This window comes from Spermophilus citellus, assembly GCF_964194105.1.
Source record: "Spermophilus citellus genome assembly, chromosome: 10".
NCBI lineage: Eukaryota > Metazoa > Chordata > Mammalia > Rodentia > Sciuridae > Spermophilus > Spermophilus citellus.
The window spans coordinates 35,037,589-35,325,946 of NC_138197.1; the positions used below are offsets into that span (position 1 = coordinate 35,037,589).

The 288,358-nt window shown below is 39.8% G+C and overlaps 2 protein-coding genes and 6 pseudogenes across 8 annotated transcripts; 6 read left to right on the forward strand and 2 right to left on the reverse strand.

Moving 5' to 3' along the window:
• Nucleotides 1-23,942: 23,942 nt before the first annotated feature.
• Nucleotides 23,943-26,453, reverse strand: LOC308658169 (poly(rC)-binding protein 2-like; annotated as a pseudogene). The gene is made up of 2 exons: nt 26,446-26,453; nt 23,943-24,917 (listed from the first exon to the last, which is right to left on the reverse strand). The product of its transcript is annotated as a poly(rC)-binding protein 2-like (transcript).
• Nucleotides 26,454-38,799: 12,346 nt separating this feature from the next.
• LOC308657570 (killer cell lectin-like receptor subfamily B member 1) lies at nt 38,800-219,480 on the forward strand (the record flags this gene model as incomplete). Its single annotated transcript, XM_081309369.1, is given in 7 exon segments — nt 38,800-38,918; nt 44,945-45,043; nt 215,309-215,383; nt 216,012-216,055; nt 216,059-216,166; nt 216,533-216,648; nt 219,342-219,480. Coding segments are annotated over 7 exon segments (666 nt in total). The 5' UTR covers nt 38,800-38,833.
• LOC308659025 (killer cell lectin-like receptor subfamily B member 1) lies at nt 45,366-49,900 on the forward strand (the record flags this gene model as incomplete). The annotated part of the gene is made up of 5 exons (XM_081312032.1): nt 45,366-45,456; nt 45,723-45,797; nt 46,497-46,603; nt 46,967-47,057; nt 49,788-49,900. 5 exons carry the CDS (start codon nt 45,366-45,368, stop codon nt 49,898-49,900), a joined length of 477 nt encoding a protein of 158 aa, XP_081168158.1.
• On the forward strand, nt 50,375-52,878 carry LOC308659026 (ribonucleoside-diphosphate reductase subunit M2-like; annotated as a pseudogene). The gene is made up of 2 exons: nt 50,375-50,426; nt 52,239-52,878. The product of its transcript is annotated as a ribonucleoside-diphosphate reductase subunit M2-like (transcript).
• Nucleotides 89,212-93,805, forward strand: LOC308659027 (homeobox protein OTX2-like; annotated as a pseudogene). Its single transcript has 2 exons — nt 89,212-89,233; nt 93,032-93,805. The product of its transcript is annotated as a homeobox protein OTX2-like (transcript).
• On the reverse strand, nt 197,311-203,588 carry LOC308659028 (poly(rC)-binding protein 2-like; annotated as a pseudogene). Its single transcript has 2 exons — nt 203,526-203,588; nt 197,311-198,331 (listed from the first exon to the last, which is right to left on the reverse strand). The product of its transcript is annotated as a poly(rC)-binding protein 2-like (transcript).
• A 655-nt stretch (nt 219,481-220,135) lies between the features above and the next one.
• On the forward strand, nt 220,136-222,459 carry LOC308658171 (ribonucleoside-diphosphate reductase subunit M2-like; annotated as a pseudogene). Its single transcript has 2 exons — nt 220,136-220,199; nt 221,820-222,459. The product of its transcript is annotated as a ribonucleoside-diphosphate reductase subunit M2-like (transcript).
• Nucleotides 222,460-242,964: 20,505 nt separating this feature from the next.
• Nucleotides 242,965-263,419, forward strand: LOC308658172 (homeobox protein OTX2-like; annotated as a pseudogene). The gene is made up of 2 exons: nt 242,965-243,196; nt 262,647-263,419. The product of its transcript is annotated as a homeobox protein OTX2-like (transcript).
• The last annotated feature ends 24,939 nt before the right edge of the window (nt 263,420-288,358 follow it).

The window sequence follows — 288,358 nt, forward strand, 5'->3', positions numbered from 1 at the left end:
GATAAAAGGACACAAGACTAGTGAGGTTTGGTGGAATAACTAATGATAACGAAAAATATGAGATGTGTGACATTGTGAAAAAAGATAAACCTGGCAAAGGACAACAACAGTTCAGGAGCCTCAAGATTTTCAAGTATGAACCAGGAGGTGGAGAGAACCCCAAAAGGTGGTGGAGAGGGCTGTAGAAACACAACATTCTTTGCAGTTTCACCCAAGGCACACCATGCTGACTTTCTTCTCATTGTCTTATTTACCTTTTTCCACCAGAGGTCTCTAGAGCTCAATTTTGTCCAACAGAGATAAAGCCTTATGAGAAGTCCAATAATGATTTTCAAAGAGATGAAATAAAACCCAAGAGCAGAACAATCTGTAAAGAAAAACTTGCCGATGTAATGACTACCTAGCATCCAAATGATATAGGAGGCACTCTGATTCTTATTTTGACTAAATGGAGAACATTGGTGACTTTGACAGGAATAATTTTGAGGAAGTGGTAGAAAGAAAAAAAAAACACAATTGGTAAAGACTTGAATACATGAAAAAAATGCCCATAATCTTCATTTACTAATTAGAAGAGGAATTTTCTTTGCAATTATATTCTAATGTTATTCCTTTCTGTGACATTAAAAAAAAACACATTTTTAAAAGGCATATGGAGGCAGCTTGATATGACTCTAGCCATAGTGGTTATAATCAGCATTTGGCCCTCCAATTGACCCTGGCACATATCCCAAGCCATACAAAGCAAACAAAGTCATTAAAAGAGTCCAGGAAGCATGGTGGTCTAGTCACTAATGTCTGAAATGTTTCTTAACTGACTTTTGAATCCATTAATAACTTTTGAAAAAGGCCAGATACATCCTAGTTGGCCAACTCACCTATGTTTTGCCCAGCTTACAAACTCCTCCCACTTGGCTTGAGGTGCAGAAATCTGCTTGTCTTATCCCATGCCCAGACATGCCTCTGTCTGTAAATTCCCAATAAATTGGACTTTCAGCAGTTCCAGATCTGTCTGCCTCTTTCTTAAGTCATAAAGCACTCTCTGGCTGTGTCAACTGGTTCTTACTCCCCAGGACCATGTTTTTCCTAAAACAGAATGGTGTTTTGAGTCATTCTGTAAACAATTTATATGCTTGCCACTCTTTTGATTTTTGGGAAACCAAACAGACAGGTTCCTCCAGCCAACTGAATAATGGCCACAGAATAACTTGAGAGGCAGATCAGGGTGTAGAGGAAGTGGATGAGGGTTTTCTGAGTATAGAAAAGTGAATTTCTCTTTTATCACTCATACTCTGGCTTGAGTAGTTTTTTTTAAAACATTTTTTTTAGTTGTAGATGGACACAATACCTTTATTTTATTTTTATGTGGTACTGAGTATTGAGCCCAGTACCTCCCGAATGCTAGGTGAGTGCTCTTTCCTCTGAGCCACAAGCCCCCCGCCTTTTTTTAATAATGAAAAATTTAAAAAGCTTTGAGATGAGTCTGGAAGTAATTTTTCTGTCAGAAGGAAGTCAAATAGTTTCCAAATAAATTCAGCTATGATTTGAGTCTTAAATGTTTCTAAAAGACCCAAGTGCTAAAAGCTTAGTCCTCTTCCTGTGGCTTAATGGGGAAGTGAAGTGGTAGAAACATTAAAATGTCATCCCAGTGGAAGAAAGTTATATCATTGGAGACACACTCCTGAAGGAGGTTGTGTGATTAGAATCTCATGTTGTCTCTCTTTTACTTCTTGGCTACCATGAGGTGAGCAGCTTTGCTCCACTACAAGCACCCAGCCCCAACGTTTTGCCTCAACAAAAGCCCTAAAGCAAAGAAGCCAACCAACCATAATCTAAAAGCTCTGAAACCATGGGTCAAAATAAACTTTTCCTCTCTTAAGGTGATTGTCTTAGGAATTTTGTTATAGTAATAGAAAGCTAATCCAACTTCCTTTTCCAAATAACCTTATCCTATATTCCTCTGCCAAAAATTCCCTATCTCCCTGTCTTATTGCTTTATCTAGAACTATCTTCTTCATTTCATTTTTTTGACATGAAATTCTCAGGCTTTTTACTCCATAGATGTATTAAACAGAGGTATAGTAAAGGTTAATTTCCTGGGTCTTCTAGGGTTCTATTAGCAGGAAGTTAAATGACTTTTACTTTAAAAAAAAACTGCCAAAAATTTGCTTTCAAAAAACTGTCAGAAAATCTGCTATTCAAAAGGAAAACAAAGTATCACTTTACTAGGAGATTTTTCTTGTTTGTTTTCTTTCTCAAGCAGGGAGTAACCTGCTTTTCACACAGGGCATATAGTTGTATCTTCTTGGTCCTATGACAAAATACTGACTAAAATTGGTTCTTAGCCATTTCTATAAGTAGTTCTTACCTTCACCCTGTGACATCTTTGAAGCAGGACTCAACACCATTCTGATTTCCCATAACAAATAGATTCATTCCAGAGCATTAGTAGCACATGTACTCACACACATGCTACACAACGGTATCTGGAGAAGTTTGAAGGGGAAGCTCACAGTGCACAGAATGCATCATTTCTCTAAAAATATCTTCCATGAGGCATTCTGTGTTTCTTCACTACAAAGCAACAACTGTTTCCTTAATTTCCCCTCCACCCTCTAGAACTCAGCCTTAGAGATTCCTCTTTCCCCATTTCTGTATCTTCCCCCAGTTTTTCAATCTCTCCCCATTTTCACCAAGAAAAAACTTAGCTCTTTTGAAGCTTTTATTTTTATTCATAAAGAATCCTCCCACATCTCAAGCATGAAAGTCTTCAGATAACATTACAAAGATACTGTGTTACCTTGCTTGAGGGCAATGGATATTATGAATAGGAACCATTGTTCTGGATAAAGCAAGCTATTTATTTTCTCTTTTGATTTTCACAATTTTTAGTTCACAAGTTTAAGATGCTTATTTAAATGGCAAGTCATATATTTACTGAAGTGATTTCTCTGGCATTTTTCAGAAATTTTTTGTTTTCTCTATGACTATTTCTCTTGGCCTATTTTCAGAGATTCAAATGTACCGCAGTTCAAGGTAAACACTGTTTAGATTGAACTTTCTCCTTCATCAGTGAAGACTTGGAACTGAATAAACAGAGCTCACATTCTTTATAGTTGTGAGCATTTCTCAAAAAAATTGACCTTTAATAAAGTATTTCTACCCATACAATCCAAAGCTGGAAATACCCTAGAACTGGCAGGAGGAGAATACTCACAAGGGACTGCCTCAAACCATACTGATATGGGATTCCTGGGGATTCCAAAGGAGAAAGCACTGAACCCCAGGGTGAAAAGCCAGGGTACTTATTAGGGGAACTTAAAGGGCACTGCAGCATGTACTTGCAATGGGTGGCAAGAAAAAACTGATCTTCTGCCTGGCTATACTACACCAAGGGAGTGGAGTATGGTGTTTATATGAAGAAATAAAGAATTTGAGCTCTGGCCAGGAGCAGTGCCTTTCAGTATTTTGGGTAACAACTTAAAGATCTTATCAGTGTCTGGGATGTCCATGACCTCTGGAGAACAGAAAGCCAATCGATGCACTTGCCATAAAGAGGGGGATAGTTATTGAAGAAGGGAGACATTCCTAATGCTTCCAAGGGAAGCCACATGGTCAGCAAGATCTGGACCCATCCTAGAGCAAATGGCACTGGCAGAACTAATAAATTGCTCTCAAGTTCCCCCAAGAGTGACTCCCATGGAAACTCAACTGACTCTTAATAGTATATAGAAACGGAAAGAGAGAGAGAAGGAAAATTGCATGGTAAAGGAAGGAGACCCTCATTGTTATACAAAAATTACATATTAGAGGAAGTGAGGGGAAAGGGGATAAAAACAAGAGAGATAAATGAATTACAGTAGATGGGGTAGAGAGAGAAGATGGGAGTGGATGGGAGGGGAAGGGAGGGGGGATAGTAGAAATAGTAAAGGCAGCAGAATACAACATACACTAGTATGGCAGTATGTAAAAAAGTGGATGTGTAACAATGTGAATCTGCATATGTATACGGGGTAAAAATGGAAGTTCATAATCCATTTGAATCAAATGTATGAAATATGATATGTCAAGAGCTTTGTAATGTTTTGAACAACTAATAAAAAAGTCTTATTTAAAAAAAAGAAACCAAACTCAGTTTAACTTGCTTCATCCTAAAACCTAGCAAAAACAGTTAAAACAAAAAACCTAGCCACTCCTGGGCATTTAAAGATAAATAATAATAGTAAGATATAACTTAATATATACACTTATGTTATCCCCCAAAATAAGTATGACTGGAGGCTACAAAGAGGGGTTCTCAGGCAGGAATCCCTGATAATTATCAAAAGAAACTATCAAGAGGAACTGCCAGAGTCAGAAGTTTTTAGGTAATTTAAGGCCTACAGATATTCCTAATTTACACAGGTAGGCTTGATGTTTGCTAGTATGATTATCCAGCCCTAATTAACAAAAATAAAGGGATCTCTACTAGACATGGAGATCATACCAGCAAAATCTTACAAGATCAGATGACATTTTTTGAATAGCTTAAATATATCTCATGGAAATGAACATCTGCAACATTAAAAGTTAAAAGTTGTGTTTACAAATAATAACTCTAAAGATGTTGAAGATTTTCATTCCTGTATAAAGGATTTGTCCACTCTGGCCTTATTATGGGGACAGCCGGACAGCTTCTCAATCTTTACACCTCCTGTTAAAAAAATAATAATAAATAAATGAACTTCTGCCATCTTCATGATATTCATTGACATGTCCCAGAGGTGGCAATATTTATTTAGTACTCATATATTTTGTTTCTCTTTCATAGAAGCACCCATCTGCACAGGACTTTATAACCTGTTCTTCCCCAACCAGACTTCAATCTGACCTGAACTCCCACATTGCCCCCTCTCAGCTCAGAAGAAGCCTAAATGAGTGCTGCCCCTTTTCTTACAACAATAGAGCCAGAAATAGATAGACAGTCAATATAAATGAGTAAATTGAGTCAGGTCGGATCAGGGAGACCAGTTTTGGGTGAGTTTGAGAAGTTGGGTACTGTTACCTGAGGGATTAAAATTCCCTCAGTGCTCTTCCCCTATCCTATCAAAGATTTGAAAGGGACACATAAGACAAGGGGGAAATAATAAACCCAGCCTAATTTCCTCTTATGATTGGGAACCATCTCACCACAAAGGCATGAAAAGCTAATTTTGGCTTTAGTATAAATTACTGTGATTTCTAAATTTTCTTGTATTGCCTGCCCGTGAGTTGGACTCACCCATGCTTGGCTTTCCCTGACCAGATAACAACCTTCTTCAAAACTTTAGTGGCACCTCATAAATTCTGGCTTTCCCAGGCCAGATAATGACCCTCTCTGAAGTTCTAATGTCACCTCATGAATTCTGATGTTGGAATCTAATTTACTCCCTAAGTGCTGACAGTAGACCATTAACTAGCCTTGTGTTATACTTGTCAAAATTCTGTTATCTGTAAGTTCTCAAGACACCCCCCCCCCATTTTGTAACTTGCTGTGCTATAAAGCTATGCTCCTAGAGAGCTGCTAGGCTGTCTTCTGTTTCCGAGGTTTTCAGGAGAGACAGCCCTGGCCAGTCAGAATTACAAGCTTGAATTTTGATTTCAATTGGAGTTGGTGGTCTTTTCTTTGCATCGTGGTGTAACAATGGAAGGGTTGATTTTAAAATGCCTCCCTCTGGCATCTTGAAGAGAACACAGCACATTTTTAAACATCAGAATGGTAATGGGAAATTTTAAAACAGACTAGTAAAAGTTACCTATGCACATGAGGGGAACGTGGGCACCTTTTTACTAATTATTCCATGTCTTTCCCTCAGTCCTACAACCTGAATTGCTAATGTTTCTGACCAGTGAAGGAAGGAGAGCATCCAGGAGGGAATGGATGCAGCATTGGGAATATTGTGTAGCCCACAAGGAGGCAAATGCAATTGGGGCTTTCCCTCAGTGCCACTCATCTATCAATGACCCTAGATACCCCTTAGGGCTGTTTGGAGAGGGTTCAAGGGAAAAGAACCTTAGGAATTCATCTGAGTGTAGCCCAGACCTGAATTCAGCAGTTGTCCCAAACACCTTCTGCCACATACACACACAAAGGCAAATCAGGACTCAGGGACACTGTGTGCTCATGCCAATTGTTCGCTGGGCCCAAACAGAAAACTGGGAAGTCACTTTGGCAGAACCCAACATGCCTGCTCTGTATCAAACAGGTGATTGAGAGCTGCCTAGGCCAAGAAACCTCTCACCCAAGTCTTGAAGAGTGGTGGCTGCACTTGTTACATTTAAATAGCTGTCATGGGCTCACATTATCCTCCAGAAAGAAAGAAATGCACCTCAGACAGATGTGGGGTGCATGGAGGGGAGCTTACCTCAGTGTAGATCTCAGTGGGAACCTCCAATCTGTTACCACTATTTACCAGTGACAAATCCTTGCTTCCCTGAATGCTGAAGTATAACACCAGAGAAGCACACCAAGGCAAGTGTAGAGAGGAAAGTGGAAGGCTTTATTAAAGGACAGCAGAAAAGACTCCCCCCCCCCCAGAGGAAGAAGAGGACCCAGAAGAAGAGGACCCAAAAGGTGGAATCTGTGGAAGGGTGAGGTATTCCCTGTTTTATAGCTAAGATCTTTTAGTCTTCCCACATTCCTGTCCTTTGTTTCCTTTTATTCTGCAGTGATAGAATGCAGGTGTGAATGCCAAAAGGTGGGACATAGGGGGACTGGAGGAGTAGTCTGAGGAGGAAAGTCTAGGGTGGTTTGATTAGCACCTCTCTGTTTGCTGGGAGCTGCTTCATTACCAGGTCCTTAGGATGGGTTCCAGGCCTTGGGGACATTAACACTTCAATTTCCCCAAGTGTTGTTCTGATTTCCTGGACTCAGTTCTCCATAATGGTCTCAATTTTCTTTATCTTACTCATATTATCCCTGATTTACCTAACTACACTAACTACCTACCTTTAAATCTGGCTTCAGTATCCTGGTATCCCAAGAAGCAAGAAGATGTTCTGCCCTTTTTATATGTCCTGGAATTCCTTTATTCTCCTGCTTTTCCACCCATATCTTTCTCATTTCTGCATACATGACTAGGCCCAAGAATGCTTGGTGGGATGCCCAAAAGGTGGGAAATAGGTGGGTTAAAGGGAGAAGGGCAGGGCAGAGTAGCCAAGGACACATTAACAACCTTATAGCTCTCTGTAGGGAGGGGAAATTCCTGGGACAGGTTACCTTGGCAAGAGATTGGAGCAGGGGCATGTTCTTATAAGGTCCCTTTGGGGACAGTCTCCAACTTCACAGAATCACTCAAAATCAGCCTCCTTGACCCAACCTGACTCTGTCTACCTATCTACAATGACTGTCTGTTGAATTCTGGCTTCTCTTTCTCCAACTTTCAGCACCACTTGTGGACTGTAGTGGTGGGATTTGTTCTAGACTGGGTTCTCCCTACCCATGGACAGTCTTGGCCAGACTTTTATAAAAATGCAAATGTCTCTGTGAAGGCCTTGGATAAGTCTTATCTCACTATGATTCTGCAAACATACCTTCACCTGAGAATTCTTTTGCAGGGGTTTTTGCTAACAGTCTAAGAACATTTATGGTGAGGGTTTCTGTAGAAGCTTAATTAAGATTTTTTGTGGAGGAGAGGGTGCAACTACACTATCTGTGTAGTTCCTGGCACTGCTGATTCCATTATCATTCAGGTAGACACATTCTCCAAATCCTTTGATGGAAAACCTAAAATCAGACACAAAAATATTAAATATGCATATGCTGGACATGCACATTTGTTTCTCCACTACACTGTCCAGCATCAACCCTCCATGCTTTTTAATGTGAACAAGAGATAATTGTCAGTCATTGATAATATATACTATTCCTGCATTCAGTTTTCTTTACATTCTCAAGGTCTTTGCTTGGATAACACAAGTTTATCATTCATCTATCCCAAACCCACTTATTTTATTGATTAGGTATTGAACTAGTGCTTGTTGCTGTCTCCACACTGTTGTCATTAGTGGCCTTTTCTTAAGATTATTTTTAGTTTGATCTCCACTTGTTTCATAAATGTCTGAAAATACTTAAAAATCACTTACTACCAAATTCCTAAGAATTTAACATTTTTGATGGAAGTGATTGTGCCCCTGTATTTTACCTGTTCTGATAGATGATTACTTTACCACCATTGAAACTTTTATAATAATTTAAAGGAGGTAAGACTTCTTTTGGCTCATTGTTTTAGTCCATGGTTGGCTAAGTCCAGTGCTTTGAGCCTGATGTGTGTTAAGAGCCATCCATGGGCTGTGTAGACTAAATTGCACTCCACAGACTAGTGAATAGGATAATCTGGAGTCTGGAAACTTCCAGCAGACATTTCCTCTGTGTAAGACTTCCCAGACACATTTTGAGCCCTATTGAAGCTCTGTCAAAGATCCCACAGAGCACTGGAGATGGGGTAACCTGCTGTAGCCACACAGTCCTTCTGAGATGGGTGTGACCTGCCAAGATGCCAATCAACATGCTGACTACAAGACATCATGAAGCATGGCTCTACTCCTGAAACCTTGTTCCTGCCTTTGGTGTACACATGTGAATAAACCTCAGGAATCATTTTCTAATTGTCTAGCTCCAGCTCCTGTGTAGACTGGACCTATCAGAGGCTCCAACTTTATGAAAATAGCTTTCTGACTTTGTCTTTTGTTCTTCATTACTTCTTATAGACTTTCATTTCTTAGGAGGCTTATCCCTCCAAACCAGCAAGAATTCATTGGTGAGGTCTGGGCCACCACAATAGATGTGAGGATGAGCATCATGGTAGAAGAGCATGGCAGAGGTGACCTTTTCAACTCATGGCACTCAGAAAGCAGGGACAGGCATAGTAGAAGTGACTAGGAACTAGGACGAGTTTCTAAGGGCATACCCCCAGTGTGTGTCATATATCTATGTAAGGGTTCTGTGTTTGGGAATGAGGTCTCTAATAGCTTTATTGATTGTGGCATGCTGGGTGGCTAGGAAGTTTTTGTGCAAAGACACAGAAGGCCTGGCTGCTGGGAAAACTTCTGTGCAAAGACACAGGATGCCTAGCTACTGTAACAATGTCCTTCAGGAGGAGGCTCTGAGTTAGTGTCTTAGCAGCCTTGACAGTGATCTCAGGCACACAGCTCCTGGGAATAAAGGAACTCTCTTGTTAGACAACTATAATGTTTCACTGTGCCTAAACCTGTCCACATACTAGTAACTTTATACAATGGACTTTCTTGGGAGCTACACAAAGCTCCCAACATTTCACATTGCAGATTAGTATGTAACTGAGGAATAACAGCATAATGTTGCTGAATCTGTAACCTGCCTAGTCATACAATAATAATATGTACCAATGATCTAAAATATCCTATGGATATAAATAAAGCTGGCAGCCTGGGTGAGCAGCTTTTGCTTTTGCCTATTCACTTTGCTTCTGTCTCCTTTTATTTTTCTTACATATCTATATTTAAAAATTTGGGAAAGTATCAGCTTATGTTTGTCATTCCAGCACAATGTTTTTAATGCCTACATTCGATATGCTACATGTGCCATTGTGGATGACAAATTACCTGATTACTATATATCAAAATAGAAGGAGAAGAGTGTATCTGATGTTTCAGGTTATTCTGTCAATGTACCTACTTCCTCTAGCCATGCTCCAACTGACTATAGTTACCAAGAATCCATTAAAATTATTACCCCATCAAATGAAATTATTCACTGATTTCCTTTTGATAATGAAATGTTGGAAGAGATTTCCAATGTTTCTCTGGAAACTTTGCTTTTATGAATGGATGTAGCAGTGTAAAGAGTGGACATATGAGTCTTACAGACATCAGTGCTTCACTGGCTAGATATTACAGTCCTCTCTGTTTATCAGCAAAGCTCTAAATCAGTGTATGCATGAGATGACAAGAACTAATCTGGATGTCATCATCCTGCTAAAGATGTCATGCAAAATCACCATAATATAAGTCCTTTCTAAAGACACAGGTAGTAAATGGAAGAACATAAAAGTATTCAGATTTTTGGAGCTTTGTGGAATTTAATGGGGATGGAATCTATGGCTTTGAGCATACTAAGCACACTGATGACTACAGAGTCCAGGATTCATATTTTTTTGGATCTGCTAGTGGAATGCACTTTACATGTGGATAACTTTCTCATCTCAAACACACAAATCACACACATGAATACAATGGAAGAAAAAGAACTCTGAAAACTTACCAGGCTTTACATTCAGTGTTCTCTGTCCACTTCCAAATGTGATATGATGCTTCTCTGTTAAGGCCAATCCAATAATCAGAAAGACCATTATGTCTTTTCAGGAAATTCTGCTATACAACACAGAAAGTGAAAACATGTGTTCATGTTTTTAAAAAGATCTTGAGTTTATCTTCCTACAGCCTTCTCTTTTGGAGGTGATATCATGGTATAATTGAGAAGCATAGATTTTGGAGTTAGACCAGTCTTCAATTCTCATTTAAGTCATTTAATATCTGTGATACTAAATTACTTCATAAGGGACCATATATTCATGGCTGTCATTCCAACACAATGTTTTTAGTGCACACCTTCAATATTCAACATGTGTCAGTGCAGATGACAAATTATCTAATTAGCATATTTCTGAGTAGAAGGAGAACAATATGTCTAATTTTGCAGGTTACTATGTCAACATATCTGAAATGACTCACAGAATTTCAGGCTAAGTATATACCTCAACAAATGGCACCAACTAAAATATGTCTCATGCCCCCAATTCTGTTTGAGATGTGATTCTTTCTCATATTTGAGCTTTAAGTTTATGCAGCCCAAACCACTCAGGGGGCAAAGAATTCTAAAGAGAAAAGTGATCCAAAACCTTTTCTTACCAGTTCCTCCTGGATTTCAAACTGAGTGAAACTGGCTTCTAAGGTAGCGCAAAAGTTTTGGCTGAATGTCCAATTCCCCATGTCTTCAGCAAAATATAAACATTTGCTTCCAAATGCTATCCAATCTTTTGGGCAGGTAGCAAACACAGAGTTCTCTAAGGCTTGGTCCTTATTTTTTTCTAAAATTGAGACAACCAGAAGGAATGCTAATTAGCAAACTTTTTAATCTCTTTTATTTAATTTTTTTCTGTTTAGAATTCTGAGTTCCATTTTGAAGTATGCATATGGATTGTTGCTTTCCTGACTCATTACCAAGTCTTACCAAATGATGATTATCAAATGTAATCATCATCTGCCCAGTGACCTTCAAGTTAGGTATCTGCTCCCCTTTCTGTGGACAACCTCCATGCTTTTAACAACAGAAAGGGAATCTCTTTACCTGTCCTTGACTTTACTATCATGCATTTCTTGAGGGATGCAAGCTGCCAGTATGCAGATACAGTGTCTGACACAATTCAAAATACTGTTTATGATACCAAAAGTATGATCAAGGACTTCCTAAATTTTCTGGTGTGTGTGTGTGTGTGTGTGTGTGTGTGTGTGTGTGTGTGTGTATGCTGTTAAAGGTGTTCAAAAATATTTTGACCTTTGGTCACTGTTAGATGTCCCGAAACAAACAAGTTTTCAGAGTATGGCTTATTGGAAGAACACATACTTTTATTCCTTAGCTCTACCATTTCCCTCCCTTAACATCTAAAAATTTTGTATTGCTTTTTGGAATGTTTATTGAAAGCAAAATGAAAAGAGATCAGGCAAAACTATCAATACCAAGAATGACTTCTTTTCCTTTAGACTAAATATAGGAAATTCTTTACAGCTCTTCCTAACTCTTATCACTAGACTAAGTCATTAGGTAAGAAGATAGAAACAAAGAGCTGTAAAGATTATTATCACTGATTCATTTTAAATTAACAGAATTATTTTCAGAGAATGTTAAATATTTTAGGCAACATTAAATAAAACTCTTTGGTAAAATATTTATCTGACTTTTTAGATTTGTGCAATATTAATTGAACTAGTTAAAAGCTAATTTAATGAAATAATGTTTTTCATATTATGTAGTTTTATGAAACAGTTACTCCAACTATAGTCAATTCTCATCTTATTTCCTCATGTAAAATGCTTAATATATTCTTTTGTTATTACCAAAAATTAAAGTGTATGATAAATGCTAGATGAATTAAATGTTGAGGGAGAGAATTAGCAAATTATACAACTCTCATATTTACAAAAAAAAAAAATTCATCAGAGGATAAGTTTCTTAATGGAAAAGTCTCTGAGTTTTAGAAGTCATTTATTTTAATTACTGTGGCAGGCTAAGACCAGAATCAAATACTATGTGCAGGTATTTACTGAAGAATTAGTATTCTTTTTATCATACTTTTCAACTAATACATACTCATAATTTGAGCTACACATAATATTACATTATGGCAAGTTGTTGAGAGCAGGATATGCATTAAATCACAATTTAAATTTTGATAATAAATAAATTGCTTTTCTTTTGATAATTTTCAAAACTAATATTGAATAGTTTTTAAAATATTTTAATTACATTAAATATTGAACATACATGCAGTATCTTTATTGTGGTGCTGAGGATCACACCCAGTGCTTCACACATGGGAGGCAATCACTACTGCTGAGCCACACCTCAACAACCTCTAATTGTTTTTAAATATAAAATATTACTAAAATTATAATTATAAATAATCTGAAACAAATATTTTAAAAGAGGAGTCTTACATGATTTTTTAAATGAAACTTCAACATATTGAAAATATTAAACATGAAGAAATAAACAACTTTAAACAATACACAAGCATCTCATATTATACTATGATAAAATTCTAGAATAAAAATACATTTGAAGAAACAAATCAACCAGAATTTTCAAACATTAGAAACATTTTGGTTCATGTGTTTTTTTATTATTAATTTTTATTAATTAATTAATTCATTAATTTACTCATCCAATCATTCATTAATTTATTCATTTTGTGGTGGGGGAATCAATCCCAAATCTTTATGCAGGCTAGACAAGCACTCTACCACTGAGTCACACTACCAGACTCATGGTTCATGCATATAAAAAAACAGTTAATTTGTTTTGGGGGGGGCATTTGGGTTTCAAATCATGACAAAATTTATATTCCAATAGATATATTTAAGATGACAATACAAAGATAAATTTTAATATAACAACATTTAAAGTCTTCCTGCTTTTATCCTGGTCTCCTAAAAGTTTATTCTTGGTATGTAAATCAATTATTCAGCCATTAAAGTTCAATGCTTCCACCTCTTTCTTTCTATTGCATTCAGAATGAAAGGCAGCTTTTAAATAGCTTTCTGTTATGTGTTAGTGACACATAAGAGTAGAATATATTTTGACATGTCATACATACATGGAGTAGAAATCCCCCTTCTTGTGGTTGTATATGATGTGGAGTTAAAGTGATCAAGAACATAGGAAATGTTCTATGAACATCACAGCTCCTGCTATCCATGGAAAATATCCCCAGTGGATGCCTGAAACTGTGGATAATACCAAACCCTATGTATACTATGTTTTTTTTCCCTATACATACATGCAACCCACTGATAAAGTTTGACCTTTTTACTTAAAAGGCAGACTTTATGGCTTCTCTTTGTTATATCTGAATTGCCAACATATTACTTTTGTGCTTTGGGGTACTGTAAAGTAAAACAAAAATTATTAGAACACAGATACCATGACAGTCAATCTGATAATGGAGGTAGCTTCAGTATCAGATGAATGGACAGGTTGTGGATGCATTAGAAAGAGGGATGATTCAAATTTGGGGCAGGATGACAAAAAATGGCACAAGACTTTGTTACACTATTCAGAGAAGTGTGTAATTTAAAATTTATAAATTGATAATTTGTAATTTTTATTTAATATTTTTGAAAAACAGTTGACCATGTGTAACTGAAACCACAGGTAATGGGGGGATGCTTGTACCTTCCCCTATTATATTACTCTTCTCCATTCTTACTCTGCTTTATCTACAGCACACTCCCAAAGTCTGAGGCCTTTGCTTTACTTTTTCTGTCTGGAACAGTTCCCCAGAAAACCATGACTTTTCCATCACCTAAAAAATGTTGCTAAATACCTTCCCAAAGAAGATCACATTGCTACCCTATGTATATTTCAACCTGTTCCACTCTTACCCTTATTTAGTCTTACCTGTATCCACCTGCTAGAAATTAACTTTAAAGACAGTAGGAATTGTTTTGTGTCTGTTTTATTTACTGATATATCTCAAGCACTTTACACAGTACCAGATGCATAATAGAGCTCAAAATTAATTAAATATTTATTGGCAACATAAATGTGTACAAAATATTGTATAGTTTGGAGAAAAAGTAATTTACCTGACAAAATAATGGAAAGTACAATGACACTTAAAATTAGGACTAAGATAGTGAAGAAACACAAATAAATTTTGATAGGAGTTACAGGATATATAACTGCTAAAAATGTTCCTTGAAGACTTTTACCTGCAAAACATAAATACCAAAATACAATCTCATGAAACTCTTAGGGAGGAAAAAATTTAATTAGTCACAGAATCAACTCTATGTTTAGTTTCTATTATCCTACTGCAAGTCTTCTACACAAAGTCCTGTCCATCAGTAAATAATATCCATGAAAGAGGGCTACCACAAGGGAACTGAAACATTTCTTCTACAGGATTTTCCAGTTATTGGAAAAAAGAGCAATAAAAGTACTGGACAAAAAAGAGTACAAATCAGGATGAAAAAGAGACATAAACAATCCAGATTTTCCTCCATAATAAATGCCCTGGGTAGAAGTACTAAGGGATACATTGGAACATAAACAAATGTAATTTACTTTATTTTCATTTAAAAAGTTGGATTTATTTAAAGAAGCAGAAGAAGAAATTTTCTTTCCACATGCCTTTAATTTTAAGTAAAATAACTCATGGCCTAATTTTTTAAATCATCCTAATTTGTTCTTTTTAGTTACACATAACAGCAGAATATATTTGACATATCATACATACGTGAAGTAGAACTTCCCATTCTAGTAGCTGAATATGATGTGCAGTTACAGTGATCATGAAAACAGAAAATTTGTGTCTAATTCATTTTACTGTCTTTCCCATTCTCATCTCCCCTCCTTTCTTGCCTTTCCTCTCTGTCCAATTTGGTGAAATTCCACTTCCCACCACCACCTATTGTGGGTCATCTGCATATTAGAGAGGACATTTGGCCTTTGTTTTTGAGGGGTTTGGCTTACTTTGCTTAGCATGATATTCTCCAGCTCCAATAATTTACCTGCAAATGCCATAATTTTATTCTCTTTTAATGCTGAGTAATATTCCATTGTGTACATATACCACAGTTTCCTTATCCATTCATCTACTGAAGGGCATCTAGGTTGGTTCCACAGTCTAGCTATTGTGAAGGTGGTATAAATATTGATGCGGCTGTGATACTTTAGTATGCTGATTTTAAGTCTTTTGGGTATATGCCAAGGAATAGGATAACTGGGTCAAATGGTAGTTCCATTCCAAGTTTTCTGAGAAATCTCCATTCTGCTTTTCAGGGTGGTTGCACCAGTTTGCAGTCCACCAGCAATGTATGACTGTACCCTTTTCCCAACATCTTTGCCAACTTTTATTGTTACTTGTACTCTTCATAACTGCCATTCTGACTGGATGTAATGCACCATTTTAACAGAATGAGAAATGAGAGGACATAGGAAAATCCCAAGAAATGCAGCAAAAAAAAAAAAAAGTTTAATGAGTAAATACATCTTAGCAAATATGAAATTGCCACAGAGAGGAAGAGAGGGTGAGGGCCATGGGACTAGTCCCATGTCAGAGAGAGTCAGGAAAGGTTAAAGAGAACCAACTATTTAAGAAATAAGAAGAAACAGGGTGGGTACCAGGGAGGACTAAAGGACCGGTGCTGTGGTCCTGCAAAGGGGTGAGGGCAGGGCACTAAGGGCCAGTCAACAAAATTCAAAATAGTTTGGCCATAAAATATAAACACAGTGTGTTCCTACCTACCATGGGAAGGGGAGGAGAAAAGGGGTCTAAGGGAGAAAAGGCTATTTTGAGAAGGTCTGTGGGAGTCCTACCTGTCCTGCTGTGCACCCCTCCCAATCCCAATTCATTCCCTCTGTCTGTGTGGGCCTGTGTGCACTTCCTAAGTCCCTTCCTTGCCTAACTTCCCAACACCCCCCCCCCCCCATACTTAATTGCTATCATTCCATTTTCTGCTGGCTGTCAGGCATTCATTCAACTGTCACTCATCTTCTGAGGGGGACAAGGGGATACAAGTGGAGAGAGAAGCCTCCAGCCTGCCATGCCCTAACCATTCCCAGGCCACCTCTGCCAGATGTCTCAGCAGTGGTTAAGAGTTGAGGGTCACAATATTTTGTGACAACCACTGTATTGACAAATTTGCAAGGTTCCTGCATGGACTTCTGTCAGTCAGACACAGAGGTGAACTCCACAAGGCTGCTGTCAGGCACCTGGACACCATCCGCAGGTCTGGGATCTCAATGGACTTAAGGAGCTGTACTTGCTGCACTCATCCCATGGGTCTCTTGTACTCTCCACAATCTCCTGTACTCCTCATCAGTCAGGTGATCCTCTGGCAGCACCACGTTCATGACACACAGGACCTCAGTAGGGTGGGCACCTATCTGCACCAGCAAGCTCATCAGGCCAGGCACCAGCAGCATCACTGGTGTCTGGTTGCTGGTGCTCCTCTTGATGTTCTTGGATCCCATGCTGGCCCTCTGGAGGAACAGCTTTTTATCCCCACAGCTATATCCCATTCAACCCAGCAATGACCTGATCCATGATGATGATATCAAGAAATCTACCATAAGGCTATTAGATATAATAAATTAATCTGTACAAAGCTATAGGATACAATCCTGATCTTTAAAAATAACTACTGTTTTCATATGCTAGAATTACAAAATGCAAATTAAAATAAAAGAACAGGTCCATTTATAGTAACACCAGTTAAGATAAAAAACTTAACTATAAACCTATAAAAATATATTCAAAAAACTATATGCAGAAATAATAAACATCTCAAAGATGATCTAACTCAATAGAGAAATAAAAAATATTCATGGATTGGAATATTCAATTCAAGGATTACACATTCAAACTATTTCCAAACAGGTTTATAAATCCAGTGCTATTCCAGTAACATTGCAGTCCGATTTTATTTTATTTTTGGTAGAAATCAAGAAGGTCACTTTTTAATTATGTGAAAAGATAAAAGAAGTAAAGTAGCCAAAAATAACTTTGGAAAAAAAAGATCAGTTTTAGAGAAATCAGTTTTAGATTTCATGACTTACAAAGTAACAATAAAACAATACCATAATGGTAAATAAACACATAAAATATGCTTGATGTTGACAGACTCTTGAGAAATACAAATTAAAACCATAATTGGTAATCACCATATGATTATTAGAGTAGCAAACAAAACTAAACAAAGTCACACCAGCACATGTTGGTGAAGAACAGACACAAATGAAATGTCCTTGTATTGTGTTTAGCAAGGAAAAATGGTAAACATACATATGCCATATGCCCTGTTCAGGTGCCCCTAGGTATTCTACATAAAGGGAATAAAAACTTGAGTTTATATTAAAACATGTACATGAACATTTATAGTAGTTTTATTTTTTATTGTTAATTATTAAAAATAAAAAATTGCAAAAATTCAAATATTCTTCAGTTGAAGAATTGGTTAAAAAAACAAAACCAAAAACACTACTCAAGACTTATGAAAAAACAAAAAAAAAAGAGGAAAAGTTAAAAAAATGGGGAGGAGGTAAGAAAGAGCAATGAAAATGAAAAAAAAATCAACTTTCTTATAAGTTTGTACAGATTTTGACCAAATCTGTGTCTAATTTCAAGTTTTTCTCCTAGGATCCCCTAAACAGAGACTTGCTCAAAAGAATAAATAATTGCCAGAATCCCAACTCTCAAAAGCTCCTCTATAGCTGATTTTGATCATCTTGCCCACAAAGAATCTGCAAACTTGAAGTCCCAGCTTCTGCAGGGTAAATTTTCTTAGTAGGTATATCACAGAGTCCTTGGCATTGGAGTCTGCCATTACCCCAGAATATAAACAGTATATTACTGAAAGTCACAGTGTGACCTACAAGTGTGCAAATTGCCAGAGACAAAGGCAAAAGAGAGTAATAGAGCTCTGAACACAAGGAACAGTTTTCTTTCTCCTCCTCTTGCAACCAAATTCACTATTCCTTTGTCTTGCTCCATAAATATTTAAGTAACATATATCATAATACAATAACTAATGAAGCAATTCTATATCTATCCTCATACCTAGTCTATTCCCCTCTCCCCCAAACTTCTTCAGAGAGCGTAAGGTACTAACATGTCTAAATTCAGCTCCCTTTGCAATTCAGGGGCTGGGGAGTAAAAATTCTCCCCTTATAATTTTTTTAATTTCATCAATTACTTTACCAGGTTCAGCTTTTTCCAGGCCATCTGTGAATCTAAGGTTTGTCTTTAACATTTCCACTGAAGCCTCTGCAGCTGTCATCTTGGTGCTCAGACAGGAGAAGAGTTCACCAGTGATCTCTTGGTGAAGCTAGATTGTGGGTGAAGCATAGCTGCTCACACCTCCTGGCTGAACAGGAAGCTGAAAAGCACTGTGAGACCTAAAGCCCACGATTGAGGAACTTTGAAACGACATATTAAACAAATTTTCAGAACAATTTACGATTGACAGAATTTCTGGCCGTAAGAAAAGAAACCTTTCAAAACAGAGAACCACATTAAGGAAAGCATAAACAAAATAAGTTAAACTGATAAATGACTAACTAGAAAATTTGTATTAGAACCTGCATCTTATTACTTTAAGTTAGTTTTACTTTCAAATTGATACTGATACACAAATCAGAGCTCAAAATTAAATAAATTTTATTGGCAATATAAATGTGTACAAAATATTGCATAGTTTGGAGAAAAACTTACCTGACAAAATAATGGAAAGTGCAATGACACTTGCAATTAGGACTAAGGTAATAAAAAAGCACAAATAAATTTTGATAGGAGTTACAGGGTATATAACTGCTAGAAATTTTTCTTGAAGACTTTTACCTGCAAAACATAAATACCAAAATACTTTCTCTTAGGGAGGAAAAAATTTAATTAGCCACAGAATCAACTCCAAGTTTAGTTTGTACTCTCCTAGTGCAAGTCTCTTCTACAAAAGCTACTGTCCATCAATAATATCCAAGAAAGAGTGCTACAGATAAGGGAAATGGAACATTTCCTCTATGGGATTTTCTAGTTATTAGAAAAAGAGGCAATGAAAGTATAAGACAAAAAAAGAGAACAAATCAGGATGAAAAAGAGACATATAAACAATCCAGATTTGTCTCCATAATAAATGACCTGGTTAGAAGTACTGAGGGATACATTAGAAGATAAATAATAGTAATTCACCTTTTTGTTTTGTATTTAAAAAGCTAGATTTATGTTTTTAAAAGAATTTTTTCACATGCCTTTCACTTTAAGTAAAAATGGCTTAATTTTAATTTTTTTATCTGTTCTTTTTAGTTATACATGACAGTAGAATGTACTTTGACATATCAGATATTCATGGAGTAGAACTTCCCATTCTTGTAGCTCTACTTGACATGGAGTTATAGCGATCATGAACATAGGAAAGTTATAGCAAATTCATTCTACTGTCTTTCCTATTCCCATCTCCCCTTCCTTCTCTCCATTCCTCTCTGTCCAATTTGGTGAACTTCCACTCCCCACCACCACCTATTGTGAGTCATCTGTATATCAGAGAGAAAACATTTGGTCTTTGGTTTTTGGAGATTAACATGGGAGTCCTCAGTTCCATCCATTTTCCAGAAAATGCCATATTTTCATTCTTCTTTATGGCTAATATTCCATTGTGTTATATGTACCATATTTTCTTTATCCATCCATCTGTTGAAGGGCACCTAGGTCTGTTCCATAGCTTAGCTATTGTGAATTGAATTAGCTGCTCAGAACATTGATGTGGCCTCATCACTATAATATGGTGATTTTAAGTCCTTTGGATATATGCCAAGGAGTATGTCAAATAGTGGTTCCATTTCAAGTTTTCTGAGGAATCTCCATATTCCTTTCCAGAGTGGATGCACCAGTTTGCAGTTCCACCAGGAATTTCTGTTTTCCTCACATCCTTGCCAATTTTTATTGTTACTTGTATTCTTGATAATTGCCATTCTGAGTGGATGTAATGCACCATTTAACAAAATAAGGAAAGACAGGACATAGGAGCATCCCAAGAAATGCGGCAAAAGCATGTATATTTTTTTATTTTAAAAATTTTTATTTTTAATTTTTTTAATACAAAAAAATGTTTAAAGAGCAATTTTGTCTTAGCAAATATGAAACTCTCCCAGAGAGGAAGAGAGGGACAGGGGCCACGGGATTGTAGGGGTGGGAGACTGTTGGGGAAGGCCAAAGAGAACCAACTAAGAAACAAGGAAAACCAGAGCTGGGACCAGGGAGGAACAGAGGAGGGGGCTGTGATCCTGCAAAGGGGAGAGGGCAGGGCACTAAGGGCCAGTCAACAAAATCCAAAATAGTTTGGCCATGAAATATAAACACAGTGTGATCCTACCATGGGGAGGAGAAAGGAGTCTAAGGGGAAAAAGGCTATTTTGGGAGAGGCCCTGGGGGTCCTACCTGCCCTGCTGTGCGCCCTTATCCATCCCAACCCCCTCCCTCTGTGTCTGTGTGGGTGCTTGTCTGTGTGGGCCTGTGTGCACTTCCGCAGTCCCTTCACTTCCTTCCTTAACCTCCCCCCAGCCCCCACACTTAATTGCTGCCATTCCAGTTGCTGCTGGCTGTCAGGCTGTCATTTCTCTGTCACTCCTCTGCTCATTGTCTTAAGACCTGAGGAAGGAAGTGGGGGACAGGTGGAGAGAGAAGCCTCCAGCCAGCCCTGCCCCCACCCTACCATAAGTCTCGCCCATGGTAAGAGTCAAGGTCACAATATTTTGTGACAACCTGGCTGTTGGCGAATTTGTGAAGGTCCTGCATGGATTTCTGGCAGTCAGACACAGAGGTGAACTCCACAAGGATCTTGCTGCAGTCAGGCACCTGGATACCATTTGTAAGCAGGGGACCTCCATGGACTTGAGGTGCTGTACTTGTTGCACTCATCCCGCAGGTCCCCCACGACCTCCTGTACTCCTCTAGTCCTCCAGGCCTCTGGCAGCACCATATTCATGAGACATAGGACCTCAGTAGGGTGGCCACCCATCTGCACCTGGGAGTTCATCAGGCTCTGCACCTGCAGCATCACTGGTGTCTGGTTGATGGTGCTCAGCATGGCCCTCTGCAAGAGCAGCGTTTTATCCCTGCAGCTGTATCCCATTCAGCCTGATCTGTGACGATGACGTCAAGGAATCAAGCGAAATGCTATTAGATGTAATAAATGAGTTTTTGCAAAACTGTAAGATACAATACTAATCATTAAAAATCATTTCTATTTTCATATACTAGCAATTATCAAATGCAAATTAAAATACAAATGCAGTACCATTTGTAGTAATATCAGGATAAAATACTTAACTGTAAAGCTATCAAAATATGTTCATAATCAGTATAATGGAAACTACATGCAAGAACAATAAACAGCTCAAAGAAGGTCTAAACAATAGAGAAATAAAAGATGTTCAGAGATTGGAATATTCAACTCATGGATGGATATTCACACTATTTTCAAACAGGTTTATAAATCCAGCACAATTTCAGTAAACTCTTCAGCATGATTTATTTATTTTATTTTATTTTTTTAGAAATCAAGGTCACTTTTTAATTATGTGTTAAGGTAAAAGAACTACTATAGCCAAATAATTTTGGAAAAAAAAAATCAAATTTGGAGAAACCAGAGTTCAAGATTTCATGACTTACAAAGTAACGACAATAAAGAAAATACCATAGTGGTAAATAAACACATAAAATATGCTTGATGTTAACAGACTTTTGAAAAATACAAATTAAAACACAATGGATAGTCACCATATGATTCTCAGAGTGGCAAACAAAACTAAACAAAGTCACAACAGTAAGTGTTGGTGAAGAAAAGATGCAAATGGAATGTCCCTCTATTGTGTTTAGAAAGTCAAAATGGTAAATATACATTTGCCATATGCTCTGTCCAGCTTGCCCCTAGGTATTCTACACAAAGGAAAAAACTCGACTTTACATAAAAACCTATACATAATTTTTTTCAGTTTTATTGATAATTATGAAAAACTCAAAAATTTGCAACAATTCAAATATTTTTCAGCTGGGGAGAGATTAAAAAACCCACCAGGATTTATGGGGGGGGAAAATGAGGAAAAGTTAAAAATAAAGGAGGGTGGTACAAAAAGCAAAGCAAAGGAAAAAAAAAAAAAACACTTTACTAAAACCTTGTGCAGACTTGACCAAATCTGTCCCAAGTTTCAAGTGTCTTTCCCAGGGGCTCCTAAAGTCAGACTTGCTCAAAAGATTAAAAAGGCCCCAATGTGCAAAAGTCCTTTACAGCTCACTTGGATGATCTTAACCACAAAGCTGCTCTCTTTCATCTCATGCTCTCTCACACACATATTTTTTGCTAACACTTTTTGACCTCTTTTATAAAACAAAGGCCTCTTCCTGTTTGATTTTTGAGACACTGCATATTTTGAAATAAGAGTATTATTCCTATATCATTGGTCCTTTTGAATAAAGTGTCTCCTTTTCTAAATCCAAATTTGTTTGTAGATGACAAACTAACCATCCATACCACAGTGTGGATCAATCTCAATGCATTACTACAGACTCTACTGCAGGATTCTATTTATGTAACATTCTGGAAAAGCAAACAGAAAACAGACCAGCAGTTGGCAAGGGCTGGGAGCAGAGGAGGGGGATGTCTCTAAAGGGGCCTGAGGGGATTGGGAGTGGGTTATGGATCTTTATTTTGATTGTGACAGTGACTTCATGATTATATGTGTTTGTCAAAACTCAAAATCCATACACCAAAAAAGTTAGTTTTATTGAATATAAGTTATGCTTTTAGAAAAGTTTCTCATGAGTTCCATTTCTCTATTACATTATACTCATTCTGTATACATCTCCAAAAAAACCAGGGAGCCTCAGCTTAAAGCATACACAAGGATGAAGATATTTAGGATTAGCTGATTTTAAGCACAGTGTTTTGTCATTTGGATTTTAGCTTGACATAAAAGTCTCAACATTCATTATTTTTAGTTGTTCAGCAAAAGTATCTTAACAACTCAATGCACCCTAATTTTTATATTTTTTCATTGTCATTGGGCTATTATATAAATTTCTCCTTGAATTTCAGTAAAGCTCCAACTTGCCCCTGACTAGTCTTCAAAAGGGCCCTCCTTTCTCTTCTCCTTTTCCTTGCAATGTATCTCTTCTTGCTTTTTTTAACTTATCTTTTTGACATTGAAAAAATCTCAAGCATATGCAAAAAGAAAACAATATAATAAGTTCCTGCATAACTATTACCTTTTCAACAATTTTCCAAATTTTCAACATATAAGCAATTTATTTCATATGCATTTCTTATTTGCCCCATCATCCCCCCCACACACATAGTCCTCAAATTAATTTAAAGCAACTTATTCAAATTTTATAGGAATGGAGTTGATTATGACTTCTGGGTTTTGCATTGTATTTACATATTCTCTTCAACTCCAAGAAAATAATATTTGCTCTTAATTTTTTTCTAGTGGTCCCTGTATGATCCATTTTCTTTGGTTGCAGTCTAAAGAGTTTAAAGTCTATTATTTTTTAAATACAAACCTTCCATGATATTACACATATGTTCAAAGTCTTGCAGCGTTTGTCTTCCTGGGCCTGACATTTCACATGACTGAAGTTTAGCTCCCTTTGTGATTTGGGAGCTAAACTTCAGTCATTCCCCATGCCACTCATCTCCAAGGAAAGCCTGACATGGTTTAGATACTGAGCCAAGCTAATGCTGGCAGCAGATCCAAGGATGGTAAGCTGCCTATCAGTAGATCCTTCCATGGGGTTTGCAATTTTGATCTGCGCCTCAGACATCTGATGGATCTCACCTTGATGCTCCATTATGCAGCTGACCAAGTGGTTTGGAATGGTGAGTTCCTCAGAAGTAGTCTGAGCAGATGCATACAAACCTGCCCATAGCCTTTCACCTCTATTGAGAGCTGGATTCAATGCCACTGAATCCGGTTGTCATGCGTCATAGGAAAATGAGACTGTTGCACTGCCAACTGGTACAGATTGAACAAATCTGGCTGTGGAATGGCATACCATCCTTGAATAATAAAGGCCTGATCACCAGCAAAGATGATGGGAGAACTTGAGGGCTTGGGCCAGTAGGAGATGGTCACACTCTTTGGGGTGGGGACAGAGACAGAGTCTCCAATGTAACCTTGCAGATCTATTTTGACATAGTCAATAATGGATTGAGGAATGCCAGTAATGGTGGTGGCCAGCAGAGATGAATTGGGGAGCATATCCTCTGCCACCTGGCTTGAGCCCCTGTACTCTCTCATAATTTCCTTAATCTTACAATCACCTTTTCCCATGAGAGAGCCACACTGACTTGCAGGGCCTCAGAGTGACAGGGGTTCAACTTGAAGTTGTGCTATTGGTCATAGAGCTGCTGAGGTCCTCTTCTGGTTTGTCCACCATCATAGCAAAGGCTGTGAAGATGGTATTAGTGGGTCCAGCCAAAGTGATAATTCTCCCAGGACAATTCCCTTCTGAGATGTTGATATGTGCACCACTTTCCTCGTGCATCTTCCTGATTCTGCTTTCTTTCCCATGAGACTGCCAGCTTCCTTTCCAGGCATAAGTAGCCCAATGGTGAGAGTGACATTGAATCCACCTTCAGTCACACTGGTGAGCAGCGTTATGGGGAGCTGGACTTTGAGTGGTCCAGTCTTTGGTCACTGGTGGGGATGAAAGCCAAACACTGCAGATGAGAGACCACTGCAGGGGGGTGGGGGGGAAGAGGGGAGCTGGCCACAAAGGAAGGCTGGAGGCCAGGAGAGGAACAATTAGAGTGAGCAGGAAGGCACAGGGGACCCACCAACAGGGGAGGGCAGAAAAGAAAGGGTGGGGTGGAGGAGAAAGGGGGGAAAGAGGCCCCGGGGTGGGGGAAGGCTGGAGGGCGATTGGGCAGGAGGGAGAGGGCACAGGCTGAGGCTGTTCAGGCTGCTGCCTCTGCTGGTCTCTCATTTTCCTAAGACAGAAAAAATTAACTATAAAATTTAAAAGATAATTTGTTATAAGTGGTAACTGATAAGTTATTAAAGACAAAATTTGAAAATATAGTATTGTTTGAATTACTTTGAATAAGATTTAAAGATAAATAATCTTAGCTTGTTGAAATTATCTGAAAGCATCTTGTTTTAGTCTCATGGATATATATATATATATATATATATATATATATATATATATATATATATTTGAAATTGGTTCCTCTATTATGAGTGGCTTTGAAATGAAATGGATACCATTGAAGAGTAGAGTGACTATAGATAATAACAATCATTAACTTTCAGAAAACTAGCTAAAAGTATTTTGAAAATTATCACCACAAAAGTTGATGAGATAAACATGTTTAAACTGATTTAAACATTTCATATTGTATCCATGTATCAAAACATCACATAGTACTGATTAACATGTACAGTTTTAATGTTTTAGTTCTTAGTTTAAAATAAATTATTTACAAGTTTTTAAGAATTTAAAAAGAATTTAGTACTTCTGTGGGCAAACAAATTTGTCATATTAAAACTTCACATACTAATATAAATAAAATAAAATTCATTAAAACTGCAGAGGTATGCATTTATTATAAGACATAAAACTTCACTCCAACTTAGGAACAGTTACTATAGGGCATGTCACAACATGTAGGGGTGAAAGGGTAAAGTTTCTAAGCTGGAAAGCTTGGATTAAAATGTAAAAGATTAGGTATTATTAAATTCCTGTGTTACACCCAGATTCCTGAGATAGTTAAGACAACGCCCTACTGGCCATTCAGCCTAGGTCCCTGTGCAGTTTGTCACAGGGCCCGAACCAATCAGTTTGAATGTGTACCCAGTTTAGAAGTGACCAATCACCCCTGCCCAGCCTGTTCCCGCCAATGAATGGACAAATCATGTATCAGAGTTGTTGTTCAATTTTCCCGCGCCTCATGATGATTTGTTCTGATGTATGCAAAGCCCCCCACCCTCTCCAGAAAGTGTACTTAAGCTCTGCTTGACCTCTGCTCTGGGCTCTGGGCTGCTCTCCCTTCTTGAGTGAGCACGGAGCCCCAGCGCGCTGGAACGGATCCCTAATAAATCCCCCTTGCCATTGCATGGAGCTAGTCTCGTGTGGTCTCTCCTTCTCCGACGCTTCGCCGGACCCTTACAGGGGCATGCTGCATCAGAAAAGAGGAAGTCTTACTTCCTGCTGCTATCTGCTTCTCAGTCCTGGAGCTACATGTAGCTATGATGGCGCCTGGCAATCAGCCAGGAGGCGGTGCTGTGGGTGGTGACAAAGAATCAGACCACCTCTAGGATAGGCTCAGAACTCTCCCTGCCCTGCTGACCTTTATCCTGATTGGCTCCTGTACATTATGTTAGCTCTGTATGTTTTCTCATTAAATGAGATCCTGCTTTGACTGGTCTCCCTGAGCATCTGATTGTCCTCCTTCGAGGGAGGGGCTGGGTGCAGGCAGCCAGTCAACCTTTGCCTTTCTTGGCTCCTCCTGGTTGGGGTGTGCTTTCGCCATCTCTCCTGCAGGTCAGGAGGAAATGGGGGGGGTGCTAAAAACCCCAACAGTTACAGTTTTAGAATGTTAAAGTCTGGAATATAATAGTAATTCTTCATAACAGTTATCAATAAGCACATAGTTTTATATTCCTTTCTCCCTGTATTTTTGTTCTGATCATATTTTATGACTATGGAATCTAAATTTAAAATGGATTATTTACTTGGTTGTTTTTTTTTTTTTTTGAAAACTTTATTTCTGTTACAGTTCCTTTTTATTATGTTTTATAAAAGTGTCAGCCTGTGACGGATTGGGGAGAAGACAGGTATTTTATTATAGACAGAAGTTTCATTGCTGTTTATTAAATGTTTATAATAATATTATTATCTCAGTTAATTCTTGCAACAATGACACAAAGTCTCATTTTATGAAAGAAATTGAAGCTTATGCTTAATAGTTTTCTTATGTTACATAGATACTAACGGCATAACTATGTATGATTCAACATTCTGTCTATCTGACTCTAAAGCATGTAAAGATTTACTACTATGCCATAGAATTCACAGTCTACACCACAATTGGACTCTTCCATTTTCCTTTAGTTTCATGCTAGTCTATTAGTTTTGAAATTAATTCTGGAAGAGTAGAGCTTTCTTTGAAGCTGCAGAAATTTTGCAGAGCAAAATGTTGTCTTTATAAAAAAATGGATCATTCATAAAATCAATTATAGTTAGTAAAAGTTTAATAGCTACAAAATTTGTGTTACTAAACTGAAATATATCAAACACTCACAAAACAAAATGCACTATTTATTACTGTGTATCATGTGCTGTCACATCGCTTGGAAATGCAATTCAGTTATTTCATCCATATATATTATTATGTGCCTGCTGGGCACTAGGCTTTAAAGAGCTGTGAATAAGAGAGAAAATGTGCTGCTCTCTTAGAACTCTCATTCCAGCAGCTATAAAATGGGAAATACTAAAAATGCAACAAACTGAAGGTCATTTTAGAGAGCATTAGGCATGACAAACATGGCTGGGATAGAACATCTTGGAAGCAACATTAAACTGAAGGGTCCAGGAAAGATTCCTTGAGAATGTAAAGCATGGAGGTCTGAGCATTCCATCCCTAGAGATCAGCTGGAGCAAAGGGCCAAAGGCAGGAAGGAACTGTCTTATGCAAGAAACAGACATTTTTGTGGATATTATACAATCACTACAGCAGCAGATGCAGAGGTGGGGAAGGATGAACAATAAGAACTGATGCTGAGGTTATAATAAAGATTGACAGCTCCTTTTGGACTTTGGGAAACAGAATTTTATTTTTCTATGAAAACTTATGGTCAGAGAATTCTTATGATACCACTAACAGGTGCAACCCAAGCCAGTTGCATAGGGCTCTTTCTAAAACTCCTTGAACTAGAATGTCTTAGTCCATTCAAGTCAGAAGTACGTATGAAGTTGGCCTTAAAAAAAAGAAAAAGAAAAAGAAAGTATGATTTCATGGGCTAGAATGCAAAAGTTAGTAAATAGTATTTTTGCCTAATAAATTATGAAACTATAGAAATACAAATATAATATTAGGAAGTAATAAAAATAGATAAGAATTGACACAGTTACAGAGGGGGTAACTTTAGCAACATAACTTTTCTAATTTTGAAAAGAAGTGTATGGAAACAACACACAATGCACACATATAAAACAGAGATAATATACCAAAGAGTAACTAAAATACACACATTCAAACACATACTTTCACCCAGACACACTTACACATACAAAAAAAAATATGGTGATGAAATTATGGAGAAGTCGAAATATTGAAAATAGTAAATGGAATAAAATCATATATTAATTTATATTGATGCTTGTATAAAAGAGAAATTATTGATTATAAAATTCATTCAGCAAAATCACCAAAAATATTGAAAATAAAATTATGGCCAAGTACATACTTGAGACTTAAAGGAAAATAAACTACAGATAAATAAGCAATTTAAAATAATATAACTCCCCTATATGACATGTATTAACACATTTGTCAATATTTCTAATGTGTCAGGGTGAAAAATGAACAAATAAAATTTATAGATCTGAATAAAGATATTTCCCCTTTACTTTTTCTCAGAAATAATATCTAATGAGATTTTTACATATTATTTGTGTGCTTGTTTTGTATACATTTGCCATAAACATTTATTGATAAACAATATAGAGGATTGTTTTATGTAATTTTCTATCTTGTATGATGTTGAAACCCAGAGCCTCTTGTTGGCTTGTTCTGGGACTTCTAGGGAGGACTTTGTGGTAAGTATTTCCTGTTGTACATAAAGGCAAGTGACCTCTTTATGTTCACAGTTGGAGACTTATGAATTTTGAACAGCAAAAATATTTAGGCAATGTTTTTTTTCCTGCCAACCCAATTTTGAAATGTTCTGAATATTTGCATAATTTATTACAGAACAAGCTATAGAAGAATCATTTATTTGAAAGGATTTCTAAGAGTTTGAAGGCTATTCAGTGGTGTTTGGAAACCATTTTTTTTTTTTTTGATGGGAGGGTACTGGGAGTTGAACTCAGGGGCACTCAACCACCGAGTCACATCCCCAGCCCTATTTTGTATTTTATTTAGAGACAAGGTCTCACTGAGTTGCTTAGTATCTCACTTTTGCTGAGGCTAGCTTTGAACTCATGATCCTCCTGCCTCAGCCTCTAGAGCTGCTGGGATTACAGGCATGAGCCACTGCAGCTGGCCAGAAACCATGAACTTTTGCTGTAGGATCTGCTTATATTAATAGCTGTAAATTCAGTTATAATACCCAATCACATATGTACACAGAAATCAGCTTTTTCAGACAAATACAATTATTAGACTGGCTTAAATGTGTAAAATTCATTTGAATATTTTATTAACCAAATTGTGTCACATTCCCTCCAAGCTTCATATGTTGGTACTTCAGAATGTGACTGTAAATTGAAATGAAAACTTCAAAGAACCTGTCCCTTAACAGAGTCATTAACTTAAAATGAGGCTAAGATAAAATGAAGCTGATAGGGGGAGCTATGACATAATATGACTGGCATCCTGACACACCAAAAAAGAGGAATCAGGACACAGAGACTTAAAGGGAAGACCATGTGGAGACACACAGAGAAAACGACCAATTAAAACCCAGGAAAAACGTGTCTGAAGAAACCAACTTTGCCAACACTCCAATTTGAGACTTCTAGCCTCCAAAACTCTTGAGAATTTCTGTTGTTTGAGCCAGTCCATCTGTGTTTCTTTTATGTAAGCTCTAGCAAACAGATACTAAGAAGGGGTTTTATATCCATTCCCCACATATAAGAATATGTGCTTACCTTATGCTTCTTATTTTCACTTCTTCCTTTCTCCTTCACATATTCCCTCACATATTTCTTCGTCTTTCAACTTGATTTGTGCAATTATTTTTGGGCACTATAAAGACAGACATGAGTCAAGGGAAATTTTGATGTAACAGCAAAAATGAATATAAATTAAAGTTATATTGCAAACATATGATGTTGTATGTGCAGAATATGTAGGAATACAGAGAGAGAAGGAATTATTTGCTTATAATCCCATATTTGAATGAGCTAGTTATGGTGTATACAGACTCATGGGTCAATGTCAAATGAGGTCGACCATGAGCAAGGTGAAATTTCCACATACACCTTAAAGTCTCACTCTTCCATCTCCATTGTTCTATTGCACTCCTTCAATGAGTCATTTTTCAATTATGTGAATAGAAAAAGAGCTGCTGGGATTACACTGTTCTTACATCTTCAGTGTTTTCAGAGAATGTGCCTGTCTTCCCTCATTTGTCATTGCAACACACTAGATTTCCCTCAGTTACAAAAAAAAAAAATCATTTGTAAATCTTTTATTGTGGCAAAAATCCACAAAATAAAATTTACCATTTTAACCAGTATATTGACACTGCTATGAAACAGATCTCCAGAACTCTTTCATATTGCAAAACTGAAACTATGTACCTTTTAAAACACACCTCTTCACTCCACTGCAGCGAAACTCCCAGAAACCAGTATGCTACTTTTTGTCTTTGAATTAAATTTCTCTAGGTATTTCATAGAAGTAGGTTCATACAGTGTTTGACTTTTTTTTTAAGTTAGCATAATGTCCTCAAGGTTCATCCATATTGGAGTAAATGTCAAAATTTCCTTTCTTTTTAAGGCCAAATAATATTCCATTGTATGTTGATGTTAAATTTTTTCCATTCATCTACCAATGAATGGAAGCTTGTAAGTCCAAGATCAGGGCACCAGTATTTGGTGTCTTGTGAGAGCCTTCTTGCTGCATCCTCACATTATGGAAGAGGTGAAAGGCATGAGGGATAAATGATGTGACCTCACATGGCAGAAAACAGAAGGGCAAAAAGAGCCTAAACTACTTTCAGCCTTTATGTAAGGTATTGCCACTCATGAAGGCAAGGTCCTTATGATTTAGTTTTCATGACTCAATACTACCATAACGGGATTACATTTCAATATGAATTTGGGATAGGATATATTCAAACCATAACAGAGAGAACCTGCTTTCAATTATTATTAGTATCTACCTAGGGGTGGTAATCCTGGCTCCTGTGGTAATTCTATTTTTAGTTGTTTTCTTTAACATTCATTGGCTGATTTTTATAGATGAATTATAATTTTACATAATAGTGTATAGAAACACACTTTATTACTTCATGTTGATTTTGTGTTCTGTTATTATGGTTTGGATGTAAGGTGTATCCCAAAAGCTCATGTGTGAGATGAAGCAAGATGGTTTAGAGGTGAAATGACTGGGTTATGAGACCCTTTACCCAATCAGTGAATTAATCCCCTGGTGGGATTAACTGAATGGTATATGAAAGCAGATTGGGTGTGGCTGGAAGAGGTAGGTCTTTGGGGAGAGAATGCCTTTAGGATATATATTTTCTATCTGGCAAGTGGAGTCAGTCTCTCTCTCTCTCTCTCTCTCTCTCTCTCTCTCTCTCTCTCTCTCTCTCTCTCTCTCTTTCTCTCTTTCCTCTCTCTGCTTTCTGATGTGATGTCTTAAGCCACTTCTCTTCACCATACTCTACTGCCATGATGTTCTGCCTCACCTTGAGCCCCTAGAAATGAAATTGGCTGTCTATGGATGGAGATCTCTGAAACAATGAACTCCTAAGTAAACTTTTTCTACTGCAAAATTGTTCTTGTCACAGTGATATTGTTGAATTTCTTCCTTAGTTCTTTTTTTTTTTACATAGAAGTTTTTGTGTATGTGTATGTGAGTGAAATCTTTAGAGTTTTCTAGGTGTAAGATCATCTCTGGTGACAGAGACCATTTTTTTTTTTTTTTGCAATCTTATGCCTTTTTATCACCTTGCCTAATTTCTCTGGATGGAACTTTTAGCACCAGGTTGAATAGATGGAGTGATAGTAGGCATTCTTGCTTTGTTTCTACTTTTAAAGGGAAAACTGTCACTTTTACCATTAATGTTAATTGTTAGCCTTTCATAAATGGTCTTTATTATTTTTATATGTGGTTATTTTCCTAGTTTGTTAAGTGTTTTCATGAAAATAAGTTTAAAATAAGTTCTCATGAAAATAAGTTTAAATTCATTACATCTTGTCCAATGGTGTTTCTTCATCAAATAAATATGTCATTTTTATTCTTCATTCCGTTAATGTCATGTATTACATTGAATTTCATGTGACAAAACATCTTTGCTTTCCAGGAATAAATCCCATTTTGCTCATGTTGCATAAGCCTTTATTAAGCTGCTGAATTTGGTTTGCTAAACTTTTGTTGAGTACTTATCCATCAGCATGGTTATGGTTTGGCTATGGTTTCAGTACTCCTCAAATGTTGATATGTTGAAATTTAATACTCATTGCAAGAGGATTGGAGCTTAATCCAACTATGATTTAGAAGTGGGCCATTCAGGGGATGAGTAAAATTAGACAAGTTCATCAGGGTGGATGTTCCATGATTGTTAGTAGTGGCTTTATAAGAAGATGGAGGAGAACAGAAGAGACATACACAGGCACAGTGTCTGCCTTTTGTCACATAATGCCCTGTTCCACTTGGATACTTTGTACCCAATGCAACCCTCCAATCTCCAGAAGTATAAGTCTCTTTGCTTTAATGCTTATACAGTCTCAGGTATTTTGTTGTAGTAATAACAATGTAGTAACATATCCATTTATCATGGAAATTGATCTGTAACTTTCTTTCCTTGTGGTGTCTTTGCTTGAATTTGTATCATATAATGCTGACCTCTTAGTACTACTTGAGAACATTCCTTCCTCTTCATTTTTTTTTTTTTGGAAAATTTCAGGATGATTGGTGTTAATTTTTTCTTAAAAGTTTGGTAGAATTCTTCAGTGAAGCCATTTGGTCTAGTACTTTTCCCTTTGTGGGAGTTTTTCTTTATTGATTCAGTCTTCGCACTAGTAATTCGTCTATTCATATAGTCTGTTTCTCCATGTTCCATTCTTGGTAGTTTGTTTGTTTCTAAGAATTTTTTCTTCTCATCTAACTTATCCAGTTTTTGTCACACAATTGTTCATATAATCCTTTATATTTCTGTGACATTTGTTCTAATATCCTTTTTTGTTTGTTTGTTTCTGATTGCAGTTGTTTGAATCTTCTCTTTTTTTCTCTTAGTTAATCAGACTGTAGCTAAATGTTTAAAGCTTTTGTAGATTTTTTCAAAAACAGTCTCAATGTTGTTGATTTTTTTTCTACTATTTTTTTTCTATTTTGTTTATCTCCTTATTAATCTTTGTTATTTCCCCTGCTCCCTTCTCCTAAAATTGGGTTTAGTTTGTTCTTATTTTCTAGTTTCTTGAGGTGTAAACCAGTAAGTAGGTGTTCAAGATATTTCTTCTTTCTTTTAATCTGTCCCTTTATAGCTATGAACTTCCATTTTAATACGTTTTTACTGCAAATGAATTTTGGTATATTGGGTTTTGATTACATTTGTCTCAAGTTATTTCCGAATTGACACTGTGACTTATTCTTTGATCCTTTGAATTCTTAAGGATGAATTATATTTTAAAATACTTTTATTAGTTATTAATGGACCTTTTTAATTTACTTATTCATATGTGGTGCTGAGAATTAAACCCTGTGCCTCACCACTGAACTACAACCCCAGTTCCAAGAGTGAATTATTTCAATTCTAAAAATTTGTGGAATTTCCACTTTTTCTTAAGCTATGGATTATCAATTTACTTCACTATGACTGGAAAAGGCACTTTTGTATCATTTCAATTTTTTAATATTTATTTTTTAGTTGTAATACTTATTTTTTTTAGTTGTAGTTGGACATAATACCTTTATTTTATGTTTTATTTATTCTTTTTTTTTGATTGTTCAAAGATTACAAAGCTCTTGACATATCAAATGGGAGTTCATAACCCACTTGAATCTAAAATATGAAATATGGTATGTTTTATTTATTCTTATGTGGTGCTGAGGATTGAACCCAGGGCCTCGCACATGCTAGGCAAGTGCTCTACTGCTGAGCAACAACCCCAGCCCTCATTTCAATGTTTTTAAATTTGTTAATGTTCTTTCATGGCTTTATATATGCTGTATCCTGCAGAATGTTCCAAGTGCACTAAGAAAGAATGTATATTCTGGTGGTGGTGGTTGTCTGATAGGTCCAGTTGGATCCTAGCATTCTTCTAGTCCTTTATTTCCTTATTGATCTTCTGTCTGGTTCTTTTGTCAAGTATTGATTATGGGGTATTGGGATTTCCTTCTAGTATTGTATCTATTTTGCTTTTTAATTCTTTTAAAATCAGCTTCATATATTCAGGAATCATAGTTTTGGTACCTAAGTATTCATAATTGACATTATTCTTAAGAAACTAGCCTTATTTTCCTTATCAAATGTCCTTCTTTGTCTTTTGTAATGGTTTTTATTTAGGTCATTTGCCTGATATTAGTACACCAATCTTGCTCTCATTTTGTTACAATTTACATAGAATATTTTTTAATATTCAATGTGTTCTTAGATCTAAAGTAAATCTTTTAGCATATTATTGGATCTTGCTTTTTTATCCATTCAGCAAGCTTATGTCCTATGATTGGGAAGTTTTATTAATTTATATTTAAAGTAATTACTCATGGAAAAGGACATGTTCTGCCATTTTGTTCTTTTTGTGTAGGGTTGTGGCTTTTTTCCTCACTCATTTACTCTTTTACTGATATGCTTTATTGATTTTTTGTAGTTATAGTCTTGAATTCTCTTCTTATTTCCTGTTGTTTATTCTACAGATAATTTGTGGTTATGGTTGCGATTATTTAAATCATCCTAAAGATATAATATTTCTGTTTTAAATTGATAGTAATTTAATCACATACAAACACAGTACAACTTTGCAGATCCACCACTCCAACATTTTATGTTATTGAAATTGCAAATTCTTTTATGTTGTACAGCATAAAATTATACTTCTTGTATAGTTTTCTCATTTGAAACTTCTATACCAAAATGATAATTGCATGGGTTATGATATTTGCTCGTATTTGTAGTTTAATGGTTTTGTTTTGCTGCTTATTATTGTTTTGATTCCAAAGAATACTTTATCATTACTTTTGAAGCAGGTCTAGTAATAATGAACTCTCTCTCTGATTCTGTGTATTTGAAAAAGTCTTAATTTCTCCTTTATTTTGAGGGTAATTTGCTGAACACAGTATTCTTGTTTGACATTAATTTGTTTTTCAGCACTTTGGATATATCGTCTGTATTGATTCATTTTTGGTTCCTATGGTGAAAAAACTGAGGTTGGGGAAAATATAAAGAAAAGAGGTTTTCTCATCCCACAGTTTGGGTGGCTGAAAGTCCAAGTTCAGGTACTCCCATCAGTTTAGTCTCTGGTGAAGACCTTATGATGTACAGCATCACACTGTCTAGAGCATGAAGGTTTGTGTGTGTGTGTGTGTGAGGGGGGACACAAGCCAGCACTATGGATTTGAGGCCTATTTTTGTTTTCAATGAGAAGGAGGAGCCCCCATATGAGGTTGTTCCCCCTAGTTTCTCTGCAGTGTGGTGCATAGGAGAGGTACATGACTGAGATGCCAATTGTCACAAGTTTCTCTGCTATTTTCTTTGTAATCTCTTCTTGATTTTTATGATAGGCTGGTGTTGTAACTTCCCAACCAGTCTTTAGACTTCTCACAGAGGTCTTCTTGTCTATATAGTGCCAATGCAGTGTCTCTGGGGGAAGAAGGTCTCCTAACTTCTTAGTGTGCCATCTTCTGATGTCCTTCCTTTCTTGTGTATTTACAGGTTGAAGTTCATTCTCTTGACTCATAATTATCATTTGCTGGCTTTTGTATTTTTACATTCTTGTTCAAAATTATTTCTTTGCTCCTCTTATTTTTGTGGCCATCTACTGGTCTCTTTTATACTTTTTCACATCAAGAATGATATTGTTTATATTTAAGCTCCACATTTCTATATATGCCAACTCCTGCAGTTAACTTGGCCAAGATCAGTATCAAAATAAGTTACTTGGTAAGAAACTTGTCTTTATTATTCCTTGAGATACTTGACTTTACTTTATTTCATTGCATTAGAAAGCCAAGGATTACTTGTGATAGTTACCATTTGAATTCTTTAGCTTTGATCACATTATGTGTGTATAATCCCTCCTTATATTTTATAGTGACAAGATCAAAATATTCTTAAATTATGATATATTTTGCAATAAAATATTCATTTATGCAATTAGGAGCTCAAATGAATTTAACACAGGCTAGATAAATTCTCAAGGTGTGAATTCTCAGGAGGGGTTTATTTTTAGGTGTGATCTATAATATGTTTCATGCTAAATATGGATGAGTGAATTGGTTAATATTCCTAATTAGCTTACATTTTTGGAGCTTAGAGGCATTTAAAAACATCTGTCTGAATCTTCTGTTGAAGAACATTTTACCTTACATCAGTTATTCTTAATATGTCCTTTGTAAATGCCTACAAGACACAGTCATGCTTCAGAACCTTAATTTGAACTTCAGTGCCCCAAATGCATTATTTTAGTCTCCTGACTGGATCCTCAGATTTCCAGTCTTGCTTCTTTAAGTGTGGCCCATAAACAAGCTGAAATACTTGGAGTGATTTAGCATTCTCCACCTCAGTATAACAGTATATTGGGCTTATTTGGGTTTGTTTTACAACAAATATGCATTATTTGCAAGTTGATAGGTGATTCCTTTTTTAAACTATGTTTTTGTTGTAGATGGACATAATATCTTTATTTTATTTGTTTTTGTTTTTAATGTGGTGCCAGGTATGGAACCCAGTGCCTTATGCACTGGGTAGACCCTCTACCACTAAAACATAGCCCTGGCCCCTGGCAGGTGATTCTTATATATCCTGAAGCTTGACAATTGCTCTCTAAATACATAGAATTATTCTCTGTATTTGATCCATGTTTTAGTCAGCTTTGTGTCACTGTGGCCAACAGACCTAACTGGAAAAATTTAGAGAAAGAAAACTTCATTTTGGTTCATGACCTCAGTGGTTCAGTCCATGATTGGCTCCCTTCATAGTTCTGTGTCCAAAGAGAAGCAGAAGAATGTGGCAGAGAAAAGCTACTCAGTTTATGACAGCCAAAAAGCAGAGAGAGAGAGAGAGAGAGAGAGAGAGAGAGAGAGAGAGAGAGAGAGATATCTACTCATCAGGCACAAAAGGAGCACTCCTTGTGACCTTCATCCTCCAGTCACACTCTGACTGCCCACTGCCACCTATTTAGTCCATTCAAGTGGATTTATATACTGATTAGGTTATAGATTTTATAAACTTGAACAGTTATCCACTGAAAATTCTTGCATTGTCTCACAGTGAGCACTTAGCGGACACCTCATACTCAAACTTTACCCAGTACACTGTGCCATAACTCCTAAAAATCTTAAAAATTCGGATGAGGTATATAGCAGAACCATTGTGCTATCATAAGTAAAATGACTGCCTATTATCAAGTAATAAGATAGTTGAAAACCATTTCAATTGAATCATTAAAAAGTGGCTTGTGAGACACTCACACATCTCATTTAATAATGATCCATAATGATATTTAGGGAACAAGTGTGTGCCCCACAACTGACAAAATAAACATTTTCAGCTGTGAATGGATCCTTCCTGTATTCTGGGGTTCAAGGCCTGAAGACTGCTTTCACCATCAGGTAATTTTGTGAACCTAATATAATTCTGTTCTGATCACAGAAAATGACTTTGGGGAAATACTCGAGTTTCCTCTTCCTTTTCATTGTAATGTAAGAAAGTCCGATTTGCTGGCATTTAAGTTCCTGCTCTAAGGCTCTAGGCCTGAAAATCCTTGTTGTAGTTGAAAAATGCCACAGACTCAATTCTCTAATTCTGAGAGATTTCAAATCCTTATCCTCATGTGGAGATTTATTAATCCATGTGTGCCTTTAAAACTAAGTTAAGAGTATTCTGTTGATCTTCTTCTCATTACTTTTTCTGTTGTATTATTAATAATTCTTTCCCAAATTGGTAGCTTCACTTTTTTGTAGGTCATAATTTTCTTTGGGGCACAAATATTTTAGAAATACTATAGAACTTCAGTTTAATTCAAATAGTATTATAGACTTTTTGGGTATGAATTTATGTACTTAGTATTAGGCATTATTTATCTTAATTGCTTAGTACTTGGGGAATATCTTTACATTTGAACCTTACATAAGCACCTCATTTGCTTCACTCTGGGCTTGGCCCCCAAAATAGTGGAACAAGAATAAAGAAGCCTTTCCAGAATTTTGTTATATAACAGATCAATTAATTAAAAAGACAGATAACACATGTGTAAGTAAAGTGGACACCAGTAAATGGATTAGCTCAATAGTTTATGGAGAAAACCCTCAAAGAGAAGTATGGGGGGTGGGGACATAATAGAGATAGCAAAGCATTCAGATAGGGCATTTCCTTTTCCTGAACTTGCCTCATAGAACTTCAATCTTGCCCTTCTACACAAATTTGTTCCATATTCCCCAGTCTGCAATGGACAGACAGGTGGTATATGCTGATTTAAGCTTATCCAGGGGCCAAGGCCCTGAAAGTTCTATACCTCTATCTCTTCCCCAAGGTAAGTGGCTTTATGTCTCCTTTTGGCTTTAATATAATCAGAGTTAGGTTTTTCTTTTATGTTTATGGTTTTAAGTTATTTCTGGAAAGAAAATCAGTTGTTCTATGTTAGTGTTAGGTGTAGTATAGTTTGCTTGTAGATAATGATTTTGGACAAAAAAGTGTGTAAATTTATTTTATCAAGGTATTCAGCATGAAATATGATCATGTGGCTTATTGAATCTGAGATGAATGACCCTAAAACATAATATTTTACATATATGAACAAAGGAAAGTTTTAAGAGAGACATTGTAAGCTTGCTGAAATAACAACTTAGATTATTCTAAATCCCACTACAAAATAATAATCCTACAATTAAATTGCAGTGCAGTTGCATCTACAGCATTTCTGTCAGTATGCAAAGTTCAGACTTAGTAATTAACACCCTCTTCCTTCCAAAGAGAAGAGAGATAGTCATATTCAAGATCAAAGACTTGAATTATAATTCCAACCCAATAGTTTCTAGCTTGAAAAGTATAACAACTTAAATGGTCACAAGATACTGGAGCATATTAGTAATAACAAGCCCATTTAAATTTTGTGAAAATTGGCACACTTCTTTATGTCAGGGGATTTAGTAATCTTAGTGAAAAAAATAGAAAGGCTAATGAGACATAATATATATGGCCTGACCTGGGGACACATGAGGAGGCTAGAAACTGAGGCAGAAAATGTATATAAAATTGCTGTGATGTAGTATTACGTTCTGCAGTCTAGTTGAATTTATTGACATCAATAACATTACAATTGATTTCCAAGTTGATATTCATTTCATATTATGGCAGTCATATAAATCATAATTTTTAGTAATTCTTGTTATAAGTTTGAAGTTATTAAATTATCGAAGTTTTAAGTCATGAAGAAAAAATCTTACAGTCATCAAACAAGTTGCACTATAATCAACACTTGGAATAAGAGGAAATCAGAAGATTTTGATAACTACAGGGAGAAAATGAGTGAGCCAATCATTTTTCTGATGGGACAAAACAAGTCTCTGTTTTCCTCTGTTCAGGCATGGGGAAAATGGATTGGTGGGCTTGTTTAAAGGGGGATCAGAAAATGAACTGAACATAGAGAAATGTTTTGAGACTTTGTCCAAACATTACCTTTTGTAATCTTGGAAAATTTGTCTACTCTGATTACAATTGGTCTCATACAAAATATCACCCTGAATATAAATCTCAAAAAAAAAATAGTAGAATAAAACAGAGCAAATGGAGTGACTATAGAATACTGAAGTGATAGTGTGAGGATTGTTGTATTATGGACTCTTTGGCTAAACTGTTCGTGTTGTGGCAAATGTGTAACACAGTGATGAGGTGGATCAAGACAGTCAAGGAAACCAGAAAGGGAGAGGTGAGCAATGACCTGTTTCACTTGTGGTCAAGTGGCCAAAAAGGCTTTATGTATCAGAAAAAAGGGTAAAAGTTATGGAAATTGCCTCTAGAGGTTATTTATTCATTCACAAAGAAGCATCTGCACATGCCAAGAATGCTCTAAACACTAAGGACAGGGAAGAAAACAAGATAGATAATTTTTTTTTTTTTTTGCTGCACACCGTTTCTATTACCCTGGAGGTATGCAAACAATAAACAAAAGCCAAAGTCTGTGTAGAAGACTTGATGGTGTTAAGTGCTAGTGAGAAAAAAAGTTTCAAGTGCAAATTAGTATTTAGGTTTTTGAGATGGTGTCACAGAAAACACAAAAATTATTAACAACCTGCACTAGAAGATGATATGGAAGTCAAGATCTGAGGAAAGTGAGGGACAAAGCCATGCTCTGGGACAAAAGCCTTCCAAGAAGTTGGATGAGCAAATGCAGAAAACTTGGGATGAAAATAGGAAAGTAGGAGAAATATGCAGGCAGCATGTGTGAGCAGATGGAGAGAAAATCAGGTAATGCTGACCCAGATTGAAGAGGGATTTTCAAACCATTTTGTATACTCAGGTCTGCTAGATGGAAAGCTATTTAAAAGTTTTGAACAATGGATATGATATAATATACTGCTTATACCAAATACAAATTAGCCCTAAGCAGGTACCTTCAGGTAACTAAAGTTCACCTGGCCTCTTCCAGTGCTCAGCTGTAACTTCATTAAATTTAATCTCAGCAGAAACTCTTACTACCAGAGAGCAGGAATAAGATACTCCACTTGATTTCATAAATTTTAGCATGAATGAATAACACAATTTAAAAGTCACTTAAGTTGCCCTAATTTTTTAGACAAAACAAAAAACTACTATTGATTGAATAGTTACCATTTCCCAGATTCTAGACTTAGAATTTTAGAATTATTTTATATAATTTTCTACAAAACCTATGATGTAGGTATTATCCAATTTTACAAGTGAGAAAATTTATGGTTTATGAAGATTGAACATATTGTCTCAAATCTCAGGTCTGCTAGATTTGGGAAAAAAACTTTGTTCTTAATCAATTCTAGACTAAGGTGATAAACATTAGTGTAATGACTGTATGAAATTTTCTTCATTTTGCAAACAAACTTGGAATTCCAAGGAGAGATGTGTAAGGAAGAAAAAAAGACAGAAATGTAAAATACTATACTTATATAAAACAAGAAGGAAATCCATCCTAGTGCTATTTTAGGCTTATTCACTGGGTTGAGTCACTCTGGGTCACAATAGCTTTTATTAGAAATTCTAGACCAGTACTGGCTCTGGGGCCTTGGAGTCTCCTCCAGTTGTCTACTCCAGTCCCCACCTCCACTTATTCAACAGGTGCCAAATAGTGCCAGATGATAACTTACATTCCAATTCTTTGAGTCTAATGTAATGTTTCCTTCCATAGCATTCCTTTGTCATATTTTACTCTACAACCCTTCCTCAGCATCCACAGAGGACTGATATGAGAATCCCTGTATATACCAAAATCTATGGATGCTCAAATCACATTTAAAATGTTATAGTATTTGTATACATCTTATGTGCATATTCTTGTATGCTTAAGTTATATCAGATTACTTACAGTAACTAAGATAATTTAAACACTATTTAAATAGTTGCTAAGGTGCATTGTTTAGGGAATAATGACAAGGAAAAAACAGATATATATTTCCAGAATGGGTGCAATGTGTTTTGCCTGTGAATTTCTTTTTTTTTTAAAGAGAGAGTGAGAGAGAGAAGGAGAGAGAGAGAATTTTAATATTTATTTTTTAGTATTTGTCAGACGCAACATCTTTGTATCGATGTAAGCAGCAAAGAGGTGTTTCTTGCGAGCTAGCTCACAGCAACAGGTGACGCTAAGAGGCCCCGAGCTCAGGGTTTGCCGCAGTTTTACATGTTCTTTGGAGAAGGCAGGGACCCCCACATACCTCATAGCATCTCCTAGCAAATCATTACACACCTCGGGAAAATCAAATAACAACTCTAAAACATGATTAGCACATTCACTGGCGGGAACAAGTTGGGTAGGGGTGATTGGTCACTACAAGAGGGGGATTCATTTGAACTGATTGGTTTAAATCGTGAGGATGTCACAAGGGGAGTACATGCCAAACTGCAGGGCTGCTAGTTTAGATACTGGTCACCACACTTAGGTGTGGGCCATCTGGAATTTCAGATATGTGGTTATCTTGGCCTATCTTAGGTGATCACCATCTGTGGCTTTTCTGTAGTGTTTTCCTGACTTTAGGATTACAGTAGGTCAGAGGTTAAGTTTCAGAGCAAAATGAGATCCCAAGCACAATGAGATTGCTTAGGTCTTTCAGTATGTGGTGCTGAGGATGGAACCCGGGCCCATGCATGCCAGGCGAGCGCGCTACCGCTTGAGCCATATCCCCAGCCCATTGCCTGTGAATATTTTTGATCTGTAGTTATTTGAATGTGCAAATATGAAACCCAAGGATAAGGGGGACGATTGTACTAAATTCTGTTTCTTTGAGAACATTTTAAAAAAAGCTAACTCAGGTGTGTGAATATCATAACTTTAATAGGAGAGATCATTAGTGTTTGTGTGCAATCTGAGTTATACAACTCAATTTCCCCCAGTGGCAGTATTTTTTTAAAAAAGTAGAACTTTCCATATAGGGCTTTTTGGAATATGTAATGTAATGAGAACAAAAGACAGTATTATACATATTGGATGTTGAAATTTTTTAACATTTAACTCAAAGCAGGTAATCATCTACACTAAGAAATATTAGAAAAATAGAAAATGTATATGTTGACAGCTAAAGATAAATTAGAAACCTTTACTTCTAGTGATCTTGGTCCCAATAATAATTTTAAAAAGCAATATATAAAGGAACTTATGAAATACATTATAAATCAAAATGAGGAGATCTTAAAATTAACTCACATAAAGGAGGTATTTAAGTCTAAGTTTGAACAGAATAGCTTAGACAGAAACTATCAGAATTATTTCCTGCTAACTTGATTTAACTTGGGAAGCTGTATCCCAGTGTTTCTCTATATTTGTATTTTTTAAATAAGCCCCTCTTTATTGTTTTTCCCTATGAAATCCCTGTTTTCAACATTGTCTTGAAGCAAAATAAATTGACATTAGATTAATTTATAATCACATTTCATAAATTAATTAACATAATCTCAATGTCTGATAAACATGAGATATTATATAGTTATTGATATGATTACTAAGAAAAACAAAGATGTCAGGTATTTTGTTTAGACCATGCAATGTTTTAGGCATAAGTACAATTTACATTTAACAACTACAGTCTCTCCTTATCTGTAGATTTGCTTTCTGCAGTTTCAGTTTTCTATGGTCAACATTGGTCTAAAAATGTTAAATAGAAAATTCCAGACATAAACAATTCATGTTTTAAACTGCATGTTGTTCTCAGTAGCAGGATGAAATCTTATACCATCCTTCCCCTGGAAATGAATCACACCTTTGTGACCCACCTGTTAGTCACAGTTCTGGTGTTCAAATTACCCTTATCTGAATTGTGGCCCCCAGATGCAAAAGTAGTGGTGTGAACAATTCAGTTGTACTAAAGACAAGCCATAAAGAGCTTCTTATAAATGGTATTGTGAAAGCCCTCTAATTAAGGCAAGAACAAATATCTTATTCTGAGGTTGCTGATCTGTGTAATAACAAATCTTCTACCCATGAAATTGTGAAGAAGGAAAGAGAAATTCAGCTGGTTTTGCTTTCTCATTTTAAACAGCAAAAGTTACAGCCATAATGTGTGGTGAGTGCTTGGTTAACATGGAAAAGTGAGTGTGTGTAAAAGACAGTGAATAGAGATCTTGTTACTGTTCATAGTTTCAGACATCCTTGAAGGGGCTTAAAATATTCCCTCAGACAAGGGGGACTACTGGAGTTGAAATACTGAAAATAATGTCCTCACTAACAAAATATTCTTCCTTGAATGCCGTACGTTTGGAAAGATTTGGAGATGACTATTCTAGAACAGTAAAGCAGAATGGAATTATTGTATATCATCAGTACCTAACATAGTACTTGGCACTAAATGGAGCCTCAGAAACTATATTTTGAGGGCTACAGTTGTGACTTAGCAGTAGAGTGCTCACCTAGCATGTGCAAGGCCCTGGGTTCAATCCTCAGCACCATATTAAAAAAAAAAATAAATAAACTACAGGTATTGTGTTCAACTACAACTAAAAAGTAAATGTTCTCCTTAGAATGCTTTGACTTACTGGCTACAATAGCATATGCAATTTATTTTTGTATAGCGCTTGGAAATTTTCAAAATGTCTTCACATCTATCATATTTGATTCTTATACTAATCCTTTATATAGAAAATATGTGCAAGTCTTCCTGTTTTATCAATGAGCAAACTCTCATTCGGATCTAAGAATCTATCCTGTGTAATGCTACTTTGAAGATGGTTGATAATGGTTCTTTCCTGCCCCAAATACTCAACCTGTATCTCATGGTTTATATGTTGGATTATACAAAGCACCACTTTTAATTTTTGTGCCAGATGTCCTCAACCTAATTTGCCAAGTTTTTTTGTTTGCTTGTTTGTTTTAACTTCCAGATGTCTCTCAGGGTGCACCTTGGCACCAACTAGCTTGGAAATTTTGCTGTGCTGGGATAATTCTTCTTCTCTTGAGTCTGATTGGGTTGAGTGTTCTAGGTAAGTGAAGCAAGGTATTTGCTTCAGAATATCTACTCTATCTCCATCATAAATATAGGTGTATCTTACCATTATTTGGCTATTGTAAATTCATTGAAAGATGAACAAAATGAAAATTTATAAGACAACACTTTGCCCATTTAGCCCATGTTCACATTGGAAACTTCACATTTCACATCTCTCTTTCTAATTATTCTGAGCATCATTATGTATATTACCCCATAATTGTGCTCCAATAACGGTTGTGACCAAAGATTGTGATAACAAAGAAAATTAAAAATTCTGATTATGTACCTTTTATTAAGTACCTACTTAATTCCAGATGGCAGCAGACAAGCCCTCCCTTGGAAATAGCACAATTACACTCATTCTGAAGATGAGAGAGTTCAGGCGACAGTATAAGCAATTTAACAGTTTTAAGTAATTCCCTTAAGCAGACTTATCTAGTAGATAATATGGAAGCTAATATCTGCAGGAGTTCACTTGTTCTGTGTTTTTATCTTGTTTATTTATGTATGCTGTCTCCAAACTAGAACGCTTGGTTACCACAATACAATTGGTTTCATCTGTTCACATTAGTTTGTTGAAATAACCTAGCTTCCTTAAAGTGATGACATATCCATTCCACCACACATTTGGGTATCTAATCCTCTTAATGTATTTTCCCTTTATTTACTAGTGATATCCTTAATACAAAAATCACCAAAGGAAAAGAGCAGTGTGGATATTCAAGAGAAGAGGAATTATACAACAGGTAATATTGTGCCTTGAATTTCCTAAGAATAACAGCTAATAATCAAGAGTAAAACTAAAACAGATGCATGGACAAAGGGAGCACCAATTGATAACAGTGAGGAGTGTGTGTGGATGGGGAAGAGATAAGGAAAGGAGGACATTCCAGAAACCATAAAAAGAACAGGCAAAGGGCTGGGGATGTGGCTCAAGTGGTGGCGTGCTCACCTGGCATGTGCAGGGCTCTGGATTCGATCCTCAGCACCACATAAAATAAAATAAAGAAGTTGTGTCGACCGAAAAAATTAAAAATAAATATTAAAAAATTCTCTCTCTCTCTCTCTCTCTCTCTCTCTCTCTCTCTTAAAAAAAAGAACAGGCAAAAACTCCCCCACCAGATTCTTCCCCACTCTGGGACCCCTTCTCTTTGGAGAAGTCTATCTCTGTATCTCTGTGGCTTTTGTAATAAACCTACTTCTTGTTTGCTACCTCTGTGTCCTGTTCTTCAATTCTTTGCTGAACAGAAACAACAAACCCAGCACCCTTAGATGGTAATAGTCATAATCAAAGACTTCTGAGTATTTATAACAACTCGTATATGTGCTGTTTGGGGTGCAGCAGGGACAGATTAGAAATACAATACTTATTTATTTCTTCTTTGTTTTTACTATAGAGACACCACATCAGTTACAGTGCCCTAAACATTGGCTTCAGCTCTAAGATAAATGCTTCACTATTTCTAGTTCCTCCAAAACTTGGAATGACAGTCTAGCTGACTGCTCCCAAGGAGAATCCAGTTTGCTGCTCATCCAAGATCAGGAAGAATTGGTAAATTGTTAATTAAAATTCTTTATATAACTTAACACATTTTAAAGACTGCATCAAGACAGCTGGACTTCAGCCAAAGTTTCTGTGTAATGCAAGTAGAAACTTTGACTTCAAGAAGCTCATAATTTGGGAGACTGAACAGTCATATAACAATTTAATATAATAAATTCAAAATAAATAGAAATATATGTAGAGAGAAATATCACAAAGAAGGAAGAAATAACTCATTGGGGAGTTGGGGAATTAGGAAAGACTTCAGAGAGGAGGTGATCCTTGAACTAGATTTTAGGGGATGAGAAGAATATAAATCATGGTTAGATAAGCAGGTTCAATATTAAGTTACATGTTTTGTTTCAATTATAGGGATTCATACAGAACCTGATAAAGAATGGAAATCTGTATTGGATTGGACTAAATTTTGCATTATCAGAGAAGAAGTGGAAGTGGATAAATGGCTCTTTATTAAATCATGACATGTGAGTATTAGGTGAGCTCATTTGAATATGTAGTTCACATCAGGTTCACATTGGAAAGTAGTAACATTAATGAATATTGAAGACTGAATTTTATAGTTTTAATTTGGCTTAGACATTCTCCATAGGTTCAAAATAGGCTGGGAAGATGAATAACTCCAAAGTTGATTAGAAAATACTAATTATGAAAAGACCCAGCCCTTTATAAGAACATGTTTGCATCTTCAATGGAGTGTTAAAGGACAAGGACTAACTCTTTGGGAGGGATACTATTGGCACATAGAATTTACAAAGCAGTATTTTTTAAATTGTGATGGAAAAGCATCATAGTGGATCATGATCCAATTCAGTAGGTCCCAACCAACATAGAAAAAATAAAAGACATAAAGGAAAAAATAATAAATATCAGAGTATGGAACTTAGATGCAGGACAGGGACTACCTGCATTGAGGGAAACATTATATTATATTATATTATATTATATAGTATATAGTATATTTAGACAGTTATTTTGGGGAATGTGATAATATATGCATAAACCACAAAGAAGCCAATTGTTATTTTCTCATTTTTTATTGAATAACATTGTCAAGAGAGCCTTCAGTGTTAAATACATGTTTTTAACAGAATTCATGGATAGTTGTAGGGCAAAGAGCAGAGTATTCTTTTCTTTCACAAGCAAAAGCACGTAGGGATCCAAACAAGTTTCTGTAAGGAACATCCAATGAGTTTTTCTCAAGAGATGATATTGAGTGTTAGTTTAGTGGATCTTGAACAATTTTATTAAATTTGCATACTTTCAGACTTAAAATGTATTTTTTAATCATTCAGGTTTATGTAAAATACAGTGCTAATGTATTAATTATGGACAATAGTAAACATTAAAAAGATTGGTTGGCTTAATTGGCAAATTTTGACATTATAGAGCCCATCTTGTAAAACATTTTTTGAATATTAGATTTTAAAATGAAGATTATTCAAAAATAATTTAACCCACTTTGAAAAAGAAAATATATAATCAAATCTATGCTGATTTTTCATAATGTTTTCTGAGGATTTTTTTCTATACTTTATTTATATTGAAATTAAGTTTGAGTTGGGTATGCTGGCACACACCTGTTATCCATGTTACTTGGGAAGCTGAGAAAGTTCAAGGCCAGACTCAGCAACATACAAGACCCTGTCTCAAAATAAATTAAAAGTTATGGGAATGTAGTTTAGAAGTTAAAGTCCCTTTAAAAATATATTAAATTTGACTTCATTATTTATCTTTTTATACATAGTAAGGATTGATTTAGATTCATTAAATATAGTTAGTGTGTGTGAGTGTGTGTGTGTGTGTGTGTGTGTGTGTGTGTGTGTGTTTTAACTGGGCTATGATGTAAAAGGCTTATTTCATTGTAGCCTTAGTAAAAATAAGAATTGAAAACATGTAAGTGTTTGTGAAGAAATATATGCAGTGGATGGATTAAATTCATTTGAGCCTCCTACTTTAGCCTGAGGATAAAATTGGAGGCTTTGAGATGTAGTCATCAGGTCCACCTTAGAAGCCGTCATGGTACACTAAAAGGGGATTCAGTTAAATTCTGAATTGATTTCAACTTTCCAGAACCTTGTTTTCAAATAAAGGGAAAGAAAGGAGAGGATAATATATTTCCATAGAATTATTTGGGAATTAAAGAAGGTAATGTCTGAGAATTCATCAGACATCTGGTTAGGGAAGGACCGCAAGCCATTGAGGACCTTTTGAAAGAGAGTCATTGACTTGGCCAGATTGGCCTTAAAGAAATCACCCCCCAAATTGAAGAAATACTTTGAAGGATGTGGGACATAAAATCTAGGGCATGTTTCCAACAGTCCAGTTAAGGAAAGTTCACGGTTTGACCAGAAAGCTGGCACTGGAATAAATCAGATTAGCTGCTCAGGCCCAATGGGAACATGAAGAAGAGAAACAAAGGAGAAAAACAAAAGCCATGATGGAGCCCTGACCACTGCCTCTACCACCGTCTGTTTGAGACAAACATAAGTGAGCCTTAAATTCACCTCTCCCTTGCAGCCAACCCCATATTAGCCCTTCCCATTGTTCAAATGTTATTCTCATCCCCACCTGCAATAAACCACAATATCCATTGTTGTTGGAACTAAAGTAGGTTGAAGCACATATCCACCAACCTCTGCTTGGAATGAGGATGAAAGGAACCCTGACTACATGCACATGAACTGTATCTCCATTCCCCTGCATCCACTTCTATAGACCTTACATAGTCTTTCTTCATCAGGTCACAGTTACAAAACAGACTTTTGTTTTAGCATTGTCATACATTTATGTTTCATCCCAGTGCCTCACCCAAACATGTTGTTAGAACCCATTTATTTAAGAAAACTGAGTCTCAGTGAAGTCAAGAGACTTCATAGAATGTACTATAGAATTGGGAGGTTTAATTCCCAGTTTCCAAAGATTCTCTCTCTCTCTCTCTCTCTCTCTCTCTCTCTCTCTCTCTCTATATATATATATATATATATATATATATATATATATATCTGTGTTTTTTCTCAAGTTTCTTCTTAGAAGGTTTTTTTCCAAGTGAAGATGAAGTTCCAGAGATTTATATTAACTTAAAATTTTAAATCATTATGTTTGAGAAAATCCCAAACAGTAAGAGAGGTCTTTCTTTTTATCCTCAGATTAAAAATTTTTGGTGAAAATAAAGAAAACAGCTGTGCTGCTATCTCAAAGATGAAGGTATTTTCTGAGATCTGTAATTCAGAAAACAAATGGATCTGTGAAAAGAAACTAAAACCTGTCAGAAATAAAGTATCTTGACTATGAAGCCCATCTCAATTTCTCTACTTTCCATTACAGATATCTGTGATTTTAATTCTGTGTATTGTAAAAACTGTAGATTTAGAGGCATAAAGTGAACAACTGCAGAGAATTCTTAAACTATAGGGAATCTTACAGAATGTCCAATCCATGAATTCTGTAAGTGAAGAAAAAAGACACAGACATATCATTTTAAGAGACAGTGATATTCTATAGAAAGCAGACCAGGACAGCTGAAAGGAAGTGAATTTTAATCCTGAAGAGAAAGTGTGGCCTTTGCTAATCCCTCTAAGCCTCAGCTCAGATGAGGTGTAGTAAATGATTCCTAAAGTCCTGTGCAACTCTCATAGTCTGTCTTATTCTGTACTATATCACACAACTGAGTTGTGGAAGAACATGATGAAATCCTTTCTCTTAACTCTGACACCAGATCCGTAAATAAAGGGGTCTGGGAAGGGGTCCACTATAGTCTGGATGTCCCCTTCAAAACTCTTGCTGAAATTTGTCATTGCAACAGTATTCAAAGGTAAGCCCCTTAAGAGATTAACCCATGCAGGCTCCACCATCACCAATTAGCTTAATTCTGTTACCATGGGAGTGGTTGTTAGGAAAGTGAGCTCTCTCCATGTGGTGCCCTCCACCATGTCATGATGCAGCAAGAAGCCCTCACCAAGTGCTGGCACCTTGGTATTGGAATTCTCAGCCTTCAGAACTGTGAGAAATAACTTCTTTTCCTCTTCATGTTCTGTTGTAGCACAGAAAGTGGACTAATACAGTTTTTGGCTCTTCTCACCCTCCCACAGGCCTTCCCATTTTAATTTTCTAAACACTTCCTTTCTTCCACATCTCCTTCTTTCTATGGCTCACAAACTATACCCCAAATGTAATCATATCTTTCATTATTCTAATACAAAAATAAATGACATGTTTTCTTCAGCTCTTCAGTTGGGTGAATTAAAGTAAAACCACAAAGAATTGTTTATTTTTTTAGATCCCTTGAATGTTCACTTTTCTAAAAATATGCACATTTTCCTATGGAGACAAGTAATGATATTGAATTTACTATAAATTAATAAAACTTCTGTAAAAGTAGACATATTCTTACCCTGAACATTCAATGCCAAATTGAATTATATAAATTCAAGTAGTATAATGACCAAAATATCTTGATTTTATTTCCCCAGATTGAAAATTTATAATACTTATTAATATGTTTTGACATGTCATAAGTATGTTAAAATCTAAGTATAATTTATCTTATGAAAATTACATGGGAAAAAATTATTTAGGAAAATATCTTAAGTGAAAACATCATTATAAAACAAAACAGCACATAATAATAGTGATATTTTAAAGTTTATGACACCTCTGGAATAAGACCTGTAATGACACTAACAGAATAGAAATCTGAAGAAATGTTTCCATAACTGACAATGTGCAATCACACCTCTTGGAAAGGTGATCATAATAACATTCTAAAATGATTCAAGATAAGACTCTGTAAGTCCATTCATTTAGCTCAGAATTTATTCCACACATTGACCTTTTTAATCCCCTTCTTAGGACTAAAGGCAAAAGGATCTAAGGCGTATATCTATAAGAAAGTTTTCCAGGGGCTGGGGATGTGGCTCAAGCGGTAGCGCGCTCGCCTGGCATGCGTGCGGCCCGGGTTCCATCCTCAGCACCACATACCAACAAAGATGTTGTGTCCGCCGAGAACTAAAAAATTAATATTAAAAATTCTCCCTCTCTCTCTCCCTCCTCTCTCACTCTCTCTTAAAAAAAAAAAAAGTTTTCCAGTGAAGCTAACCTAAGAAGTTAAGTAACCTATCACTGTCATTTCTATTTCAGTGTTAAATAATTAACTAAATTAATATTGGATACTATACTGCTGTGATCCCCTCAAACAATAAAGTAAGTAAAACTCAAACTATAAATGAAGTAAAATCTACAGTACTTTCATGTCCAACCATCTCTAAGTAGGTTTAAAAACCATTAGGAGAAAATATTTGGCTGCAGTATTTGAGTAAGTGTTCATTGAAATGAATTGGAACTCTAAGTCTCAATGATAAGAGACACTTAGTATGGCACTCAAGGGAACAATTTACAGTGTTGGTGGGAATGAAAACTGATATAGCCTTCATAAGAAATGGTATGAAGTTTCCTAAAAAAATATTAAAACTTGAACAACCAAATGATCCAGCAGTTCCACTCGTGGATATAAAAGAAAAATCTGAGATGCACTAAACATAATCATAAAGGCTGGTAGATTGAAGGTGGAGGAGATAAGGGAAGGCTCGGGGTCCTGCTTAGCCACTTCGGTCACTGCTGTCTCCAGGTCTGCTACCGCCTTACCATGCTCTCCTTATTGACACTTACATTAAAGACTCCAAAGAAAGGGAATTTCTCTTCAATGCCATTGAAACAATGCCTTGTGTGAAGAAGAAAGCCGATTGGGCCTTGCATTGGATTGGGGACAAAGAGGCTACCTATGGAGAACGTGTTGTAGCCTTTGCTGCTGTGGAGGGAATCTTCTTTTCTGGCTCAAGAAACGAGGACTAATGCCTGGCCTCACATTTTCCAATGAACTTATTAGCAGAGATGAGGGTTTACACTGTGACTTTGCCTGCCTGATGCTCAAACACCTGCTGCACAAACCATCAGAGCAGAGAGTAAAAGAAACAATTATCAATGCCTTCAGGATAGAACAGGAGTTGCTCACAGAAGCCTTGCCTGAGAAGCTAATTGGGATGAATTGCACTTTGATGAAGCAGTACATTGAATTTGTGGCAGATAGGCTTATGCTGGAGCTGGGCTTTAACAAGGTTTTCAAAGTAGAAAATCCATTTGACTTTATGGAGAATATTTCACTAGAAGGGAAGACTAACTTCTTTGAGAAGGGAGTAGGCGAGTATCAGAGAATGGGAGTGATGTGGAATCCAACAGATAATTCTTTTACCTTGAATACTGACTTTTAAATGAACAGAGGATGTGCTTTTATTTGGCTGATTTTCCCCCCTCCCTTATCACCTACCCCCATCCCCCCAAATCAGCTAAAATGAATCCACCAGCTACACCATTGTCCACACATTGATTAATGGCATCCAAAAAACTGTGCAGCTACCTCAGAATCCTTGTTGGCTTTTGCAAGCAGCTGTCCAGCTTCAAAGCACTAATGATGACGATCCCGGCTTCCAAGTGAGGGACCCTCAAGCAAGCCTGCCCCAGCAGGATTGAACATCAGTGACAGCCACCAGACAGTTAAGGTGTCAGTCTCACTGCTACAAAGAAGACTTTAAAGCTTACTTAACTAGTTTGTAAATAAAACTGGCACTTTACACACAAATGATCATTGTATTGTCAAGGGAAAAGCCTGTTTAGTTTGGTTTCTACGACAAATGCAAAGTGTTGTATTTACCACTAATGGCCAATTCAAAATTCACTAAACAACTAAAGCTAAACTTCTGTTGACTCATATGTAATTTAGATTTTGTTTTCTTTAATGAACTGAAGTATTTAATAGATTTTTAAGTCAGTCCTGTGCATATGCAGACTTTAGCCAGCTGGTGCCAGTAGAAGACAATTTGTGTATTTTATTCTGGACCCCAGATAGGGTGTCAGCATGTCTTGCTCAAGAATGATGTCTTTCAGGGCAAGGGGCTTCTAACTTAAGTCACTGGGAATTGAGATGTGATTTGGGTGACTACTAGTGACCCAGTGACATGTGAGGAACAGTATCATTGTTTCTCAGATTGTACTTTCCTCAATTTCTACTTGGCATGAAAAGACTTAAAGGGTCTTTGGATTTAAGATGCTATTATGACTTTTCAGGTCAACCTTAGACAAAGTGACCTGTCTCAGCTTTTCTATTAATAGTGGTGAAACCAGAAATAAAATGGGCTCTCCTAGATGTTGTATTTATTTCTAACTTTGTAAATAGGTACCGTTGAGACTTGATCATTTTACCTGACTCTTTAATTAGCAAATATGTTTTACTCTATGTCTATTTAGGTTTTATTTGTTTTGGGGGAAAAATCACCCAGTATTATCTTGAAGACATTGTTCTAACTATTCTAACATTTGCCTAAATATGAGCATCACCTGGTGAATTCTTTAACCAGTAGGAAATCAGTGTTGGTAGGTTCTATTAAAACATGTTCCATTCAAATGTTAATTTCAGGTAGAGGTATAGTTAACAGCCAGTTTAGATAAATCTACCTCTGGAATAAAAAAACCCAAGGTGTTACACAGAAGATGGTGCATGACTTGTATTGATCTTTGGCCCTGTTTGTTAATTGGGTTGTGTATTAGCTGACCATTTGTCAGTTTCCTTTTATTGTATAGTCTTTGAATTCCTATAATATGAGATTCTTGTATCTTAAAATATTGTTGCTTAAAGTTAATAAATTCGGGTTATATTGTTGAGAGAGAGAGAGAGAGAGAGAGAGAGAGAGAGAGAGAGAGAGAGAGAAGTTAATCAATGAACATCTATGGGCCAAAGCCAAAGAATAGACTTTCACTTTCTAAATATATGTTAAAACCTTGACTAATGACCCCTAGTGGCCAAACCCTGAAGCTACCTCCTCTCCTCTGTACACACTTTCCACACTAAATCTAATTAATCCAGAAGCAACAATTACTTCTATTTGTGGACTTCCATCTGATCTCAAAATTTCATCTACTTTTTGCTATCCCTTTATTTTAGTCAGCTTTTCCACCGCTATGACCAAAAGACCTGACAAGAACAATTTCAGAGGAGGAAAGTTTTATTTGGCACTCATGGTCTCAGAGGTCTCGGTTCCTAGATGGCCACCTCCATTGCTCTGGGTCTGAGGAGAGGCAGAACTGTGGAGGAGGAAAGCTGCTCAAGACAGGGCAACCAGGAAGGAGAGAGAGAGCACTCTACTCACCAGGGACAAAATATAAGCCCTGAAGGCAGTCCCCAGTGACCTACCTCCTCCAACCACATCCTATCTGCCTACAGTTATGGCTCAGTTAATCCATATCTGTGGATTATTACACTGACTAGATTAAAAACTCTCTTAACCCAATCATTTCACCTCTGAATGTTCTTGCATTATCGCACACATGAGGCCACATATAAGAACCATAACATTCTACCCCTGTCCCCCAAAAGCTCATGCCCATCTCACAATTCAAAATACGTGGTGGTGCATGCCTGTAATCCCAGTGGCTTGAGAGGCTGAGGCAGGAATATTGTGAGTTCAAAGCCAATCTCAGCAATGGCAAGGCCTGTCTCTAAATAAAATACAAAAACAGAGCTGGGAATGTGGCTCAGTGGTTGAGTGCCCCAGAGTTAATCCCTGGTACCCCCATCCCTGGAAAAATGCATTTAATCTATTTCCAAGTGTTCTCATAATCTTAAGAGCTCCACCATTACTCAAGCATCCAAACCCAAAGTCTCTTGAGCCTCAAGGTAAACTCCTACCATGAGCCTCTGTAAAACACCAAAAGCAAATTACATATAGCCAATATATAAGGGCACACACTAGATATTTTCATTATATAACAAAGAAATAAGAATATAGAAAGAAGGAATGGAACCAAAGAAAGACTGAAACCCAGCAGGGCAAACAAGTCCTGGAATTTCTCCCCCAGCATCTGGGGCACAGAGCATGGTGATCCTTGCCCCTGAGGCCTTGCTGGTTGCAGGCCACATGACCTCTCTCTAGGCTTGTTTCTGCTCAATTCCTACAGCTTTCTTCCAAAGATACCCCATGTTAATGGCATCTCTTAATCCAGGGCTCTCCAGTGCAACTTTGGCTTTCTTGCTATATCCTCAGGCACTACCATTTCTGGGGCAGTCCTGTAGGGACTTCTAACCTGTTGCAATTTGTTTATCTCCCTGACCTTCCTTTGAAATCTTAGTAGAAGCCTCCAAGACCCTGTAACTCCAGCACCATGCCTTCCTGGAAAACCAGCACTGAAGGATATGGAAAATAATAACCCAAGACAATGTGACCTGGGAGTAGGAAGGGAGGAAGAAGGCAAAAACATTGATCCTTCCCCAATAAATCCTTTCCCAGTGACAAGACAATATCTGAGAAGGACACACACATCAATCCTAAAATGGCAGTCCCGGGTTAAACATTGATTCTTTACAATATAATGACCCCTGAGACCCTCCATCCTTTTCCAGTAAAAACAAGTTTCAAATTTTTTCCTGAACACCCAAACTGACACATTCTGACAACGTCTCCAATGATTAACTCACCTTTCACTGTAACCTATAGAACCCAGACCTCTCCTATAACCAGAGGCCATTTTCTACCCAGAAAGTGAGCCCTTCTGACGCCTGACAGCCAAGTAAAAGGCATTGCTGTTCTGTGAGGGCTGCTCCCATGGCCTTCGTTTGTGCTTACAAGCACCATGAGGTTGATGCCGAGATCTGCCATCACCTCAAGCAGGAGTCAGTAGCTAAGCCTCCTGGGACCATGGCTACAGGAACCTCTGAGCGTCTGAGCAACTGAACCCAGTGAAACAGCTTCCTGAGTTCCCTGTGTAAACAGGGTGCCCCACTGGTCTCTTTCCAAAGAAATTTTTACCTTTACTCCCTTGAGCCTGAAATGGGTCTGGTCATACCAATTCCTGAGCTGCTCTTAAGCCAACTTTCTCTGTATAAAGTCTTCAGCATTTCTAAAGGACTAAGGAACATATGAAAGACCTTCCCTCTCCATGTGCCAGCCATGACCTTTGCACACCCTTGATGGAACATCTAAAGAAGGCGGCCTTCTGGGTGGGTTTGGCTCACTCTTGAGCACACTGAGTTGTCCACTTCTCTTAAGGCTGTCACTCCCTCCCTTCCAGGAGCTGGCCAGGCTGTGGGGATACGTGTCCTTGAGCAGATCACTGGGTCCTGCAGGTTGTTATAACAGAGCTTTCTTTGTTCTACCTTGTATTTAAGGAGGAATAGACTTTGGAGCTTCACCCATGGAAAATCCACTCTGCCCAGGACTTCCCAGTCAGGACCTGAAGATCTGCCCAGGACTCCTCAGCTGCATGACTTCAGGGGTTGCTGTTTCCCCTGAACTGATGGTGTATTTTCTTTTCTTCCTCTCTTGCCTACCACTTTTTCTTTTTTTGCTCTTGCTTTCATATTGTTCCTAAAATAAATGCTATCTTGTTTAAAGAGTGTCTTCATTGTCTGTCGGGTCTGACCTACAATATTCAGCAGCTGCACACATACCTATTGCTTTAATGTCACAATTTCTTTACTGAATGTAATGTCTTTAACAACCATAACTTCTTCAACCACAGTTTTACTCACACCTTTCTGGTCAAATGGGAAGTTTTTCAAATCTTGCTGCTCTTCTTTCTGCTTCTGATATCACAGTAAACTTGGCTAAAAGCTGCCAGCCATATCCATATCACCACCTGAAGGCTGTGACACCTTGAAATTTCCTCTGCCAAATAAGTTAGTCCATCACCTTTCAATTCAGACTCACAGAAAATATCAGGAAACAGACACAATGTAGATAATGTCTTTGACAAAATACAATATAAATGGCCTCTTTTCCAATTTCCAATAGAGTCTTCCTCCTCTGAAACCTCACAAGCCCAGCCTTTGTTGTTGTGATATGTCCAATAGGTATTTTGGTCTTTTGAGTTCCCACCAGAATCATTGAAGTTCCACTTAACAACAATCTAAAGCTTTTCCAACTTATGCTTCTAAACTATTCAAAATCCCCCCTCCCCTGCACATGTAGCACACCAGCTTCAAAGACTTTTGAAACACATGTTCAGGTTACTCATGGCAACAACTTTGCTTCCTGGTACCAATTTCTGTTTTACTCAGCTTTTTTCTGTGTGTGTGTGTGAGATGAGGGAGGCGGAACCACTCCATTTTTCTTACAAAGGAAAAGAGACCCTTTCCACTTAAAGACATGGTCCAGGGTCACTGAATCTTCATCATTCTCCACACACATCCTCACATTTTCTGATTTCACAGTTTAATGCATAAACCTAAGACTCTCTATCATCCAGTCCCTTCATTCTTTCCCCCACTCAGGGATGGCTGAGCTGCCTTCCCCATATCAGCCCAGCCACAGGTGCTAGTAATTGGAGAAGGCTCAAATTAAATGTTAAGTTTCAAATGATTTTTTCCCTAAATATCTTTTAAAAATATGCAATCTATTTTTTTCTTCTCCTTTTCTGGAATATGATTTGATTTTTTGTAATAAACTCCATTCTGTTACCTTATAACCTCACCTATTTTTTTAATTTAATTTTTGTTTTGTTTTGGTTTTGTGACTGCTTTTTTCCCCTTTCAAACAAGCTAAACAGAATAAAAACAAAAACGATATTAGTCAGAACATGTTTACCCATTTTGTCCCTTTTCAATATCTACTTTCTCTACAACAAATGAAACTGGATTATTCATTAATTTTAAGTTGTTTATTTTTATTAACTTATTTTTTTATTGTTGCTGCTGCCAATCTTTTTATGAGGGCCTCTCCAGGGAAATGTACGTTTTGTGAGAATAAGGTCCTTCTTTGTATTGTTATCAATAAATGGTTACCATACAGAATAGATGCTCATTTTTTTTTATTTTTTACAAATGAATAGTTATATAATTAGTTTCATCTATCTACTGAACTGGTCAGCGTTTTTTGCTTGAGATCTCTGTAAGTTATCATGTGGTGGTGACTGGGTCCCAAGGCTTTCCTCACACATGTGACTTGCTTAGAGCCTCAACAGTGTGGCACGAGTGGTTTTCCCAAAAGCACTATTTTTCAAACAGTAAAGCAGAAACACAGAATGATTTGTCAACATGTTGGAGGTAGTCCACTCGTGGAAATAGAACTGAAGTTTGCACTCAGTTTCACTCTTTCTCAACATGCTCAGGGAACTTTCAAAATAAAAATTAGAATACTGTAAAACCAGAGTGTACTTGACCACTAAATATAATGCCAATTCTGAGTGAAATTACTCTCCAGGTAAACTTTTATTCACAAGTTTGTGTTCATATATTTTTATCCATCACTCTTTGCAGGTTTAAAGCATGAAAAATATACCCAATTATTATATACTATTTTATTTCAATTTGGGAAGCTAATGTAAAGAAAACAAGCTAGAAAAGTGGAAAAACATTAGAAAGGTGGATTTATATGTACATAGAAGTAGGTCCATAACAATTATCGTTGCCCCTTTCTTCACTGATATATAATAAAAACCAGGAAAATGCCTAGCATACGGTAAACTCTCAGTGATTACTGAATGAATGAATATACAAAAAAACAAAAAACCCAAAACTTTAACTCTTTCATGTCAGGGTTTAAGCTCTGTAGGAAATTTTTGGTAATCCATAGGATAATTTTAGAAGATGCTTTATGGGACAATAATGCTTTCATTTGTATTGTTTTTCTGACTGAATGCTCTTATTTTCTTCTTTAACTATTGACAACTACAGTAATTTTCAAGAATCTACATCTGTCTTCTATGGAGCTGCCTATTATTGTTTCAGAATGCAGTAAATACTGTTTTCTTTGAAATTTTATTTCACTTCCGGTCTTGGGTATATTTTTTGTATTAAATGTATTCTCAATTTCATTGTCCGTCAATATTGTTATTGCACTAAGATAAATACAGTCATTTACTTGGATTTGTTTTAAAAATATTTTCATGACATTTAGCATTTTTTTTAGTACTTAATTGAGCTGCTTTTGGTTTGTCCGTGTTCTTTCCTAAATTAGGATCCATTGCAGTTACTATCTGAAAATAGACAAAAACCAGCACAGAAGAATAATTGCTAAAGCAAAGCCTCCAACTGTCAAATAAATCAAATCAAACAAAATGGTAGCAAATTGTTCAAAACCATTTTAAATTTAGTTCAAGGGATTAATTAAAATTGTGCTGAAACAAAATTAGTATAAATAAGCACAAATATAACTATATGTTGCCATAGGGTTAGTGGTTTGCTGCATGACTAATCAAACTCATATTCAGTAACTTAAATCAGAATGATTCCACTTTGCTGATGAGGCTGTAGATCAGCTCAACAATTCTACTAGTCAAGTCTTAGGTGATTTTTCCCAGGTTGACTCATGCCTGTGGGCAGCTGACCTATCCTCTGAGGCCTGAGGGAGTCAGACAAAGGACAGTTAGCTTACTGTCCACTTGACTGAGAGAAGAAGAAGTATGTGTTTCTAAATCTCCATCTGATTATTCCAAGTTGTTCACATGATCTTTGGGCAGAGTCAGAGGGGTGGAAAGATCTTCAATTGCAAATGAACATTCACTTCTCTCACATTTCATTGAACAAATCAAGCCGAAAGTCTTCCCAGATTCAAGGGAAACTGGCTTGTCTTTTGGGCACAAAGTCACTACAAAGGGCCTAGGTACAAGGAGAGGGTAGAGAAGCAGACATGGGACTGATTTCTACCTGAACATAGGACACTTCAAGATTATTTATTTTCTATTATATCACATAAAATAAGATATGTGAAAAAATCTCATTATTAATTGGAACATTAGGACTATATGGCCTCAAATGTTTTCCAATATTAAGATTCACAATTGTAAGTTTCACCCACAAAAATTAGGAGTGGGGGAAGGGGGATTTTAGTCAATGAAATGGATGTCAATTCATTTGAAAATATTTTTACCAGGAATGGACTTTAAGGAGGAAGTTGACAACAGGTGTATAATAGGGGCGTGACAAAGGAGGACAGACCTGGATGTCTTTGAGGCTGCCAGAAGGCAGTAAAAGGACAGCAGGATCCTGGAAGTGGCAGGTAGAGAGTAAGAGAGGATCATGGACAAAATGAATTGCCTGTGGCCTGGGAAGGATGAGGTTCACAGGGCAATTTGTTCAGTCAGTCGGACTTTCTTTCCTCATCAAAGACGCATGTCCTTTAAATCTTGCTGCTTCCTCATGTTCCCTTGCACACTGCCTCCTCCTCCCTCATTATTCCCTGCTCCACTCTGTCCCTCACTGGTCCCATCACTCCTCTATACAGGACCAGGATACTAGACGCAGGAGGAGAAGCAATTGGCTTAATTAGCTTGCTTCTATAGAAGAAATTGCAGATATTCGGGCGTTGGATATTTACATTAAGATTTGAGCTAAAAAATAAATCAAAAATTGTGAACATTTAGGGGGTGACATGTAGTGTTTACATACATGAGTATTTGTGTAATGCTCACATCAGGTAAATTTAATCTATCTCCTAAATCATTATTTTTATGGTGAAAACATTCAGTATCCTTTCTTCTAGTTTTCTTTTTGAATATACACTATATTATCTTTATCTATAGCAACCCTATTATGCAACAGCACAACAAAACTTCTTACTCTTAGTACCTACTAATTAAACTTTTGTTTTGTTTGTAGAAAATCTTCTGTTTTGCAAAGAGATTCATTTCATAGAGATATTTTAAGGCATCTATAAGCATAAATGCATATATATGTATGTATGTGTGTGTGTGTGTGTGTGTGTGTGTATAAAATTTCTACATCAACATCATAAAATAGAGCTCTTCTGTAATTCTTGTATCTCCACACTCAGAAAATACATTATTAGACAATGAACATAGGCAAGTAGAAATAAAAGGGAAGCAAATATTTTTACAAGTGGAAAGAAAGCCAAAGATCCTCATTTCATATGTGAGACTTAGTCACAGGTTTCCTGGTCAGGTCACAAAATTAATCTGCTGCAGAGCCAGGTCTAGAACCCAGATCTCTCCTGGGTTACTAATCCTTGTTTCTTTAGTGTTTCTTCTACTTTACAGTATGCCAACTTGAATGTTAATCACTCATTCGTATTTTAAGTTTTCTCAAGGATGCCTGCCTTCTAAAGTGTTTTACACATTTCTCCTCATAGAGGAAGCAATGAAGGAGATGTTGTTGAAGTACTGGTTTCTTACTACTCCTTTGACCACAGGAGTGCTCTTACAGAAGTTCCAAAGTGAGTCTATTGCCACCATGTGGCCATAATGCGCAACTACAACGTTGAAAGTGTGTTGGAGGGATTTCCCATTTAAACAAAGGTTTAAGAATAATTGGAAGACCACCAGTTCTTGATTGTTTCTTTGTGCTACTTCGGATTAAACCTAGTATACTATTATTGAGCTACATCGTCAAGCTTTACTTTACTGTGAGACAGGAGTTTGCTAAGTTAAAGTCTCTCTTGAAAATTGCCATCTTACTGCCCAAGTCTAAAGCAGCTGGGATTACACATGCACTTGAGTGCCTGATGATGAGCACAAGTATTTTCACTATTTAGATACAATAATTATTACAATTTTACTGTATATATGTTATCTCTTTCTCAACTATCTTTGTTCTGAATGATTTAAAAATAATTTGCACATAGAAATAAATCTAAGATTATGAAAAATGACATATTTAATATCACAACATAAAATCATATACCCCCAAATTTACCAATTTACCATACTATTCTCAAAAATGAAATATCATATCATAAAAACAAACAACAATAACAAAAACATAAAACAAACAAGAAAACAACAAAACAGAAAAACTCAGAAACTCGGGAGGAGAGGAAAAGGAGAGCCAAGTGGAGTATCTGGCATTGCATAATCCTCAGGAGCTCACAAAGGTAGAGGTGTCAGAGGAGACGTGAGCATTAAGGCAGTGTCCACTTTACAGAGGAGGTGGAGAGGGTGATGGCCTGAGAGATTGTTGACCTGGTGCCTCTGATATTTGCTGGGTTTAACTGAGGTTTTATCCAGGAGACATAGATGAAAGAGAAAAGAGCCCCATCATGACAGGCCAGGGACTCATAGTCCTCTTGCAACAGCAAACATGGCCATTGGAATTAAAATGTTCATCATCTTGCATGGCAAAGCAATAGTGTCTAATTTGTTTGGAATAATCAACTGTCCAACATGCAGACTGCACACATAGAGGAGTGCTCCATAAACAACAACATGCTGCTGGGCTCAGCTTTAGAGTGTGTGCTTAGGGAGAGGTGCACCCAGCTCTAATGCCACTCAGAGGAACTGAGCCAAGAGAATGTCAGGTTCAAGGCCAGTCCAGGCAAACTAAAGGAAATCTAATGTAAAATTTTTAAAAAAAGTATGTAAATGGGTACATTCAACAGAGAGAGAGAGAGAGAGAGAGAGAGAGAGAGAGAGAGAGAGAGAGAGAGAAAGCAAAAGAGAGAAAGAGAGAGAGGAAAGGGGGTCTAACTCTGTGGAAATAACATTAAATTGGATGAGAGCATCAGGCCCCATTCACTAGTATTGTGAAAAGAGATCAATTACTTAATGAAAGGTAGAACAACTTACATAGGAACTGCAGAGGCTCATATGATTTCCCCAAACGTCATACTTTAATACAATTTTTAAAAGGCTTTTGATTCCCATACAGGAATGCATTTGTGGGTCTTGAAGGAATTGCAAGGAATGAAAAGTGCAATATTCCAATCACTCACTTCAAAACAGGTGAGACAGAATGTGTGCATGCGGAAGCAGGCAAAACAACAACCATGAATGGTGTCGTTCATATGTGTGCAAACTTATGGACAGAATCAACACAGGGCTTCAGTACCCACACAAACTTAGTGACATACTGGGGCATAACCTCTGGTCAGAGACAAGAGTCCATTGGCCACCACGGCAAACACTTCAGTGCTGCAGGGGGCTTCTATGTCTCCTCAGTTCTACAGAGTATTGCATGACATAAAGGAAGACTGGGAAAGATTCTCTTTTGATTTCACTTGTGGGAGGCATTTCTATATAAATTTAAAATAAAAAAAATAATCTCCATTATTTTTTCTGACAGGAGGTATAAAGAGAGTTGATATGGAATGCATTCCTATGTAAAGGGGTAACCACAGCCTTGCCTTCTTCTCTTCCAGATGCATACTTTTTCTTCTGTATGTTGTAGATTTTTCCTTTTCCACATGAGGTGTGCAAGGCCAGACCAGGATGTGGTCACTGGGGAAGCATGCACAAGAAAGAGCACCTGATGAGAAGCTGCAAGAGTGGGAAACCGACATCTAGGCCTGTGGAGGACTGAAGGGGAACGGAAAATCTTGGTATTCCCTAGCCTCTGGTATTTCGTCAAAGTCAGCAGAGTCAAGACCAGGTGTGAACCCAAGTACAAGAGCAGGCCCTAGATAGGGAGAGCCTCAGGCAGTGTTGGTCACAGGCCATTTCCTTCTGAAAGTTCTTTCTCTGATGAGCAGGACCCTTGGGATGTGGGGAATGCCTATAGCACTGAGACTTGCCCTTTTCCAGCACTTGGTTTTCTGACTTCAAGTCTTAGGCTGTAAGTTATTGAAGGTAATTGTGTTTTCAGCTCAGCCTCTTCAACATGGCAAAAATATAAACTATTGCTCTAAGAGGAAATTGCACTTCAATGTTCTCATTTGAAAGAACTGGAAAGATTCTGACACAAGGCTACTCTAGTAGTGAGATCCATCTTCCACACTTTTTCTTTTTCTGACAGAATAAGGACAATTGCCCAGGCTCACCTGGATCTTGTGATGTCCAAAAGCCTTAGATTCCCAAGTAGTTTGGCGTTTGCAGAGTACACTTCTGTGCCTGGGTTCTGAAACACAGGGTATTTTCTGTCTTTCCAGTATGGACCATTGAACCCGGGATGCTCTGCACCTGAGCTCCATCCACAGCTCCTTTGATGCTTCATTTTGAGACCAGGTCTCTCTAATTGCAGGGTGTGGCCTTCCATTGGCAATCCTGCCCTCCCAGGGTCTTCAGTGTCTGCACAACCTGGATCCTGGCCCATAGCCTTTGGAAAGAATGTGAACTCTGGGGTGGGACGCCTGGCTACTACTGGAACGCACCTGCCACGATGTCCATGAGTGCAGGCTACCTCAATAGAGGATGACTGTGGTGAGACAACCTCATCAACCCAGTCACCTCTACTAGGACCTCCATGCAGCCTGGCACTAGACATCCCATCTGCTCACTGCACACACAAGTGTGGGTCCTACTGAGCTGGAGCCAATCTAGCACAAAGCAGGATGATCCAGTGCACTGGATTCCATATTGCTGACCTCCATCATATCAACTGAAACAATGATGTCACCTTGAAAGTCAGCCAGGAGCTCAAAAGCAAAAGCAAATGGATACTCTGAGGTTTAGTGGTGGTGTTGCAGTGTTCCTCTGATGAGATCCCCCATTCAGACCATTGCCTAGGTCACTGCACACCATCTGCAAATCACCCCCCACCCCCTATTCCTGTGACATTCAGCATCCAGAGTGCGGGCCCCTGTCTTTAAGGCATTAGGAAGTATGTTATCTTCTTGGAGGTCAGGTGTTGGGGTGATAGGTAGTGGGGCATCCTCACCTCCTAGGCATCTAAAGGGCTGCACTGTACCAGGAGAGGGCCACACCCACAGCAGCTCTCTCTGACTCAAGGAGACAGCACCCAGGGCTATGAATCTGACAAGTTCCAACATTTATTATGGCTGGCTGTCCTTGGCCTGGTCCTCAAGGGAGTCTTTTGGACATGTGACTTCTGTGGATTTGTTTGCATGACATTACCAGAATCCAATGTGTGTAAGTTCCTTAGATGAGGGCTTTGACACATACACTCCACCCTCAAACACTGTGGACATTGGGAGCAGTGCTCTCAGTCGATCCTCACACTGGGCCTGTGGCTATCAACATCCTGAGTGATCCAGGCAGGAGGATCTCAAAATTTGTACCAGTCTTTGCCAATTAGGGAGTTTGTCACAAAATGCTCAAAGAAAAAGTCCTACCCAAGAACCTCCGTAGCAGAGCACCCTAGTTTCCTTGTATATTACTGCAAAAGAAAATAAAAACAAAGAAAAAAGTAAAGAAGAAAGATGTTGTTTGAAATAGGTCAACCATCACGTTTTCAGGGCTTTGCATGAAGAAAATGTGGCTCCTGAACACGAACTCGTGTGCTCTTCCAATTCTGCATGGTGTCTTGGCATGGATTCCATGACATGGGCCCAAATCCGGAGACCCAGAGTTGGCAGGGGAGTTCCACTTGCCATCACATTTCCATTTGGATTCCTACCACTCAGTAGGGGGTGGGGGTTACACTCCACATTGGAGAGCAGGAGACTAAGTGGGACCACACTGGCAAAGACACCTCTTCTGTTGGATTCTACATTCCATTTCCATGGTCTTAAGGGCATTGCCCCCAGAAAAGCAGCCCCTTCTGGTGGCATGAATCCTCAACCTTTTAGGCAGTCACCTCTCCCCCATACTCAGGGGCCTCTATCTCACCTCCTCCAGAATGACCAGTGTGTGTTCTCCCCCACAAGACCCATGTGCTCTTCTGGAGTCTCTCCCATGGAAGCTACACAGTGTTGGTGGTGGCACAGCCTCGGGAATGGATTGAGCAGGCAACGTGATATCACACCATGTAAAACTTTATTACCACACTTTTTAACACACCTATCTCAACAAGGAAAAGTTATAGCGAAATGACCATAACAACAATAATGAAAGAACCTGAAACAACTAAACAAAACTCAAACCAAACCAGATAATAAATAAATACGGAAGTAAATGAATAAATGTTAGAAATCCAGGAGATTCCAGAGGAGAGGAGGAGGAGAGGCGTGGTGGGATCTGGAACTGAGTGGTCCTCAGGAGCTCACAAAGGCGGAGGGGCCAGAGGAGACGTGAGCTCTAGGGCAGTGTCAACCTTCCAGCACACGTGGAGTGGGTGCTGGCCTGAGAGATGGGTGACCTGCTGCCTCTGGTGTTGTGCTGTGTTTAATTGAGGGCTTTTCCTGGAGAGGCAGCTGCAAGAGAAAAGAGCCCCAACATGACTGCCTTTCCCTGGGTCTTTCCCGAGTCCCAGAAGAACCCTGGCTGTGAGAAGAGCCCAGCCCCTATCCCGGCACCAGGACTTCTTCCCGGACGAGGGCCCTCCAGCTGCAGGTGGGGTCAGGAGTATTTGGCTGGGGACCACAGGCCAGTTCCCAGTAGGAGCAGCAGAGGTTCCAGGACACACACATGAGGTCACCCACCCGAGGGCCCTCACCACAGGCCTCGGACTCACGGGGATCTGTGTTCTCCAGCCCTGTCAGGAGGCTCTCCACCTGGACTGTCAGCCCTGACTCCGGCATGGTGTGGAGCAAGAAGGTCCTGAGACTCCTCAGGCTGGCCATGGACCCCACAAAATCTTCTGGGTACAGGTAGAGCCACATTTGGACAGCGGAGCAGAAGGCCCTGGGGACATAGGAGTGGGGCAGGGAGCCATGAGGGACTGGGCATCGCCTTGAGCTGGAAGCCCCTTTGGACCACCCGGATGATGGGCTTCCCAGAGAGTGTCCAAGCGGGTCCCATGCAGCAGGGCGAGAAGGGGGACATCTGTGAGGGCCATGTGTGGGTAAGAGGCTCCCCTCTCCTGTGCATCGGGGGCTCCCCAAAATTTGCCTCAATAGAGAAAAGTGAGGGCCATTGTGCCTGGGATTGGCTGTGGAGGGGAGGGATGCTCAGGGCCAGGCTCTGAGGCGCCAGCCCCACCTGCGGTCCTTAGCTACCCAGAATCCACCACAGCTATCTGTGCCCACTCCAGAGGGAAATCACCAAACCACACCCCTGTGCCACAAATCACAGAAGGTGGACGCCTGCGTTTTTGCCCACCCATCCACACTGCCAAGGTTCCCCAAGTGACCCTGGAGTCAGAAGCCCACTCCCGTGGCCCCCAAACCACTCACTTGTGTTCCGGAAGGAAGACTTCCTCCGTGCATTGCCGATACTCCTCATACCTAGAGAAGGCCAGGGGAATGTCATCTCGTACATCCTGTGCCCTGCATGTGCCAAGACGCCTGGTGGCTTTGACTAACTTCCTGCCAATAATGAAAGCTCAGGAGGGCTGGGAGGTGTGTGTGCACTGCTTCCTAATGGATAGGCCATGTGCCTGCCAAGGGCAGGTGCTTCACATCTATTGGGCCCATGAATGAACCCAACCTGGTCCCCCTCCATCCACCCCAGCTGTCCCCGCTCTGCCCCCAGGCAGGTCAGGGGCCCTTCCACATGCAAGCCACATGCTCCTTCCCCAGTGTGCAAACTGCTCTTCCTGAGGCCTCTGTCCAGTGGGGCTGAGGCACAAGAGTTCCCCACAGGGGCAGGATAGGCACCCCAGGGGAAGTCCTGAGGCCTTGGAAGCCAGGCCCAGTGGACAAGGCCTGAGACCTACACTCCTAGGGCTCATCCTACTTGGTTGGCTCAACACCCGGCGGGGTTCTCCTGTGAATATCCTACATTCCACAGAGTTGCCAGAGGTCCAGAGTGGTGCCCAGCATCCCACCCACCACGCCAAGAGATGGCCAGGTCCCGGGGCCTGGAGGTCATACACACCTTTGACTGAGGAGCTTCAGCACTTTCTGGATGCTGAGCACCTTTGGGCGTCTGCACAAGAATCCTTCCACCCAGGAGGAGTGCCCCCGCTGCAGGACATTCACGAGGTCCTTCTCCAACTCCTGGCGGACCAGTGAGGTGAAGCTGTCCACCAGAAGGGACACAGCCAGGGACGAACGCTTGTCATCTCCCTAGTTTCAGGGATCAAAGAGGGACATTTCAACCAGGAAACAGTAGCACCTGCAAAATGTCTCAGTGTCGAACAGTCAAGTGAAAAATCAAACCAAAGGCTCTCCTTCCCTTCTAATTCTCAGTTGAAATGAGGGAAACACACACACCCACACCCACAACAACTCGCATTCGGCGAGGGTCTGGGGCTGTCCCAAGCGGAGTCGCAGAGGCGGGTTAGACTCTGGTCACCTGCAACTGTGTGTCTTGTCTCACCTCCAGTGTCCTTGAGAAAAATCGCCAGAGTGTTCTGGACCCACGGCTGACCCAGCGCCTCCAGGCACGTGAGAGGCCACTATGAAGGGCTTTCCTGAGGCCAGGGTGTCCACCGAGGACTGGACCACAAGAGCTCATGGCTCTCTGCTTGTCTTGTCAAAGGCAAGTGAACGGACTGGGGCTGGAGCTGGATTGTTGGGACCTAGCTAGGAGGGTTCCAAGTTCTATAGGTTCCATCGCCAAGGAAGTGAGGTCACTTCCTCTGGGACTCCTTGCCTGAGTCCCTTTTCCACACAAGGTGGTTCCAAAGGCCACCTGGGGTGCTGGCTGCTGCCATCTTCCCATAGCATATGCACAAGTGGACAGAGTTCTGCCAATACAGCCTGGATCTCTTCCCCAGGAAGATCCAGGTCCTGCCAGCAGCTCTCCTGGTTGGGAGAGACAGAGCTGGGTTCAGACCCATCTCCTCCATCTGACCATGGGTGCGAGTCTCAAGAAGCCAGGGGGCCTCACAGGCTCTCCAGAGCTTCCTAATGTATCCTCGGTTCCTTCCACCCTCTGCTTTGGAGATGGTCATCAGCTGTATGTTCCCATGCATGTGTGAACCACCACCTGGTCAACCCTCATGCTGGGGTCATGTGTCTGTCATGCACAAACACAGAGGTGACACAACACAGGAAGGGGGGGAACCAGGGATGACATGCAATTCTACCCCACCCTGAGTCCTACAGTGAAAGAGGGAACGTGAACTCCTCTCTTGGCTCTGATTGTGCCCAACTGTGCCCAACTGGCAGCGTCTAGGGACTGATTTTCAGAGAGAGCCTTCATTTACCCCAGAACTGCCAGTGGCTTCTGGGAGATTCTGAATAGCACCCATGTCTCTTTCCATGGTATCATGTGGGTACACTACGAAGGCTCCCAATCTCCAAAGCTGCCCTGTGCCCAAGTCCTGTAGCTCCCTACCCTCTATGGGGATCCATATCACTACCTGGATTCTGAGAAAGAGGCAACAGCCAGGGTCATGGGGTATCGCTTGCAACATGGTCTCATGAGAAGTCTCAGGACTCTGTGGGTTCATTTCCCTTCACAGCAGGAGGGACTGCTGGAATTCTCTAGCTGTGTGACAAAAATAGGTGGAGTGGCATCAGGCAGAGACCCAAGGCCCCAGGAGCTGGGATTTCTCTGCTTCCGTTTCCTAGTGCCCCACATAGGTGAAAATATTGGGATTTCAAAATTCACTCATGCACAAAATATATCAAGAAGCGAGGATGGTGTCAAGTGGTCAAGAGTCTGTCCACATCATGGTCTCATCATGGGCGTGAGTGCCTCTTCCTCCACGTCTCTAGGGAGAGGCGACATTGCTTCTTTCAGGGTGGCAGCAAGCCACTTTGGTTTGTTTGGTGCACAGTGGAAGGCAAGACTGTTATCTCCCATTCTTTCAACACAGAGGAAACCAGGCCCCAGTATTAGGAGCAAAGAAGCCTCCCAGAAGGCAATATGCATACAATAGCCAAGGCTTTTGAGCAGGCCCAAGGACAGACAACTCAGTGTGGAGGAATGGAAAGGGAACAGGAGGCCAATCCTGGCAGGGGCACTCCCTCACCAAATGCGTGTTGACTGAGCACCCTGTTCTCACCGTTTACTGCAACCCAAGAGGCTGAGGCCTTTCCCTGTTCCCAAGGAACTTCAAGAATTCGCCACCCGGGCCAGGAGCCTCAGGTCCACCTTCCTGGTGCAAGCAGAGCTAAGTGGCTGCTCATCCTGCTGCCAGCCAAGGTCAGAGGCACAGCATAGACCACTGGCCAGGAAAGACTGGAAGATCACTCCTCACATGCCAAATCACCCCTGAGGGGCGGGCTCCTAGCACAGGGCATTCTTGGCTGCATCTGTGTTCTTGGAAAGATAGATGCTGGAGAGTGGCATTTGGAAAGGGATGTCCACAAGAAAGACCAGCAGCCACTCAGAAGGGTGATGGGCTGGGTCCACCCTGAGGCTTCATTCCACTGGCAAACAGGAAATGGCCCCTGAGTTTGAAGCTGCTAAGAAGTCAGAGGAATGGAAAATCCTGCCCTCTTGTGTCCTGAAGCTACAGGCATTCAGTTCCTGCCCTCAGGTGATTACATCCCCTGGGCCACTCAGTTTTTCTTGGGGAAGGAGAAAGTGCCCTGGACCAGCCTCTCATGCCCCTTTGGGACCTGTGATAGGAGGAAGTTCAGTCAGGATCCCTGCCACTAAATACAACCCTGAAGCTGACAAGGGCAGCTGGCGATTTTTTGTCTTTGGTGGCCACTTCTGGGAAGCGACTCAAAATTGCTCTGATCTTTATGGAACTCTCCCAAACACAAGAAGGAGTCTACACTTTCTTCAAGGACTTACACCTGTAGAATTTCATCCCCCTGCTGTGGATGGAAACTTCAGGTTTCGTACATCACAACCAACTTCCTCTGAGAGGCAAGCAGGCCCTGACTCCATTTCCAATCCTCTTGGGGAAGCTACTGTTGAACAGTGGGGAATAAAGTTATCATCAATAAAGTTGTCATTACCAGTAAGTGGTGGAGGAGGGACTGAAAATGGATCTAAAGAGCAGAAAATCTTTCCTAATAGCTTCTAAGGTGGACACTTTGAAGATGTTGGCATATATATCTGGAAGTCTTGAAGGCTACTGCCAAGTTTATTTCTTGGAGGACCAGTGAAGAATGTGTGTTCAGGGACAGCCTTCCTTCTGGAGCCGAACTGTTGTTCTTTCAGGCCTTTCCCTGAGATCAAGGCCACACTGGTCCAGTAGACGACACATAGTGGCTCCAATTGAGTGGTGCCCAAGCTTGGGGTTTCTGCCAAGGTGTGCTATGTATGTAGAAAGTGGGCTTGTTTCATATCAGAATCATTTACTGACTTTTGTGTGGGTTGCAGCAGGCTCAGGGTGTTTAACAGGGCGATTGGCTGAACCCTCTTGGACATTGCTGACCTCTGCTACACATTCAGAGTCCCAAAGTTAAAGAGTTATGCAGAATATTTTCACGCATCTTGACCTAGTCCAGGATGAGACAGTACCCAGCATCTGGCCAGGATTTGGACCCAGGAGTGCATTTTATGAGCATTGGCCCATCTGTCAGGAAGGAAGCTAGGCAACATGCAGGTGCCTCCTCATGGGAGGTATGTGGACATTTCAGATTGCTTCATGGGGAGGCCCTGACCTACATGTAGTTGGAGTAGGTACTCCTGGGGTGAACTGATGGTGACACGACCCTAAGCCATCTAAAAGGAGCTGGTTTGTTTTTTTTGTAGTACAACCATATGTGAATCACGTGCATTTGCGGTAGCTTAGCTTATCATTTAGGCATCAGTGCAGACAAAACTCCCAGCCCTCATAAACTTCCATCCCTGCCAGGAAGTCAACCAATCCCATTATGCATATCTAGGAAGATGAGTGGCACAAAATGTAAGAGGTGATATCCTCCTGGCCTTTTCTAGTTATGGAATTTCCTGCCATATTTTCAGGAGGAGTACCTTCAAGTAAAGAAGTGAATGGACTTTGGGCCAAGAGGGAGGGCTCTTGTCTCCAAAGCAAGGTACTTGGGAGACTGGTATAGAGGAGGGCTGGGCAAACCCCAAGTTTTACCCTTGTGTAATTTCCAGCAGAGAGCCTACATCTGGGACTTTGCCTGTAGGAGGAGAAACATGGAGAGCTGTGGTGGGTTTCCAGGCCCCAAGGAGCAGAGGAGTGACTACGGGCTCAGAGCTAGAACCTATTGGATCCCTCCACAGCACAGTCCATCCCAGCCTTGATTGCCCACACTTTCCTGTCTAGAGGCTGGACAGCAGAGGCAGGGAGGCACCTACACACACGTGTTTCACATGGTTGCCCTCTGTGCCCAGCTGCATGTGAAATGAGTAGTCACTGCAGGGTAAGTACATGAGGCAAGGGTCTTAAGGGGTTCCAGGGGAAGAAGAGGCCAAGACCCTGACTGCTGTCCAGTGCCCTCTGCTGGTTAGTGCAAACACGGACGTACAGCTCTCCAGAAGGTTTTGGTGACTCACCAAACCTGAAGAACCTGAAGCATCTCAGGACCATCCTGGCATTCACCATGCCTAAATCACAGGTGATCATGTCCACAAACTCCTTGAACAGCTGGAGGACCCAGATCCCAGTGAGCCTGAGTCCAGGGATGAGGAGACCTGGGGTGACTGACAAAGTGTATGAGGAAGAATTCATGCTGGTCCCACCAGGGACTGACATATGATCCTGAACACAAGAAGCATCCTGCAGGTGGTGGAACCTACTCTGGAAAGAAATCATATTGTGGAGATAGGACCTGGGGCCACTCTCAGAAGTGGGGATCTTTTTTGAATTGGGAGAAGCCCAGGGAGAGGCAGTCATGTTGGGGTCTTTTATCCTGCAGCTCCATGCCACCACAAGTTGGAGAACTGCCTTCAGCAGCAGAACCCCAATTTGCATTCTAACATTTGGGGCAGCACATAGCCATCCCCTGAGCTGGAAGAAGATCAGTAATCAATGCAGGAGGACGGATCTACTCTGATACCATCCACAGAAGGAGAGTTCGACTTCCAGAGGCCACTGTGATACTTGTGTGCCAGGAGGTATCTAAGCTGCCAGCAAGCAAGCCAGAGGACATTGAACCATGCCTTCCAGTTGCTATGAATGGTAAGTCATCTGTCTCCACATCTCTTGAAAGAGAGCTACCTCCCCACGTAGCAGCAGACATTGCAAGCACCAAAAAGCCAGAGGTAGGATGTACAGGAACATTCAATCCAGAAGCCACTCCAGCTGTCATTGTTCTAGAAGACTCTGTGGAACTTCCCTCCCTGTCAGCTATTGAGTGTGACCTAGTGACAGTTCCCCCACCACAGCTGTCCTTTCCTTGCCCTTGTGAATTGTCAATTTTATTTTTTGTCATGCTGGGTTTTTTTCAATTTTTATCATGACATGTTAGGTATTTGTAGTCATAAATTTTATTATTGACTCATTTAAAGTTTCATGCCCAATCCATTCACCAGGCTGTGCCATCACCATCACTGTGTAGCTACAGATAGAGCCCCCAGTAGAGCACATGGATCCTGTGAGGTGGACATACACGGGCCATTCAGAGCAGGTGAGATAGAAGCCCCTCTCTGTGGGGCAGAGGTGACTGCCTAGAGGGTGGTGAGGAATCCCACTCACCAGAGGGTGCTGTCTTCCCTGGGTTGTGCCCCTGAGATTAGGTACATGGGACCTGGAGTCAGACAGATCAGGTATCTTTGGAAGTTTGGTCTCATTTGGACCTCCTATTCCTCATCTGTGGAATGGGACTGTAGCCCTCTCTGAGGGTGGTACAAATACAAATTGAATACAAGTTGAATGTGACTGAATGTGGAGCTCCCCTGCCAGCCTGGGTCTAAGGTTGTGTGCACACACCCATTGAAATCACACAGACACAATGCAGAATTTGAAGTGAAGAGAGGTCAACGTTTAGGAGGCATTTTAATATCTTCATAATAATTTCCTTTCTAAAAAAATCATTTTATTTTTATATTTTTGTGTTATGGTCATTTGAAGCCAAGGCTGCTTTGGAAGTCATCTACTTTCCCAGCCCTGTTACTCTTTTCTTTTGAGACAGGTCTGACTAATTTTCCAAGGGTGGTCTCAAATTTAGGACACTCTTGCCTCATTCTCTAGCTGGGATTACAAGTGTGTGCCACCATGCTAAACCATGCTGATCTTCTTACACTGCTAAGCATTTCCAGAAGTGTTAGGGGTAGACTATCAATAAGAAATCCCCCATAGCAATTTACACAATTTGCTCTTGGCAATGTCCTGGAAGCAAAGCAATTGATGCACACGTGACCTTCCTCAGGAAAAGGCCATTGATTACCTCTATCAAATAGTATCTGGCACCTGTCACTCTGAGAGCACTGGGTTCTGTGTTCCTGGAATGGGGAGAGTTGGTGAGGACGGGGCCCTCTCAAGGTCACAGGCTAGCTCTGTTTGACTGCCTAGGGAAGGAGGGAGTTCCCACCATAGGCAACCCTGCCATGTGACCTGGGAAAGTTTACACACATCAGGGCCACATACAGGCAGGTGCCAGCACTCAGGACAGTGGATGTCATCAGCAGGAGGAATGGAGCTGCATGCTGCAGCAAGGTCTCAGAAGTAGGAGTCTGATGATGTGAGTGAAGTTGAGGGACACCTCACCCCACCTGGGCTAGAGACAGACTTCCAGGAGGAACGTGCAGAGAAAGGTGAGCCTATCCAGCAGAGGTCAGAGGAGAGTGCGCAGAGGTCAGAGCCCATGGCAGTAATGGGCTTGTTGCAGGGAGACAACAGGAACAGCCTAGGCTGTCTGTTTCCCTCAAAGGGAGTCCTGAAATCCCCCTGTGACTATTGCATTGTGTGCTTTGCAGACACCACACAGGAGATAAAATGAGCATCCTCATTACACTGATGGGGAAACTAAATCTTTGCCAATGAGCCCTCTCTGCCTTACAGAGTGGTAGAGCTGGGATCTGATCCAAAGGCTACGAGGCTCTGTGAGGCCAACCTGACAAGGGGATGCACTGTGTGCCTGGTTTGGACCTCTTAGATCTGCACTTCCATGAACCTTTGCCTCTGTTGCCTGGAGAGAAGCCTTGTCCTGCCCACAGATAGGCTGGTCCTGGTCCATGGAGAGCCCAGGGCCCAGGGTGGCCTTTCTCTAGCCCACACCCAGCCCAGGCAGTGGAGATGGCTCTGTCACATGAGTTCAGTGAGGGAAGATAAGAAGAAGAAGAGGAAGAGGAAGGAGAAGAAGGAGGAATAGGAAGAAATTTCACATGTTTAAAAATACACACACATGTTGGGAGGCTGAGATAGGAGTATCATAAGTTTTAGGCAAGTTCGACTACTTAGTGAGAATCTGCCTCCAAATAAATTTAAAGAGGGGACTGAGAGTACAGCTCAGTTGTGGAGCAAACCTGGGTTCAATCCCCCAGTACCACAAAAGGAAAAGAAACAAACAACAGAGCCACACACTCATGCTCAACATGTATTCTATCACTAAGCTGCATCCCTAGCCAATAGGGGCAATTTTACTTTTCTTTCTTTCTTTATTGGTACTGGGAAGTGAAACCTGGGGTGATCTACTACTGAGGTGATTTCTCAGGCCTTTTACTTATTTTGTTTTTATGTTTTGAGTCAGGGTCTCCCTAAGTTGCTCAGCCTGGCCTAGAAAAGTTAAGGTCCTCCTGCCTCAGTCTCCCAAGTTGCTGGGATTATAGGCATGCCCCACCATGCCTATTAATTTTTCTTTGGGAAATACAGGATATTTTATGTTCCTATAAATATCCTTGAATTGATTTTATAGGACACTGATTCATCTTTTGGAAACAGTTTAGTCCTTCAGGCTTGCTGAGGTAAGAGGTTTGAGAGGAGAGCCGGCTATTCTGCACAACTGACTCACAGTCATTTCGCGTATTCTACCTCATTCCTCTGAGTTATATGGTTGGTGTTCTGACTGGTGGTGGGGACAGGCACTTCTTGTAGCCTAATCTGAGAACTGAGTTTTTTTTCTCCCTTGTGCTGAGTTAGGAATGATGTCTCAGTCACTAATGGATCACATATATGATGGTGGTCCCAAAAGAATATAATGAAGCTAAAAATTTCCCATGACATAGAGATGCTGTAGCTGTGGTAGTGTCATTGCACTACAAATTACTTGTGTGTGTACAGTGGTGCTGGTGTAAACAAGCCTGCTATACTGCCAGTCATATGAAAGTATAGCCCAGAGCTGGGATGTAGCTTAGTGGTACAGCACAAATGCCTAGCCTGTAGAGGCCCTTGGTATGCCCCTAAGAGCTGAAAACAAACAAACAAATAAACAAATAAAGTATAATACATATAATTATGTATAGCAGAGGGTAATAATGGTACTAAACACCCCTGTACTCCTTGCTGTATTTATTACACTATATGTTATAGTATATACTCCTTCTACTTATCAAAAAAAAGTTTATAAGCCTGGCATGGTGGTGCACATCTGTAATCCCAGCAACTGTTGAAGCAAGAGGATAACAAGTTCAAAGCCAGCCTCAGCAACTTAGTGAGGCCCTAAGCAATCTAGTGAGAACCTGTCTCAAAATAAAAAAAATAAATAGGGATGGGATCCACCCCCCTACTGCTGCTGGGCTTGTGATTGCCGCTTGCTCCAGCAGAGCTCAGAGTAGCAGCAGCACTAGGGCAGGGACCGACTCCAGCCCTTGGACTTAGGACATCGCAGTACCTTCCCTTGCAAGCGTGACTCTTTCGCACATCATTTCTGTTTATGCCTGGGGTGGGGAGAAAAATCCCAAACCAGGAATTTGCCAGGATACAAACAAGATAATGCACAGGAAAGCCCTTAGTAAACTAGAAGTGCTCTGTTTTTTTTACATCTGTAGATGTAAAAACTTACTTATAGTGACAGTACCTATAAAATCCTACCTAAGGATCCAACATGGCGGCAGGCGCGGAGAGATCAAGTCTCTGACCTCTTCAGCTGCGCGGGCATAGGGAGTCGTAAACTGTCTAAATGCTGTTTGCTCAGGATCACTAGGCAATGCTGAGCTGACGTGGATCTAGGGCAAACAGTCTGGGCCTCTCAGAACACACACCGAGCCCGGATTGGCTGCATTCAAGCTCCCATTCGCCTGCTTATCGCAGCCAAACCGCTGTGACTCAGCACTAACTATCCCGCCGAAACAACTGGACGGCCCTTCTGATCCTACGGAGGTAAATGCCAACCGAGCCTTCATAGGCAGTGGCCACAGGATTGAAACGGGGCTTGGGAGAGACAGTCAGGACCCACCCGTTGCATTGGTCACCCGGCAAAGGGAACAAACTGTCACCATTTGCATGGGATAGCACCATGGCAGAGAACTGACATCACCAAAACGCGGCAGAGGAGATAAATTCATTGAAACCAGCGGCGACAGGTGTGTAATCACCTAGCCATCCCTCTCCACACAGCGGGGAAACCTTAAGGGCCCCTCCCAGCTCTCCCGTGAGCGCGATAGCCAGACAGAGGGAATCAGGAGTGGCACGGGACTCGCGGCACGGAACTCCCGGCTACCGCTACCACCAGTGCTGACAACTGAGGTCCCTTGCACCAGCTACTGGGGGGCATGGCTACTGGAGGGCAAGCAAATTCGCTGGGGGTTCTCAGCCCCAAGCTCTACAAACTTAGGGTCTGAGGGAATGTCAAACAGGGAGAGTGTGCCCAGGCGTTCATGAAAACTGGGCTCCCAGGAGCACCAGACCTGGCTTGTAGCCAGTATTGTGGTGAGTGTCACCGTGAGCGGGGCCTGGCTTGAGGAAAAGTGGGGAAGTGACTAGACACAAGAGAAGGCCCTAGGCACTCAGGATTGGAGACCCGCCCAGTCCGGGAGGAAGAGCTGCTGCACAGTGATTGGTTCCTGTCTATTGAGAGGAGAAGCTTGGCCCAGTGGGCACAGCTCCATCTACTGGAAGAGAAGTTAAACAAACTCTAAGACTGCATTTATTATTATTTTTTTAAAATTTGGGTTTTTTCTCATTTTCATTTTTTTTGTTCTTAAAGTTTCTTTTTAATTTTTAAAATTTTTTTCATTTTATTTTTTTAATTTAAATTTTTATTATTTTTTTTCAATTTTTTTCTTTATTTTCTATTTTTTTCTTTTTTCTTTTCATTTCTTTTCAATTCTCTTATTCCCCCTTCCTTGAATTCTACCTGCTTACTCTCATTCTCTTTAGTGACTTCTTCCCTTCCCTTCTAATACCTTTCCTTTCAAGCATCAAATAAATTTATAGGAGTAAACAGTAACTCAGCAGTCAAACAGAACAAGAAGTAACATGAGCAGCATGAAAAAGCAAGGAAGAAAAGGAGTAGAAACAATGCAGGACAGCCTAAATATTCAGGAGGACCTAGAGTCATCAGAAAAATGGTCATAAAAGGAACTCAAGGAATATCTTAGACAGATGGAATGGAACCTTAAAGAGGATACGAGAGAGCAAATTCAAACAGTGAAAGAATACATTGAAAATGAATTACATAAACAGATAAAATAAGAAGTTAAGCATCTTTATCAGGAGATAGAGATTATAAAAAAATCAAACAATAATCCTAGAAATGAAAGAAACTATAAACCAAATTAAAAACTCAATTGAGAGTATCACTAACAGAGTGGAGCAAGTAGAAGCCAGAACATCAGATAATGAAGACAAAATATATCATCCTGAAAAGAGTCCAGCCAACTCAGAAAGGCTGGTTAAAAATCATGAGAAAAACATCCAAGAGATATGGGGTAACATAAAAAACCAAATTTAAGAGTCATCGGGATAGAGGAAGGTATAGAGATTCAAACCAAAGGAATGAGTAACCTGCTGAATGAAATAATTACAGAAAACTTTCCAGAAATAAAAAAGGAAACGGATATATAAATTGTAGATGCATACAGGACACCGAGCACACAAAATCACAGTAGACCAACGCCAAGACACATTGTTATGAAGATATACAATATACAAAACAAAGAGAAAATATTAAAAGCTACAAGAGAAAGGAGGCAGATTACATTCAGGGATAAACCAATAAGGTTAACAACAGATTTTTATCACAGATGCTGAAAGCAAGAAGATCCTGGAACAACATATTTCAAACACTGAAAGACAATGGATACCAACCAAGAATTCTGTATCCAGCAAAATTAAGCTTCAGGTACGACAAGGAAATAAAAATCTTTCATGATACACAAAAGCTAAAAGAATTTGCAGCCAGAAAACCAGCACTGCAAAGCATCTTGAGCAAAACACTACACGAGGAAGAAATGAAAAACAATAACCAAAACCATCAGTGGGAAGTGCCTCAGTAAAGACAGAGGGCGGGGGGAAAGCTAATCATGGAGAAACAAACTAAATTAGAAAAAAAAAGATAAATAATCAAACATGGCAGGAAGTACAAACCATATATCAATAGTAACTCTAAACGTTAATGGCTTAAACTCTCCAATAAAGCGACATAGGCAGGTAACATGGATTAAAAAAAACAAATCCAACAATACGCTGCCTCCAGGAGACACATGTGATTGGAAAAGACATACACAGGCTGAAGGTGAAAGGTTGGGAAAAAATATACCACGCACACGGTCCTTGTAAGCAAGCAGGGGTGGCCATCCTCATATAGAATAAAATCGACTTCAAGACAGTTAATCAAAAGGGATAAGGAAGGACATTATATACTGTTAAAAGGAACCATTCACCAACAAGACATAACAATTATCAATATTTATGTACCAAATAATGGTGCTGGGAAGTTCATAAAACAAATTCTCCTCAAGTTCAAGAATCAAATAGACCACAACACAATAATTATGGGTGACTTCAACACACCTCTATCACCATTGGGCAGATCCTCTGAAAAAAATGTTGAATAAAGAAACTATAGAACTCAATATCACAATCAATAACCTAGACTTAACTGACATATATATATAATATATCAACCATCATCAAATGGATATACTTTTTTCTCAGCAGCACATGGATCCTACTCAAAAATAGACCATATATTATGCCATAGGGTAACCCTCAGTAAATATAAAGGGGTGGAGATAATATCATGCATTTTATCTGATCATAATGGAACGAAACTGGAAATCGATGATAAAAAAGGAAGGAAAAATCCTACATCACATGGAAAATGAACAATATGTTACTGAATGATCAATGGGTTACAGAAGACATAAAGGAGGATATCAAAAAATTCTTAGAGACAAATGAAAATACAGACACAACATATCGGAATCTATGGGACACAATGAAAGCAGTTTTAAGAGGGAAATTCATCGCCTGAGGTCATTCCTCAAAAAAGGAAAAAACCAACAAATAAATGAGCTCACACTTCATCTCAAAGCCCTAGAAAAGGAAGAGCAAAACAACAGCAAATGTAGCAGAAGGCAAGTAATAATTAAAATCAGAGTGGAAATCAACAAAATGGAAACAAAAGAAACTATTGAAAAAATTGACAAAACTAAAAGTTGGTTCTTCAAAAAAATAAATAAGATCCACAGACCCTTAGCCATGCTAACGAAGAGAAGAAGAGAGAGAACTCAAATTACTAACATACGGGATGAAAAAGGCAATATCACAACAGATGCTACAGAAATATAGAAGACAATTAGAAATTATTTTGAAAACCTATATTCCAACAAAATAGAAGATAGTGAAGACATCGATAAATTTCTTAAGTCATATGATTTACCCAGACTGAGTCAGGAGGATACACACAATTTAAACAGACCAATATCAATGGATGAAATTGAAGAAGCCATCAAAAGACTACCAACCAAGAAAAGCCCAGGACCGGATGGGTATACAGCGGAGTTTTACAAAACCTTTAAAGAAGAATTAATACCAATACTTTTCAAGTTATTTCAGGAAATAGAAAAAGAGGGAGCTCTTCCAAATTCATTCTATGAGGCCAACATCACCCTGATTCCGAAACAAGACAAAGACACCTCAAAGAAAGAAAACTACAGACCAATATCTCTAATGAACCTAGATGCAAAAATCCTCAATAAAATTCTGGCGAATTGAATACAAAAACACATCAAAACAATTGTGCACCATGATCAAGTAGGATTCATCCCTGGGATGCAAGGATGGTTCAATATACGGAAATCAATAAATGTTATTCACCACATCAATAGACTTAAAGATAAGAACCATATGATCATCTCGATAGATGCAGAGAAAGCATTCGACAAAGTACAGCATCCCTTTATGTTCAAAACATTAGAAAAACTAGGGATAACAGGAACTTACCTCAACATTGTAAAAGCTATCTATGCTAAGCCTCAGGCTAGCATCATTCTGAATGGAGAAAAATTGAACGCATTCCCTCTAAAATCCGGAACAAGACAGGGATGCCCTCTATCACCACTTCTATTCAATATAGTTCTCGAAACACTGGCCAGAGCAATTAGACAGACGAAGGAAATTAAAGGCATAAAAATAGGAAAAGAAGAACTTAAATTATCACTATTTGCAGATGACATGATTCTATACCTAGAAGACCCAAAAGGATCTACAAAAAAACTACTAGAACTAATAAATGAATTCAGCAAAGTGGCAGGATATAAAATCAACACGCATAAATCAAACCATTTCTGTATATCAGCGACAAAACTTCTGAAACGGAAATGAGGAAAAACACCCCATTCACAATATCCTCAAAAAAAAATAAAATACTTGGGAATCAACCTAACAAAAGATGTGAAAGACTTATAGAAGAAAACTACAGAACCCTAAAGAGAGAAATAGAAGAAGATCTTAGAAGTTGGAAAAATATACCCTGTTCATGGATAGGCAGAACAAACATCATCAAAATGGCCATAGTACCAAAAGTTCTCTATAGGTTTAATGCAATGCCAATCAAAATCCCAACAGCATTTCTTGTAGAAATAGATAAAGCAATCATGAAATTCATATGGAAAAATAAAAGACCCAGAATAGCAGAAGCAACTCTAAGCAGGAAATTTGAATCAGGCGGTATATTGATACCACATTTCAAACTATATTACAGAGCAATAGTAACAAAAACAGCATGGTACTGGTACCGATGGTACAGAATAGAGGACACAGACACTAATCCACAAAATTATAACTATCTTATATTTGATAAAGGGGCCAAAAGCATGTAATGGAGGAAGGATAGCATTTTCAACAAATGGTGCTGGGAAAACTGGAAATCTATATGGAACAAAATGAAACTGAATCCCCTCCTCTCGCCTTGTACAAAAGTTAACTCAAAATGGATCAAGGAGCTTGATATCAAATCAGAGACTCTGCATCTGATAGAAGAAAAAGTTGGCTCCCATCTATATATTGTGGGGTTGGGCTCCAAATTACTTAATAGGACACCCATAGCACAAAAGTTAATAACTGGAATCAACAAATGGGACTTACTCAAACTAAAAAGCTTTTTATCAGCAAGAGAAACAATAAAAGAGGTAAATAGGGAGCCTACATCCTGGGAACAAATCTTTACTCCTCACACTTCAGATAGAGCCCTAATATCCAGAATATACAAAGGACACAAAAAATTAGACAATAAGATAACAAATAACCCAATCCACAAATGGGCCAAGGACCTGAACAGACACTTCTCAGAGGAGGACATACAATCAATCAACAAGTACATGAAAAAATGCTCATCATCTCTAGCAGTCAGAGAAATGCAAATCAAATCTACCCTAAGATACCATCTCACTCCAGTAAGATTGGCAGCCACTATGAAGTCAAACAACAACAAGTGCTGGCGAGGATGTGGGGAAAAGGGTACTCTTGTACATTGCTGGTGGGACTGCAAATTGGTGCAGCCAATTTGGAAAGCAGTATGGAGATTCCTTGGAAAGCTGGGAATGGAACCACCATTTGACCCTGCTATTGCCCTTCTTGGACTATTCCCTGAAGACCTTAAAAGAGCATGCTACAGGGAAGGGATACTGCCACATCGATGTTCATAGCAGCACAATTCACAATAGCTAGACTGTGGAACCAACCCAGATGCCCTTCAATAGATGAATGGTTAAAAAAATGTGGCATTTATACACAATGGAGTATTATGCAGCACTAAAAAAGACAAAATCATGGAATTTGCAGGGAAATGGGTGGCACTAGAGCAGATTATGCTAAGTGAAGCTAGCCAATCCCTAAAAAACAAAAGCCAAATATCTTCTTTATATAATGAGAGCAATTAAGAACAGAGCAGGGAGGAAGAGCAGGAAGAGAAGATTAAGATTAAACAGAGACATGAGGTGGGAGGGAAAGGGAGAGAAAAGGGAAATTGCATGGAAATGGAAGGGGACCTTCATTGTTATACAAAACTACATATAAGAGGTTGTGAGGGGAATGGGAAAAAAACAAGGAGAGTAATGAATTACAGTAGATGGGGTAGAGAGAGAAGATGGGAGGGGAGGGGAGGGAGGATAGTAGAGGATAGGAAAGGTAGCAGAATACAACAGTTACTAATAGGGCATTATGTAAAAATGTGGATGTGTAACTGATGTGAAAGATGATATGTCAAGAGCTTTGTAATGTTTTGAATAACCAATAAAAAAAGAATTCTACAAAAAAAAGATTAAACCAAAAAAAAAATAAATAAATAAATAAAAACAGGGATAGGGATGTGATTCCTTGGTAAAGTGCCCTTGGGTTTAGTCTTCAGTATTGGAAAAAAGAAAAAAAAAAGATGAATTATTCCCCCTTCCTTTTTTCCCAGCATGCATTTCTTGTCCTAAAGAAGGCCCTTAAATTATCAGTAGTTCCAAAATGAGAAATATTAAAAATTAATTAGCAAATTAACTCACATCTCTTTTTGTCAAAATGGATCAATAAATAATAGACTAAGACATGTTGCCAGTATCATAACATAAATAATGCTGAGAATGAAGAGGGCAACTCTCACAGGTAGTCAGACACAGTGACACAAGCCTGTAACCCCAGTGACTTGGGAGGCTGAGACAGTATCATGCCAAATTTGAAGTCATTTGGGAAACTTGATGAGCCCCTGACTCAAAATGAAATTTAAAAAGGACTGGGGATGTTACTCAGTGATGGGGCACTTGCCTAGCATGCTCCAGATTCAGTTCCCAGAACAATCATCATCATCATCATCATCATTATTTTTAGAGAAAAAAGATACATCTGTGTTAGATTCAGTGTTAGCACTTCCTGCCAGCACTTTGGGGATTACTTTGTAACATGCTAACTAGTATTTTACCTTTCCATAGTATAATGTGAGATGTGTCAGTAGTATTCTTCTTGATTTTCTAGATTTACTCCCTAACTAGTTCTTTATTATTCTAATATCTATGTGACTTTTTATCTGATTTTTAAAATGCCACTACTAAATTTATTTTATTGTCTGATCCTAAGAAGAAGCACCAGGACTAGTGGAAATCCTGTTGTTAATATTGTTCAATCAATGAGGATATGAAAGGCACACTCAAAAATAAGAAGCAGATACTTCCAGTTTGGACTGTGGCTAAATAGCTAGTGTCAGATCAATCCTCTGCTGAGACCAATTATTGAAGTTGAGTAAAACACAAAAACAACCATTAGAAAGCATAGAGAGCAGCAAGGTTTGGTGGAGCACACCTGTAATCCCAGCAAGTCTGGAGGTCGAAGCAGGAGGATCATGAGTTCAAAGCCAGACTCAGCACTTTAGTGAGGCCCTAAGTAACTTACTGAGTCCCTGTCTCAATTTTTTTTTAAGAGGCTGAGGATGTGACTCAGTGGTTGAGCACCACTGGGCTCAATCCCTGGTACCAAAACATATAAACAAAACCCCTTGATTGTAAGACTGAGAATCTGCACATAAAGTGACAAGAAATGCCAAAACTCAAAAACAAGGATTTAGAAGACTCCCAGAGCAAGGGGATTTAGGATCCAACCCACCAGTGCCCTAGGAATAATGAAGAACTGAAATAGATTGTTATCTCAGGCTAAAATGCAGTTTGTTCCTCTGTAAAATTTGCAATTAGTTGTTTTGCAGTACTAGGGATGGAATCGAGTGCCTGGTGCATACTAGGCAAGCACTCTACCATTGCCCTGAAAAGCAGTTTTGAAAACCACCCAATCCCTGACTGTATCAAGTCAAAATGTGCCTTAATCTACCTTAACTCCAGCATCCAAATTGAAAGTAAATTATCTCTAGGAAAAGGTCAGATTATCCAGCAACTCCTCACTACAATGCAGAAATTGAATTTCTGTTTTTTCAAAAAATAAAGTTAAGTTTTCAGAATGAATTTAGAGTTACAGAAAAATTGAGAAGATAGCATGGGGAGTTCCTAGACAACACATCCAATTTCCTCTGTTATTAATTTGGTCCTTTTGTCACTACCAATAAGCAAGCATTGATATGTTATAATTAACTAAGGTTCATACTTTATTTGGATTTTTAAAATTTTCAACTAATGTAATTTTCAGTTCCAGAATTTAACCAGGATACCAGGGTATATTTAATAATCAGATCTCCTTAGACTTCTCTGTCCTGTAAGAGTTTCTCAGATTTCTCTTGGGTTTTGTGTTTCTGTATATGTATGTTTTGTTTTTGTTTTTGCTTTTTCATTTGTTTGTTTGTTTGATACTGGAAATTGAACTGAGGGACACTCTACTACTGAGCTATATCCCAGACCTTTTCACTTTTGAGACAGGGCTTCACTGAATTGCTTAAGTTCTCACTAAATTCCTAATGCTGTCCTCTGACTTGTGGTCTTCCTGGCTCACCCTTCTTAGTCACTTGGCATTGGAGACCCTGAGCTAGAATCCCTTCTCTCTCTCTCTCTCTCTCTCTCTCTCTCTCTCTCTCTCTCTCTCTCTTAATGAAATTGATAGAGAAATACTGATCATGAATTTTGCAGAATGTCCCTTTTGGGTATTTATTTGACTTTCTTTCTCATGTCAGTTTGATTATGGATTTTTGTTAGAAAAACCACAGCTAAAGTGGCATTTTTATTATATCATTTCTTTTTTTCTTTTCTTGTATTAGAGATTGAACCCAGGGGCACTTTACCACTGAATTACATCCCCAAACACCTTTTTATTTTTTGAGACAGGATTTCACTAAGTTGCTAAAGATCTTGCTAAACCACTGAGATTGGCCTCAAACTTATAGTCCTTCTTCCTTGGCCTCCTGTAATTAGAATTACAGATGTGCATTACTAAGCCCAGCTTCCTTTTTTGGAAACTGGTAATTAAATCAGGGCCTCATGCATACCAGGCAAGCATTCTACCACTGAGCTATATGTCCCCAGCCCAAGGGCACAACATGCTTATAACTTACTGTTTACATTGACCTTAATTACCTGGCTAAAGTATTATTCTTCAGGAACCTCTAGTCTCCTCTTTGAAAGGAAGTCAAGTAGGGAGTTATGCTCTGTCTCAAGATTTTATGAATAATATCTGGTATTGGATGGAAAATAACTGTACATTAAAAAGACAAGATCTAGCCTGTTGCAGTGGCACATGCCTCTCACTAAGTTTTCTTCCTTTGATGTGTCTTTGTCTGGTTTTGGAATCGGTAATATTGGACTTATAGAATGTGTTTGGAAGTTTTCCCTCTTTTTTTTATTTCATGAAATAGTTTGAGAAGTATTGGTATTAGTTCTTCTTTAAAGGTCTTGTAGAACTCAGCTGTGTATCCATGGGTCCTGCTTGGGCTTTTCTTGATATGGCTAATGGTTTATCAATCTTATGTTTCAAAGAAGCAACTTTTTGTTCTTTCAATTTTTCCAATTGTTTCTTTTGTTTCAATTTCATTGATTTCAGCTCTGATTTTAATTATTTCCTATCTTTTGGGGTTGATTTTTTTTTTTTTTTTTGCTTTTGGGGTTGATTTGTTCTTCTTTTTATAAGGTTTTGAGATGTAATGTTAGGTCATTTATTCATTGACCTTTTTCTTCTTTTAAGGAATGAACTCCATGCAATGAACTTTCCTCTTAGAACTGCCTTCGTAGTGTTCCAAGATTTCAGTATGTTGTATCTGTGTTCTCATTTACCTCTAAGAATTTTTGAATCTCCTCCTTGATATCTTTTGCAACCTACTGATCATTAAATAGCATATTATTTAGTCTCCATGTGTTGGAGTGGATTTTATTTTTTATTTTATCAATAATTTCTAATTTCATACTTTAGATTCAAGTGGGTTATGAACTCCCATTTTTACCCCGTATACAGATTGCAGAATCACATCGGTTACATATCCACATTTTTACATAATTCCATATTAGTAACTGTTGTATGAAATATGATATGTCAAGAGCTATGTAATGTTTTAAACGACCAATAAAAAAATAAAGTTAAAAAATAATAATAATTTCTAATTTCATTCCATTGTGGTCTGATAGAATGCAGGGTAGTATCTCTACTTTTTATTTTTTATATTTACTAAGAGTTGCTTTGTCAGAGATATGAAAAATCATGGTATATATGTGTATTAAGAAATGAAATGCAAAAAAACCCCACCAAAGTACATGTACATGTATAAAAGCGTGAATTGGTGTGAACATACTTTATTACAGAGATGTGAAAAATTGTGTTCTATATGTGTAATAAGAATTGTAATGCATTCCACTGCTGTCATGAACTTAAACAAATAAAATCAATAAAAGATTAAAAAAAGAGAGTGGATTGTAAACATTCTCACCACAAAAAAATGTGAGATGATGAATACGTTAATTAGGTTGATTTAATCATTTTGTAATATATATATATATATATATATATATATATTATATATATAATATATATATAAACATTATATTGTATATCATAAATATAATTTTTGTTTTCCTATTAACCCTTAATAAAGCTGAAAAATAATAAAAAATATTTTTTTGTGGCATAATAAATGGTCTATTTAAGAGAAGGATCCATGTGCTGCTGAGAAGAAAGTGTATTTGATCGTTGATGGGTAAAACCCACAAAAAAACTTTAAGATTTAGCTATTCCACCATGAGGAATATATCCAAAGGAAATAAGATCAGTGAAGATATATCTACATTCACATGTTAACACAGCACTATTCAAAAATAGCTAAGAAATAGCTAAGAAATGAACCTAAGTGCCAACAAGTGATGAATAGGTAAAGAAAATTGGTATAAATATGCCATAGACTATTCTTCATCTATGAGGGAGAATGCAATTCTGTCCTTTTTCAACATGGTTAGAACTTGGAGGTCATTATGTTAAATGAAATAAGCCAATTTCTGGTGTGCCACTGCTGAGTAGACTGTAGATAATTATAATGTGCTATACATTTTAAAAACCTGAAAGAATGGAGTTTGAATGTTTTCATCATAAACAAATGATAAATGTTAAAGAAATAGACATGTTGAATATTACCTGATTGAAATATTACCTAATGTGTAAATATATTGAAATATCATATGTACACATAAATATTAACAATAGTATATATATCTGGAGCTGGAGATGTAGCTCAGTGTTTAAGCATCCCTAGATTCAATTCCTGGTACTAAAAAATTAGATAAGATCTAGCTGGGCACAGTGGAGCAAGCCTGTAATTCCACCAACTTGAGTGAATGGCATGAGGTTCACAAGCTGGAGGCCAACTCCTGGCAACTTAGTAATACCCTTTCTCAAAAGAAAAAGGGCCAGAGATGTAGCTCAGTGTAGTGTGCTTGCCTAACATACTTGAGCCCCTGGCTTCTATCCTTTAAGCAGAGAGAGGAAAAAAAAAAGACAAGATTTCATTTAAAACAGAAAATGAAATAAAATCCTGAAACAGAGTTGATAGAATCAGACTTTAAAACTACATGAATAATATGTTAATAGATTAAAAATGTTGCCAGTGCTAATTCATCCTTTGCAATGCATCCCTACAGGGACCTGATCCTGAGTGCCCTGGGCCCCCTTCTCTGGGATCCTGAGGTCTTTGAACTTGTCTGTCTGAATCATTACCTTTTACTGGGATAACTGTAACCAAGGTAAGGACCCTGTAGTGATCAAAAGCCTGACTCTAGAACCTGACCCTTTTGTCTTTCCTGGAAATGTGACCATGGGCCCTGAGTGTAAAACCAGTATCCTTTCCAATTCTCCTCGGAAGGTGGCATTAACTCTGAAGATAGAAGTGGCTGGCCTCTAGAATATCCTGGTGCAGTGGTGCATGACTATAGTCCCGCTACTTTGGAAGCTGAGGCAGGAGATTGAGATTAGCCTGGGCAACATGGCTAGACTCCTTCTCAAAAAAAAAAAAAAAAGAAAAAAAAAGTCAACCCAGAGTACTGGCACATGCCTGCCTGTAATCACACTGACTCACTCTGGAGGTTGAGGCAGAAGAACTTCAAGTACAAAGCCAGCCTCAGAAAATTAGCAAGCACTAAGCATCTTAGTGATAGCCTGTCTCAAAATTTAAAAACATAAAAATAAAAATGGCTGGGGATATTGCTCAGTGGTTGAGCACCGTAGGTTCAATCCCCATTACAGAAAAATAAAAATGAAGTCAGGTGTAAACCAGTGAAACTTCTATAGTGTGCTTTACACTCTACTTCTCCCTGGGAAGCTTTGACCAGAGCCCTACAAGCCTATGGGCTTCCCTGACACTCTCTCTTCAAAGAATGCACCTACTCATTGTCCAGAATGATTTCACTATGCCGGACCTGAGCTGCTGAAGAAAAAGCAGGATGAAATCTCCATTATGTCAGATTAGGCCCCAACTTCCTTAATAAGAGTTCTATAGCACAAGAATTAATATCAAGAATCAATAAATGGAATAGATTCAAACCAAAAAGCTTCTTCTCAGCAAAAGAAACAGTCAGAGAAGTAAATAGAAAGCCTACAATTTGGGAACAAATTTTTACCACATGTATGTCAGATATAGCACCAATCCCTAGGATATATAAAGAACTCAAAAATCTTAACACCAAAAAAAAACCACTAAAAACAAATAACCCAATCAATAAATGGGCCAAGGACATGAACAGACACTTCCCAGAAGGTGATATACAATCAATCAACAAATAATGAAAACATATTCAACATCTCTAACAATTAGAAGAATGCAAATCAAAACTTCTCTAAGATTTCATCTCACTCCAGTCAGAATGGCAGCTATTAAGAATAAAAAAAAAAAAAAACAATAGGTGTTTGCAAGGATGTGGAGGAAAAGGCACACTCATACCTGCTGGTGGGACTGCAAATTGGTGCAGCCAATATAGAAAGCAGTATGGAGATTTCTTGGAAATCTGGGAATGGAACCACCATTTGACCCAGCTACCCCTCTCCTCCATCTATACCCAAAGGACTTAAAAACAGCATACTACAGGAACACAGCCACATCAATGTTTATAGCAGCACAATTCACAACAGATAAACTGTGGAACCAACCTAGATGCCCTTCAGTAGATGAATGAAATGGATAAAGAAAATGTGGCATATATACACAATGGAATATTATTCAGCATTAAAAGAGAATATAATCATGGCATTTGCAGGTAAATGGATGGCGTTAGAGAAGATAATGCTAAGTGAAGTTAGCCAATCCCCCCAAAACAAATGCTGAATGCTTTCTCTGATTAAGGATGCTGATTCATAATATGGTGGTGAGGGGCATAGGAGGATTAGATGAACTCTAGATAGGGCAAAGGGGAAAAGAGGAGGGAGAGGAAGGGAGGGGGCATGGGGGTAGAAATGATGGGGGAATGAGATGGACATCATTACCCTAAGTCATATATGAAGACACGAATGGTGTGACTCTACTTTGTGTACAACCAGAGATATGAAAAATTATGCTCTATATATGTAATATGAATTGTAATGCATTCTGCTGTCATATATAACAAATTAAAATAAAAAATTCAAAAAAATAGTGGTCTCACATTTTATACTGACTAATGAAGAAATTGAAAGCTACTAGAAAGCAAAGGAAACTACATTCCTCTGCTAGAAGAACTCTCCTTGTCACTTTTCAGTGCTTCTCAGATAATGAACACCCAGCCAGGAAGATGGACCTTGAAGTCTGTGACTGATGAACAAACAGTCTCAGGTCAATTTGTTTATGGCTTGCTTCTCAGGTACATGATGTATTGTTTCTGCTAATGGTATTTCTGGAAAGATACCTCCAAATCATCATGTCCTAAATTTGCTTTATATCAACTAATAAAAACATGAGATTTTAATGAATATATATATATATATATATATATATATATATATATTTATTTATATTTATATATATATATATATATATATATAGAAATCTGGGTGAGTAACTCAGTAGAGAGTGTTTCCCTAGCATGTGTGAGAGTGAGAACCTGAGTTCAATCCCCAGCTTTACAAAAAAGAAAAAGGAAAAGGAAAAAGGAAAGAAAAAGCCAGCAGCAGTCAATAATGAGCAGTACTGCATGGGGAAACCCTACATATTAATTCCTTATGGAACCTTCTTATTTCCCAGGCCACTGTGAGTGGTACAGACTATTATCTCCTTATTAGATTCCTCATGAAGGAGGCAATAAACTTTGACATGCTAAAAAACAGTATGTTTGAGCTGGGTGCAGAGTCAGTACCCTGTAATCCCAGCAACTCTGGAGGTTGAGGCAGGAAGATGACAAGTTTGAGGCCAGCCTGAGCAATTTAGTGAAGCCCTAAGCAACTTAGGGAGATCCTATCTCAAGATAGAAGATGAAAAGGGGTGGGGATGTAGGGCACTGGTGAAAACCCCCTGGGTTTAAACTCCAGTACCAAATACACACACATCTGGATATTAAAGATATCTGAAGTAATAAATAAAAATTGTGTTGAAAGAAAACACAGCTAGTGGGTTTAGCTGAGCTTGGTTGTTAACTTCTGTAATCCCAGCAGTTTTGGAGGCTGAGATAGGAGGATCAAAATATCAAAGCCAGACTCAGCAACTTAGTGAGGCCCTAAGCAACATATTGAGAGCCTTTCTCAAATTAAAACAATTAAAAAAAATGGACTGGGAATGTGGCTCAGTGGTTGAGCACCACTGGTTCAATCCCTGGTACAGGAGGAAAAAAACAACAACAACAAATTAATGGGTTTTGTAAGTAGCAGTAATGCTATACATGGTGGCACATACCTGTCCTACCAATTCCTCAGGAAGCTGAGGCAAGAGAATCTCAAGTTCAGGGTCAGCTCGGGCAACTTAGTCAGAACCTGTCTCAAGAGAAAAAAAAAGAAAAAGGCTGGAGACGCAGCTCAGTAATAAAGTACCCCTGGATTCATTCTCCTCTACTGAAACAAATAAAGAAACAAACAAACAAATAAATAAATAATAGGATTACCTTCGCTATAATACTCTTTAACAAAGAATGGTCATTGGTGCTTCTAATTGAAAGAATATGATCCTATGTTTAGATTTTGCCAAAAATTAATTTTAAAACATTTTTCTCTTGGTGTGTGTGTGTGTGTTGCTTGGATTAAACCACAGGGTGCTGTACCACTGAGCTACATCTCCATACTAGCTATTTTGGGGGTGAGGCAGCAGAATTGTAAGTTGGAGGCCAGCCTGGACCATTTAACAAGACCTTGTCTCAAAATAAAAAATAAAATGGGATTGGGGAAGGAGCTCAGGGAGAGTACCTGCTTAGCGTGCTTGAGGCCCTGGATTTAATTATAGCACTATAAAAAATCACTAATTAATATTCCCCCACCAATATCCCTAATTTTAAAAATTCTTGCTGCATTTCAGAATCGGGTGCTACTCTGAAAAGGACAGTATGTCCTGAGTCTCAGGAGCCCAGGCCCTGGAAGCGGAGGGGAGAGCATTGGGAGGAGGAGGGGAGACGAGGGGGAAGGTGGGATAGTCGGAGGACCCCCGGAAACCCCTGTGACTGAGAAACTGCTCCCCCACCCTAAAGGGCCCTGGGCTTCCAGTCCCGCAGCCACGCCCCGGGAACAGCTGCGGGAGAGGACGACGTTCACTGGAGCTCAGCTAGACGTCCTGGAAGCGCTGTTTGCCAAGACATGGTACCAGACATCTTCATGCAGGAAGAAGTGGCGCTGAAAATCAACTTGCCCGAATCCAGGGTGTAGGTAAGGTTTAAGAATCGAAGAGCAAAGTGCCGCCAACAGCAGCAGCAACCACAGAATGGAGGTCAAAATAAAGTGACACCTGCCAAAAAGAAGACATCTCCAGCTGGGGAAGTGAGTTCAGAGAGTGGAACAAGTGGCCAGTTCACTCCCCCCTCTAGCACCTCAGTCCCTACCATTGCCAGCCGCAATGCCCCAGTGTCCATCTGGAGCCCAGCTTCCATCTCCCCACTGTCAGATCCCTTGTCCACCTCCTCTTCCTGCATGCAGAGGTCCTATCCCATGACCTATACTCAGGCTTCAGGTTATAGGCAAGGATATGCTGGCTCAACTTCCTACTTTGGGGTCATGGACTGTGGATCTTATTTGACCCCTATGCATCACCAGCTTCCTGGACCAGGGGCCACACTGAGTCCCAGCCATCTCAACCAGTCCCCAGCTTCTCTTTCCACCCAGGAATATGGAGCTACAAGCTGGGTTTTAACTCAACCACTGATTGCTTGGATTATAAGGACCAAACTGCCTCCTGGAAGCTTAACTTCAATGCTGACTGCTTGGATTATAAAGATCAGACATCCTCATGGAAATTCCAGGTTTTGTGAAGACCTACAGAACCTCTTTTTGTGGGTGATTTTTAAATATGCTGGGCTGGACGTTCCAGTTTTAGCCAGGCATTGGTTAAAAGAGTTAGGTGGGATGATGCTCAGACTCCTCTGATGAAAGTTCCAGGAGGCATAGAAGGAAAAATGAAGGGCCTTAAAGGGGCCTACCAACCAGCAACCTGAAATGGACAAACCAATCTGCTTAAGACCCTCTCATAGTTGTAGATCATTGGTTTTCCTGATTTACCAAGTGATCTGTCAAATGCATTCCAGCCATGTGCAACCAGACACAACCAAAAAATAAAAATCACACAACAAGTTGTGAGGGAAGGGAGGGAAGGCCCTAGCCTTCATAAGCAGAGGTGATCCAATGTTTTAGCCAATCTTTGGTTGAATCTTAGGAATGAACAGTGTCTCAACTCATTCACGTTTCATGACCAACTGGTAGTTGGCACTGAAAAACTTCAGGGCTGTGTGAATTGTGCGACTGATTGTCCTAGATGCACTACTTTATTTAAAAAATAATGTTCATAAGTAGTCAATATGTAGTTTAAGAGACAATCAGTGTGTGTCTTATATAAATGGTACATCTGTGGTTTTTAATCTGTGCTAAACTTCAAAACTGTGATCTCCTCTTGTTGTATGCAACCTTGAACTCCACCTCTCCAGGAGTTCTTCGTGATTAAATGGATTATAATTATAAGCAAAATTCAGATCAACTGAGTACTGATTTTAAAAGATTACTTTTGGCTGGAGGTGAGCTGCACTGAAACTTTACAACAAAATGTCTGGACAAGGAGAGTGAGAGAAGAGAAATAAAGGACATTAATTCATCTGTATTTTACTGTTGGTAAGCCTAGCAGTAAAGAGACATTGGTCAATTGCTCTGACCCTGATGAATTTTTAAACTGAGATCATTGTTGTTTATGCTTGCAGATGTTAACTGGAAGTGATATATGCATAAACCTTTTCTTCCTGGATTTGGCAGATACGTATAATTATATTAAAATAGTTCTAGCACACAGACACAAAAAATTCTTGCTGGGCATAATGGCACTCCTCTGTCACTGCAGATGGGAGAGGCAAGAGAAACACATATGCAAGAAGTAAAAAATAAAAAAAGGGCTGAGGATGTAGCTCAGTTGTGGGGCACTTGCTCAGCAAGCTCAAGGCACTGGTTTAAATCCCTAGTACTTCCTAAAAGTAATTCTGAAAAGTTTTGGGGAGCCACAGGGATGGTACTGTGGAACCACAGGTGTCTATTATGGGCAGGATTCTAAATTAGATATTTGGCACCTAAAAATCATTCTTCAAAGCAGTATACAAATCAGAGTGCAGAATGCTTTATCACTGTTATTTATATTGCACATATAAACAAGTTTGTAAATACATATTAAAAGTAACAAAGAGAAAAAACACAAATTAATGATTTCTTAACTGATTAGTGAGGTAAAGGTGATTTAATTTTATTTTCCTTTTGTTTCCCCCATTTTCTTTAATGCCCATTTATTATTTTATTTGTCAGATATACTACTATTTTTCTTTAAAGCTTTTGGTCAGCCTAGATCTTACTGTTACTCAAACCAATTCCACAAATGAATACATCTCACTGTCCAAAGTTAATTTATGATTATATCAGCTTCAGGCAACTGTTTATTTAAAAAAATATATATATTTTTTGGTATCAGAGATTGAACCCAGGGATATTAACCACTAAGCAACATCACCAGCCCTGTTTTATTTTTATTTTGATATAGGTTCTCACTAAATTGCTTAGGGCCTTGCTAAGTTGCTGAGGCTTGTTTTGAACTGGGAATGAACTCAGGGGCACTCTACCACTGAGCCACATACCCAGGCCTATTTTGGGTTTTTATTTAGAGACAGGGCCTCACCGAGTTGCTTAGCACCTCACTGTTGCGATCCTTTTGCCTCAGCCTCCAAGATGATGGGATTCACAGATATGCAGCACCACTGCTACTAATCTGCTCATGGGTTTGGAGGTGGGGCTTTCACAAGGTGCTGAAGATTAGATCAAGCTATTAGGGTGGAGCTTTCCTGATTGGGTTATGATGGTTTATAAGAAGAGGGAGAGAGACCAGAAGAGGCATAAGCTCTTGAGCTCCTTGGGGATTCTGCCAGAAAGAAGACCATCACCATAAGCCACATTTGAACTTGGACCTCAGACCTCCAGAACTGTGAGTCAAAACAACATTTTTCTTTGTAACTTAGTCTGTGGTGTTGTTATTATCAACAGAAAATGGACTTATACAATAGTTCTGTTTAGTCACTGTCAGTCTTGTCATCAATTTTATTCTCCCCGTACTCCTTAGGGGTTTTCCCAAAAATACAAATCTGATGAGCATAGTCTCTTTCTCTCAAAACTTATACTCATTTTTTAAAGACCATGTTTACAAATTTATGCCTATTTGGGCATTAACAAAAATTCAAGGTTTACCTGGTTGATATTTTATAGAAGAAAAATGTGATTCAGAAATAGCTCCAGTGAACTGATCACTGCAACACACACCTATACTCCCAATTACTTGGGAGGCTAAGGCAGGAGGATAACAAATTTGAAGCAGATCTGGGCAACTTGGAAAGACCCTAGCCTACCTTAAAATTGAAAATTAAAAACTGGATAGAGAAACACAGTGGTAGAGCATACCTGGGTTCAATACCTGGTACTGCAGGGAAAAATAAATAAATAAAGGAAAAAAAGAAATAAATAGCTACTCTCTTATTTTATTACTTTTTGAAAATTTCTTTTTCTCTTATTGTGTTTTGTTTGCAAAACAAACCCCAGGATGCTTTATATCATCAGCTCTTGTTATTTTGGGGGTGTTCCTTTTTGTTTGTTTGTTTGTTTTTTGGATACTGGGGAATTGAACTCAGTGACATTCAACCACTGAACCACATCCTCAGCCCTTTATTGTACTTTATTTAAAGACAGGATCTCACTGACTTCTTAGCACCTCACTAAATTTCTGAGGCTGGCTTTGAACTCATGATCCTCCTACCTCAGCCTCTTGAGCTGCTGGGATTATAGGCACAGGCCACCAAGCCCAGCTTGTTTTTTGTTTTTGTTTTAATTTGAGAATATTTCTTGCTAAATTGTCAAGGCTGGTCTCAAACCTGACCCTCCTGCCTTAGCCTCCTGAACTGTTGGGGTTTCATGCATGCACCCCTGCACCCACCACTTCCTGGAATTTTTTTTGAGAAATAATAGGATTTTTGTTTGGTTTGGTTTGGTTTGATTTTCTTTGGTACCAGCAATTGAATCCAGGTGCACTTAACCATAAAGTGACATCCCCAGCACTTTTTATTTCTGTTTTTTATTTTTAGAGAGGCTCTTGCTGAATTGCTTAGAGCCTCACTAAATTGCTGGGGCTGGCCTTGAACTTTCCATCCTCTTTCTTCAGCCTACTAGGCAGCTGGGATTACAGTAGGCATGTGCCACTGTGCCTGACTATGATTTTTTTTTTTTTTTTTTGGTCTATGATAACCCATGACTGCTGAATCCAATGAAGATCTCCAGTGTCACTCTTATTACTTTATTCTTGATATTTCTATTGGGGGATGTGACTTAGTGGTAGAGGGTTTGTCTAACATGCACAGGCCCTGAGTTGAACACTCAACACCACAAAAAAACAAATATGATCTCCTGTATCTCTGACATATTCCTTGACTAGTTTTTGTTAAGTTTTGTTTTGATGATAATGGTAATTGAACACGGGACTTCTTCAAACAAAGCAAAATGCTTTACCAATGACCTAATACCCTAGCATTTTCACTTTTTATTTTGAGACAGCATCACTTTTTATTGTCCAGACTGGCCTCAAATTTTGGATCCTCCTGTCTTAGCCTTTGTAGTGGCTGAGATTAAAAGCATGTACCCTCCTGCACCCACTCCAGATAACTTTTGAGCAGTGTCAAACACAAATACATTAAGTTCTCACTTTTTGAAATTTTTATGTAAAAATTCATAACAAGGCTGGGTGTGATGGCACAAGCCTGCAATCCCAGTGACTTGGGAGGCCAAGGCAGGAGGATTACAAGTTTGAGGCCAGCCTCAGCAATTTAGTGAGGCCCTAAGTAACTTACTGAGACATAAATAAGCCAAACAGTGCCCCTGGGTTCCATCCAGAGTTTAAAAAAAAATAAGGAATGAATTAACATAAAACAGAACACACTTTTTGTGTGGGGGAGAGTTACTGGGGATTTAATCTAGACTGAGCTACATCCCCAGCTCTTTTTTCCCCATATTTTTTATCTTGTACATAATGATGGCATTCGTTGTTACATGTTTATATATATATAATGTATTTATATTTATATAAATATAAAAATAAAAATTGGCCAATATCACTCCCTACCACTTCCCTACTCCCTTCCCACCTGCCTCCCCTGGTCCCTTTCCTCTACTCTTCTCCCTTGATTTTCATGAGATTCCCTGTCCCCCCTCAACCCCCACCAACACATACACTTTTCCTTTTTCATCTGTAGCTTCCTCATATGAGAGAAAACATTTGACCTTTATTTTCTGTTTTGCTTAGTCACTTAGCCTAAGGGTCACTAATTCCATTCAGATTCCTATAAATGACATTATTTCATTTTTCTTTATGGCTGAGTAAAATTCCATGTGCATATATACCACATTTTCATTTCTTCCTTTTTTTTTGGGGGGGGGGTGCCTGAAGATTGAACCAGGGGTGCTTTATCACTGAGCTGCATACCCAGCCCTTTCTTTTTATTTTTTATTTTGAGAAAGAGTCTCCTAACTTCTTAGAGCCTTACTAAATTGCTAAAGCTGGTTTTGAACTTGCAAACCTCCTGCCTTAGCTTCTGGAGCCCCTAGGATTACAAGCATACCCCACCCAGCTAAACTACATTTTCTTTATTCATTCATCCATTGATGGACACCATGGCTGGCTATTGTGAATTGTGCTACTGTACACATGGGTATGCATGTACCACAGTAGTATGATCACTTTAATTCTTCAGGATAAATAACCGAGGAGTGGCATAGATTCTCTTGAGAAGCGTCTGTTTTCCAATTTGTTAATTTGTTATTTGGTGTTTTGATGTTAAGATTTTTGAGATCTTTATGTATTTTAGATATGAGGCCTCTATCAGAAGAGTAGGTAGCAAAGATTTTCTCCTAACCCTCTCTTCACATTCTTAATTGTTACTTTTGCTGTGCAGGAGCTTTTTTTTAATATTTAATTTTATTTGTATCTGGACACAATACCTTTATTTTATTTATGTATTTTTATGTGGTGGTGAGGATTGAGCCCAGTGCCTAGCACATGGTAGGGATGCGCTCTACTGCTGACCCCCAGGCCCAGCCCAAGTGTTGTTTTTTTAAGATGAGAGAATATCTAAATACTCATGAGAAAAACCTAATATTGTTGCAAGTTACCTTAAATTCGTATGCAGTAAAAAAAAAAGAATATATGTGTGTGTTAGGGGTTTGCTGAGGATGGAACTCAGGGTCTTGTTTATGCTAAGTACCTTCTCTACCACTGAGCTATAACCCAGCCGCTTAGATTCTGGTATGTTGCATTCTCTCAAAGTTCCATAGAATATCACACTCCCAACTCAATATAGCTACATTAGAAAAGTTAAAAAAAAGTACCAAGACATTTTTTTAGAAGTGCTTGAGCACTGGAGCAGCTTAAATCATTACACCAGTCTCTTGAAAATGTCATTTCCCAAACAAAAACTCTTCCTAAGGCTCATGTCTTCTCTATTTGGTGTTCACCCACAAAGATCATAGCAAAGAAATGGTGATAACTGTATGTAAATAGGAGACAAGGAAAAAGAGAGGAAGATCTTCTTGGCTTCACACTCAAAATGGAGCCATGGGGCTGAGGGTGTGACTTAGTGGCGGGGTGTGTAGCAAGCACTAAGTCCTGGGTTCTAGTTCCAGCACTACATTGTTTTAAGTCACAAATTTTAGAACCAGGTGCAATGGCACATGCCTGTAATCCCAGTGACTTTGGAAGGTGAGGCAGGAGGATTGTATGCTCAAAGCCAGCCTCAGCAACTTAGTGAGGTTCTAAGCAACTTAGCAAGACCCTGTCTCAAAATAAAATATTTAAAAAAGGGCTGGGCATGTGGCTCAGTATTTAAGTGCTCTGGATTCAATCCCTGGTACCAAAAAAAAAAAAAAAAAAAAAAAAAAAAAGAAAAAGAAAAAAAGGGAAGAAGAAGAAGAAAAGAAAGAAGTTGTTTTAGGGATAGGAGGTGAGTTCTTTAGTACAATGTGTGCTTAGCATGTGCGTGCAAGGCCCTAGGTTCAAGCCCTAGCCCTACCAAAAACAAAAATCTGTATGGTGCCAGTTTTCCAGGGAAAAAGAATCCCACCTCCAAATTTAAAAATCACTATGAGATTTCCTTTCAATTACTTGCTCCTGTGCTTCTCATATTCTGAAGAAAATCCAGTAATCTTGTAAACACCTTTTTCTCACTGTAATGTAAGGTCTCAGTCAGCTTTTTGCATGAATGTATTCCAAGGACCTATGAGAGTGCTGAGCATATACGAAGCCATCAGTAAGGACTCAATGAATGAATTACTGATGGATTCTAATGTGGCCCAGTCTAGTTAAATTTAGAAATTTGCAATAGTGACACTCTGAGTCAGTAGGTTTTCTGGGACTTCACTTTTTAGGTCCAGGTTTTCTACATAAAAACTTCTTTTTCCTTTTATTTCTCCTGTGAGTCCTGGCTCCCCAAGGCTGAACTGAGGTTGGACTCCTACCTTTTCTTGCTTTCTTTTCTTTTCTCTTTTTTTTTTTTTTAATTGTGCAGGTGTGTTGGTACTGGGGGTTGAACCCAGGGCACTCTACCACTAAATTACATGCTCAGCTCTTGTGTTTTTTGAGACAGGGTCTTGCTAAATTATCCAGGCTGTCCTTGAATTTGAGATCTTCCTTCTTCATCAAGTTGCTGAGATTACAGGCATGTATCACCATGCTCTGCCTTTAAAAATATATATATATATATTTAATTTAAATATTTTGTGTGACTGGGGATTGAACCAGGTGTGCTCTACTACTAAGCTACATCCCCAGGCCTTTTAATTTTGAGACAGGGTCTCTCAGTTGCTGAAGTTCTTGCTAAATGGCTGAGGCTGGTCTGAAACTTCAATCCTGCCTCAGCCTCCATGGTTGCTGGGATTGTATGCACTTGCCTCCACATGTGTGGCTGTTTTTTTTTTTTTTTTTTTTTTCAGAAGAAAGAAAACATGATCTCCATATGTTGCCCAAACTGGCCTCAAGCCGGCAGTTCTTCTGCCTCAGCCTCCCAAGTAGCTAGGATTACAGGCACATGCCAGGGTGCCCAGCTGCTACTCTCTTTCTTAAGAGCAGGTGCACCACATTGAGGAGCAGGAGGGCTTCTAGGCAAAGTCTGCATGTGTTTCACTCTCAGGCCAAAGCCCTGCTCCACTCACTGCAGCCTCCACATCGATGTTCAGTCCTGTGCCCCTGTTGTTGATGTCTACTACTCTGTGATTTCTTAGGAGACTGAATCCTACCACCTACGGGGCCTTCCCCACCAGTTACCAATGTACCCCAGGAGAAAACATTCCCCCAAATTTCAGAATGCAAGCTGGTAACATTGGCTTTCCTAGCCTGTACTTCTAGGGGGATGATGAGGACCAGCATGTGGTGCTGGGTCCTCCAATAGGGGACATTCAGAGTTTTGTTTTGTGTGGCATTGGGTTTCAAACCCAAGGCCTCTTACATGCTAGATAGACATCTACCATCAACTCCCAGCCCTCCCCCTCAGTTTTTGAAATCCCCAGGACTTCACTAGGCAGCTGACTGCCCTCCTGACACCATTGTACTGATAATCTGTTTTGCACAGGAGTTGCCCTTTGCTTTTCATTTGCTCCAGCTGAGTTGTACCCGCCAACCCCAGGGCCAACCCCAGTACCAACTGAACCCAGAGTTGGATCTCAATGGTTAACCTTTTATATACCCAGGATTTTTTATTTTTATTTAAATATCTTTATTGTTTAGTTGTAGATGGACAATACTTTTTTTTTTATCTTTATGTGGTGCTGAGGCTCGAACCCAGTGCCTCACAAATGCTAGGTGAGTGCTCTACCACTGAGCCACAGCCACAGCCGGTATGTTAAGGAAGACTCTAAGTTGCTTAGGGCCTTAGCAAGTTCCTGAGGCTGGGCTGGAGCTTGGGATTTTCCTGTAGCTGGGACAACAGGCATGTGCAAGCAACCATGCCCAGCTCCCAGCTAAATTGTTTGTTTTTTGTTTTTTTTATTTCTGGTATCAGGGATTGAATCCAGGTGCGCTCAACCAATGCACCACATTCCCAGCCATATAAAAGAATGCCTATATGTTCTTCAAATAATAGACCTGTCAGTCATAGAGTGAAGTTTCTATTATAATCAAAAGCAATTTCAAAAATATCACCTGAAATGCATTAAATATTTTAAATGTCTCTGATTTCCTTTCTCTGCATTCCTGTTGATTTAACTCACACAAAATTGTTGTTTGTTGCTTGCAATGGAAGAACACTAATCTGTCCAAATGCTTACCCACAGTATCAATGAAATAAATTTCTATTACAGCAGTAAATCACAATTTCACTTATGAAACTGGCAAAGATTCTTAAAAATTAATGGCACTACTCAGTGTGTTGAGGTTTTAGAAAATGACTCTTCTTATAATTGCTGGTGAGAGTGTAAATTTATATAATCTTTCTGGAAATAAAAGCAATATATATCAAAAACAAATTGTAAATTCAACAAAAATAATATATCATCCAAAATGGGAGTTTTGAAAGTAAAGGGAAGCACTATTAATAATTATGCCAAGAAAAAAGGCAAAAATCAAGCCTGTTTCAGGCAAACTAGGATAATAATTGTTATCTTGTGTATAATCAATGATCATGGCTTAACACTATAATGTTACCACACATTGAAACACCAGAACTCAAATTGTTAAAATATGGTTATATATATTAAAATTCTATATCAATTTTGGGAAAAATTCAGAGAGCACTTATTTTTACCAACCTGCTGGGCATAGTAAATAGCTTTCCTTTCAGGATTGATAGTATATGTCCCCTGAGTGCCCAGGGTAAAAAGAAAAAAAAAATTCTAAAGAGAGTAGTTAAATTGTATCAACTTCGCTGGATTTTGCCAGGGAAAGAAATCTGTTTGTCTGTTTTATTTAAAGGGGGCCTCCCTGTGTTGCCTGGGCTGGCCTTGAATTTGTGATCCTGCTGCCACAGACTGCAGAGTAGCTGGGGTTACAGATACATGCCCCCCAACACCACTTGAATTTTTTTTTCACTGCCAAAGATTGAATTCAGGGCCTCATGAGTACTACTAGATAAGGGCTCTGCCACAGAGCTGAATGCTAAATTCCTAAAATTGCTAACCCTTGGAAATAAATAAATATATGTAGTGTGTGTGTGTGTGTGTGTGTGTGTGTGTGTGTGTGTGTGTGTCTTTTTTCCTGATACTGGAGATTGAACCCAAGTGTGCTTTCCAACTAAACAGCATTTCTAGCTTTTTTTTTTTTTTTTCTTTTTGAGACAGCTTCTGTTTTCCAGAAAATCAAACCTAGAAAATCTCAGGTCCATTGCAAATTGATTATCCATCCAATCCCTACTCCTACAGAATTCATGGTGGCCTGTGGAACTTCCTCTGAAACCCAGGCTTATGCAAGTCAGTGTCCCTTTCAAGGAGAACTTCTGGGCTGTGTATGGTAGTGCACACCTGTAATCCCAGCAACTCCGGAGGCTGAGGTACGAGGATTGGAAGTTGGAGGCCAGTCCTAAAAACTTTGTTAGGCCTTTAGCAATTTAGGGAGACCCTATCCCAAAATAAAAAATAAAAAGGGCTGGGGATGTGGCTCAACCATTAAGTGCCCCTGGATTCAATCCCCAGTGCCAAAAAGAAAAAAAGAAGGAGAAGGAGAAGGAGAAGGAGAAGAAGAAGAAGAACTGCTGGGATGAAAGGCTTGTTATACTATAGGCAGCAATGACATGCCCAATGACAGCCCCAGTTTAGCTCCTTTCAGGTGATTGCACACATGGTTTACCTGATCTGAGTGCCAGCAAAGCCCCTACCCTCAAGGAATTGTGCGCATTTGGCTACTGCGGACAGATCCAATTGCGTCTCTACTTTAGGCATTAACAAACTGGAATCAGATGTCAGATCCCGTGTAGGCTCACACAAAAGTCAATCTCTCAGACTGATTCTGTGACACTCTCTATTCACTTAGCTGGTGTGGGATTAAAAACAAGAGTTTGCTGATCAAAATGATGATAATATATATATTTTTTAAAGTTCCACAGAATGAGAAATGTCGCCATGCAAAAACATTTGTTTTTTGTATTGAAGATTGAACCCAGCATGTTTTACCACTGAGCAATGTCCCCAACCCTTTTATTCATTTTCATTTTGAGACGGGGTCTCACTATGTTGCTCAGGCTTGCACCAGGCTTCAACATGTAAATTGTAATAAGAAAGTTAGCCAGACACAGTAATACTAGTTACATTGTAGGCTGAGGCAGGAGGATTACAAGTTGAATCTCAATTATGGTAATTTAGTGAGACCCTGTCTCGAAATTTTAAAAAAATTAAAAAGGCTGGGGCCAGTGGCACAGGCCTTAATCTCAATGATTTGGGAGGCTGAGGCAAGAGGAGCCCACGTTCAAGGCCAGCCTCAAGAACTCAAACCCTTTCTCAAAATAATAAAGGCTAAGGATGTAGCTCAATAATATAGTACCCCTGGGTTCAATCCCCAGTACCAAAAAAACAAACAAACAACAACCAAAAAACCTGACTCTATGATGTGCATGTGCATTTTCCAACCTGATAGAACTTTGACCATGGAATTCTCAAAATAAGAACTACCGATTATTCAAATATACACTATGAAACAGAATATGTGAATGAATAAATAATTAAGGCATAACACACAGGGGCTGGACAGGTTATTTTTTGCAGTGGTAGAGCACAGGTTTCCTGTGTGTAAAGCCCTGGTCCCAGCACCAACAGCAACCACAAGAAAATTCATTTTCAACAAAATTAGAGAAATGAATTTCAAATTTGGAATTCAGTAAATTCAATGATTTTCATTTTTATCAAATACAGATGTTTTGGACAATTATAATTTACTTATTTACTTTTAATCTCTTTTAGGACTTTTCTTAGGTAAAGATATCTGGTATTAAGAATATTTTTATCTCTAAAACAATCAGTTTCTGGGAGAGAAGATCCAAAAGAAAACAATCATGAATGACTATCAGCAAGGGCTGGAAGTTGATGACAACCTCATAAAACCAAAAGGCTGGAGTAAGTAAAAAAAAAAAAAATCTGTAATCCCAGTGGCTTGAGAGGCTGAGGAGGGAGGATCACGAGTTCAAATCCAGCCTCAGCAAAAAGCAAGGCACTAAGCAACTCAGAGAGACCCTGTCTCTAAATAAATATAAATGGGGGGCTGAGATTGTGGCTTAGCGGAAGAGTGCTCGCCTAGCATGTGTGATGCCCTGGGTTCAATCCCCCGCACCACATAAAAAATAAACAAAATAAAGTTATTGTGTCCAACTACAACTAAAAAATAAATATTTTTAAAAATAAAATAAATATAAAATAGGGCTGAGGATGTGGCTCAGTGGTTGAGTGCTCCTGAGTTCAATCCCCCTGGTACCCGCTCAAAAATAAAAACCCAGGGGAGATTAACCCCTGAGATAAATCCACAAATCTATTTATTTATTTTATTTATTTACTTATTTATTTATGTATTTGTCTTTTAGTACTGGGGAACCCAGCAGTGCTTTACACTTAGCTACATCCTCATTATTATTTTTGTTTTTCCAGACACGTTCTTACCAAGTTGTTGAGGCTGGCCTCCAACTTGTGGTCCTCCTGCTTCAGCCTCCCAAGTTGATTATGTTTCCAGGTTTTATTACAAATCTTTTATATAAAAATGGCAAAAAAGGTGATAAAAGAAAAGAAAAAAGAGAAGATGCCAAATGTGGTGACACATGCCTGTAATTCCATTGTTTCAGGAGGCTGAGGCCAGGAGACTGCAAATTTAAGGCTAGCCTGTGCAACTTACAAAGAACCTGTCTCAAAATTAAAAAAAAATAAATGGGGCAGGGGCTGGGAATTAGGTCAGTGGTAGAACATCTCTGGGTTCAATTGCTAGTACTGCAAAACATAAATGAATATAAATTTTTTAAAAAAAAAGACTGGAAGCATATATCAGTGGGAGTGTACAGCACTCACCTAGCATGTGGAAGAGAGTGGGTTCAATACCCAGTATAATAATACTGTTAATAATAATAATAAAGCCAACTCATAGAAATTCTTTACTCTCATTTTAGATGACACAGGCATATCCAGTTCACAGAATAATTGGATTGGCCTGAACCAAGATGTAAATCTGCCTTTGGAGGATGTTGTTAATAGCATGAGCTTTGAAGAGACCCTGAGTTCAGTTCTACAATTTTTAGCTCAAGATGCACAATATATGGACTGCCTGCAATATCTCCACAGCACAAAGACACTTAAAAAAGGCTTCCTAAAGCACTCCAGTGCTTCTCCACATTCAGGTATTTTATGGGGGCTCATTAATGTGATCATTTTCCTTAATATACCTAAAAACAAATGCACTGACATTGTATGTGGGTCAAACAATACAGAAGTGTCTGGTGTACAGTGCAAAAGTGTCCCTCAGTCACTTCCATTTCATTTCATTTCATTCCCATTTTATAACCACTGCTAGAGTTATGTGGATGTCATTCAACTCTCCTTCCATACTTATTCATTCATGTTATTCAAAACTTTTGCATCCATGAGATAATACTAAAACATTTTGTAGTTTGCATAACACCTATTTAATAGAATAAGTATAAAATACTTATGCATTCTTCCATTATGAACATTAGTTAAAAATCCAACAGCAGCCAAGTGTGGTGGTGCACGCCTGTAACCCAGTGGCTCAGGAGGCTTAGGCAGGAGGATCACGTTTGAGGCCATATTCAGCAATTTACTCAGCAACTTAGGTAAGACCTTGTCTTACTAAAAAATAAAAAAGACCAGGCATGTAGCTCATGGTAAAACCTCCCTGGGTTCAATCCCCAGAAAAGAAAGATCTGGGTGAGGAGGTGTGCCTATTGTCCCAGCTACTTGGAAGGCTGAGGCAGGAGCATAGCAAGGTCCAGGCTAGCCTGGGCAACAATGAAACCCTGTCTCAAAGTGGAAATTTTTAAAAAGGAGGTGTGCTGCGGGGGATAGCTCTGTGGTGGAGTGTTTGTCTAGCACACACAGGGCTCTAGGTTAGACCCCTAGTAATACAAAACACACACACACACACACACACACACACACACACACAAAATCACAAACAAAAAAGGGGAGGGGGGAAGAATAAAGAAAACATAAGTGAATTAATTTTAATTTGTACCTTTTATGAAAATATTCCACGATTTTGAAAATGGACTTTCCCTTTCCTCTCTGCTTTCCACCACATACAATATTGATACAAAAATCAAATATGTTCTCATGTGTCTGTTGGTTTTATTCACAGATCTTGTCACTCACAAAGAACCAGCTATGCCACGGAGCCAAAGTCCAGAGCATTCACCCGAGTGTCCTAGTGAAGATGAAGGAAAGGAGGAGCACAACTGGAGAGAAGCCGAAGAAGAAGAAGAAGCGAAGCTAAAAGACACCCTGAAAAATGAAGAGGAACATGAGGAGCTGTGTCCCAGGAAGACACGAGTCAGCAAATCCCTCATGGACACTCTTTGGGCAAAGTTTAAATTAAGCGCATGCCCCACAGTACAAGACAGGCTGTCACTGTCATTTGAATTCAGCATGACAGATAAACAGGTATAACGACCTGACCTATCTCTTCACAGACAAAGTCTCTTCTGTAGCACTATTATGCATATGACCAGCATCTTGATTCCTGTACTAATCACCCCACCTGCCTCATTTTTTGCAGATACAACAATGGTTTTCTAAAAAGAGGAAGAAGTACATGAAAGAACTGTCTGAGCAAAAGAGCAGCAAAAGACTCAAGAATAAAAAAGCTTCCACACATAAAACTTCTAAGTTGCAATGAAGGAAGAAGGACTATATTGACTGTCAGTTCTATTTGTGTTTCCATAGTAACTGAGGGTCCTGTCACTCTTTCATGTCACTTCAGCCAGGGGCACAAGAACAATTTGATTTACTGCTCGTTTTGCATGTAGTCGTATATCACACAGACGCTATAGGCGTTTTTATTGTTTTGTTTTGCAGTGAGGGAGACTGTACCTAGGGCTTCGTACATTGGTGGGCACTTAAGTGCTGCACCATTGAGCTACACCCCCAAATCTTAGATTTTTATTGATTGCAGTACAGAATTACATCAGCTTAAGTCCCCAAAGTTCTGCAGTTCAATTGCTGTGTTGGCGAGCCAGAGTGCCAAATAATCCTCTCACTTTTTTTTTTTTTGTACCAGTGAATTTACCCAGGGTGCTTAACCACTGAGCAACATCCCCTGCCCTTTTTTATTTTTTTATTTTGAAACAGGGTCTCCCTGACTTTCTTAGGTCCTTGCTAAATTGCTGAGGCTGGGTTTGAACTTGGGATCTTCCTGTCTCAGCCTCCTGGAGCCACTGGGATTACAGGGGTGCACTGTCACACCCAGCTTCCTCTCACTTCTTAAAATCTTAGAGGGTCTGCTGTGCATCTCTCTGCCCTTTTGTATAGAAAGCCACACTACTACATCTGTCTTGTCAAGTACAGGCTATCCTGGAACCTACACCAAGGGTGTGGAGGTAGATAACATTTTTTGAGACTGTCCCAGGCAGACACTACCCTCAAAGATGGCAAAGTAGTGGCCACCTGAGTGGAGCCCTTGTAGTATCAGATATCCAGGAAAATCTCATATTACCTCTTGAAGAAGCTAAGAAGGAATTCACTGCCATTTTAAAAAATATTTATTTATTTATTTATTCATTCATTTTTTAGTTGTAATTGTCAACTACAACTGCTGGGGATTGAAACCAGGGCCTTGCACTGATAGGCAAGCTCCGTACTGCTGAGCCCCATCCCCAGCCCCTCACTGTTATACAGTTTGAGGCAGTGATTAATAGGAAGGATTTACATAGGCTTTCATGCCACAGCTTCCCTCTAGCAGGCCAAATAAGTCTTCTGAGGCCTTTATGGGACAGTTTCAGAACTGACCTAAGTGACTGTAGATAATTCTGTTAGCTCCATGCTGATTCATTCTATATTCTTTTCTCTCTTTGGGACCGAGCTGTTCTTGGTATGTGTTTTGTTTGAATCATAGCTATTTACAGCAATTCAAATTAAATGTGAAAACTTCATGATATTTCCTATCTTTGAAAAGTTTAGCAATATCACAGTGATAATAAGAATATTTATTCCTTGTATTAGGCGATAAACGTTGCTATTTTGAGTCATAATTCTTAGTTTTGTCAAAGAACTCAAGATAAGATTTATGGTCATTGGACTTTGTAACTTAATTTGAGTATCCTATAAATTTTGATAGTCTCATTTTATTTTTACTCTTATTGAGTCATTTACTGATGTGTACAACCGTTCCCTTGTAAAATCAATAAACTACTTGTTGCAGTGTTGTTGTTGTTGTTCTTTGGGTTTGGGAGGGTGGTGTTTGTTTTTAGTACTGGAAACTGAGCCCAGGGCACTGACCACTGAGTCACATTCCCAGCCCCTGCTTTTAATATTTAGTTTTTAGTTGTAGTTGGACACAATACCTTTATTTTGTTTATTTATATGTGGTGCTGAGGATCAAGCCCAGGGCCTCTCATGTGCTAGGTGTCTGCTCTATCACTGAGCCACAATCCCAGAACCCCCAGCCCTTTTTTGTGTTTTAGTTAGAGATAGGTCTTGATGAGTTGCTTAGGGCCTCACTGACTTTGAACTCAATGATCCTCCTGCCTCAGCCTCCCAAGCTGCCGGGATTACAGGCATGCACCACCAGTCAGCAAGTTTCAGTTTTAAACAACAAAACAAAAAACATCTTAGTTCAGCACTGAGTCTCCCATCTATAATCCCAGCTACTCAGGAGGCTGAGGGAGGAGGATCACAAGTTCAAGGCCAGACTAGGCATTTATTGAGAACTTGACTAAAAAATTAAAAAAATTTTCAAAAGAGCTGGGAATATAGAGCAGTGGTACAATGCTTATTAGCATGTCAGAGGCCCCGGGTTTGATCCCCAGACCGCCCCCCCAAAAATAGGAAAAAATATGTGCGATAGTTCCCCAGTGTTAGCAGTTGCTCCTGTAAGATCTCAGGGTAATTAATTATGTGCATCCCTCTGGTAACCCCCACAAAGGACCCACCCCCTCCTCTTAGAGGACAATTATGCATTTGACACAAATTAATAGCACTATCCAGTTTGTTAAGGTTTTGGAAAATGACTCTGATAATTGCTGGTGGAGGCATACATTTGTATAATGTTTCTGAAAGGAAAAGCAACATATATAAAAAACCTAAAATGGAAAACATTCTTTGATCAAGTCATATAAAAATTCCACACAAAGACTTGGCTGGAAGAATATTTAGAAAAATGTTGTTCATAATAGGGAAAAATCAGAAACAATATACAAAACTTAAGTGAGCATATAATATGTCAAGCAAAAGGGGATTTTTGAAAGTGAAAGGAAGCACTATTAATAATTATGCCAAGATAAAACACAAAAGCCAAGCCTGTTTGAGACAAACCAGGATAATAATTGTAATCTTGTGCCGCATCCGGCCACAGAAGCCGAGTCCGGCGAGGGACGGTGGGGTTAAAAAATACACAGGACACCAAGGTTCTTCATCCAGGAGGAGGCGTGTGTGCGCTTTATTATCAAAGTTTGTTCCCTTATATACTTTCTATAACTGCAGTGGAAATTTAGCCAAAACAGGGGAGGAATAACACCTGCTACTCTTGGGTTATCGTGACCGTCCCTTATCAGGAAGCTCCGAGAAGGCCAAGATGTTCCCAAAAAGGCACATATGTCTGAGGCAGATAAACATGAAACTGCAAGCCTGCATCACGACGCTGTGAGCTGGCCACTTTGACATGCAGAACAAGGAACTGGGGGCTGGGCCCCGGGGGCCAGGGAAGGCCTGCTACCAGCAATCTTGTATATAACCAATGCTCAGTGATTAGCACCATAATGTTACTGCACATTGAAACATGAGAATTCAAGCTATTAAAACATAGCTATGCATATTAAAATTCTATATTAATTTGGAAAAATAATCTGAGAGCACTTATTCCTCATCAGCCTGCCAGGTACATGAAAGAGCCCTACTTTCTGGATTGAGGTATATGTCCCTATAATTGTACAGGGTGGAAACTCTTTCAGGGGAAGAAATCTACTTATTTATTTAATTTAATTTGTTTATTTAAACAGGACCTCCCTGTGTTGCCTAGGCTGGCCTTGAACTTGTAATTCTCCTGCCACAGACTTCATCCAACCCAGCTTGGAGATATATATATATTTTTTTTTTTCAGTGCTGAGGATTGAATTCAAAACCTTGTGCATACTAGGTCAGCGGTCAGCCAGTCAGCTACATTCCTAAAGTTGCTAACCCCCGGAAATAAATAAATGTGTATATATTATTATGTATGTATATACAGATATATATTTTTCTTTTTTACTGGTACTGGAGATTGAACCCAGGGATGCTTTAAAACTAAGTGACACTTACAGACTTTTGTATTTTTTTCTTCTCAGTGAAAAACTCACTACATTGCCAGGCTGGACTCTAACTTGCAATCCTCCTGCTTTAAATTCCTGAGTCACTGGGATTACAGGCATGTGTCACCCATTAGCTGGATATATATTGTTAAAGCATGGAAATCTGCCTTCTGTTTTACAGAAGGTGGATTCTTGCTCCCCTGCCCCTCACTTTGCAGGGGAGTAGGGCAAGAAGAGGTGGTGGCCAGATGGGCTGGTGGGAGAGGCAGTGGCATGAGGAGGGGCAGTGAAGCTGCTCAGTCCCCAACCAACACCCGCAGGTCCTGAGAGTGGGTCACTACAGCCATGGTGCAGGGATGCAAAAGCAGTCCCTGCCCTGCAACCTCTGCTCCCCATGTAGCTGGCTGCCACTCACCTGCACTCCCCCTGTGGCTGCTGTCAGGGAAAAGCTAGACTCCAGGCTGAAGCTAAGCAGAGATACTGGCAGGGAATCTGTGAGACAGGGCAGCAGCACCATGACAGGCAACTATAGAAAGGATTCTCAAAACATAATAGTAAGGAGTTGGAGGGGCAGCTCAGTGGTAGAGTGCGCGAGCATCAGGCCCTGTGTTGTTCAGTCCTCAGCTCTGGAAAACAAAACAAACAAAAATGAAAATAACAACAAAATGATCATTTTCATCCTGAGGTCAATCGCCAGCACTTAAGTGGAAAAAAAAATCTATGCACATCTTTGTGTTAAAAACATTTATGGGAGGCCATTGCTTGGGACTGTTGAAATAGGCAGGAGTACTTGAATCTGGAGTGAGCACATGTAATGGGCCCAACAGACCAAGTCAATTCAGACTTTAATGAACAACATCTTTGGTTGGTTGGAAGACCCTATAACCATTAAGTAGTTCAACTGCAACCAACTGACTGGTTGACTAAGCTGCACCAATTACTTTGTTTTCTCTGGCTTCCCTCTGTTGTTCTCTAAGTGCTGTCTGATCAGATGGTTGGCTGGAGTTCTCAGAAGCAGCACTGGTTCTGGGAGCTGTCAGGTTAAAAAAAAATTTACCTTGTTTTTCATTGCTCAGGAGCACACCTGTAATCCCAGAGGCTCAGGAGGCTGAGGCAGGCAGATCTCAAGTTCAAAGCCAGCCTCAGAAACTTAGTGAGACACTAAGCAACTAAATGAGACACTGTCATTAAAAAAAAAAAAAAAAAAAAGGCTAGGGATATGGCTTAGGTGTTGAGTGCATCTGGGTTTGATCCCTGGTACCAAAATCAAACAAGCTAAACTTCATTAGTCTGAGGAATTTTCTTTTAATAGGATTAAGCTGTAGTGGGCTGGATGTGTAGCTCCAAGGTAGAGCACCTGCTAAACCCTGGGGACCAGCCTCCAGAACTACTGAATAGGCAGTGAACAAATAAGCAAGGATTCATCTAAAAAAGAAAAACAACAACAACAACAAAAAAAAAACAAAACAAAAAAAGAAAGAGGAAAGGGAGAGGAGTAGAAAATGGAGTTATTCATGCTAAATTTCCAAAGTCCCACAGACATCATGAGACAGAGTATCACAGCTCCCAAACAGACCAGTTTTAATCAGCATCACAAAATACCTCTTTTAACTTTTATAAAAAACTAACTGGAGTAACCTGACATTAACCAATCGGTTGTTTTTCTATTGTCTTTCTCCCTGTCTTTGCCTTACATGGAAAGTAATTTGAAAATGACCATTTTTTTTGTGTGTGTGTGTTCTAATGTGTGTGCTTTTTTAAATTTTTATTTTTTCAGAAGTTACTTGTCTATAAAACGAACCTCCATTGCTCAACCTATAGCATACATATTGTATTTGATGACATAAAGTGTTGTCTGGTTCTAGAGTTACAAAATAAAGCTGATGAAGGTGGTTGTTTAAATTTTGTCCTTTGATAGTGTGAATATCCTAAATGTATGCATGCCTCTGGTTTTTCTTTTGTTTCTTTTTCTTTATTTTTAAATGAATGGTGGAGGATGATACTGGTGATTGAACCAGAGGCATTTTTCTATGCAGAAAGCTGCATCTCCAGTTTCTTTCATTCTTTTTCTTTTGATCCTCCTGCCTCAGTCTCCCAGGTTGCTAGGATTACAGGTGAGTTCTAACATACCCAGTTTTTATGTATTCATTTCTGAAGATGGTTTTCTGGATTCCCTCCAAAAATGGGTGCAGAGCCTATTTTGCTTGAACACCACGATGCAATTTCATGGCCAACTTGGGCAACTTAGCAAGACCCTATCACAAGATTAAAATTCAAAAAAGAGACAGTTGTCAGGCAAAGGGGCAATCTCAGAAACTCAAGGGAGCTGAAACAGGAAAATGGCAAATTTGAGATCAGTACGGACAACTTAGAAAGAACTTGCCTCAAAATTTAAAAAATATATAAATATGGGGGATATAGCTTGGTGGTAGAGAACCTATGGGTACAATCCCCAGTACCAAACAAAAGAAGAAAAAAAGGGAAGGAAGAAAAGAAGAAAGAAGGAGCTGGTGGACTCAGTGGAATTGCTTTTGCTTAGCACTCATGAGATTCAATAGCCAGCACCACAATAAATAAGTAAATAAATAGATAGATAATGAGATTGAACAATGAGCAGAACTACTGAAAAGGCTCCCATGTTATACATCAAACTTCACATTTTTGATCTTTGTGCCTTATCATACTCTTCTCTTTCAGCCATGAAAACTACTTCAGATTGCACTATTATAGCGAAATATTCCTTTTGGGCAAAGCTGTCTCCATTCGAGTCTGATGACTGATGCATGTGTAAATAAGTGTGTATGTAGGTTGATGGCTGATTCAACTTATTCCACTGGTGTCTTCATGAAAGAAATCCCACTTGAAAACATTCAAAATACCAGTATTATGGGAAGATGTATTTCAAACAGTGGCCTTCATACTGCAGAAAACATCTGTTTGATTTAGCCTTCATAACTTTTTGCCCACATCAGATAGATACCCAGCCCAAGTTATGCTGAACACTATAGAATAAGTTTTCCTTTCTAATGAATTTAAACTTAAGAAAAATAAAAGTATCATTGTTAAGAAAATTATTCATTAGTGTTTCATTGTGATTGTTCATGTGGTTCCCCCATAGCATCACGTTTTTTGTTGTTGTTGTTGTTGTTGTTGTTGTTTAATCTTGCTTCCTTCCTTTTAAGAGGGAGTGGGGTTGAAGCTGGGGAGCTCTACCTATGGGCTGTTTCCAAGGCACTTTGAAGTTTTGGAGACAGGAACTCCCTAATTTCCCCAGACTAGACTCAAACTTGCCATCCTCCTGCCTCAGCCTCAAGAGTGGCTGTAATTACAGTGAGAGGCACTGTACCCAGCCCAAACTATCACATTTGCAACCACAAAAGCTTTAATGTGAAAGGTAATGCACGTGACCCTTACGATCTGAATCTTGGGTAATGGCTTTTTTGTAGAAACAGGCCAGTGCTGTGCTGCTTCTAAACTGAAGTTTTCCTTTCTTTCTTTTGAATTCTACCTATATGAGGTAAATTTGATGTCACTTTTATTTATTTTGGCTGTGGTCCCTTAGTAAACGAACCACCTCAACTGCTGGTCTTAAATCTTTAATCTTTTCAACTAGAGGTCTGTTCATTTCTGAGTCAGATTCTGGGTATGGATGAGCTTGGGTGAGGGGGGACTAAAATTGAAGATAGAACTATTAATAATGCATATGTGGTCGCTAATGGAACTGCATCAAATTAAAGTTGATTTTTTTTTTGTTTTATTTTTGGTACTGGAGATTAAACCCAGTAGCACTTAACAACTGAGTTACATACCATAGTCCTTTTGAAAAAGTTTTTTTTTAAATTATTTTTAAAAATTTTCTTCTAGTATGCTGGCACTCACCTGTAGTCCCAGTGACTCAGGAAGCTGAGTCAAAGGCAGCCTCAGTAATTTAGCAAGGCCCTAAGCAACTTGCTCTGCAGATCTGCAGCAGCAACTGGCAACTGACAGCCACTGGGCAGAGGTGGCTCTGCACAGACGTGGGTACTAGATGGGCAGCATCTTAACCTCCCATCCACTTCTGCTGGAAGGATTCACAATACCATAGTTCTAGAAGCCTCTATGGCAACTCCCACACTGTGATCTTCTAAGCGTGACCCAGTGCCAGCTCCTGGTCACAGCTGTCCTTCACCTCACTTGTCTAATTCTCTGATACATTTTTTTGTGATGCTAATTTTTTCCATTGTAATAAAATTATTATTTATTAGTCCTTTGCTAAAGATGAAAAGCTTCCTCTTCTAAATGATGCTTGGTTCATCTAATTCATGTGAAGTATTTGGTGCACTCAGCAGGTCAAACCCATAACTGCAGCTCTCAGCATTCAGCTTCACCTGCTGAGGTGATGCAGGGAAAATGGAAAAGAGGCCAGTGTGGCTTTAGAGGGACTGGGCGGGGATAGGACGAAAAGGGAGGCCAAGGGCTGAGTCACCACACTAGTTGCCCATGCTGTGGGTCAGCATCCCACTGCTGATAGCCACAGAGAGCAATGATGTCACAGTTTCTGTGCAATGGGATCCAGACCAGCTTAGCTGCTGCCTGTGTATCTAGGTCTGTCAGGAGCCAGGGGCTCTGGACTTCAGAAGGCACATCCAAAAGGATCTGTCTGCCTCTGAGACCTCTGTCTTATTGGCAGAATCCAGTGTAACTGAGCCTTCATCCTTCATACTCTCTGTTGGTCAAAAAACTCAGATATGGATGCCCCTAGGGCTGTCCACTTGGCTGCTCCTGATGTTCCAGCTTAATTTTCTACAAGAAGAATGAGACAGACCAAAGGAAAGTAGGTAGGAATGAACCAGCCAGAAAGGACACTTCCCATAACTCAACCTTTGGAGTGATTTCCCTTGATCACCCTAATTTCTGTTTGTTAGAACCCAGATGCAGGTTTGTATCCAGCTAGAGAGCAGGAGACTACAGGCCTTGGGTTCCAGGACACTGTGTTTCTTAGGAGCTCCCATGGCAGGAAGACCTCCTACATTAAGAAGAGGCATTTGAGGCATGTATAAAGCTCAGGAGAAGCCACTGGAAGGTCTATGACAGAGGGAGAGTCTCTGAAAATCAGTCACATCAACCTTCTACTGGTGCAGAGTGGGACACGGCCAAGAGGAAAGGGTCTTTCCCTATCTCACTCTGGGACTCAGATCTAGATAGAGTTGTGTGTCATCCTTTGTCCCTCCCCTCTCTGTGACTATAGTATCTCTGTGTTGGTTAAATAGCACCCTGTGACTCTACCATTTCAGACGTAATATAGATATGTATGAACCCATACACCAGATGACTACCTGGCAAGCAGATGCTAGAATGGTCCCTTAGAAACATTTTGACATTGTGGGGAGACCCTGCAAGTTTCAGTGACTTCTTCAGGATCATACACACACAGCCAAAAGGAGAGGATGGATCTGAACCCATCTCTTGTCTCCCTACACCTGGGAGGCTGGCTCTACCCAGGCTTTTATTGAAACCTGAGCTAGGCTATGTTGGTATACCTGTATCCATGTGGCACAGGGATAAGGGAGCTTACTAGATAGGGCTCCTACTTTGAGAGGAAGTACTTCAGGGAAAGGGACCCCAAGAAAGTGAGGTCACTTCCTTTGCAAACAGAACTTGGAATCCTGGTAGCCAGGCACCAACGGTCCAGTACACGTCCAGTTGGCTAACTTGAGTGCTGACAGTTAAGCTCAGAGCCATGAGTTTCTGTGTACCAATATGGAGACCCTCAGGCCTCAGGATAAGCCCTGAGTAGGGGCCTTTCCTGAGTGTTGAGGCACTGGGTCAGTGCTTGGCCCAGTCGCCCCGGGTAATTGTTTTCAAGGAACATGGAAGTGACACAGAACAGCCCATAGCAGGTGAGCTTAGGCTATACCACCACTCTCATGCCCTCTTGGTTATCCCCAGACCCTCACAACCATGTGTGTGTGTGTGTGTGTGTGTGTGTGTGTGTGTGTATGTGTAATGTCCCCTGAGAATAAAATAGAAAAATCTTAGGACTTCACTTGATTGTATGGCAGGGAGTCATTCTGCAGTTTCCTAATATTTCCATGTTGAAATGTCCCTTTTTGGTTCCCCAGACTAGGAAGAACAACACAGAGTTGCACCACTGAACAGGTGCAGCCAGGCAGAAGGACTCTGGGCAATTGTTGTGGAGGACACCATTACCGGTCTGATGCCTGACCTGCTGAGGGGAACACAGCGTTTGTGCATGAACATCTGCAGAACTACCGATATTCGACTATGACCCAGAAGTTGATGGAGCTGCTGTGTAAAAAGTACATACCACCTCCAAGACCACGGACATGGCCCTCTCCAGGCTTGGTGTTGGGAATGCCAGGCATCACCTGAGCCTCAGTCATCTCTGTGGACAGTAGGATTTTCAGAGTCCTGCCTGGGTGTTTGGAGGATCCAGGAGGATGAGCCCCAGGAGTGTTTTCCTCAGGCCTGGTCCTGTGGAGCAGCCTGCCAAGGGCACTGTGCTTCTCTGAGGGCCTGTCATCTATCCTTTGAGGAAGTTTTCTGCCTCAGGCCTCATTCCTTTGAGGCCTCAGGGAAAGCAGTTTCTTCATTTGGGAAGGAATATGTGGATTGCATCTGACAGGGTCCCTGATGTGGTCAGAACAGGGACCCCGGGAATGGACTGAGGGGACCCAGGCCTGGAGATAGATAGATAGAAAGTAGGTGGTTGGGTTCATTCATCACTCAAATGTATGCAAGCACCTACTATTGACAGTCACTTAGCCTACCATTCAGGAAACAGTGCAGACAGACTTCCCAGCCCTAGGAGCTTCCATTACTATCAGGAAGTTAGTCAATGCCACCAGGCATGTAAGAAGGTAGGGGTGCAATAGGTGACACCTTCTTGGCCTTCTCTAGGTATGAACACCTCCAGGAAGATGCTGAGGAGTATTTTCACATAAAGAAGTGAGTCATCTTTGGGCCAAGAGTGTTGGGGTTCCTTTTTTCACGTGGGGACACATAAGAGGCTGGTGTAGAAAAAGGCTGGGCAAACCCCAGGTCCCACCCTTGTGTCATTCCCAGCTGATGCCTAAGGGATGTGGCTTTGCCTATAGGAGAAATACAGATATCTGTGGTGGGGTTCAGGGTCCCCAAGGAACAGAGGCATTGCTGGGGCCTCAGAGCCACACCATATAAAGATCCCTTCCCAACACAGGCAGTCCTAGCCAGAACTGCCCACACTTTCTTGTATGGAGACTGGACAGAAATCTGGGAATCACTGAGCCACACATGTCCCTCACAGGATTGCCCTCCTTGCCCAACAGCAGATTGTGGGCTGCTTGGAACTCTTTGGGAAGCCCACCATGCAGGGGGCTTTGGGAGGTTCCAGATAAGGAAGAGGCCCAGTTCCTGATGGCTACCTCCCTCCCTCCAAAGTCCACAGAGCCCTCTGCTTCATCCTGCAAACACTGTTATACATCTACCCTCAAGATTTTGAGGCATCTTCTGACCTAACACTCTGAAGCATCTTGAGACCTTCCTGCAACTCACAATGCCTGCCTCAGGGCTGACCCTCCACATCCACAGACTCCTTACATGTCTGGAGGACCCAGATCCCAGTGAGTCTGAGCCCTGTGATGAGGACACCTGGGGTGGTGGTCCAAATGTGTGAGGAAGACTTGTGCTGGCACCACCAGGAGCTACCATTGGGTCCCAAGCCAGACAAGCCTGGGGGACCCTAGTCTATTGTGGGAACAGGAGGTGGTTGATTCTCAGGGGCAGGGTTCTTGGATGAATTGGGAAAGGCCCAGGGAAAGGCTATAATTTTGGGGTCTTTCTTCTGCAGCTCCAGGGCCACCTCAAGTTGCAGGAATGCCTCTGGCAGAAGAGCCCCACTTTCCATCCTTATCATTGGGGCAGCTCACAGACACACCTGCTGAGCTGGAGAGAGGCCAGTCATCCAAAATGCAAGACACATCAACAGGGGCAGAGTCAGAGCCCCCAGTGGCCACCGTGACACATGGGGACCAGGAGGCATCCATTCAGCTGTCAGCAACTAAGCTGGAGGATACTGAACCCAGTTGTTCACTTGCTGTGGATAGTGAAACCTGTGTCTACCCCTCTTGAAACAGAGTCACCTTCCTCTGGTGGCAAAAAAGGATGACACCAAAAAAGCCTTGGTACAAAATTCAAAGACTGGAAAGGATGATATTCACACATTGATTTGGAAACCAGCTTTAGGATGTTAAGATTTTTCACTATTAGGTATCAGTTATATTAGTGTTTTGGTTCTTTCCTCATATATTGGTGTTGGTATGTTTCTTCATATATTATTGTCTTATTTATTTCTTTCAAATATATTTTATGATTCTAACGTAGGTTCTATGTCTTTTTTTGCAAATCTATTAATAAGAACCTGATGATTTGGGGTGGGGTGGATGAGTTATTTTTCATAGTTTAAAAAAGAAATACTGTGAAAGAAAGCCACTGATTCTTGCATGTTTGCCTTCTTTGTGTCTCTGAAACCTAAAACTCTTTTGTATAATAGTTAGTCCCCTGGTTTCTGAGTTGTAAAATACCACCTATGAACAAAGGGATAGGGGCCTTCTGCTTCATTGCTGAGACCACCAAAGCAGCATGTAGGGAGTGGGCACAGTGAGCTTGCCTTCCTCCTCCAGGATGGGAGTGGCAGGCCACTTGTGCACTCAGTGTGCATCTGCTTTGATACCATTTGGCAACTGTGCTTTAAGATGTTTGAACCGGGGCTGGGGCTGTAGCTCAGCAGCAGAGCTGTTGCCTAGCATGCGTTAGGCACTGAGTTTGATCCTCAGCACCACATAAAAATAAGCAAATAAAAAAATAAAGGCATTCTGTCCATCACAACTACAATTAAAAAAAAAAGATGTTTGAGCAGCTTCCTTCAATTACAATTTGATTTGATTTACTTTTGTTTTGGATGAGTACATGTCAGCACGTGAAGCGTTTCCTCACCACTCCACTTTTGTTGATTTCTTAGCAAATATATCCTTCCAGAATAGGCAGCTCTGCAGCATGCCTGCTGCTTAAGAAGCCCAGGGGGAAACACTGGTGTAGTATCATGCTCTCCACCTCCTGGAAGACAGGGCCTGCTGGCACCTGGGAAAACCCTCCTGTCCTACCTCACCAGCTACCCAGCATCCCCCAGTAGCTCAGCCTGGCCTGCTTTCCAGACTTAGGCTGGTGATGCCTTTCCTTAGGGGCTTCTCTCACCATGTCACTTTGTGACTCTCCCCTTTTCCAAAGGCTGCGTCCTGCTGGCAGAGTGCAGCATTCTTGAGGGCAAGACCACCTGTGGGGAACTCACATCTGGGGGAACCCTGTGACACTTAATCCTGCCACAGTTCCCTCTGGATCCTTACAGCATGGCCGTGGACTGATTCTAGCAGCTTCCTCTGGTTGCTCTGATGCTCCCAGGACTTGCTCCTGGGAAACACCTGCTCAGGTCTTTGTCCATTCACTGAGCAGCAGGCTATCTCTCAGGCACACTGGCTAGACTTCAAGTGCTCAGTCACGCTGCTGACTGCAGTCTTGGGCTGGCCTGCAGCTGGACAGTGACCTTAGGGCTCAAGTCCCACTGAACAGTGCATCTCTGTACAGTTGTTCTGCACCAGCCCCCACAGTCACCTGCTACAACCATCTTCTCACTCTGTAGTTTGTCTTCTCGATCACTCTATGGTGACACAGTTGATTTTAATCTTGTCCAGTTCATCTACCTTTCCCCTTCTGGTTGCTGCTGTAAAGCGCCTGGCGACTTCAAAACCAGTCCCATCTCTGAAGAGTGACAAGTTTTCTCTCAGGTCTTCCACAGGCTGCAAGGTGTCTGAATCTCTCACTGGGGCATCACATACCTGCAACTGAGCCATGTGTCAACTGTGTGCTGCACACAGAGGCAGGGTGGGCAGAGGGCAGGGGGGAATCCCAGCTTGGATGTCCCTCTTCCGCAGGCTAGGTCCGCTCCATGCATAACAGCCTGGACTGCCTTTGCCTGCCACTGCAGAGCACCCCGTTGCAGTGACAGCAGCTTTACAACAGCTCTCCACGACTGGTAGGCAAACCCTCCAATTCATTTTTTCGGAGCATATTTTAGAACCCCTGACTCCAGTTCACTGATATGAATTGGAGAGTTAGCTTGTGAAATTCCATGAAAAACAAAACTCTCAAAATGTTACATGCACCATACCTACAAGTCAATCTAGTGTGTCAAGACAGATTTTCAGGAAACTGCCTCACTGGGGGCTGGAGACAGGATTCCAGGAAGAAGAGTAGAGTTAGACAAAGCCAAGCCTGCCTAGCAAAAGGAACAGAGTGGGCAGAGGCCGGTGTTCACAGCAGCAGGACATCTGTATTGGGGTGATCAAAGCAGGAGCCACCTTGTCTGTTTCCTTGCAGGGCCATCTGTCCCACCACGTGAGTTACTGTAATGCAAACTTTGACATTTTCACAATGGGAAGAAAATGAGCATCTCCAATACACTGATGGGAAACTGAGGGCTTATTTTCACGCTCTACCTCCCACAAACAGAGAGTCAGGATCTGAATTCAAGTGTGTGAGGCTCAATGGGGCCCAATTGATAAGGGGGCGGGGACTGAATACCATGACATGTCCCTCTTGCTCTGCACTTCCATGATCTTTTGCACCTAGTGCCCACGAAGAGGCCAGGATTTCCCCAAGAGCTACACTGGTCCTCATGCTTAAAGACCTGAGGGTTCTGGGCCAGTCTTTTCCATCCCAATTTATAGCCATGACAATGGGTGCACCCTCAGGGTTGGTGGATTTTGCTCTAACAACAAAGTCCTGATGTGAATGTAACTGAGGGGTGACTTTCATTTAGAGAACATTTTCCTGTTTTCAAAATTTTGTTGTAATGACAAAGTCCTTTGCTAAAGATGAAAAGCTTCCTCTTCTAAAAGATGTTTGGTATGTCTAATTCACGTGGACTATTTTGTGCATTGACAAGTCAAGACCTGACCTCAGCTCTCAGGACTGAGCTCACCTCAGCATCACCTCCTGAAGTGCTACAGGTGCCTTAGAGCACCTGAGAATGGCTTCATTTTCTAGCAACTTCATTAGCTGTGCTAATGTAGTAGATACAAAGTGTCTTCAATGAGATCAGCAGGTTTACAGAAGCTGGATTCAAAGGAACAAGTTTGTTCTTCCAAAGATGTCAAGACTGATGAAAGGAAATGATCCCTCCTAAGAGCATAAGTTTGCCACCTGAATAGGAAAATGAGTCCTTGTCTATCTGAAAACCTCATTCTCTTGCCACTCCGTGTTCTTCCCAAGACATTGCTTCTGATGGGAAGCACCATCCAGAGTTCAATCAAGGTCATTTCCCCTGAGGAAGACTGCATTGGCTGCTTTCATGATCAGAATAGAAATGCTAATTAGGTTACATTATAGACATTTTTAAAGTCAATGTGAAAAAAGAATAAAAATAAGCACTAGTTTCCCCCCTTCCCTCTTCTGGGTTTTGTTGATGTTATATATTCATTTATCGATTTATTTGCATTAATGATGACTTATTATTGATCCAGGCACACTTCACCACTGTGCTGTACCATCAATCCCTTTTATTTTCATCGAGAGTGGAGGTCTTGGTCACTTGCTGAGGCTCACTTCAGCCCTGACATTCTCCTGCCCCAGCCTCCCGAGTCCCTGGGATTATAGGAATAAACCATCATGCTGGACATTCTCTTCGCCTGTTCATGTCACTGCCTAACTCAGTCTCCTCTCATGTGATGGCCCTGAGGAAGAAAGTCTTCGGCTGGTCTTCTCACGGGGTTTCTCTCTAGGAGTAGAGTGTGATGTATTCCTACTTTTCATTTCATTTTTATTGCTTATAGTGCTGGTTATGGAACTCCAGCTCCTGTGAGTGCCAGGCAAGTGCTCTACCACTGAATGACATCCCACCACTATTCTCCGTTCTTTAGGCTGGAGATTCTTTGCTGGAATGATGAGGCCACTGAGGCAGTTCACACTGAGGTGTGGCTCTCTATCTGACACGTGGCTTTCCTTCTCTTGGTCTTCTGCATTAGGCTGAGCCAGGTCCTGATCCTGGACTAGCCGAACAATTGTCTTCCAAGGGGATGAAATGTACAGACTAAGGAGCAACACTTTCTCCTTACTCAGCTCTATTTCACAATTCAGATTAACACTCGATATACCTGATACCTTTCCTTTTCCTTTTTCTTCTTTTGTTGTTGTTGGTTTGTTTGTTTTTAGAGGTAGGATCTTTCTGTGTTGTGCAAGCTGGCCCCCAACTCCTGGGCTCAAGGGTTTCTCTTTGTCTCAGCTTTCTGAGGTGCTGGGATGACACTGGGGGCCAACACTCCCAATAATCATTTTATTCTCTCTGAAACCTACATATTTTTAAGTCTTGGTTCATTAAAAATTATACAGGGGGAGAGGTGTTTCTTATTGCTATACATAATGATGAATTGGATGAGAGGAGAGGAGGAGAAAAGAGCAATGGTGAAGACTGATTCTCAAGTTGTAGGCTTTGGCAATGACAGAAGAAGGAAAGAGTTAGTGGTTTGCACCATCACACTCCAACACAGTCATTTTGATGTGTGCATTCAAGATATTCAAGTAGGTCCACCCCTCTAAATGAAGCTACTCATGAGTTACAGATGAAGAATTGGAAGTTTCAGGCCAACATGGGCCACGTAAGGAGAACTCTTCTCACAATGCAAAAGAATAGAAGTGTTGGGGGTGAGCTGTAAAAAGCCTAGTAGATGAGCACCCTTGGGTTCAATATCTAGTACTGCTGGGTTTTTTTTCCTTTTTCTTTCACAAAAGTATCTGAAGAGAATTCACAGGTAAATTCACCTGGGACCTGAAAAGTTTCATGTGAAAGATATAAAATATTTCACTAGGAATTGAATTAATCACAAATGAATAATTGCTACCAGTTTGTATTTCTGACCTCTCCTTCCATTCCAAAGCTCACACACTGATCTTACTGATACTGTTCTGACACAATTTATAATGTTTTTTCATAACACAATTATTGTGAATTGCTGAAAAAGAGAAGAAAATATCAGTTTTCATTCTTTTTTTCCTAGGAATGGGGATTGTACTCATAACCTTATTCTTGCTAGGCAATCTCACTACCATTGAGATACACCTTAAACTTAAGATATCATTTGTGGAAATGGTCTCTAAGTAACATGCAATCTATAATAGAAAGAATAAATGAAATATTACTAAGCCATAAAAAAGAAGGACATTATGACTTTGGCTGGTATATGGATAGATATGGAGACAAATATCCAAAGCAATATAAGCCAATGCCCCCCGGCCCCAACAAGGTCCAATGTGCTTTGTGATATGTGAAAGCCTAACCACAATAAGGTGAGATAGGAATTCAGTAGATTAGACTCAGGGGAATGAAGGGAAGCAAGAGGGGGATAGGAACAGGACAGATAGTGAACTGAATTTGACAGAAATTTCCTAAGTACATATATGAATGCACCACAAAGAATCTCTACATCATGTACAACCTCAAGACTGGGATCCTAATGAGGATAAGATGTACTCCATGTTTGCATCAATATGTCAAAATATACTCTCCTATCTTGTATAACTGAAAAGAAAAGGTATTTATAAAAAATGGATGGAAATGAAAATATATGCAACTCACATTTGTATAATCTGTTTTTAAAGGAGTATCTACATGACCAATATGTTCTACTATGAAATAATCCCCTGTGACATTACTGTCCGCACCTTTAGAGTAGCACATCAACATGCAAATTGTTACTGTTCCAGTCTCATCTTGTGGCCATTTAGACACATCTGGAAAGATCCTTGTAGTTATGCTATGCACAAATGTATAATTATTACTTTGGAACAATATCCAGGAGTGAAATCAGGGTCAAAACGCAAGTGCACACAGTGGCATATAATTATTAATTCCTTTCTCTTAGCTATGCATAGTGATGGGGCTTGTAGTCCCAGCTACTGGGAAGGCTGAGCTGGAGGATGACTAGAGCCCAGGAGTTCAAGAACAGCATGGGCAACATTGAGAGAACCTGACTTTAAAAATGGGGAGAAACAAGAATCTAATGAGTGAACCACAAGGCTGATTCTGGCCCTTGGGAATCTACTTTAGTGCAGACCCTGTATCCTGGGTTAGAATTCTAAGTATTCATCTATACACTTTGCAGTTACCATTAAGTGGTAGTAAATGACTCCCCCTGTGAGGAAGGATCAGGGTGCCCTCCCTTCCATTCTGGGCTCTGGATTTGAACCACCTTGATCTGGAAAGTAGATGAGGAACTGTGATTTTTTATGACAATGATTGATGTCAGCCTTCTGCTTGTCAGTTCTCAGGTTCTTTTTCAAGAGTCAGGTGGGAACAGTTAAATAAATCAAATATGTTCAACAGCTGTCCTTCTATCTTGCCCCTGGAACATTATGAACATGAACTTGTTCCGACTTCTGCCTTGGTGCTCATGAAGTTAGTTATGTCCGCTGGGCCTCTGACAGTTAAGATCCACAACTGAGCCTGCAAGATTTGTGCATCTCATCATCTATTTACACTGACAGTAGAGAGCCGGGTATAATAACACCATCTTCTATCACCAATTCTAACCTGCAGAGGTCAGTTACTGTAGAGGTCCATGTTCCCAGTATAGTCTCAACCATTACATGTCTTATTCCCTTAGTTATGAGTGTCATCTCGACCTTCTCAAGAGAACATTCAGAATTCAGCTTCTCCAGTTTCAAATCATAAATGCATTCCCTGAGCCTTCTGATCTGTTCCTCAATACCGTTCCAAATAACTGCTGGCGTGTCCACCATCTCTTGTATACACAATCCTTACAGTCTGTGAGGACCTGCTTAGATACACTTTCCACAGCATTAAATCATGTAGCATGAGTGAGTGCTGCTGTGTCATTCTCTCCTATCAAGGTATTCTTCCCCCACCCCAGTCCTTGATTTAACATCGTCAAGGTTTACTCTCAGACCCGACACACTTTGACCAACATCTACAATTCATTCATAGTATAACCAGTCCTGCTAGAGGAAGACTGTATTTCTCCTGTGGGGTATGCTGAGCCCTGATCCTATGAGTTGGGAGTCCATGAGAAGTAGCAGGGTGGGTCTTGAGTAGGACAAGTGTCACTCTGTAGTGCAACATCCTCAGATAAAGCCTTGGCAGGATGTCAAGGCAAGGGCAGGTTGCTCCTCTCTACCAAACTGGAGGATGCCACTCCTGCCAGCTCAGAGGTACCTCGGGTTCAAGATTATTAGATTCCCCACTTCCTAATCCCAAGGTTGACATCCATTCTTTCTGTCAGCATACTTACTTTGTTAGAAAAGACTATCAGAGCTGTGCGTTCAACTTCCTTTGCACCTTTCCCACCTTTCCTGTAACGTTTGGACCTGATCAGCAACAGTCTGACTTATATCTGCAGCAGACGAGACTCTCCTGAAGCAGTGCTATCCAGGGACTATGGCTTTCACAGCATGCCTGCAGTTCAGTGGCTAACACAAGCCCAAGTCACTCTCTGCATTCAAGGTTTCCAAACAGATAACAGTAGCTAACAAAACATTTCCATGCTGACTGTAATGCAACCTCCTCAGATAAAGTGTTGGCTTTCTAAAGCCATTCTTCCTACCAACTTTCTTGGCCCAAGTTGATCCCTTGACCCCCAAGCAAAGCCTAAGACAAATGTTCACACTGATAATTTATTTGGAAAGTGATCTGAGTGAGCCCAAGGTAGAGATGGGGAAGTGGAAAAAGGAAAAATAGAAAGCTAACATAAAAAATGTGTTACTCAGTCACGCACCGCTATGGGTAACCAGTGCTCAGTCCCACAGAATTTTCTTAAGAAGCTTATGCAATGCATCTCAGAATTTTCAAAGAGCAGATAAAAGCAGGGGGTGGGCAGATATACATAAAATCTCCCATTAGTCAAGATTGGCCCCCTACAACCCATCAGTTCCAATTAAATATTAGCCTTCTACCTCTCATCTAGTCAGGGAAGGTCATTAACTCCCCCACATCTTTAGACTACACATGGATGATGCAGAGGGTTGCCAATGGGCTTCCTAAGCCAGTGTCAAAGGATCCCTGTGCAAGTAAGCAGGACAGCAGGATATCAGGCCAAGATAAGCTGCATGGAATGTCTTCCATGTGTAGTTGTCAGAAGGCTAATTGCAAGTGTTTTGTAGCAGTGCTGGAGTATGAGGTAGTTCAATAGGCCTTGAAGGGTCACACAGGCAATGTCTAATGCAGCTATGTACAATGGTTACTTAACAATGTAAAAATCAGAGGCTATCTCTAGAAAATTATTGCATAATTCTAAAATGCAGTTTTTTATTTCAAAAAATAAATCAAGATTCAGAAACTTGAAAAAGAAAGAAATTACTGATTTTTGCCTTATAATTTTGAATGAGAAAGTGACACAGGTTTGTTAAAAACCTTGATAACATATTTAATTTTTTAAACAGCTTGGGGAAGTTAAAGTATAATAGAATAAAAATATTGACTATATTTTCAGGGTTTGCCTTATATCAGAATAACCTAACTTCCCTTCCTAAGAGAAAGAAAATTTATAAAGTAGTATATCATCAATTCTGTTGAAATAATGTAGAGTAATTTCTCCTATCAATAAATTAAGACAACATCCATAAAGACATATTTACAGTAGATAATTTGAGAGAAGATGAACTGTTTTATTACATTTAAATAAACAAAAAAATTTTTGGATGATGATTTTAACTTTTCCAACAGCCTCATGAAGGTTTTGTATTTGACGACAAGGAATATTTTTCTTTCATCTTAGTAGCCTTTTCCACTTTATCTATAAATTTAAAATATTGATGTATACAGCAATTAGGAAACCAACCTAAGGAACAAAAGATTGCACATATCTCATTGGGATTCTTGCCTTGTTTATCACAGTTGTACCACATGTTTAATAACCTGCCATATACTAAAGCCAAAATCTGATCATTAAAGGGACATGATTTCATATTTTAAAATGATTTGACTTTAACTTTGCAGAAGCATTTTAGTAAAAATAATATACAGATAAACACTGCTTTAGAAAAGGGATCAATTAATTTTAATTGTTACTATAAATTCTTTTTACTACTTAAAATCCTTACTATGCATCTAGCCTAGGCACATTCCCTACAATTATGGAATGTACCTAAGTCAGCGGGACTGTCTCTGAAACATGGATTCCTTTAAGGATGCTTTTTCTATAATTGTGCTATTTATATTATCATAGGGTTCTTCCCGAGGGCCTCAGAGTTAAAGCCAAGAAGCGGCATACATTCTCAATGTGGCAGTGTCTGATACATGTCAACTCATAGGAAATCTTTTATGTTGGGGCTTCTTAGTTTTTATACACCATTAATGATACAGGTTATACAGTTTATAAGTTGTTTCATAAATAAGTTATGAACGATATCTCATGAATCCATAAATTCCAGGTTTACTGCAATCTGGATGGGCCTGGAATATCCTTTAAAACATTCATAAAGAAGAACTCCTCTCATTATCTTCCAACAAGCAAATACCACTGGCATGTTCTCAACATCGTCACACGACCCAGGCCTCTGGAGGACAGAAAGAGTTCAAGAACCCAGGAAAATTAAAATTAATCTGTGAATGTGTGTGTGTTCCAAGAATGATCATCAATTTCATTGTAAGACCTACCCTTAATGAGGCTGTAGAAAGAATCTTTTTTAACCACTCTGACCATTTCATCTCCCTCCCTGAGTCCTCCTACTACCTCTTTTCTCTGTTATGGTCTAAATGTCCCCGCCCTCCACACCAAATTCATATGCTAAAAATTAGGAGCTGGGACCTTGGGGCAGTGATTATGTTATGAGAGCTAGAAGTTCATGAATGGGATTAGTGTCTTATAAAAGAGACCCCAGAGAGCTGCCTTGCCTTTTTTACCATATGAGGACAAAATGAGAAGGTGCTATCTATGGCCCAGAAGGCAGCCCTCACCAGACACTGAAATGGCACACACCTAGATCTAAGATGTCCCAACATCCAAAACTGGAAATAAAATTGATATAAGCTACAAAGTTTAGGGTATTTTGTTAAAGAAGACCAAGGAAACTGAGACAACCTTAGGTCAAAGCTTTCCAAAATAATTTTCTGCAAAGATAGAAAAAATTAATATCTGTTCTCTCCATTATGGCAACCATTAGCTACTTTCTGGCTTCTGAGCACTTGCAATGTGGGTAGTGTGACTAAGGTAATAAATTTCAAATTTTAAGTCATTTAAATTTAGACTCACAGAGCCACACATGGTGAATGGCTATAGCACAGATAGTTTCCATCTTGCAAAAAGTACTATAGTTCGGCCTTATGCAGTGATCAGGACTCCCCCCATCTGTTCCAAAATTCTCCATCAGGAAAGTCAAGCTAATCTATCTTCAACTCATTCCCTTCGCTCTTAGAAGGTAAATTTATTTAGTGTCCCGTATCCTCAGTTATTCAATGAGCTCTTGTCTAAGATTTGTAGATAAAACAAAAAGTGACAAGAGGGTTGGGGGTGTAGTTCAGAGGCCGAATGTTTACCTAGCATGCCTGAGATCCTGGGTTTGATCCCCAGCACCACAAAGAAAAACAAAAGTAACAGGAGCATCTTTACTTTTGTGGAGTTTGCTACTTTTTTGGAGAGATAATAATACCCATAACTACAAAACAATCCTAAAGAAAGCAGTTTCTGTCATACAGCTGAAATACCATTTCCCCATACCTCCTTAAGCCAACAGACTTTCATCTAGAAACACCTAGAGACAAACCTCTCAAATATGAACACTATTATGAAACTTATTGAAAATATTAAAAAAAAGTATAAGTAGTATTAAAAAGTATAAGTTGTTGACATCTATGAAAGCAAATGACAGTTATGTGTTAATTTTTTTCAATTTTCCATAATTATTTACTAAAAAACTTTGTTTATATAAAGCAGTGCACTAGGTACTAGGAAAAATACAAGAATGAATAAAATATTATGCTTATTCTCAAGGTATTCACACTCTGGTGGAGAATTGATGAAATAGACCATTACCAAAAGCTGGGTACACATCAACACTACATTTGTTGAATTATAACAGTGTTTGTTTAGTGGTCTCTTTTTTAAAAGCTGTCAGGTAATTTTAACTTGACTCTAGATATACCAAAAAAAAAAAAAAACCTCTAAAAAGAAACAGTACATATTGAGAATTCAATGTATATTCAATCTTCATTTAAAGATTGCTTTTTATTTTTATTTTATTTATTTATTTTTATTGGTTGTTCACAACATTACAAAGCTCTTGACATATCATATTTCATACATTAGATTGAAGTGGGTTATGAACTCCCAATTTTACCCCAAATGCAGAATGCAGAATCACATCGGTTACACATCCACAATTTTACATAATGCCCTATTAGTAACTGTTGTATTCTGCTACCTTTCCTATCCCCTACTATCCCCCCTCCCCTCCCCTCCCATCTTCTCTCTCTACCCCATCTACTGTAATTCATTTCTCTCCTTGTTTATTTCCCCATTCCCCTCACAACCTCTTATATGTAATTTTGTATAGCAATGAGGGTCTCCCTTCATTTCCATGCAATTTCCCTTTTCTCTACCTTTCCCTCACATCTCATGTCTCTATTTAAAGTTAATCTTTTCTTCCTGCTCTTCCTCCCTGCTCTGTTCATAGTTGCTCTCATTATATCAAAGAAGACATTTGGTATTTGTTTTTTAGGGATTGGCTAGCTTCACTAAGCATAATCTGCTCTAGTGCCATCCATTTCCCTGCAAATTCTATGATTTTGTCATTTTTTAGTGTTGCATAGTACTCCATTGTGTATAGATGCCACATTTTTTTTTATCCATTCATCTATTGAAGGGCATCTGGGTTGGTTCCACAGTCTAGCTATTGTGAATTGTGCTGCTATGAACATCGATGTGGCAGTATCCCTGTAGCATGCTCTTTTAAGGTCTTCAGGGAATAGTCCGAGAAGGGCAATAGCAGGGTCAAATGGTGGTTCCATTCCCAGCTTTCCCAGGAATCTCCATACTGCTTTCCAAATTGGCCGCACCAATTTGCAGTCCCACCAGCAATGTACAAGTGTACCCTTTTCTCCACATCCTCGCCAGCACTTGTTGTTGTTGGACTTCATAATGGCTGCCAATCTTACTGGAGTGAGATGGTATCTTAGAGTGGTTTTGATTTGCATTTCTCTGACTGCTAGAGATGGTGAGCATTTTTTCATGTACTTGTTGATTGATTGTATATCCTCCTCTGAGAAGTGTCTGTTCAGGTCCTTGGCCCATTTGTTGATTGGGTTATTTGTTATCTTATTGTCTAATTTTTTGAGAAAGATTGCTTTTTATAATACATACTTTTTATTTCTAATGAGCACATATATTGAATATATTCATGGGTACATTGTGCAATGTATATGTGTACATAATGTGTAATGACATCAGGGAAACTGGCATATCTATCACCTCGAACATTTATTAAATCTAAGTGTTGAGAACCTTCAAAATCCTACTAGCTATGTTAAAATGTACATAGTACAATAATAGTATGTAGTGCAAAAATAGCCACCATAGTAATTAGTAATCCTTCTGTGTTACAGAACATTGTATGTTATTTCTTCTAGACAATTATAGTCCTGTGCCTGTTAACCATCCTTATCTCTATTACCTTTTCCTGAAAACTGCATATTTTAAATTTTAAAAATAAATATATGTGTATTCTAAAAAAAACAAGAATTCAAGTTACATATAGGGGAAGGGGTTGCAGATCAGTGGTACAAAACTTGCCTAGCATGTATGAGATATGGGAGCCAATTTCTGGCATCAGGAGAGAGGGAAGTACATATTATGTATAAATATCAGCTATATTGTTTATTTGTATATTTAATCAATGTTTATAACTTTTATAAATCAAACATTGTATTATATATCATATGATTCATTAGTCCAGCTTCTTTTTGAATTATTCTAAGTAAACCTCCAGTCCTAACACCAACTACAAGTAAAGACTTTACAAATATTTTTTATGACATTCTACGTTCAATGTTTCAGTGTCTCTGTTATAACTAAATGTTAAATACCAATGAATTCCCCCCAAAACTTACCCTTTCTTGGTATCATCTTTCAAAGAAAGCCATGTTATCCTCTTAAGATCTCCTTAAGGAACTAATTTGACTACTTGTACCTTCTAATGTGAAAAGAAAAAGTAAATAATGACATATTTATAACATATATTCCCCTGAAGTTGAAAAAAATACAATGAAAAATTTCGTTCTACCAAGAGATGTTTTATTTTTCAAATAAGAGATGGTCTAAGTGGTCCCAATATTTAATTTTTTCTTACAAAGAATGGCATCACAAGACAAAAGTAAACCTTCAGTGGCAAACATTTCCAAATATTAACTGGCTCATATTAACACTATGTACCTATTCCATATGATTCCAGCAAATTTTGACATTATAACTAGAAATCTATGTTATGCTTTATACATTGAAGGATAATACAATACAAAGTTTAATAAATTTATGGTATAATGCATTGCTGTCTGCATTACCAAGGCTTTACTGAACCTTAGTATAGGCAACCACAGTGATGATACAGTCTGCTTTGAATTTTAGCCATCTTTCATAGTATTTACTTTATAAAATTAATCAAGTACTAGTTTGTAAACTGAAAGACATTTAAAAGGGCTTCAGTAAGTAAAATCTCATTTTCTTTGTAGATCCTCTAAAAGCCTATAAAGAAAATTCATCTTCAATACAAGAGAATGTCTTTTCTAGGTTCTTTCATTTCCCAACACCGACTATTCTTGGTTCTAAAGAATATGAATTACACCCTCACTAGCAACCATACACACCTCTGGAAACTCTGGGTCTATTCCTGGATCAGTTTTGACCATTTAAACTATGTCCTTGCAGACTCACCTTCCCAGAGTTGCTTTTTAATGGTACATTATCACTTTTACCAGAGGTGACTACAAAAAAAACCAAGCACACATATTCCGTAATTGCTGAAAAATAGCTCTCAAAAGCTCTTTTTTTTTTTTTTTTTTTGAGAAGCATGGTCACTGTATCATTGAGCATCACTACACAAACTTTTTTTTGTTTTACATTTGAATCAAATGGGGTATAATTTCTCATTTTTCCAAGTGTACAGGTTGCAGAATCACATTGGTTATACAGACATGTATATACATACAGCAGTACTAGTGTCTATTTTGTTCTGCTGCCCTTCCTGTCCCCCTTCCTCTCCCCTCCCCTCCCATCACTTCTCTTTACCCAATCTAATGTGACATATTTCTTTTTTTCTCCTCACATCATCATACATGTATTTTGTATAATAATGAGGGTCTCCTTCCATCTTCCATGCAATTCCCCTTCTCCCTCCCATTCTCCCCCCTCTCTCTTCCCTATTTAGTGGTAATCTTCTTCTCATGCTCTTCCTCCCTACCCCAATTTGAGTCACCCCCCTTATATCAGAGAAGACATTTGGCATTTGTTTTTTAGGGATTGGCTAACTCCACTTAGTATAATCTGCTCTAATGCCATCTATACCTAGCAGACCCAAAAGGTTCTACCAAGAAACTTCTAGAACTAGTAAACGAATTCAGCAAAGTGGCAGGATATAAAATCAACACCCATAAATCAAAGGCATTCCTGTATATCAGTGACAAATCCTCTGAAATGGAAATGAGCACAAACTTCTTTAAATCTCCATGTTGGTATAGTATTCTCTGGGACTGGGGAACTCATGCTTTCTCCTTTCTAACAAGGAATCAAACATAACTGCCCTGTGCCTTGGCTGCCATCACACTCAGTCTAAACTGAAGCTTAATGCAACAATTATATCATTTTTTTTAAAGAGAGAGTGAGAGAGGAGAGAGAGAGAGAGAGAGAGAGAGAGAGAGTGAGAGAGAGAATTTTTAATATTTATTTTTAGTTCTCGGCGGACACAACATCTTTGTTGGTATGTGGTGCTGAGGATCGAACCCGGGCCGCATGCATGCCAGGCGAGCGCGCCACCGCTTGAGCCACATCCCCAGCCCCTATATCAATCTTGAAAGCTGCCACAATTGTGTTTTGTTGTTGTGGTGGTGGTGGTGCTTTTTCAATTTTTACATTAAATTTTGCTTTGTTGAATGTTGTTTTTGTAAGCAGTCATAAATCCCTTGTGGAGAATGTCAGGATGTATAAAATACAAGTAAAATCAAATAAAGCTTTCATTTTAAAATATTAAAAACCTAAAATAAACCTACAATTTCCATAGCACTTGTTTAGCATGCATGAAGCCCTATGTTGGAGCCCTAGCATCGCCAAAACCAAAACCAAAACCCCTTCGATTACCATCTTCAATGTTTTTATTCTTTTTTGTCAATAAATTGAATACATAACACTAGTTATTAAAAATTAATTTATTTGCTCTTAATTTATCAGTGGCAAAATCCTCCTAATTTATGGTGTTTATCACTAGATTACATCCCCTGAGAGAATCCAAGGATGAAAGCAATTAGTCCACCAGAGGGCCCTCTTATTCAAACACCATAACCATAGGAACCAGAATAAGGCCTAAAACTTCAACCTACAGTATCATCAGAATCCTCATAATTCTCAGATTTAGCTATTTTTTTCCAATAAAAAGATGAAGTTGCTTGATTTTTTGAAATGTTTGCCAATATAAAAGAAAGTAAAATGACAAATTAACTTTGAAGTCAGATTGTGGTCATAATAGAAAAAAGCAGCTTAGAAAGCAAATCAAAACTCAATATTGTTACTACATCCCAAAATACTTCTCACTCTAATTTCATTACCATTTGTTAGTGTTTCTAGAGAAGAACTAGATGGTCCTCATAATACTTATAGAAATGGGTGGTCCATGGCCATAACTGGAAAACTTAAAAATTCAACTGAAAGTGCACCTGAAAACAAAATATATGGAGGAAAAAAATCTCTATTTAAGGGATACAAACAAGTTGTTATATCTAATGTGAATTAAATTAGAATCTCAGAAGAATAATTGGCAAACTTTTTTTTTTTTTTTTTTTTAGATAGAGTCTCCCTGGGTTGCCTAGGCTGACCGTGAACTTGCTTTAGTCTCCCAAATTATTGAGATTACATGCATATGTCACCTTGCCCAGAAGAAAACTCCTTTCTGGAAAAAAGAAAATTCTATCTGGGTGCAATGATATATGCCTATAATCCCAGCAATTTAAGAGGCTGAGATGGGAGGAGCACTTGAGCCCAGAAATCCAAAACCAGTCTGGGCAACACAAGATCCCATCTAAAAGAGAGAGAGAGAGAGAGAGAGAGAGAGAGAGAGAGAGAGAGAGAGAGAGAAAGAGAGAGAGAAATTTTTGGCACCTTTGTCTAGTATGAGATAACTGTATTACGGTCTGGTATAGTGATGTCAAGTGCTTCACTCTTCTTTCTAAGGATTGCTTTGGCTATTCTGGGTCTCTCATTTTTCCAAATGAATTTCATGATGGCTTTTTCTATTTGAGGAATGTCATTGGGATTTTTATTGAAATTGCATTAAATCCTTTTTAGTGCTTTTGGTAGTATGGTCATTTTGACAATATTAATTATGTCTATCCAAGAACAAGAATGATCTTTCCATCTTCTAAGGTCTTCTTTATTTCTTTAGTGTTCTGTAATTTTCATTGTAGAGGTATTTTACCTCTTTCATTAAGTTGATTCCCAAGTACTTTATTCTTTTGAGACTATTGTAAATGGGGTAGTTTTCCTAGTTTCTCTTTTAGAGGATTCATTACTGATTTATGGAAATGCATTTGATTTGTGGGTATTGATTTTATACAGTGCTATTTTGCTGAATTCATTTATTAGTTGTGGAATTTTTCTGGTAAATTTTTTTGGATCCTCTGAGTATAGAATCATGTTGTTGGCAAATAGTGATAGTTTGAGTTCTTCTTTTCTTATCCACATTAATTAATTTCTTTCATCTGTCTAATTAATTGCTCTGGCTAGAGTTTCAAGGACTATGTTAAATTAAAATGGTGAAAGAGGGCACCCCTGTCTTGTCCCAGTTTTTAGGGGGAATGCTTTCATTTTTTCCCAATTTTGAATGATGTTGGCCTTGGGCTTAGCATAGAGAGCTTTTACAATGCCTGATATTCCTAGTTTTTCTAGTGTTTTGAACATGAAAGGTCCTGTATTTTGGCAAATGCCTTTTCTGCATCTATTAAGATGATCAAATAATTTTTTATTTCTAAGTCGATTGATGTGATGAATTGCATTTTTTAATTTCCATATGTTGAGCCTTGCATCCCTGGGATGAACTCCACTTGATCATGGTGCACTCTCTTTTTTATATGGTTTTGTATTTGATTTGCCAGAATTTTATTGAGAATTTTTGCATTTATGTTCATTAGAGATATTGGTCTAAAACTTTCTTTCTTTGATGTATCATTGTATGGTTTTGGAATCAGGGTGATATTGGCCTCATAGAATGAGTTCGGAAGCATTCCCTCTTTTTCTATTTCATGGAGTAATTTGAGGAGTATTTGTATTAGTTCTTCTTTGAAAAAAGAAAAAGAAAAAGAATTGACTGGGCTACCTCACATATGTTTCTGCCCAATTCTTACATAGCAAATAAGGAAAAGTGCTTTTCTCCTCTGTGGGATCAGCTATGATCAGTTTCTTATATTCTCTAGCTTTTCGTTAGCTATGAACCAGCCTTCCTGTCCAAGGATGTACAACTGCATAGTAGTGAGACTGTGTACACTGGTGTTTGCAAGATTGAAAGCATCTTTCATCAAGAATCATGTGAGAAAAAAAAGAATAGCATCACCTTAGATTGGATAGAGAGAAGTGATGGGAGGGGAGGGGAGGGGGTGGGGGGAAAGGAATAATAGTAGAATGAAATAGACATTATTATTACTGTGTATATATACGTGACTGCGTGACCAATGTGATTCTGCAACCTGTACACTCAAAAAAATGAGAAATTATATCCCATCTGACTCAAATGTATTATATGTCAAGGTCATTGTACTGTCATGTGTAACTAATTAAAACAAATAAAAATTAAAAAAGAATCACAGGTAAGAATATTTAGACAGTGAAACAGTCAACAAAATGTGCTTTCTGGAGGCTGTATCTTTTATAATTTGCTTGCACATCAGTAATTTCTGCTGAGTGTGTTGTCATCATGAAAAGATTACAGAATTTTTTTTCCTGATTAGAACTGATAGACAATATATTTAATATTGACATGAAAGCAAATGAAAAAGAACTGGAAACAGATTCAGAATTACAAAAACATTTTATACTAATTAAAAACTATATTAAACAGGGTTTAAACAAAATTAAAACAGACTATGAGAAGTACAATTTATAGTATAGTATCAAATTTCTACTATGTATATTTTTTACCTCAGTGGGGAAAAAATAACTGATTCCAATAACATTCATTTTGTTTTCATCTGTGATAATCATGGATGCTTTTATTTTCCTTGGTTGCTGAAAAGGAGCTAGGAGAAAAATCTCTTTGAACAAAGTTTTAATTTTTTTCTACAATATCTTTATTTGATTTTTGGGCTGTTGGAATTGTGATTTTTAATTGACTCCTAAAAAATGGAGATTTAACATGATGCCTGGTCTCAACTGAACAAGTTGTTCTTGAGTCAACTATCTTACAGTCTCTCTCTCTCTCTCTCTCTCTCACACACACACACACACACACACACACACACGCACACTTCTTATCACATTTTTAACTTTTGATTCAACTGATTATGCTTAATACCCAAGATTCATACTACTATACTACAGGTTTGTTTTCATGGCAATAAATCTTCAGTTCTTTATGATTTCACTTAACAAGAGGCTTTCAAGGGGTGATTTATAATTTGGGTATTTGGAGATAATATATTTGAAGGTTTTCTGGAAAACAGTTTTTATTCCATACTCAGATGTGCTTCATTGTCAAGTGCATAGTTAAATTTAATTCTTGAATTATAATGTTAATCTGTGCTTTATAAAATACAATTTTTACTGAAAATGTCTAATTGGCAGTTTTTAATAAGTTAGCCAAAGAAGTGTAGCTCTTGTTCCATATTACTAGTCCTGCATTTCTTCCTAAATTCCATTTAGGTTAAATTGGTTTTATTTTTTTCTCTGATTTTTTTTTAATTTTAGTTTTTTATACGTTGTTCACAACATTACAAAGCTCTTGACATATCATATTTCATACATTAGATTGAAGTGGGTTATGAACTCCCAATTTTACCCCAAATGCAGATTGCAGAATCACATCGGTTACACATCCACAATTTTACATAATGCCCTATTAGTAACTGTTGTATTCTGCTACCTTTCCTATCCCCTACTATCCCCCCTCCTCTCCCCTCCCATCTTCTCTCTCTACCCCATCTACTGTAATTCATTTCTCTCCTTGTTTATTTCCCCATTCCCCTCACAACCTCTTATATGTAATTTTGTATAGCAATGAGGGTCTCCCTTCATTTCCATGCAATTTCCCTTTTCTCTACCTTTCCCTCACATCTCATGTCTCTATTTAAAGTTAAACTTTTCTTCCTGCTCTTCCTCCCTACTCTGTTCATAGTTGCTCTCATTATATCAAAGAAGACATTTGGTATTTGTTTTTTAGGGATTGGCTAGCTTCACTAAGCATAATCTGCTCTAGTGCCATCCATTTCCCTGCAAATTCTATGATTTTGTCATTTTTTAGTGTTGCATAGTACTCCATTGTGTATAGATGCCACATTTTTTTTTATCCATTCATCTATTGAAGGGCATCTGGGTTGGTTCCACAGTATAGCTATTGTGAATTGTGCTGCTATTAACATCAATGTGGCAGTATCCCTGTAGCATGCTCTTTTAAGGTCTTCAGGGAATAGTCCGAGAAGGGCAATAGCAGGGTCAAATGGTGGTTCCATTCCCATCTTTCCCAGGAATCTCCAAACTGCTTTCCAAATTGGCCGCACCAATTTTCAGTCCCACCAGCAATGTACAAGTGTACCCTTTTCTCCACATCCTCGCCAGCACTTGTTGTTTGACTTCATAGTGGCTGCCAATCTTACTGGAGTGAGATGGTATCTTAGGGTGATTTTGATTTGCATTTCTCTGACTGCTAGAGATGGTGAGCATTTTTTCATGTACTTGTTGATTGATTGTATATCCTCCTCTGAGAAGTGTCTGTTCAGGTCCTTGGCCCATTTGTTGATTGAGTTATTTGTTATCTTATTGTCTAATTTTTTGAGTTCTTTGTATACTCTGGATATTAGGGCTCTGTCTGAAGTGTGAGGAGTAAAAATTTGTTCCCAGGATGTAGGCTCCCTGTTTACCTGTCTTATTGTTTCTCTTGCTGAGAAAAAACTTTTTAGTTTAAGTAAGTCCCATTTGTTGATTCTTGTTATTAACTCTTGTGCTATGGGTGTCCTATTAAGGAATTTGGAGCCCGACCCCACAATATGTAGATCGGAGCCAACTTTTTCTTCTATCAGACGCAGAGTCTCTGATTTGATATCAAGCTCCTTGATCCATTTGGAGTTAACTTTTGTGCATGGCGAGAGAAAAGGATTCAGTTTCATTTTGTTGCATATGGATTTCCAGTTTTCCCAACACCATTTGTTGAAGATGCTATCCTTCCTCCATTGCATGCTTTTAGCCCCTTTATCAAATATAAGATAGTTGTAACTTTGTGGATTAGTCTCTGTGTCCTCTATTCTATACCATTGGGCCACTCAGTTTCTTTGGGAAGGAGAAAGTGCCCTGGACCAGCCTCTCATGCCCCTTTGGGACCTGTGATAGGAGGAAGTTGAGTCAGGATCCCTGCCACTAAATACAACCGTGAAGCTGACCAGGGCAGCTGGTGACTTTTTGTCTTTGGTGGCCACTTCTGGGAAGCGACTGAATATTGCTCGGCTCTGATCTTCAGGGAACTCTCCCCAACACAAGAAGGAGTCTACACTTGCTTCAAGGACTTACACCTGTACAATTTCATCCCCCTGCTGTGGACGGAGTCATTAGTTTCCAGTTTCCTGCATCACAACCAACTTCCTCTGAGAAGCAAGCAGGCCCTGATCCCATTTCCAATCCTCTTGTGAAAGCTACAGTTGCACTGTGGGGAATCAATGTATCTCATGGCACCGATTTCTGTCTGGGGAGAGACTGATTGCTGGCCTAGGTTTAACTGCCTCACAGAAAAGTCCACACATTTCTCAGCTCATCCACGAGGGTCACCAAGGTTTCCCTTCCTGCTTTCTTGTAACACACAGGCTAATGCTCAGGAAAGGAGCCCACAGGTGTTTCACCAGTCCTGGCCCCATGCTGGAATGCATCCCAGACTTGGGCGAGAGCCTGGCAGGACTTGGAGGACTTAGCCTTAACTTTCAGAGTCTGAATGTGGAGCTGAAGGCAGCGATCCATCCACACAGTGGATTCAGACAATGCCTCTGTGGAACACCCTTATCCCCTGCTAGTCTTTCCCACGAAGCAGAGGATTCTTCTTTGGAAACAGGCCTCCTGCTCCCGTGGCCATATACCCCAGGCATGGCCCTGAGCTTTGGATCCACTCAGATGAAGCCATGCTCTGAAGAGTTTAGGACCAGCTCTGGCCTTGGGTCCATGAATGGCCTGAGTGAACAGCATCACAAAGATTCCTCAGCTTCCCCCAAAAGTGCCAGCCATGTCCTGGCTTGCCTCACTCTGGGCCACCAAGGAATGAAAACCACAGCAGCCTTGATGGCTGCCAGCTTTCTGTGCCTACACACCCTCTAACATCGTCCACCTTAGGAGCCCCTAGGAAGAGGCTCTGCAGTCACAACAGGTGTGCGTCCCACCTCTGCCTCCTTGTAGCCATGAAGCATGCTCCCCTACCTCCTATCCAGGCCCTTTGCCTTCAGTAGAATCCCAGGATTTCTCTTGCACAGAGTAAGCCCCGGAAGAGATGCCCCACCCTGCTAACTGGAACTCTTCTTGCCCTTGGTCCTCCCTTTACAGCTGCCCTAAACTCACCATGTGGTGCCCCTTCTGCTCTAGTGTGTCTCACCTCCTTCAGAAAGGCTCCATGCTCACCTGCTGTGCTGTGTCCCCGGGTCCTCTCTCCCCTTCCTTTTCTTCTTGGGCACTTGTTATAGATTTTAACCTAAATGCATGCTTTGGCTAACCCACCGCCACTGTACAGGCTTCCCCAAATCTGTCCATCTCTCCAATCCTGTGTCTTTTCCAATTCTTTATTCCTTTGTTAGGTGGGATTTTTTTGTTTGTGTTTTTTTTTTTTTTGTTGTTGTTGTTGTTGTTGTTTGTTTGTTTGCTTGGCTTTGTTCATGTTAATGAGGATGGATCCCCCGTTGTCACACAGGTAGGTGAGCAATGAGCTCTATTTCCCACCACTTTTTCATTTCACTTTAGACAGGTTTTATTTCACTTTGAGACAGGGTTGCACATTGGCCCATGCTGGCCAGGGACTCATGATGCTACTGCCATAGCTAACCAGGTCATTAGAATGGAAGATGGGCATCTACGTGGCAAAGCAATAATGTCTCGTGTGTTTAGTTGAATATCAAACATCCACCATGCACAATGCACACACACAAAGTGGGTGCTCCATAAACAACAGCCTGCTGCTGGGCTTAGCTTTAGAGTGTGTGCTTAGGAGAGGTGGCACCCAGCTCTACTGCCACTCAGGGAAACTGAGCCAAGGGAATGGCATGTTCATGGCCAGCCTGGCCAAAAAACGGAAACCTACTGCAAAAAGTCAAAACGACATAGGGATGTCAACACATACAAGAAGGGGAATAGAAGGAAGTGGTAGAGCACTCCTGCATTCAACCACTTTGTCCCAGAGAAGGGGGCGCCTGGGCAGAGGGAGAGGGGAAAGAGGGAGGGAGAGGCAGATATGCAAAGGGTCATAGCTCAGTGGAGGAACCCTTAACTTGGACGAGAGCATCAGGCCCCAGGACCATTCACTAGTATTGCCCAAACACAGGAATTACTGAATGAAATGTAGAACAACTTACATAGGCACAGGAATGGCTACTAGGTTCTCCCTGAAACATCATTCTTTCATAGGAATTTTAAAAGGCTTTTGGATCCCCTAGAGAAAAGCATTTGTGGGTCTGGCAGGAATTAGAAGGAATGTAAAGCACAATATTGGAATCAACCATTTCCAAGCAGCTGAGACAGCATGCCTGCATGCGGTGGCAGACAATGGAGCTCAGAATCATGAATGGTGTAGTCTCGGCCTGTGCCTATCTGTGAACAGATCCCTGAGAGGACCCAGGACCCAGGAGTCCTCAGGGACTTGGGTGCAATGCAACCCGTGCTCAGAGCCAGCAGTCTGTCCGTTGGCAGCTGGGCGGCACGCGCTCCAGTGCTGCCGGCGGAGTCGGCGTGTCCTCCTTTCAGCCAAGCTGTGCACTGCGCCAAAGGGCTCTGAGAAAGGTGCAAGTTGCGCCCTTCCCAAAGGCGACCACCGGCCTCTCAGTCACCCCATGCCACGCCTTCTCCGCCCCCAGCACAGGCCACGCCTTCTCCGACCCCAGCGCAGGCCCAGCCTCCGGGTTGCAGGCTGCCGCCAGCCGGACAGCGCCCCTGGCGGCGGTTCCTGGGCCTTGTGGAGTGGCCCAGAGGCAAGGGTCCCTGCCCCTGGGGTCAAATTGCTTGCATTGCACACAGGATGGCCTCCATCTGTGGCTAGTCCATGCCAAGATCTCCGGGGGATACAGCAGTCCCTGCTGCCTCTGCAGAGTTTTCCGAACTCCAAATTGGGCAGAGGCCTCCTGGCTGGCCGATTTTGCTTTGTTTTCCACTTGTGGGACACATTTGCATATGAAAGGAGATAAAGAAGACAAAAAATCAAAAAAATAAATGAAGAAAAATCATCCTCAGGACTCAGGCTCCCTAGCAGGTTAGGCTTTCAGCATTATGTCTAGGCTGCAAGTGTAAAGAGAGTTGATATGGAAATGCTTGCCTATGAAAGAGGTTGTTACAGCCCTGCCTTCCTCTCTTCCAGCTGCATACTTTTTCTTCTGTATGTTGTAGATTTTTGCTTTTCCACACGCTAGTATGCAAAACCAGACCTGGGTATAGTCACTGGGAGAAGCATGCACCACAAAGACCACCTGGATGAGAAGCTGCAAGAGTGGCAAGCCTGCATCTTGGCCTGTGGAAAACGGAAGGGGAAGGGAAAATCTTGGTATTCCCTTGCCCCTGGTTTTTCTTGAAAATCAGCAGGGTCAAAGCAGGGGGTGAACCCAAGTACAAGAGCAGGCCCTAGATGGGGAGAGCCTCAGGCAGTGTTGGTCACAGGCCATTTCTTTCTGAAATTTCTTTCTCTGATGAGCAAGACCCTTAGGGTGGGGGGAATGCCTATGAGTACTGAGGCTTGCCCTTTTCCAATACTTGGTTTTCTGACTTCAAGTCTTAGGCTGTAAGTTAGTGAAGGTAACTCTCTTATCAGCTCAGCCTCTTCAACATGGCAGAAATACAAAAATTTTGCGCTAAGAGAAAATTGCCCTTGAATGTTTTCATTTGAAAGAACTGGAAAGGATTCTGACACAAGACTTCTCTAGCAGTGAGGTCCATCTTCCACACTTTTTCTTTTTCTTTTTCAGACAGACACAGAACAATTTCCCAGGCTCTCCTGGGTCTCCTGATGTCCAAGAAGGAGCCTTAGATTCCCAAGTAGTTTGGCATTCGCAGACTGTACTTCTGTGCCTGGGTTCTGAAACACAGGGTATTTTCTGTCTTTCCAGTATGGACCATTAAACCCAGGATGCTCTGCCCCTGAGCTCCATCCACAGCTCCTTTGATGCTTCATTTTGAGACCAGGTCTGTCTAATTGCAGGGTGTGGCCTTCCATTGGCAATCCTGCCCTCCCAGGGTCTTCAGTGTCTGCACGACCTGGATCCTGGCCCATAGCCTTTGGAAAGAATGTGAACTCTGGGGTGGGACGCCTGGCTACTACTGGAACGCACCTTCCAACGTGTCCATGAGTGCAGGCTACCTCAATAGAGGATGACTGTGGTGAGACAACCTCATCAACCCAGTCACCTCTACTAGGCCCTCCATGCAGCCTGGCATTGGACATCCCATCTGCTCACTGCACACACAGGTGTGGGTCCTAATGAGCTGGAGCCAATCTAGCACAAAGCAGGATGATCCAAGGCACTGGATTCCATATTGCTGACCCTCCATCATATCAACTGAAACAATGATGGTCACCTTGAAAGTCAGAAACAAGCTCAAGAGCAAAAGCAAATGGATACTCTGAGGTTCAGTGGTGGTGTTGCAGTGTTCCCCTAACAAGATCCCCCATTCATACCATCTGCCTAGGTCACTGCACACCATCTTCATGTCACCCCCCCCACAGACCCCCCATTCCTGTGACTTTCAGCATCCAGAGTGTGGAAACCTGTCTCTAAGGCACTAGGAAGTATGTTATCTCATTGCAGGTCAGGTGTCAGGGTGACAGGGTGGTGGGGCATCCTCACCTCCTAGGCATCTAAAGGGCTGCACTGTACCAGGAGAGGGCCCCAACCACAGCAGCTCTCCCTGACTCAAGGAGACAGCACCCAGGGCTCTGAATCTGACAAGTTCCAATGTTTATTATGGCTGGCTGTCCTTGGCCTGGTCCTGAAGGGAGTCTTTTGGACGTGTGACTTCTGTGGATTTTTTTGCATGACATTACCAGGATCCATGTGTGTAGTAAGTTCCTTAGATGAGGGCTTTGACACATGCACTCCACCCTCAAACTCTGTGGACACCTGGACCAGTGCTCTAAGGACATCCACATACTGGGCCTGTGGCTATCAGCGTCCTGAGTGATCCAGGCAGGAGGATCTCAAAATCTGTGCCAGTCTTTGCCAATTAGGGAGTTTTTCACAAAATGCTCAAAGAAAGTATCCTACCCAAGGACCTCGGTAGCAGAGCACCCTGGTTTCCTTGCACATTACTGCAAAACAAAACAAAAACAGAGAAAAAAGTAAAGAAGAAAGATCTTCTTTGAAATAGGTCAACCATCACGTTTTCAGGGCTTTGCATGAGGAAAATGTGGCTCCTGAACACGAACTCGTGTGCTCTTCCAATTCTGCATGGTGTCTTGGCTCGGATTCAATGACATGTGCCCAAAGCCTGAGACCCAGAGTTGCCATAACATTTCCATTTGGATTCCTACCACCCAGTAGGGGGCAGTGGTTCCACTCGACATTGGAGAGCAGGAGACTAAGTGTGACCACACTGGCAAAGACACCTCTTCTGTTGGATTCTACATTCCATGTCCATGGTCCTAAGGGGCTTTGCCCCCAGAAAAGCAGCCCCTTCTGGTGGCATGGAGTCCTCAACCTTTTAGGCAGTCACCTCTCCCCCATACTCAGGGGCCTCTATCTCACCTCCTCCGGAATGACCAGTGTGTGTTCTCCCCCACAAGACCCATGTGCTCTTCTGGAGTCTCTCCCATGGAAGCTACACAGTGTTGGTGGTGGCACAGCCTCGGGAATGGATTGAGCAGGCAACGTGATATCACACCATGTAAAACTTTATTACCACACTTTTTAACACACCTATGTCAACAAGGAAAAGTTATAGCGAAATAACCATAACAACAACAATGAAAGAACCTGAAACAACTAAACAAAACTCAAACCAAACCAGATAATAAATAAATAAATAAATACGGAAGTAAATGAATAAATGTTAGAAATCCAGGAGATTCCAGAGGAGAGGAAGAGGAGAGGCGTGGTGGGATCTGGAACTGAGTGGTCCTCAGGAGCTCACAAAGGTGGAGGGGCCAGAGGAGACGTGAGCTCTAGGGCAGTGTCAACCTTCCAGCACACGTGGAGTGGGTGCTGGCCTGAGAGATGGGTGACCTGGTGCCTCTGGTGTTGTGCTGTGTTTAATTGAGGGTTTTTCCTGGAGAGGCAGCTGCAAGAGAAAAGAGCCCCAACATGACTGCCTTTCCCTGGGTCTTTCCCGAGTCCCAGAAGAACCCTGGCTGTGAGAAGAGCCCAGCCCCTATCCCGGCACCAGGACTTCTTCCCGGACGAGGGCCCTCCAGCTGCAGGTGGGGTCAGGAGTATTTGGCTGGGGACCACAGGCCAGTTCCCAGTAGGAGCAGCAGAGGTTCCAGGACACACACATGAGGTCACCCACCCGAGGGCCCTCACCACAGGCCTCGGACTCACGGGGATCTGTGTTCTCCAGCCCTGTCAGGAGGCTCTCCACCTGGACTGTCAGCCCTGACTCCGGCATGGTGTGGAGCAAGAAGGTCCTGAGACTCCTCAGGCTGGCCATGGACCCCACAAAATCTTCTGGGTACAGGTAGAGCCACATTTGGACAGTGGAGCAGAAGGCCCTGGGGACATAGGAGTGGGGCAGGGAGCCATGAGGGACTGGGCATCGCCTTGAGCTGGAAGCCCCTTTGGACCACCCGGATGATGGGCTTCCCAGAGAGTGTCCAAGCGGGTCCCATGCAGCAGGGCGAGAAGGGGGACATCTGTGAGGGCCATGTGTGGGTAAGAGGCTCCCCTCTCCTGTGCATCGGGGGCTCCCCAAAATTTGCCTCAATAGAGAAAAGTGAGGGCCATTGTGCCTGGGATTGGCTGTGGAGGGGAGGGATGCTCAGGGCCAGGCTCTGAGGCGCCAGCCCCACCTGCGGTCCTTAGCTACCCAGAATCCACCACAGCTATCTGTGCCCACTCCAGAGGGAAATCACCAGACCACATCCCTGTGCCACAAATCACAGAAGGTGGACGCCTGCGTTTTTGCCCACCCATCCACACTGCCAAGGTTCCCCAAGTGACCCTGGAGTCAGAAGCCCACTCCCGTGGCCCCCAAACCACTCACTTCTGTCCCGGAAGGAAGACTTCCTCCGTGCATTGCCGATACTCCTCATACCTAGAGAAGGCCAGGGGAATGTCACCTCATACATCCTGTGCCCTGCATGTGCCAAGACGCCTGGTGGCTTTGACTAACTTCCTGCCAATAATGAAAGCTCAGGAGGGCTGGGAGGTGTGTGTGCACTGCTTCCTAATGGATAGGCCATGTGCCTGCCAAGGGCAGGTGCTTCACATCTATTGGGCCCATGAATGAACCCAACCTGGTCCCCCTCCATCCACCCCAGCTGTCCCCGCTCTGCCCCCAGGCAGGTCAGGGGCCCTTCCACATGCAAGCCACATGCTCCTTCCCCAGTGTGCAAACTGCTCTTCCTGAGGCCTCTGTCCAGTGGGGCTGAGGCACAAGAGTTCCCCACAGGGCCAGGACAGGCACCCCAGGGGAAGTCCTGAGGCCTTGGAAGCCAGGCCCAGTGGACAAGGCCTGAGACCTACACTCCTAGGGCTCATCCTACTTGGTTGGCTCAACACCCGGCGGGGTTCTCCTGTGAATATCCTACATTCCACAGAGTTGCCAGAGGTCCAGAGTGGTGCCCAGCATCCCACCCACCACGCCAAGAGATGGCCATGTCCCGGGGCCTGGAGGTCATACACACCATTGACTGAGGAGCTTCAGCACTTTCTGGATGCTGAGCACCTTTGGGCGTCTGCACAAGAATCCTTCCACCCAGGAGGAGTGCCCCCGCTGCAGGACCTTCACGAGGTCCTTCTCCAACTCCTGGCGGACCAGTGAGGTGAAGCTGTCCACCAGAAGGGACACATCCAGGGACGAACGCTTGTCATCTCCCTAGTTTCAGGGATCAAAGAGGGACATTTCAACCAGGAAACAGTAGCATCTGCAAAATGTCTCAGTGTCGAACAGTCAAGTGAAAAATCAAACCAAAGGCTCTCCTTCCCTTCTAATTCTCAGTTGAAATGAGGGAAACACACACACCCACACCCACAACAACTCGCATTTGGTGAGGGTCTGGGGCTGTCCCAAGCGGAGTCACAGAGGCGGGTTAGACTCTGGTCACCTGCAACTGTCTGTCTTGTCTCACCTCCAGTGTCCTTGAGAAAAATCGCCAGAGTGTTCTGGACCCACGGCTGACCCAGCGCCTCCAGGCATGTGAAAGGCCACTATGAAGGGCTTTCCTGAGGCCAGGGTGTCCACCAAGGACTGGACCACAAGAGCTCATGGCTCTCTGCTTGTCTTGTCAAAGGCAAGTGAACGGACTGGGGCTGGAGCTGGATTGTTGGGACCTAGCTAGGAGGGTTCCAAGTTCTATATGTTCCATCGCCAAGGAAGTGAGGTCACTTCCTCTGTGACTCGTTACCTGAGTCCCTTTTTCACACAAGATGGTTCCAAAGGCCACCTGGGGTACTGGCTGCTGCCATCTTCCCATAGCATATGAACAAGTGGACAGAGTTCTGCCAATACAGCCTGGATCTCTTCCCCAGGAAGATCCAGGTGCTGCCAGCAGCTCCCCTGGTTGGGAGAGACAGAGCTGGGTTCAGACCCATCTCCTCCATCTGACCATGGGTGCGAGTCTCAAGAAGCCAGGGGGCCTCACAGGCTCTCCAGAGCTTCCTAATGTATCCTCGGTTCCTTCCACCCTCTGCTTTGGAGATGGTCATCACCTGTATGTGCCCATGCATGTGTGAACCACCACCTGAGTCCTACAGTGAAAGAGGGAAAGTGAACTCCTCTCTTGGCTCTGATTGTGCCTGATTGTGCCCGACTGGCAGCGTGTAGGGACTGATTTTCAGAGAGAGCCTTCATTTACCCCAGAACTGCCAGGGGCTTCTGGGAGATTCTGAATAGCACCCATGTCTCTTTCCATGGTATCATGTGGGTACACAGCGAAGGCTCCCAATCTCCAAAGCTGCCCTGTGCCCAAGTCCTGTAGCTCCCTACCCTCTAGGGGGATCCACATCACTACCTGGATTCTGAGAAAGAGGCAACAGCCAGGGTCATGGGGTATCGCTTGCAACTTGGTCTCATGAGAAGTCTCAGGACTGTCTGGCTTCATTGCCCCCAGCAAGAGCAAGTGCTGGGATTCTCGAGCTGTGTGACAAAAATAGGTGTGGAGTGGCAGCATGCAGAGACCCAGGGGCCTCAGGAAATAACCAGGAGCTGGCATTTCTCTGCTTCCATTTCCTAGTGCCCCACATAGGTGAAAATATTGGGGTTTCAGAATATATCAAGAAGCGAGGATGGTGTCAAGTGGTCAAGAGTCTGTCCAGTATCATGGTCTCAAGCATGGGCGTGAGTGCCCCTTCTTCTACGTCTCTAGGTAGAGGCGACATTGCTTCTTTCAGGGTGGCAGCAAGGCACTTTGGTTTGTTTGGTGCACAGTGGAAGGCAAGACTGTTATCTCCCATTCTTTCAACACAGAGGAAACCAGGCCCCAGTATTAGGAGCAAAGAAGCCTCCCAGAAGGCAATATGCATACAATAGCCAAGGCTTCTGAGCAGGCCCAAGGACAGAAAACTCAGTGTGGAGGAGTGGAAAGGGAACAGGAGGCCACTCATGGCAGGGGCACTCCCTCACCAAATGCGCGTTGACTGAGCACCCTGTGCTCACCATTTAGTGCAACCCAAGAGGCTGAGGCCTTTCCCTGCTCCCAAGGAACTTCAAGAATTCGCCACCCGGGCCAGGAGCCTCAGGTCCAACTTCCTGGTGCAAGCAGAGCTAAGCAGCTGCTCATCCTGCTGCCAGCCAAGGTCAGAGGCACAGCAGAGACCACTGGCCAGAAAAGACTGGAAGATCACTCCTCACATGCCAAATCACCCCTGAGGGGCGGGCTCCTAGCACAGGGCATCCCTGGCTGCCTCTGTGTTCTTGGAAAGATAGATGCTGGAGAGTGGCATTTGAGAAGGGAAGGCCACAAGAAAGACCAGCAGCCACTCAGAAGGGTGATGGGCTGGGTCCACCCTGAGGCTTCATTCCACTGGCAAACAGGAAATGGCCCCTGAGTTTGAAGCTGCTAAGAAGTCAGAGGAATGGAAAACCCTGCCCTCTTGTGTCCTGAAGCTACAGGCATTCAGTTCCTGCCCTCAGGTGATTACATCCCCTGGGCCACTCAGTTTTTTTTTTTTTAATTATTTTTTATTTTTTATTTTTTGGTTTTTTTTTTATTGGTTGTTCACAACATTACAAAGCTCTTGACATATCATATTTCATACATTAGATTGAAGTGGGTTATGAACCCCCAATTTTACCCCAAATGCAGATTGCAGAATCATGTCAGTTACACATCCACAATTTTTCATAATGCCCTATTAGTAATTGTTGTATTCTGCTACCTTTCCTATCCCCTACTATCCCCCCTCCCCTCCCCTCCCATCTTCTCTCTCTACCCCATCTACTGTAATTCATTTCTCTCCTTGTTTATTTTTCCATTCCTCTCACAACCTCTTATATGTAATTTTGTATAGCAATTAGGGTCTCCCTTCATTTCCATGCAATTTCCCTTTTCTCTCCCTTTCCCTCACATCTCATGTCTCTGTTTAATGTTAATCTTTTCTTCCTGCTCTTCCTCCCTGCTCTGTTCATAGTTGCTCTCATTATATCAAAGAAGACATTTGGTATTTGTTTTTTAGGGATTGGCTAGCTTCACTAAGCATAATCTGCTCTAGTGCCATCCATTTCCCTGCAAATTCTATGATTTTGTCATTTTTTATTGCTGCATAGTACTCCATTGTGTATAGATGCCACATTTTTTTATCCATTCATCTATTGAAGGGCATCTGGGTAGGTTCCACAGTCTAGCTATTGTGAATTGTGCTGCTATGAACATCAATGTGGCAGTATCCCTGTAGCATGCTCTTTTAAGGTCTTCAGGGAATAGTCCGAGAAGGGCAATAGCAGGGTCAAATGGTGGTTCCATTCCCAGCTTTCCAAGAAATCTCCATACTGCTTTCCAAATTGGCCGCACCAATTTGCAGTCCCACCAGCAATGTACAAGTGTACCCTTTTCTCCACATCCTCGCCAGCACTTGTTGTTTGACTTCATAGTGGCTGCCAATCTTACTGGAGTGAGATGGTATCTTAGGGTGATTTTGATTTGCATTTCTCTGACTGCTAGAGATGGTGAGCATTTTTTCATGTACTTGTTGATTGATTGTATATCCTCCTCTGAGAAGTGTCTGTTCAGGTCCTTGGCCCATTTGTTGATTGAGTTATTTGTTATCTTATTGTCTAATTTTTTGAGTTCTTTGTATACTCTGGATATTAGGGCTCTGTCTGAAGTGTGAGGAGTAAAAATTTGTTCCCAGGATGTAGGCTCCCTGTTTACCTGTCTTATTGTTTCTCTTGCTGAGAAAAAACTTTTTAGTTTAAGTAAGTCCCATTTGTTGATTCTTGTTATTAACTCTTGTGCTATGGGTGTCCTATTAAGGAATTTGGAGCCCGACCCCCACAATATGTAGATCGGAGCCAAATTTTTCTTCTATCAGATGCAGAGTCTCTGATTTGATATCTAGCTCCTTGATCCATTTTGAGTTAACTTTTGTTCATGGCGAGAGAAAGGGATTCAGTTTCATTTTGTTGCATATGGATTTCCAGTTTTCCCAACACCATTTGTTGAAGATGCTATCCTTCCTCCATTGCATGCTTTTAGCCCCTTTATCAAAAATAGTTGTAACTTTGTGGATTAGTCTCTGTGTCCTCTATTCTATACCATTGGTCCACCCGCCTGTTTTGGTACCAGTACCATGCTGTTTTTGTCACTATTGCTCTGTAATATAGTTTGAAATCTGGTATGGCTATACCGCCTGATTCACACTTCCTGTTTAAAATTGCTTTTGCTATTCTGGGTCTTTTATTTTTCCATATGAATTTCATGATTGCTTTATCTATTTCTACAAGAAATGCCGTTGGGATTTTGATTGGGATTGCATTAAACCTATAGAGAACTTTTGGTAATATCGCCATTTTGATGATGTTAGTTCTGCCTATCCATGAACAGGGTATATTTTTCCATCTTCTAAGATCTTCTTCTACTTCTCTCTTTAGGGTTCTGTAGTTTTCATTGTATAAATCTTTCACCTCTTTTGTTAGGTTGATTCCCACGTATTTTTTTTTTTTTGAGGATATTGTGAATGGAGTGTTTTTCCTCATTTCCGTTTTAGAAGTTTTGTCGCTGATATACAGAAATGCCTTTGATTTCTGTGTGTTGATTTTATATCCTGCCACTTTGCTGAATTCATTTATTAGGTCTAGTAGTTTCTTTGTAGACCCTTTTGGGTCTTCTAGGTATAGAATCATGTCATCTGCAAATAGTGATAATTTAAGTTCTTCTTTGCCTATTTTTATGCCTTTTATTTCTTTCATCTGTCTAATTGCTCTGGCCAGTGTTTTGAGAACTATATTGAATAGAAGTGGTGATAGAGGGCATCCCTGTCTTGTTCCAGATTTTAGAGGGAATGCCTTTAACTTTTGTCCATTCAGAATGATGCTAGCCTGAGGCTTGGCATAGATAGCTTTTACAATGTTGAGGTAAGTTCCTATTATCCCTAGTTTTTCTAATGTTTTGAACATAAAGGGATGCTGTACTTTGTCGAATGCTTTCTCTGCATCTATCGAGATGATCATATGGTTCTTATCTTTAAGTCTATTGATGTGGTGAATAACATTTATTGATTTCCGTATATCGAACCATCCTTGCATCCCAGGGATGAATCCTACTTGATCATGGTGCACAATTTTTTTCATGTGTTTTTTTATTCGATTCGCCAGAATTTTATTGAGGATTTTTGCATCTAGGTTCATTAGAGATATTGGTCTGTAGTTTTCTTTCTTTGAGGTGTCTTTGCCTGGTTTCAGAATCAGGGTGATGTTGGCCTCATAGAATGAATTTGGAAGAGCTCCCTGTTTTTCTATTTCCTGAAATAATTTGAAAAGTATTGGTATTAATTCTTCTTTAAAGGTTTTGTAAAACTCTGCTGTATACCCATCCGGTCCTGGGCTTTTCTTGGTTGGTAGTCTTTTGATGGCTTCTTCAATTTCAGCCATTGATATTGGTCTGTTCAAATTGTGTGTATCCTCCTGACTCAGTCTGGGCAAATCATATGACTTAAGAAATTTATCGATGTCTTCACTATCTTCTATTTTATTGGAATATAGGTTTTCAAAATAATTTCTAATTGTCTTCTGTATTTCTGTAGCATCTGTTGTGATATTGCCTTTTTCATCCCATGTGTTAGTAATTTGAGTTCTCTCTCTTCTTCTCTTCGTTAGCATGGCTAAAGGTCTGTCGATCTTATTTATTTTTTTTGAAGAACCAACTTTTAGTTTTGTTAATTTTTTCAATAGTTTCTTTTGTTTCAATTTCATTGATTTCCACTCTGATTTTAATTATTTCTAGCCTTCTGCTACATTTGCTGTTGTTTTGCTCTTCCTTTTCTAGGGCTTTGAGATGAAGTGTGAGCTCATTTATTTGTTGGTTTTTTCTTTTTTTGAGGAATGACCACCAGGCGATGAATTTTCCTCTTAAAACTGCTTTCATTGTGTCCCATAGATTCCGATATGTTGTGTCTGTATTTTCATTTATCTCTAAGAATTTTTTGATTTCCTCCTTTATGTCTTCTGTAACCCATTGATCATTCAGTAACATATTGTTCATTTTCCATGTGATGTAGGATTTTTCCTTCCTTCTTTTATCATTGATTTCCAGTTTCATTCCATTATGATCAGATAAAATGCAAGGTATTATCTCCACCCCTTTATATTTACTGAGGGTTGCCCTATTGCATAATATATGGTCTATTTTTGAGAAGGATCCATGTGCTGCTGAGAAAAAAGTATATCCATTTGATGATGGTTGATATATTCTATATATGTCAGTTAAGTCTAGGTTATTGATTGTGATATTGAGTTCTATCGTTTCTTTTCAACTTTTGTTTGGAGGATCTGTCCAATGGTGAGAGAGGTGTGTTGAAGTCACCCATAATTATTGTGTTGTGGTCTATTTGATTCTTGAACTTGAGGAGAATTTGTTTTATGAATGTCGCAGCACCATTATTTGGTGCATAAATATTGATAATTGTTATGTCTTGTTGGTGAATGGTTCCTTTTAACAGTATATAATGTCCTTCTTTATCCCTTTTGATTAACTTAGTCTTGAAGTCGATTGTATTCGATATGAGGATGGCCACCCCTGCTTGCTTATGAGGACTGTGTCCATGGTATATTTTTTCCCATCCTTTCACCTTCAGCCTGTGTATGTCTTTTCCAATCAGATGTGTCTCCTGGAGGCAGCATATTGTTGGATTTGTTTTTTTAATCCATGATACCAGCCTATGTCGCTTTATTGGAGAGTTTAAGCCATTAACATTCAGAGTTACTATTGATATATGGTTTGTACTTCCATCCATGTTTGATTATTTATCCTTTTTTAAAAAAAAATTAGTTTCTTTCTCCATGATTATCTTTCCCCTCGCCCTCTGTCTTTACTGAGGCACTTCCTACTGATGGTTTTGTTTATTGTTTTTCATTTCTTCCTCGTGTAGTGTTTTGCTCAAAATGCTTTGCAATGCTGGTTTTCTGGCTGCAAATTCTTTTAACTTTTGTTTATCATAAAAGATTTTTATTTTGTTGTCATATCTGAAGCTTAATTTTGCTGGATACAGAATTCTTGGTTGGCATCCATTGTCTTTCAGTGTTTGAAATACATTGTTCCATGACCTTCTTGCTTTCAGTGTCTGTGATAAAAAATCCGTTGTTAACCTTATTGGTTTACCCCTGAATGTAATTTGTCTCCTTTCTCTTGTAGCTTTTAATATTTTCTCTTTGTTCTGTATATTGTATATCTTCATAACAATGTGTCTTGGCTTGGTCTACTGTGATTTTGTGTGCTCAGTGTCCTGTATGCATCTTCAATTTGTATATCTGTTTCCTTTTTTATTTCTGGAAAGTTTTCTGTAATTATTTCATTCAGCAGGTTACTCATTCCCTTGGTTTGAATCTCTGTACCTTCTTCTATCCCGATGACTCGTAAGTTTGGTTTTTTTATGTTATTCCATAACTCTTGGATGTTTTTCTCGTGATTTTTTACAAACCTTTCTGAGTTGGCTAGACTCTTTTCAAGATGATATATTTTGTCTTCATTATCTGATGTTCTGGCTTCTACTTGCTCCACTCTGTTAGTGATACTCTCAATTGAGTTTTTAATTTGGTTTATCGTTTCCTTCATTTCTAGAATTATTGTTTGATCATTTTTTATAATCTCTATCTCCTGATAAAGATGCTTAACTTCTTCTTTTATCTGTTTATGTAATTCATTCTCAATGTGTTCTTCTGCTGCTTGAATTTGCTGTCTTGTATCCTCTTTAAGGTTCCATTCCATCTGTCGAAGGTGTTCCTTGTGTTCTTTATATGACCATTTTTCTGATGATTCTAGGTCCTCCTGAATATTTAGACTGTCCTGCATTGTTTGTACTCCTTTTCTTCCTTGCTTTTTGAAGCTGCTCACGTTACTTCTTGTTCTGTTTGACTGATGAGTTACTTTTTACTCCTATAAATTTATTAGATGCTGTAGCCGCAGGTTTCAATGAAGTTGTCTCCTCCACTGCAGTCTGATGATGTTAGTTCTCTGCCATGGTGGTATCTCTTGCAAATGGTGACAGTTCGTTTTCCTTTGCCGGGCGACCAATGCAACGGGTGGGTCCTTACTGTCTCTCCCAAGCCCCATTTCAAACCTGTGGCCACTACCTATGAAGGCTCGGTAGGCATTTACCTCCGTAGGATGAGAAGGGCTGACCAGTTGTTTCAGCCGGATGGATTAGTGCTGAATCACAGCTGTTTGTCTGCGGGAAGCAGGCGAACGGGAGCTTGAATTCAGCCGATCCGGGCTCAGTGTGTGTTCTGAGAGGCCCAGACTGTTCGCCCCAGATGCACGTCAGCTCAGCATTGCCTAGTGATCCTGAGCAAACAGATTTAGGTTGTTTACGACTCCCTATGCCTGCACAGCTGAAGAGGTCAGAGACTTGATCTCTCTGCGCCCGCCGACATGTTGGATCCCTTTTCTCTGATTTTTAATACCATAAGATTACCTGAGTATCAATTAAATGTTACTTTTTTAATCTTCCAGAAAGAAAATCTTGCAACATTTTTCTTATGTGGGAAGCAATTCATTGGCAAAAATGCATATATTTTTCTTTCTGTTTGTAAGATTATATTTAATGGTATTTTTTTCTTTGATTTTAAAGACTCACTGCAGGCAGTGCTATTTGTAGTGCCTAAGAAATGTTTCTGAAAGTCACATTATTATTGATATTTGCTAAACTGAGTATACATGAATTTTCTTATATCCTGTTCAAGTTAATTAACATCAAGCACATGTGGATATTTCAGGGAGAGGCTATGGTATAGAATGCATAAACTGCCCCCAGGAAATTTGAAATGATGCTGTTGCTGGATGGAATTTTTTTCTCTTCCATGAATTTGTTAATTTTATCTTCGGTATGTCTACTATTTGAATAAATCAGATATCTAATCAATAAATTATTTTCATGCTCAGTAAAAAGAAAAACCAAGATTCTTATACCCATTACTTAAATAAGACTATGCACAACAAAAATTCAGTGTGTACAGCAGCTATTTCTGTGGGGAGCCATTCTGACACGTGATTGGGTGACTCCCGTTAAGGGCCTGAGGCGCTCTGGCTGTGTCGGAGCTATCCCGACCCTTTCCTGATGAGAGAGCCCATCCGTGTGGGCGTGTGCCTGACCACTGACCCTGGAGACCCAATCACTGACCCTGACCTTGGAGTGCAGCCCCCCCTCAACCTTCATTGGATGGAATTCTCCCCTGAATCTCTTGTTCCCCCAAATAAAAGGCTGCTCCCAGGCATGTTCGCTCTCTCTCTCTCCTGCTAGCCCAGAGTAATCCTCGCTGCCCTGCTGGGCGGCTGGAGGCGGGAACCAGGGAGGTGAGCCGTCTCGGACCTAGAAATATAAAATAAGGTACTGTCTGTGTGTTTTATTTTGATCTCTTCTAACTAACTTAATGCCAGAACCTCATTAATGAAACCACTGCGCAGGCCGCGTGGTAGATATTTCTTCCCTTCAGTGTTGCTGGTTTATATACTAGTGTGATTGTCAGGAAACTGGACAACGTGTGCTTCATTGGAATATGTCACCTCTTTACTAAACAACAACATGTGGGACAGCGTCTACTTTGTCTTCAAGACAATTTTTCAGTAACTACTTATTTTGTTTTTCACATGAAGGGTATCAAACTGAAAAATTTAGCTGCCCAATTGTATTCAACTTAACAAATAAACACAAGTGACAGTCTGCAGACTTTGGAGGGATGAGATAGTAGACATTATCATTATCTTCAGCAAATTTAACTATTTAACCAGAAGATTTTGACTTTTTCTCTTAAGTAAATCTCCTTGGAACTTTCCTCTAATTTTGTGAGAGTGGGTTCCAAAAGAACAGCAATGAAACTTAAAAAATCTAGTACTCCATCATGTTGTACAAATTTTTCCTCATTTCATGGACTAAAAACAGTTGATTTGCTAAAAGGCATCAAAAACAATCCTGATGGCACTTCTTAAATGAAAATGTTTCTCATCACAGAAAAATATACAAAAATATTCACAGGCTAAATTTCAAGAGACGGTTGACATTAATATTGTATGTTTTTTTTTTTTTTATATCAAATATCTAGTCCAAGCTGGATACAGTGGTGCTTGTGTGTTAGTGAGCAGGTTGGGATGCTGAGACAGGAGGATCACAAGTTTAAGGCCAGTTTTAGCAACTTAGTGAGGCCCTAAGGAATTTAATGAGACCCTGTTTTAAGAGAAAATAAAAAAGAAGATGAGGATGTGGCTCAGTGATAAAGGACCTCTGGGTTCTATCCCCAGTACCTTTTCTGAAAATATATATAGTCCCAGAGTTCATAAAATAAGTCCATGCATTATTTCCTCTAACAATATCATATACAAGATAAATTCCCACAAGTACTTGTGACAGCATTTCAGTTGGAAGCAGTCTTATATACAAAAACAATCCAGTTTCTTTGCTGTGTTAAGTATATATTTTAGATAAATTTCAGAGACCATGGGAAAAAAAATCTTAGTCCAAAAGTGATTGATAGAAATGTCAATTTGAGGGATTTAAAATATTTAATTTTTCAAAAGCACCCAGAATACATAATCTCAGTAAAAAGAAAAATACAAAAATTCAGGATGATTATGTTTGATTATACTACATAATTTAGAATAAAATATTACTGGTTAAAAGTTTTTCTGCTTTATTCATTCTGTTGACAGCATTAATTCGGGAACTAATGTTTATATTTAGTTCTGTTGCATTTATGGAACAAGAGCTAATTTTCAAAACAGGGCACCAATTTTCCTGAAGTACAAGAACTTTATTTTGGGGCTGTGGATGTGGCTCAAGCAGTAACGCACTTGCCTGGCATGCACGGGACGCTGGGTTCGATCCTCAGCACCACATAAAAAATAAAATAAAATAAAGATGTTGTGTCCACTGAAAACTGAAAAATAAATATTAAAACTCTCTCTCTCTCTCTCTCTCTCTCTCTCTCTAAAAAAAGAACTTTATTTTTAGCAGCAATTGTATTTTTGAAGGTCAACAATTATATACAGCAAATGTTTTAACTGTACTTTTTGTACTATATACTCATCAGTTACAATAGTCACAAAATGCTAATGTTGACATAACAAGTGACCTTTTACTCTCCCAATGCCACATCTTGGTCAAACTTCTGCACTTCCTCCCCACCCTTACCCTGCCCCATTTCTGACCTCCTAGGGGGAAGCACAGACGTTTCAGATCAAATACATATGTATTTTAGATGAGATTTTAAGTGAGTGTAAAGGACAAGATGAAATAATTCTTAGCTTACGTGTGTTCCAGTGCTCCAAAGGTGAGTTATATGACAAAGAGTACTTACTGATAACCTAGAGAAAAAAATGGGACATTCAAAGGTGCTCTCTGATAATCTTAAACCCCTAACAGCTGAATAACAAAGTGGCTATTATAATCCACTGTGGCGCAAACATCACTGATTGGTACTGAGGGTGAGACTTTATTGGTAAAGTCTGTGGTTACTGGTAAACATGAAAATTTAACAGAAGATGGGTCACCAAATCAAAAACTGAAAATATGTTTTAAGAGTAATTTACATTGAGGGAAATAATGGCTCTAAGGTTTTCTATGTAAAGAGAGCTTATAGATAAAGGGAATTGGCAACTGAGCAGGCTAAAGCAATTAGTTTTCATGATTAACGTGTATAATATGTACATTTTGATAATACTTCTCTAAAAGTTTCTAACTCTGTAGGGTAATATTTCATGTTAAATTACTATTGAACTTTAGGTGAAATACCCATAGCAGGATGACAGTAACACAATGCCAGTTATGAAAATTCAAACAAATTCCCCAAAGAGCAAGATAAAGTCCTTCACCAAAATAGTCATTGGGCCATACAGAGATACCTTAAATGTTCAATTTATGAATTAAAATTCTGATCCTATGAAACAAATTCTTAAATGGATGGATTTAATACCAAGAATATTTTTTTTCATCAATTCTCACCACAGAAAATTTGGATGAATATGTCAAGGCTACAAATGAGAAAACAACTTAGGGGGAATACACCCACCAGTAATTTGATCTGACAAAGTAAAAGAGTGAAGTCAAATGGACAATAAGAATTTTAAAATAATGCTGTGACAAAAATAACAAAAATAACATGAAGAGGCACAGTTAAGGAATCTCCAAAAATTCCACATGGCTTTGGATTATTAAAATATTTTACACTATTTTTTTTTTAAAAAAAAACAAGATTTGAAAGCATTTGAAAAACATTCAACCTGTGTGAAATCCCTTCAAATTCAGGCAGTTTGTGCATAAAGCAGATGTTTAGGAAGGAGAAAGTGAAGAAACTTCTCCCCATGAAATCACATGTGGTGGGGGAGGGCCTCCTAATTCTCTTGTACTAGCTGGCAACACAAAGGTATGTGCAACAGTCACAAATAAGGCATTGTTATGTGAAAGGGAAGGAACCATGGAGTTTCCATTGGTTGGGGAACAACCCAGCTTTAATTTTTCCAGATACTCTGCATGCACAGATTTATGACACTGGAGACTTTGGTTGCTTCTGCTACTTTGAACCATTCTCTCTCCCTTTCTGTGTTAACAGGATCTTCCCAATCTTCTATTTCATTGACTCACATATACATCTTCATAATTTTCCCTGGATTCGGGCTCCTTTATATAAACCTCCCTCAGCAGCACCAAAGGTCGCCTGCTGGGACAATGCTCTGGTCTGAGTACTCGCCAATAGAACCTTGTTTCTCTGAGAGTGCACACAGGCAGTGTCTTCTTGAAGACCTCTTGGTCTTATGTCTGCTCTGGCTGGTCTTGAACTTCATCACAGGCTCACCCCATAGGCAAATAAGACTGAAGCGAGTTGGTGGCTAAGTGAGCTGGTGAAAGAATCGGAGGTGTGGGTCAGTCCAGGACCCACAGAGGCAGGATCAGAGTGCTGGTAACTAGAGCCCAGGTGCAGGGATGCACTGCAACCCTTTCCAGTGTCCACAGTTTTCCTTAGCTCGTCGCCACAGGCCTGTGGTCCTCCTGCAGCAGCTGTCAGGGAAGAGTGAAGCTCCAGTCTGGTGCCACTAGGAGATAGGTGTGAGGCATCTCCCAGACATCTGGCAGCTCCACAGAACAACAACAACAACAAAAAAAAACAAAAGAAAACAACAACGAAACCATTATTTTTACCCTGGGATCAATCCTCATCACATAAGGGAAAAAAATATTCTATGCATATTTTTTATGTGTTGTTAAAAACAATTATGGGAGGCCATTGCTTAGGACTGTTGAAATTAGTGAGAGGACTTGAGTTTGGAGTAAGCAAATGTATTGGGCCCAACAGCCCAAGTCAATAAAAGAGTTTAATGAGCAACAGCTTTGGTTGATTAGGGAGGCCCTAAAACCATTAATTTGTTCAATTGTAACCGATTGACAGGCTGACTAAGCTACAGCCCATTTGTTTTCTATGGCTTCCCTCTGTTTTTCTCTAAGTGCTATCTGATTAGGTGGTTGGCTCAAGTCCCAGAAGTGTTACTTTTTCTGTGAGCTGCCAGGTTAAAAAAAAAAAAAATTTGCTTTGTTTTCCTCTCTTGTTTTTTGCTCAGATAAACTTTACTAAAATTTAGCCATGGAGCAGGCCTGTCATCCTAGAGGCTCAGGAGGCCCAGGCAGCAGAACCTCGTTCTTCTGCTTCTCTGGAAGTGAAGGCAGGCATTCTCTTCTTGAAGACCTTGTGGTCCTAAGTCCACTCTGTCTGGTCTTGAACTTCATCACATGCTCACTAGTTCAAAGCCAGCCTCACTAAATTTTGAGGCCCTAAGTAACTTAGTGGGACACTGCCTCAAAATAAAAAAATAATAAAAGGCTGGGGATGTGGCTCATTGCCCCCTCTCAAGCTAAAATAAAAGTTTGTGCTGTATCAAGAAAAATGTTCCAATCATCAACACATCACAGCCATGACATTTTCATTGGTGGATTTTGCTCAGAGAACATAATCCTGAGAGGTGACTTTAATTCAAAGAATGTTTTCCCATTGTTTACCAAATATTTGTTGTAACAGAAATTTCTTTGCTAAAGATGAAAATCTTTCTCCTTCCTAAGACACTTAGCACCACTAAGTCATATAGACTATTTGGTGCACTCAGCAAGTCAAATCCATGACCTCAGATCTCAGGGTCCATCATCACCTACATCACCATCACACCTTTATAAATGAGCAATACCTGCCTATCAAGACTGATGTTTGTCATGGTCTAAGAACAGCACTTTAGTTCAGAACCTCTGGACAATTTGGCCAGGCTTTTACACAGATTTTTCCTTCCTTGATATTCAGCTGTTCCCTGTTTGGTGTTCTCACCTGTATAGGGTAAGTACTTCAAACCTTGCTCTAATCGAACAGGCTTAAGATTGTGAGTTGGTTAAAGGCCAGTTAGGTGTCTGAGCTAGTATATTATATGCACTGCTGCAAGCTAGCTCACCTGGCCTGGGAGTCCCCCTCCCACCTTTTAGAGAAACCTAAACAGCCTCGCAAGTTCAAGTACCAAGTGCTTCCCACGTGGCAGGCGGGACTCCGACACGGAGCTGCTGGCCCTCCGGATCCTAATAGGTTTTTGTGCTTACAGAGGTCCAGACCCTTGCCCAGGCTTCACGGGAGTCGGGGCGGGGAAGGTGCAGTGGAGAGAAAGAGCCAGACCCGAGGCTGGAGGTCCAGGGACAAGGATGCCTGCCTGGGTCGGGCAAGCTGTGCTGGCATCCCCGGTGCGCTTCTAGGGAATGCAGACCTTAAGTTGGCTCCACCAATCTCCTGGCCAGTGCCATGCCCTCTGGCCACAACAAGGACGACTTTAAGGGCTTAGCACTTTTTGAAAGGAGGGAGCATGTCTTTTTTTGACTTTTCTTTCTCTATGTGTTGTACTGGGGATTGAATCCTGGGTGATCTATACTGAGCAATATCCCAAGCATTTATATTAATTTGTTTTCTTCCTTCCTTCCTTCCTTTCTTTCTTTCTTTTCTGAAACAGTCTTGGTAAATTGATGAAATTGTCCTTTAACTTGCTATCCTCCCACCTTAGCCTCCCAAGTTGCTGGCATTAGAGGTGTGTACCATTGCATCTAGCTGTTTTTTTTTTTTTTTCATTCACTAGGGAGAGTGACATTATTGTTTACATTTTAGCTGTTGTAGTCCGTTTTTTCACTGCTTCTAAAGGATTTGACCGGAACAACTTTAGAGGACAATTATCTCCTGGGAAAGTGTTAGACAGTGCAATGACTGGTGGGCAACCAGGCCTCTTGACCTAATTTAATACCAAGCAACTTACAGAAGAAATGGAATCTCTTATGTTTCCCTTAATTTTATTGGTCTGGCTTCTGTTTAGGTAACTTTAACATCGCAATTTCCAAAAACTGTATATGAGAGAATAGAATGATCTAAGAGAATACTGAAGCAGAGTCAGCCAAACTTTACTGACCCTCAAGTCATGTGGCTTTTTTTTTTTCTTTATTTTGGTACCGGGAATTGAACCTATGGTCACTTAAACACTGAGCCACAACCCCAGCCCTTTTTTTGTATTTTATTCAGAGAGAGGGTCTTGCTAAATTGCTGAGGCTGTCTTTGAACTCATGATCCTCCTGCCTTCCCCCCCCCCCCCAAGACTCCTGGTTTACAGGTGTGTGCCACCCTGCTTTAATCAGTCCTAGGGGGCACATACCAGCCCAATAGTTTGAGAATCAGGCAAAAAGGACTTCCTTGGGGAGGGAAGACAAGGTTGTGGGGCAGCAAAATGGACTCAGTGTTGCTAAAATTTTTCTTTGTTTTTCACCCAAATGATATTTCACGATTTCACTATATGCCCAGACATCCTAACAGTTGGCAGTGCTATTTGTTGAGGCTGACCCAATCCAGTATAGAATCCACCTTGCCCCTTCCTCTTTTCCCCTTCTGTGTCTCTGAAATGCATAATACTTAACTAATTCTCAAGAGAACTATCCGAACATTTCAGAAACAAATAGCTCACTAATCATTTTAAATTCACCTATTGCCCATCTATGATAAAACTGAAAAACCCCAATATTGTTCTGATTTTGTATGGTGTTTAAGACATGGAAATATCAACACTTTCAGTGAAAGCAACCTTTTAATTACCAATTGCAACATCTGTTCAACTTGCCTATGGGAGAAGCTGAAAAGACCTAGGCAAATGCATTGTAGAGTGTACTTCGGGGCTCTTTCCACTGCACAAAGATTAAGGTAATTATTGACAGTCAATCTGTGAATACTGAGACAATGCTATATTATGCTGGGTATAAAATAAATGTCCCTAAATAGATAACAGTATCAGCTTCTTTATTATTTAACAAATGTGACTAACTTCTTTTGCTGAGAGATATTTATCAATGATACTGTAAGTTCTAAGTATTAGAAAACATTTAGTTTTAAGAGTAGTTCTTTCTTTTTGCTTTTTTGATTACAATTTTTTTTGTATAATCTGCTACAGCATGTTTTTGGAAATGCAGTCCCAAATGTGCATAGGGCAAAGAAATTAAGCAAATATTGCCAGTAGTATAAATCTTACAGCATGTTGTTTGCAAAAATAAATGCCAAAGCTGGTTATGGTGGCATAACCTGTAATCCCAGTGACTCAGGAGCCTGATGCAGGGGACTACAAGTTCCAGATCACCTACAACAATTTAACTAGGGGCCTGAAGCCTTGTTGCATTAACTGCTGGTGTCCAGGTTCAGTGGTTCCTGCTGTAGGGCTTGTGTTTTCAGTAGGTGCAGAGCTAGACCCACTGGTCTCTGAAGGGCATCCAGTGGTTCCTAGTGCCACCTAGTTAGGAAAGGTCAGGAGTCAGTCCTGGGATGAGGCAGGCTCTAGGGATGCTTAGTCATTGCTGACAGAGTGTCAGGATTCTGCATTTTGTTGGAGGAAAGTCAGGAGCTGTTGTCTCACTTGACCTTGAAGCTGAGGATTTCCATCAAATATGGTTATTCAACATCATCTTTGCAACAAGGTCAGGGTTCTGTTTAGTGGGACTGCAGTATTCTACTCATGTAAGGGGCAGACCACATGTTTTGCATAAGCCCTGGGTTAAGTTAATTATTGCAACAAGCTCTGCATTCTTGTTCTGTTGATCTTAATAGCTCCTGCCCTAGGCACCAGAGTTGGCGCAGTAGTACTCTGCCTAGCAGTGACACTCACAGTGTTTCTCCTGGCATTGAAGCTGATGCCCTCAGGGACACCTGTGAAGTTCATAGATTAGGGAAGAATCTCTATGTTCTATACAAGAAGTTTTACTACCTTCAACTGAGGAGGTATTGCTCACTATGGAAACAAGTAGAAGACTACCAAACTGCTCTCTTGGTACACTCAGTATGGATTCTTGAATCTCCCTGTTATATGCTCCCTCAAACATCACATCCCCTTGGATGGTTTCTAGTTTGCTAAAGGCTAGATCCTGGTTTCTCACTTCCTGTATCATCTCTGGATTCCTGGCAAGTTCCAATGTTTGTCCCATTTAGCTGGAATTTCAACATATGACTCATTTCTGGATTTCTCTATATCCACTTCTGCATTTGGCCATGATTAACTGCCTCATTGGTCAGGATTGGAAAGCATGCTCTGGATTAAGGGATTTTCCATGACCTGAAGCTTCTGAAAATTTCAGGATTGGACAAAAGTTGTTCCTGCATTTGTCTCTGTAGTTCAACAGAGTTGGTAGTACTCAGATCTAAGCTACTCAGACTTACAAGTCCTTTAGGCCACCAAAACCGAAAGGATTGTTAGTAGCAGAAACAGATGTGGAGCTACTGTCTGGAGCTCATGAGGTGGTAACATTGCTTTCATTGGTATTTGTGGGGCTGAATGATCTGGAGGCCTGTTTCCTGTTTTGATAACCAAGTGAATGGTAAGGCCATGGTGAATTCCATGTTGACTCAAAGAATCTTAATGTTTCAAAAAAATTTTCATCAGTATCAACACAAGTTGGTCAGTATGTGATCTGAAATGTTTAGAGATTTCTAGGAGTCCAGAGGGCTGCTGCTTTCACACTCTCCACCAAAGAGAAGGCTGTGGTGTGGCAAGTCAGGGGAGCAGAAGGAGGCAGAGGAGCACCAATGCCCACTGTCCTGGCAGCAGGGATGCAAGGAACGCCACCAATTGCAAAGAGTAAGGGGCCACAAGGAGCCACTGAAGGGCAGGGATTGTGGGTGCAGCTGCACAATGTTCAGACACTGCTGGTTCAGAGCAACAACCTTCGAAGCCTCCGTTTCCTCCTATGTTGTTACCTTTTACCTATCAAGAGCAAGGTGCAATCAGTTTGCAATTGTGTGGACTGGGGTTCTTCTCCACTTTTTTTCTGTGGTTAGTGTCTTGCAGCTGCTATTCTGCTGCTTACCAGAAGGGTGTTCTTGAGCATACAACTTAAGTCCCAGCTTCATCATTTATAATAATGGATGATGATAACTAAGTGTTTTGAAAAGATTCGATGAGGTAATGTCTTTTTATTGTTAAAACTGATTTCTTCCAGGCGTGGTGGTGACTACCTGTAAGTTCAGCTACTTGGGAGGCTGAGGCAGGAGGATAGCACATTCAACACCAGCCTTAGCAATGGAGTGAGACCCTAATCAATTTAGCAGAGACCGTGTCTCAAAATAGAAAATATAAAGGGCTGGGGATGTGACCCAGGGGTTAAGTGCACCTGGGTTCAATCCCTGGTACCAACAGTAAAAGCAAACAAAGTGTTTTCTTTTCTTTTTTTCTTTCCTTATTTTTCTTTTCTTTCTTTCTTTCTTTCTTTTTTTTTTTAAACTCATTTTCTGTCTTGGAGAGGAGTGGAAAAATAGTACTTCTGACTCCATTTTGGGTTCCATTTTTGAATCTTCAGTTAGCAATTAAGTGACCTGAGGTAAGTTAATTTCACTAATCCTCAGTTTAAGGATAAGAAAATAAAATGTTGCCTAATTTGCTTGGTTGTACGGATGACCAGGGGTGTAAGTTTAAGAACCGGCATATTGAAGATGCTCAGGTATGTATTAGTTCTTTTTCTCCATCAGAAATAGGAAGAAAGTGTTACACATTTATTTTGGATTCTTGAGTGACTTAGAAATTTATAACTGTTTTAATTGATGGTAATAGGATCTTGCAGAAATGTTTTGTTTTACTTTTCATCTTCACATTTAACACTGTAAAAAATAGTTTCTCACTACATACATGTTGAACAAATGAATTATTTGTAGGATGAGAAAGTCTCATTGCTTAAATCTATTAATATGCAAAACACATATTAAATGTTAAAAGCCTTTCTTAGGGATTATATAATGAATTGAACAATGAAACCTTCTTTTGCAGGTATAGGCAATTAGAGAAGATTTGTTGTACTGAATCAAATAATCCACTTAATGAGTTACGTAAATATTATTTTCTCATCTGTGGTAGGCATTGTGCTGGAGTCTGTGTGAAACTTCGGCATTTGGAGGGTAAATTCAATGAGAGGCAGTAAAGGATGTAGTTTCTCTGGTAGACTGAGAATCTAAGTTTTCCCACTTATTTTAATCATGGTCAAATTACATTCTCCTCATTTATAGAACTGAGTGCTTATTGCCTAGCATTTGGAGTTATCCTAGGTATTAGGTAAGGCAATGTTCCAAAAGCAGGTTCCACACACCCAAGCTGCCAAGGCCACGGCACATAGTGAATACCAAAAGGAAGCTGCTTTTCCTTTGTTTTCTGTTGGAAGGTGATTATTAGTTTGTTATAATGGAAGAGTTGAATGCTACTTGGAAAAAGATGAAATCTTTATCAGAGGATGAGGGTGCTAATTCAAGCTCCATGATCTTGAGCTAGTAGATACTTAACTGTTGTTAGTTTCTCTGCTTTTAAGATAAAGAAGTTAGACTAGATGAACCTTGAGATTTTTTCAAATTCTAGTGTACCCATTGCAAGTAGTGATTTTTCATGAAAATCAACTTGAACACCTTCTACTAGTCCAGAACACCTGTTAAGTTAAAATAAAATTAAAAGGATGTTTTTCCAGAAGGTAGTGATCTAGTTGGGAATATACACTGCCTGAAACAGTGGGCAGAGATGAGGAGTGTAGCCTGAGAGCAGAGGCAGGTGCCTATCATTTCGAATTGTTAGAAAACAGGCTTTAGCAGAGGGATAGAGACTTATGCTGGTCCACAGCGTAACAGACTTCCTATTGCTTATCTTCTATGTCAACCACTGGTATGTCTTCACTGCTCCCTTCTGCCAAAGGATGGTAGGAGCTCTGTATTTCAGACAGACTCAGAGGTAACTTAGTATGTTTATTGTATAGGTTTTATCATCAAAAGGTTAATTGTGGAAAGATTCAGCAAAGCAGGCGATCTGAAGGATGCAGGACTGGTGAGACATTAGGGTCCTCTTATTTTCCTTAGAACTCACTATCCCTAGGAATTGACAATGAATTCAAAGCCAAAACTGACAACTGCTGCATGCCTTTGCATGTAGCCTCTCCTGTTCGGTGTCACCATAGCAACTGGGCCAACTTGAATTACACTTTTGCACAGGCAGCTCTTAGCACAAATGCAGCCATGAGAGTGAGACAGCCATGATTTAAGTCACTGCTCTACACAGGTGCTGTTCTCAGCCATGGCAGATTCCATCCTTGATAAGCAGTCCTTACCTTTTTTGGCTTGGTTTCCTTGAGTCTGAGTCAAGAGCATCGGAGAAGATTGAAGGGTGTGATAGTGATGTGAGGGCCCACAATGACCACTGGGACCAAAATCAAGGAGCTCAGTGCACTTCTCATCTTTCCCAAAATCAAGGCTTCCTTGAAAAGTGGAATTTGTCATTTTAGTAGCTTTTTACCTTCAGTATTAAATCTACCCTGAGCTCTTCCATGCTTGGAATCTGCCTCAGGATGGAACAAGTTTTTTAGGCATGAATAATGAATACACAGACTTCAAAATTCCCTTTCTGAGGTACACAGCCAATATAAATAAAAGTAACATGAAACCCAGCTCACATTAGTAGGACCAAAATAGGGAAGGCAAAACTTCTGTTTAGAAACAGCACAGCACTGGCTTGTTCCCACCTGGACCCATTTCCCGGGGTCTAGTTCAGAAGTGTGGCCATGGATGCTGGGTTCACATCCCATGTGTCACCTTTAGCAGTAAAGCTCTTGTTGTGCAAGTGTGATGCTTTGAGCTGGGTGTGGTGACTCGTGTCTGGAGTCACTGCTACTCAGAAAATTGAAGCAGGAAGATGGCAAGTTTGAGGACATCCTGGGTAAAGTAGCAAGCCCTGATAAAAAACATCAATTGGGTGGGACTGTCTGTTAGTGGTGGAGCACCCTTGGATGCAAACCCCATTACCTCAGAAAACAAAATGAAGCAAAAGAGAAAAACTGCATTGATGCTTTGGGGGAAACATATGAGCAAGAGTCATAAATGGTAATAAATAAATTCATTCTTGTGAAAAAATCTTACTGTTTTTTAAAATATTTTTTAATTGTAGATGGAAACAATATCTTTGTTTAAAATAATAATTTATTACGTTGAGCATTCAATTTTAATTATATTATGTACATAACATTCAAAGTTTCTCCGTAGACTGCAGAAAAAATGAACCTCATTAGTATTTTGCACAATATCTTTGTTTTATTTATTTTTTATGTGGTGCTGAGGATTGAACCCAGTGTCTCATGCATGTGAGGCAAGCGTTCAACCACTGATCTACAACCCCAGCCTTCACTTTACTGTTTTTTTTTTTTTGAGAATTTAAATTTATTTAAATTTAAAATCACTCTTCATGGATCAGCATTAAGTACACAACATAGTAGGGCTGGGGATCAGTCTGATGTGGGCACAAACTTAGAACCATTAAAAGCAAACAATTATTACCTATTGTACATGGATTCCCAGTTGACATAAATACTCCAACAATGGTATAGTTTTCGAATGTTTCAGAGTGGTCTTTCTTTTTTAACAAAGGTCCATATGTCACTGGAAACAAGCTGAATCTCATTCATACCTATGACCTTCCTCACTCATGCATCAGTCATGACAATCACACTCTCACCAGAGGAGACTGCTTCAGTCAAAGGAGCCATTGCAATGCAATAGTCAAATCTAACCTGAGGGAAAAAGGATCTCAAACAGCAAGGAATCCCAGCCTTTGTTTTAATATACTCCATCATGCACAAGGCCTTCAACTACCAGTATATCTTTTGAATTAATACATCCACCATTTTCATACAGTTCATAACAGGTCTTGATGTTAATGTTTTTCAGACCAAGTCTGATACACACTTGGGTATAGAGCAAAGGAAAATTATGTTCAGGGTCCAGGGCTTCTAATTTCAGCTGATTTCTTTCCTTTACATGCTAAATGATTGTGTGTGTGTGTGTGTGTGTGTGTGTGTGTATGGATACAGAATGGCTGTCAGTGCTCATAAAAGCAGAGTTATCAACCTTTTTCCAAAGTAAAATTAAAGAATTCCACTATAACTAAAATAAATATTCTCTACTTCACATATCAGTCATGAAAACTTGGGTATATGCTCTGAGCTGGTGAATTTTTCCCCAAAAATATAATCTTAATGTGTAAATAACTGGGATTTGACTTTAATTCTAAGAATGTTTTCTCAATGTTTTCAGTTTCTTAAGTGCCAGAAATTCCTTTGCTAAAGATAAAAAGTCTTCCTTCTCTGCTAGACACTTAGCACATCTAAATCATGTGGATTTTTTTCATGCTTTCAGTCAAATCCTTCCTGACTTCAGCTCTCAGGGTCCAGCATCACCTGCTGAGGTGCTCCAGGATGCCTTAGCATTAAAGCCTGGGTTCATTTTGTAGCAAGTTTGTTAGCTGTGCTAGGAGGTGACTAGAATATGCAGTGTTCTCTCAATGTGATGATCAGGTTTGCACAACCTAGAGATGAACCAAGTAAGTATGTGCTGAAGAGGAAGACAATACTGATTGTCTGAAGTGATCACGCTTAAGTCAACAGCATAATGTTACCACATTATGAAGAAATGTGAATCACTGGTTATCTTCAAATAGGAAGAAAAATGAATCACTGGTTATCTTCAAATCTCATTTTCTTCTCTCCTCAGTATGTTTTCCAAGACACATTGCTTGTGGTGGAAAGCAGAATTTGTAGATATGAAAATGGACAAAAGGTAGAGGACAGGAGAGCAAAGGAGGAGCCAGACCAATCCTCAATGCTAAATTGAACAAACCAGAGTTGTAACAAGCAGAGCTCATGGAATGTGATGTGATGTGTGTGTGTGTGTGTGTGTGTGTGTGTGTGTGAGAGAGAGAGAGAGAGAGAGAGAGAGAGAGAGAGAGAGAGAGAGAGAGCGGGAGGGAGGGAGGGAGAGGAAATGAACCTGTTGTTTAAGTAAAATTCTTAAAGGAACTTAATTTCTAAAATTACTAATTAATTGCAGAATTTATGAGGAGATGAGACAGAGTTAGCAATAAATTGAACTTAGTGAAGTAAGAAGACAGTAGATGAGGCACTTTAATTTTTGAATTGTAATGATTATTGTAATGACTATTATTATAACACAGTACTGGGAATGAAACCTGGGGCCTCATTTACACTAGGCAAGTGCTCCACCACTGAGCTACATCCATGCCTCTTTTATGTATGTGTCTCCCTATGTGGGGGAGGCAGGCTTCAAACTTGCAATCCTCCTATCTCATCCTCCTGCATTGATGGGATTACTAGCTAGAATCACTGAGCTCTGCTTGCATGAGGCAATTTAATCTGTAGGAAAAAATAAATAAAAGACTATGGCCACAGTAAAAAAAAATAAGGCCAAGCAAAAATAAATTTCTTCTTTCCTTTTGGGGGCTGGCAATAACACATATGCATAAGAATTTAAAACCATTCTCTTGATAAAAAATCACTCCGAATACACAGACTTATGGCACAGTCTTCACTGGGAAGATATGCTTCAACTTCCTTTTCCTGGGTAAAGAGACAGTAAACTAGTCATCTTAAAATGTCAAAACTTGCATTGAAATTGCACATTCTCCTTATTTTGTGGGGCAAAATATATCTATTGACACAGCAATATCACTCTAAAATGTCCTTTTAGGAGAGATGGGAACAGGGTGAGTGTCACCTGGGCCAGCAGCTCATTGGAAAGTATGACAAGGCTTTGCAAATATCTCTGAGAACAATTCCCACCTGAGATGTTTGGTGAGGGTATTTCTGTTGTAATCACAGACCTGGTATGTTGAAAGCAGGGAAACACAATAAGCCAGGTGGGGGTTAAATAGACTCATGTGAAGATGGAAAGGTGGATGTAGTTTCCAGCTGTCTCCATGGAGCTCTCTTGATAAATTAGGGAACTACAATACAGTGGGTAAATTTCATTCTTCTCTACTAAAGACCTGAACACTGTTACCAAGGTCAGAGTTGGAAAAGGAAGAGTGGACACTGGGAAGTCATCTGTCTGTTGAGCAAGATGGGCCTTGTCAAGACTGCCAAGTCGAGGTCTTTCAGTGTGGAGAGGACCAGCAATGCCCATGGTATTCCCAGCTCATTCCACATCCCCAGTCCAGGCCAGTGGCCTCAGCAAAGGTGAAGGGAAAGAAAGTTCAAATGGTAGGAGAAGGGAAGAGAGAAAAATGTATCATGGTGCGGCATGTACCTGGTTCACACAATACCTGGTGGTGATTCCTCTGCGAGATTGCCTAGCCTTGCTTCCCTGCGTAGACACTTGGCACATTAACCAGGAAAGCTAATGGAAGATCACTAGCACTGATGGCCATTCTGTATGCGTGCACACACACACACACACACACACACACACACACATAATCATTTAGCATGTAAAGAGAAGAAATCGGATGCAATTGGAAGCCCTGACCCTGGATACAACTTTCTTTATTTTTCTTTAGTGGAAGATACTTGGCACTTAGATGGAGCCTATACAGCACGTTTATAGAAATCAGGAAATGGCTATGGTGAGCAGAGCACAGGCCAAACACTGACAGTTGCAAGGCCCTTCCCAGCCTGCCCTCATGAAGTAAATAAATGGTACAGCTCTTGCAGAAAGACTGCCAAGACTGTTTTGTAGGGTCCCCAAAATGGGAGAACTTGGAAAAATCAGAATAACTCAAATCATACAGCCTTGCTTCTCATATGGTAGAAGACATTCAGAAAGTTACAAACTTCTGGTCAGGTTTCCTCAATCTGTCACAAGGGCAGCACAAAGAAATGAATGGCTACTAGAACTGTGAGGGTGCATGAAGGAAGGTGAGAGCCATGCAAAAGCTGTGGAATGTTGCATAGGCTTGCCAATGAGTGTTTGCATAATTACTGTTATCCAATTAACTTTTTCTTTTCTCATGAAGAGAACATTTTAATATAGATAATACACCATCTAAATTCATGGATTGCACAGCTGTGAGGTTATGGACAATGGCATGTATAGATTTTGGCTTCAAGTTGCTGAGATTTTAAATGAGATAATACTGTGGAGGGGATTCATTCATAGGATAAATAAAAATAGATGTTGGTAATGATCAGAGAAACTCTGGCCTTCTTTTCTTTTTCTTTTTTTTTTTTTTTTTGGTACCAGGGATTGAACTTGGGGACACTTAACCACTGAGCCACAGTGGACTGGGGTCATAGCTTATTGTAGAACACTAGTTTAGCATGGTTTTGGGTTAAATCCCCAGCACTGGGGGAACTAGAAAAGTTCTATAGAACTATCGAAATTTTTCTTCTTCAGTTAGCAAAGAACCAACAATGACACACTAAGTGATTTTTTTGTCCTATTAAATTGTGGCATTGGGGAATGAACTCATGGACACTTTACCACTCTGCCCCAGCCTAAGACCCTATTGCAATAGTCTCTATACCTATTATGATGGTCCTGGATAAAGTGTCTTCCCATGCTTTAATAAGTATTTTTAGATCATTGTTTCTCTAATGCTGCAAGCCAAGGAACACTAATGATTGCTAGCAAGCCACTAGAAGCTGAAAGAAGCAAGAAAGGATCCTTCCCAACAGCTTTCAGAGGAAAAATGACCCTGCTAACACCTTGATTTAAGAATTCTAGCCTCCAGAACAATGAGATAGTACATTTCTGTTTAAAGTCACACAAAGTTTCAGTACTTTGTTATGGAAGCTCTAGGAAATGCAGATACTGGCTGTCTCTGTACTAAAGATGCCCTTTGTTTCTCCCAATGTACTTTGCTAATCACATCAATATTGAGGAGGCTATTCTGAATTTGAAGAAGAGGAGGAAATGTGGAGAAATGTGGATTTTGATCAGGGGGAGTGGACAAGGAAACTGGGCATGACATTTGGAGGGTTTAGTTGAAAGACCTCAGGGGAGGTGTGGCTCAGATAAGGTCAGGATATGTGATTGGGAGGGGACCTGACTTGATTTTGAGCAACTAATCCCCTTATTCTGAGTCCATGCCCTTCATTGCATACCCTAGGGACATTGCAGTCTGAGAGCCCTGTCCTCACCCCAAGGAGGAGTATCAGATGCAAGTCCAGAAGTTAAATTCTTCTTCCACAGGCATCAGAGTCAAAAAGCCCAAAGTGTCTGGAGCATTTGCCCCCTTCTCTATAGCCCCTCTGTTTAACTATTTATCTGAGAGAATCCTCAGCACCTTTTAGTCCTTTTTTTGCTGGGGTGGGAAAGAGAGGTCTATCCAGTAGCACAGGAAAGGGAGAGCAATGGCAGGGGGATAAAGGCTGCTATCCAGGCTGCAAGGTTGGCCCCTCTGCCCTCCATGAGTGGGGCTGGGTCTTGATTGAAAGTGTGGATAATAAAAAGAACTATATTTATTTTCATAATTTTTCTTAAAGGTGAAGGTAGTGTTTTTTTTTTTCATTTTTTTCTATTGCATAGAAGGATAGTGAGGATAAGATTCCCCTGCAAAAGAGGGGTGCATTCCTTCCTTGACTGACACCCCAAATTAACACACACCTACACATACACAAACAAATGTATGTGCATAGGTGTGCAGACACACATGCATACACACAGCCTTGCAACCTTCCCTACCAACAGATACTCATGCCTATTATGTACACACCCATGCACTTGAGCATGCATGTATAAAACACACACACACACGCACACACAGCACATGTGAACACATGTATACTTATCTGGCTGGCTTTCACCTCCGTGGCTATAGCATTAGAGAAAACCAGGAGAAGAGCCAGGAAAAGCCAAGGGAGGAGTCTGGTAGCAGAAGAGTGGTCTCACTTCCTAAGAGTTTCCCTTTCCCTAATCCGACTCTGCCTCAAATCCTAGATTTCTCTCTCTGGGCTCAGGAATTGATTTTCCAATAATTTAACCAGAGTGATTCCAGGCTTATCCTTTTTCAGGTATTGATTTCATAGAGACCTGAGCTTAGAATATGAGTTCCCTCAGGTGCTCCTGGGTCCTTCTCCTTTCAGTCATAAAAGAGGAATGAGGTTCACCGTTTGGGCTCTGGATTTATTTGGAGACAAAATTTCTTAGGAGACCCACCAACTGACCAACCAAACCAACCAACAAAATGAGGGGATCAGTGTGGGGAAAAAACACAGGTGAATATCCCCTGAACACTTGCTGCATTTTTCTTCCTCATACATATCTAGAGATGCAAGTGGAGGATTTGTTTGATTAGCTATTTCTGGTTTCTTTACACACTGGGGAATGTGAGGGTTGAGTAGACTTCCTCTGAAGAGATGGGAAGTAGAAGTGGCCACGTGCGTCCAGTAGCTAAGATGTGCCTTTATCACTAATGGCTTCCTCTTGTTGCAAACGTAAAGACCAAGACCTACCCAAATCCAGTTCAGGTGGAGCTCTGAAGGTTCACTTTCTGTGTAAAGCCTCACCCCAACTCCCTGCAAACACAGGGAGTTTTCATGTGTCAAGATCCATTATTTTGGTGTGTGGGTATATGTGGGGGTACCGGAAATTGAACCCAGGGCCTTATACATGCTAAACAAGCACTCAACCACTAAGTTAAATCCCCAGTCCATCCATTTCTATTGTTGATGGACAAACTGTAAACTCTGTCTTCTGCTCTGTCACTGAAGGAACTGGTCAGTTCAAGGTATAAACTGTGGGACTGTCCACATCTACCACATCTCATCCCTTCTCTTCAATTCCTTCTTCCCCAAAGATATCTGTATCTTGTGGCTAGGTAAAGGTCTCTGGAGTTTTGTAACCCTGGTGGTCTTGACAGAGCCCCCCTTTCTCTGATGGCCACTGTGGAGTGCCTAGTCTCTCCTAATTCCCCGAGTAGGTTTTTGGCACCATGGCCAATGAGTGGACTCTACATTTCCCCCTTTGTGGGCCTGTTGAGCACCCACAGACTATAGGGAAGTGAGAACAATTTGGAGGGTCACATCATGTCACCTGTGTAGACCCTCCACCCTACTGGGATCCCTAGGAGAGGAAATGCCCCCATGGGTGGTTTCTGGTTTCCCTCCCTCTGAGTTCCTCCCCAGGCCCTGGGCCAAGCTGACAACGCTTTTCCTGAAGATCTCCCCTGGGTGTCCCAGGGCCTCCCTACACCTGGTGGGGCAGGGCACTCTTCTTAGGCTGAGTATTCAGCTTGATATGCAGAAAAATCCTTTCCCCTTTCAGCAGGAAGCCTAGTTTTCAAGACTGTTATCCAAAAATAAAATTTGGAGCTCAAACTGGACACTTGTCTCTTGAGGCAGTTCAAATCTTCCCCAACGCAGTGGATGTGACAATCCAGAGATCAGGCAGCTGTGGACAAAGCTGACTAGGACAAGGAATGTGACTGGCCCCTGGGCTATGCCACCCAAGATACAGGCCCTGACCAAATTCAGACTCAGGGAGGTGAGAGGTCTGGTTCTCTGGGTTGGCTCTTCCTGGAGCAGATGGAAACTGGGGTGTGTAGGGTATGTTTTATGGAGGCTCCTTGTCCCACTGAGGAAACATTCCTTTGGATGGTAGGGGTCTCCTTTGGCCCCACAAAGGGCTCCTGGCTGCATCTCCTGTCTTGTATATTTCAGTGAGGTTTGTGGTGGAAGTCCCCATTCACTGTAGCTGCTGGAAGGCACTGGGCATCATGCTGTCAGGAGTTAGCTTTGTCCTCAGCACCAGTCACATCTGTACCTGGGTTCAGGCTGCTGTGAGCATGGGGCCCAGGGCTAGGGAATGACTAATGGGCCTGGAGGGATTCAGGTCCTCTGCTGATGCCAGGTTGGTACATGGGAGGAAGATAGACCATCCTGGGCATAGGTGTTTCTTGGTCTTTTCATGTGGATGGCAGGAGAGCTTCCTGAGGAGGAGGAGGAGAAAAATTGGACCTGGCTACTTTCCCCAGAGTGAGGGGTTAGTTATGAACCCAATGCCTGAGAAGTTCCGTCTTCCTTGTGCTTGTTCCACACCTAGTCAGGGGTCCACAGAGCCAGTCTGAAGCTGACCAGGACTGGGTCAATAACCTCAGAGTTCACCATCTGGGAGACCAACACAGTGTTCATTTATGACCTGGAACACCCTTGGCAATTCTTAAGCTTAGGGGAGGAGGAAGGAGCTGGTTTTGGCCTCTTGAGTTCCCTGTCTAAGCCCCAGTGGGGAGGGATGTCCACCTCAGCATTTAGAAAATAAGCTTGTCTTTCCCCCTTTCCCTTTCTGGCTTTGTCCCAGGCCTCCCTGAGAAGTGTGTGCATACCACCTACCTGCCATATCATTACTTCCTTAGAGGGCCAGCCTGGGCTCAGCAGACAGGTGAGCACCTTGACCAGGTGGAACATTCTGGTTTGTGCCTGCATGAGGTACCTTCCATTTGAGATGAAAAGGGACATCTTGGTTGTTCTAAACTGTGAATGCTGGGGAGAGGTTGCTGGGGGAGATGTTGGGGTAGGGTTTGTCCAGTCCTGGACTTTTTGTTCACCAGAACTTTGGGTATTAGTTTTCCAACATATGCAACTTAGTGGGCAGACCTCCAAACCATAGCAGAACAAGGCACAGGATAATAGACTCTATTTCAGCTTGAATGTCTGAAATTATGATGGGGAATATTCAGAAGAATGCAAGAACAGAAAAGATAGAGTTGTCATAAATTTATGTGACATATAAATTTTATGTGTTTCCAATTCCTTTCCCTTTTTAAAGTCTTTGTTCTTCATTTCTAAGGATTTTCTGATTAAATCCATAAGTTTCCATTTTCAAACATTTCCTTGTTCAGATTCTAAAAAGTAAAAGAATATGCAGAAACATTAAAGAAAATATTTGACCTACTAAAAGAACATTTTTATATTCAATTATAAATATAGAAATTTAATAACCTGATCATTTTAAATGATAGATTTGTCCTCAGTTTTTATGTATTTTAAAACGGAGAACTAAAGGTGACACAGAAATTTTGACATAGTACAATATTGTCAAAGTTGGACCCTGTTAATAAGCCTAAGAGAAGGTATTATAGATTGCATCTCTCATGCTATATGGATAACTAGAGAGACACATTTCTGAGCCTTAATTATATATATTCAGAAATATCCTAGATAGGTGTGGGTGAACACTTGGTAGAGAATGTAAACTAAATAATAGACATTTTAGTTTTTATATGTGGTAAATTCTTGAACTTATCTAGAAGCAATCATTTTAGAAACCAGTAATTATATTTTACTTGAACTTTTTAATTGAGAATTTCTATAATATGTATGGTTTAGTTCAATTCATAAAGATACATAGGATTTTATAATATGGAAATAACACACTCATCTTAAGCAGCAGTCTTATGTGGAAAACTGAGGCACCTATTCATTTTCTTTAAATTGGCATTAGGTTTTACTATTTATACTGTACCAGCACTGCAAGGGGCACTGTATTCTTCAATAGTGTATTCATCTGAAACACAAAAATGATCCTACAATAAGCAATTAATTAACAATTAACAAACCTATAAGCTAAGTAAATAGACATAGAGTATACCCACAGAACCAATGAAAACAATTCTGTACTAAGCTGTTTGGGATTGGGGAAAGAGACCAAGAGAACTAAGCTCTTGAGTACAGAACTGAGGGCTGGTGACATGGATGGTGTGCTTGTGTGCCACTACAGCACTGGGGACAGTCAATTCCCACAGATGCGCCTTCCCCAGTGGAATTATGCCTTCCTCTATGAACCTGTCTTAAACTAAAAAGGAGATAAGTCTTAACAGTAGCAGCATGCTCTGGTGCTGGTGCTGGTAAATCTTGACTTTAAAGTTATGAGGAAATGGAAGAATTTCTTAATATATTACAAAACTCCCCAAATTGTGTGAGACTGTCCAAAGCAAACCAAAAAATTCAATTTCTTATATTATACATCAATATTGAGATGTAGTTTTTAAGTTATTGCTACTTTTCTTATCTTTCTAGAATAATTCAGTCCAAGACAGCAACTTTAGAGGGAAGTGTAGAGAGAACTGATTATCTCTACTTTATGATCAGTTTATAATAATGACTCAAAAACTTACTTACGGAGCAAATATGAGGTTAATACATAGGGACATGATTTTTTAGTGACCAAAACTTGTCTTTTCTTCCAGTGAAATATCTTGGAGTTTCATATCAGTTAATGCAACTGTTTATGTTGTTAGATTTTTGTATCAAAGCTTAGCATATGTAAATCTCACTCACCTGTCTCATAATAATCATAGGCTTTTACTATAGCTGGTTTTAAATTCTTTACTTGCATGTCTTGTTCCACCAAGAAGGAGAAACTCAGGGCTTTATTCGTTAGCTGGAGAGAGGAGAAATGATTTGGGATCAAAGATTAGCTTTTTTTACGGGTTAACATCTCCTTTTCTTAAAATATTATCAAATACCATAACTGTACTTTATATCCCTATCAAAACCTAAGAGAGAATGGGGAATTTTGTGACTTTCTTAACATACCCAATGACAAAAAAAGGACAAAATTTCTGTGGGCAATCAAATGGAGCAAAGTGAACCTCACTGACCAGTTGTCCCATTTCCCTTTGTGACTCTTTTGTCCTTCCTCATTGTGTATGTGAAAAGCATTATTTGGAGTCTGGATAGACTTATTAAAACTTCTATTACTTTTACAGACCTAGCAGAGTCTTATGAAGTCTTACCTTCCTAAGGTAGATTAGGACATGATTGGTGCTCACTTCAGTCCTTTGAATCTCAGGCTGTTCTTGAAGCTATGGACAAAGGGGATAAGCCAGAAACATGGAGTGAAGAAATTCTATATTGAGAGCCGTTTTTAGGTATTTATCATCAAAATGAGTTCTCTGGAGCATTCAAATTACTACTTTTTATTTATTCAGGAATAACAATAATGATAATATTTATTGATCCTATTACTCTCATATATCCATACATATGATATGCCTATAGGATATAAATGTATATTCGATATATATGTGATAGTTACACATGCACTTATATACCCACTTTTTTTTCTTTTTGTGTAGTTGGAAGGTAACTCAGTTTATCTGCATATACCTAGATGTCTAAGCCTTCTAGAACATTATTTATCATGTTTATGACTTTTACCTTAATTGACATCATATCATCTTCTGACCTACACTAAAACTGTGGGAATATACTTTAGAGAGGCAAGATCCAGGACATTAGTAAAATCAAATTGACAATGTAAATATCACATTTAATCATGGGGTTGCTATCTGTAAGACATTTTGGATTTACCTTTTTCACTGATGGTTTCACAGGTATGAAACCTGATATCATCTTCACATCCACAATAACCATGTTGGAGTTGGGTCTTTCACCAGCATAACTATGAAGTAAGGCAGAGTGATAAATCTTCAAATAAAATTCCTTGGAATTGATTGAAGATAGAAGTCTCACCTTGTTTAATTGTACCACTCAGTTTCTCTATCTACTGTATCTGTGTTATTGTTCTTTGAAAAACCCACCCTTGTCAATTCTACTCTTCAGTTAGGGCAATATATTATTAAGGTTAAAGCTTTTCAGTAAGGGTGAAGAAAATTTTCTTATAAATAAATTCTACAAGACTTCCATACCCATTACATAATTAATTTGGACAATAGAGTTCCCCCAATACAAGGAAAGAAAAGTTTTCATCTTCTACAAAGAAGTCTAGTTGTGATTTAGGGTTTACCTAATGTTGATATGAATCTGGAATTTCCTGTGAGCATCTACTCCATCACAATTTTTGGGATGAGGATCAACGTGCAGAGTGAAGGGATCTTTCCCTTCTTTCTTGGGAAGGACGTTATATCTTAGTGAAGTCTTTAAAAAAAAAAGGGAAATACTTCATATTTGCACACAAAAAATTTAACAATCACTTTCAAACAATTCATTTCTTGTGTTAGCACACATTTCCTATCTTAACATTCAAAATTTACCCTTGAGGCTTTCCCATTTGCAGCATCCCTCACACCATGGCAGTCTCACCTGGAGGTGCACACATCCTGACCCCAACACTGTGGTGTCGTAATCCTCTGGAATCTCAGGCAGCATGACCTCCTGCAGCAGCAGGCGATTGTCATCATCTACGTGGAATTCTTCAGAGAATGTGTTAGAGGATTTGACAGTGACTGAAACTGCCTTCTTACTTTTTGTGAAAGTTGCTGCTCCATATTTGGAGAGTGCTTGGAGAGCTACCACTGTATCCTGAAAAAAAGATGGGTACAAAAATAGATGAATGGATAAAAAAAATGTGGCATCTATACACAATGGAGTATTATGCAGCACTAAGAAATGACAAAATCATAGAATTTGCAGGGAAATGGATGGCATTAGAGCAGATTATGCTAAGCGAAGCTAGCCAAGCCCTAAAAAAACAAATGCCAAATGTCTGCTTTGATATAAAGAGAACAACTAAGAATAGAACAGGAAGGAAGAGCATGAGGAAAAGACTACAGTAAACAAAGACGAATGGGGGGAGAGAAACGGAGAGAGAAGGGAAAGCACATGGAAATAGTAGGAGACCTTCAATGATACATAAAATTATAAGAGGTTATGAGGGGCAAGGGGGAGGGAAAAAGAGAGAGAATTGAACAACAGCAGGGGAGATAGAGAGGGAAGATGGGAGGGGAGGGGAGGGGAGGGGGGATAGTAGGGGATAGGAAAGGTAGCAGAATACAACAGTCACTAATATGGCATTATGTAAAAATGTGAATATGTAACAGATGTGATTCTACAATCTGTATTTGGGGTGAAAATGGGAGTTCAAAACACAATTTGAGTCAAATGTATGAAAGATGATATATCATGAGCTATGTAATGCTTTAAATAATCAATAAAAAAATAAAAATAAAAAAAATAAAAAATAAAAAAAAAATCACAGAAGAGGAGGTAGCTAAATCACACCAACTGTAAACCATATCAAATTTATACTCATTCAGGATTATTTAGTAATAAAAACAATTCATTAATACAATCTAAATTCAGTTCAAATCTAGATCTTAATGATGAACCATTCTAGGTACATTGGAAAACATAAATAATTTTTTTTCATTGTAGTAGCTTACCATACACATATAGCAATAAGACTCAACTATCTGACATAATGAAAGGCTATTTCAATAATTTATAAATTCATGTAGCAATATTTGTTCGAAAATTCAGAAAAGGCAGAAGAAAATGTGGGCTAGAACAGTCAAAGAAGACTGATGAAGGTGAGAAATGATACCCCTGAATATTAAGGAACATTTCTGTAGACAGAGAGAAGCATCAGGGAGTGCCAGGAAGGGTTTAAGACAAGACATGGAAATGGAGGTGAGCCAATTCCAGAAAACCAAAGGGCTCTGCCTACTTGGATTTGTGCATTTATGATTACTAGGGATGGGAGATATTTGGGGTGAAACATTAAATAATTTTAGCAGGATGTTCTCAAGATGAAAGAATAGAGGAGATTGCTTTCCTGGTTTCTCCATGGAATGAAATAAAAAAAGCAGACAGGTTGCTTCTCAGCAAAATGTGTGAACAAAAAGATGTTGGAGACTGTATTGGAATTTAAAGCTTAACACTGAATGCAGATCAGGGACACAGGAGGTTGCATATAATAAAATAAGAAATCCTCAGTGGCCCAGAGAGACTGGAAGCACCAGCCAGAGAGTTCCCTCCATGAGCATAATGAAGAGGTAAGGGAATTAAAGGAACCTGTGTTTTTAGGGAAGCCTAAAGCATGTCTGGATACGGAGTGTTTAGAGATCAAGGACATTGCCCAACAAACCTGAAAGACATGCTTCACAATACCTTTGTGCAGGGAAAGAAGATGCCATCTATCCAGATGGCATTCTCAGGACACAGGAAGGAATAATTTTGCATCCACTGCCCAGGGACTGGCAGCTGAGAGGCCATTTCCTGGGAAACCCAAGTTTGGCCTGAAATACAGGCCCAGTACACACACGTTGCTTGACATAGAATGTGCTTAAGTGACCAGGTGAAAATCAGATGTGGAAAGAGGTTTACACAGGGGACATCTGGTTGTGGAAACCCACCTGGCTCTACCTCCTCTCAACTAATCCAACTGCTTGTGGGACCAGCTGGGAGAGATGCATCTGGCCAGGAACTTAGAAAGGTACAGGTGGGGGAGATTGTTTGGAGGACTGAACCTGAGACCAGGAAACTTGGGGTGCAAAGGTGACATAGTAGACTAAGAATTGGTACCTACCACACTGGAAATCCCTTGGGTCCAGTCTTTCAGCGTGAACCAGCAAGTACTGGGTGCTGAAGGTGCACTGATTTAAAATCTCCAAATAAATTGGCATTCAGAAAAGAGCATGGAGCCCACTTTAACCTAAACCTCACCTCCAGGAATCCTGCCTACAGGATTACTTCTCTCACTCCAGAAATCCAGAGTGTGGAGCATCATGCCCCAGATGATCCCACCTAAAACTGCTGAGAAGAGAAATTGAGAATCTTTTGAACCCTAAAATGGAAAGAAGTTTTTAACTTTTCATCAAGAAAATTTTCATCAGATCATTTCTGTTTATTGTGATAATTAACATTGTAGACATCATAGTAGGAACTATTTGGTTTAATGCTATATATTCTTTGCATTGCTTATTGTTATTATTTGTCTCCCCCTAAACAGTGAGGTACTAGAAACTTTCAGGAACACTATAATTCCACAGAGTAGAAACTCTATTGCCTCAGATCCATACTGTTAGATGGCAGAAACACAAACGACATGAAAAAGCAAGGGAACAAATGTCCCCAAACAAACCAAAGTATTCCAATAACAGAATCCATGGACACCCAAGTGGAAGAAATGCCAGAGAAGGAGTTTAGAATGTACACAGTTAACTGGTCTGCAAAGTAAAGGAATATTTAAGAAATAAAATCAGAGATAAATACAGAAAGGGAAAGGTCACTTCAATAAAGAAGCAGAGATATTGATAAAAAACAACAAGCAGAAATCCTTGAAACGAAACAATAAACCACATTAAAAACACAATAAAAAGCATCACCAACAGTCTAGACCACTTGGAAGACAGAATCTCAGGTAATGAAGAAAAAATATATAATCTTGAAAATAGAGTTGACCATGGAGAGAAGAGAAGATGTTAAGAAACCAGGAATAGAATTTCCAAGAACTATGGGATAACATGAAAGAACAAATTTAACATTTATCAGGATAGATGAAGACACAGAGATACAAACCAAAAGAATGCACAATCTTTTCAATGGAATAATATGAGAAAATTTCCCAAACCTAAAGAATGAAATGGAAAACAAATACAAGAGGCTTACAGGATCCTAAATGTACAAAATTAGAACAGACCAAACCAAGTGACATTATAATGAAAATGCCTAACATAAGGAATAAAGATAGAATTTTAAAGGCTGTGAGAGAAAAATATCAGATTATGTACTGGGGAAACCAATTTGGATCTCAGCTGATTTCTCAACCCAGACCCTCAAAGCTAGGAGGTCCTGGAATAATATATAACAAGCTCTGAAAAAAAATGTATGCCAACCAAGAATCCTATAGCTAGCAAAATTAAGCTTCACATTTGATAATGAAATAAGAGCCTTCCATGACAAACAAAAGTTAAAAGAATTTGAAACTAGGAAGTCTGTACTACAGAACATTCTCAACAAAATATTTCATGGAAATTAAATGAAAAAAAAGTGAAAACCAGCAAAGGGAGGAACTATACTAAAGGAATAGTCAATCAAAGAAGAAACTAATTAAAAACAAACCCCAAAAAACAGGAACAGCTCAATTAAAACCTTGAACATTAATGGTGTCAACTCATTGATCAAAAGACATAGACTGAAAGACTGGATTAAAAAACAAGACCCAACAATACGCTGTCTCCAAGAGACTCACCTCATAGGCAAAGACATTCACAGACTGAAGGTGAAAGGGTGGGAAAAGACATATCATTTACATGGATCATGTAAATAAGCAGTGGTTTCTATCCTCATATCAAATAAAGAGAACTTTAATCCAAAGTTCATCAGAAGGGACAAAGAAGCCCATTCTGTACTGCTTAAGGGGAATTATACATCAACAAGACATAACAGTTGTAAATACTTATGCCTCAAATAATGGTGCATCTATGTACATCAGACAAACTCTTTTCAATTTCAAGAATCAAATAGACCACAACACATACTAGGTAACTACTGGATAACTTTAACATGCCACTGCCACCACTGAATAGATCTTCCAAACAAAAACTAAATAAAGAAGCTATAGAAGTAAAACATATAATTGAGAATTTAGACTTAACAGACATATATAGAATATTTCATTCATTAATGACCGAATACACTTTCTTCTCAGTAACATATGAATCCTTCTCTAATACAGACCATGTTATATATGATATCACATAGGTTGGCACACAATTTTAATGTTACCTTAATATATTTTTAACTACTATAGGGTTATTTTGATACCTCCTTTTCCATTGAAATTGATTTTTATGTTCTTTATTTTTTCTTGATTAGACTTATTTGATTTTTATCAAATTTTAGTTATATTATTTCTTCTATATTTCATATATTTTTGCTTTTATTCTTATTTTTTCTTTCCTACTAAACAACTTGAAAACAATTTGATTGTAAATTTAGCTTTCTGATACAAGTACTTTAAGTTATAAATGTTCATCTGAGTACTGTTTCATTCCACAGGTCCTGATATTTTAAGCTTTATTATCACTTAGTTCAAGGCACTTTTTATTTACTTTTCTTGTGCTTTCTTTCTTGACCTCTGAGATATTTACAAATGTACCATTTAATTTTGAAATAGTTGATATGTGGGGGTAGGGTTCCAAGTATCTTTAGGTGATTGATTTCTAATGTAATAAATCATGCAGAAACACTGTCTGCATGGTTTCAAATTTTAAAAGTAATGGAAATGCTTTTTATATTGATTGTATCGGTTACATACATGTCAAAACTGATCAAATTGCATACTGCAAATATGTGCAGTTTATTTTAATTTAATTTTACCTCAATAAAGCTATGGGAAAATATTAGATAATTTTAGATTTTGGATGAAAAATAAAGATTTATTTTTTCAGGGAAATAATCCCATGAAAGCATTGCTTTGGGAAGATTTGACTAACCTGTGCTCTCAGGGTTCACTAGGGAGAGAAGAAATGAAAGGCTAGAAGACAGGTAGAACATTAATTCATATATAGAAGAAACAGGCTGGAATTTGTCTGATGGTGGATGAATGGAGAAAATGTAAGTTATAAATACTAACATACTTATTTAACTCTTAAAATATGGTTGTGTCATCACATGTGTGAACTTATTTATTTTCCCTCCCATGGTCACTCCACAGACCTGAGTGGAGGCGAATCCTCCAAAGGGATTTTGCTGCTTGATGATCCATTTCACAATCCGTGATGCCACAGACAGGTCCTCTGAAGATGGGGTGGGCTGGGTGGTGAGATAAGCAAGGAGAACATATGATGTCATCTCCACCTCAGCAGAAGGTGCCCGAGGTTGATAGAGTGTCTTAGCTTCTTGGGGGCTCCCAGGACGTTGCCAGTGCATTGAATCCTCTTTGAAATAAAAAGGACAGAATCTTCACCTTAGAGAATGGTTTAAAATCTAATCCATAAGCAATGATTATAGTTAGTGCTCCCTGACAAATTGATACAAATGAGGTGAAAGTCTTAAATAGTCACCATCAGGCAAATCTTTGCCAAAAAAGTAAATTAAGCTTCTAGACAATCACATGGACTCTGTGTCTATATACTTGTCTTGTATTAGAAGTTGAGTTGCATAAAATTGACAATGTATGTGTTGATAAAATGGTCCATGTTTCCCAAGATTTAAGTGTTGTATAAAATTTAATTATTCATCATAATTAAGGTAGCATGATGGGTGTGAGCTCAGTAGAGGTACTCTCCCACATTTTGATCAGTAGTGATTGTTAGAAGTAAATTTTGCAGTAACAGCTCTTACCTTCTTTCACAGACTCTCTGCCTAGGGATTCAAGCAGCTCACTCCGCCTGGCCTGTTTTCCTGCTAGGGCAAAGGCATAGGCCAATAATGCCTTGGTATAGACATGTATTCCTTGGGTCTCTGAAATGGAGCCCCAGGCTGTTTCCAAGCAGAATAGAGCATTACGGACAACATTATGCTGTAAAGATGAAAGGTGATTCTTAAGTAGCAGAACCAGGCTCATGAACTGTCCCCATGCTAACCCCAGATTAAAAACGCCAATGTGTCTATGCAACATTAGAATTACCAGAGAACGAATTAGCTTCCCCTAATTATATCTTCCCCTGTAGCTTCCCAAAGGAACTAATTCTTTATATTCCAGAGAAATTTACCAAAATTAAATATCATGAAAATCACAATCAATTTCCCTCAGGGAGTCATGGTTATGTGATTCTTTTATTTCTTATATTCATGAAGGAGGTGTAGGGAAGGGGCTTGTACATACAGTGGCAGGCAGTGGCATCTACAGCAGAGCAATGGTGATGTAGGCAGAGAGTGTCACCTCATCATCTACCCCGCCCTGGAAGGATCAGAGGCAACAGTCTCAAACACTACAACATTCATCAGCCAGTGTCTGCTAGCTCTCTCTCCTTTTGCATTTGATGTCTTCCCTAGATAGGTTTTGTTTGTTGGTCTTGCATTGTTGATTTCTCCCCTTCTACCTTATATCTAAAATATCAGTCTGCCCCAACTCACCTTTCCTCACTTTTAATTATATACTACATTTGATTTCTTTTCCATATTTTTGATTGGTTCATTATAGTTGTACATAATGGTGGGTTTTGTTGCTACATATGCATACATGCACAGACTATAATTATATAATTTGACCATATCACTCTCCAGCACTTCCTCACTTCCATTCCTTCCTCCCACCCCTTTGGTCCCTTTCCACTACTGATCTCCTTGGATTTTTCCTGAGATCCTCTCCATCTTTCTTTTCCTTTTTGCACTCTAACTTCTGCACATGAGATAAAACAAATGATCTTTGACCTTCTGAAGTTGATTTATTTTTGCTTAACATTATGGTCTCTAGATTCACTCATTTTCCTGCAAATGTCATAATTTCATTTCTCTTTATGGGTGAATAAAACTCCATTGCATATATCTACCACATTTTCTTTATTCATTCATCCACTGATGGATACCCAGGCTGGTTCCACAGTCTAGCTATTGTGAAGGTGGTATAAATATTGATGTGGCTGTGATACTTTAGTAGGCTGATTTTAAGTCTTTTGGGTATATGCCAAGGAATAGGATAACTGGGTCAAATGGTAGTTCCATTCCAAGTTTTCTGAGAAATCTCCATTCTGCTTTTCAGGGTGGTTGCACCAGTTTGCAGTCCACCAGCAATGTATGACTGTACCCTTTTCCCAACATCTTTGCCAACTTTTATTGTTACTTGTACTCTTCATAACTGCCATTCTGACTGGATGTAATGCACCATTTTAACAGAATGAGAAATGAGAGGACATAGGAAAATCCCAAGAAATGCAGCAAAAAAAAAAAAAGTTTAATGAGTAAATACATCTTAGCAAATATGAAATTGCCACAGAGAGGAAGAGAGGGTGAGGGCCATGGGACTAGTCCCATGTCAGAGAGAGTCAGGAAAGGTTAAAGAGAACCAACTATTTAAGAAATAAGAAGAAACAGGGTGGGTACCAGGGAGGACTAAAGGACCGGTGCTGTGGTCCTGCAAAGGGGTGAGGGCAGGGCACTAAGGGCCAGTCAACAAAATTCAAAATAGTTTGGCCATAAAATATAAACACAGTGTGTTCCTACCTACCATGGGAAGGGGAGGAGAAAAGGGGTCTAAGGGAGAAAAGGCTATTTTGAGAAGGTCTGTGGGAGTCCTACCTGTCCTGCTGTGCACCCCTCCCAATCCCAATTCATTCCCTCTGTCTGTGTGGGCCTGTGTGCACTTCCTAAGTCCCTTCCTTGCCTAACTTCCCAACACCCCACCCCCCATACTTAATTGCTATCATTCCATTTTCTGCTGGCTGTCAGGCATTCATTCAACTGTCACTCATCTTCTGAGGGGGACAAGGGGATACAAGTGGAGAGAGAAGCCTCCAGCCTGCCATGCCCTAACCATTCCCAGGCCACCTCTGCCAGATGTCTCAGCAGTGGTTAAGAGTTGAGGGTCACAATATTTTGGGACAACCACTGTATTGACAATTTTGCAAGGTTCCTGCATGGACTTCTGTCAGTCAGACACAGAGGTGAACTCCACAAGGCTGCTGTCAGGCACCTGGACACCATCCGCAGGTCTGGGATCTCAATGGACTTAAGGAGCTGTACTTGCTGCACTCATCCCATGGGTCTCTTGTACTCTCCACAATCTCCTGTACTCCTCATCACTCAGGTGATCCTCTGGCAGCACCACGTTCATGACACACAGGACCTCAGTAGGGTGGGCACCTAACTGCACCAGCAAGCTCATCAGGCCAGGCACCAGCAGCATCACTGGTGTCTGGTTGCTGGTGCTCCTCTTGATGTTCTTGGATCCCATGCTGGCCCTCTGGAGGAACTGCTTTTTATCCCCACAGCTATATCCCATTCAACCTAGCAATGACTTGATCCATGATGATGATATCAAGAAATCTACCATAAGGCTATTAGATATAATAAATTAATCTGTACAAAGCTATAGGATACAATCCTGATCTTTAAAAATAACTACTGTTTTCATATGCTAGAATTACAAAATGCAAATTAAAATAAAAGAACAGGTCCATTTATAGTAACACCAGTTAAGATAAAAAACTTAACTATAAACCTATAAAAATATATTCAAAAAACTATATGCAGAAATAATAAACATCTCAAAGATGATCTAACTCAATAGAGAAATAAAAAATATTCATGGATTGGAATATTCAATTCAAGGATTACACATTCAAACTATTTCCAAACAGGTTTATAAATCCAGTGCTATTCCAGTAACATTGCAGTCCGATTTTATTTTATTTTTGGTAGAAATCAAGAAGGTCACTTTTTAATTATGTGAAAAGATAAAAGAAGTAAAGTAGCCAAAAATAACTTTGGAAAAAAAAGATCAGTTTTAGAGAAATCAGTTTTAGATTTCATGACTTACAAAGTAACAATAAAACAATACCATAATGGTAAATAAACACATAAAATATGCTTGATGTTGACAGACTCTTGAGAAATACAAATTAAAACCATAATTGGTAATCACCATATGATTATTAGAGTAGCAAACAAAACTAAACAAAGTCACACCAGCACATGTTGGTGAAGAACAGACACAAATGAAATGTCCTTGTATTGTGTTTAGCAAGGAAAAATGGTAAACATACATATGCCATATGCCCTGTTCAGGTGCCCCTAGGTATTCTACATAAAGGGAATAAAAACTTGAGTTTATATTAAAACATGTACATGAACATTTATAGTAGTTTTATTTTTTATTGTTAATTATTAAAAATAAAAAATTGCAAAAATTCAAATATTCTTCAGTTGAAGAATTGGTTAAAAAAACAAAACCAAAAACACTACTCAAGACTTATGAAAAAACAAAAAAAAAGAGGAAAAGTTAAAAAAATGGGGAGGAGGTAAGAAAGAGCAATGAAAATGAAAAAAAATCAACTTTCTTATAAGTTTGTACAGATTTTGACCAAATCTGTGTCTAATTTCAAGTTTTTCTCCTAGGATCCCCTAAACAGAGACTTGCTCAAAAGAATAAATAATTGCCAGAATCCCAACTCTCAAAAGCTCCTCTATAGCTGATTTTGATCATCTTGCCCACAAAGAATCTGCAAACTTGAAGTCCCAGCTTCTGCAGGGTAAATTTTCTTAGTAGGTATATCACAGAGTCCTTGGCATTGGAGTCTGCCATTACCCCAGAATATAAACAGTATATTACTGAAAGTCACAGTGTGACCTACAAGTGTGCAAATTGCCAGAGACAAAGGCAAAAGAGAGTAATAGAGCTCTGAACACAAGGAACAGTTTTCTTTCTCCTCCTCTTGCAACCAAATTCACTATTCCTTTGTCTTGCTCCATAAATATTTAAGTAACATATATCATAATACAATAACTAATGAAGCAATTCTATATCTATCCTCATACCTAGTCTATTCCCCTCTCCCCCAAACTTCTTCAGAGAGCGTAAGGTACTAACATGTCTAAATTCAGCTCCCTTTGCAATTCAGGGGCTGGGGAGTAAAAATTCTCCCCTTATAATTTTTTTAATTTCATCAATTACTTTACCAGGTTCAGCTTTTTCCAGGCCATCTGTGAATCTAAGGTTTGTCTTTAACATTTCCACTGAAGCCTCTGCAGCTGTCATCTTGGTGCTCAGACAGGAGAAGAGTTCACCAGTGATCTCTTGGTGAAGCTAGATTGTGGGTGAAGCATAGCTGCTCACACCTCCTGGCTGAACAGGAAGCTGAAAAGCACTGTGAGACCTAAAGCCCACGATTGAGGAACTTTGAAACGACATATTAAACAAATTTTCAGAACAATTTACGATTGACAGAATTTCTGGCCGTAAGAAAAGAAACCTTTCAAAACAGAGAACCACATTAAGGAAAGCATAAACAAAATAAGTTAAACTGATAAATGACTAACTAGAAAATTTGTATTAGAACCTGCATCTTATTACTTTAAGTTAGTTTTACTTTCAAATTGATACTGATACACAAATCAGAGCTCAAAATTAAATAAATTTTATTGGCAATATAAATGTGTACAAAATATTGCATAGTTTGGAGAAAAACTTACCTGACAAAATAATGGAAAGTGCAATGACACTTGCAATTAGGACTAAGGTAATAAAAAAGCACAAATAAATTTTGATAGGAGTTACAGGGTATATAACTGCTAGAAATTTTTCTTGAAGACTTTTACCTGCAAAACATAAATACCAAAATACTTTCTCTTAGGGAGGAAAAAATTTAATTAGCCACAGAATCAACTCCAAGTTTAGTTTGTACTCTCCTAGTGCAAGTCTCTTCTACAAAAGCTACTGTCCATCAATAATATCCAAGAAAGAGTGCTACAGATAAGGGAAATGGAACATTTCCTCTACGGGATTTTCTAGTTATTAGAAAAAGAGGCAATGAAAGTATAAGACAAAAAAAGAGAACAAATCAGGATGAAAAAGAGACATATAAACAATCCAGATTTGTCTCCATAATAAATGACCTGGTTAGAAGTACTGAGGGATACATTAGAAGATAAATAATAGTAATTCACCTTTTTGTTTTGTATTTAAAAAGCTAGATTTATGTTTTTAAAAGAATTTTTTCACATGCCTTTCACTTTAAGTAAAAATGGCTTAATTTTAATTTTTTTATCTGTTCTTTTTAGTTATACATGACAGTAGAATGTATTTTGACATATCAGATATTCATGGAGTAGAACTTCCCATTCTTGTAGCTCTACTTGACATGGAGTTATAGCGATCATGAACATAGGAAAGTTATAGCAAATTCATTCTACTGTCTTTCCTATTCCCATCTCCCCTTCCTTCTCTCCATTCCTCTCTGTCCAATTTGGTGAACTTCCACTCCCCACCACCACCTATTGTGAGTCATCTGTATATCAGAGAGAAAACATTTGGTCTTTGGTTTTTGGAGATTAACATGGGAGTCCTCAGTTCCATCCATTTTCCAGAAAATGCCATATTTTCATTCTTCTTTATGGCTAATATTCCATTGTGTTATATGTACCATATTTTCTTTATCCATCCATCTGTTGAAGGGCACCTAGGTCTGTTCCATAGCTTAGCTATTGTGAATTGAATTAGCTGCTCAGAACATTGATGTGGCCTCATCACTATAATATGGTGATTTTAAGTCCTTTGGATATATGCCAAGGAGTATGTCAAATAGTGGTTCCATTTCAAGTTTTCTGAGGAATCTCCATATTCCTTTCCAGAGTGGATGCACCAGTTTGCAGTTCCACCAGGAATTTCTGTTTTCCTCACATCCTTGCCAATTTTTATTGTTACTTGTATTCTTGATAATTGCCATTCTGAGTGGATGTAATGCACCATTTAACAAAATAAGGAAAGACAGGACATAGGAGCATCCCAAGAAATGCGGCAAAAGCATGTATATTTTTTTGTTTTTAAAATTTTTATTTTTAATTTTTTTAATACAAAAAAATGTTTAAAGAGCAATTTTGTCTTAGCAAATATGAAACTGTCCCAGAGAGGAAGAGAGGGACAGGGGCCACGGGATTGTAGGGGTGGGAGACTGTTGGGGAAGGCCAAAGAGAACCAACTAAGAAACAAGGAAAACCAGAGCTGGGACCAGGGAGGAACAGAGGAGGGGGCTGTGATCCTGCAAAGGGGAGAGGGCAGGGCACTAAGGGCCAGTCAACAAAATCCAAAATAGTTTGGCCATGAAATATAAACACAGTGTGTTCCTACCATGGGGAGGAGAAAGGGGTCTAAGGGGAAAAAGGCTATTTTGGGAGAGGCCCTGCGGGTCCTACCTGCCCTGCTGTGCGCCCTTATCCATCCCAACCCCCTCCCTCTGTGTCTGTGTGGGTGCTTGTCTGTGTGGGCCTGTGTGCACTTCCTCAGTCCCTTCACTTCCTTCCTTAACCTCCCCCCAGCCCCCACACTTAATTGCTGCCATTCCAGTTGCTGCTGGCTGTCGGCTGTCATTTCTCTGTCACTCCTCTGCTCATTGTCTTAAGACCGGAGGAAGGAAGTGGGGGACAGGTGGAGAGAGAAGCCTCCAGCCAGCCCTGCCCCCACCCTACCATAAGTCTCGCCCATGGTAAGAGTCAAGGTCACAATATTTTGTGACAACCTGGCTGTTGGCGAATTTGTGAAGGTCCTGCATGGATTTCTGGCAGTCAGACACAGAGGTGAACTCCACAAGGATCTTGCTGCAGTCAGGCACCTGGATACCATTTGTAAGCAGGGGACCTCCATGGACTTGAGGTGCTGTACTTGTTGCACTCATCCCGCAGGTCCCCCCACGATCTCCTGTACTCCTCTAGTCCTCCAGGCGCACCTCTGGCAGCACCATATTCATGAGACATAGGACCTCAGTAGGGTGGCCACCCATCTGCACCTGGGAGCTCATCAGGCTCCGCATCTGCAGCATCACTGGTGTCTGGTTGATGTTGCTCAGCATGGCCCTCTGCAAGAGCAGCGTTTTATCCCTGCAGCTGTATCCCATTCAGCCTGATCTGTGACCATGACATCAAGGAATCGAGCGAAATGCTAGTAGATGTAATAAATGAGTTTTTGCAAAACTGTAAGATACAATACTAATCATTAAAAATCATTTCTATTTTCATATACTAGCAATTATCAAATGCAAATTAAAATACAAATGCAGTACCATTTGTAGTAATATCAGGATAAAATACTTAACTGTAAAGCTATCAAAATATGTTCATAATCAGTATAATGGAAACTACATGCAAGAACAATAAACAGCTCAAAGAAGATCTAAACAATAGAGAAATAAAAGATGTTCAGAGATTGGAATATTCAACTCATGGATGGATATTCACACTATTTTCAAACAGGTTTATAAATCCAGCACAATTTCAGTAAACTCTTCAGCATCATTAACTTTATTTTATTTTATTTTTTTAGAAATCAAGGTCACTTTTTAATTATGTGATAAGGTAAAAGAACTACTATAGCCAAATAATTTTGGAAAAAAAAAATCAAATTTGGAGAAACCAGAGTTCAAGATTTCATGACTTACAAAGTAACAACAATAAAGAAAATACCATAGTGGTAAATAAACACATAAAATATGCTTGATGTTAACAGACTTTTGAAAAATACAAATTAAAACACAATGGATAGTCACCATATGATTCTCAGAGTGGCAAACAAAACTAAACAAAGTCACAACAGTAAGTGTTGGTGAAGAAAAGATGCAAATGGAATGTCCCTCTATTGTGTTTAGAAAGTCAAAATGGTAAATATACATTTGCCATATGCTCTGTCCAGCTTGCCCCTAGGTATTCTACACAAAGAAAAAAACTCGACTTTACATAAAAACCTATACATAATTTTTTTCAGTTTTATTGATAATTATGAAAAACTCAAAAATTTGCAACAATTCAAATATTTTTCAGCTGGAGAGAGATTAAAAAAACCCACCAGGATTTATGGGGGGAAAAATGAGGAAAAGTTAAAAATAAAAGGGCTGGGGATGTGGCTCAAGCGGTAGCGTGCTCGCCTGGCATGCGTGCGGCCCGGGTTCGATCCTCAGCACCACATACCCACAAAGATGTTGTGTCCGCCGAGAACTAAAAAATAAATATTAAAAATTCTCTCTCTCTCTCTCTCTCTCTCTCTCTCTCTTACTCTCTCTCCTCTCTCACTCTCTCTTAAAAAAATATAAAAAAAAAATAAAGGAGGGTGGTACAAAAAGCAAAGCAAAGGAAAAAAAAACACTTTACTAAAACCTTGTGCAGACTTGACCAAATCTGTCCCAAGTTTCAAGTGTCTTTCCCAGGGGCTCCTAAAGTCAGACTTGCTCAAAAGATTAAAAAGGCCCCAATGTGCAAAAGTCCTTTATAGCTCACTTGGATGATCTTAACCACAAAGCTGCTCTCTTTCACCTCACACTCACTCACATATTTTTTGCTAACATTTTTTAACCTCTTTTATAAAACCAAGGCCTCTTCCTGTTTGATTTTTGAGACACTGCATATTTTGAAATAAGAGTATTATTCCTATATCATTGGTCCTTTTGAATAAAGTGTCTCCTTTTCTAAATCCAAATTTGTTTGTAGATGACAAACTAACCATCCATACCACAGTGTGGATCAATCTCAATGCATTACTACAGACTCTACTGCAGGATTCTATTTATGTAACATTCTGGAAAAGCAAACAGAAAACAGACCAGCAGTTGGCAAGGGCTGGGAGCAGAGGAGGGGAATGTCTCTAAAGGGGTCTGAGGGGATTGGGAGTGGGTTATGGATCTTTATTTTGATTGTGACAGTGACTTCATGATTATATGTGTTTGTCAAAACTCAAAATCCATACACCAAAAAAGTTAGTTTTATTGAATATAAGTTATGCTTTTAGAAAAGTTTCTCATGAGTTCCATTTCTCTATTACATTATACTCATTCTGCATACATCTCCAAAAAAACCAGGGAGCCTCAGCTTAAAGCATACACAAGGATGAAGATATTTAGGATTAGCTGATTTTAAGCACAGTGTTTTGTCATTTGGATTTTAGCTTGACATAAAAGTCTCAACATTCATTATTTTTAGTTGTTCAGCAAAAGTATATTAACAACTCAATGCACCCTAATTTGTATGTTTTTTCATTGTCATTGGGCTATTATATAAATTTCTCCTTGAATTTCAGTAAAGCTCCAACTTGCCCCTGACTAGTCTTCAAAAGGGCCCTCCTTTCTCTTCTCCTTTTCCTTGTAATGTATCTCTTCTTGCTTTTTTTAACTTATCTTTTTGACATTGAAAAAATCTCAAGCATATGCAAAAAGAAAACAGTATAATAAGTTCCTGCGTAACTATTACCTTTTCAACAATTTTCCAAATTTTCAACATATAAGCAATTTGTTTCATATGCATTTCTTATTTGCCCCATCATCCCCCCCACACACATAGTCCTCAAATTAATTTAAAGCAACTTATTCAAATTTTATAGGAATGGAGTTGATTATGACTTCTGGGTTTTGCATTGTATTTAAATATTAAATATTCTCTTCAACTCCAAGAAAATTATATTTGCTCTTAATTTTTTTCTAGTGGTCCCTGTATGATCCATTTTCTTTGGTTGCAGTCTAAAGAGTTTAAAGTCTATTATTTTTTAAATACAAACCTTCCATGATATTACACATATGTTCAAAGTCTTGCAGAGTTTGTCTTCCTGGGCCTGACATTTCACCTGACTGAAGTTTAGCTCCCTTTGTGATTTGGGAGCTAAACTTCAGTCATTCCCCATGCCACTCATCTCCAAGGAAAGCCTGACATGGTTTAGATACTGAGCCAAGCTAATGCTGGCAGCAGATCCAAGGATGGTAAGCTGCCTATCAGTAGATCCTTCCATGGGGTTTGCAATTTTGATCTGCGCCTCAGACATCTGATGGATCTCACCTTGATGCCCCATTATGCAGCTGACCAAGTGGTTTGGAATGGTGAGTTCCTCAGAAGTAGTCTGAGCAGATGCATACAAACCTGCCCATAGCCTTTCACCTCTATTGAGAGCTGGATTCAATGCCACTGAATCCGGTGTTGTCATGCGTCATAGGAAAATGAGACTGTTGCACTTCCAACTGGTACAGATTGAACAAATCTGGCTGTGGAATGGCATACCATCCTTGAATAATAAAGGCCTGATCACCGGCAAAGATGATGGGAGAACTTGAGGGCTTGGGCCAGTAGGAGATGGTCACACTCTTTGGGGTGGGGACAGAGACAGAGTCTCCAATGTGACCTTGCAGATCTATTTTGACATAGTCAATAATGGATTGAGGAATGCCAGTAATGGTGGTGGCCAGCAGAGGTGAATTGAGGAGCATATCCTCTGCCACCTGGCTTGAGCCCCTGTACTCTCTCATAATTTCCTTAATCTTACAATCACCTTTTCCCATGAGAGAGCCACACTGACTTGCAGGGCCTCAGAGTGACAGGGGTTCAACTTGAAGTTGTGCTATTGGTCATAGAGCTGCTGAGGTCCTCTTCTGGTTTGTCCACCATCATAGCAAAGGCTGTGAAGATGGTATTAGTGGGTCCAGCCAAAGTGATAATTCTCCCAGGACAATTCCCTTCTGAGATGTTGATATGTGCACCACTTTCCTCGTGCATCTTCCTGATTCTGCTTTCTTTCCCATGAGACTGCCAGCTTCCTTTCCAGGCATAAGTAGCCCAATGGTGAGAGTGACATTGAATCCACCTTCAGTCACACTGGTGAGCAGCGTTATGGGGAGCTGGACTTTGAGTGGTCCAGTCTTTGGTCACTGGTGGGGATGAAAGCCAAACACTGCAGATGAGAGACCACTGCAGGGGGGTGGGGGGGAAGAGGGGAGCTGGCCACAAAGGAAGGCTGGAGGCCAGGAGAGGAACAATTAGAGTGAGCAGGAAGGCACAGGGGACCCACCAACAGGGGAGGGAAGAAAAGAAAGGGTGGGGTGGAGGAGAAAGGGGGGAAAGAGGCCCCGGGGTGGGGGAAGGCTGGAGGGCGATTGGGCAGGAGGGAGAGGGCACAGGCTGAGGCTGTTCAGGCTGCTGCCTCTGCTGGTCTCTCATTTTCCTAAGACAGAAAAAATTAACTATAAAATTTAAAAGATAATTTGTTATAAGTGGTAATTGATAAGTTATTAAAGACAAAATTTGAAAATATAGTATTGTTTGAATTACTTTGAATAAGATTTAAAGATAAATAATCTTAGCTTGTTGAAATTATCTGAAAGCATCTTGTTTTAGTCTCATGGATATATATAAATATATATATATATATATATATATATATATATATATATATATATATTGAAATTGGTTCCTCTATTATGAGTGGCTTTGAAATGAAATGGATACCATTGAAGAGTAGAGTGACTATAGATAATAACAATCATTAACTTTCAGAAAACTAGCTAAAAGTATTTTGAAAATTATCACCACAAAAGTTGATGAGATAAACATGTTTAAACTGATTTAAACATTTCATATTGTATCCATGTATCAAAACATCACATAGTACTGATTAACATGTACAGTTTTAATGTTTTAGTTCTTAGTTTAAAATAAATTATTTACAAGTTTTTAAGAATTTAAAAAGAATTTAGTACTTCTGTGGGCAAACAAATTTGTCATATTAAAACTTCACATACTAATATAAATAAAATAAAATTCATTAAACCTGCAGAGGTATGCATTTATTATAAGACATAAAACTTCACTCCAACTTAGGAACAGTTACTATAGGGCATGTCACAACATGTAGGGGTGAAAGGGTAAAGTTTCTAAGCTGGAAAGCTTGGATTAAAATGTAAAAGATTAGGTATTATTAAATTCCTGTGTTACACCCAGATTCCTGAGATAGTTAAGACAACGCCCTACTGGCCATTCAGCCTAGGTCCCTGTGCAGTTTGTCACAGGGCCCGAACCAATCAGTTTGAATGTGTACCCAGTTTAGAAGTGACCAATCACCCCTGCCCAGCCTGTTCCCGCCAATGAATGGACAAATCATGTATCAGAGTTGTTGTTCAATTTTCCCGCGCCTCATGATGATTTGTTCTGATGTATGCAAAGCCCCCCACCCTCTCCAGAAAGTGTACTTAAGCTCTGCTTGACCTCTGCTCTGGGCTCTGGGCTGCTCTCCCTTCTTGAGTGAGCACGGAGCCCCAGCGCGCTGGAACGGATCCCTAATAAATCCCCCTTGCCATTGCATGGAGCTAGTCTCGTGTGGTCTCTCCTTCTCCGACGCTTCGCCGGACCCTTACAGGGGCATGCTGCATCAGAAAAGAGGAAGTCTTACTTCCTGCTGCTATCTGCTTCTCAGTCCTGGAGCTACATGTAGCTATGATGGCGCCTGGCAATCAGCCAGGAGGCGGTGCTGTGGGTGGTGACAAAGAATCAGACCACCTCTAGGATAGGCTCAGAACTCTCCCTGCCCTGCTGACCTTTATCCTGATTGGCTCCTGTACATTATGTTAGCTCTGTATGTTTTCTCATTAAATGAGATCCTGCTTTGACTGGTCTCCCTGAGCATCTGATTGTCCTCCTTCGAGGGAGGGGCTGGGTGCAGGCAGCCAGTCAACCTTTGCCTTTCTTGGCTCCTCCTGGTTGGGGTGTGCTTTCGCCATCTCTCCTGCAGGTCAGGAGGAAATGGGGGGGTGCTAAAAACCCCAACAGTTACAGTTTTAGAATGTTAAAGTCTGGAATATAATAGTAATTCTTCATAACAGTTATCAATAAGCACATAGTTTTATATTCCTTTCTCCCTGTATTTTTGTTCTGATCATATTTTATGACTATGGAATCTAAATTTAAAATGGATTATTTACTTGGTTGTTTTTTTTTTTTTTTGAAAACTTTATTTCTGTTACAGTTCCTTTTTATTATGTTTTATAAAAGTGTCAGCCTGTGACGGATTGGGGAGAAGACAGGTATTTTATTACAGACAGAAGTTTCATTGCTGTTTATTAAATGTTTATAATAATATTATTATCTCAGTTAATTCTTGCAACAATGACACAAAGTCTCATTTTATGAAAGAAATTGAAGCTTATGCTTAATAGTTTTCTTATGTTACATAGATACTAACGGCATAACTATGTATGATTCAACATTCTGTCTATCTGACTCTAAAGCATGTAAAGATTTACTACTATGCCATAGAATTCACAGTCTACACCACAATTGGACTCTTCCATTTTCCTTTAGTTTCATGCTAGTCTATTAGTTTTGAAATTAATTCTGGAAGAGTAGAGCTTTCTTTGAAGCTGCAGAAATTTTGCAGAGCAAAATGTTGTCTTTATAAAAAAATGGATCATTCATAAAATCAATTATAGTTAGTAAAAGTTTAATAGCTACAAAATTTGTGTTACTAAACTGAAATATATCAAACACTCACAAAACAAAATGCACTATTTATTACTGTGTATCATGTGCTGTCACATCGCTTGGAAATGCAATTCAGTTATTTCATCCATATATATTATTATGTGCCTGCTGGGCACTAGGCTTTAAAGAGCTGTGAATAAGAGAGAAAATGTGCTGCTCTCTTAGAACTCTCATTCCAGCAGCTATAAAATGGGAAATACTAAAAATGCAACAAACTGAAGGTCATTTTAGAGAGCATTAGGCATGACAAACATGGCTGGGATAGAACATCTTGGAAGCAACATTAAACTGAAGGGTCCAGGAAAGATTCCTTGAGAATGTAAAGCATGGAGGTCTGAGCATTCCATCCCTAGAGATCAGCTGGAGCAAAGGGCCAAAGGCAGGAAGGAACTGTCTTATGCAAGAAACAGACATTTTTGTGGATATTATACAATCACTACAGCAGCAGATGCAGAGGTGGGGAAGGATGAACAATAAGAACTGATGCTGAGGTTATAATAAAGATTGACAGCTCCTTTTGGACTTTGGGAAACAGAATTTTATTTTTCTATGAAAACTTATGGTCAGAGAATTCTTATGATACCACTAACAGGTGCAACCCAAGCCAGTTGCATAGGGCTCTTTCTAAAACTCCTTGAACTAGAATGTCTTAGTCCATTCAAGTCAGAAGTACGTATGAAGTTGGCCTTAAAAAAAAGAAAAAGAAAAAGAAAGTATGATTTCATGGGCTAGAATGCAAAAGTTAGTAAATAGTATTTTTGCCTAATAAATTATGAAACTATAGAAATACAAATATAATATTAGGAAGTAATAAAAATAGATAAGAATTGACACAGTTACAGAGGGGGTAACTTTAGCAACATAACTTTTCTAATTTTGAAAAGAAGTGTATGGAAACAACACACAATGCACACATATAAAACAGAGATAATATACCAAAGAGTAACTAAAATACACACATTCAAACACATACTTTCACCCAGACACACTTACACATACAAAAAAAATATGGTGATGAAATTATGGAGAAGTCGAAATATTGAAAATAGTAAGTGGAATAAAATCATATATTAATTTATATTGATGCTTGTATAAAAGAGAAATTATTGATTATAAAATTCATTCAGCAAAATCACCAAAAATATTGAAAATAAAATTATGGCCAAGTACATACTTGAGACTTAAAGGAAAATAAACTACAGATAAATAAGCAATTTAAAATAATATAACTCCCCTATATGACATGTATTAACACATTTGCCAATATTTCTAATGTGTCAGGGTGAAAATGAACAAATAAAATTTATAGATCTGAATAAAGATATTTCCCCTTTACTTTTTCTCAGAAATAATATCTAATGAGATTTTTACATATTATTTGTGTGCTTGTTTTGTATACATTTGCCATAAACATTTATTGATAAACAATATTGAGGATTGTTTTATGTAATTTTCTATCTTGTATGATGTTGAAACCCAGAGCCTCTTGTTGGCTTGTTCTGGGACTTCTAGGGAGGAATTTGTGGTAAGTATTTCCTGTTGTACATAAAGGCAAGTGACCTCTTTATGTTCACAGTTGGAAACTTATGAATTTTGAACAGCAAAAATATTTAGGCAATGTTTTTTTTCCTGCCAACCCAATTTTGAAATGTTCTGAATATTTGCATAATTTATTACAGAACAAGCTATAGAAGAATCATCTATTTGAAAGGATTTCTAAGAGTTTGAAGGCTATTCAGTGGTGTTTGGAAACCATTTTTTTTTTTTTTTTGATGGGAGGGTACTGGGAGTTGAACTCAGGGGCACTCAACCACTGAGTCACATCCCCAGCCCTATTTTGTATTTTATTTAGAGACAAGGTCTCACTGAGTTGCTTAGTATCTCACTTTTGATGAGGCTAGCTTTGAACTCATGATCCTCCTGCCTCAGCCTCTAGAGCTGCTGGGATTACAGGCATGAGCCACTGCAGCTAGCCAGAAACCATGAACTTTTGCTGTAGGATCTGCTTATATTAATAGCTGTAAATTCAGTTATAATACCCAATCACATATGTACACAGAAATCAGCTTTTTCAGACAAATACAATTATTAGACTGGCTTAAATGTGTAAAATTCATTTGAATATTTTATTAACCAAATTGTGTCACATTCCCTCCAAGCTTCATATGTTGGTACTTCAGAATGTGACTGTAAATTGAAATGAAAACTTCAAAGAACCTGTCCCTTAACAGAGTCATTAACTTAAAATGAGGCTAAGATAAAATGAAGCTGATAGGGGGAGCTATGATATAATATGACTGGCATCCTGACACACCAAAAAAGAGGAATCAGGACACAGAGACTTAAAGGGAAGACCATGTGGAGACACACAGAGAAAACGACCAATTAAAACCCAGGAAAAACGTGTCTGAAGAAACCAACTTTGCCAACACTCCAATTTGAGACTTCTAGCCTCCAAAACTCTTGAGAATTTCTGTTGTTTGAGCCAGTCCATCTGTGTTTCTTTTATGTAAGCTCTAGCAAACAGATACTAAGAAGGGATTTTATATCCATTCCCCACATATAAGAATATGTGCTTACCTTATGCTTCTTATTTTCACTTCTTCCTTTCTCCTTCACATATTCCCTCACATATTTCTTCATCTTTCAACTTGATTTGTGCAATTATTTTTGGGCACTATAAAGACAGACATGAGTCAAGGGAAATTTTGATGTAACAGCAAAAATGAATATAAATTAAAGTTATATTGCAAACATATGATGTTGTATGTGCAGAATATGTAGGAATACAGAGAGAGAAGGAATTATTTGCTTATAATCCCATATTTGAATGAGCTAGTTATGGTGTATACAGACTCATGGGTCAATGTCAAATGAGGTCGACCATGAGCAAGGTGAGATTTCCACATACACCTTAAAGTCTCACTCTTCCATCTCCATTGTTCTATTGCACTCCTTCAATGAGTCATTTTTCAATTATGTGAATAGAAAAAGAGCTGCTGGGATTACACTGTTCTTACATCTTCAGTGTTTTCAGAGAATGTGCCTGTCTTCCCTCATTTGTCATTGCAACACACTAGATTTCCCTCAGTTACAAAAAAAAAAAAAAAATCATTTGTAAATCTTTTATTGTGGCCAAAATCCACAAAATAAAATTTACCATTTTAACCAGTATATTGACACTGCTATGAAACAGATCTCCAGAACTCTTTCATATTGCAAAACTGAAACTATGTACCTTTTAAAACACACCTCTTCACTCCACTGCAGCGAAACTCCCAGAAACCAGTATGCTACTTTTTGTCTTTGAATTAAATTTCTCTAGGTATTTCATAGAAGTAGGTTCATACAGTGTTTGACTTTTTTTTTAAGTTAGCATAATGTCCTCAAGGTTCATCCATATTGGAGTAAATGTCAAAATTTCCTTTCTTTTTAAGGCCAAATAATATTCCATTGTATGTTGATGTTAAATTTTTTCCATTCATCTACCAATGAATGGAAGCTTGTAAGTCCAAGATCAGGGCACCAGTATTTAGTGTCTTGTGAGAGCCTTCTTGCTGCATCCTCACATGATGGAAGAGGTGAAAGGCATGAGGGATAAATGATGTGACCTCACATGGCAGAAAACAGAAGGGCAAAAAGAGCCTAAACTACTTTCAGCCTTTATGTAAGGTATTGCCACTCATGAAGGCAAGGTCCTTATGATTTAGTTTTCATGACTCAATACTACCATAACGGGATTACATTTCAATATGAATTTGGGATAGGATATATTCAAACCATAACAGAGAGAACCTGCTTTCAATTATTATTAGTATCTACCTAGGGGTGGTAATCCTGGCTCCTGTGGTAATTCTATTTTTAGTTGTTTTCTTTAACATTCATTGGCTGATTTTTTATAGATGAATTATAATTTTACATAATAGTGTATAGAAACACACTTTATTACTTCATGTTGATTTTGTGTTCTGTTATTATGGTTTGGATGTAAGGTGTATCCCAAAAGCTCATGTGTGAGATGAAGCAAGATGGTTTAGAGGTGAAATGACTGGGTTATGAGACCCTTTACCCAATCAGTGAATTAATCCCCTGGTGGGATTAACTGAATGGTATATGAAAGCAGATTGGGTGTGGCTGGAAGAGGTAGGTCTTTGGGGAGAGAATGCCTTTAGGATATATATTTTCTATCTGGCAAGTGGAGTCTCTCTCTCTCTCTCTCTCTCTCTCTCTCTCTCTCTCTCTCTCTCTCTCTCTCTCTTTCTCTCTTTCCTCTCTCTGCTTTCTGATGTGATGTCTTAAGCCACTTCTCTTCACCATACTCTACTGCCATGATGTTCTGCCTCACCTTGAGCCCCTAGAAATGAAGTTGGCTGTCTATGGATGGAGATCTCTGAAACAATGAACTCCCAAGTAAACTTTTTCTACTGCAAAATTGTTCTTGTCACAGTGATATTGTTGAATTTCTTCCTTAGTTCTTTTTTTTTTTTACATAGAAGTTTTTGTGTATGTGTATGCGAGTGAAATCTTTAGAGTTTTCTAGGTGTAAGATCATCTCTGGTGACAGAGACCATTTTTTTTTTTTTTTTTTGCAATCTTATGCCTTTTTATCACCTTGCCTAATTTCTCTGGATGGAACTTTTAGCACCAGGTTGAATAGATGGAGTGATAGTAGGCATTCTTGCTTTGTTTCTACTTTTAAAGGGAAAGCTGTCACTTTTACCATTAATGTTAATTGTTAGCCTTTCATAAATGGTCTTTATTATTTTTATATGTGGTTATTTTCCTAGTTTGTTAAGTGTTTTCATGAAAATAAGTTTAAAATAAGTTCTCATGAAAATAAGTTTAAATTCATTACATCTTTTCCAATGGTGTTTCTTCATCAAATAAATATGTCGTTTTTATTCTTCATTCCGTTAATGTCATGTATTACATTGAATTTCATGTGACAAAACATCTTTGCTTTCCAGGAATAAATCCCATTTTGCTCATGTTGCATAAGCCTTTATTAAGCTGCTGAATTTGGTTTGCTAAACTTTTGTTGAGTACTTATCCATCAGCATGGTTATGGTTTGGCTATGGTTTCAGTACTCCTCAAATGTTGATATGTTGAAATTTAATACTCATTGCAAGAGGATTGGAGCTTAATCCAACTATGATTTAGAAGTGGGCCATTAAGGGGATGAGTAAAATTAGACAAGTTCATCAGGGTGGATGTTCCATGATTGTTAGTAGTGAGTGGCTTTATAAGAAGATGGAGGAGAACAGAAGAGACATACACAGGCACAGTGTCTGCCTTTTGTCACATAATGCCCTGTTCCACTTGGATACTTTGTATCCAATGCAACCCTCCAATCTCCAGAAGTATAAGTCTCTTTGCTTTAATACTTATACAGTCTCAGGTATTTTGTTGTAGTAATAACAATGTAGTAACATATCCATTTATCATGGAAATTGATCTGTAACTTTCTTTCCTTGTGGTGTCTTTGCTTGAATTTGTATCATATAATGCTGACCTCTTAGTACTACTTGAGAACATTCCTTCCTCTTCATTTTTTTTTTTTTTGGAAAATTTCAGGATGATTGGTGTTAATTTTTTCTTAAAAGTTTGGTAGAATTCTTCAGTGAAGCCATTTGGTCTAGTACTTTTCCCTTTGTGGGAGTTTTTCTTTATTGATTCAGTCTTCGCACTAGTAATTCGTCTATTCATATAGTCTGTTTCTCCATGTTCCATTCTTGGTAGTTTGTTTGTTTCTAAGAATTTTTTCTTCTCATCTAACTTATCCAGTTTTTGTCACACAATTGTTCATATAATCCTTTATATTTCTGTGACATTTGTTCTAATATCCTTTTTTGTTTGTTTGTTTCTGATTGCAGTTGTTTGAATCTTCTCTTTTTTTCTCTTAGTTAATCAGACTGTAGCTAAATGTTTAAAGCTTTTGTAGATTTTTTCAAAAACAGTCTCAATGTTGTTGATTTTTTTTCTACTATTTTTTTTTCTATTTTGTTTATCTCCTTATTAATCTTTGTTATTTCCCCTGCTCCCTTCTCCTAAAAATGGGTTTAGTTTGTTCTTATTTTCTAGTTTCTTGAGGTGTAAACCAGTAAGTAGGTGTTCAAGATATTTCTTGTTTCTTTTAATCTTTCCCTTTACAGCTATGAACTTCCATTTTAATACTGTTTTTACTGCAAATGAATTTTGGTATATTGGGTTTTGATTACATTTGTCTCAAGTTATTTCCAAATTGACACTGTGACTTATTCTTTGATCCTTTGAATTCTTAAGGATGAATTATATTTTAAAATACTTTTATTAGTTATTAATGGACCTTTTTAATTTACTTATTCATATGTGGTGCTGAGAATTGAACCCTGTGCCTCACCACTGAACTACAACCCCAGCTCCAAAAGTGAATTATTTCAATTCTAAAAATTTGTGGAATTTCCACTTTTTCTTAAGCTATGGATTATCAATTTACTTCACTATTACTGGATAAAGCACTTTTGTATCATTTCAATTTTTTAATATTTATTTTTTAGTTGTAATATTTATTTTTTTTAGTTGTAGTTGGACATAATACCTTTATTTTATGTTTTATTTATTCTTTTTTTGATTGTTCGAAAATTACAAAGCTCTTGACATATCAAATGGGAGTTCATAACCCACTTGAATCTAAAATATGAAATATGGTATGTTTTATTTATTCTTATGTGGTGCTGAGGATTGAACCCAGGGCCTCGCACATGCTAGGCAAGTGCTCTACTGCTGAGCAACAACCCCAGCCCTCATTTCAATGTTTTTAAATTTGTTAATGTTCTTTCATGGCTTTATATATGCTGTATCCTGCAGAATGTTCCAAGTGCACTAAGAAAGAATGTATATTCTGGTGGTGGTGGTTGTCTGATAGGTCCAGTTGGATCCTAGCATTCTTCTAGTCCTTTATTTCCTTATTGATCTTCTGTCTGGTTCTTTTGTCAAGTATTGATTATGGGGTATTGGGATTTCCTTCTAGTATTGTATCTATTTTGCTTTTTAATTCTTTTAAAATCAGCTTCATATATTCAGGAATCATAGTTTTGGTACCTAAGTATTCATAATTGACATTATTCTTAAGAAACTAGCCTTATTTTCCTTATCAAATGTCCTTCTTTGTCTTTTGTAATGGTTTTTATTTAGGTCATTTGCCTGATATTAGTACACCAATCTTGCTCTCATTTTGTTACAATTTACATAGAATATTTTTTAATATTCAATGTATTCTTAGATCTAAAGTAAATCTTTTAGCATATTATTGGATCTTGCTTTTTTATCCATTCAGCAAGCTTATGTCCTATGATTGGGAAGTTTTATTAATTTATATTTAAAGTAATTACTCATGGAAAAGGACATGTTCTGCCATTTTGTTCGTTTTGTGTAGGGTTGTGGCTTTTTTCCTCACTCATTTACTCTTTTACTGATATGCTTTATTGATTTTTTGTAGTTATAGTCTTGAATTCTCTTCTTATTTCCTGTTGTTTATTCTACAGATAATTTGTGATTATGGTTGTGATTATTTAAATCATCCTAAAGATATAATATTCTGTTTTAAATTGATAGTAATTTAATCACATACAAACACAGTACAACTTTGCAGATCCACCACTCCAACACTTCATGTTATTGAAATTGCAAATTCTTTTATGTTGTACAGCATAAATTTATACTTCTTGTATAGTTTTCTCATTTGAAACTTCTATACCAAAATGATAATTGCATGGGTTATGATATTTGCTCTTATTTGTAGTTTAATGGTTTTGTTTTGCTGCTTATTATTGTTTTGATTCCAAAGAATACTTTATCATTACTTTTGAAGCAGGTCTAGTAATAATGAACTCTCTCTCTGATTCTGTGTATTTGAAAAAGTCTTAATTTCTCCTTTATTTTGAGGGGTAGTTTGCTGAACACAGTATTCTTGTTTGACATTAATTTGTTTTTCAGCACTTTGGATATATCATCTGTATTGATTCATTTTTGGTTCCTATGGTGAAAAAACTGAGGTTGGGGAAAATATAAAGAAAAGAGGTTTTCTTATCCCACAGTTTGGGTGGCTGTCTTAAGTTTCTGTGCTATTTTCTTTGTAATCTCTTCTTGATTTTTATGATAGGCTGGTGTTGTAACTTCCCAACCAGTCTTTAGACTTCTCACAGAGGTCTTCTTGTCTATATAGTGCCAATGCAGTGTCTCTGGGGGAAGAAGGTCTCCTAACTTCTTAGTGTGCCATCTTCTGATGTCCTTCCTTTCTTGTGTATTTTACAGCTTGAAGTTCATTCTCTTGACTCATAATTATCATTTGCTGGCTTTTGTATTTTTACATTCTTGTTCAAAATTATTTCTTTGCTCCTCTTATTTTTGTGGCCATCTACTGGCCTCTTTTATACTTTTTCACATCAAGAATGATATTGTTTATATTTAAGCTCCACATTTCTATATATGCCAGCTCCTGCAGTTAACTTGGCCAAGATCAGTATCAAAATAAGTTTCTTGGTAAGAAACTTGTCTTTATTATTCCTTGAGATACTTGACTTTATTTCATTGCATTAGAAAGCCAAGGATTACTTGTGATAGTTACCATTTGAATTCTTTAGCTTTGATCACATTATGTGTGTATAATCCCTCCTTATATTTTGTAGTGACAAGATCAAAATATTCTTAAATTCTGATATATTTTGCAATAAAATATTCATTTATGCAATTAGGAGCTCAAATGAATTTAACACAGGCTAGATAAATTCTCAAGGTGTGAATTCTCAGGAGGGGTTTATTTTTAGGTGTGATCTATAATATGTTTCATGCTAAATATGGATGAGTGAATTGGTTAATATTCCTAATTAGCTTACATTTTTGGAGCTTAGAGGCATTTGAAAACATCTGTCTGAATCTTCTGCTGAAGAACATTTTGGAAACCAGAAAGGGAGAGGTGAGCAATGACCTGTTTCACTTGTGGTCAAGTGGCCAAAAAGGCTTTATGTATCAGAAAAAAGGGTAAAAGTTATGGAAATTGCCTCTAGAGGTTATTTATTCATTCACAAAGAAGCATCTGCACATGCCAAGAATGCTCTAAACACTAAGGACAGGGAAGAAAACAAGATAAATACTTTTTTTTGCTGCACACCATTTCTATTACCCTGGAGGTATGCAAACAATAAACAAAAGCCAAAGTCTGTGTAGAAGACTTGATGGTGTTAAGTGCTAGTGAGAAAAAAAGTTTCAAGTGCAAATTAGTATTTAGGTTTTTGAGATGGTGTCACAGAAAACACAAAAATTATTAACAACCTGCACTAGAAGATGATATGGAAGTCAAGATCTGAGGAAAGTGAGGGACAAAGCCATGCTCTGGGACAAAAGCCTTCCAAGAAGTTGGATGAGCAAATGAAGAAAACTTGGGATGAAAATAGGAAAGTAGGAGAAATATGCAGGCAGCATGTGTGAGCAGATGGAGAGAAAATCAGGTAATGCTGACCCAGATTGAAGAGGGATTTTCAAACCATTTTGTATACTCAGGTCTGCTAGATGGAAAGCTATTTAAAAGTTTTGAACATGGATATGATATAATATACTGCTTATACCAAATACAAATTAGCCCTAAGCAGGTACCTTCAGGTAACTAAAGTTCACCTGGCCTCTTCCAATGCTCAGCTGTAACTTCATTAAATTTAATCTCAGCAGAAACTCTTACTACCAGAGAGCAGGAATAAGATACTCCACTTGATTTCATAAATTTTAGCATGAATGAATAACACAATTTAAAAGTCACTTAAGTTGCCCTAATTTTTAGACAAAACAAAAAACTACTATTGATTGAATAGTTACCATTTCCCGGACTCTAGACTTAGAATTTTAGAATTATTTTATATAATTTTCTACAAAACCTATGATGTAGGTATTATCCAATTTTACAAGTGAGAAAATTTATGGTTTATGAAGATTGAACATATTGTCTCACATCTCAGGTCTGCTAGATTTGGGAAAAAAACTTTGTTCTTAATCAATTCTAGACTAAGGTGATAAACATTAGTGTAATGACTGTATGAAATTTTCTTCATTTTGCAAACAAACTTGGAATTCCAAGGAGAGATGTGTAAGGAAGAAAAAAAGACAGAAATGTAAAATACTATACTTATATAAAACAAGAAGGAAATCCATCCTAGTGCTATTTTAGGCTTATTCACTGGGTTGAGTCACTCTGGGTCACAATAGCTTTTATTAGAAATTCTAGACCAGTACTGGCTCTGGGGCCTTGGAGTCTCCTCCAGTTGTCTACTCCAGTCCCCACCTCCACTTATTCAACAGGTGCCAAATAGTGCCAGATGATAACTTACATTCCAATTCTTTGAGTCTAATGTAATGTTTCCTTCCATAGCATTCCTTTGTCATATTTTACTCTACAACCCTTCCTCAGCATCCACAGAGGACTGATATGAGAATCCCTGTATATACCAAAATCTATGGATGCTCAAATCACATTTAAAATGTTATAGTATTTGTATACATCTTATGTGCATATTCTTGCATGCTTAAGTTATATCAGATTACTTACAGTAACTAAGATAATTTAAACACTATTTAAATAGTTGCTAAGGTGCATTGTTTAGGGAATAATGACAAGGAAAAAACAGATATATATTTCCAGAATGGGTGCAATGTGTTTTGCCTGTGAATTTTTTTTTTTAAAGAGAGAGTGAGAGAGAGAAGAAGAGAGAGAGAATTTTAATATTTATTTTTTAGTATTTGTCAGACACAACATCTTTGTATCCATGTAAGCAGCAAAGAGGTGTTTATTGCGAGCTAGCTCACAGCAACAGGTGACGCTAAGAGGCCCCGAGCTCAGGGTTTGCCGCAGTTTTACACATTCTTTGGAGAAGGCAGGGACCCCCACATACATCATAGCATCTCCTAGCAAATCATTACACACCGCGGGAAAAATCAAATAACAACTCTAAAACATGATTAGCACATTCACTGGTGGGAACAAGTTGGGTAGGGGTGATTGGTCACTACAAGAGGGGGATTCATTTGAACTGATTGGTTTAAATTGTGAGGATGTAGCAAGGGGAGTACATGACAAACTGCAGGGCTTCTAGTTTAGATACTGGTCACCACACTTAGGTGGGGGCCATCTGGAATTTCAGATACGTGGTTATCTTGGCCTATCTTAGGTGATCACCATCTGTGGCTTTTCTGTAGTGTTTTCCTGACTTTAGGACTACAGTAGGTCAGAGGTTAAGTTTCAGAGCAAAATGAGATCCCAAGCAGAATGAGATTGCTTAGGTCTTTCAGTATGTGGTGCTGAGGATGAAACCCGGCCGCATGCATGCCAGGCGAGCATGCTACCGCTTGAGCCACATCCCCAGCCCATTGCCTGTGAATATTTTTGATCTGTAGTTATTTGAATGTGCAAATATGAAACCCAAGGATAAGGGGGACAATTGTACTAAATTCTGTTTCTTTGAGAACATTTTAAAAAAAGCTAACTCATGTGTGTGAATGTCATAACTTTAATAGGAGAGATCATTAGTGTTTGTGTGCAATCTGAGTTATACAACTCAATTTCCCCCAGTGGCAGTATTTAAAAAAAAAAAAAGTAGAACTTGCCATATAGGGCTTTTTGGAATATGTAATGTAATGAGAACAAAAGACAGTATTATACATATTGGATGTTGAAATTTTTTAACATTTAACTCAAAGCAGGTAATCATCTACACTAAGAAATATTAGAAAAATAGAAAATGTATATGTTGACAGCTAAAGATAAATTAGAAACCTTTACTTCTAGTGATCTTGGTCCCAATAATAATTTTTAAAAGCAATATATAAAGGAACTTATGAAATACATTATAAATCAAAATGAGGAGATCTTAAAATTAAATCACATAAATGAGGTATTTAAGTCTAAGTTTGAACAGAATAGCTTAGACAGAAACTATCAGAATTATTTCCTGCTAACTTGATTTAACTTGGGAAGCTGTATCCCAGTGTTTCTCTATATTTGTATTTTTTAAATAAGCCCCTCTTTATTGTTTTTCCCTATGAAATCCCTGTTTTCAACATTGTCTTGAAGCAAAATAAATTGACATTAGATTAATTTATAATCACATTTCATAAATTAATTAACATAATCTCAATGTCTGATAAACATGAGATATTATATAGTTATTGATATGATTACTAAGAAAAACAAAGATGTCAGGTATTTTGTTTAGACCATGCAATGTTTTAGGCATAAGTACAATTTACATTTAACAACTACAGTCTCTCCTTATCTGTAGATTTGCTTTCTGCAGTTTCAGTTTTCTATGGTCAACATTGGTCTAAAAATGTTAAATAGAAAATTCCAGACATAAACAATTCATGTTTTAAACTGCATGTTGTTCTCAGTAGCAGGATGAAATCTTATACCATCCTTCCCCTGGGAATGAATCACACCTTTGTGACCCACCTGTTAGTCACAGTTCTGGTGTTCAAATTACCCTTATCTGAATTGTGGCCCCCAGATGCAGAAGTAGTGGTGTGAACAATTCAGTTGTACTAAAGACAAGCCATAAAGAGCTTCTTATAAATGGTATTGTGAAAGCCCTCTAATTAAGGCAAGAACAAATATCTTATTCTGAGGTTGCTGATCTGTGTAATAACAAATCTTCTACCCATGAAATTGTGAAGAAGGAAAGAGAAATTCAGCTGGTTTTGCTTTCTCATTTTAAACAGCAAAAGTTACAGCCATAATGTGTGGTGAGTGCTTGGTTAACATGGAAAAGTGTGTGTGTGTAAAAGACAGTGAATAGAGATCTTGTTACTGTTCATAGTTTCAGACATCCTTGAAGGGGCTTAAAATATTCCCTCAGACAAGGGGGACTACTGGAGTTGAAATACTGAAAATAATGTCCTCACTAACAAAATATTCTTCCCTGAATGTCATACGTTTGGAAAGATTTGGAGATGACTATTCTAGAACAGTAAAGCAGAATGGAATTATTGTATATCATCAGTACCTAACATAGTACTTGGCACTAAATGGAGCCTCAGAAACTATATTTTGAGGGCTACAGTTGTGACTTAGCAGTAGAGTGCTCACCTAGCATGTGCAAGGTCCTGGGTTCAATCCTCAGCACCATATTAAAAAAAAATAAATAAACTACAGGTATTGTGTTCAACTACAACTAAAAAGTAAATGTTCTCCTTAGAATGCTTTGACTTACTGGCTACAATAGCATATGCAATTTATTTTTGTATAGCGCCTGGAAATTTTCAAAATGTCTTCACATCTATCATATTTGATTCTTATACTAATCCTTTATATAGAAAATATGTGCAAGTCTTCCTGTTTTATCAATGAGCAAACTCAGTCAGATCTAAGAATCTATCCTGTGTAATGCTACTTTGAAGATGGTTGATAACGGTTCTTTCCTGCCCCAAATACTCAACTTATATCTCATAGTTTATATGTTGGATTATACAAAGCACCACTTTTGATTTTTGTGCCAGATGTCCTCAACCTAATTTGCCAAGTTTTTTTTTTGTTTGCTTGTTTGTTTGTTTGTTTTAATTTCCAGATGTCTCTCAGGTTGCACCTTGGCACCAACTGGCTTGGAAATTTGGCTGTGCTGGGATAATTCTTCTCTTGAGTGTGATTGGGTTGAGTGTTCTAGGTAAGTGAAGCAAGGTATTTGCTTCAGAATATCTACTCTATCTCCATCATAAATATAGGTGTATCTTATCATTATTTGGCTATTGTAAATTCATTGAAAGATGAACAAAATGAAAATTTACAAGACAACGCTTTGCCCATTTAGCTCATGTTCACATTGGAAACTTGACATTTATTTCACACTTCTCTTTCTAATTATTCTGAGCATGATTATGTATATTACCCCATAATTGTGCTCCAATAACGGTTGTGACCCAAAGATTGTGATAACAAAGAAAATTAAAAATTCTGATTATGTACCTTTTATTAAGTACCTACTTAATTCCAGATGGCAGCAGACAAGCCCTCCCTTGGAAATAGCACAATTACACTCATTCTGAAGATGAGAGAGTTCAGGCGACAGTATAAGCAATTTAACAGTTTTAAGTAATTCCCTTAAGCAGACTTATCTAGTAGATAATATGGAACCTAATATCTGCAGGAGTTCACTTGTTCTGTGTTTTTATCTTGTTTATTTATGTATGCTGTCTCCAAACTAGAACACTTGGTTACCACAATGCAATTGGTTTCATCTGTTCACATTAGTTTGTTGAAATAACCTAGTTTCCTTAAAGTGATGACATAATCATTCCACCACAGATTTGGGTATCTACCCTCTTAATGTATTTTCCCTTTATTTACTAGTGATATCCTTAACACAAAAATCACCAATGGAAAAGAGCAGTGTGGATATTCAAGAGAAGAGGAATTATACAACAGGTAATATTGTGCCTTGAATTTCCCAAGAATAACAGCTAATAATCAAGGGTAAAACTAAAACAGATGCATGGACAAAGGGAGCACCAATTGATAACAGTGAGGAGTGTGTGTGGATGGGGAAGAGATAAGGAAAGGAGGACATTCCAGAAACCATAAAAAGAACAGGCAAAGGGCTGGGGATGTGGCTCAAGTGGTGGCACGCTCACCTGGCATGTGCAGGGCTCTGGATTCGATCCTCAGCACCACATAAAATAAAATAAAGAAGTTGTGTCGACCGAAAAAATTAAAAATAAATATTAAAAAATTCTCTCTCTCTGTTAAAAAAAAAGAACAGGCAAAAACTCCCCCACCAGATTCTTCCCCGCTCTGGGACCCCTTCTCTTTGGAGAAGTCTATCTCTGTATCTCTGTGGCTTTTGTAATAAATCTACTTCTTGTTTGCTACCTCTGTGTCCTGTTCTTCAATTCTTTGCTGAACAGAAACAACAAACCCAGCACCCTTAGATGGTAATAGTCATAATCAAAGACTTCTGAGTATTTATAACAACGCATATATGTGCTGTTTGGGGTGCAGCAGGGACAGATTAGAAATACAATACTTATTTATTTCTTCTTTGTTTTTACTATAGAGACACCACGTCAGTTACAATGCCCTAAACATTGGCTTCAGCTCTAAGATAAATGCTTCACTATTTCTACTTCTTCCAGAACTTGGAATGACAGTTTAGCTGACTGCTCCCAAGGAGAATCCAGTTTGCTGCTCATCCAAGATCAGGAAGAATTGGTAAATTGTTAATTAAAATTCTTTATATAACTTAACACATTTTAAAGACTGCATCAAGACAGCTGGACTTCAGCCAAAGTTTCTGTGTAATGCAAGTAGAAACTTTGACTTCAAGAATCTCATAATTTGGGAGACTGAACAGTCATATAACAATCTAATATAATATAATAAATTCAAAATAAATAGAAATATGTAGAGAGAAATATCACAAAGAAGGAAGAAATAACTCATTGGGGAGTTGGGGAATTAGGAAAGACTTCAGAGAGGAGGTGATCCTTGAACTAGATTTTAGGGGATGAGAAGAATATAAATCATGGTTAGATAAGCAGGTTCAATATTAAGTTACATATTTTGTTTCAATTATAGGGATTCATACAGAACCTGATAAAGAATGAAGGAAATCTGTATTGGATTGGACTAAATTTTACATTATCAGAGAAGAAGTGGAAATGGATAAATGGCTCTTTATTAAATCATGACATGTGAGTATTAGGTGAGCTCATTTGAATATGTAGTTCACATCAGGTTCACATTGGAAAGTAGTAACATTAATGAATATTGAAGACTGAATTTTATAGTTTTAATTTGGCTTAGACATTCTCCATAGGTTCAAAATAGGCTGGGAAGATGAATAACTCCAAAGTTGATTGGAAAATAGTATGTATGAAAAGACACCAACCCTTTATAAGAACATGTTTGCATCTTCAATGGAGTGTTAAAGGACAAGGACTAACTCTTTGGGAGGGATACTATTGGCACATAGAATTTACAAAGCAGTATTTTTTAAATTGTGATGGAAAAGCATCATAGTGGATCATGATCCAATTCAGTAGGTCCCAACCAACATAGAAAAAATAAAAGACATAAAGGAAAAAATAATAAATATCAGAGTATGGAACTTAGATGCAGGACAGGGACTACCTGCATTGAGGGAAACATTATATTATATTATATTATATATTATATTATATTATATAGTATATAGTATATTTAGACAGTTATTTTGGGGAATGTGATAATATATGCATAAACCACAAAGAAGCCAATTGTTATTTTCTCATTTTTTATTGAATAACATTGTCAAGAGAGCCTTCAGTGTTAAATACATGTTTTTAACAGAATTCATGGATAGTTGTATAGCAAAGAGCAGAGTATTCTTTTCTTTCACAAGCAAAAGCACGTAGGGATCCAAACAAGTTTCTGTAAGGAACATCCAATGAGTTTTTCTCAAGAGATGATATTGAGTGTTAGTTTAGTGGATCTTGAACAATTTTATTAAATTTGCATACTTTCAGACTTAAAATGTATTTTTTAATCATTCAGGTTTATGTAAAATACAGTGCTAATGTATTAATTATGGACAATATTAAACATTAAAAAGATTGGTTGGCTTAATTGGCAAATTTTGACATTATAGAGCCCATCTTGTAAAACATTTTTTGAATATTAGATTTTAAAATGAAGATTATTCAAAAATAATTTAACCCACTTTGAAAAAGAAAATATATAATCAAATCTATGCTGATTTTTCATAATGTTTTCTGAGAATTTTTTTTTCTATACTTTATTTATATTGAAATTAAGTTTGAGTTGGGTATGCTGGCACACACCTGTTATCCATGTTACTTGGGAAGCTGAGAAAGTTCAAGGCCAGACTCAGCAACATACAAGACCCTGTCTCAAAATAAATTAAAAGTTATGGGAATGTAGTTTAGAAGTTAAAGTCCATTTAAAAATATATTAAATTTGACTTCATTATTTATCTTTTTATACATAGTAAGGATTGATTTAGATTCATTAAATATAGTTAGTGTGTGTGTGTGTGTGTGTGTGTGTGTGTGTGTGTGTGTTTTAACTGGGCTATGATGTAAAAGGCTTATTTCATTGTAGCCTTAGTAAAAATAAGAATTGAAAACATGTAAGTGTTTGTGAAGAAATATATGCAGTGGATGGATTAAATTCATTTGAGCCTCCTACTTTAGCCTGAGGATAAAATTGGAGGCTTTGAGATGTAGTCATCAGGTCCACCTTAGAAGCCGTCATGGTACACTAAAAGGGGATTCAGTTAAATTCTGAATTGATTTCAACTTTCCAGAACCTTGTTTTCAAATAAAGGGAAAGAAAGGAGAGGATAATATATTTCCATAGAATTATTTGGGAATTAAAGAAGGTAATGTCTGAGAATTCATCAGACATCTGGTTAGGGAAGGACCGCAAGCCATTGAGGACCTTTTGAAAGAGAGTCATTGACTTGGCCAGATTGGCCTTAAAGAAATTACCCCCCAAATTGAAGAAACACTTTGAAGGATGTGGGACATAAAATCTAGGGCATGTTTCCAACAGTCCAGTTAAGGAAAGTTCACGGTTTGACCAGAAAGCTGGCACTGGAATAAATCAGATTAGCTGCTCAGGCCCAAAGGGAACATGAAGAAGAGAAACAAAGGAGAAAAACAAAAGCCATGATGGAGCCCTGACCACTGCCTCTACCACCGTCTGTTTGAGACAAACATAAGTGAGCCTTAAATTCACCTCTCCCTTGCAGCCAACCCCATATTAGCCCTTCCCATTGTTCAAATGTTATTCTCATCCCCACCTACAATAAACCACAATATCCATTGTTGTTGGAACTAAAGTAGGTTGAAGCAGATACCCACCAACCTCTGCTTGGAATGAGGATGAAAGGAACCCTGACTACATGCACATGAACTGCATCTCCATTCCCCTGCATCCACTTCTATAGACCTTACATAGTCTTTCTTCATCAGGTCACAGTTACCAAACAGACTTTTGTTTTAGCATTGTCATACATTTATGTTTCATCCCAGTGCCTCACCCAAACATGTTGTTAGAACCCATTTATTTAAGAAAACTGAGGATCAGTGAAGTCAAGAGACTTCATAGAATGTACTATAGAATTGGGAGGTTTAATTCCCAGTTAACAAAGATTCTCTCTCTCTCTCTCTCTCTCTCTCTCTCTCTATATATATATATATATATATATATATATATATATATATATATATATCTGTGTTTTTTCTCAAGTTTCTTCTTAGAAGGTTTTTTTCCAAGTGAAGATGAAGTTCCAGAGATTTATATTAACTTTATCTTAAAATTTTAAATCATTATGTTTGAGAAAATCCCAAACAGTAAGAGAGGTTTTTCTTTTTCTCCTCAGATTAAAAATTTTTGGTGAAAATAAAGAAAACAGCTGTGCTGCTATCTCAAAGATGAAGGTATTTTCTGAGATCTGTAATTCAGAAAACAAATGGATCTGTGAAAAGAAACTAAAACCTGTCAGAAATAAAGTATCTTGACTATGAAGCCCATCTCAATTTCTCTACTTTCCATTACAGATATCTGTGATTTTAATTCTGTGTATTGTACAAACTGTAGATTTAGAGGCATAAAGTGAACAACTGCAGAGAATTCTTAAACTATAGGGAATCTTACAGAATGTCCAATCCATGAATTCTGTAAGTGAAGAAAAAAGACACAGACATATCATTTTAAGAGACAGTGATATTCTATGGAAAGCAGACCAGGACAGCTGAAAGGAAGTGAATTTTAATCCTGAAGAGAAAGTGTGGCCTTTGCTAATCCCTCTAAGCCTCAGCTCAGATGAGGTGTAGTAAATGATTCCTAAAGTCCTGTGCAACTCTCATAGTCTGTCTTATTCTGTACTATATCACACAACTGAGTTGTGGAAGAACATGATGAAAATCCTTTCTCTTAACTCTGACACCAGATCTGTAAATAAAGGGGTCTGGGAAGGGGTCCACTATAGTCTGGATGTCCCCTTCAAAACTCTTGCTGAAATTTAATTGTCATTGCAACAGTATTCAAAGGTAAGCCCCTTAAGAGATTAACCCATGCAGGCTCCACCATCACCAATTAGCTTAATTCTGTTACCATGGGAGTGGTTGTTAGGAAAGTGAGCTCTCTCCATGTGGTGCCCACCACCATGTCATGATGCAGCAAGAAGCCCTCACCAAGTGCTGGCACCTTGGTATCGGAATTCTCAGCCTTCAGAACCGTGAGAAATAACTTCTTTTCCTCTTCGTGTTGTTATAGCACAGAAAGTGGACTAATACAGTTTTTGGCTCTTCTCACCCTCCCACAGGCCTTCCCATTTTAATTTTCTAAACACTTCCTTTCTTCCACATCTCCTTCTTTATATGGCTCACAAACTATACCCCAAATGTAATCATATCTTTCATTATTCTAATACAAAAATAAATGACATGTTTTCTTCAGCTCTTCAGTTGGGTGAATTAAAGTAAAACCACAAAGAATTGTTTATTTTTTTAGATCCCTTGAATGTTCACTTTTCTAAAAATATGCACATTTTCCTATGGAGACAAGTAATGATATTGAATTTACTATAAATTAATAAAACTTCTGTAAAAGTAGACATATTCTTACCCTGAACATTCAATGCCAAATTGAATTATATAAATTCAAGTAGTATAATGACCAAAATATCTTGATTTTATTTCCCAAGATTGAAAATTTATAATACTTATTAATATGTTTTGACATGTCATAAGTATGTTAAAATCTAAGTATAATTTATCTTATGAAAATTACATGGGAAAAAATTATTTAGGAAAATATCTTAAGTGAAAAATCATTATAAAACAAAACAGCACATAATAATAGTGATATTTTAAAGTTTATGACACCTCTGGAATAAGACCTGTAATGACACTAACAGAATAGAAATCTGAAGAAATGTTTCCATAACTGACAGTGTGCAATCACACCTCTTGGAAAGGTGATCATAATAACATTCTAAAATGATTCAGGATAAGACTCTGTAAGTCCATTCATTTAGTTCAGAATTTATTCCACACATTGACCTTTTTAATCCCTTCTTAGGACTAAAGGCAAATGGATCTAAGGCGTATATCTATAAGAAAGTTTTCCAGGGGCTGGGGATGTGGCTCAAGCAGTAGCGCACTCGCCTGGCATGCGTGCGGCCCGGGTCCGATCCTCAGCACCACATACCAATAAAGATGTTGTGTCCGCCGAGAACTAAAAAATAAATATTAAAAATTCTCCCTCTCTCTCTCCCTCCTCTCTCACTCTCTCTTTAAAAAAAAAAAAGTTTTCCAGTGAAGCTAACCTAAGAAGTTAAGTAACCTATCACTGTCATTTCTATTTCAGTGTGAAATAATTAACTAAATTAATATTGGATACTATACTGCTGTGATCCCCTCAAACAATAAAGGAAGTAAAACTCAAACTATAAATGAAGTAAAATCTACAGTACTTTCATGTCCAACCATCTCTAAGTAGGTTTAAAAACCATTAGGAGAAAATATTTGGCTGCAGTATTTGAGTAAATGTTCATTGAAATGAATTGGAACTCTAAGTCTCAATGATAAGAGACACTTAGTATGGCACTCAAGGGAACAATTTACAGTGTTGGTGGGAATGAAAACTGATATAGCCTTCATAAGAAATGGTATGGAGTTTCCTAAAAAAATATTAAAAATTGAACAACCAAATGATCCAGCAGTTCCACTCTTTGATATAAAAGAAAAATCTGAGATGCACTAAACATAATCATAAAGGCTGGTAGATTGAAGGTGGAGGAGATAAGGGAAGGCTCGGGGTCCTGCTTAGCCACTTCGGTCACTGCTGTCTCCAGGTCTGCTACCGCCTTACCATGCTCTCCTTATTGACACTTACATTAAAGACTCCAAAGAAAGGGAATTTCTCTTCAATGCCATTGAAACAATGCCTTGTGTGAAGAAGAAAGCCAATTGGGCCTTGCGTTGGATTGGGGACAAAGAGGCTACCTATGGAGAACGTGTTGTAGCCTTTGCTGCTGTGGAGGGAATCTTCTTTTCTGGCTCAAGAAACGAGGACTAATGCATGGCCTCACATTTTCCAATGAACTTATTAGCAGAGATGAGGGTTTACACTGTGACTTTGCCTGCCTGATGCTCAAACACCTGCTGCACAAACCATCAGAGCAGAGAGTAAAAGAAACAATTATCAATGCCTTCAGGATAGAACAGGAGTTGCTCACAGAAGCCTTGCCTGAGAAGCTAATAGGGATGAATTGCACTTTGATGAAGCAGTACATTGAATTTGTGGCAGATAGGCTTATGCTGGAGCTGGGCTTTAACAAGGTTTTCAAAGTAGAAAATCCATTTGACTTTATGGAGAATATTTCACTAGAAGGGAAGACTAACTTCTTTGAGAAGGGAGTAGGCGAGTATCAGAGAATGGGAGTGATGTGGAATCCAACAGATAATTCTTTTACCTTGAATGCTGACTTTTAAATGAACAGAGGATGTGCTTTTATTTGGCTGATTTTCCCCCCTCCCTTATCACCTACCCCCCATCCCCCCAAATCAGCTAAAATGAATCCACCAGCTACACCATTGTCCACACGTTGATTAATGGCATCTAAAAAATTGTGCAGCTACCTCAGAATCCTTGTTGGCTTTTGCAAGCAGCTGTCCAGCTTCAAAGCACTAATGATGACGATCCCGGCTTCCAAGTGAGGGACCCTCAAGCAAGCCTGCCCCAGCAGGATTGAACATCAGTGACAGCCACCAGACAGTTAAGGTGTCAATCTCACTGCTACAAAGAAAACTTTAAAGCTTACTTAACTAGTTTGTAAATAAAACTGGCACTTTACACACAAATGATCATTGTATTGTCAAGGGAAAAGCCTGTTTAGTTTGGTTTCTACAACAAATGCAAAGTGTTGTATTTACCACTAATGGCCAATTCAAAATTCACTAAACAACTAAAGTTAAACTTCTGTTGACTCATATGTAATTTAGATTTTGTTTTCTTTAATGAACTGAAGTATTTAATAGATTTTTAAGTCAGTCCTGTGCATATGCAGACTTTAGCCAGCTGGTGCCAGTAGAAGACAATTTGTGTATTTTATTCTGAACCCCAGATAGGGTGTCAGCATGTCTTGCTCAAGAATGATGTCTTTCAGGGCAAGGGGCTTCTAACTTAAGTCACTGGGAATTGAGATGTGATTTGGGTGACTACTAGTGACCCAGTGACATGTGAGGAACAGTATCATTGTTTTTCAGATTGTACTTTCCTCAATTTCTACTTGGCATGAAAAGACTTAAAGGGTCTTTGGATTTAAGATGCTATTATGACTTTTCAGGTCAACCTTAGACAAAGTGACCTGTCTCAGCTTTTCTATTAATAGTGGTGAAACCAGAAATAAAATGGGCTCTCCTAGATGTTGTATTTATTTCTAACTTTGTAAATAGGTACTGTTGAGACTTGATCATTTTACCTGACTCTTTAATTAGCAAATATGTTTTACTCTATGTCTATTTAGGTTTTATTTGTTTTGTGGGAAAAATCACCCAGTATTATCTTGAAGACATTGTTCTAACTATTCTAACATTTGCCTAAATATGAGCATCACCTGGTGAATTCTTTAACCAGTAGGAAATCAGTGTTGGTAGGTTCTATTAAAACATGTTCCATTCAAATGTTAATTTCAGGTAGAGGTATAGTTAACAGCCAGTTTAGATAAATCTACCTCTGGAATAAAAAAACCCAAGGTGTTACACAGAAGATGGTGCATGACTTGTATTGATCTTTGGCCCTGTTTGTTAATTGGGTTGTGTATTAGCTGACCGTTTGTCAGTTTCCTTTTATTGTATAGTCTTTGAATTCCTATAATATGAGATTCTTGTATCTTAAAATATTGTTGCTTAAAGTTAATAAATTCGGGTTATATTGTTGAGAGAGAGAGAGAGAGAGAGAGAGAGAGAGAGAGAGAGAGAGAGAGAGAGAAGTTAATCAATGAACATCTATGGGCCAAAGCCAAAGAATAGACTTTCACTTTCTAAATATATGTTAAAACCTTGACTAATGACCCCTAGTGGCCAAACCCTGAAGCTACCTCCTCTCCTCTGTACAGATTTCCACACTAAATCTAATTAATCCAGAAGCAACAATTACTTCTATTTGTGGACTTCCATCTGATCTCAAAATTTCATCTACTTTTTGCTATCCCTTTATTTTAGTCAGCTTTTCCACCGCTATGACCAAAAGACCTGACAAGAACAATTTCAGAGGAGGAAAGTTTTATTTGGCACTCATGGTCTCAGAGGTCTGGGTTCCTAGATGGCCACCTCCATTGCTCTGGGTCTGAGGAGAGGCAGAACTGTGGAGGAGGAAAGCTGCTCAAGACAGGGCAACCAGGAAGGAGAGAGAGAGCACTCTACTCACCAGGGACAAAATATAAGCCCTGAAGGCAGTCCCCAGTGACCTACCTCCTCCAACCACTTCCTATCTGCCTACAGTTATGGCTCAGTTAATCCATATCTGTGGATTATTACACTGACTAGATTAAAAACTCTCTTAACCCAATCATTTCACCTCTGAATGTTCTTGCATTATCGCACACATGAGGCCACATATAAGAACCATAACATTCTACCCCTGTCCCCCAAAAGCTCATGCCCATCTCACAATTCAAAATACATGGTGGTGCATGCCTGTAATCCCAGTGGCTTGAGAGGCTGAGGCAGGAATATTGTGAGTTCAAAGCCAATCTCAGCAATGGCAAGGCCTGTCTCTAAATAAAATACAAAAACAGAGCTGGGAATGTGGCTCAGTGGTTGAGTGCCCCAGAGTTAATCCCTGGTACCCCCATCCCTGGAAAAATGCATTTAATCTATTTCCAAGTGTTCTCATAATCTTAAGAGCTCCACCATTACTCAAGCATCCAAACCCAAAGTCTCTTGAGCCTCAAGGTAAACTCCTACCATGAGCCTCTGTAAAACACCAAAAGCAAATTACATATAGCCAATATATAAGGGCACACACTAGATATTTTCATTATATAACAAAGAAATAAGAATATAGAAAGAAGGAATGGAACCAAAGAAAGACTGAAACCCAGCAGGGCAAACAAGTCCTGGAATTTCTCCCCCAGCATCTGGGGCACAGAGCATGGTGATCCTTGCCCCTGAGGCCTTGCTGGTTGCAGGCCACATGACCTCTCTCTAGGCTTGTTTCTGCTCAATTCCTACAGCTTTCTTCCAAAGATACCCCATGTTAATGGCATCTCTTAATCCAGGGCTCTCCAGTGCAGCTTTGGCTTTCTTGCTATATCCTCAGGCACTACCATTTCTGGGGCAGTCCTGTAGGGACTTCTAACCTGTTGCAATTTGTTTATCTCCCTGACCTTCCTTTGAAATCTTAGTAGAAGCCTCCAAGACCCTGTAACTCCAGCACCATGCCTTCCTGGAAAACCAGCACTGAAGGATATGGAAAATAATAACCCAAGACAATGTGACCTGGGAGTAGGAAGGGAGGAAGAAGGCAAAAACATTGATCCTTCCCCAATAAATCCTTTCCCAGTGACAAGACAATATCTGAGAAGGACACACACATCAATCCTAAAATGGCAGTCCCGGGTTAAACATTGATTCTTTACAATATAATGACCCCTGAGACCCTCCATCCTTTTCCAGTAAAAACAAGTTTCAATTTTTTTCCTGAACACCCAAACTGACACATTCTGACAACGTCTCCAATGATTAACTCACCTTTCAGTGTAACCTATAGAACCCAGACCTCTCCTATAACCAGAGGCCATTTTCTACCCAGAAAGTGAGCCCTTCTGACGCCTGACCGCCAAGTAAAAGGCATTGCTGTTCTGTGAGGGCTGCTCCCATGGCCTTCGTTTGTGCTTACAAGCACCATGAGGTTGATGCCAAGATCTGCCATCACCTCAAGCAGGAGTCAGTAGCTAAGCCTCCTGGGACCATGGCTACAGGAACCTCTGAGCGTCTGAGCAACTGAACCCAGTGAAACAGCTTCCTGAGTTCCCTGTGTAAACAGGGTGCCCCACTGGTCTCTTTCCAAAGAATTTTTTACCTTTACTCCCTTGAGCCTGAAATGGGTCTGGTCATACCAATTCCTGAGCTGCTCTTAAGCCAACTTTCTCTGGATAAAGTCTTCAGCATTTCTAAAGGACTAAGGAACATATGAAAGACCTTCCCTCTCCATGTGCCAGCCATGACCTTTGCACACCCTTGATGGAACATCTAAAGAAGGCAGCCTTCTGGGTGGGTTTGGCTCACTCTTGAGCACTCTGAGTTGTCCACTTCTCTCAAGGCTGTCACTCCCTCCCTTCCAGCAGCTGGCCAGGCTGTGGGGGATAAGTGTCCTTGAGCAGATCACTGGGTCCTGCAGGTTGTTAGAACAGAGCTTTCTTTGTTCTACCTTGTATTTAAGGAGGAATAGACTTTGGAGCTTCACCCATGGAAAAGCCACTCTGCCCAGGACTTCCCAGTCAGGACCTAAAGAGCTGCCCAGGACTCCTCAGCTGCATGACTTCAGGGGTGGCTGTTTCCCCTGAAATAATGGTGTATTTTCAGCTCTTCCTCTCTTGCCTACCACTTTTGCTTTTTTTTGCTCTTGCTTCCATATTGTTCCTAAAATAAATGCTATCTTGTTTAAAGAGTGTCTTCATTGTCTATTGGGTCTGACCTACCAAATTCAGCAGCTGCACACATACCTATTGCTTTAATGTCACAATTTCTTTACTGAATGTAATGTCTTTAACAACCATAACTTCTTCAACCACAGTTTTACTCACACCTTTCTGGTCAAATGGGAAGTTTTTCAAATCTTGCTGCTCTTCTTTCTGCTTCTGATATCACAGTAAACTTGGCTAAAAGCTGCCAGCCATATCCATATCACCACCTGAAGGCTGTGACACCTTGAAATTTCCTCTGCCAAATAAGTTAGTCCATCACCTTTCAATTCAGACTCACAGAAAACATCAGGAAACAGACACAATGTAGATAATGTCTTTGACAAAATACAATATAAATGGCCTCTTTTCCAATTTCCAATAGAGTCTTCCTCCTCTGAAACCTCACAAGCCCAGCCTTTGTTGTTGTGATATGTCCAATAGGTATTTTGGTCTTTTGAGTTCCCACCAGAATCATTGAAGTTCCACTTAACAACAATCTAAAGCTTTTCCAACTTATGCTTCTAAACTATTCAAAATCCCCCCTCCCCTGCACATGTAGCACACCAGCTCCAAAGACTTTTGAAACACATGTTCAGGTTACTCATGGCAACAACTTTGCTTCCTGGTACCAATTTCTGTTTTACTCAGCTTTTTTCTCTGTGTGTGTGTGAGATGAGGGAGGCGGAACCACTCCATTTTTCTTACAAAGGAAAAGAGACCCTTTCCACTTAAAGACATGGTCCAGGGTCACTGAATCTTCATCATTCTCCACACACATCCTCACATTTTCTGATTTCACAGTTTAATGCATAAACCTAAGACTCTCTATCATCCAGTCCCTTCATTCTTTCCCCCACTCAGGGATGGCTGAGCTGCCTTCCCCATATCAGCCCAGCCACAGGTGCTAGTAATTGGAGAAGGCTCAAATTAAATGTTAAGTTTCAAATGATTTTTTCCCTAAATATCTTTTAAAAATATGCAATCTATTTTTTTCTTCTCCTTTTCTGGAATATGATTTGATTTTTTGTAATAAACTCCATTCTGTTACCTTATAACCTCACCTATTTTTTTAATTTAATTTTTGTTTTGTTTTGGTTTTGTGACTGCTTTTTTCCCCTTTCAAACAAGCTAAACAGAATAAAAACAAAAACGATATTAGTCAGAACATGTTTACCCATTTTGTCCCTTTTCAATATCTACTTTCTCTACAACAAATGAAACTGGATTATTCATTAATTTTAAGTTGTTTATTTTTATTAACTTATTTTTTTATTGTTGCTGCTGCCAATCTTTTTATGAGGGCCTCTCCAGGGAAATGTACGTTTTGTGAGAATAAGGTCCTTCTTTGTATTGTTATCAATAAATGGTTACCATACAGAATAGATGCTCATTTTTTTTTATTTTTTACAAATGAATAGTTATATAATTAGTTTCATCTATCTACTGAACTGGTCAGCGTTTTTTGCTTGAGATCTCTGTAAGTTATCATGTGGTGGTGACTGGGTCCCAAGGCTTTCCTCACACATGTGACTTGCTTAGAGCCTCAACAGTGTGGCACGAGTGGTTTTCCCAAAAGCACTATTTTTCAAACAGTAAAGCAGAAACACAGAATGATTTGTCAACATGTTGGAGGTAGTCCACTCGTGGAAATAGAACTGAAGTTTGCACTCAGTTTCACTCTTTCTCAACATGCTCAGGGAACTTTCAAAATAAAAATTAGAATACTGTAAAACCAGAGTGTACTTGACCACTAAATATAATGCCAATTCTGAGTGAAATTACTCTCCAGGTAAACTTTTATTCACAAGTTTGTGTTCATATATTTTTATCCATCACTCTTTGCAGGTTTAAAGCATGAAAAATATACCCAATTATTATATACTATTTCATTTAAATTTGGGAAGCTAATGTAAAGAAAACAAGCTAGAAAAGTGGAAAAACATTAGAAAGGTGGATTTATATGTACATAGAAGTAGGTCCATAACAATTATCGTTGCCCCTTTCTTCACTGATATATAATAAAAACCAGGAAAATGCCTAGCATACGGTAAACTCTCAGTGATTACTGAATGAATGAATATACAAAAAAACAAAAAACCCAAAACTTTAACTCTTTCATGTCAGGGTTTAAGCTCTGTAGGAAATTTTTGGTAATCCATAGGATAATTTTAGAAGATGCTTTATGGGACAATAATGCTTTCATTTGTATTGTTTTTCTGACTGAATGCTCTTATTTTCTTCTTTAACTATTGACAACTACAGTAATTTTCAAGAATCTACATCTGTCTTCTATGGAGCTGCCTATTATTGTTTCAGAATGCAGTAAATACTGTTTTCTTTGAAATTTTATTTCACTTCCGGTCTTGGGTATATTTTTTGTATTAAATGTATTCTCAATTTCATTGTCCGTCAATATTGTTATTGCACTAAGATAAATACAGTCATTTACTTGGATTTGTTTTAAAAATATTTTCATGACATTTAGCATTTTTTTTAGTACTTAATTGAGCTGCTTTTGGTTTGTCCGTGTTCTTTCCTAAATTAGGATCCATTGCAGTTACTATCTGAAAATAGACAAAAACCAGCACAGAAGAATAATTGCTAAAGCAAAGCCTCCAACTGTCAAATAAATCAAATCAAACAAAATGGTAGCAAATTGTTCAAAACCATTTTAAATTTAGTTCAAGGGATTAATTAAAATTGTGCTGAAACAAAATTAGTATAAATAAGCACAAATATAACTATATGTTGCCATAGGGTTAGTGGTTTGCTGCATGACTAATCAAACTCATATTCAGTAACTTAAATCAGAATGATTCCACTTTGCTGATGAGGCTGTAGATCAGCTCAACAATTCTACTAGTCAAGTCTTAGGTGATTTTTCCCAGGTTGACTCATGCCTGTGGGCAGCTGACCTATCCTCTGAGGCCTGAGGGAGTCAGACAAAGGGCAGTTAGCTTACTGTCCACTTGACTGAGAGAAGAAGAAGTATGTGTTTCTAAATCTCCATCTGATTATTCCAAGTTGTTCACATGATCTTTGGGCAGAGTCAGAGGGGTGGAAAGATCTTCAATTGCAAATGAACATTCACTTCTCTCACATTTCATTGAACAAATCAAGCCGAAAGTCTTCCCAGATTCAAGGGAAACTGGCTTGTCTTTTGGGCACAAAGTCACTACAAAGGGCCTAGGTACAAGGAGAGGGTAGAGAAGCAGACATGGGACTGATTTCTACCTGAACATAGGACACTTCAAGATTATTTATTTTCTATTATATCACATAAAATAAGATATGTGAAAAAATCTCATTATTAATTGGAACATTAGGACTATATGGCCTCAAATGTTTTCCAATATTAAGATTCACAATTGTAAGTTTCACCCACAAAAATTAGGAGTGGGGGAAGGGGGATTTTAGTCAATGAAATGGATGTCAATTCATTTGAAAATATTTTTACCAGGAATGGACTTTAAGGAGGAAGTTGACAACAGGTGTATAATAGGGGCGTGACAAAGGAGGACAGACCTGGATGTCTTTGAGGCTGCCAGAAGGCAGTAAAAGGACAGCAGGATCCTGGAAGTGGCAGGTAGAGAGTAAGAGAGGATCATGGACAAAATGAATTGCCTGTGGCCTGGGAAGGATGAGGTTCACAGGGCAATTTGTTCAGTCAGTCGGACTTTCTTTCCTCATCAAAGACGCATGTCCTTTAAATCTTGCTGCTTCCTCATGTTCCCTTGCACACTGCCTCCTCCTCCCTCATTATTCCCTGCTCCACTCTGTCCCTCACTGGTCCCATCACTCCTCTATACAGGACCAGGATACTAGACGCAGGAGGAGAAGCAATTGGCTTAATTAGCTTGCTTCTATAGAAGAAATTGCAGATATTCGGGCGTTGGATATTTACATTAAGATTTGAGCTAAAAAATAAATCAAAAATTGTGAACATTTAGGGGGTGACATGTAGTGTTTACATACATGAGTATTTGTGTAATGCTCACATCAGGTAAATTTAATCTATCTCCTAAATCATTATTTTTATGGTGAAAACATTCAGTATCCTTTCTTCTAGTTTTCTTTTTGAATATACACTATATTATCTTTATCTATAGCAACCCTATTATGCAACAGCACAACAAAACTTCTTACTCTTAGTACCTACTAATTAAACTTTTGTTTTGTTTGTAGAAAATCTTCTGTTTTGCAAAGAGATTCATTTCATAGAGATATTTTAAGGCATCTATAAGCATAAATGCATATATATGTATGTATGTATGTGTGTGTGTGTGTATATATAAAATTTCTACATCAACATCATAAAATAGAGCTCATCTGTAATTCTTGTATCTCCACACTCGGAAAATACATTATTAGACAATGAACATATGCAAGTAGAAATAAAAGGGAAGCAAATATTTTTACAAGTGGAAAGAAAGCCAAAGATCCTCATTTCATATGTGAGACTTAGTCACAGGTTTCCTGGTCAGGTCACAAAATTAATCTGCTGCAGAGCCAGGTCTAGAACCCAGATCTCTCCCGGGTTACTAATCCTTGTTTCTTTAGTGTTTCTTCTACTTTACAGTATGCCAACTTGAATGTTAATCACTCATTCGTATTTTAAGTTTTCTCAAGGATGCCTGCCTTCTAAAGTGTTTTACACATTTCTCCTCATAGAGGAAGCAATGAAGGAGATGTTGTTGAAGTACTGGTTTCTTTCTACTCCTTTGACCACAGGAGTGCTCTTACAGAAGTTCCAAAGTGAGTCTATTGCCACCATGTGGCCATAATGCGCAACTACAACGTTGAAAGTGTGTTGGAGGGATTTCCCATTTAAACAAAGGTTTAAGAATAATTGGAAGACCACCAGTTCTTGATTGTTTCTTTGTGCTACTTCGGATTAAACCTAGTATACTATTATTGAGCTACATCGTCAAGCTTTACTTTACTGTGAGACAGGAGTTTGCTAAGTTAAAGTCTCTCTTGAAAATTGCCATCTTACTGCCCAAGTCTAAAGCAGCAGGGATTACACATGCACTTGAGTGCCTGATGATGAGCACAAGTATTTTCACTATTTAGATACAATAATTATTACAATTTTACTGTATATATGTTATCTCTTTCTCAACTATCTTTGTTCTGAATGATTTAAAAATAATTTGCACATAGAAATAAATCTAAGGTTATGAAAAATGACATATTTAATATCACAACATAAAATCATATACCCCCAAATTTACCAATTTACCATACTATTCTCAAAAATGAAATATCATATCATAAAAACAAACAACAATAACAAAAACATAAAACAAACAAGAAAACAACAAAACAGAAAAACTCAGAAACTCGGGAGGAGAGGAAAAGGAGAGCCAAGTGGAGTATCTGGCATTGCATAATCCTCAGGAGCTCACAAAGGTAGAGGTGTCAGAGGAGACGTGAGCATTAAGGCAGTGTCCACTTTACAGAGGAGGTGGAGAGGGTGATGGCCTGAGAGATTGTTGACCTGGTGCCTCTGATATTTGCTGGGTTTAACTGAGGTTTTATCCAGGAGACATAGATGAAAGAGAAAAGAGCCCCATCATGACAGGCCAGGGACTCATAGTCCTCTTGCAACAGCAAACATGGCCATAGGAATTAAAATGTGCATCATCTTGCATGGCAAAGCAATAGTGTCTAATTTGTTTGGAATAATCAACTGTCCAACATGCAGACTGCACACATAGAGGAGTGCTCCATAAACAACAACCTGCTGCTGGGCTCAGCTTTAGAGTGTGTGCTTAGGGAGAGGTGCACCCAGCTCTAATGCCACTCAGAGGAACTGAGCCAAGAGAATGTCAGGTTCAAGGCCAGTCCAGGCAAACTAAAGGAAATCTAATGTAAAATTTTTTAAAAAAGTATGTAAATGGGTACATTCAACAGAGAGAGAGAGAGAGAGAGAGAGAGAGAGAGAGAGAGAGAGAGAGAAAGCAAAAGAGAGAAAGAGAGAGAGGAAAGGGGGTCTAACTCTGTGGAAATAACATTAAATTGGATGAGAGCATCAGGCCCCATTCACTAGTATTGTGAAAAGAGATCAATTACTTAATGAAAGGTAGAACAACTTACATAGGAACTGCAGAGGCTCATATGATTTCCCCAAACGTCATACTTTAATACAATTTTTAAAAGGCTTTTGATTCCCATACAGGAATGCATTTGTGGGTCTTGAAGGAATTGCAAGGAATGAAAAGTGCAATATTCCAATCACTCACTTCAAAACAGGTGAGACAGAATGTGTGCATGCGGAAGCAGGCAAAACAACAACCATGAATGGTGTCGTTCATATGTGTGCAAACTTATGGACAGAATCAACACAGGGCTTCAGTACCCACACAAACTTAGTGACATACTGGGGCATAACCTCTGGTCAGAGACAAGAGTCCATTGGCCACCACGGCAAACACTTCAGTGCTGCAGGGGGCTTCTATGTCTCCTCAGTTCTACAGAGTATTGCATGACATAAAGGAAGACTGGGAAAGATTCTCTTTTGATTTCACTTGTGGGAGGCATTTCTATATAAATTTAAAATAAAAAAAATAATCTCCATTATTTTTTCTGACAGGAGGTATAAAGAGAGTTGATATGGAATGCATTCCTATGTAAAGGGGTAACCACAGCCTTGCCTTCTTCTCTTCCAGATGCATACTTTTTCTTCTGTATGTTGTAGATTTTTCCTTTTCCACATGAGGTGTGCAAGGCCAGACCAGGATGTGGTCACTGGGGAAGCATGCACAAGAAAGAGCACCTGATGAGAAGCTGCAAGAGTGGGAAACCGACATCTAGGCCTGTGGAGGACTGAAGGGGAACAGAAAATCTTGGTATTCCCTAGCCTCTGGTATTTCGTCAAAGTCAGCAGAGTCAAGACCAGGTGTGAACCCAAGTACAAGAGCAGGCCCTAGATAGGGAGAGCCTCAGGCAGTGTTGGTCACAGGCCATTTCCTTCTGAAAGTTCTTTCTCTGATGAGCAGGACCCTTGGGATGTGGGGAATGCCTATAGCACTGAGACTTGCCCTTTTCCAGCACTTGGTTTTCTGACTTCAAGTCTTAGGCTGTAAGTTATTGAAGGTAATTGTGTTTTCAGCTCAGCCTCTTCAACATGGCAAAAATATAAACTATTGCTCTAAGAGGAAATTGCACTTCAATGTTCTCATTTGAAAGAACTGGAAAGATTCTGACACAAGGCTACTCTAGTAGTGAGATCCATCTTCCACACTTTTTCTTTTTCTGACAGAATAAGGACAATTGCCCAGGCTCACCTGGATCTTGTGATGTCCAAAAGCCTTAGATTCCCAAGTAGTTTGGCGTTTGCAGAGTACACTTCTGTGCCTGGGTTCTGAAACACAGGGTATTTTCTGTCTTTCCAGTATGGACCATTGAACCCGGGATGCTCTGCACCTGAGCTCCATCCACAGCTCCTTTGATGCTTCATTTTGAGACCAGGTCTCTCTAATTGCAGGGTGTGGCCTTCCATTGGCAATCCTGCCCTCCCAGGGTCTTCAGTGTCTGCACAACCTGGATCCTGGCCCATAGCCTTTGGAAAGAATGTGAACTCTGGGGTGGGACGCCTGGCTACTACTGGAACGCACCTGCCACGATGTCCATGAGTGCAGGCTACCTCAATAGAGGATGACTGTGGTGAGACAACCTCATCAACCCAGTCACCTCTACTAGGACCTCCATGCAGCCTGGCACTAGACATCCCATCTGCTCACTGCACACACAAGTGTGGGTCCTACTGAGCTGGAGCCAATCTAGCACAAAGCAGGATGATCCAGTGCACTGGATTCCATATTGCTGACCTCCATCATATCAACTGAAACAATGATGTCACCTTGAAAGTCAGCCAGGAGCTCAAAAGCAAAAGCAAATGGATACTCTGAGGTTTAGTGGTGGTGTTGCAGTGTTCCTCTGATGAGATCCCCCATTCAGACCATTGCCTAGGTCACTGCACACCATCTGCAAATCACCCCCCACCCCCCATTCCTGTGACATTCAGCATCCAGAGTGCGGGCCCCTGTCTTTAAGGCACTAGGAAGTATGTTATCTTCTTGGAGGTCAGGTGTTGGGGTGATAGGTAGTGGGGCATCCTCACCTCCTAGGCATCTAAAGGGCTGCACTGTACCAGGAGAGGGCCACACCCACAGCAGCTCTCTCTGACTCAAGGAGACAGTACCCAGGGCTATGAATCTGACAAGTTCCAACGTTTATTATGGCTGGCTGTCCTTGGCCTGGTCCTCAAGGGAGTCTTTTGGACATGTGACTTCTGTGGATTTGTTTGCATGACATTACCAGAATCCAATGTGTGTAAGTTCCTTAGACGAGGGCTTTGACACATACACTCCACCCTCAAACACTGTGGACATTGGGAGCAGTGCTCTCAGTCGATCCTCACACTGGGCCTGTGGCTATCAACATCCTGAGTGATCCAGGCAGGAGGATCTCAAAATTTGTACCAGTCTTTGCCAATTAGGGAGTTTGTCACAAAATGCTCAAAGAAAAAGTCCTACCCAAGAACCTCCGTAGCAGAGCACCCTAGTTTCCTTGTACATTACTGCAAAAGAAAATAAAAACAAAGAAAAAAGTAAAGAAGAAAGATGTTGTTTGAAATAGGTCAACCATCACGTTTTCAGGGCTTTGCATGAAGAAAATGTGGCTCCTGAACACGAACTCGTGTGCTCTTCCAATTCTGCATGGTGTCTTGGCATGGATTCCATGACATGGGCCCAAATCCGGAGACCCAGAGTTGGCAGGGGAGTTCCACTTGCCATCACATTTCCATTTGGATTCCTACCACTCAGTAGGGGGTGGGGGTTACACTCCACATTGGAGAGCAGGAGACTAAGTGGGACCACACTGGCAAAGACACCTCTTCTGTTGGATTCTACATTCCATTTCCATGGTCTTAAGGGCATTGCCCCCAGAAAAGCAGCCCCTTCTGGTGGCATGAATCCTCAACCTTTTAGGCAGTCACCTCTCCCCCATACTCAGGGGCCTCTATCTCACCTCCTCCGGAATGACCAGTGTGTGTTCTCCCCCACAAGACCCATGTGCTCTTCTGGAGTCTCTCCCATGGAAGCTACACAGTGTTGGTGGTGGCACAGCCTCGGGAATGGATTGAGCAGGCAACGTGATATCACACCATGTAAAACTTTATTACCACACTTTTTAACACACCTATCTCAACAAGGAAAAGTTATAGCGAAATAACCATAACAACAACAATGAAAGAACCTTAAAGAACTAAACAAAACTCAAACCAAACCAGATAATACATAAATATATAAACAAATAAATAATAAAGGAAACAAATAAATAAAATAAAGAAATAAATAAAGGAAATAAATAAACAAACAAGAAGTAAATAAATAAGGAAACAAATAAATGTTAGAAATCCAGGAGATTCCAGAGGAGAGGAAGAGGAGAGGCGTGGTGGGATCTGGAACTGAGTGGTCCTCAGGAGCTCACAAAGGCGGAGGGGCCAGAGGAGACGTGAGCTCTAGGGCAGTGTCAACCTTCCAGCACACGTGGAGTGGGTGCTGGCCTGAGAGATGGGTGACCTGGTGCCTCTGGTGTTGTGCTGTGTTTAATTGAGGGCTTTTCCTGGAGAGGCAGCTGCAAGAGAAAAGAGCCCCAACATGACTGCCTTTCCCTGGGTCTTTCCCGAGTCCCAGAAGAACCCTGGCTGTGAGAAGAGCCCAGCCCCTATCCCGGCACCAGGACTTCTTCCCGGACGAGGGCCCTCCAGCTGCAGGTGGGGTCAGGAGTATTTGGCTGGGGACCACAGGCCAGTTCCCAGTAGGAGCAGCAGAGGTTCCAGGACACACACATGAGGTCACCCACCCGAGGGCCCTCACCACAGGCCTCGGACTCACGGGGATCTGTGTTCTCCAGCCCTGTCAGGAGGCTCTCCACCTGGACTGTCAGCCCTGACTCCGGCATGGTGTGGAGCAAGAAGGTCCTGAGACTCCTCAGGCTGGCCATGGACCCCACAAAATCTTCTGGGTACAGGTAGAGCCACATTTGGACACTGGAGCAGAAGGCCCTGGGGACATAGGAGTGGGGCAGGGAGCCATGAGGGACTGGGCATCGCCTTGAGCTGGAAGCCCCTTTGGACCACCCGGATGATGGGCTTCCCAGAGAGTGTCCAAGCGGGTCCCATGCAGCAGGGCGAGAAGGGGGACATCTGTGAGGGCCATGTGTGGGTAAGAGGCTCCCCTCTCCTGTGCATCGGGGGCTCCCCAAAATTTGCCTCAATAGAGAAAAGTGAGGGCCATTGTGCCTGGGATTGGCTGTGGAGGGGAGGGATGCTCAGGGCCAGGCTCTGAGGCGCCAGCCCCACCTGCGGTCCTTAGCTACCCAGAATCCACCACAGCTATCTGTGCCCACTCCAGAGGGAAATCACCAGACCACACCCCTGTGCCACAAATCACAGAAGGTGGACGCCTGCGTTTTTGCCCACCCATCCACACTGCCAAGGTTCCCCAAGTGACCCTGGAGTCAGAAGCCCACTCCCGTGGCCCCCAAACCACTCACTTGTGTCCCGGAAGGAAGACTTCCTCCGTGCATTGCCGATACTCCTCATACCTAGAGAAGGCCAGGGGAATGTCACCTCGTACATCCTGTGCCCTGCATGTGCCAAGACGCCTGGTGGCTTTGACTAACTTCCTGCCAATAATGAAAGCTCAGGAGGGCTGGGAGGTGTGTGTGCACTGCTTCCTAATGGATAGGCCATGTGCCTGCCAAGAGCAGGTGCTTCACATCTATTGGGCCCATGAATGAACCCAACCTGGTCCCCCTCCATCCACCCCAGCTGTCCCCGCTCTGCCCCCAGGCAGGTCAGGGGCCCTTCCACATGCAAGCCACATGCTCCTTCCCCAGTGTGCAAACTGCTCTTCCTGAGGCCTCTGTCCAGTGGGGCTGAGGCACAAGAGTTCCCCACAGGGGCAGGATAGGCACCCCAGGGGAAGTCCTGAGGCCTTGGAAGCCAGGCCCAGTGGACAAGGCCTGAGACCTACACTCCTAGGGCTCATCCTACTTGGTTGGCTCAACACCCGGCGGGGTTCTCCTGTGAATATCCTACATTCCACAGAGTTGCCAGAGGTCCAGAGTGGTGCCCAGCATCCCACCCACCACGCCAAGAGATGGCCATGTCCCGGGGCCTGGAGGTCATACACACCTTTCACTGAGGAGCTTCAGCACTTTCTGGATGCTGAGCACCTTTGGGCGTCTGCACAAGAATCCTTCCACCCAGGAGGAGTGCCCCCGCTGCAGGACCTTCACGAGGTCCTTCTCCAAATCCTGGCGGACCAGTGAGGTGAAGCTGTCCACCAGAAGGGACACAGCCAGGGACGAACGCTTGTCATCTCCCTAGTTTCAGGGATCAAAGAGGGACATTTCAACCAGGAAACAGTAGCACCTGCAAAATGTCTCAGTGTCGAACAGTCAAGTGAAAAATCAAACCAAAGGCTCTCCTTCCCTTCTAATTCTCAGTTGAAATGAGGGAAACACACACACCCACACCCACAACAACTCGCACTCGGCGAGGGTCTGGGGCTGTCCCAAGCGGAGTCGCAGAGGCGGGTTAGACTCTGGTCACCTGCAACTGTGTGTCTTGTCTCACCTCCAGTGTCCTTGAGAAAAATCGCCAGAGTGTTCTGGACCCACGGCTGACCCAGCGCCTCCAGGCACGTGAGAGGCCACTATGAAGGGCTTTCCTGAGGCCAGGGTGTCCACCGAGGACTGGACCACAAGAGCTCATGGCTCTCTGCTTGTCTTGTCAAAGGCAAGTGAACGGACTGGGGCTGGATCTGGATTGTTGGGACCTAGCTAGGAGGGTTCCAAGTTCTATAGGTTCCATCGCCAAGGAAGTGAGGTCACTTCCTCTGGGACTCCTTGCCTGAGTCCCTTTTCCACACAAGGTGGTTCCAAAGGCCACCTGGGGTGCTGGCTGCTGCCATCTTCCCATAGCATATGCACAAGTGGACAGAGTTCTGCCAATACAGCCTGGATCTCTTCCCCAGGAAGATCCAGGTGCTGCCAGCAGCTCCCCTGGTTGGGAGAGACAGAGCTGGGTTCAGACCCATCTCCTCCATCTGACCATGGGTGCGAGTCTCAAGAAGCCAGGGGGCCTCACAGGCTCTCCAGAGCTTCCTAATGTATCCTCGGTTCCTTCCACCCTCTGCTTTGGAGATGGTCATCAGCTGTATGTTCCCATGCATGTGTGAACCACCACCTGGTCAACCCTCATGCTGGGGTCATGTGTCTGTCATGCACAAACACAGAGGTGACACAACACAGGAAGGGGGGGAACCAGGGATGACATGCAATTCTACCCCACCCTGAGTCCTACAGTGAAAGAGGGAACGTGAACTCCTCTCTTGGCTCTGATTGTGCCTGACTTTGCCTGACTGGCAGCGTGTAGGGACTGATTTTCAGAGAGAGCCTTCATTTACCCCAGAACTGCCAGTGGCTTCTGGGAGATTCTGAATAGCACCCATGTCTCTTTCCATGGTATCATGTGGGTACACTACGAAGGCTCCCAATCTCCAAAGCTGCCCTGTGCCCAAGTCCTGTAGCTCCCTACCCTCTAGGGGGATCCACATCACTACCTGGATTCTGAGAAAGAGGCAACAGCCAGGGTCATGGGGTATCGCTTGCAACATGGTCTCATGAGAAGTCTCAGGACTCTGTGGGTTCATTTCCCTTCACAGCAGGAGGGACTGCTGGGATTCTCTAGCTGTGTGACAAAAATAGGTGGAGTGGCATCAGGCAGAGACCCAAGGCCCCAGGAGCTGGCATTTCTCTGCTTCTGTTTCCTAGTGCCCCACATAGGTGAAAATATTGGGATTTCAAAATTCACTCATGCACAAAATATATCAAGAAGCGAGGATGGTGTCAAGTGGTCAAGAGTCTGTCCACATCATGGTCTCATCATGGGCGTGAGTGCCTCTTCCTCCACGTCTCTAGGGAGAGGCGACATTGCTTCTTTCAGGGTGGCAGCAAGGCACTTTGGTTTGTTTGGTGCACAGTGGAAGGCAAGACTGTTATCTCCCATTCTTTCAACACAGAGGAAACCAGGCCCCAGTATTAGGAGCAAAGAAGCCTCCCAGAAGGCAATATGCATACAATAGCCAAGGCTTCTGAGCAGGCCCAAGGACAGACAACTCAGTGTGGAGGAATGGAAAGGGAACAGGAGGCCACTCCTGGCAGGGGCACTCCCTTACCAAATGCGTGTTGACTGAGCACCCTGTTCTCACCGTTTACTGCAACCCAAGAGGCTGAGGCCTTTCCCTGTTCCCAAGGAACTTCAAGAATTCGCCACCCGGGCCAGGAGCCTCAGGTCCACCTTCCTGGTGCAAGCAGAGCTAAGTGGCTGCTCATCCTGCTGCCAGCCAAGGTCAGAGGCACAGCATAGACCACTGGCCAGAAAAGACTGGAAGATCACTCCTCACATGCCAAATCACCCCTGAGGGGCGGGCTCCTAGCACAGGGCATTCTTGGCTGCATCTGTATTCTTGGAAAGATAGATGCTGGAGAGTGGCATTTGAGAAGGGAAGGCCACAAGAAAGACCAGCAGCCACTCAGAAGGGTGATGGGCTTGGTCCACCCTGAGGCTTCATTCCACTGGCAAACAGGAAATGGCCCCTGAGTTTGAAGCTGCTAAGAAGTCAGAGGAATGGAAAATCCTGCCCTCTTGTGTCCTGAAGCTACAGGCATTCAGTTCCTGCCCTCAGGTGATTACATCCCCTGGGCCACTCAGTTTTTCTTGGGGAAGGAGAAAGTGCCCTGGACCAGCCTCTCATGCCCCTTTGGGACCTGTGATAGGAGGAAGTTCAGTCAGGATCCCTGCCACTAAATACAACCCTGAAGCTGACAAGGGCAGCTGGCGATTTTTTGTCTTTGGTGGCCACTTCTGGGAAGCGACTCAAAATTGCTCTGATCTTTATGGAACTCTCCCAAACACAAGAAGGAGTCTACACTTTCTTCAAGGACTTACACCTGTAGAATTTCATCCCCCTGCTGTGGATGGAAACTTCAGGTTTCCTACATCACAACCAACTTCCTCTGAGAGGCAAGCAGGCCCTGACTCCATTTCCAATCCTCTTGGGGAAGCTACTGTTGAACAGTGGGGAATAAAGTTATCATCAATAAAGTTGTCATTACCAGTAAGTGGTGGAGGAGGGACTGAAAATGGATCTAAAGAGCAGAAAATCTTTCCTAATAGCTTCTAAGGTGGACACTTTGAAGATGTTGGCATATATATCTGGAAGTCTTGAAGGCTACTGCCAAGTTTATTTCTTGGAGGACCAGTGAAGAATGTGTGTTCAGGGACAGCCTTCCTTCTGGAGCCGAACTGTTGTTCATTCAGGCCTTTCCCTGAGATCAAGGCCACACTGGTCCAGTAGACGACACATAGTGGCTCCAATTGAGTGGTGCCCAAGCTTGGGGTTTCTGCCAAGGTGTGCTATGTATGTAGAAAGTGGGCTTGTTTCATATCAGAATCATTTACTGACTTTTGTGTGGGTTGCAGCAGGCTCAGGGTGTTTAACAGGGCGATTGGCTGAACCCTCTTGGACATTGCTGACCTCTGCTACACATTCAGAGTCCCAAAGTTAAAGAGTTATGCAGAATATTTTCACGCATCTTGACCTAGTCCAGGATGAGACAGTACCCAGCATCTGGCCAGGATTTGGACCCAGGAGTGCATTTTATGAGCATTGGCCCATCTGTCAGGAAGGAAGCTAGGCAACATGCAGGTGCCTCCTCATGGGAGGTATGTGGACATTTCAGATTGCTTCATGGGGAGGCCCTGACCTACATGTAGTTGGAGTAGGTACTCCTGGGGTGAACTGATGGTGACACGACCCTAAGCCATCTAAAAGGAGCTGGTTTGTTTTTTTTGTAGTACAACCATATGTGAATCACGTGCATTTGCGGTAGCTTAGCTTATCATTTAGGCATCAGTGCAGACAAAACTCCCAGCCCTCATAAACTTCCATCCCTGCCAGGAAGTCAACCAATCCCATTATGCATATCTAGGAAGATGAGTGGCACAAAATGTAAGAGGTGATATCCTCCTGGCCTTTTCTAGTTATGGAATTTCCTGCCATATTTTCAGGAGGAGTACCTTCAAGTAAAGAAGTGAATGGACTTTGGGCCAAGAGGGAGGGCTCTTGTCTCCAAAGCAAGGTACTTGGGAGACTGGTATAGAGGAGGGCTGGGCAAACCCCAAGTTTTACCCTTGTGTAATTTCCAGCAGAGAGCCTACATCTGGGACTTTGCCTGTAGGAGGAGAAACATGGAGAGCTGTGGTGGGTTTCCAGGCCCCAAGGAGCAGAGGAGTGACTGCGGGCTCAGAGCTAGAACCTATTGGATCCCTCCACAGCACAGTCCATCCCAGCCTTGATTGCCCACACTTTCCTGTCTAGAGGCTGGACAGCAGAGGCAGGGAGGCACCTACACACACGTGTTTCACATGGTTGCCCTCTGTGCCCAGCTGCATGTGAAATGAGTAGTCACTGCAGGGTAAGTACATGAGGCAAGGGTCTTAAGGGGTTCCAGGGGAAGAAGAGGCCAAGACCCTGACTGCTGTCCAGTGCCCTCTGCTGGTTAGTGCAAACACGGACGTACAGCTCTCCAGAAGGTTTTGGTGACTCACCAAACCTGAAGAACCTGAAGCATCTCAGGACCATCCTGGCATTCACCATGCCTAAATCACAGGTGATCATGTCCACAAACTCCTTGAACAGCTGGAGGACCCAGATCCCAGTGAGCCTGAGTCCAGGGATGAGGAGACCTGGGGTGACTGACAAACTGTATGAGGAAGAATTCATGCTGGTCCCACCAGGGACTGACATATGATCCTGAACACAAGAAGCATCCTGCAGGTGGTGGAACCTACTCTGGAAAGAAATCATATTGTGGAGATAGGACCTGGGGCCACTCTCAGAAGTGGGGATCTTTTTTGAATTGGGAGAAGCCCAGGGAGAGGCAGTCATGTTGGGGTCTTTTATCCTGCAGCTCCATGCCACCACAAGTTGGAGAACTGCCTTCAGCAGCAGAACCCCAATTTGCATTCTAACATTTGGGGCAGCACATAGCCATCCCCTGAGCTGGAAGAAGATCAGTAATCAATGCAGGAGGACGGATCTACTCTGATACCATCCACAGAAGGAGAGTTCGACTTCCAGAGGCCACTGTGATACTTGTGTGCCAGGAGGTATCTAAGCTGCCAGCAAGCAAGCCAGAGGACATTGAACCATGCCTTCCAGTTGCTATGAATGGTAAGTCATCTGTCTCCACATCTCTTGAAAGAGAGCTACCTCCCCACGTAGCAGCAGACCTTGCAAGCACCAAAAAGTCAGAGGTAGGATGTACAGGAACATTCAATCCAGAAGCCACTCCAGCTGTCATTGTTCTAGAAGACTCTGTGGAACTTCCCTCCCTGTCAGCTATTGAGTGTGACCTAGTGACAGTTCCCCCACCACAGCTGTCCTTTCCTTGCCCTTGTGAATTGTCAATTTTATTTTTTGTCATGCTGGGTTTTTTTTCAATTTTTATCATGACATGTTAGGTATTTGTAGTCATAAATTTTATTATTGACTCATTTAAAGTTTCATGCCCAATCCATTCACCAGGCTGTGCCATCATCATCACTGTGTAGCTACAGATAGAGCCCCCAGTAGAGCACATGGATCCTGTGAGGTGGACATACACGGGCCATTCAGAGCAGGTGAGATAGAAGCCCCTCTCTGTGGGGCAGAGGTGACTGCCTAGAGGGTGGTGAGGAATCCCACTCACCAGAGGGTGCTGTCTTCCCTGGGTTGTGCCCGAGATTAGGTACATGGGACCTGGAGTCAGACAGATCAGGTATCTTTGGAAGTTTGGTCTCATTTGGACCTCCTATTCCTCATCTGTGGAATGGGACTGTAGCCCTCTCTGAGGGTGGTACAAATACAAATTGAATACAAGTTGAATGTGACTGAATGTGGAGCTCCCCTGCCAGCCTGGGTCTAAGGTTGTGTGCACACACCCATTGAAATCACACAGACACAATGCAGAATTTGAAGTGAAGAGAGGTCAACGTTTAGGAGGCATTTTAATATCTTCATAATAATTTCCTTTCTAAAAAAATCATTTTATTTTTATATTTTTGTGTTATGGTCATTTGAAGCCAAGGCTGCTTTGGAAGTCATCTACTTTCCCAGCCTTGTTACTCTTTTCTTTTGAGACAGGTCTGACTAATTTTCCAAGGGTGGTCTCAAATTTAGGACACTCTTGCCTCATTCTCTAGCTGGGATTACAAGTGTGTGCCACCATGCTAAACCATGCTGATCTTCTTACACTGCTAAGCATTTCCAGAAGTGTTAGGGGTAGACTATCAATAAGAAAGCCCCCATAGCAATTTACACAGTTTGCTCTTGGCAATGTCCTGGAAGCAAAGCAATTGATGCACAAGCGACCGTCCTCAGGAAAAGGCCATTGATTACCTCTATCAAATAGTATCTGGCACCTGTCACTCTGAGAGCACTGGGTTCTGTGTTCCTGGAATGGGGAGAGTTGGTGAGGACGGGGCCCTCTCAAGGTCACAGGCTAGCTCTGTTTGACTGCCTAGGGAAGGAGGGAGTTCCCACCATAGGCAACCCTGCCATGTGACCTGGGAAAGTTTACACACATCAGGGCCACATACAGGCAGGTGCCAGCACTCAGGACAGTGGATGTCATCAGCAGGAGGAATGGAGCTGCATGCTGCAGCAAGGTCTCAGAAGTAGGAGTCTGATGATGTGAGTGAAGTTGAGGGACACCTCACCCCACCTGGGCTAGAGACAGACTTCCAGGAGGAACGTGCAGAGAAAGGTGAGCCTATCCAGCAGAGGTCAGAGGAGAGTGCGCAGAGGTCAGAGCCCATGGCAGTAATGGGCTTGTTGCAGGGAGACAGCAGGAACAGCCTAGGCTGTCTGTTTCCCTCAAAGGGAGTCCTGAAATCCCCCTGTGACTATTGCATTGTGTGCTTTGCAGACACCACACAGGAGATAAAATGAGCATCCTCATTACACTGATGGGGAAACTAAATCTTTGCCAATGAGCCCTCTCTGCCTTACAGAGTGGTAGAGCTGGGATCTGATCCAAAGGCTATGAGGCTCTGTGAGGCCAACCTGACAAGGGGATGCACTGTGTGCCTGGTTTGGACCTCTTAGATCTGCACTTCCATGAACCTTTGCCTCTGTTGCCTGGAGAGAAGCCTTGTCCTGCCCACAGATAGGCTGGTCCTGGTCCATGGAGAGCCCAGGGCCCAGGGTGGCCTTTCTCTAGCCCACACCCAGCCCAGGCAGTGGAGATGGCTCTGTCACATGATTTCAGTGAGGGAAGATAAGAAGAAGAAGAGGAAGAGGAAGGAGAAGAAGAGGAAGAGGAGGAATAGGAAGAAATTTCACATGTTTAAAAATACACACACATGTTGGGAGGCTGAGATAGGAGTATCATAAGTTTTAGGCAAGTTCGACTACTTAGTGAGAATCTGCCTCCAAATAAATTTAAAGAGGGGACTGAGAGTACAGCTCAGTTGTGGAGCAAACCTGGGTTCAATCCCCCAGTACCACAAAAGGAAAAGAAACAAACAACAGAGCCACACACTCATGCTCAACATGTATTCTATCACTAAGCTGCATCCCTAGCCAATAGGGGCAATTTTACTTTTCTTTCTTTCTTTATTGGTACTGGGAAGTGAAACCTGGGGTGATCTACTACTGAGGTGCTTTCTCAGGCCTTTTACTTATTTTGTTTTTATATTTTGAGTCAGGGTCTCCCTAAGTTGCTCAGCCTGGCCTAGAAAAGTTAAGGTCCTCCTGCCTCAGTCTCCCAAGTTGCTGGGATTATAGGCATGCCCCAACATGCCTATTAATTTTTCTTTGGGAAATACAGGATATTTTATGTTCCTATAAATATCCTTGAATTGATTTTATAGGACACAGATTCGTCTTTTGGAAACAGTTTAGTCCTTCAGGCTTGCTGAGGTAAGAGGTTTGAGAAGAGAGCTGGCTATTCTGCACAACTGACTCACAGTCATTTTGCGTATTCTACCTCATGCCGCTGAGTTATATGGTTGGTGTTCTGACTGGTGGTGGGGACAGGCACTTCTCGTAGCCTAATCTGAGAACTGGGGTTTTTTTTCTCCCTTGTGCTGAGTTAGGAATGATGTCTCAGTCACTAATGGATCACATATATGATGGTGGTCCCAAAAGAATACAATGAAGCTAAAAATTTCCCATGACATAGAGATGCTGTAGCTGTGGTAGTGTCATTGCACAACAAATTACTTGTGTGTGTACAGTGGTGCTGGTGTAAACAAGCCTGCTATACTGCCAGTCATATGAAAGTATAGCCCAGAGCTGGGATGTAGCTTAGTGGTACAGCACAAATGCCTAGCCTGTAGAGGCCCTTGGTATGCCCCTAAGAGCTAAAAACAAACAAACAAATAAACAAATAAAGTATAATACATATAATTATGTATAGCAGAGGGTAATAATGGTACTAAACACCCCTGTACTCCTTGCTGTATTTATTACACTATATGTTATAGTATATACTCCTTCTACTTATCAAAAAACAGTTTATAAGCCTGGCATGGTGGTGCACATCTGTAATCCCAGCAACTGTTGAAGCAAGAGGATCACAAGTTCAAAGCCAGCCTCAGCAACTTAGTGAGGCCCTAAGCAATCTAGTGAGAACCTGTCTCAAAATAAAAAAATAAATAGGGATGGGGATCCACCCCCCTACTGCTGCTGGGCTTGCGATTGCCGCTTGCTCCAGCAGAGCTCAGAGTAGCAGCAGCACTAGGGCAGGGACCGACTCCAGCCCTTGGACTTAGGACATCGCAGTACCTTCCCTTGCGAGCGTGACTCTTTCGCACATCATTTCTGTTTATGCCTGGGGTGGGGAGAAAAATCCCAAACCAGGAATTTGCCAGGATACAAACAAGATAATGCACAGGAAAGCCCTTAGTAAACTAGAAGTGCTCTGTTTTTTTTACATCTGTAGATGTAAAAACTTACTTATAGTGACAGTACCTATAAAATCCTACCTAAGGATCCAACATGGCGGCAGGCGTGGAGAGATCAAGTCTCTGACCTCTTCAGCTGCGCGGGCATAGGGAGTCATAAACTGTCTAAATGCTGTTTGCTCAGGATCACTAGGCAATGCTGAGCTGACGTGGATCTAGGGCAAACAGTCTGGGCCTCTCAGAACACACACCGAGCCCGGATTGGCTGCATTCAAGCTCCCATTCGCCTGCTTATCGCAACCAAACCACTGTGACTCAGCACTAACTATCCCGCCAAAACAACTGGACGGCCCTTCTGATCCTACGGAGGTAAATGCCAACCGAGCCTTCATAGGCAGTGGCCACAGGATTGAAACGGGGCTTGGGAGAGACAGTCAGGACCCACCCTTTGCATTGGTCACCCGGCAAAGGGAACAAACTGTCACCATTTGCATGGGATACCACCATGGCAGAGAACTGACATCACCAAAACGCGGCAGAGGAGATAAATTCATTGAAACCAGCGGCGACAGGTGTGTAATCCCCTAGCCGTCCCTCTCCACACAGCGGGGAAACCTTAAGGGCCCCTCCCAGCTCTCCCGTGAGCGCGATAGCCAGAGAGGGAATCAGGAGTGGCGCGGGACTCGCGGCACGGAACTCCTGGCTACCGCTACCACCAGTGCTGACAACTGAGGTCCCTTGCACCAGGTACTGGGGGGCATGGCTACTGGAGGGCAAGCAAATTCGCTGGGGGTTCTCAGCCCCAAGCTCTACAAACTTAGGGTCTGAGGGAATGGCAAACTGGGAGAGTGTGCCCAGGCGTTCATGAAAACTGGGCTCCCAGGAGCACCAGACCTGGCTTGTAGCCAGTATTGTGGTGAGTGTCACCATGAGAGGGGCCTGGCTTGAGGAAAAGTGGGAAGTGACTAGACACAAGAGAAGGCCCTAGGCACTCAGGATTGGAGACCCACCCAGTCCGGGAGGAAAAGCTGCTGCACAGTGATTGGTTCCTGCCTATTGAGAGGAGAAGCTTGGCCCAGTGGGCACAGCTCCATCTACTGGAAGAGAAGTTAAACAAACTCTAAGACTGCATTTATTATTATTTTTTTTAATTTGTTTTTTTTCTCATTTTCATTTTTTTTTGTTTCTTAAAGTTTCTTTTTAATTTTTAAAATTTTTTAAATTTTATTCTTTAAATTTAAATTTTTATTATTTTTTTTCAAGTTTTTTTCTTTATTTTCTATTTTTTTCTTTTGTCTTTTCATTTCTTTTCAATTCTCTTATTCCCCCTTCCTTGAATTCTACCTGCTTACTCTCATTCTCTTTAGTGACTCCTTCCCTTCCCTTCTAATACCTTTCCTCTCAAGCATCAAATAAATTTATAGGAGTAAACAGTAACTCATCAGTCAAACAGAACAAGAAGTAACATGAGCAGCATGAAAAAGCAAGGAAGAAAAGGAGTAGAAACAATGCAGGAGAGCCTAAATATTCAGGAGGACCTAGAGTCATCAGAAAAATGGTCATAAAAGGAACTTAAGGAATACCTTAGACAGATGGAATGGAACCTTAAAGAGGATACGAGACAGCAAATTCAAACAGTGAAAGAATACATTGAAAATGAATTACATAAACAGATAAAAGAAGAAGTTAAGCATCTTTATCAGGAGATAGAGATTATAAAAAAAATCAAACAATAATCCTAGAAATGAAAGAAACTATAAACCAAATTAAAAACTCAAATGAGAGTATCACTAACAGAATGGAGCAAGTAGAAGCCAGAATGTCAGATAATGAAGACAAAATATATCATCTTGAAAAGAGTCTAGCCAACTCAGAAAAGCTGGTTAAAAATCATGAGAAAAACATCCAAGAGATATGGGGTAACATAAAAAAACAAATTTAAGAGTCATCGGGATAGAGGAAGGTATAGAGATTCAATCCAAAGGAATGAGTAACCTGCTGAATGAAATAATTACAGAAAACTTTCCAGAAATAAAAAAGGACACGGATATATAAATTGTAGATGCATACAGGACATCGAGCACACAAAATCACAGTAGACCAACGCCAAGACACATTGTTATGAAGATATACAATATACAAAACAAAGAGAAAATATTAAAAGCTACAAGAGAAAGGAGGCAGATTACATTCAGGGGTAAACCAATAAGGTTAACAACAGATTTTTCATCACAGATGCTGAAAGCAAGAAGATCCTGGAACAACGTATTTCAAACACTGAAAGACAATGGATGCCAACCAAGAATTCTGTATCCAGCAAAATTAAGCTTCAGGTATGACAACGAAATAAAAATCTTTCATGATACACAAAAGCTAAAAGAATTTGCAGCCAGAAAACCAGCACTGCAAAGCATCTTGAGCAAAACACTACACGAGGAAGAAATGAAAAACAATAACCAAAACCATCAGTGGGAAGTGCCTCAGTAAAGACAGAGGGCGGGGGGAAAGCTAATCATGGAGAAACAAACTAAATTAGAAAAAAAAAGATAAATAATCAAACATGGCAGGAAGTACAAACCATATATCAATAGTAACTGTAAACGTTAATGGCTTAAACTCTCCAATAAAGCGACATAGGCTGGTATCATGGATTAAAAAAAAAACAAATCCAACAATACGCTGCCTCCAGGAGACACATCTGATTGGAAAAGTCATACACAGGCTGAAGGTGAAAGGTTGGGAAAAAATATACCACGCACACGGTCCTTGTAAGCAAGCAGGGGTGGCCATCCTCATATTGAATAAAATCGACTTCAAGACTAAGTTAATCAAAAGGGATAAGAAAGGACATTATATACTGTTAAAAGGAACCATTCACCAACAAGACATAACAATTATCAATATTTATGCACCAAATAATGGTGCTGGGAAGTTCATAAAACAAATTCTCCTCAAGTTCAAGAATCAAATAGACCACAACACAATAATTATGGGTGACTTCAACACACCTCTCTCACCATTGGACAGATCCTCCGAAAAAAATGTTGAATAAAGAAACTACAGAACTCAATATCACAATCAATAACCTAGACTTAACTGACATATATATAATATATCAGCCATCATGAAATGGATATACTTTTTTCTCAGCAGCACATGGATCCTACTCAAAAATAGACCATATATTATGCCATAGGGTAACCCTCAGTAAATATAAAGGGGTGGAGATAATATCATGCATTTTATCTGATCATAATGGAACGAAACTGGAAATCGATGATAAAAAAGGAAGGAAAAATCCTACATCACATGGAAAATGAACAATATGTTACTGAATGATCAATGGGTTACAGAAGACATAAAGGAGGATATCAAAAAATTCTTAGAGACAAATGAAAATACAGACACAACATATCGGAATCTATGGGACACAATGAAAGCAGTTTTAAGAGGGAAATTCATCGCCTGGAGGTCATTCCTCAAAAAAGGAAAAAACCAACAAATAAATGAGGTCACACTTCATCTCAAAGCCCTAGAAAAGGAAGATCAAAACAACAGCAAATGTAGCAGAAGGCAAGTAATAATTAAAATCAGAGTGGAAATCAACGAAATGGAAACAAAAGAAACTATTGAAAAAATTGACAAAACTAAAAGTTGGTTCTTCAAAAAAATAAATAAGATCCACAGACCCTTAGCCATGCTAACAAAGAGAAGAAGAGAGAGAACTCAAATTACTAGCATACGGGATGAAAAAGGCAATATCACAACAGATACTACAGAAATACAGAAGATAATTAGGAATTATTTTGAAAACCTATATTCCAATAAAATAGAAGATAGTGAAGACATCGATAAATTTCTTAAGTCATATGATTTGCCCAGACTGAGTCAGGAGGATACACACAATTTGAACAGTCCAATATCAATGGATGAAATAGAAGAAGCAATCAAGACTACCAACCAAGAAAAGCCCAGGACCGGATAGGTATGCAGCGGAGTTTTACAAGACCTTTAAAGAAGAATTAATACCAATACTTTTCAAGTTATTTAGGGATATAGAAAAAGAGGGAGCTCTTCCAAATTCATTCTATGAGGCCAACATCACCCTGATTCCGAAACCAGACAAAGACACCTCAAAGAAAGAAAACTACAGACCAATATCTCTGATGAACCTAGATGCAAAAATCCTCAATAAAATTCTGGCAAAACGGATACAAAGGCACATCAAAAAAGTGTACACCATGATCAAGTAAGATTCATCCCTGGGATGCAAGGATGGTTCAATATAAGAAAATCAATAAATGTTATTCACCACATCAATAGACTTAAAGATAAGAACCATATGATCATCTCTATAGATGCAGAAAAAGCATTCGACAAAGTACAGCATCCCTTTATGTTCAAAACATTAGAAAAACTAGGGATAACAGGAACTTACCTCAACATTGTAAAAGCTATCTATGCTAAGCCTCAGGCTAGCATCATTCTGAATGGAGAAAAATTGAAGGCATTCCCTCTAAAATCCGGAACAAGACAGGGATGCCCTCTATCACCACTTCTATTCAATATAGTTCTCGAAACACTGGCCAGAGCAATTAGACAGACGAAGGAAATTAAAGGCATAAAAATAGGAAAAGAAGAACTTAAATTATCACTATTTGCAGATGACATGATTCTATACCTAGAAGACCCAAAAGGGTCTACAAAAAAACCACTAGAACTAATAAATGAATTCAGCAAAGTGGCAGGATATAAAATCAACACGCATAAATCAAACCATTTCTGTATATCAGCGACAAAACTTCTGAAACGGAAATGAGGAAAAATACCCCATTCACAATATCCTCAAAAAAAAATAAAATACTTGGGAATCAACCTAACAAAAGATGTGAAAGACTTATAGAAGAAAACTACAGAACCCTAAAGAGAGAAATAGAAGAAGATCTTAGAAGATGGAAAAATATACCCTGTTCATGGATAGGCAGAACAAACATCATCAAAATGGCGATAGTACCAAAAGTTCTCTATAGGTTTAATGCAATGCCAATCAAAATCCCAACAGCATTTCTTGTAGAAATAGATAAAGCAATCATGAAATTCATATGGAAAAATAAAAGACTCAGAATAGCAGAAGCAACTCTAAGCAGGAAGTGTGAATCAGGCGGTTAGTGATACCACATTTCAAACTATATTACAGAGCAATAGTAACAAAAACAGCATGGTACTGGTACCAATGGTACAGAATAGAGGACACAGACAGTAATCCACAAAATTATAACCATCTTATATTTGATAAAGGGGCTAAAAGCATGTAATGGAGGAAGGATAGCATTTTCAACAAATGGTGCTGGGAAAACTGGAAATCTATATGGAACAAAATGAAACTGAATACCCTCCTCTCGCCATGTACAAAAGTTAACTCAAAATGGATCAAGGAGCTTGATATCAAATCAGAGACTCTGCATCTGATAGAAGAAAAAGTTGGCTTCCATCTATATATTGTGGGGTTGGGCTCCAAATTACTTAATAGGACACCCATAGCACAAAAGTTAATAACTAGAATTAACAAATGGGACTTACTCAAACTAAGAAGCTTTTTCTCAGCAAGAGAAACAATAAGAGAGGTAAATAGGGAGCCTACATCCTGGGAACAAATCTTTACTCCTCACACTTCAGATAGAGACCTAATATCCAGAGTATACAAAGAACTCAAAAAATTAGACAAAAAGATAACAAATAACCCAATCCACAAATGGGCCAAGGACCTGAACAGACACTTCTCAGAGGAGGACATACAATCAATCAACAAGTACATGAAAAAATGCTCACCATCTCTAGCAGTCAGAGAAATGCAAATCAAATCCACCCTAAGATACCATCTCACTCCAGTAAGATTGGCAGCCATTATGAAGTCAAACAACAACAAGTGCTGGCGAGGATGTGGGGAAAAGGGTACTCTTGTACATTGCTGGTGGGACTGCAAATTGGTGCAGCGAATTTGGAAAGCAGTATGGAGATTCCTTGGAAAGCTGGGAATGGAACCACCATTTGACCCTGCTATTGCCCTTCTTGGACTATATTCCCTGAAGACCTTAAAAGAGCATGCTACAGGGAAGGGATACTGCCACATCGATGTTCACAGCAGCACAATTCACAATAGCTAGACTGTGGAACCAACCCAGATGCCCTTCAATAGATGAATGGTTAAAAAAATGTGGCATTTATACACAATGGAGTATTATGCAGCACTAAAAAAGACAAAATCATGGAATTTGCAGGGAAATGGGTGGCACTAGAGCAGATTATGCTAAGTGAAGCTAGCCAATCCCTAAAAAACAAAAGCCAAATGTCTTCTTTATATAATGAGAGGAATTAAGAACAGAGCAGGGAGGAAGAGCAGGAAGAAAAGATTAAGATTAAACAGAGACATGAGGTGGGAGGGAAAGGGAGAGAAAAGGGAAATTGCATGGAAATGGAAGGGGACCTTCATTGTTATACAAAACTACATATAAGAGGTTGTGAGGGGAATGGGAAAAAAAACAAGGAGAGTAATGAATCACAGTAGATGGGGTAGAGAGAGAAGATGGGAGGGGAGGGGAGGGATGATAGTAGAGGATAGGAAAGGTAGCAGAATACAACAGTTACTAATAGGGCATTATGTAAAAATGTGGATGTGTAAATGATGTGAAAGATGATATGTCAAGAGCTTTGTAATGTTTTGAATAACCAATAAAAACAGAATTCTACAAAAAAAGATTAAACCAAAAAAATAAAAAAATAAAAACAGGGATAGGGATGTGATTCCTTGGTAAAGTGCCCTTGGGTTTAGTCTTCAGTATTGGAAAAAAGAAAAAAAAGATGAATTATTCCCCCTTCCTTTTTTCCCAGCATGCATTTCTTGTTCTAAAGCAGGCCCTTAAATTATCAGTAGTTCCAAAATGAGAAATATTAAAAATTAATTAGCAAATTGACTCACATCTCTTTTTGTCAAAATGGATCAATAAATAATAGACTAAGACATGTTGCCAGTATCATAACATAAATAATGCTGAGAATGAAGAGGGCAACTCTCACAGGTAGTCAGGCACAGTGACACAAGCCTGTAACCCCAGTGACTTGGGAGGCTGAGACAGTATCATGCCAAATTTGAAGTCATTTGGGAAACTTGATGAGCCCCTGACTCAAAATGAAATTTAAAAAGGACTGGGGATGTTACTCAGTGATGGGGCACTTGCCTAGCATGCTCCAGATTCAGTTCCCAGAACAATCATCATCATCATCATCATCACTATTTTTAGAGAAAAAAGATACATCTGTGTTAGATCCAGTGTTAGCACTTCCTGCCAGTACTTTGGGGATTACTTTGGAACATGCTAACTAGTATTTTACCTTTCCATAGTATAATGTGAGATGTGTCAGTAGTATTCTTCTTGATTTTCTAGATTTACTCCCTAACTAGTTCTTTATTATTGTAATATCTATGTGACTTTTTATCTGATTTTTAAAATGCCACTACTAAATTTATTTTATTGTCTGATCCTAAGAAGAAGCACCAGGACTAGTGGAAATCCTGTTGTTAAAATTGTTCAATCAATGAGGATATGAAAGGCACACTCAAAAATAAGAAGCAGATACTTCCAGGTTGGACTGTGGCTAAATAGCTAGTGTCAGATCAATCCTCTGCTGAGACCAATTATTGAAGTTGAGTAAAACACAAAAACAACCATTAGAAAGCATAGAGAGCAGCAAGGTTTGGTGGAGCACACCTGTAATCCCAGCAAGTCTGGAGGCCGAAGCAGGAGGATCATGAGTTCAAAGCCAGACTCAGCACTTTAGTGAGGCCCTAAGTAACTTACTGAGACCCTGTCTCAATTTTTTTTTAAGAGGCTGAGGATGTGACTCAGTGGTTGAGCACCACTGGGCTCAATCCCTGGTACCAAAACATATAAACAAAACCCCTTGATTGTAAGACTGAGAATCTGCACATAAAGTGACAAGAAATGCCAAAACTCAAAAACAAGGATTTAGAAGACTCCCAGAGCAAGGGGATTTAGGATCCAACCCACCAGTGCCCTAGGAATAATGAAGAACTGAAATAGATTGTTATCTCAGGCTAAAATGCAGTTTGTTCCTCTGTAAAATTTGCAATTAGTTGTTTTGCAGTACTAGGGATGGAATCGAGTGCCTGGTGCATACTAGGCAAGCACTCTACCATTGCCCTGAAAAGCAGTTTTGAAAACCACCCAATCCCTGACTGTATCAAGTCAAAATGTGCCTTAATCTACCTTAACTCCAGCATCCAAATTGAAAGTAAATTATCTCTAGGAAAAGGTCAGATTATCCAGCAACTCCTCACTACAATGCAGAAATTGAATTTCTGTTTTTTCAAAAAATAAAGTTAAGTTTTCAGAATGAATTTAGAGTTACAGAAAAATTGAGAAGATAGCATGGGGAGTTCCTAGACAACACATCCAATTTCCTCTGTTATTAATTTGGTCCTTTTGTCACTACCAATAAGCAAGCATTGATATGTTATAATTAACTAAGGTTCATACTTTATTTGGATTTTTAAAATTTTCAACTAATGTAATTTTCAGTTCCAGAATTTAACCAGGATACCAGGGTATATTTAATAATCAGATCTCCTTAGACTTCTCTGTCCTGTAAGAGTTTCTCAGATTTCTCTTGGGTTTTGTGTCTCTGTATATGTATGTTTTGTTTTTGTTTTTGCTTTTTCATTTGTTTGTTTGTTTGATACTGGAAATTGAACTGAGGGACACTCTACTACTGAGCTATATCCCAGACCTTTTCACTTTTGAGACAGGGCTTCACTGAATTGCTTAAGTTCTCACTAAATTCCTAATGCTGTCCTCTGACTTGTGGTCTTCCTGGCTCAGCCTTCTTAGTCACTTGGCACTGGAGACCCTGAGCTAGAATCCCTTCTCTCTCTCTCTCTCTCTCTCTCTCTCTCTCTTTTAATGAAATTGATAGAGAAATACTGATCATGAATTTTGCAGAATGTCCCTTTTGGGTATTTATTTGACTTTCTTTCTCATGTCAGTTTGATTATGGATTTTTGTTAGAAAAACCACAGCTAAAGTGGCATTTTTATTATATCATTTCTTTTTTTCTTTTCTTGTGTTGGAGATTGAACCCAAGGGCACTTTACCACTGAATTACATCCCCAAACACCTTTTTATTTTTTGAGACAGGATTTCACTAAGTTGCTAAAGATCTTGCTAAACCACTGAGATTGGCCTCAAACTTATAGTCCTTCTGCCTTGGCCTCCTGTAATTAGAATTACAGATGTGCATTACTAAGCCCAGCTTCCTTTTTTGGATACTGGTAATTAAATCAGGGCCTCATGCATACCAGGCAAGCATTCTACCACTGAGCTATATGTCCCCAGCCCAAGGGCACAACATGCTTATAACTTACTGTTTACATTGACCTTAATTACCTGGCTAAAGTATTATTCTTCAGGAACCTCTAGTCTCCTCTTTGAAAGGAAGTCAAGTAGGGAGTTATGCTCTGTCTCAAGATTTTATGAATAATATCTGGTATTGGATGGAAAATAACTGTACATTAAAAAGACAAGATCTAGCCTGTTGCAGTGGCACATGCCTCTCACTAAGTTTTCTTCCTTTGATGTGTCTTTGTCTGGTTTTGGAATCGGTAATATTGGACTTATAGAATGTGTTTGGAAGTTTTCCCTCTTTTTTTATTTCATGAAATAGTTTGAGAAGTATTGGTATTAGTTCTTCTTTAAAGGTCTTGTAGAACTCAGCTGTGTATCCATGGGTCCTGCTTGGGCTTTTCTTGATATGGCTAATGGTTTATCAATCTTATGTTTCAAAGAAGCAACTTTTTGTTCTTTCAATTTTTCCAATTGTTTCAATTTCATTGATTTCAGCTCTGATTTTAATTATTTCCTATCTTTTGGGGTTGATTTTTTTTTTTTTTTTTTTTTTTGCTTTTGGGGTTGATTTGTTCTTCTTTTTATAAGGTTTTGAGATGTAATGTTAGGTCATTTATTCATTGACCTTTTTCTTCTTTTAAGGAATGAACTCCATGCAATGAACTTTCCTCTTAGAACTGCCTTCGTAGTGTTCCAAGATTTCAGTATGTTGTATCTGTGTTCTCATTTACCTCTAAGAATTTTTGAATCTCCTCCTTGATATCTTTTGCAACCTACTGATCATTAAATAGCATATTATTTAGTCTCCATGTGTTGGAGTGGATTTTATTTTTTATTTTATCAATAATTTCTAATTTCATACTTTAGATTCAAGTGGGTTATGAACTCCCATTTTTACCCCGTATACAGATTGCAGAATCACATGGGTTACATATCCACATTTTTACATAATTCCATATTAGTAACTGTTGTATGAAATATGATATGTCAAGAGCTATGTAATGTTTTAAACAACCAATAAAAAAATAAACAGTTAAATAATAATAATAATTTCTATTTTCATTCCATTGTGGTCTGATAGAATGCAGGGTAGTATCTCTACTTTTTATTTTTTATATTTACTAAGAGTTGCTTTGTCAGAGATATGAAAAATCATGGTATATATGTGTATTAAGAATTGAAATGCAAAAAAACCCCACCAAAGTACATGTACATGTATAAAAGCGTGAATTGGTGTGAACATACTTTATTACAGAGATGTGAAAAATTGTGTTCTATATGTGTAATAAGAATTGTAATGCATTCCACTGCTGTCATGAACTTAAATAAAATCAATAAAAGATTAAAAAAAGAGAGTGGATTGTAAACATTCTCACCACAAAAAAATGTGAGATGATGAATACGTTAATTAGGTTGATTTAATCATTTTGTAATATATATATTATATATATAATATATATAAACATTATATTGTATATCATAAATATAATTTTTGTTTTCCTATTAACCCTTAATAAAGCTGAAAAATAATAAAAAATATTTTTTTGTGGCATAATAAATGGTCTATTTAAGAGAAGGATCCATGTGCTGCTGAGAAGAAAGTGTATTTGATCGTTGATGGGTAAAACCCACAAAAAAACTTTAAGATTTAGCTATTCCACCATGAGGAATATATCCAAAGGAAATAAGATCAGTGAAGATATATCTACATTCACATGTTAACACAGCACTATTCAAAAATAGCTAAGAAATAGCTAAGAAATGAACCTAAGTGCCAACAAGTGATGAATAGGTAAAGAAAATTGGTATAAATATGCCATAGACTATTCTTCATCTATGAGGGAGAATGCAATTCTGTCCTTTTTCAACATGGTTAGAACTTGGAGGTCATTATGTTAAATGAAATAAGCCAATTTCTGGTGTGCCACTGCTGAGTAGACTGTAGATAATTATAATGTGCTATACATTTTAAAAACCTGAAAGAATGGAGTTTGAATGTTTTCATCATAAACAAATGATAAATGTTAAAGAAATAGACATGTTGAATATTACCTGATTGAAATATTACCTAATGTGTAAATATATTGAAATATCATATGTACACATAAATATTAACAATAGTATATATATCTGGAGCTGGAGATGTAGCTCAGTGTTTAAGCATCCCTAGATTCAATTCCTGGTACTAAAAAATTAGATAAGATCTAGCTGGGCACAGTGGAGCAAGCCTGTAATTCCACCAACTTGAGTGAATGGCATGAGGTTCACAAGCTGGAGGCCAACTCCTGGCAACTTAGTAATACCCTTTCTCAAAAGAAAAAGGGCCAGAGATGTAGCTCAGTGTAGTGTGCTTGCCTAACATACTTGAGCCCCTGGCTTCTATCCTTTAAGCAGAGAGAGGAAAAAAAAAGACAAGATTTCATTTAAAACAGAAAATGAAATAAAATCCTGAAACAGAGTTGATAGAATCAGACTTTAAAACTACATGAATAATATGTTAATAGATTAAAAATTTTGCCAGTGCTAATTCATCCTTTGCAATGCATCCCTACAGGGACCTGATCCTGAGTGCCCTGGGCCCCCTTCTCTGGGATCCTGAGGTCTTTGAACTTGTCTGTCTGAATCATTACCTTTTACTGGGATAACTGTAACCAAGGTAAGGACCCTGTAGTGATCAAAAGCCTGACTCTAGAACCTGACCCTTTTGTCTTTCCTGGAAATGTGACCATGGGCCCTGAGTGTAAAACCAGTATCCTTTCCAATTCTCCTCGGAAGGTGGCATTAACTCTGAAGATAGAAGTGGCTGGCCTCTAGAATATCCTGGTGCAGTGGTGCATGACTATAGTCCCGCTACTTTGGAAGCTGAGGCAGGAGATTGAGATTAGCCTGGGCAACATGGCTAGACTCCTTCTCAAAAAAAAAAAAAAAAAAAAAGAAAAAAAAAGTCAACCCAGAGTACTGGCACATGCCTGCCTGTAATCACACTGACTCACTCTGGAGGTTGAGGCAGAAGAACTTCAAGTACAAAGCCAGCCTCAGAAAATTAGCAAGCACTAAGCATCTTAGTGATAGCCTGTCTCAAAATTTAAAAACATAAAAATAAAAATGGCTGGGGATATTGCTCAGTGGTTGAGCACCGTAGGTTCAATCCCCATTACAGAAAAATAAAAATGAAGTCAGGTGTACCAGTGAAACTTCTATAGTGTGCTTTACACTCTACTTCTCCCTGGGAAGCTTTGACCAGAGCCCTACAAGCCTATGGGCTTCCCTGACACTCTCTCTTCAAAGAATGCACCTACTCATTATCCAGAATGATTTCACTATGCCGGACCTGAGCTGCTGAAGAAAAAGCAGGATGAAATCTCCATTATGTCAGATTAGGCCCCAACTTCCTTAATAAGAGTTCTATAGCACAAGAATTAATATCAAGAATCAATAAATGGAATAGATTCAAACCAAAAAGCTTCTTCTCAGCAAAAGAAACAGTCAGAGAAGTAAATAGAAAGCCTACAATTTGGGAACAAATTTTTACCACATGTATGTCAGATATAGCACCAATCCCTAGGATATATAAAGAACTCAAAAATCTTAACACCAAAAAAAAACCACTAAAAACAAATAACCCAATCAATAAATGGGCCAAGGACATGAACAGACACTTCCCAGAAGGTGATATACAATCAATCAACAAATAATGAAAACATATTCAACATCTCTAACAATTAGAAGAATGCAAATCAAAACTTCTCTAAGATTTCATCTCACTCCAGTCAGAATGGCAGCTATTAAGAATAAAAAAAAAAAAAAAACAATAGGTGTTTGCAAGGATGTGGAGGAAAAGGCACACTCATACCTGCTGGTGGGACTGCAAATTGGTGCAGCCAATATAGAAAGCAGTATGGAGATTTCTTGGAAATCTGGGAATGGAACCACCATTTGACCCAGCTACCCCTCTCCTCCATCTATACCCAAAGGACTTAAAAACAGCATACTACAGGAACACAGCCACATCAATGTTTATAGCAGCACAATTCACAACAGATAAACTGTGGAACCAACCTAGATGCCCTTCAGTAGATGAATGAAATGGATAAAGAAAATGTGGCATATATACACAATGGAATATTATTCAGCATTAAAAGAGAATATAATCATGGCATTTGCAGGTAAATGGATGGCGTTAGAGAAGATAATGCTAAGTGAAGTTAGCCAATCCCCCCAAAACAAATGCTGAATGCTTTCTCTGATTAAGGATGCTGATTCATAATATGGTGGTGAGGGGCATAGGAGGATTAGATGAACTCTAGATAGGGCAAAGGGGAAAAGAGGAGGGAGAGGAAGGGAGGGGGCATGGGGGTAGAAATGATGGGGGAATGAGATGGACATCATTACCCTAAGTCATATATGAAGACACGAATGGTGTGACTCTACTTTGTGTACAACCAGAGATATGAAAAATTATGCTCTATATATGTAATATGAATTGTAATGCATTCTGCTGTCATATATAACAAATTAAAATAAAAAATTCAAAAAAATAGTGGTCTCACATTTTATACTGACTAATGAAGAAATTGAAAGCTACTAGAAAGCAAAGGAAACTACATTCCTCTGCTAGAAGAACTCTCCTTGTCACTTTTCAGTGCTTCTCAGATAATGAACACCCAGCCAGGAAGATGGACCTTGAAGTCTGTGACTGATGAACAAACAGTCTCAGGTCAATTTGTTTATGGCTTGCTTCTCAGGTACATGATGTATTGTTTCTGCTAATGGTATTTCTGGAAAGATACCTCCAAATCATCATGTCCTAAATTTGCTTTATATCAACTAATAAAAACATGAGATTTTAATGAATATATATATATATATATATATATATTTATTTATATTTATATATATATATATATATATATAGAAATCTGGGTGAGTAACTCAGTAGAGAGTGTTTCCCTAGCATGTGTGAGAGTGAGAACCTGAGTTCAATCCCCAGCTTTACAAAAAAGAAAAAGGAAAAGGAAAAAGGAAAGAAAAAGCCAGCAGCAGTCAATAATGAGCAGTACTGCATGGGGAAACCCTACATATTAATTCCTTATGGAACCTTCTTATTTCCCAGGCCACTGTGAGTGGTACAGACTATTATCTCCTTATTAGATTCCTCATGAAGGAGGCAATAAACTTTGACATGCTAAAAAACAGTATGTTTGAGCTGGGTGCAGAGTCAGTACCCTGTAATCCCAGCAACTCTGGAGGTTGAGGCAGGAAGATGACAAGTTTGAGGCCAGCCTGAGCAATTTAGTGAAGCCCTAAGCAACTTAGGGAGATCCTATCTCAAGATAGAAGATGAAAAGGGGTGGGGATGTAGGGCACTGGTGAAAACCCCCTGGGTTTAAACTCCAGTACCAAATACACACACATCTGGATATTAAAGATATCTGAAGTAATAAATAAAAATTGTGTTGAAAGAAAACACAGCTAGTGGGTTTAGCTGAGCTTGGTTGTTAACTTCTGTAATCCCAGCAGTTTTGGAGGCTGAGATAGGAGGATCAAAATATCAAAGCCAGACTCAGCAACTTAGTGAGGCCCTAAGCAACATATTGAGAGCCTTTCTCAAATTAAAACAATTAAAAAAAATGGACTGGGAATGTGGCTCAGTGGTTGAGCACCACTGGTTCAATCCCTGGTACAGGAGGAAAAAAACAACAACAACAAATTAATGGGTTTTGTAAGTAGCAGTAATGCTATACATGGTGGCACATACCTGTCCTACCAATTCCTCAGGAAGCTGAGGCAAGAGAATCTCAAGTTCAGGGTCAGCTCGGGCAACTTAGTCAGAACCTGTCTCAAGAGAAAAAAAAAGAAAAAGGCTGGAGACGCAGCTCAGTAATAAAGTACCCCTGGATTCATTCTCCTCTACTGAAACAAATAAAGAAACAAACAAACAAATAAATAAATAATAGGATTACCTTCGCTATAATACTCTTTAACAAAGAATGGTCATTGGTGCTTCTAATTGAAAGAATATGATCCTATGTTTAGATTTTGCCAAAAATTAATTTTAAAACATTTTTCTCTTGGTGTGTGTGTGTGTGTTGCTTGGATTAAACCACAGGGTGCTGTACCACTGAGCTACATCTCCATACTAGCTATTTTGGGGGTGAGGCAGCAGAATTGTAAGTTGGAGGCCAGCCTGGACCATTTAACAAGACCTTGTCTCAAAATAAAAAATAAAATGGGATTGGGGAAGGAGCTCAGGGAGAGTACCTGCTTAGCGTGCTTGAGGCCCTGGATTTAATTATAGCACTATAAAAAATCACTAATTAATATTCCCCCACCAATATCCCTAATTTTAAAAATTCTTGCTGCATTTCAGAATCGGGTGCTACTCTGAAAAGGACAGTATGTCCTGAGTCTCAGGAGCCCAGGCCCTGGAAGCGGAGGGGAGAGCATTGGGAGGAGGAGGGGACACGAGGGGGGAAGGTGGGATAGTCGGAGGACCCCCGGAAACCCCTGTGACTGAGAAACTGCTCCCCCACCCTAAAGGGCCCTGGGCTTCCAGTCCCGCAGCCACGCCCCGGGAACAGCTGCGAGAGAGGACGACATTCACTGGAGCTCAGCTAGACGTCCTGGAAGGCTGTTTGCCAAGACATGGTACCAGACATCTTCATGCAGGAAGAAGTGGCGCTGAAAATCAACTTGCCCGAATCCAGGGTGTAGGTATGGTTTAAGAATCGAAGAGCAAAGTGCCGCCAACAGCAGCAGCAACCACAGAATGGAGGTCAAAATAAAGTGACACCTGCCAAAAAGAAGACATCTCCAGCTGGGGAAGTGAGTTCAGAGAGTGGAACAAGTGGCCAGTTCACTCCCCCCTCTAGCACCTCAGTCCCTACCATTGCCAGCCGCAATGCCCCAGTGTCCATCTGGAGCCCAGCTTCCATCTCCCCACTGTCAGATCCCTTGTCCACCTCCTCTTCCTGCATGCAGAGGTCCTATCCCATGACCTATACTCAGGCTTCAGGTTACAGGCAAGGATATGCTGGCTCAACTTCCTACTTTGGGGGCATGGACTGTGGATCTTATTTGACCCCTATGCATCACCAGCTTCCTGGACCAGGGGCCACACTGAGTCCTAGCCATCTCAACCAGTCCCCAGCTTCTCTTTCCACCCAGGAATATGGAGCTACAAGCTGGGTTTTAACTCAACCACTGATTGCTTGGATTATAAGGACCAAACTGCCTCCTGGAAGCTTAACTTCAATGCTGACTGCTTGGATTATAAAGATCAGACATCCTCATGGAATTTCCAGGTTTTGTGAAGACCTACAGAACCTCTTTTTGTGGGTGATTTTTAAATATGCTGGGCTGGACGTTCCAGTTTTAGCCAGGCATTGGTTAAAAGAGTTAGGTGGGATGATGCTCAGACTCCTCTGATGAAAGTTCCAGGAGGCATAGAAGGAAAAATGAAGGGCCTTAAAGGGGCCTACCAACCAGCAACCTGAAATGGACAAACCAATCTGCTTAAGACCCTCTCATAGTTGTAGATCATTGGTTTTCCTGATTTACCAAGTGATCTGTCAAATGCATTCCAGCCATGTGCAACCAGACACAACCAAAAAATAAAAATCACACAACAAGTTGTGAGGGAAGGGAGGGAAGGCCCTAGCCTTCATAAGCAGAGGTGATCCAATGTTTTAGCCAATCTTTGGTTGAATCTTAGGAATGAACAGTGTCTCAACTCATTCACGTTTCATGACCAACTGGTAGTTGGCACTGAAAAACTTCAGGGCTGTGTGAATTGTGCGACTGATTGTCCTAGATGCACTACTTTATTTAAAAAATAATGTTCATAAGTAGTCAATATGTAGTTTAAGAGACAATCAGTGTGTGTCTTATATAAATGGTACATCTGTGGTTTTTAATCTGTGCTAAACTTCAAAACTGTGATCTCCTCTTGTTGTATGCAACCTTGAACTCCACCTCTCCAGGAGTTCTTCGTGATTAAATGGGTTATAATTATAAGCAAAATTCAGATCAACTGAGTACTGATTTTAAAAGATTACTTTTGGCTGGAGGTGAGCTGCACTGAAACTTTACAACAAAATGTCTGGACAAGGAGAGTGAGAGAAGAGAAATAAAGGACATTAATTCATCTGTATTTTACTGTTGGTAAGCCTAGCAGTAAAGAGACATTGGTCAATTGCTCTGACCCTGATGAATTTTTAAACTGAGATCATTGTTGTTTATGCTTGCAGATGTTAACTGGAAGTGATATATGCATAAACCTTTTCTTCCTGGATTTGGCAGATACGTATAATTATATTAAAATAGTTCTAGCACACAGACACAAAAAATTCTTGCTGGGCATAATGGCACTCCTCTGTCACTGCAGATGGGAGAGGCAAGAGAAACACATATGCAAGAAGTAAAAAATAAAAAAAGGGCTGAGGATGTAGCTCAGTTGTGGGGCACTTGCTCAGCAAGCTCAAGGCACTGGTTTAAATCCCTAGTACTTCCTAAAAGTAATTCTGAAAAGTTTTGGGGAGCCACAGGGATGGTACTGTGGAACCACAGGTGTCTATTATGGGCAGGATTCTAAGTTAGATATTCGGCACCTAAAAATCATTCTTCAAAGCAGTATACAAATCAGAGTGCAGAATGCTTTATCACTGTTATTTATATTGCACATATAAACATGTTTGTATATACATATTAAAAGTAACAAAGAGAAAAAACACAAATTAATGATTTCTTAACTGATTAGTGAGGTAAAGGTGATTATAATTTTATTTTCCTTTGTTTCCCCCATTTTCTTTAATGCCCATTTATTATTTTATTTGTCAGATATACTACTATTTTTCTTTAAAGCTTTTGGTCAGCCTAGATCTTACTGTTACTCAAACCAATTCCACAAATGAATACATCTCACTGTCCAAAGTTAATTTATGATTATATCAGCTTTAGGCAACTATTTATTTAAAAAAATATATATATATATATAGATATATTTTGGTATCAGAGATTGAACCCAGGGATGCTTAACCACTAAGCAACATCACCAGCCCTGTTTTATTTTTATTTTGATATAGGTTCTCACTAAATTGTTTAGGGCCTTGCTAAGTTGCTGAGGCTTGTTTTGAACTGGGAATGAACTCAGGGGCACTCTACCACTGAGCCACATACCCAGCTCTTTTTTGGGTTTTTATTTAGAGACAGGGCCTCACTGAGTTGCTTAGCACCTCACTGTTGCGATCCTTTTGCCTCAGCCTCCCAAGATGATGGGATTCACAGGCATGCAGCACCACTGCTACTAATCTGCTCATGGGTTTGGAGGTGGGGCTTTCACAAGGTGCTGAAGATTAGATCAAGCTATTAGGGCAGAGCTTTCCTGATTGGGTTATGATGGTTTATAAGAAGAGGGAGAGAGACCAGAAGAGGCATAAGCTCTTGAGCTCCTTGGGGATTCTGCCAGAAAGAAGACCATCACCATAAGCCACATTTGAACTTGGACCTCAGACCTCCAGAACTGTGAGTCAAAACAACATTTTTCTTTGTAACTTAGTCTGTGGTGTTGTTATTATCAACAGAAAATGGACTTATACAATAGTTCTGTTTAGTCACTGTCAGTCTTGTCATCAATTTTATTCTCCCCGTACTCCTTAGGGGTTTTCCCAAAAATACAAATCTGATGAGCATAGTCTCTTTCTCTCAAAACTTATACTCATTTTTTAAAGACCATGTTTACAAATTTATGCCTATTTGGGCATTAACAAAAATTCAAGGTTTACCTGGTTGATATTTTATAGAAGAAAAATGTGATTCAGAAATAGCTCCAGTGAACTGATCACTGCAACACACACCTATACTCCCAATTACTTGGGAGGCTAAGGCAGGAGGATAACAAATTTGAAGCAGATCTGGGCAACTTGGAAAGACCCTAGCCTACCTTAAAATTGAAAATTAAAAACTGGATAGAGAAACACAGTGGTAGAGCATACCTGGGTTCAATACCTGGTACTGCAGGGAAAAATAAATAAATAAAGGAAAAAAAGAAATAAATAGCTACTCTCTTATTTTATTACTTTTTGAAAATTTCTTTTTCTCTTATTGTGTTTTGTTTGCAAAACAAACCCCAGGATGCTTTATATCATCAGCTCTTGTTATTTTGGGGGTGTTCCTTTTTGTTTGTTTGTTTGTTTTTTGGATACTGGGGAATTGAACTCAGTGACATTCAACCACTGAACCACATCCTCAGCCCTTTATTGTACTTTATTTAAAGACAGGATCTCACTGACTTCTTAGCACCTCACTAAATTTCTGAGGCTGGCTTTGAACTCATGATCCTCCTACCTCAGCCTCTTGAGCTGCTGGGATTATAGGCACAGGCCACCAAGCCCAGCTTGTTTTTTGTTTTTGTTTTAATTTGAGAATATTTCTTGCTAAATTGTCAAGGCTGGTCTCAAACCTGACCCTCCTGCCTTAGCCTCCTGAACTGTTGGGGTTTCATGCATGCACCCCTGCACCCACCACTTCCTGGAATTTTTTTTGAGAAATAATAGGATTTTTGTTTGGTTTGGTTTGGTTTGATTTTCTTTGGTACCAGCAATTGAATCCAGGTGCACTTAACCATAAAGTGACATCCCCAGCACTTTTTATTTCTGTTTTTTATTTTTAGAGAGGCTCTTGCTGAATTGCTTAGAGCCTCACTAAATTGCTGGGGCTGGCCTTGAACTTTCCATCCTCTTTCTTCAGCCTACTAGGCAGCTGGGATTACAGTAGGCATGTGCCACTGTGCCTGACTATGATTTTTTTTTTTTTTTGGTCTATGATAACCCATGACTGCTGAATCCAATGAAGATCTCCAGTGTCACTCTTATTACTTTATTCTTGATATTTCTATTGGGGGATGTGACTTAGTGGTAGAGGGTTTGTCTAACATGCACAGGCCCTGAGTTGAACACTCAACACCACAAAAAAACAAATATGATCTCCTGTATTTCTGACATATTCCTTGACTAGTTTTTGTTAAGTTTTGTTTTGATGATAATGGTAATTGAACACGGGACTTCTTCAAACAAAGCAAAATGCTTTACCAATGACCTAATACCCTAGCATTTTCACTTTTTATTTTGAGACAGCATCACTTTTTATTGTCCAGACTGGCCTCAAATTTTGGATCCTCCTGTCTTAGCCTTTGTAGTGGCTGAGATTAAAAGCATGTACCCTCCTGCACCCACTCCAGATAACTTTTGAGCAGTGTCAAACACAAATACATTAAGTTCTCACTTTTTGAAATTTTTATGTAAAAATTCATAACAAGGCTGGGTGTGATGGCACAAGCCTGCAATCCCAGTGACTTGGGAGGCCAAGGCAGGAGGATTACAAGTTTGAGGCCAGCCTCAGCAATTTAGTGAGGCCCTAAGTAACTTACTGAGACATAAATAAGCCAAACAGTGCCCCTGGGTTCCATCCAGAGTTTAAAAAAAATAAGGAATGAATTAACATAAAACAGAACACACTTTTTGTGTGGGGGAGAGTTACTGGGGATTTAATCTAGGGACACTTTAAGACTGAGCTACATCCCCAGCTCTTTTTTCCCCATATTTTTTATCTTGTACATAATGATGGCATTCGTTGTTACATGTTTATATATATAAAATGTATTTATATTTATATAAATATAAAAATAAAAATTGGCCAATATCACTCCCTACCACTTCCCTACTCCCTTCCCACCTGCCTCCCCTGGTCCCTTTCCTCTACTCTTCTCCCTTGATTTTCATGAGATTCCCTGTCCCCCCTCAACCCCCACCAACACATACACTTTTCCTTTTTCATCTGTAGCTTCCTCATATGAGAGAAAACATTTGACCTTTATTTTCTGTTTTGCTTAGTCACTTAGCCTAAGGGTCACTAATTCCATTCGGATTCCTATAAATGACATGATTTCATTTTTCTTTATGGCTGAGTAAAATTCCATGTGCATATATACCACATTTTCATTTCTTCCTTTTTTTTGGGGGGGGGTGCCTGAAGATTGAACCAGGGGTGCTTTATCACTGAGCTGCATACCCAGCCCTTTCTTTTTATTTTTTATTTTGAGAAAGAGTCTCATTAAGTTGCTTAGAGCCTTACTAAATTGCTAAGGCTGGCTTTGAACTTTCAAACCTCCTGCCTTAGCTTCTGGAGCCACTAGGATTACAAGCATACCCCCACCCAGCTAAACTACATTTTCTTTATTCATTCATCCATTGATGGACACCTAGGCTGGTTCCATGGTTGGCTATTGTGAATTGTGCTACTGTAAACACGGTTATGCGTGTACCACAGTAGTATGATCACTTTAATTCTTCAGGATAAGTAACCGAGGAGTGGCATAGATTCTCTTGAGAATCATCTGTTTTCCAATTTGTTAATTGGGTTATTTGGTTTTTTGATGGTAAGATTTTTGAGATCTTTATGTATTCTAAATATGAGGCCTCCATCAGAAGAGTAGGTAGCAAAGATTTTCTCCCAGCCCTCTCTTCATATTCTTAATTGTTACTTTTGCTGTGCAGGAGCTTTTTTTTAATATTTATTTTTTTAGTTGTATCTGGACACAATACCTCTATTTTATTTATGTATTTTTATGTGGTGGTGAAGATTGAGCCCAGTGCCTCAAACATGCTAGGGAAGCGCTCTACCACTGAGCCCCAGCCCCAGCCCGAGTGTTGTTCTTTTAAGATGAGAGAGTATCTAAATACTCATGAGAAAAACCTAATATTGTTGCAAGTTACCTTAAATTCGTATGCAGTAAAAAAAAAAAAAAAATGTGTGTGTTAGGGGTTTGCTGAGGATGGAACCCAGGGTCTTGTATATGCTAAGTACCTTCTCTACCACTGAGCTACAACCCAGCCGCTTAGATTCTGGTATGTTGCATTCTCTCATAGTTCCATAGAATATCACACTCCCAACTCAATGTAGCTACATTAGAAAAGTTAAAAAAAAAAAAAAAAAGTACCAAGACATTTTTTAGAAGTGCCTGAACACTGGAGCAGCTTAAATCATAACACCAATCTCTTGAAAATGTCATTTCCCAAACAAAACTCTTCCTAAGGCTCAAGTCTTCTCTATTTGATGTTCACCCACAAAGATCATAGCAAAGAAATGGTGATAACTGCATGTAAATAGGAGACAAGGAAAAAGAGAGGAAGATCTTCTTGGCTTCACACTCAAAATGGTGCCATGGGGCTGAGGATGTGACTTAGTGTTGGAGTGTGTAGCAAGCACTAAGCCCTGGGTTCTAGTTCCAGCACTGCATTGTTTTAAGTCACAAATTTTAGAACCAGGTGCAATGGCACATGCCTGTAATCCCAGTGACTTTGGAAGGTGAGGCAGGAGGATTGTATGCTCAAAGCCAGCCTCAGCAACTTAGTGAGGTTCTAAGCAACTTGGCAAGACCCTGTCTCAAAATAAAATATTTAAAAAAGGGCTGGGCATGTGGCTCAGTATTTAAGTGCTCTGGATTCAATCCCTGGTACCAAAAAAAAAAAAAAAAAAAAAAAAAAAAAAAAAAAGAAAAAGAAAAAAAGGGAAGAAGAAGAAGAAAAGAAAGAAGTTGTTTTAGGGATAGGAGGTGAGTTCTTTAGTACAATGTGTGCTTAGCATGTGCGTGCAAGGCCCTAGGTTCAAGCCCTAGCCCTACCAAAAACAAAAATCTGTATGGTGCCAGTTTTCCAGGGAAAAAGAATCCCACCTCCAAATTTAAAAATCACTATGAGATTTCCTTTCAATTACTTGCTCCTGTGCTTCTCATATTCTGAAGAAAATCCAGTAATCTTGTAAACACCTTTTTCTCACTGTAATGTAAGGTCTCAGTCAGCTTTTTGCATGAATGTATTCCAAGGACCTATGAGAGTGCTGAGCATATACGAAGCCATCAGTAAGGACTCAATGAATGAATTACTGATGGATTCTAATGTGGCCCAGTCTAGTTAAATTTAGAAATTTGCAATAGTGACACTCTGAGTCAGTAGGTTTTCTGGGACTTCACTTTTTAGGTCCAGGTTTTCTACATTAAAACTTCTTTTTCCTTTTATTTCTCCTGTGAGTCCTGGCTCCCCAAGGCTGAACTGAGGTTGGACTCCTACCTTTTCTTGCTTTCTTTTCTTTTCTCTTTTTTTTTTTTTTTAATTGTGCAGGTGTGTTGGTACTGGGGGTTGAACCCAGGGCACTCTACCACTAAATTACATGCTCAGCTCTTGTGTTTTTTGAGACAGGGTCTTGCTAAATTATCCAGGCTGTCCTTGAATTTGAGATCTTCCTTCTTCATCAAGTTGCTGAGATTACAGGCATGTATCACCATGCTCTGCCTTTAAAAAAATATATATATTTAATTTAAATTTTTTGTGTGACTGGGGATTGAACCAGGTGTGCTCTACTACTAAGCTACATCCCCAGGCCTTTTAATTTTGAGACAGGGTCTCTCAGTTGCTGAAGTTCTTGCTAAATGGCTGAGGCTGGTCTGAAACTTCAATCCTGCCTCAGCCTCCATGGTTGCTGGGATTGTATGCACTTGCCTCCACATGTGTGGCTGTTTTTTTTTTTTTTTTCAGAAGAAAGAAAACATGATCTCCATATGTTGCCCAAACTGGCCTCAAGCCGGCAGTTCTTCTGCCTCAGCCTCCCAAGTAGCTAGGATTACAGGCACATGCCAGGGTGCCCAGCTGCTACTCTCTTTCTTAAGAGCAGGTGCACCACATTGAGGAGCAGGAGGGCTTCTAGGCAAAGTCTGCATGTGTTTCACTCTCAGGCCAAAGCCCTGCTCCACTCACTGCACCCTCCAAATCGATGTTCAGTCCTGTGCCCCTGTTGTTGATGTCTACTACTCTGTGATTTCTTAGGAGACTGAATCCTACCACCTACGGGGCCTTCCCCACCAGTTACCAATGTACCCCAGGAGAAAACATTCCCCCAAATTTCAGAATGCAAGCTGGTAACATTGGCTTTCCTAGCCTGTACTTCTAGGGGGATGATGAGGACCAGCATGTGGTGCTGGGTCCTCCAATAGGGGACATTCAGAGTTTTGTTTTGTGTGGCATTGGGTTTCAAACCCAAGGCCTCTTACATGCTAGATAGACATCTACCATCAACTCCCAGCCCTCCCCCTCAGTTTTTGAAATCCCCAGGACTTCACTAGGCAGCTGACTGCCCTCCTGACACCATTGTACTGATAATCTGTTTTGCACAGGAGTTGCCCTTTGCTTTTCATTTGCTCCAGCTGAGTTGTACCCGCCAACCCCAGGGCCAACCCCAGTACCAACTGAACCCAGAGTTGGATCTCAATGGTTAACCTTTTATATACCCAGGATTTTTTATTTTTATTTAAATATCTTTATTGTTTAGTTGTAGATGGACAATACTTTTTTTTTTATCTTTATGTGGTGCTGAGGCTCGAACCCAGTGCCTCACAAATGCTAGGTGAGTGCTCTACCACTGAGCCACAGCCACAGCCGGTATGTTAAGGAAGACTCTAAGTTGCTTAGGGCCTTAGCAAGTTCCTGAGGCTGGGCTGGAGCTTGGGATTTTCCTGTAGCTGGGACAACAGGCATGTGCAAGCAACCATGCCCAGCTCCCAGCTAAATTGTTTGTTTTTTGTTTTTTTTATTTCTGGTATCAGGGATTGAATCCAGGTGCGCTCAACCAATGCACCACATTCCCAGCCATATAAAAGAATGCCTATATGTTCTTCAAATAATAGACCTGTCAGTCATAGAGTGAAGTTTCTATTATAATCAAAAGCAATTTCAAAAATATCACCTGAAATGCATTAAATATTTTAAATGTCTCTGATTTCCTTTCTCTGCATTCCTGTTGATTTAACTCACACAAAATTGTTGTTTGTTGCTTGCAATGGAAGAACACTAATCTGTCCAAATGCTTACCCACAGTATCAATGAAATAAATTTCTATTACAGCAGTAAATCACAATTTCACTTATGAAACTGGCAAAGATTCTTAAAAATTAATGGCACTACTCAGTGTGTTGAGGTTTTAGAAAATGACTCTTCTTATAATTGCTGGTGAGAGTGTAAATTTATATAATCTTTCTGGAAATAAAAGCAATATATATCAAAAACAAATTGTAAATTCAACAAAAATAATATATCATCCAAAATGGGAGTTTTGAAAGTAAAGGGAAGCACTATTAATAATTATGCCAAGAAAAAAGGCAAAAATCAAGCCTGTTTCAGGCAAACTAGGATAATAATTGTTATCTTGTGTATAATCAATGATCATGGCTTAACACTATAATGTTACCACACATTGAAACACCAGAACTCAAATTGTTAAAATATGGTTATATATATTAAAATTCTATATCAATTTTGGGAAAAATTCAGAGAGCACTTATTTTTACCAACCTGCTGGGCATAGTAAATAGCTTTCCTTTCAGGATTGATAGTATATGTCCCCTGAGTGCCCAGGGTAAAAAGAAAAAAAAAATTCTAAAGAGAGTAGTTAAATTGTATCAACTTCGCTGGATTTTGCCAGGGAAAGAAATCTGTTTGTCTGTTTTATTTAAAGGGGGCCTCCCTGTGTTGCCTGGGCTGGCCTTGAATTTGTGATCCTGCTGCCACAGACTGCAGAGTAGCTGGGGTTACAGATACATGCCCCCCAACACCACTTGAATTTTTTTTTCACTGCCAAAGATTGAATTCAGGGCCTCATGAGTACTACTAGATAAGGGCTCTGCCACAGAGCTGAATGCTAAATTCCTAAAATTGCTAACCCTTGGAAATAAATAAATATATGTAGTGTGTGTGTGTGTGTGTGTGTGTGTGTGTGTGTGTGTGTGTGTCTTTTTTCCTGATACTGGAGATTGAACCCAAGTGTGCTTTCCAACTAAACAGCATTTCTAGCTTTTTTTTTTTTTTTTCTTTTTGAGACAGCTTCTGTTTTCCAGAAAATCAAACCTAGAAAATCTCAGGTCCATTGCAAATTGATTATCCATCCAATCCCTACTCCTACAGAATTCATGGTGGCCTGTGGAACTTCCTCTGAAACCCAGGCTTATGCAAGTCAGTGTCCCTTTCAAGGAGAACTTCTGGGCTGTGTATGGTAGTGCACACCTGTAATCCCAGCAACTCCGGAGGCTGAGGTACGAGGATTGGAAGTTGGAGGCCAGTCCTAAAAACTTTGTTAGGCCTTTAGCAATTTAGGGAGACCCTATCCCAAAATAAAAAATAAAAAGGGCTGGGGATGTGGCTCAACCATTAAGTGCCCCTGGATTCAATCCCCAGTGCCAAAAAGAAAAAAAGAAGGAGAAGGAGAAGGAGAAGGAGAAGGAGAAGAAGAAGAAGAACTGCTGGGATGAAAGGCTTGTTATACTATAGGCAGCAATGACATGCCCAATGACAGCCCCAGTTTAGCTCCTTTCAGGTGATTGCACACATGGTTTACCTGATCTGAGTGCCAGCAAAGCCCCTACCCTCAAGGAATTGTGCGCATTTGGCTACTGCGGACAGATCCAATTGCGTCTCTACTTTAGGCATTAACAAACTGGAATCAGATGTCAGATCCCGTGTAGGCTCACACAAAAGTCAATCTCTCAGACTGATTCTGTGACACTCTCTATTCACTTAGCTGGTGTGGGATTAAAAACAAGAGTTTGCTGATCAAAATGATGATAATATATATATTTTTTAAAGTTCCACAGAATGAGAAATGTCGCCATGCAAAAACATTTGTTTTTTGTATTGAAGATTGAACCCAGCATGTTTTACCACTGAGCAATGTCCCCAACCCTTTTATTCATTTTCATTTTGAGACGGGGTCTCACTATGTTGCTCAGGCTTGCACCAGGCTTCAACATGTAAATTGTAATAAGAAAGTTAGCCAGACACAGTAATACTAGTTACATTGTAGGCTGAGGCAGGAGGATTACAAGTTGAATCTCAATTATGGTAATTTAGTGAGACCCTGTCTCGAAATTTTAAAAAAATTAAAAAGGCTGGGGCCAGTGGCACAGGCCTTAATCTCAATGATTTGGGAGGCTGAGGCAAGAGGAGCCCACGTTCAAGGCCAGCCTCAAGAACTCAAACCCTTTCTCAAAATAATAAAGGCTAAGGATGTAGCTCAATAATATAGTACCCCTGGGTTCAATCCCCAGTACCAAAAAAACAAACAAACAACAACCAAAAAACCTGACTCTATGATGTGCATGTGCATTTTCCAACCTGATAGAACTTTGACCATGGAATTCTCAAAATAAGAACTACCGATTATTCAAATATACACTATGAAACAGAATATGTGAATGAATAAATAATTAAGGCATAACACACAGGGGCTGGACAGGTTATTTTTTGCAGTGGTAGAGCACAGGTTTCCTGTGTGTAAAGCCCTGGTCCCAGCACCAACAGCAACCACAAGAAAATTCATTTTCAACAAAATTAGAGAAATGAATTTCAAATTTGGAATTCAGTAAATTCAATGATTTTCATTTTTATCAAATACAGATGTTTTGGACAATTATAATTTACTTATTTACTTTTAATCTCTTTTAGGACTTTTCTTAGGTAAAGATATCTGGTATTAAGAATATTTTTATCTCTAAAACAATCAGTTTCTGGGAGAGAAGATCCAAAAGAAAACAATCATGAATGACTATCAGCAAGGGCTGGAAGTTGATGACAACCTCATAAAACCAAAAGGCTGGAGTAAGTAAAAAAAAAAAAAATCTGTAATCCCAGTGGCTTGAGAGGCTGAGGAGGGAGGATCACGAGTTCAAATCCAGCCTCAGCAAAAAGCAAGGCACTAAGCAACTCAGAGAGACCCTGTCTCTAAATAAATATAAATGGGGGGCTGAGATTGTGGCTTAGCGGAAGAGTGCTCGCCTAGCATGTGTGATGCCCTGGGTTCAATCCCCCGCACCACATAAAAAAATAAACAAAATAAAGTTATTGTGTCCAACTACAACTAAAAAATAAATATTTTTAAAAATAAAATAAATATAAAATAGGGCTGAGGATGTGGCTCAGTGGTTGAGTGCTCCTGAGTTCAATCCCCCTGGTACCCGCTCAAAAATAAACCCAGGGGAGATTAACCCCTGAGATAAATCCACAAATCTATTTATTTATTTTATTTATTTACTTATTTATTTATGTATTTGTCTTTTAGTACTGGGGAACCCAGCAGTGCTTTACACTTAGCTACATCCTCATTATTATTTTTGTTTTTCCAGACACGTTCTTACCAAGTTGTTGAGGCTGGCCTCCAACTTGTGGTCCTCCTGCTTCAGCCTCCCAAGTTGATTATGTTTCCAGGTTTTATTACAAATCTTTTATATAAAAATGGCAAAAAAGGTGATAAAAGAAAAGAAAAAAGAGAAGATGCCAAATGTGGTGACACATGCCTGTAATTCCATTGTTTCAGGAGGCTGAGGCCAGGAGACTGCAAATTTAAGGCTAGCCTGTGCAACTTACAAAGAACCTGTCTCAAAATTAAAAAAAAATAAATGGGGCAGGGGCTGGGAATTAGGTCAGTGGTAGAACATCTCTGGGTTCAATTGCTAGTACTGCAAAACATAAATGAATATAAATTTTTTTTTAAAAAAAGACTGGAAGCATATATCAGTGGGAGTGTACAGCACTCACCTAGCATGTGGAAGAGAGTGGGTTCAATACCCAGTATAATAATACTGTTAATAATAATAATAAAGCCAACTCATAGAAATTCTTTACTCTCATTTTAGATGACACAGGCATATCCAGTTCACAGAATAATTGGATTGGCCTGAACCAAGATGTAAATCTGCCTTTGGAGGATGTTGTTAATAGCATGAGCTTTGAAGAGACCCTGAGTTCAGTTCTACAATTTTTAGCTCAAGATGCACAATATATGGACTGCCTGCAATATCTCCACAGCACAAAGACACTTAAAAAAGGCTTCCTAAAGCACTCCAGTGCTTCTCCACATTCAGGTATTGTATGGGGGCTCATTAATGTGATCATTTTCCTTAATATACCTAAAAACAAATGCACTGACATTGTATGTGGGTCAAACAATACAGAAGTGTCTGGTGTACAGTGCAAAAGTGTCCCTCAGTCACTTCCATTTCATTTCATTTCATTCCCATTTTATAACCACTGCTAGAGTTATGTGGATGTCATTCAACTCTCCTTCCATACTTATTCATTCATGTTATTCAAAACTTTTGCATCCATGAGATAATACTAAAACATTTTGTAGTTTGCATAACACCTATTTAATAGAATAAGTATAAAATACTTATGCATTCTTCCATTATGAACATTAGTTAAAAATCCAACAGCAGCCAAGTGTGGTGGTGCATGCCTGTAACCCAGTGGCTCAGGAGGCTTAGGCAGGAGGATCACGTTTGAGGCCATATTCAGCAATTTACTCAGCAACTTAGGTAAGACCCTGTCTTACTAAAAAATAAAAAAAGACCAGGCATGTAGCTCAGGGTAAAACCTCCCTGGGTTCAATCCCCAGAAAAGAAAGATCTGGGTGAGGAGGTGTGCCTATTGTCCCAGCTACTTGGAAGGCTGAGGCAGGAGCATAGCAAGGTCCAGGCTAGCCTGGGCAACAATGAAACCCTGTCTCAAAGTGGAAATTTTTAAAAAGGAGGTGTGCTGGGGGGATAGCTCTGTGGTGGAGTGTTTGTCTAGCACACACAGGGCTCTAGGTTCTACCCCTAGTAATACAAAACACACACACACACACACACACAAACACACACAAAATCACAAACAAAAAAGGGGAGGGGGGAAGAATAAAGAAAACATAAGTGAATTAATTTTAATTTGTACCTTTTATGAAAATATTCCACGATTTTGAAAATGGACTTTCCCTTTCCTCTCTGCTTTCCACCACATACAATATTGATACAAAAATCAAATATGTTCTCATGTGTCTGTTGGTTTTATTCACAGATCTTGTCACACACAAAGAACCAGCTATGCCACGGAGCCAAAGTCCAGAGCATTCACCCGAGTGTCCTAGTGAAGATGAAGGAAAGGAGGAGCGCAACTGGAGAGAAGCCGAAGAAGAAGAAGCGAAGCTAAAAGACACCCTGAAAAATGAAGAGGAACATGAGGAGCTGTGTCCCAGGAAGAGACGAGTCAGCAAATCCCTCATGGACACTCTTTGGGCAAAGTTTAAATTAAGCGCGTGCCCCACAGTACAAGACAGGCTGTCACTGTCATTTGAATTCAGCATGACAGATAAACAGGTATAACGACCTGACCTATCTCTTCACAGACAAAGTCTCTTCTGTAGCACTATTATGCATATGACCAGCATCTTGATTCCTGTACTAATCACCCCACCTGCCTCATTTTTTGCAGATACAACAATGGTTTTCTAAAAAGAGGAAGAAGTACATGAAAGAACTGTCTGAGCAAAAGAGCAGCAAAAGACTCAAGAATAAAAAAGCTTCCACACATAAAACTTCTAAGTTGCAATGAAGGAAGAAGGACTATATTGACTGTCAGTTCTATTTGTGTTTCCATAGTAACTGAGGGTCCTGTCACTCTTTCATGTCACTTCAGCCAGGGGCACAAGAACAATTTGATTTACTGCTCGTTTTGCATGTAGTCGTATATCACACAGACGCTATAGGCGTTTTTATTGTTTTGTTTTGCAGTGAGGGAGACTGTACCTAGGGCTTCGTACATTGGTGGGCACTTAAGTGCTGCACCATTGAGCTACACCCCCAAATCTTAGATTTTTATTGATTGCAGTACAGAATTACATCAGCTTAAGTCCCCAAAGTTCTGCAGTTCAATTGCTGTGTTGGCGAGCCAGAGTGCCAAATAATCCTCTCACTTTTTTTTTTTTTGTACCAGTGAATTTACCCAGGGTGCTTAACCACTGAGCAACATCCCCTGCCCTTTTTTATTTTTTTTATTTTGAAACAGGGTCTCCCTGACTTTCTTAGGTCCTTGCTAAATTGCTGAGGCTGGGTTTGAACTTGGGATCTTCCTGTCTCAGCCTCCTGGAGCCACTGGGATTACAGGGGTGCACCGTCACACCCAGCTTCCTCTCACTTCTTAAAATCTTAGAGGGTCTGCTGTGCATCTCTCTGCCCTTTTGTATAGAAAGCCACACTACTACATCTGTCTTGGCAAGTACAGGCTATCCTGGAACCTACACCAAGGGTGTGGAGGTAGATAACATTTTTTGAGACTGTCCCAGGCAGACACTACCCTCAAAGATGGCAAAGTAGTGGCCACCTGAGTGGAGCCCTTGTAGTATCAGATATCCAGGAAAATCTCATATTACCTCTTGAAGAAGCTAAGAAGGAATTCACTGCCATTTTTAAAAATATTTATTTATTTATTTATTCATTCATTTTTTAGTTGTAATTGTCAACTACAACTGCTGGGGATTGAAACCAGGGCCTTGCACTGATAGGCAAGCTCTGTACTGCTGAGCCCCATCCCCAGCCCCTCACTGTTATACAGTTTGAGGCAGTGATTAATAGGAAGGATTTACATAGGCTTTCATGCCACAGCTTCCCTCTAGCAGGCCAAATAAGTCTTCTGAGGCCTTTATGGGACAGTTTCAGAACTGACCTAAGTGACTGTGTAGATAATTCTGTTAGCTCCATGCTGATTCATTCTATATTCTTTTCTCTCTTTGGGACAGAGCTGTTCTTGGTATGTGTTTTGTTTGAATCATAGCTATTTACAGCAATTCAAATTAAATGTGAAAACTTCATGATAGTTCCTATCTTTGAAAAGTTTAGCAATATCACAGTGATAATAAGAATTTTTATTCCTTGTATTAGGAGATAAACGTTGCTATTTTGAGTCATAATTCTTAGTTTTGTCAAAGAACTCAAGATGAGATTTATGGTCATTGGACTTTGTAACTTAATTTGAGTGTCCTATAAATTTTGATAGTCTCAATTTTATTTTTACTCTTATTGAGTCATTTACTGATGTGTACAACTGTTCCCTTGTAAAATCAATAAACTACTTGTTGCAGTGTTGTTGTTGTTGTTCTTTGGGTTTGGGAGGGTGGTGTTTGTTTTTAGTACTGGACACTGAGCCCAGGGCACTGACCACTGAGTCACATTCCCAGCCCCTGCTTTTAATATTTAGTTTTTAGTTGTAGTTGGACACAATACCTTTATTTTGTTTATTTATATGTGGTGCTGAGGATCAAGCCCAGGGCCTCTCATGTGCTGGGTGTCTGCTCTACCACTGAGCCACAATCCCAGAACCCCCAGCCCTTTTTTGTGTTTTAGTTAGAGATAGGTCTTGATGAGTTGCTTAGGGCCTCACTGACTTTGAACTCAATGATCCTCCTGCCTCAGCCTCCCAAGCTGCCGGGATTACAGGCATGCACCACCAGTCAGCAAGTTTCAGTTTTAAACAACAAAACAAAAAACATCTTGGTTCAGCACTGAGTCTCCCATCTATAATCCCAGCTACTCAGGAGGCTGAGGGAGGAGGATCACAAGTTCAAGGCCTGCCTCGGCATTTATTGAGAACTTGACTAAAAAATTAAAAAAATTTTCAAAAGAGCTGGGAATATAGAGCAGTGGTACAATGCTTATTAGCATGTCAGAGGCCCCGGGTTTGATCCCCAGACCGCCCCCCCAAAAATAGGAAAAAATATGTGCGATAGTTCCCCAGTGTTAGCAGTTGCTCCTGTAAGATCTCAGGGTAATTAATTATGTGCATCCCTCTGGTAACCCCCACAAAGGACCCACCCCCTCCTCTTAGAGGACAATTATGCATTTGACACAAATTAATAGCACTATCCAGTTTGTTAAGGTTTTGGAAAATGACTCTGATAATTGCTGGTGGAGGCATACATTTGTATAATGTTTCTGAAAGGAAAAGCAACATATATAAAAAACCTAAAATGGAAAACATTCTTTCATCAAGTCATATAAAAATTCCACACAAAGACTTGGCTGGAAGAATATTTAGAAAAATGTTGTTCATAATAGGGAAAAATCAGAAACAATATACAAAACTTAAGTGAGCATATAATATGTCAAGCAGAAGGGGATTTTTGAAAGTGAAAGGAAGCACTATTAATAATTATGCCAAGATAAAACACAAAAGCCAAGCCTGTTTGAGACAAACCAGGATAATAATTGTAATCTTGTGCCGCATCCGGCCACAGAAGCCGAGTCCGGCGAGGGACGGTGGGGTTAAAAAATACACAGGACACCAAGGTTCTTCATCCAGGAGGAGGCGTGTGTGCGCTTTATTATCAAAGTTTGTTCCCTTATATACTTTCTATAACTGCAGTGGAAATTTAGCCAAAACAGGGGAGGAATAACACCTGCTACTCTTGGGTTACCGTGACCGTCCCTTATCAGGAAGCTCCGAGAAGGCCAAGATGTTCCCAAAAAGGCACATATGTCTGAGGCAGATAAACATGAAACTGCAAGCCTGCATCATGACCCTGTGAGCTGGCCACTTTGACATGCAGAACAAGGAACTGGGGGCTGGGCCCCGGGGGCCAGGGAAGGCCTGCTACCAGCAATCTTGTATATAACCAATGCTCAGTGATTAGCACCATAATGTTACTGCACATTGAAACATGAGAATTCAAACTATTAAAACATAGCTATGCATATTAAAATTCTATATTAATTTGGAAAAATAATCTGAGAGCACTTATTCCTCATCAGCCTGCCAGGTACATGAAAGAGCCCTACTTTCTGGATTGACAGTATATGTCCCTATAATTGTATAGGGTGGAAACTTTTTCAGGGGAAGAAATCTACTTATTTATTTAATTTAATTTGTTTATTTAAACAGGACCTCCCTGTGTTGCCTAGGCTGGCCTTGAACTTGTAATTCTCCTGCCACAGACTTCATCCAACCCAGCTTGGAGATGTGTATATATATATATATATATATTTTTTTTTTCAGTGCTGAGGATTGAATTCAAAACCTTGTGCATACTAGGTCAGCGGTCAGCCAGTCAGCTACATTCCTAAAGTTGCTAACCACCGGAAATAAATAAATGTGTATATATTATTATGTATGTATATACATATATATATTTTTCTTTTTTACTGGTACTGGAGATTGAACCCAGGGATGCTTTAAAACTAAGTGACACTTACAGACTTTTGTATTTTTTTCTTCTCAGTCAAAAACTCACTACATTGCCAGGCTGGACTCTAACTTGCAATCCTCCTGCTTTAAATTCCTGAGTCACTGGGATTACAGGCATGTGTCACCCATTAGCTGGATATATATTGTTAAAGCATGGAAATCTGCCTTCTGTTTTACAGAAGGTGGATTCTGGCTCCCCTGCCCCTCACTTTGCAGGGGAGTAGGGCAAGAAGAGGTGGTGGCCAGATGGGCTGGTGGGAGAGGCAGTGGCATGAGGAGGGGCAGTGAAGCTGCTCAGTCCCCAACCAACACCCGCAGGTCCTGAGAGTGGGTCACTACAGCCATGGTGCAGGGATGCAAAAGCAGTCCCTGCCCTGCAATCTCTGCTCCCCATGTAGCTGGCTGCCACTTACCTGCACTCCCCCTGTGGCCGCTGTCAGGGAAAAGCTAGGCTCCAGGCTGAAGCTAAGCAGAGATACTAGCAGGGAATCTGTGAGACAGGGCAGCAGCACCATGACAGGCAACTATAGAAAGGATTCTCAAAACATAATAGTAAGGAGTTGGAGGGGCAGCTCAGTGGTAGAGTGCACGAGCATCAGGCCCTGTGTTGTTCAGTCCTCAGCTCTGGAAAACAAAACAAACAAAAATGAAAATAACAACAAAATGATCATTTTCATCCTGAGGTCAATCGCCAGCACTTAAGTGGAAAAAAAAATCTATGCACATCTTTGTGTTAAAAACATTTATGGGAGGCCATTGCTTGGGACTGTTGAAATAGGCAGGAGTACTTGAATCTGGAGTGAGCACATGTAATGGGCCCAACAGACCAAGTCAATTCAGACTTTAATGAACAACAGCTTTGGTTGGTTGGAAGACCCTATAACCATTAAGTAGTTCAACTGCAACCAACTGACTGGTTGACTAAGCTGCACCAATTACTTTGTTTTCTCTGGATTCCCTCTGTTGTTCTCTAAGTGCTGTCTGATCAGATGGTTGGCTGGAGTTCTCAGAAGCAGCACTGGTTCTGGGAGCTGTCAGGTTAAAAAAAATTTTACCTTGTTTTTCATTGCTCAGGAGCACACCTGTAATCCCAGAGGCTCAGGAGGCTGAGGCAGGCAGATCTCAAGTTCAAAGCCAGCCTCAGAAACTTTGTGAGACACTAAGCAACTAAATGAGACACTGTCATTAAAAAAAAAAAAAAAAAAAAAGGCTAGGGATATGGCTTAGGTGTTGAGTGCATCTGGGTTTGATCCCTGGTACCAAAATCAAACAAGCTAAACTTCATTAGTCTGAGGAATTTTCTTTTAATAGGATTAAGCTGTAGTGGGCTGGATGTGTAGCTCCAAGGTAGAGCACCTGCTAAACCCTGGGGACCAGCCTCCAGAACTACTGAATAGGCAGTGAACAAATAAGCAAGGATTCATCTAAAAAAGAAAAACAACAACAACAACAAAAAAAAAAAAAAAAAAAAAAAAAGAAAGAGGAAAGGGAGAGGAGTAGAAAATGGAGTTATTCATGCTAAATTTCCAAAGTCCCACAGACATCATGAGACAGAGTATCAAAGCTCCCAAACAGACCAGTTTTAATCAGCATCACAAAATACCTCTTTTAACTTTTATAAAAAACTAACTGGAGTAACCTGACATTAACCAATCAGTTGTTTTTCTATTGTCTTTCTCCCTGTCTTTGCCTTACATGGAAAGTGATTTGAAAATGACCATTTTTTTTGTGTGTGTTCTAATGTGTGTGCTTTTTTAAATTTTTATTTTTCAGAAGTTCCTTGTCTATAAAACGAACCTCCATTGCTCAACCTATAGCATACATATTGTATTTGATGACATAAAGTGTTGTCTGGTTCTAGAGTTACAAAATAAAGCTGATGAAGATGGTTGTTTAAATTTTGTCCTTTGATAGTGTGAATATCCTAAATATATGCATGCCTCTGGTTTTTCTTTTGTTTCTTTTTCTTTATTTTTAAATGAATGGTGGAGGATGATACTGGTGATTGAACCAGAGGCATTTTTCTATGCAGAAAGCTGCATCTCCAGTTTCTTTCATTCTTTTTCTTTTGATCCTCCTGCCTCAGTCTCCCAGGTTGCTAGGATTACAGGTGAGTTCTAACATACCCAGTTTTTATGTATTCATTTCTGAAGATGGTTTTCTGGATTCCCTCCAAAAATGGGTGCAGAGCCTATTTTGCTTGAACACCACGATGCAATTTCATGGCCAGCTTGGGCAACTTAGCAAGACCCTATCACAAGATTAAAATTCAAAAAAGAGACAGTTGTCAGGCAAAGGGGCAATCTCAGAAACTCAAGGGAGCTGAAACAGGAAAATGGCAAATTTGAGATCAGCACGGACAACTTAGAAAGAACTTGCCTCAAAATTTAAAAAATATATAAATATGGGGGATATAGCTTGGTGGTAGAGAACCTATGGGTACAATCCCCAGTACCAAACAAAAGAAGAAAAAAAGGGAAGGAAGAAAAGAAGAAAGAAGGAGCTGGTGGACTCAGTGGAATTGCTTTTGCTTAGCACTCATGAGATTCAATAGCCAGCACCACAATAAATAAGTAAATAAATAGATAGATAATGAGATTGAACAATGAGCAGAACTACTGAAAAGGCTCCCATGTTATACATCAAACTTCACATTTTTGATCTTTGTGCCTTATCATACTCTTCTCTTTCAGCCATGAAAACTACTTCAGATTACACTATTATAGCAAAATATTCCTTTTGGGCAAAGCTGTCTCCATTCGAGTCTGATGACTGATGCATGTGTAAATAAGTGTGTATGTAGGTCGATGGCTGATTCAACTTATTCCACTGATGTCTTCATGAAAGAAATCCCACTTGAAAACATTCAAAATACCAGTATTATGGGAAGATGTATTTCAAACAGTGGCCTTCATACTGCAGACAACATCTGTTTGATTTAGCCTTCATAACTTTTTGCCCACATCAGATAGATACCCAGCCCAAGTTATGCTGAACACTATAGAATAAGTTTTCCTTTCTAATGAATTTAAACTTAAGAAAAATAAAAGTATCATTGTTAAGAAATTATTCATTAGTGTTTCATTGTGATTGTTCATGTGGTTCCCCCATAGCATCACGTTTTTTTTTTTGTTGTTGTTGTTTAATCTTGCTTCCTTCCTTTTAAGAGGGAGTGGGGTTGAAGCTGGGGAGCTCTACCTATGGGCTGTTTCCAAGGCACTTTGAAGTTTTGGAGACAGGAACTCCCTAATTTCCCCAGACTAGACTCAAACTTGCAATCCTCCTGCCTCAGCCTCAAGAGTGGCTGTAATTACAGTGAGAGGCACTGTACCCAGCCCAAACTATCACATTTGCAACCACAAAAGCTTTCATGTGAAAGGTAATGCACGTGACCCTTAGGATCTGAATCTTGGGTAATGGCTTTTTTGTAGAAACAGGCCAGTGCTGTGCTGCTTCTAAACTGAAGTTTTCCTTTCTTTCTTTTGAATTCTACCTATATGAGGTAAATTTGATGTCACTTTTATTTATTTTGGCTGTGGTCCCTTAGTAAATGAACCACCTCAACTGCTGGTCTTAAATCTTTAATCTTTCAACTAGAGGTCTGTTCATTTCTGAGTCAGATTCTGGGTATGGATGAGCTTGGGTGAGGGGGGACTAAAATTGAAGATAGAACTATTAATAATGCATATGTGGTCGCTAATGGAACTGCATCAAATTAAAGTTGATTTTTTTTGTTTTATTTTTGGTACTGGAGATTAAACCCAGTAGCACTTAACAACTGAGTTACATACCATAGTCCTTTTGAAAAAGTTTTTTTTAAATTATTTTTTAAAATTTTCTTCTAGTATGCTGGCACTCACCTGTAGTCCCAGTGACTCAGGAAGCTGAGTCAAAGGCAGCCTCAGTAATTTAGCAAGGCCCTAAGCAACTTGCTCTGCAGACCTGTGGCAGCAACTGGCAACTGACAGCCACTGGGCAGAGGTGGCTCTGCACAGATGTGGGTACTAGATGGGCAGCTTCTTAACCTCCCATCCACTTCTGCTGGAAGGATTCACAATACCATAGTTCTAGAAGCCTCTATGGCAACTCCCACACTGTGATCCTCTAAGCGTGACCCAGTGCCAGCTCCTGGTCACAGTTGTCCTTCACCTCACTTGTCTAATTCTCTGATACATTTTTTTGTGATGCTAATTTTTTCCATTGTAATAAAATTATTATTTATTAGTCCTTTGCTAAAGATGAAAAGCTTCCTCTTCTAAACGATGCTTGGTTCATCTAATTCATGTGAAGTATTTGGTGCACTCAGCAGGTCAAACCCATAACTGCAGCTCTCAGCATTCAGCTTCACCTGCTGAGGTGATGCAGGGAAAATGGAAAAGAGGCCAGTGTGGCTTTAGAGGGACTGGGCGGGGATAGGACGAAAAGGGAGGCCAAGGGCTGAGTCACCACACTAGTTGCCCATGCTGTGGGTCAGCATCCCACTGCTGATAGCCACAGAGAGCAATGATGTCACAGTTTCTGTGCAATGGGATCCAGACCAGCTTAGCTGCTGCCTGTGTATCTAGGTCTGTCAAGAGCCAGGGGCTCTGGACTTCAGAAGGCACATCCAAAAGGATCTGTCTGCCTCTGAGACCTCTGTCTTATTGTCAGAATCCAGTGTAACTGAGCCTTCATCCTTCATACTCTTTGTTGGTCAAAAAACTCAGATATGGATGCCCCTAGGGCTGTCCACTGGCCTGCTCCTGATGTTCCAGCTTAATTTTCTACAAGAAGAATGAGACAGACCAAAGGAAAGTAGGTAGGAATGAACCAGCCAGAAAGGACACTTCCCATAACTCAACCTTTGGAGTGATTTCCCTTGATCACCCTAATTTCTGTTTGTTAGAACCCAGATGCAGGTTTGTATCCAGCTAGAGAGCAGGAGACTACAGGCCTTGGGTTCCAGGACACTGTGTTTCTTAGGAGCTCCCATGGCAGGAAGACCTCCTACATTAAGAAGAGGCATTTGAGGCATGTATAAAGCTCAGGAGAAGCCACTGGAAGGTCTATGACAGAGGGAGAGTCTCTGAAAATCAGTCACATCAACCTTCTACTGGTGCAGAGTGGGACACGGCCAAGAGGAAAGGGTCTTTCCCTATCTCACTCTGGGACTCAGATCTAGATAGAGTTGTGTGTCATCCTTTGTCCCTCCCCTCTCTGTGACTATAGTATCTCTGTGTTGGTTAAATAGCAACCTGTGACTCTACCATTTCAGACGTAATATAGATATGTATGAACCCATACACCAGATGACTACCTGGCAAGCAGATGCTAGAATGGTCCCTTAGAAACATTTTGACATTGTGGGGAGACCCTGCAAGTTTCAGTGACTTCTTCAGGATCATACACACACAGCCAAAAGGAGAGGATGGATCTGAACCCATCACTTGTCTCCCTACACCTGGGAGGCTGGCTCTACCCAGGCTTTTATTGAAACCTGAGCTAGGCTATGTTGGTATACCTGTATCCATGTGGCACAGGGATAAGGGAGCCTACCAGATAGGGCTCCTACTTTGAGAGGAAGTACTTCAGGGAAAGGGACCCCAAGAAAGTGAGGTCACTTCCTTTGCAAACAGAACTTGGAATCCTGGTAGCCAGGCACCAACGGTCCAGTACACGTCCAGTTGGCTAACTTGAGTGCTGACAGTTAAGCTCAGAGCCATGAGTTTCTGTGTACCAATATGGAGACCCTCAGGCCTCAGGAAAGCCCTGAGTAGGGGCCTTTCCTGAGTGTTGAGGCACTGGGTCAGTGCTTGGCCCAGTCGCCCCGGGGAATTGTTTTCAAGGAACATGGAAGTGACACAGAACAGCCCATAGCAGGTGAGCTTAGGCTATACCACCACTCTCATGCCCTCTTGGTTAACCCCAGACCCTCACAACCATGTGTGTGTGTGTGTGTGTGTGTGTGTGTGTGTGTGTGTGTGTGTATGTGTAATGTCCCCTAAGAATAAAATAGAAAAATCTTAGGACTTCACTTGATTGTATGGCAGGGAGTCATTCTGCAGTTTCCTAATATTTCCATGTTGAAATGTCCCTTTTTGGTTCCCCAGACTAGGAAGAACAACACAGAGTTGCACCACTGAACAGGTGCAGCCAGGCAGAAAGACTCTGGGCAATTGTTGTGGAGGACACCATTACCGGTCTGGTGCCTGACCTGCTGAGGGGAACACAGCGTTTGTGCATGAACATTTGCAGAACTACCGATATTCGACTATGACCCAGAAGTTGATGGAGCTGCTGTGTAAAAAGTACATACCACCTCCAAGACTAGGGACATGGCCCTCTCCAGGCTTGGTGTTGGGAATTCCGGGCATCACCTGAGCCTCAGTCAGCTCTGTGGACAGTAGGATTTTCAGAGTCCTGCCTGGGTGTTTGGAGGATCCAGGAGGATGAGCCCCAGGAGTGTTTTCCTCAGGCCTGGTCCTGTGGAGCAGCCTGCCAAGGGCACTGTGCTTCTCCTGAGGGCCTGTCATCTATCCTTTGAGGAAGTTTTCTGCCTCAGGCCTCATTCCTTTGAGGCCTCAGGGAAAGCAGTTTCTTCATTTGGGAAGGAATATGTGGATTGCATCTGACAGGGTCCCTGATGTGGTCAGAACAGGGACCCCGGGAATGGACTGAGGGGACCCAGGCCTGGAGATAGATAGATAGAAAGTAGGTGGTTGGGTTCATTCATCACTCAAATGTATGCAAGCACCTACTATTGACAGTCACTTAGCCTACCATTCAGGAAACAGTGCAGACAGACTTCCCAGCCCTAGGAGCTTCCATTACTATCAGGAAGTTAGTCAATGCCACCAGGCATGTAAGAAGGTAGGGGTCATGGGGTGCAATAGGTGACACCTTCTTGGCCTTCTCTAGGTATGAACACCTCCAGGAAGATGCTGAGGAGTATTTTCACATAAAGAAGTGAGTCATCTTTGGGCCAAGAGAGTTGGGGTTCCTTTTTTCACGTGGGGACACATAAGAGGCTGGTGTAGAAAAAGGCTGGGCAAACCCCAGGTCCCACCCTTGTGTCATTCCCAGCTGATGCCTAAGGGATGTGGCTTTGCCTATAGGAGAAATACAGATATCTGTGGTGGGGTTCAGGGTCCCCAAGGAACAGAGGCATTGCTGGGGCCTCAGAGC